The sequence below is a fragment of the Schistocerca piceifrons genome, chromosome X (assembly GCF_021461385.2).
Source record: "Schistocerca piceifrons isolate TAMUIC-IGC-003096 chromosome X, iqSchPice1.1, whole genome shotgun sequence".
Classification (NCBI taxonomy): domain Eukaryota; kingdom Metazoa; phylum Arthropoda; class Insecta; order Orthoptera; family Acrididae; genus Schistocerca; species Schistocerca piceifrons.
The window spans coordinates 830,873,813-831,162,170 of record NC_060149.1 but is presented as its reverse complement, the minus strand read 5'-3'; the positions used below and the strand labels follow the sequence as shown (position 1 = coordinate 831,162,170).

Below are 288,358 nucleotides of genomic sequence, written 5' to 3'. Positions count from 1 at the left end.
TCTTCCACAGCACACCCATCCTGAAAGTAACTTCATCCCAGATGTCATCCTCACTTCCCCCAACCTCCTTGGCCATATCGCTGCAGATGTCCTCAGTCCCATTGGTAGTGACCACCTCCCTGTCCTTCTCACCATCTCCTTCGCCCAAGGCACCCCTCCTGCCCCCTAACCTGCTTCTCCTCCTAAGTCTGTCCATGAGTACTGCTGCACCGAGTGGAATGCCTACCGGGAATCCATTGCCTCACAAGTCGAAAGCCACTCCCTTACCTTTCACCATCCCGTGGACGACAACTATGACTCTTCCTTCCTCCAGACCATCACTGATGTTTTGGAGTCCCACATTTCTACCAAACTTATCTACCCTCACCGCCCTACACTTCCTCCACAGGCTGTCCTTGTCCTCCGTGAATCATGCAGGTTTTACGACTCCTTCCTCAGCGCCCATGACCAGGATAGATTCCTCCATCACCAGCAATTACGCCACATTTGAAACTTCCTCACAGCAAAGAAATGCCGGGACTGGTGGCAGACATGTACCTGCCTCAACTCGACCCTTCCTGTCAACTCCTCCAAGTACTGGACTGCTTTCCACCACCCCACATTACCCTCGTCTCCAGGAGGACTAACCCTTCCCCAACAACCTTAGTAAGGCTAACCCTTTTGCTTCTCACGTCTTGAAGCTCTTATCCATTCCTGATGATCTGCATTTTGACTACACCCTCTTCTCCATCGTCCCTGAACGCACTGATACCTCTGTCCTGCCACTCTTCCCCAGTTTTTCGTACTTGGATCAGTTACCCCCTTCAGATATAAACACTCCCATTTCTGCACATGACATAAACTCATCCTCTGCTCCAAACACAACACTACCCTGGTCATGATGGTGTCACATACTGCCACCTCAAGGAATCCCTCCTATCCTTCCTGGCTACCCTGTACAATGTCCTCCTCTCTACCGGCTTTTACCCTGACTTGCGGAAGACTTCCTGTGCCCTGCTGTTCCCTAAACCCAGCAAACCTCCCTCTGATACCCTTCCTATCATTCCATCTGCCTCACCTCCATGTTCAGTAAGGTCTTTGAGTCCACCCTCTCTTGCCATATTCATCACTACCTTAACCACCACTACCTCCTTCCCCTTAGAGTGGCTTCCAGCCTTCCTTCTCAGCTGACGACCAGCTCTTTAACCTTATCAACCTTCTTTCTCTCCAGTTTAACTCCCGTCGCTCTGCTATCTTTGTTTCCCTTGACCTCCAGAATGCCTAAGACCATGTCTGGCATCCCGGGCTCCTCTTTAAACTCCAGACCTACGCTCTTCCCATCAATTTCGTCCATCTTGTTGCTTTCTTACTCTCCCATCGACCCACCTATGTCACTATCCGCAAAACCAATTCCTGTACTTTCTATACCACTGCTGGCGTGCCCCAAGGCTCCGTCCTTTCCCCTCTCCTCTATCTTCTGTATACTGCTGATATGCCCAAACCTCCCCCATCTGTTCACCTCCTCCAATTTGCTGATGACACTGCCTTCCTGGCCCTTTATCCTACCCTTCAACAGTCCCAACATACCCTTCAAACCCATCTCAACCAGTTCACCTCCTTGTGTGACCAGAGGCTCCTTCACATCAACCTGTCAAGACCCAGGCAATCATAGAAGGTTGCACCACCGCAACAGGCTCTGCCTCTTGAAACTCCTGTTCAGCCAGACATGGGGACTGCATCCTTCCACCATCCTTTACACCTACAAATCCTTGATCTGCCCTGTCCTTTGTTATGCCAGCATCACTTGGATTTCTGCCACTTCCAGCTTCTAGAAAGTCCTCTATGACCTCATCCCCTTCACTCAACTTCTGCTTTTCCTTGAACACATCTGCACCCTTACATCAGTCACCGACTTGATCCCCCCACCCCCTTGTGTCTCCTATCCTCTCCACCCCCAGCCCATTGCCGCACCCTTACCATTGTGCTCTGCCCTCTCTCCATCTCCACACCCTCCACCTCCTTTCCCAACATAAGTTACTGCACGTACCCCTCCCAGATGAGCAGCTTCACACTGATCTCTACCCCTCATACCAACTCTAGCCGCACCTCCCCCTCCTACTCGTCAGGGCTCCCTTTCCCCTTCCCATCGCTTCCCCTGAGCGGTTTTCCTACCTCCTACACCCCCTCCCTTTGCCGTACCCCCATTCTGTGTCTCTGTGCTCTCTTCTCCCTTGCATTCCCTCTTCATCTCCCATCCCACCCATCTCCTGCCTCCTGGTGCGCCCTCTGCCCCCTTTTTTCTTTCCTCCCACCCTCTCATGCTCCCCCCTCACTGCACCTTCCTCCCCTCTTTCTCCCTCCTGTAAGGCCCCCATTCCTTCAGCAGGTCCCTACCACTGGTTTTTATTTTTCATGTGTGCTCCTTCACATCTAATGGTTTTTTAAGTGTCTCTCACTCTGTGTGTTTTCATACTGTGGCCTACTTTTAACTTGTGTGTGTCTCCAGTGTATTTTAAGTCCCCCACAAATCGCCAATTGTTATTTTAACTTTCTGTCAACTTTTTTTAATTGTCCCCCAATGAACGTCACCATGTTAGTGTATATTTTAACTTCCATTGTCTCCATTTACTGTGTTTTTATATCCATATTTTTCCATACTTTTTATGTATAAGTCCTAATTTTTATTTTTTGGAGTGCCACTCGGCTGAAGAGCGGCGGATTGTGCCGCTGCCTGCCTTCCTCTGCCCATGTTAGGCAGGGGCATGAAATTAGTATAAAGGAAAAAAAAATTCAGTGCTGCAGCGCAATAAAGATCTATCCAAGAAACACCCTTTCACCCTTTTTTCTTGCTTTGTTGTGCTATAGTGCTTGAAAGTGCAAGATACCGATGTATAAAAATTCTACCATTCTTAGGACTTACAGTTTACGGCAGTGGAGGAATTGACAAAAAATTCGTGGAAATGTATCCCTTAGCTAAAAACATAGGTAAGATCTTCTCAAACTATGAGTGTTTTTTCTTAAGAAAAGTATTCTAGTTCTTGTTACCTTAACTAACTGATAATACACACTTCTGACTGAAGAGGACTGCGCGGATAGGTTGGTCTGAATGCAGTGTTTATCGTCAATGGCTGCAAATATGTCATGGACAATGATTCCCTTGGTTAACCTGAAGCTAAATTTGATGTTTAAGTAGTGCAACTTTATGTAGTTCTCACAAACAGTTTGGATTAACTACAGCAGTTTACGAGTAGCCTTGCACTTTTATGTAACATTATATTCAGCGGATTGATTGAGCCAATAACATAGACTTCTAAGTATTTATTAATACATTGCACTAGAGTAGAGAATTGGAAACAGCTAACACGCTTTGTGATGTAAGCTAGCTAAATTAATGAATCTATTATTAGAGCGAGATCGAAATAATAGCAGTGTTTATGTACAGTTCTTTTGGTCAGTGTATAAAATATCGTAATTTGAAAATTCAGTGAACTGCCTTATAAGTTACTGCACGTAGTTCTCAGTAGTAGTGATCTAGGAAATTGTCTTGCTAAAGATGTTTCATATGAAGAAGTTGCCAGTAAGGTGCAAAGTGTCGTGCAGTAATTCAGGAGTATTTATTATTAAGATTACTTTGGTATCGTAAAACGGCGTGAGTTTAGAGTAAAATTTCCTTGTGCCGTCTGATTGTCATTAGTGTTTTTTCTCATAAATAAAAATCAAGTTAAAATTGTAACTGCTGACGAAAATGAGTTGAAAAAAGCAAATAGTCAAAGCACATTTTTTATGCTGAGAATTATGACAAAGCAGGTGACAGTATGTTTATCTGATACGAGCTTTATACTTATAGACGCCTCAGAACTGAGCTATTTAAATTGCAAATACAGTGTGTGATACATTATATGTCAGATTGTCCAAATAAACAATTTTTTGGTTTCATCAGTTCCAATTCTGATGAAATCTGATATGAATTACACATATAAGAAGACTAATATTTAGTATGAGATTAAGAGAATGTCACAACAAGATTTCGCCACAATTTTCTGGAATAATAGGCTTGGTGACAGTCAAGATTGAAAGTCAAGGAGAAAGCTCTTGAGATGTAAGCTATTGTAAATATCTGCATGTTAAATAGGAAACTGTATTTCTTCGCTTCTCAGCTAATTTTCCCTCTCGTAAAACAAAGAAAAAGGTTATGGCTATAAGTATTTTAATTTTTCGAAAATTTTGATTCGCATGGCTCTGTCTTGGACAATTTGGTGACATAAGCTTTTGTCACTGCCATACCTTGCAGTACACAAATTGCTACTATATATTCTCCATTTTTCGAATGATAGTTGTATTACCGGTAACATAAAGAAACATGCACAATACACACATGTACACAGAAGATTACTGTAAGTTTACGCTTAGTGGTGGCAAAAGATAACTGATAAAAATAACTAGTTACTGAGAAGAAACAGTTACTGTAATAACCGCTCACCTGATAACAGCGTTATTTTAATAACTACCAATAGTGCAACGTGCCATCTGTTTACCAAAGATCGTATTACGCTTCCGTGTCATCTGAGCTCTGACCACAAAGGAGACAAAAGGACCGTCTGGAAAGTGTTCTATAGCTCATGGAAATAACCCTGAGACTGTGCGTCATCTGTTTACAGAACTGTGTACTACCCTTTCGTGTGCTCTCACTACCGTCCACACAAATTAAGTTGGTATCAGTGCAGTGGATGATGGGAGCGACCATCAAGGTATTTCGCATGTACAGTTGTTACCATGAACCATCGCACCAAGTGTCAACTTAATTTGGGAGAGTAGTACAAATAGAGTGACCACAAGGAATTCGTGCACCTATGGAAATAACCGTCAGACATCGGTATTTTTCTCTGGCAGTTATCGTATTTGCTCACAGTTCCTGTTCTCTAGGAGATCCCACTACAGGTAACCCAGAAGTTGCTAACTGTGTTTCAGTCTCCAGTTGAAGGTCGCAGAAGCTGGTGGTGTTTCCAGAGAGGATAGTTATTGGATTGAGCAATTATTTTCATACTGCCATGGAAATAACCACTGTCCAGAAATCACACAGCTAAGCAGTAATTTTGTAACAATATGTTGTGACAGTTTACACTTACAGATGTATTTGAGTATTGTGGGTGATCTAAAATGGAAAATAGTTGACTGTCTCTGCAAAGTATACCATATCCCTAATGCTTTGTGGCATCTTTATCATGAAGTGCCAGTGCTGAATCACAGATCAGTCTCATTAAAGTGTACCTTATCAGCTTATGAGTACACAAAACTTATGTAATTTGGTGAGCTTTAGCCTTGTGGCATTACTAAGAGAAAAAATTTTTCTGAATTTGTACGCATCCATCATACAGGGTTTTTTGTGTAATTAATCTTTGGCCATTTACTTGAAAAAAATTTCTAGAGTACTGAGGCACATCAGTTTTACAATGGAAAATTGTACAAGAAATGTTTACACTTCAGAAGTGTTTGGCAAATTAAGCATTTCATGGAGGCATATTTGGGAGGAATACAGTAATAGTCAGGGCAGGTACTTCAGCTTGTTAGCAGTATTTAAATAAAAGTATAGATTTACTCAGTTTCGGGCCTGCTAGTACTTGTGCATAATACATGAACGTATTTGAATGGTATATGCTTTTTTGCAAAGAGCTCAAGTGAGTTCATTTTGTACTCTGTTGGGTATCACTGGAAAACTTGCCGCCAGATGCACTCATTACCATGTTGAAGTTTTGTTATATACAAGGCTTAACGATTCATTTTGAGTGGTCCTCTGTCTCGGCTATGAAGAAGTCTGTTATATAAATAGACAGTTAACTGCCATAATATTAAATTGTAGAAAGAAAGGAAAAAGGGTCAAGGCACACAGGTGCCATTGGCAGATGAAGTATATTGGAAAGGGTGCACATTATTGACTCATATATCTGACATATATTTCATCATATATACGTTAGAAAAGACAAAGTATGGAATCGTCAGGAGAAGAGGGCAGGAAATGTTGTTATTGAGAAATTTCTGAAAACTTAACTGCAAACTCGTATTCCGCACATCAACACTATTAATTCAGAATCTCAGTCTCGAGATCCAAATAAGAATTTATTTGATTAAGATTAAAGAGGTATAGTAATGACGTTTGAGGCGTTTAAATCTGTTACTCTTACGAGGTTAACACAATCAGTCATGTACTGGAATTCTGTGTACAATAATGCGAAGTGTAAGAGAAACACAACAAACTGAATGGTTGGAGAAATGTGCTTAGTCATTTTGTCACCAAAAAATTAAGACTCTCTCAGTTTCTGAAGAAATCAAACAGTTTTCCAGATCTCCCTTCATTAACATACATTTCCCCAAATGAACTATCTTGTACAGGAGGAAACGAATCTATCACGTAACATATATTCTTGTGTTTTATTACAAGGCACTACACTTATTCCATTAAGTGAACAGCATCAGAAATTAAGATTCGAATTTCGTCCACAGTATTCAGCTTACATATTAGTTCATACCTGAAAAACACGTTTTTAACATCTCACATTAATAGTGCTGTGGCAATGTTCTGTTTACTTTTTGTTGCAGCTAAGAGGATAATATTTCTAGTAGTGACCGATAACCTGTACACATGTAATATGAAACACCAACAACCATTCCAACATCGACTGAAATTTGCTGGACAGGTAATTAGCTAAAGTAATGGCACAATTCACACAGCATTCGTGCCACTTCACACTACTTGCAGTTACAATTACACTCATAAACTAAACTAATGGATTCCACTGACTTGGTTATTTAATTGTAAGCTGTCTGGAGAATTAGGTAGTGAAAAATAACTGACAGTTATCATTTTAATAACCGTTAAAAATAACTGATATACAAAATAACCATATATGTGATAACTGAAACTCCAAAACAACTGTTTGGCCCAGTTTCGCTGTCTGCCACCAGAAGGCACACCAATCTGCAGAGCAGAGGCCAGCCAAGCGCACCTGATTGGCACCAAGGTTTGCTGCCCATAGAAACAAGTACCGGTACTGTCCAGAGTACTCTCTGCAAATGTATTGTTACCCGTTACTTTCGTTACTGACGATACCGTGAAACTCACATGAAATCCATTTACATTCATATAATTACATCTTGGTACTTTGATGTGTTTTTTAATACTTGAATCCGTTTGAAGCGCGTTTAATAATGAAATAAAAAGGAAAACCAGTAAGTCTGTAATTATTAAATGTGGAAGTTACAGAGAAATTTTTACAAATGTGAGATACTTCATATGTATTGGATGCTGGAATATTTAATCATAATATATGCCCAAGTGATGCTAAATGTTATTAGCATCACATAAAGAAAAGTATTATTTTCTTCATAACCTTCAAATTGTGAGCTAGACCCTTAATATTTATATATGAAATGGATAGATTTTCACATGACAGTCTTGTTGCCTATGTCTGTGGTCACTTTCAGAACTCAAATTAATAATAAAATTAACTAATTTAATAAGATTGAACCCTGAATTGCCGGCATACCCATGTATCACTACAAATAAAATAAAAATAGTGGATAGCTGAGTGAGTATGAATGAGACCAGTAACGTACTTAAGTTTACAAAAATAATGGTAAGTTTTTAATAATCGTTTTATAACTACAACGAGCAGATAAATCTTACAAAAAATGGCAAACACAAAACAGAAAAGGGATGGTGCTTGATTGCCAAAGCATTCATTGAGGGTGAAAGCTACACAAATTCTCCCCTGAATTAATCCCTTTCGAGACACAGTCTTACTTTGTTAAGATGAATCCACTGTGAGGCCCAATTCTATTCAAATGGAATTAACTATGACCAAGTGCACCACAAGCTATGGTTCCTAGAGAAAAGGGAGCTGCGAATATCACTTAAGAAGCCTATGGTGGTGCAGCAGTACCGTTTCACCTTGACTCAGGCGACAGCAGAAAATGGTGCACTGTGGGCGAGAACAGGCACAATGTGGCAGCTGTAATGTTCTGACGCGTTCATGAAAATTTGCAAACTACATGGAGTGGCATTCTGTTTATGAGAACGTGGGAAACTTCCCTATGAGAGCTCTGAAATCCTGTCAAATTTCAGTGTGAGATGCAACCGTTTGTTAGTCTGGCCAAACCAATTTGACTCACAGGCACGACAGTGCATGCTAGAACTGCCAAATGTTGGATGGCTAAGTCTCGACGAATAAGTTCACTCTCATGGCGCATGATGTATCTGCGACGATATACAGTTCCACTGTCGGTGCAGTTGGACATTACCGCTGGCTCTTAGTCCACCACAAGTTACAGATCACAAGTCTCACCCACTAGGGAAAGATCAGAAGTTCTCCTCCAGGGAAGGACCAGAAGACGAAGAAGTCAAAGAACCACAACCACTTTCCACCAAATCTCTGTATGGGAGCCGAATTAGCAAAAACAAAACAGCTTCTAAATAGTACAAACTAACTGAAGTATCCTCTACACATTGAATCACGCCTCTTGACTGTTCTGTTGGCCTGGTAGCCTATCCAGACGCAGCACTGGGGTTCCATGCAGGGCGAGCAAGCCTCTGCTTTATATATAGTGAGAGGAGCCAATCAGCGACTCACAACTTCCCTTGTCCAAAAAAAAGATTTTAGACCAGCAGGGCGTCGTTCTCACGGTAAACGTGACCATGTTTCGGCAAAAAATGTCTGCCTAAATGGGATCACAGTCCCTCATTTATAGAGAGATGGTTCAAATGGTTCAAATGGCTCTGAGCACTATGCGACTTAACTTCTGAGGTCATTAGTCGCCTAGAACTTAGAAGTAATTAAACCTAACTAACCTAAGGACATCACACACATCCATGCCCGAGGCAGGATTCGAACCTGCGACCGTAGCGGTCGCTCGACTCCAGACTATAGCGCCTATAACCGCACGGCCACTCCGGCCGGCTTATAGAGAGATCTAATGTTTCCAAACCAACCATTTTCAATTTCTGAAAGAAGTTTATTAAGTATCCCAGATAGTTGTGCCCATGAAATACGTATATGTTTATGCCGCTCACTAAATGAACATGTCTTTCTGGCATCAGTGGAGTGCCTAATCTGGTGCCTAATCTGCACCAAGCCACGTCCAGCCATGGTATGCTACTGACTCGTCATTTGAAACGCTGTGGTTCTCTTCACAATCCCTAGCGCTTATTTTAGTGCTGTGTTTTTACAATGAATGTTTACAAAAACATATACATAGAAAAAAATTACAAAAATATGAACTGATGGTCATTAAACTTATATTATTAATGAAAAAAAGTGCCTTATTCCTGTCTTTCATTTAAATAATTACCAGTCGACGATAATTAATCGCTAATCTAAAATACATAAAATAATCATTTCCTAGTTGTGAAGCCATGTTTCTGTTGTACATGTCATTGTTATGTTAGTTTCCCAGCACCATTCATGCACCCCTAATGGGCTAAGTTCGCATAACCTGCACATTCATACTTCAAGCACTCTCACACCATGCAACACTTAGTTCTAATTATTCTACCCTTTACCAAGTTTAGCTACCTCTAACCCTTTCTGCTTTACACTAATTAGGACTTTGACACTTCTCCTGATGCCAACTTGTAGGATGGTGACGCTGATGCAGACATCTGACGCAGAATCTGGGTAGAATGCTGTTAACTGCGAGCTGTACACTGCTCTCTGTGCTGTCAGTATAGATCAGACATTGACATGAAGTCACCCTTCCCTCTAAAGCTGACCAATAACTCTCAAAAATCGATGTACAGATATCAATTAACAGCTGCTGCAATGACATAAAAATACCAGGTCTTATATTTACAATTTTAAGTGCAGAATGATTTGTATCTTCTGTTTTCATCTGGTCCCTTTCGCCGCTTCTTTCCTGTCGATCTAAAAACGAACTACTGTAACTCACACTCCACGTACTCACGCCATGTAACACAAAACTTGGCCGATGACGCACCTCTGGCGCTGGCGATCCGCAATCGAAATACCACTAGGAGACATCACACTACCGGCGATAATCCATAAGCGATAACCACAGATGAAAGAGTACCTCTAGCGAAAACTATCGTACCATAGGCGATTATCTGTAAGTGTAACGATACTCGAAAACTACCAATGGGAACACGTCACTCCACTCGCGATAACCCTAATCGAACCTCGGCCAGAAAAATAACCATTTCGAACGTCAACACGCCTCTGGCGTCGACAGTCCATGTTTATCTCACAAGGTACCCCCATTGGTATCAGTGGCATGACCGAAATTACGCCAAGATACACTATTGGATCACAAATCAACTTCGGTGGCACCATTATAGTAGTGGGACAACCTTTATGTCATCCCACATTGCATTGTTGCCAAATTTATTGAAGATGGGAGATCCAATATGGTGGCGATAGAAGTGGCAACGTCGCAATAACGAACAGGCGCGAAGTTCAAATTTTGATGGCAAAATCGGTCAATTGGGCTACCTCCACTAACCTAACCCTCTCCCTTCCCCTCCCCCCTCCCCTCTCCACCTCACCACAAGAAAATGGTGGCAAGTTCAAATTTTGGTGGGAAAAAGGTCACTTGGGCTACCTCCACTAACCTAAGAAAATGGCGGGAAAGAAGGTCACTAACTTAACTCATCCGACCACCACCTCTTCCTAGGAACTGGCGGGAACAAGACTCAGCCTGTGCTGGGCTGCTGGAAAGGAAGGAGTGTTGGTTGGTTGGTTTGGGGAAGGAGACCAGACAGCGTGGTCATCGGTCTCATCGGATTAGGGAAGGATGGGGAAGGAAGTCGGCCGTGCCCTTTCAGAGGAACCATCCCGGCATTTGCCTGGAGTGATTTAGGGAAATCACGGAAAACCTAAATCAGGATGGCCGGACGCGGGATTGAACCGTCGTCCTCCCGAATGCGAGTCCAGTGTCTAACCACTGCGCCACCTCGCTCGATATAGGAAGGAGTGTACTTTTCCTTATTTTTTCAGGGGGAAGTTTGAGCAATTTATTTAGGGATGGATTTAATGTAATCTATTTATTACACTGACACAAAACACTCGCTTTGACGTGCTTGGGGTCACAATACACAGCCTACAGACGTGCAAACTACTCGTAAATTGAAATAATGCAGTACACTGATGTACAGACATGCAAACAACTCGTAAATTGTCAAAATAATGCCCGTGAAACGCTCTTCAGACACGCTCACTAATTATAAATTGTCGAAATAACACACGCACAGCCTGCAGACACATTCACAAAATAATGCAACGGACATGTTCACAACACGTAAAATTGGCAAAATAATGCGTGTGTAACGCTCTGCAAACACGCTAACAATGCTTAAAAAACCGAAAATAATGCACTGCACGAACACAGATTGCATGTAAAAATGCTTTCGAACTATCGTTAAGAAATTCAGTCACCAGCGTATCAGTGAACTGTTCCCTACAGAGCCCACAAGGCGGCGCGCTCAAGCCGGTCCCACATGCGAGATGCATATAGTTGCGCTCGTATTCACTGTTGCTGACGTATCATAAACGCAGCTAAAAGGTTGTTGGTGCTATACTGACATCACATATCTATGTAAATAGCAGCCAAGTCTCCCTCTGGACGAGCTATAGAAATTTGTTGCAATGCTTCCCAGAATAACACAGGATGGAATCTTCCTAGCGATCCTAATGGGCCATCCTGTCCCACATGTGACATGCATCGGTTGAGTGCATGTGTTCACCTGCCCAGTGTGGCTGATACATAGACACGAGATGATTGCATAGCATGGCTGGAATATTTTGGTGTCCTACAGCTAGTGGTCTGGAGATGTCCTAATGCTACAATGGCGGATGAGGGGCAGCTTCATGACAGAGACGGATGGTCTGCTTCAACTTGTCTTTGAACACACCTTACTCTCAGAACTTTCCATAGACACCTTGCCCCAATCTTGTTTGAACCAGTCTGTAGAGGCTCCTATGTCGCAGCACAAAGGATGTCTTGTGAATGAATGGAGCATTCTGATTGGCTCTTACTGAATTTACCCTTCAAACTGCTGCTGCTGCCTGTGTGGGAACACTGTGCGCCATTTTTTTCTGCAGGTGAGACTTCCAGCAGCAAAACTATTTTTTGCAGATCGCTGTATTGCACTGAAAGTTCAATCCTGCAAAAGTGGTCTACAGATCGTGAAATACGGAAAGACACTTCCTCAATTACACTGTTCTGCCACTGGCGACGGAAGCTTCAATATTTCAGCGTGAAACCGATCTCCATGTACTATATCGGTGTAGTAAACACCCAATTCGTATCCTGTGCCATACAAAATCACCACTTCTGCATCCAGCTTACAGCTACCGATCACCAGACACTTGTACATATACCGCGAAGACAGACAGTATAAGCACCTGCATCGTAAATACTCCTCGGAGCGCTAGATATTTCCCGCAATGTCGGGCCATCATCCACTGCAGCCGATGGCCAAAGTCATCCACTCCCGCACACACACTGGCCTGACACTTGACCAGAGCGCCCTTAGCCGACCAAGGTCGCCGTCCAAACTGTTGCACACGGCTAGGGTCGATTCCCCTGGGCATAAAGGCGTTGCTGTTTCTGGTCCCTACCTGCTTGCTTGCTTGCTTTCTACACCCATCTCCAGACTCTGGATTCACAAGACCATATCTATTTTCACATGGTTTGTCAGAATATCATACCATTTTCGCGATACTTCTCGATATCAAGCACTTAGCAGTATGCTACCGATCGCTTGTACACTATATTCCGAAGATACAGGCTGGAAATTATTTCTCTAGAAAACCGAAACTTCAGAGAGGTGGAGCAGGCTGTAAACCACTGAGTAACTATAAACTTATCTCGTCTGTGAAGACCTTTACGTGAAAACTCAAAAAAATGGAGGAAACTGATATTCCCGCTCGTGAATACCGATGTCGGTGGTCTAACAGATTCCAAATCATCCTTATAATTTACTAAGTCAACTAAGGTGTTTCTCATGTCTAGAGAAACAGCACATGTGTCTTCCACCCGTCTTTCACCTGCTGCATGCACACAACACACACCACATTCAATATTCTCTAAACCAAATAAAGATGGAAAACGTGCAGAAGCAGTCAACCGGACAACTTACATGGGAGGGAATAATAGTCCAGCGCAAACACACGTCCTTATTGAATCTTCTCAAATTCCCACGGAGAACACACATAATCACAAAGGCTGCCCAGCATACACTGAGTATTAGTTCGCTATTCAGCCGTCTAGAGGATGACACAGTCAGGTCAGGTACATTCCTGTATGACAACAGGTCTTTCCATTTGGCCATTTGGGCAGCTCCTGCCGTTAGCCGGAAACGTGAATCATTCCCGCCAAAGGCCACCGCCGCTGCATGCCACACGCCCCCAGACGGAATCGTCCTAACAAACCGGCCACATACATATTTCATCGCAATACTTACAAATAAATATCACGATTGCGGTCTCAATTGGAAGCAATTCGACAATGAGCGAAGTATCGGAAATACCCCCTGCTGACGGCTGTGGCTCTGGAAATAGAAATATCTTTACCATTCTTATAACTTGACATACTTTTCCAAGTAAAAAAAAAAATCCTTCGTTCCCTTTGCGGCTATCGCTGTATTCCACGTCAAATCCATATCTTCCCTTACCACAGGACATAATCATTTTCGGATGTGAGGTCCGCCAGTTATGCAAAACACCGTTTTTCTCAGTACCCAAACATGTTTCGGCACAACTGTGCCATCATCAGTGGGTTTTCTGAAATTCGAACATTTTTGTTAAATGATTATAAAATTATGTGCATTTTTAGTTCAAACAACAGACCGTTTCTTTTTGTAAATACCTTTACATTTGGTGTGCATGAATTTTCTGTATCACTTGTGTGTTAATTAATTACTACAGGTAGCTTGTCATCTGCAGCCAAACGATGTTGATGAGGGTTTTTTTTTTTTTTTTTTTTTTTTTTTGCTGGGAGTTAACCTATCTTCTAGATTGTAATTCAGTTTTTCGCGATGTTTTCGCGCCTATAACCATTATGGGAGAATGGAAGTACTTGCCACACGAAAACGTAAGTAAAAACGAATGTAGGCGTGAAAACATCGTGAAAAACTGTATTACATTCTAGAAGATAGGTTAACTCCCAGCAAAAAAAAATTATATTCATTTAACAAAAATGTTCACATTGTAGAATAAATAAAAACGAAAATCCAGTGATGATGGCACAGTGGTGCCGAAACATGTTTGGGTACTGAGAAAACGGTGTTTTGCATAAACTGGCAGACCGCACATCCAACAATTTTAACTGCAAACACGGCCAATACAAGGAGCTGCAAATCAAAATGATGGATAATCATTTTCTTTGCATATGTTGGAACCCATCACGCATCCCCTACTACTAAGTATAATACTTCGCCAATAACTGATTGCTGGTGATACGAAAAGATACGGAGCGAAAATCAGTGATGGGTGGACGTGTCTCTCAAGTTTTTCTTGCAAGAGGTACCACAGTATCTTAGAAAGAGGGATGTAATCGTCTTATAAGCCGCCAGATGTTAAAAACACAGTCAAAACGGCTATGTTACTACCACAAGCGGTCTTGGTTTTACAGGTGCTCACAAGTATCGCTAACGGTATCCGTGTTAAAAACTATACAAGCGTTATAAATCTTGGTATGGCATTACCTCCGAATTAAGTGGTTTTTCCACACAAATACTCCTACTCTGAATATAGACGGTGATATCCGAAGTGTATATTAACAGAACGAAAGTGAAAGTGCGGTTACACGTCACCGATGGTGTAAGCTCGTAATAAAATCACCGAATTTAGAAAGTGATTCAGCTAAGGAACACGGTATGAAACAGGTACTTGCGGCTGCATCAATGCCGCCGCTAGATATTCCTCCAGTATTTGCAATGCATTGTGTCTCGATGCCACGTCAGAGGTTCTGTGATATAGCCATTGGGCTATAGGCAATGGTTGATTGAGAATGATCACAAATGCAGATGGTATGCTGATTGAGGTCGTAAGAAATGTACAAAGGCTTTTCAGATCGCCAGTGCCACTCTTTCCGGTAGAAATGATGTCTGCGATTTGGAATCAAGTCTTTCCATTCAACCACATACCTGCGTTAGATCCTATGGAGAAGTCTTCTAATGATTACAGCCACTAGTGAATCATATTTCTGGCACTCTCATATCTCGGACCGAATCATTTTTTTCTAACCTGCTACAGTAAAATTCCAATGTGGTTTTAGGTAGTCCCTAAGCATCTTCCAACTGCCCCTCAGACTCTGCGCTACCACCCCTTCAGCTCTGCGCATGTGGTTGTTCCAATTGAAGTCGGAACCGAGTAGAAGTCGGAGAAAGCTATGCCTACCACCTTTTGCAGTCCGTGTAGAAACAGGTCTAAGCTAGGTAAGTGCAACAGGACTTTCTTTTGACCATTTGATAGAAATGGGAACTTGTTGTCGTAGCTCCGCCAACCGTGTAAGATGTGTAAGGACGGCGCCAAATGAAGCCCGTTCCTGCAAGGTGATTCCTTTGTCAGAGGGTCTTCCTTTAAGGAGGTATACCTTTCAGCTAAAACAGGTGCAGCTCTAACACCAACTACTAAAAGAATTTTTCCATGAGTGGTCCCACCACCACCCACTACACTGTCACCTACAAGCTTCACCAGCCTCTCCTTCTCAGTCCTACCGATGTGCAGGCCATGCCCAGTGAAACCCGATCTATTGTTAGACTCAGCTGGCACCACTGCACTGTGTGTCATGCACTCTGGCACCAGTGCCTTATCCAGCCCCATGTTAACATGCCTAAGAGTAGCATTAATATGAGGCTGATCATGACGCTGAAACAGTTGCACGAAGTGCACCTTAATGACACCAGTTTGAGTAGCTATCTTTACCAGGTCACCACCTACATCATATTCCCCGTCCCTATCAAGACTATTCCCTGCTCCACCCACAGTCACTACCTGATCCTCTTTCGTATAATTCCTACATAACTCCCCTACGGTGTCAGCCACCTGAGCCACCGTGCACTAGGTGCACGGTGACCTGGTACTCTACCCGCAACTGCTGTCCCACACATCTGCCATGCCAACTACCCAGCAGCAGAACCTTCTTTCTGTTTGAATTTGCAACTGACTTAAGCTTCCTAATCGCTGAGGACTGGTGCATGTTTCCTACTCTTACAGCTACAAGAGACTCCACTCAGCTCTGAGAGTTGGTAAAATCTATGGCTTATAAACAAAGAGTAACTGATGTATATCTCCTCCTCCTAGCTGCCTTTTTACCAACTGCCAGTTCGCATTCCCCAGCTCCATTCACCCTCCTCAATCTATCTAGTTCCTCCTTTGCGTCTTGTAACTGCACCTGATGGACACAGATCTTACGCTCCTGCTCCTCTATCAACTTATTTTTGCTACAAATTCTGCATTTTCAGGAGAGGATCTTGCTAGAATGCCCACTGGCTTCCCCACTGCATTTGCCCAATGAAAATACTTTGAACAAATCCCATACCGTAACCCACTACTCACAAACCTACGACAAAGCCCACACTTCTCGCTCATGGTAAAATTTTAACAGTTCCTACAAAAAAACTAAACGTCTACTTTATCTAAGTTCAATTACAACAGTAGAACTGTTTAAAGAACTAACAATAGTGGTCTCGAAATTCTCTCTTTTCTAAGATAGCAACAACTTTTATTAACAATACTAAACCACAACTAATACCAATACCACCAAAGCTTCACACAATTTCTCAGCTAGAACCAAAAATTCAAGTGGCCACTGGAACACTCAACGAAATTAAAACAGTGGATGAAAATTTTATTGAAATATTTCACTAGAAACAGTAAGACACGTCAGTTGAAAACTACCGCACATAATTTACCAAACGACTTCAACGCACAAACAAGCTTATTAAACCGTTACTTCGCCTGAAATAGCACGAGACACCGTTGAAAACTACTAAATTTAATAACTGTACAACAGTGCACAAACAACTTTGTCAGTACTTAGCTTTAGAACAGCTACAGCTACAACCGCACGCCGCGAAATGTAAACACACTGCTGAGGCCTGAGACTAGGATGAACTACGTAATCACAATCACGAACAACATACCACTCGAATCAATAACGCCGAAAGAAAGACTGAAATGAATGAAAATCTAGTTATAAGTTACTATTACAGCAAATATTAACACAAATAAAGTTTAAAATAAGTATCTGATGTCTAAAACTTTATAAAATATTGGCGAGCAATTTGAACAGCAGCCTAGCACACGTAACATCACACAAGAGATATAACAGAGGTATGGAGCGACAACAAACTCCATCCTTGCACCGAGTCGCCACTGGCCCAAACCCTGTGAACTGGACGGATGATGTAGAGCATGACAACCGGGATGCAGGAACGAAGGTAACACAGGACGTGGACGAAATCGAAGGTGCCAGGGAAAATGATACAAGAGGTTGCAAGTGAAACAGCCGCTGTTTCGGAGAGACAACTGCGATAGAATATTTAGCGGAGTTGTGCAAAACGAGACCCCAACAAGCATATCGTACAACGACGATGAACATCAATAAAATCAGCAGTGGGCATAAATTACAGCTTCTAAGCGACATAGTACATTCTGTGGATATAGACATCGTCATGTTATAGGAGGTGAGGGAGACGGATCTCTACTCCTTGCGCACTCATAACTTTCGTATCCACCCAAGTACAGCATAAGAGATGGGGACTTCAACCCTAACCAAAGAAGGCATCTATGAGGTGTGGCTAGAAAAAAACCGGACTAGTACTGGTGAAACAATAAAACGAATGCAATAAGGCTGAAAGTCGCGTGGCCTGTCACGTGACTCTCGCTCCGCCTACTGCTCGAGTTTCATCTGCCTCCTGCACTCAGTCTGCCCGTGGCGTCTGTTTTAAGTAGTTGACGTTTTGTCTGTGCGTCGGAAAATGTTGAGTGTACAGAAAGAACAGCGTGTTAACATCAAATTTTGTTTCGAACTAGGAAAATCTGCAAGTGAAACGTTTGTAATGTTACAACAAGTGTACGGCGATGATTGTTTATCGCGAACACAAGTGTTTGAGTGGTTTAAACGATTTAAAGATGGCCGCGAAGACACCAGTGATGACACTCGCACTGGGAGACCATTGTCAGCAAAAACTGATGCAAACATTGAAAAAATCGGTAAACTTGTTCGACAAGATCGCAGTTTAACAATCACATATCATGCAAATCTTCAACTGAAGTTGTCTGAAGACTCTCTGTTGATCCGTCGACGAAGGGGGTGAGAGATAATGTGTGTGTTTAAAATAATAATAAAAAAACCACCCGAATTCCCGGTACTAGACAGCCCTGAGAAGACAGCCGCTTGTCTTCACAGACCGGAAGACGCACACCTTTTGTCTCCACCTTGTGAAAGGTGTTCCGGAAGGGAGCCACGTATCTTACAGGCCTGGAGACACCTTTCCTTTTGTTGCCTTTTTTGTAAATACCCTTTTATGGAAAAGTGAAACACTGTAACGATTGTGTACATGCCAACAGTTAGAAATTTCAGTGTAATCATTGAAATAAATTGTTCTCTTTTGGAAAAAGCACCTGCTTAATCTCCTCCCTGATCTCAGAGTCCGTTGCGTGGGCATGGGAAAGGGCTGGCCAGACCTTGGGTGTCGACCTTTGCCCTCCCTGCCGTTCTGCTCCGGGATCGGTTCCTCAGAAATAGTTTCGTAAACACAGGATCTCTGGATCGAATCTGTCAATACTTTTCCTTCTAATGACAGATGTGAGTTATACACCACGAAATTGTGTGGTGATCGAGAACAGTTTACAGAAAAAGAGTTGTCTGGATGATTGACCCTAGCGTCTGAATTGCGATTCCCACTTCCCGTGTGTATTTTAAACATACATGAAGAGATCTCCCTCAACTGGAGTAAAAGCAAGTGAAAAACGTCAGGTTGCACGGTAGTTCATATTCGGCGTTATAAACATTATATACATTCGCTACCATCTGGAGCATAGTCGACTTAGTTTGGGCCATAGCAGAGCCGCAAGTCACGGAAACAGAAACTCTGTCACCAGTGAGCTTCGTTACTCCAGAAACTTTATTTTATTCAGTGAGACAATGTTCATTTAAGATCTAAGGGCTCTAATTTTATTTCAACTTGAGCCTGAAAAATTTGGTGCTAGACTGCGATTCGAATTCCGATCTCCTCTTTCGTGGTATCTGAACCACACGGAACAATATAGTTCGACCATTTCGTTGTTTTCTCCATGATTTCAAATTCTCTAGGTCTCCACGAATGGCACATTTGTGGGTTAGAATTCTCGTCCAACACAAAAATATTCATGGTTTCATTACAAGCCTTAGTATATGTACACCGAGCTACTAGTGATTTTATTACCTCTGCACGTGTCGTCAAGGAGGCGTTATTTCTAGTCAAACTTGCGCACATTTCACTACTGGTGAGCAAACAATTCGTAGATGGAAAACAACGGCGGTAGGTGCCGTTTTCTATCCGAGTCACGCAAAAAAAACTGTGTCTCATTTCAAAATCAAATATCTCTTGTTGGTGAAAAAACGCGATATCTAACACCTGATTTTAATAAGTTAACAATCTGATTACATGCTGGGTACGAACCCCAATCACAAAAATTTATGTAATGACAATTCATTTTAAACACGTGTGAACTTTGTTATTTAAAATTCTATTAAACGTTTTTCTAGTTAATTAACAGGGAGATAAGAGTATTGACAGGATTCCAGGTAGAGCACAAAATTTGTGAAGTTCAGATTTACTAGCTTCGAGATTTCACGACTCTTTATGGCTAGTCACCGAAGACGAAAGTTGCTGTGATCGAGAGTCATGGTCAGGGACGAAAGCTCTGCTTGGTTACGTCCGCAGCTCGTGGTCGTGCGGTAGCGTTCTCGCTTACCACGCCCGGTTTCCCGGGTGCGATTCCCGGCGGGGTTAGGGATTTTCTCTGCCTCCTGATGACTGGGTGTTGTGTGATGTCCTTAAGTTAGTTAGGTTTAAGCAGTTCTAAGTTCTAGGGGACTGATGACCATAGATGTTAAGTCCCATAGTGCTCAGAGCCATTTTTTTTTTTTTTGCTTGGTTACGATGGCTATAGGTGCTTGGTTTCAATCCAGATTCATAACAAAAATTTGGTGATGTCGTTTAAAGTTCAAACATGTGCACAAATAATTGCTCAGTCACGAATACAGAGAAATTACTGCTGACACGTTAATATTAAGGTCTCCATAGAGCGCTCGGTGTTGTTAATAGCACTACTTGTAACTGGTTAGCACAACATCCAGCTTATGACTAACCGCTCATATCAGGAACAACGATTCACAGATGTGAGAAAACCTTTTAAAGAGAAAATATACTTCGAATCGTCATAGAACTTCACTACATGTAGATAAACAACGGGCGTAACCGTGAAATGCTTCTGAAGTATAAATTTACATTTATTACCGCAAATACTCAAGAAAGTTGTGTGTATTTAATCTTTAGTGAATTTATAGTTAGTGGATGCTTGCAATCTAAACAAAAAAGTGAGCTTGACATTAAGTTATAAAACTTACTCCTCACTGCAGTAAACTCGTTTAGTTCCTAATGAAACCATGGAAAATAAAACACTATCTGGTGTCAAGCATTTATGAACGTCCTACGAAGCTTCTTACTTAAACGCAGTGAGTTAAAACCTGTGTTCTAGAGATGAAAATTTTGTGTCACCAGTGATAGTAAATGTGAATCTGATTATAGTGGGCAAAAAAATCATAGAGTAATTTAAAAGATCAGCGGCCAAATGATACACTAGGTAGTAAATTTTGAAATCAACAATGACCAATATCAATAGCCTACTGAAAGAATTAGGAGAATTTCGAAATCTGTAACGTAGATTGATGAATTAACTGAAAATACATATTGGAGCATTTGTGGCATATGTCAGGCGTTGTTGTGCCGAAACTATGCACGAAGAATTATTATTTTTGCGGTCATAAGCAATGTACGTTGCGAAAGAGGAAGTTTTGCAAAAACTGAAAAATTGCAAATATTTTTGTGTGCTATGGCCTTGGAATGTAATAAATTTGTTGGAGAGTGTACCAGTTATGCAGCGTCAATGACAAGGAGTATGTATCGGTTTCATGTTTAAGTTACATCAGCGTGCAATAGTCCCACTGCATTCACTTATTGACTGATTAAGCGAGATGCCAATATCTGGCCAGACAGGAGTTTCAGGAGGCAGAGGCAGGTACGGGCTTTCTGCTGGATGGTCAGGAGATGGGTGGTCCAGGTGAGGTAACGATCGAGCGTGAGGCCAAGGTATCTCAGGGTAGGGGTGAGCTGGATGGGATGACCATAAATGGTGAGGTGGAAATCATGCAGACGGAAGGAGCAGGTGGTGCAGCCTATGATGATTGCCTGGGTCTTGGAGGAGTTGATGCAAAGGAACCAGTGGTTGCACCAAGTGATGAACTGGGCAAAGTGGATTTGGAGGGTTTGTTGGGACCGTTGAAGGGTAGGATAGAGAGGTAGGAAGGCAGTGTCATCGGCGTATTGGGCGAGGTGTACAGGTGGGGGTGGCTTGGGCATATCGGCTGTGCACATGAGACAGAGGAGAGGGTGGAGGACAGAGCCCTGGGGGACGCCGCCAGTGGGATAAAAGATAAGGGAGTTGGTATTGTGGAGGGTGAAATAAGAAGGTCGGTGTGAGAGGAAGGAAGCGACCAGATGGACAAAAATGACAGGCAGGACATAAGTTTGGAGTTTAAAGAGGACACCAGGATGTCATATACGGTCGTAAGCATTTTGGAGGTCGATTGAAACAAAAATGGCTGAGCGACGGCTGTTAAGTTGGAGGGAGAGAAGTTGGACAAAGTTAAGGAGTTGGCCTTTGACAGAGAAGGAGGGTCAGAAGCCACACTGGGTAAGGGGAAGGAGGCGGTGTTGGTTAAGGTGGTGATGGATACTACAGGAGATGATGGATTCGATGACCTTACTTAAGATGGAGGTGAGGCAGATGGGACGCTAGGAAGAGGTGGCGGAAGGGGGTTTGTTGGGTTTGAGGAACAGAAGGACACAGGAAGTCTTCCACAGGTCAGGGTAAAAGTCAGTGGAGAGGATTACGTTGTATAAAGTAACAAGGACAGTCAGGAAGGAGAAGGGGCATTCTTTGAGGTGGCAGTAGGTGACACAGTCATGACCAGGGGCTGTGTTGTGTTTCAACCGGATGATAAGTATAATGTGTTGGGCTGTGATGGGAGTGTTAATGTTGGAGGGAGTAACTGCCCTAAGTGCTGGAGACTGGGAGCGAGTGGAGTGACCTTGGTATTGACATATTCCATGATGGTGGGGAAATGGGAATAATGAAATTGGGGATCATCAGGGTTGGAGAAGACCTCAGAAAGATGGGAAGTGAAGTGGTTGGCCTTACTGAGGTTGTCGGGAAGGGGGCAATCGTTATCGAGAAGGGGGTAATGGGGTGTGGAATGGGAACCAATAAGACGGTGGAAGGCAGACCAGCACTTGGAGGAATTTATAGGGAGGGTGGCATTGAGTCGTGTACAGGTCTGGCGCCAGTCCCGGCGTTTCTTTGCTGTAATGAGGTTCCAGTTGCCAGTGGTGGTGGAGTGTATCCCTGTCACGAGTGCACAGGAAGGAGCGATAGAGGCAGCGGGATTCACAGAGGACAGCCCAAGGAGGGAAAGTGGGATGGTGAGGGTGGATGGCTTTAGTAGGGACATGGGCCTCCATGGCATCTGTAATGGTCTTCTGGAGAAAGGACAGGGCGTGGGTGATGTCGTCGGAATGGTGATAGGTAAGAGCGTGGCTTTCGATCTGGGTGGCGATGGATGCCCAGTGGGCATCCCATTTGGTGCGATGGTAGACATGGACTACCTTGGGAGGGGGTTCAGGGCAGGGACTGGAAGCGAGCGGCGAGCAGACGTAATGATGAGAAGGATGGGAAGGTGGTCGCTATCTGTAAGGTCAAGGATGTCTACAGTGATACGCCCAAGAAGGTTGGCAGAGGCAATGACAACATTGGGAGTGGTGTTACTTTCAGGACAGGTGGGCTGAGGAAGAGGAACAAGGTCACCTTGGAGTATAGGGAGGAAGTGATGCAACCCCTGAAGGGTGGTAGGGAAGCGGCTGGGGATGTTGATGTTGGCAGCAATCACGTAGGTGGGGAAGGTGTGGTCAACATGGGAAATGAAGTTATAGGGAATAGGAGCAGTGGAGCGGACATAGATGGTGGCACAGGTCATGGTGAGGGAGGGGAATAAGATGCTGAGGATGAGGCGTTTGGTGGGGCCATTGAGAAGGGGTTTTGGCCAGATGGGGATGTGCTTAAGGTGGCCAATGGCGACTCCATCTTGAGCTCAGGGACCAGGATCATCTGTTCAGTAGAGGATATAGGGAAAGGTGCAGACAGTATGGTACAGCTGGAGAAAGGTTTCATTCGGGAGGAAGGTGTCGACTTGGTGTTGGGCGAGGCTATTCATGAGGAGGTATTTGTTGATGCAGAAAGAGCGGACTTTCTGGAAGAAATGCTCACTATATACAGGAGTCAAGCAGTAACAGCATTTGGGAATGAAACACACTTATACCTGTTTATGAGTAGGAAATCACGTCCTAGCCAACAGAAACGTCGGAAATATATTGTATGATACTTCTTACGAGTGTAGTGTTTATTATCTTACTTGAACATGGCAACTCAAGACGAAAAAACTGGCCAATCATCTCCAGTCTTGTCCAGCACCGTCTGTCGAGTGTACTGTATACCTGAAGAGCCGACATGTCGGCACCTTTCTTTGCACAGTACTGGTCGCAACAGGCTAAGCCACGGCTTCTGGTCAACCGATCCCTCGCGACCATGCCTCCTGTGGGCAACAGACCGGCGTCGTTAACTCCTAGCACACTACGAGACAAGCAGGCACAACATTGACGTAGGGTTCTAATTGCCATTCCACACTGCACGTAGACTCTCCGGTTTAAAAAACACACTTCACCCAATCCGAGATGGGGATGTAGATGTCAGTACACCGCGAATTTCTCAGGCGAAATGTAGATTCTTCTCTTTCATACGCTTTATTTTCCAAGACAGACAAACTTGGAGCATACACGCTTTTTCACATCGCTAAAGCATCGTTAATTATTGAGTCTTAGCGTGAAAATCTGTTACAGCAGTATGGCGTAGGCTATATATCCTCTAAGTATTCTCTCATCTGGTAAAAATATCTGTTCTTAAAGGCTTAGTGTCTCTTACATCCGGAATCATAGGACTAGAATATTAAACTCATTTTTGGCTCATGATATCGTTCTAAGAGCATGCTCTACCTATGTTACAGGATGCCGCCTCACTTTTGGACTCGCTTAAGGTTACAGGTTGCTTTTACAGCTCAATATTACGTAAAAATCAACACCTACTTCTTTCAGGCGCTGTTTATAATGTATATGTTTTACAGATTTTTGGTTGATATCAGGTAATGCAGTACACTTTCTGAACAAATTAGAAGTACTTTGAGTATTTTTGAACGTTCATAGGGTTATTAAAAAAAATTACAAAGAAATTGATGCATTTTTTTCCAAAATGCTTCCTCAAGTTGACGTACCATTTAACCCAATAAAGGAGACTAAATTTTTATTGGATATGCATGTCATGATGGCTGAGGTACTAGACCTATTTAATTCCACCGATTATGTACATCACAAGGATAAAAAATATCACATCTTGCATTTTAATTTTTATAATTCTTTTCCTAACAAAAATGTTATTTTTTCTATAATTTAGTTGATTCTGCATTGAAGCTTAGGTCTACTACTTAAGTGTGGACTATTGCAAGATACAGAAAAATATAGGGCAATGACTTGTAAACTTCAGGAAATATTTGTACCTGAATTCTGAAAAATGCAACTTGCGGGAAATTGAAGACATGAGTCCAATTAAACTGTGTCTCAGAACATTCCTGAAGCATAGTCTTTATCCTGCAGCATTTCTTCATCTTCAAGCTTCCTTTTGGCATTCCTTTTAGCACTTCTTGCTTCTTTGGTAACTTGAAGAGCGAATCTTTCAGCTTCATACACCCATTGCCTGTCACACGCAAGCAGTTGATCTTCCATAGTTGAGCCACAATTTATGCCTAAATTTCTCGGGACCTCCAACCTTCCTATCACTCCATCATCGAAACATACCACTTTATCTAGTACACCAACTTTTAATGTATTTAGTCCTACAAAAACTTCCTTGGGTAATCTTTCCCATATGCAATGGTTGAAACTTTTGTTTGTATTCTGAGTGCCCCATGAAGACATTTACTAAGCAAAACAGGGTCACTCAGGTCTCTAAAAATTGATTTTATTTCCTTCATAACAGGCTCAGGAAGAGAATGCTTATGATACTATATTTGACCACTTTCTTTTGCTTTTTGGTAACCACACCAAGAATCTGCTCCTTTAGGGCAAAGTCATCTGTGGGCAACTTATGTAAGTAGGTGACCCATACAGCTTTTCTCATTTGTGTAACATCATTCAGAGATGCAGTTTGTCTAATGGCCAGTTCATAATTACTTTGAAGAAGGTATATCTCAGGTTCTGTCAATCTGTGTCGGCCAGACAGAGATTTTCCATCAGATAGCAACATTCCTTTCATTTCTCTTCGTTGCTTCCTCAATGTAGCACTCATCCTCTTTGGCACATGTCCATAACACTCCAGTTTTCTTACCAAGGTATCACCATAAACATTGAACTCATTAATTTTATTGAAAGCTTTAGAGTCCCCATCGCCTAGGTACTTCGTATATCTAACGTTGTAAAAGGGCACCGACCTCTGAAATATTTTTAGAGCTCCATCACACTCCATACCTCCTCTGTAACCATAATAATTCTTGGAACACTGATGTTCAATATGTCCCTCGGTGTTACCATGGTAGGTGTGGCAGTACTTAGATAAGCACTCAACATCAACAGCTTTTCCATTCTCCAGGGAAGTAGCACTTACAACACCATTCGTGGAACGATGTCCTCGACGTTGCCATGTCCCATCAAGTGCAACAGCAATGTCCCTGGTTCCACTAAAATTTACAGTTTCTTCTACTGCACGTTTTATAGATGCTTTAGTCACAATAGTCAAGGCACCTAAATGTATTTTTATGTACTTGCTGAACCTACTGGGAGGAGGAGGAAGGTCCATCAACCCACAAAAGTCTGAGTAGCCTTTTTTTCTTTTCCTATTGCAGGCATTGTATACACTAACTTCAAATTCACATCATATGAATTATGAAATCATTTTCGAGGTACATTTATTGCAGTATCCACACATAAAACTAATTTTGACGCTAAACCCTTCCTGGTACTTTGTTGTTCCGTATTTCCAGACAGCCTACACCATCACATTGTTTACATTTCGCCACTTCCTTTATCAAAGAAGATAAGATGCCCACATCAACAACAACAAATCCATTACAAACAGCGGCACTGTTAACATAAAAATTTGAATCACCAGGAGGCGTGCCATGTAGGAGTTTCTTCACTGAAGAACTGATACGTAGGTTACTTTCAACAGTGTGGCTTGCTTTGTTTGTGAACTGGTTACCATAGAGCTTCCTCTTATTGAATTTCTTGATGCGTGGCATAGTTCGTATTTATTGCACACTAAAGGATATATACTTCCACAAATATATGCAGCACTTAGGCAACAAACATTCAGTAACACGTGAACAAACTAATTCAGCGAAACAGAAGTAAATACTAGCAAAGGTAATCATTTACAGTATAAGTAGGCTGTTTAGGTTCTTATATTGGTAACGCCGCCGCCACATAGCGCTCTCTGTATGAAAATCACTGGCTGTGCTGTGTGCAGTCTGTTGCTAGTTTGCATTGTTGTCTGCCATTGTAGTGTTGGGCAGCGGCAGCTGGATGTTAACAGCGCGTAGCGTTGCGCAGTTGGAGGTGAGCTGCCAGCAGTGGTGGATGTGGGGAGAGAGATGGCGGAGTTTTGAAATTTGTAAAAATGGATGTCATGAACTGCTGTATATATTATGACTTTTGATGACTATTAAGGTAAATACATTGTTTGTTCTCTATTAAAATCTTTCATTTGCTAACTATGCCTACTAGTAGTTAGTGCCTTCTGTAGTTTGAATCTTTTATTTAGCTGGCAGTAGTGGCGCTCGCTTTATTGCAGTAGCTCGAGTAACCAAGATTTTTGTGAGGTAAGTGATTTGTGAAACGTATAGGTTAATGTTAGTCAGGGCCATTCTTTTGTAGGGATTTTTGAAAGTCAGATTGCGTTGCGCTAAAAATATTGTGTGTCAGGTTAAGCACAGTCGTGTATAATTGTTCAAAGGGGACGTTTCATATGTCGACCCTTAGCCGAGGATACCTCACTGGAATCTTCTGATTTTTTCTTGTAGTTTGTGTAATTAGTGTAGCTTTTGTTTATTGCTAGCGCGTAATTGTAGAGAGAATCTCCTTTGTAGTTGCAGTCTTTCATTGTTGTTGTGGCATGCATGTTAATTTGCACCAAGTATTTCGCAGCTGCACTTGCAATTAACTAGATATTATTTTCAGTGCTATGTTAATGTGTTCTCTTATTTTTGCTCTTCGAATTGTGTTTTTCTGTGTTATCGTGTGAAATATTGTGACAATAATGGCGTGTGAAAAACGTAACACTAGGCTCCAAAGTAAACTGAGAAATAATAGTGACGACGAGCGTAGCTTGCCAGCACCACTGTGTAATGAATTAACAGACGTTCAAAGTAGTAATTTGGTAACTGTGCATAGGGAAATGGAGCGGGCTGCAAACAATGGCGTAGACAGTGAAATAGGTAGTGAACATGGAAGCATTATCGATCGATCGCTCGGCAACAGCTCGCCTCAGGAATCCGAAATGACAGGACACAATTTTGCAAATACTGTAGATTCAGTTTTTGCGTCCTCACCGTTTTCTCAAATGAGTCAAGACACATTTTCCGCTTGTCAAAATGTGAATGTTGCCGGTGCAAATTCACTGCCGAAAAGCACTGAGGAACTTGTTTCAGACACCAGTGCATTGTTATTACAATTAATGCAACAAATGGGACAAAAGCTTGAAAAGTTAGACACAATGGAACAAAATCAGAGACAAACACAGCAACAGTTAGACACAATGGAACAAAATCAGAGACAAACACAGCAAAAGCTTCAAAAGTTAGACACAGTGGAACAAAATCTTAAAAAGTTAGACTCATTGGAACAAACTCTTGAACAAACACGTGAAGATTTAACTACTGAGTTACATAACATTGAATCGAAATGTCAAAAAGTCTGTAATGACGTAAAAACTCAAATTTGTGATCATTTTCAACCTATTTTTTCGCGGCATGAAAATGCATTACAGAATCACGAAGCAGCCATAAAAGAACTGCAAACTATTGTTCATGAAAATCATGAGACCTTTCAAGCTAAATTTGACTCAGTTGCATCTACCGATTCGGTTACGCAACTTGCAAAAACTCAGGAAAACTTAAAGGACACATTAGGTACTCTGAAACTTGGTTCAGAAAAACACACTGAGGAAATAAGTACACTATCGGAGAAAGTAGCCGAACTTTCGGATCAGTTCACTAATTTATCTACGAAGGTAGATGATAATCTGAATGACACAAAACCGGTAGTCTTTAATGACACAGAAGAATGCGAAGAAATTAGGAAATTCAATCAAAATCAAATCAATATACAGTACAAAAGAGAAATCCGGGAAGTAGAAGATCAGTTGGCACAAGTAATACAAAAATTACAAATTTCAGAGGACACTCGCGCTCCAACACGGGAAGAGGGACTTAGAAATACGGAAAAGACGCAAAATAATAACACAGGGCATTTCGGAAGTTGTGAAAGAAACTGGCAATGTGCACCGAATTTTGAGATGGAACCGCCGACACGACCTAACAATGACCGATATGCGACTCGCCGACACGATGATTTTGACTATAAGCTGTTCATTACTACACGTAAATTCAAAACATTTAAGAATTCTGGCAACGACATTCATCCACAAGCGTGGCTTCATCAATTCTCTCATTGTTTTCCTCCCAACTGGTCATTGGAGCACAGGTTAGAATTTATGTGTGGCTACTTGGAGAATGAACCAGCTGTAAGAATGCGATCGGTCATTCACGATTGTCACAATGAAGGAGATTTTTATCATGCCTTCCTCTCAGCATATTGGTCTCAAGCTACACAAGACCAAGTAAAACATAGCATCATAATGATGAAACACTTTGAACAATCTGAATTTTCCAGTCTTGTCAAATATTTTGAAGACATGTTGCATAAGAATCAGTACCTGTCAAACCCATACAGCCCTTCAGAACTCATCCGCATTTGCTTAATCAAATTACCTGAGCATTTACGACATATTATTTTGGCAGGACGTTGCAAAGACGACATTGAAGCATTTCAGGGACTCTTACAAGAATTAGAAATTGACACAGACAGTCACGGGATGCGAAAACAGGAAAACAATCACTACAGGTCACATCCGTCACAATTCCGTGACGACAGAAACAATAACTGGACACGACAGGTCTATTCTTACAACGCAAATTGTGACCAAAACAGACACCACCCGTATGACGATCGTTGGCAGAATAATAGTTACAGAGAAAGATCGCATTTCCGTAGTAATGAATGTGGCAGAGACAACCATAGAAACAGACAATATGGGAACCAAAATAATTATTATCAAGGGAGACAGAATTACTTCAGACGCAATGGACCACCGTGCAGTGATAATTCAGGGAGAAATTCTCCACCACGTGACCGACAAGAAAGAAACTACGGAATCTACCGACATGACGACAGACGATATGATCGTAACGACAGACCTGAATTGCATCAGACCTGGCGGGATTCAAACAGAGCAGGGCCCTCTCGAGGAGGTGAATTTGTAGAAGTTAGGTCTCCAAATCCCAATAACGACGCGCGCCAACAAAGAGACAATAAGCAAATGACTCATACCGCTGGCAGCCACAAAACGTACTTATGAAACTGATGACGCAGCTGCCGTAGCTAGTAATTACGTAAAAATGGAAGACATTAGGGACATCTTACTCCAGGAACACGACGTAAAACATAACAACATTGCATATCCTGTGATTCACATTACAGTAAATGACGTAAAATTTACGGCAGTACTTGACTCTGGCAGTCCCATTTCAGTAATTAGTGAAACAGCCTTTAGCAAATGCAACAAATCGAACGATTGTCCCACACTTCCGTTACGTAAGATTAAATTACAAGGTGCAATCTTTGGAAAAAGTGTAGATGTACGCCAACAAACCAACTTAGAATTCTTTTGTCAAAGCCACAGCTTCTCTATGAACTTTCTCATTGTTCCATTATTGTAGACGGAAATTATATTGGGAGTAGACTTTTTGAATGAATACAAAGCCATCTTAAACTTTCACGATGCGGAAATAAGTTTAGAGAAGGAAGGTAAGTCAATAGCTTTGAAATTTGAAGATTGGCTCTCAAACCACGACGAGGAAATTAATCGGCTTTACCTTCTGTTAGACAACAGTTCGGAATTTTCTACGGAACTAGACACTAACAATCACTCTGCAAGTACTGACAGGGATGATATCGACGGCATATTTGAAATTAAAAAGTTAATTCAGAATAAAATTCAAACAACTGAGAATTGTAATGACACTGATAGGCAGGACCTTTTTGAGATTTTACAAGCACGTTCCACAGTTTTACTCATAAAACAGGAACAATCAAGGGATTTCAATACCAATTTCGTGTTCGTGAGCATACTAAATTTTGTGTTAGACCATATGTAATTCCAGCACATTATAGGGACCGTGTTAGAACAGAAATACAATCTATGCTTGACGAGGGCATTATTGAGCCTGCAGTAAGCTCATACAACAATCCATTACATGTTGTTGAGAAGAAAAATGGATCGATCAGGCTTGTCTTAGATTCGAGACAAATCAATACTATCATTATTCCTGAAACAGACAGGCCGCAAACGTTGGAAGAACTTCTTCAAAATTTTAATGGTGTAAAAGTGTTGTCTTCCATTGATCTCAGATCCAGCTTTTATCAGATCTAACTTCATCCAGAATGTAGAAAATACACAGCTTTCCTTTGTTTCGGCGTTTGTTATCAGTTTCGGAAACTTCCCCTTGGTTTGAACATTTCTTCAGCAGCATTCATTCGCGGGCTAAATTCCATATTACCTGAGTTCTTAAAACGTCACATCACCTTATATGTGGACGATATTCTAAAAGCAGAAGCTTCATGGGGACTACATAATCGCATCCTCAACAGTTTGTTACGTATTTTTGCAGAATCTGGAATTACAGTTAACTTGGAAAAGTCTGAATTCGGTAGGTCAAAGGTGAGGTTTTTGGGACATATTATTTCTTCTGAAGGCATTCAGCCGGATCCTGAAAAGTTAGAAGCAATCAGAGCCATTCCAGTTCCATCCACAAAAAAACAAGTCCGCAGTTTTCTAGGTCTCGTAAATTTTTACCGTCGTTTTCTGAATATGCAAATTCTTGTTACACCAAAACTTTGTTCTCTCACTGGAAAAATACTATTTGGAACTGGGAGGAACAAGCACAGTTGGAATTCAATTCTTTGAAAGAATCGCTACTTAACGCGCCAATACTAGCTCATCCAGATCTGTCACAAGATTTCTGCCTTAGCACGGATTCTTCTAAAGTCGGTCTTGGTGCCCATTTATTTCAAGAAGCCACAGAAAATGACACCACTGTTCGGAAAACCATTGCTTTTGCTAGCCGAGTGCTAACAAAATCTGAAAAAAATTATTCCGTTACTGAATTAGAAGCTTTAGCTATCGTTTGGGCATTTAACAAGTTCCGTTTCTTTCTTTCTGGTAAGCACTTAAAAGTATACAGTGATCATCATGCATTACAATTTCTTATGTCTTCAAAATTAAATCATGACAGGCTAAAACGTTGGGCATTGTTTCTGCAAGAATTCCGCTTCACAATAGTCTACATTCCCGGCAAGGAGAACATTGTTGCGGACGCACTGTCACGCGCACCGGCTGGGCTTGAGAAAAGTAACACAGAAGGCAACCTCGAGAAAAATTTCAGTATTCTTTACATTCAGAAAGTCGCCTTTGAAAGCTTCATCACCACATCTTCAAAGGACATTGCTCATGAACAAGATAAAGATCCGATTTGGAAAGACATCAAGAGCAAATGGCATGAAAAGACACACACTCAGATTCGGCATTATTATCTGGTTAGAAACAACATACTGTTCAAACGCTGCACTGTTGATGACAAGCTATGGGTACTTCGCATTCCTGACGATTTTGTTAATAAGCTCATTTGGTACATTCATTTCAGCTATGCACATTTTGGCCCACGAAAATGTTATCATATTCTTCGAACGACTTGTTATTTTAACAATATGGAAAAGAGAATTCGAAGAGTCTTGTCTATTTGTAAACTTTGTCAAAAGGCGAAACCATCTACTATCTCCCATCGTGCTCCGCTGTTTCCTATCATTCCTTCTAAATAAAAAGAATTTGCTGCTGTTGATCTCTTGGGACTGCTTGTCAGAACATCTAATGGATTTTCGTACGTTCTAGTCGCTGTTGAACTCACTTCAAAATTTGTTTCTTTCACTCCGTTACGTAAAGCCACTGGACGGTCTGTATCCAACGCCTTTGTTAAAAATTTCTTACGTGAAGTTGGACACGTTAGTAAAGTCATTTCAGATAACGACTGCAATTCAGATCTGCTGTTTGTTCACGCATGCTTCGCAATCATAAAATCAAACCTGTTTTTATTTCATTGTACTCACCACATTGTAACCCCTCCGAACGGATTATGAAAGAAATCAATAAGCTTTGCAGACTTTATTGTCACAGAAAGCATCAGCATTGGGACAGATATTTACACTTATTTCAAAACGTGCTGAATGAAATGCCTCATGATTCCACTGCTTTACCACCTACTCTTGTACTGAAGAATGAAGAACCACCGAACAGAATTAGAGAGCTTGTACCTTTCCCGAATATACGTAAACTTCGACACAAAGACATAATTGATTTGGCTCTTAAAAATGTAAAATCTGCAGCAGAGAAAAGGAGAGAACTATACGGTAAAGCAAATGCAAAGAAATTGTATATTGGTCAGAAAGTTCTCATTAAAGCTCATTCATTGTCACATAAGAAGAAACACTTGAGTCACAAATTCTTTCTAGTTTACAATGGACCTTACAGATTCCGACGTATACCACATGATAATTGCGTTGAAGTTGAAACTCTGCGTACTAGGAAGAGTAAAGGTTCACACCACATTTCACATGTAAAACCGTTTATTGAAAGATAATCTGCTTTTTAACTTTGTCTTTGCCACAAAATTTTTCACTTCACATTTCTAGTATGCTTTGTCAGACTTAGAATCTGTTAACATGCAACAATGTTTGAAGTTAAATATTCAGTCAAGAACCAAGAGAACTTATTTAAACAGAAATTACGAATGCATTGTTATAGTGAACAGACGACACAGTGTTGTTATTTGTACATTCTTGCTTGTTAGTTGCACGATTACGTAACGACTATCAGGCTTACATACATAGAACATGTACTGGTACTGCTAATGAGATTTTAGTGCAACATTTTGGGTTACTTGAAAATACATTATGGATTCAAGGTGCTTTCTGAGAGATACGAGATGACACAGTGGTTAGTTTATTTGACAGCTACACGACTATATCACAACGCTACTAATGTGTGACAGAATTTACCTTGTTGCTTTTGCGGTGTATCTGTTTTATATCTACACAGTTTTTCTGAATTCTTCTGGAAAGTAAAACATATTTTAGTAGTAACTTTTGTGGTATAGCTACAAGGAGACAGCCTTTTCTGTAGCACAACAATACGTTACAGCACAGTACTCTCTTCATCACGGCAATAAGCGTAATAACTAAGATATCTATACTCAAAGCATTTCACTTTTGTTTATCATGAGGTAAGTACATTGACTTCTGCAGAACTTAGCTTTCGGAGGACGATAATTACGACACTTCCACAGAATTATCTTACAGCAAGACGCACATTTAGCGCTACAGGACACGCATTTGAGTGATTAATTTTGTACTTAAAACATTTATTTTTAAAAATATTTGAAGTAGAATGATACGAAGTTTTTCTGTGATACATTTCATTCCATTGCAATAATCTGTAACACCTGAGGGTATAATTACATTAATCCTCAGGGGGGTACACGCTTACTTTGTGTACCATGTGTTTGGCAAGCACAAGGAGCCCTAGCTAATATGGTATTTGCTTATACAAATTTACACATCGGTACCATATTTCTCTAACACACAAATTACACAGCTATCTGATCATTTAACTGAGAGATAAACATTTTTTTTACTACATCAGTGACACATGTTTACGCAATTACACAGTTGGATACCTTCACACTTATGAAATTGTATTTTGTCTGTACTTTGTGAAATGTTCATATTTTTTCGGAACCATTGTGATACTATGAGAGCTTTTAATGATGTATTTGGTATGGGATTATGATTTTTAAAGTGCGTTTGAGGCAGATGATACTTTTGACATGAGCAGAGAATTTTTTCAGGTTTTGAAATTATTGGAGGAAGCTACGACGATTTTGAGAGTTTACTGAGGTGTTATGATGTTATTATTACGATGACTATGTGTATTATGCTGTTGTGGTATGTTTATCATCAGTAAGCTGATGCTATATGAGTTATTTGATTATGCTACGTATCTGTTATGATGAAATATTGAAGAAGTGTCGACGAATAAGGTAAGGAATAATGAGTAGTGGTTAGGGACTCTGATTTATGTTATGAAAAGGATGTTGGAAACCAAGAATCGTACTTTAAGAGTTATGAAATGTATGTAAATGCGTGAATGTATTACAATGCCGACGAAAATTTTTTGGACTCTGTTATATCAATAGGATTTTGTTTCTACACACTTGTAACGCAAATTCTTGACCTGTGAAATATTTTTATATGAGACTGTCACTGTAGCAGAAACTGCTGTCGTAAATATTTCCGTAAGAAAGTTAAGTGACCACCTGCACGTAATGCGTCGGGGGCACCCAGATGGGCGACAGTCGCCTGGAAAGAAGTCATTAGCGAGTGCCTTTCAGAGGCACAGGTGAAAAAAAAAGGGAGGCCATTATCCTCGCTATTGACATTCCTTTGTAGAAAGCATCGCAAAAAACGACACGGTCGAACTTGAAAACATATAATTATACTGTGGAGCTCTTAATTTATGATATTTACTAAAATGCCTAATGAAATGATGAGAAACATTTCACGGCTATTGTCTTGCTAATTGAGAGAAATGCCATATGGCTTGCTTTATGTATTTATGTACTCATTTTGTTTAATATCTAGTTTCTAGCTGCACTGCAGCATTGGTTAAAATAAAATTTTATAGATGTACTAATATAAATATTTTCTGTCTACAGATCGAGTAAATAATAATTTTTTCAAAAAAATGAGGGAGCACAAAAAGACATTTACTTTCACAGGAACTGTATTCATAATTTTCTTTTCAAGTACTCGGTAATTTTTTGTAAAATTAGTTATTGTGGTGCACCACTTTAATTACATAGACATTAAGATGTGAATAGACATTTCCCTTATCTGCATTATTGTCTTTAGTGTAATGTCTTTTTCTGCTTGAGCTATGTCATGTTTAGGTACAAGTTATTTCATTTTCTGCTGCTGCTTGCCAGGCATAGTGTTACTGAATTTGACTTTGTGTTACTCTGCTAAGCCAGATTTATTTTTCTTGTTTGCTGCGCATTGCCTCATTTTAGTTGTAATGTTGAATTGCTTGGTAATTTAGATTTACTGTAGCTTGCTTTGCAAATTTCCATTTTTTTTATTGCTGTTTGTATTAATTGTTTTATGCTGCTGCATTGCCTCGTCCCTTAGTTTAGCATCTGAGCTCAGTAGTTTTAAGTTAGCTTAAGAGGGGGTCGACTATATAAGAAACTAACTATGATGAATTGGAAGAAATGCATTGAGAAGATATAAGAAAATGGTTTGGCAAAAAAAAAAAAAAAGTTGTGTACAGTGGAGAAAAACTATTTTGAAAGAGGATGTGAACAGAACACAGAAAGCAGGCTTAGATAGTACTTTTGGGAATAATGATGAACAAAGAGAGATCTTCATGCAAAATACTGCAGTAAAACAAACCCTGTCCTTTCCTTTTGTGTCATCCCTCTATATGTTTGTGTACCCTTGTGTATTTGTGTTTTTCCTGTCTTTATGTGTTTAGCTGATGAGAGCTATGTTGTAGAATTTTTCTAATACTATGTTATTTACTTTGTAAAGATGTTTAGACATTATTTATTCTGTTTTGTTTTAATGCTCATGTGTGAAGTTGATGTTTCGAAAGTTACTCTGATCTTTTATGTATGTACTCATGTCATAATTCCTGTAACACTGATGTATATGTTATTTCTATTCTTTTGTAAAGCCTGTATTACTACAAATGTTATCTGTATTGTTATGTTCTTTAATGATGTATTTTGTAAATTTGTAATTGTATTCTCATGTTATAATATTGTAATTGACACCAGTTCATCAAATTAAGTAACTTGTAAGCATTCATTTCACTGCACACATTTCTGTTGGTCATAGTAATGCACAATATGTAAGAAGTTGGGATTGTTAGTGTTTGCACGTGTGTTACTAATTCAACAAGGGACTGGATAACAGCATTGCTGGTTCTAAGGACAATTCCAAAAACTTCGTGAGTGTACAAGTGGTGGTTTATGGACTTGCTATCTTCTCTGCAAGACTCTTCAATGGTGATTGTGCACCTGCACAGTCACAATAGATGGCTGCTGGCCATCTATACAAGGACTATAATGGGTCTGCATCTTTGATGGCCCACCAATACCACAATCTCTACCAGGACTACAGTGGGTCTACTCTGTGATGACCTACCTACCAGTATTCTTCAAAACTTCGACTGACTCTCCTGTGGGTCTGCTCTGTTGTGGCCCATTACCTGTCTGCATGTCAAGTGTCAGCACTGTCTTTCTGTTGGAAGGACAACACTACTTCTTCAAGACTGCATGGAAATCCACTACTTCCGTGTGCATTTTCTTTTACTGCTCAGACTTTGAGAAAAACACTGCAATGTTACTGTGATGAATGATCAGGATTGTCTTTATGGACTGTGAGAAAATTTTAGCTTTTGACCAACATTGTATCAATAAGTGTGTGCCTGTGATTTCTTTGTTATTGTAATTATGGAAAATTTTATCAAATCATTATTGGCCACTCCCCAAAACAATTTGTAAAATTTTTTGTGGGGAGCATGGGGGCTATGTAAGTAGGCCGTTTAGGTTTTTATATTGGTAACGCCGCCGCCACATAGCGCTCTCTGTATGAAAATCACTGGCTGTGCTGTGTGCAGTCTGTGGCTAGTTTGCATTGTTGTCTGCCATTGCAGTGTTGGGCAGCGGCAGCTGGATGTTAACAGCGCGTAGCGTTGCGCAGTTGGAGGTGAGCCGCCAGCAGTGGTGGATGTGGGGAGAGAGATGGCGGAGTTTTGAAATTTGTAAAAATGGATGTCATGAACTGCTGTATATATTATGACTTTTGATGACTATTAAGGTAAATACATTGTTTGTTCTCTATTAAAATCTTTCATTTGCTAACTATGCCTACTAGTAGTTAGTGCCTTCTGTAGTTTGAATCTTTTATTTAGCTGGCAGTAGTGGCGCTCGCTTTATTGCAGTAGCTCGAGTAACCAAGATTTTTGTGAGGTAAGTGATTTGTGAAACGTATAGGTTAATGTTAGTCAGGGCCATTCTTTTGTAGGGATTTTTGAAAGTCAGATTGCGTTGCACTAAAAATATTGTGTGTCAGGTTAAGCACAGTCGTGTATAATTGTTCAAAGGGGACGTTTCAACAGACACTAGAAACCTGCACTGCTCCTACATGTACAATGTATCATACATATAAACACTGCAAACAGAAAGTTCACAGTTATTTTCGATATATACTGGTTTCTGTAACAGAAATAAAGGGGGCATAGCGGCATACAAGACTGTAACTTTAAAATTTGGTATATATAGGACATTTTTCATTTGAAACTCTGTAATGTATATATCAATGTAATCAGGAAAGGCTATAGAATTTAATAAAGTCATAAAAATTTCGACTTTTCCGCCAATTCTAAGTGCCCTGTATCCTTAAGGTAGTGAAATGACTCACCTACAACGAAATCTCTTAACGCAGCCAAATGGTAGCACAGAGGAGTATCACTTTATAAATTTGGTAACATGGGTGATTTCGTTACGATGGTCATCTCTCCCTGTGTATTCGGCGAGTGAAATTTCGTTGAAAGATATCGCCGTAACAAAGAAACATCTGATTGTGGCTCCAACCCGCAAATCATATCCGTGGAACACTCGCTCTCTCTTCCACCCGTCCAGCGACACGCCATTGTTAACAAATTGATTCACTAACTAATTACATTTATCATGAGAGTCCCTTTGCGTGGTGAGTAATTTCTTCTATGCATTCGGATTACACCCGCCATGACGCCGTTAGGGATGACTGTAACGTCTCCGGGGGCTTCCCACAGGCTACGTAGTCACTTCTTCCGATACCGGGTGGTAACCATAGTCAGATAGCTGAAGATATCCAGCACTCATTAAGTTATGTCTGTCGGTTACCTTGTCGTGCTGCTGGAAGTAACTCGCTTAGAATTCTAATATACTGCTCCCAAACTAGTCCTGCTGACGCTCTATGGTGACAGAAGGACGTTTCACTATCGTTCTCAGGACTGGGCACTGAAATGTCGGTGCGCTAAACATCAGTATGTTGAACAATATGTTCCCCCTGCTCCCAACTGCAAACCGAAATGTTCTGAGAAGTATTTTGGTGATATGCCGGGCCGACCTAGGTGGCCGTGCGGTTGTAGGCGCTACAGTCTGGAACCGCGCCACAGCTACGGTCGCAGGTTCGAATCCTGCCTCGGGCATGGATGTGTGTGATCTCCTTAGTTTGGTTAGGCTTAAGTAGTTCTAAGTTCTAGGGGACTGATGACCTCAGGAGTTAAGTCGCATAGTGCTCAGAGCCATTTGAACCATTTGATATGCCGGACAGGCTGACCCAGTGAACAATAGCGAAACACCTGTCGGCTGACCACCACTTCCCAATCGTGTATGAGTCTGCAGACTTGGGTTTCCTGCAGTGTATAGTCCCGCAGAAGCGTTCCTATTGGTTCTAGTCAACAGGAAAACTTCGACGAAATATAAACGTCCTGTGGGTACACCATATAATGTGGAATTAGCCGACGTTGAAATTGAATGTTCTAATGGAAGAGCTGGCTCGAATATTGCAGTAGCTACATGTAGACGACTGTTACCTTTTGGATTTGTACATAATGCAAAACTCTGGCAGAATTTTTAATGAAATGGAGATGAACGACTACATAATATCAAACCACTGCTGCTGCGCCAGGGAAGCAGTAATGTGACTGTGGACGACGATAATACAGTCGGAATATACTGGTTAACGTGCATGACTTGTAATTGGTAAGATGTATAATACATTTATATGTGAAATCTCAAGGCTAGGAGAAAACAAAGTTATCGGTAACCACAATATAATTTTATAAAGTGACCAGACATGCCTTCCTTGGCTAAGGAGCATGACATTACCAAGCTGGTGGCTACAACTAAGAATGGATCGTGTGTTAGACTGTGTGCAAGACAAGACTGCTTAAGTGTATTAGACTCTAACAAACAGTATTTAACTGTGCTCCACTCTACTCTGTGCCAATCATGTCCATGTGCTGTCAGACAACTAATAACCTACAGAACAGCTGCTGCGTGGTGTTTAACGACGTTTTACAGTTTGTCTGCTGTTGTAATAAGAATATCCATAAGTTGGCTGCAGTACAAGTAAGTCTGCTAGACTCTCAAGAGCGGGAAAAGCTTATAAGTTACGTTTTATCTGCATACAGGTTTCATTGTCTGTCTGTAAACTATGTGGAGGTTCTTAAAATGACTGCAACAAAGATGATATAAGGGTTATACAGAAGTGTTATATTAAAGCAGATGAAACAAATTTTTCACAATTTAGGACATTTTCTAAATAATAGTATTAAATACAGATAATGCCAAAATGTATCTGGTTCCCACAACGAATGGTATTCCACAAGTGTTAAGGAAAAGAACGAATGTGTTAAACAGACTTAAGCCATTGCCTACTAAGAAATCACTCCCCTAAGTACAGATGATGCGCTATGTACACGAAAAAGAAAACTGTAAATGGCGGACATCGAAGTCACGAAATGAAAACTGGTGTATATGGTGAAGACAACCGCCATAAAGAAAGAATATAAAGCGCAATTGGAAAAAGAAGTAGCTATAGTAGATGTGAAAGCAAGGTTTACATATGGCTTTATACACAGTGTCTGAAGAAATCTGGCTCCGACTGGGGAATATAAAATATCTGAATTTACAACAAACAGCACTGGAAATTGGTTACGTGTTGCAGTTTTATCCGAAATCAGTAGAATCGAGGATTTTGCACTAAAATTTTTTTCATCCCCATTTGGACCGGCTTAAGAAATGAAAATATGGTATATAAATGTTTTCGAACATCGAAATTGATATTAGGAAAAGGTGAATGAAATTCTTTGGTCATCTGAACCGACTACCAGAAAATCGATTGATGAAGAGAATAATGAATTATGTAACGTCACTTAAGAATTCCACACATTGGCTAGATGAAATTAGAAAGGGCCTAAATAATGCAGACATAGGACCAGCCGACATTCTAGAAAGAGACACCTTCAGACACAAAGTAGGCAAATGGAAAGTTATACCAGAGCAACCAAAAGTAAAACAGTACAGATGTACGTGGTCGGATGAGCGTATACAAGCCTTTTCGGAAAGAATGAAAGCCTATTCGAAGAATAAGACGAACTCAAAGAAAAATTGATCGAGTTATTTGCTTAACGTCTTCAATTTCTGGGGAGAATTTGCCAATAACAATAATAAAAATATATAAATGTGGCGAACTGGCTGTTGTGCACCCAGCAACTGAACAGAAAGGGTTGTTTTCTGTGTGTAAATGTATATGCAGAAATTAATAAAGAATTTCTAGGAGAATATTTGATTGTCTTATTCGCTAACCTGCAAAAAATCCTAGAATATTTCCTGTCTGCAATGACTTACATGCGGTATTTCGTATGGCGGGAGTGTGTAGTTGCATGACCTCCAAAAGTAGCCAAAACTAGATAGCTGAAAGGGTAGCCGCCTCCTTTTCACACCTATATGAGGACACTGTCAGGTGCTATCCGGATTTTAACATGGATGGACCTGTTTGCGGCCGGCCGGAGTGGCCGTGCAGTTCTAGGCGCTACAGTCTGGAACCGAGCGACCGCTACGTCGCAGGTTCGAATCCTGCCTCGGGCATGGATGTGTGTGATGTCCTTAGATTAGTTAGGTTTAATTAGTTCTAAGTTCTAGGCGACTGAGGACCTCAGAAGTTAAGTCGCATAGTGCTCAGAGCCATTTTGAACCTGTTTGCGCTTAAAAGATATGTACCGGTGAACAGTAACGTCGATTCGACAGCTCACCACTATGTATTCTATGTCCATCAATCATTTGAGCCCACATCTGTTCTTGTTACATGACTAATCCGTGAAGCAAAAGCTTCGTGTGGATGCTGCTAGGATTATATATGTTGGCAAATTCAATTCGAATGCCTAACGGGAAAAAAATCACTGGGTAAGACGACTTATTTCGCTCTAAAACGTAAGGCTGGATTAGTGTATGTATCGAAGTATATAAACCATCATTTTGTCACTCGATCACAGCGTGAAATTGGGATGGAAGGGTAATCGATAATACTGGTACGATGTAACCTTCACCAAGCCCTGTACAGCGGCTTGTCGCGTATTTGTTTTACATGTGAATGTCCGCACGTGATAAAGTTGTCTGTAAGCTTTGTAGTTGACCTGAACGTAACTAAATCTATTGCATTCTAGTAGAAATAGAAATCAAATACACTGTTATCAATAGCGTTAACTGCAGTTTATCTAGAGGTAAGCATCTGGAGAGAGCTGAAGAAGTCTGCGTATGTCAGGTGCGGATTTATTTGCTGGTATCTTAAGGGAAGAAGCCCAAGCACTAAGAACTGACAATTTGTTGAGCTAAAGCAGAAGGATAAGTAAGGCTCAAAATTAGTTTACGTGGATTTGTAAGGGTGTGTGTGTGTGTGTGTGTGTGTGTGTGTGTGTGTGTGTGTGTGTGTGTGTGTGTTTGTGTGTAATCCACCCGCAAAGAAGGACAGTGTACGAGGAGAGTGAACGCAGATACTAAGCTGATTGTGGTTTCTAGAAGATATATTGAAACTGATTTGATGTGGTTTGTACTTTTTGATTAATTGACTTTCATTGTACGATAATTGGGTAAGCGTGCAAGTATTCTGTTTCCTTCTAAATAAGTAACTACTACTACGCATATGCCTAATACCCATGTGGATGTACTCTGCTCTAGATGGAATACAGTACCACGGTCGGCCGACTATCGAACAGCGCATCGACGTAAGAAAGAGTAATGCTGTGATTAAGTAAATCATTCACTGGATAGTGTATTGGAAGTTGTGTGATAATGTTACATTCCTGTTATTTAGGTATGTTCTATTTGAAATAAAAGATGTTATATCTCTCACGGAACACTATGATGTCAACGAAGATTCACACACCTTAGCTAGGCACAAATTGAGACGCGTATAGCGCGTGTGACGCGACGCAGCGCAGCGCGCATTTTTGTAACTTCACTGGTTCAAATGGGAACGCGTAAATTGCGCCGCGACGCTATTGGGACGCGACACGCGCCTGCGCCAGGTCGCGCGGCGTTGTGGTTGAGGCACAGTTTCTCGCGCCGCGCGTCGCGCTTGCCTCGCTAGCATCGTGGGAAATTTGACGAGGGGAGCGGAAAAGTAGCCCAACCATATGCTCACATCGGAACGGCGCATATCAGCAGTGGTAGTATTGCCCATACGATAAATTTTGCCTTACTGTGAACTGAATTTTATTGCCTTTGGGTAGTGTTTCGTTTTTCGCCATTTAAACGCTCCAGCTTTCTTCGTTAGCACGTTATATTTTTCTGTTATTTATATGTGCATAGTTTTGTTTTTCTTCTGTCAAGAAAAATGTATACTTCAGTAACTGATGAGCCATTGGCCGCTGGAATTGCACCATATGCCTCCGCGATGTTTTCAGATCGCAAGAAGGAACAGAGGGTAGTGAATAAGGAAGCAAGGAATATTATAAAATCATGTGATTAAGAATCAAGGCAGGAAAGTAAAGGAAGGTTATATTCTCGCTGCCTAGTAAGCTAGCGTATCTGTACGATCTGCTACAAAAATTTAGAAAGGGATAATCTCCACAGGTGTGATCCCTTTGTTCTTGTGGTAAAAAGCGTCCAAGATCTGAAGTATAGAAGTTTCACTGTGATTACTCTGATATGTAATAATGTAATACGACACACTGTACTACATGCATGTGAACAACATATTTCCACTGCAAGCTAGAAACAGTCGAAAAGCAGTCACAAATAACTATGTTTTAATTGGTTCGCCGTGATGAGAAAAAGCATTTCAATTGTTGCATGGACGTTATCGTACCCGGGTTCGATTCCCGGCGGGGTCAGGGATTTTCTCTGCCTCGTGATGACTGGGTGTTGTGTGATGTCCTAAGGTTAGTTAGGTTTAAATAGTTCTAAGCTCTAGGGGACTGATGACCATAGATGTTAAGTCCCATAGTGCTCAGAGCCATTTGGACATTATCAGCATTAATAAACTAATTATACAACAACAGGCTACACAAATGAAGAAAATGGTCTGTATTATTACGAAAGTAGGAATATCCTAAAAGAGTGTTATGATTAGATATATTCAATTTGTTGAAATGTGCTGCTGACAAAGGCAGATCTGCTTTCATGACAATGTTTTTCGAACTCCAACTCACAAGGCATACATGGCCAGCTTGTGCATTCCTGTCGCGCGCATTATCCTCAGTTGCTGACAGTACACAGACCATTGTGTCGTGCGACAGAGCAATTGTTTATTTTTCTCAATAACAAGTATTTTTTCGCGATCACGCATTGTCAGTTCGGCAAGCCGTAGGTGAGTAACCAGTATCTGGCATGTGCCTATCATTCCGCCTGAAGGAACGCTCGTCATTATTTTAATACTGCTCAGATCAAGAGAAGGAATAAAATGCTTTGATAAGTTTCCATTCCCGTCGCTCAGTGTTAAAAATACCATGGGTTACGGGGATTCCACCAAAATTCCAACAGCCGGCCAGTGTGGCCGAGCGGTTCTCGGCGCTACAGTCTGGATCCGCGCAACCGCTACGGTCTCAGGTTCGAATCCTGCCTGGGGCGTGGATGTGTGTGATGTCCTTAGGTTAGTTAGGTTTAAGTAGTTCTAAGTTCTAGGGGACTGATGACCTTGGAAGTTAAGTCCCATAGTGCTCAGAGCCATTTGAACCCATTTTGAAAATTCCAACAGAATTGCTAATCTGTTTTTGTGTGAGTTGTTAACCTTTTCTCATTCGAAGAAGCATCACCATTTATGAGTAAAGGCCACATTTCTCTTGGTGGCTGGTTTGATTGTACTTCTTTTGTCACAATGTAATTTGCCAAACTCATCTCACGGCAGCTATTGACACAGAATTCCGAAACGTAGGGCCTCATTAAACAAGTAATTGGCAATTACAGAGCTCAATAGCTTACGAAAAACCTCATAGTATCGGTTTCCAGTAACATAAAAAAAGAAATTTCATGTTTATTTTCATACTAGGAAGCTCTTGTTTCGCTAGCTGTCGATAACTCTTAAAAAATTACAGTCACTGGGGTGAAATAAATAAAAAAAAGAAGTATAAGTAGTGATATATCGCCATAGATAAGAAAGTTCCGTGTGTTTAATAATTGGCAAAACACTCTCCTCCTTATGTGCTATCATTCGCCAAACTTTCGTTTCGATGTCTCGAGCGGTTTAGGAGATACGAGAGATGTTGCGAGTATTTCATTCTCGCGGGCGTGAGATTGGAAGTGAGTGCATTACATAGGATCCATTTCCTCGAGATCGGAGGCAGATAGAGATCTCCTCCCAAGTCTAAACAAAAATCCAGCATGTTAGCTAAATTTCATACTCAGCAACATATGGTGTAATACGCACCAAACGCAAAATCATAGCGACCCCTAATTTTCGTTGCAAACTTTTTGAGTTTTGCGTAGTGCGTTACTAAAATGTGTACATCACAATAAGAATGGTCATTAGCGAGGTGATGGGCACGAAGCTGACATATAACGCTACAAGTAAGTAAAAAATTAAATATTTTCAGTGAATAGTTTCTGTAAAATCGTTTGAGAAAGATAAGAGGTTGCGCGCGCTTCGGTTCAGTCAGCGCAGAGCGTCGCCAGTCGGCTCGTGCGAAGTATGTGTACGCGTCGCAGTATGCGCTGCACCCGCGCAACCCGTGCGGCACGTGCGTGTCGCGCTGTAGTGTCGTTTCACGTCACATGTGCTATACGCTTCTCAATTTGCGCCTAGCCTCACGTTGTGGTTGTGGCACAGTTTCTCGCGCCGCGCGTCGCGCGTGCCTCGTTAGCATTGTGGGAAATTTGAGGCGGGGAGCGGAAAAGTAGCCCGGCCATATGCTCACATCGGCACGTCGCATATGAGCAGTGATAGTATTGCCAAGTGATAAATATTACGTAACTGTATACTAAATTTTATTGCCTTTGAGTACGTGTTTCGTTTTTCGTCAATTAAACGCTCCAGCTTTTTTCGTTAGTTCATTATACTTTTCTGTTAATGTATCTGTATAGTTTTGTTTTGTTTTTCTTCTGTCAAGAGAACCGGCCGCGGTGGTCTAGCTGTTCTGGCGCTGCAGTCCGGAACCGCGGGACTGCTACGGTCGCAGGTTCGAATCCTGCCTCGGGCATGGGTGTGTGTGATGTCCTTAGGTTAGTTAGGTTTAAGTAGTTCTAAGTTCTAGGGGACTTATGACCTAAGATGTTGAGTCCCATAGTGCTCAGAGCCATTTGAACCATTTAAATCTGTCAAGAGAAATGCATACTTCAGTAACTGATGAGCCATTGGCCGCTGGATTTGTATCATATGCCTCTGCGATGTTTTCAGATCGCAAGAAGGGACAGAAGGTAGAGAATAAGGAAGCAAGGAATATTGTAGAATCATGTAATTAAGAAGCTAGGCAGGAAAGTAAAACAAGGTTATCTTCTCGCTGCCTAGTATGCTGGCGAATATGTATGATCTGTTACAAAAATTTGGAAAGGGATAATCTCCACAGGTGTGACCTCTTTGTGCTCCTGGTAAAAAGCGTCCAAGATCTGAAGTATAGAAGTCTCACTGTGATTACTTGGATATGGATGTAATAGTGTAATACGACACACTGTACTACATGAATGTGAACATCACATTTCCACTGCAAGCTCGAAACAGTCGAAAAGCAGTCACAAATAACAATGTTTTAATTGGTTCGTCGTGATGAGAAAAAGCATTTCAATTGTTGCATGCACATTATCAGCATTAATAAACTAATTATACCACAGGATACAGAAATGAAAAAAATGGTCGGTATTATTACGAAAGTAGGAATATCCTAAAAGAGTGTCGTGACTAGATATATTTAATTTTTTGAAATGTACTGTTGACAAAGGCAGATCTACTTTCATGACAATGTTTTTCGAACTCCAGCTCACAGGGCACACATGGCTAGCTTCTGCATTCCTGTCACTCGCATTATCTTCTACTGCTGACAATACACTGACCATTGTGTTGTGCGACAGATCAATTGTTTATTTTTCTCAATAACAACTATTTTATTCGCGATCACACACTGTCAGTTTGGCAAGCCGTAGGTGAGTAACCAGTATCTGGCATGTGCCTATCATTCCCTCTGAAGGAACACTCGTCATTATTTTAGTACCGCTCAGATCAAGAGAAGGACTAAAATCCTTTGGTAAGTTTCCATTCCAGTCTCTCAATGTTAAAAATAGGATGGGTAGCGGGGATTCCACCAAAATTCGAACAGAATTAGCAATCTATTTATGTGTGAGTTGTTAACCTTTTGTCATTCGAAGAACAAAAAAAAAAAAAAAAAAAAAAAAAAATGGAAAAATGGTTCAAATGGCTCTGAGCACTGTGGGACATAAGATCTCAGGTCATCAGTCCCCTAGAACTTAGAACTACGTAAACCTAACTAACCTAAGGACATCACATACATCCATGCCCGAGGCAGGACTCGAACCTGCGACCGTAGCAGTCCCGCGGTTCCGGACTGAAGCGCCTAGAACCGCCCGGCCACCGCGGGCGGCTCGAAGAAACATCACCGTTTTTGAGTAACGGCCACGTTTCTCCTGGTGACTGGTTAGTTGTACTTCCTTTGTCACAGTGTAATTTGCCAAACTCATCTCACAGCACCTATTGAGACAGAATTCCGAAACGGAGTGCCTCATTAAACAAGTAATTGGCAATCACAGAGCTCAATAGCTTACGAAAAACCTTATAGTGTCGGTTTGCAGTAACATGAAAGAAGAAATTTCATGTTTATTTTCATACTAGGAAGCTCTTGTTTCGCTAGCTGTCGATAACTCTTAAAAAATTACAGTCACTGGCGTGAAATAAATAAATAGGGAAGTGTAAGTACCGATATATCGCCATAGATAAGAAAGCTCTGTGTGTTTAAGAATTGGCAAAACACTCTCCTCCTTGTATGCTATCATTCGCCAAACTTTCGTTTCTCGAGAGAGGCAGATAGAGACCTCCTCCCAAGTCTAAACAAAAATTCAACATGTTAGCTAAATTTTATAGACAGCAACATATGGTGTAATACGCACCAAACGCAAAATCATAGCGACCCCTAATATTCGTTGCAAACTTTTTAAGTTTTGCGTAGTGTCTTACTAAAATGTGTACATCACAATAAGAATGGTCATTAGCGAGATGATGGGCACTTCACCACGAAGCTGACATATAACGCTACAAATAAGTCAAAAATTAAATACTTTCAGTGAATAGTTTCTGTAAAATCGTTTGAGAAAGATAACAGGTTGCGCGCGTTTCGGTTCTGTCAGCGCAGAGCGTCGCAAGTCGGCGCGTGTGAAGTATGGTGTACGAATCGCAATATGCGCTGGACCCGCGCGACTCGTGCGGCACGTGCGTGTCGTGCTGTAGTGTCGTGTCACGTCACACGTACTATATGCGTCTCAATACTTTGCCACGTGGGGTAGCCGAGCGGTCTATGGGGGCCTTGCCACAGTTCGCGCCCCCCCCCCCCCCCCTCTCGCCCCTCGCCCCCATCGGAGGTTTTAGTTTAAGTATGTAAGCCTAGGGACAGATGACCTTGCGAGGTGCCGGGGCTAGCAGTGTATTTAACACTCAATTCTTCTAGAATCTACATATGTACATGATGCTCTAAGCCCCCCCCTATTCTAACTCCAACTTTTGCTGTTGCACAAGGATAAAAAAAATACGCAAACTGACTCTAATCAACCCTGCCAGTGGAGTAGAAGAGAGTTTGGCACCTGCAATAATTTGATTTGATAAATAAGTTAATTAAGCGAAGGTTTCATTAACATAGTGAGGAATGATGTGGTTGCTCTACCTATTAACAGAATGAAAGTTCTGTCCAAAATAACAATATGATTTATTAAGACTAAACACAAAATAATAAAAAACACCACATGAAACATTAACAATACATCAGATTGGCTCTAATTGGATACTTAAACAAACGCTGTGAATGTGAAGTTGGCCCTAAACTAGATTGTGAGGATTATGACGAAGTGATATGTGCAGCCAATTCCTAGCAACTCAATTCTTAGAGAAAACACATAGCCAACCCAACAGTAATTGCTGCTACCCAAGACAGAACAAAGTTAGAAAAGACGAACAGGCGCGCTCTGCTGAGCTCTGATTATCACCTAGGAAAATCCCTATCTGCCGGTGCTGCGGACATACATTACCAAACCGACTTCTTGACTCCCAGGACACGATCTGCCGTACCGGAGCCGTTGGCTGGTTGCTTCGACGTGCTCGACCGAAAGGCGAGAGCCAACTACTACCAGAGCACCCGTACAAAACCGAACACAGAACATTCCCGCCCCCACGACAGTGGCCGTGGTTAAACGTTCCAATCAGCAACTCGAAAACAGGCGGAAAATTCCACTCCATTGCCGGAACGCTACCATTCCACCAATGGAGATTCTTGGCGCCAATTTCTGCGCCGATCTTGCTACGTCACAGAGCTATGCCCTGAGCAAGCCAATCACAGTTACTATTTTGCAGAAAGCGCGGGAATTTTCCCGCCACAGCTGCCTGGGTACACAAGTCATTCCCACGCCTCGCTGGTAGCCCGCCAGAAAGTGTTTTCGCTAAGTTTCTGCGAAGTAACGGAACCTCTAGCCCAGCCGCTACTTCTGGCCCTGTGGGTGTGCCTCTTGACAATGTCGGCGTCTGGAAAGCATTCACTCGACCCCCTCACACCTGTCGGCTTATCCTTTCAAAGTCAGACCGAGCCCGCCTGTCACTGGACCACCCGGGTGACGAGAGACGCTGCGTGGGAAGTCCGCGTGTGAAGGAATAGCAACTTTCCACCGCATGCAATTAGAGAGGAGAATCGTAAGATAGAAATATGAGAGGGGGCTCATGCCACCTCTCGTAGCCCCTACGCCATTTTAGATTGTAATTGGTGAGCGGTTGGCTCACTTAGGAGCAAGGTAGTGAGTCAATCGCCCAAGAACAATCTCGCAAACTGGCTGCACATACCGCACTCTATAAAGAAAATCACTGCAACTGAAAAATGCAGCTCATAGAGGGAGGATTGTTTATGATGGAGCCAACATCACCTTCTTAATATGGAACACTAACACTCACATCACACATCCATACCCAGGGAGCCCCTTCCAAACACCGATTCACACAGACATTCACTCTCTAAATATGGCCCGGACATGTGAGCCAAATATGGAGCAATTTATTCTTTACAATCAGAGTTGGAGTGCTCCGCAATTAAATGCCCAAGATGTTACAACAATTTTAATCATTAAACTAACCTGAACTCACTCACACATGATATTATTTAAGTTAACAATCTCTTTGTGAGCTTTCAGAATCTAATTACAACCTCCGACTCATTCTGTCTCCCTGCAGCAAGAATAACCTTTACAAAATGTTCCCTGAACTGATGGTCCATTCACAATGACAGTGGTGGTATCTGCTTCAGTTTATGGGGACTTCAGGCACACTGTTTGCATACACACAACCATAAATACAAGATACAAAAAAAACATGGTGTGGAGAACAATACAGTAATTTGTAATAAGAATCACAGTGTGAAACAAACACATACAAGGTATCACATACATTACAAAAAACAACACTTGAGAAAGAAATTTAAAAAAAACAAGGTTCATGGGACATTAAGTTGTGCGTGCACATTGCACACTGTTCACGACTGTGCTGAGAATGAGGCACTAAATCACATTGTTAGAAATGTTCGAAGCACTTCACAAATTCATTAGTTTCTCTGAGGTATGTTGAGTCATATGCATTGATGCACGTGGTTCCATGTCTTAAGCATTGGAGGGGGACTTTTGGGATGGGGCCACAGTACTGACATCACATAGGGCTAAACGTCGGGTGGTGTTGCTACGTTGTTGCAACAGCAATAGGGAGTGCTGGAGCGTCTGCAGTACGCTGTTGAGATTGAAGTCAGACCCACGCATATGATCACCGCAGTACGGTAGGAAGACACAGTGATAGGCCCTCCTCAGGTCGATTAATTGTCTCTGATGTCTACTTGTTGGGATACATCACTAGTCTAGGTCTCTTCTCTCGCTGGACAGTACTTTACGTTTCCCAATATTGCAGTTCGACGAGGGATGATGGCACGTGGAGTGACTCCACAAGTGTGTGACGTCATCCATACAGGATCGAACTAGAAGCGACGATTGCCAAAACTGCTCTCTAATAGAGAGGAGAAGTTAGAAATGAGACCATACATTTGTTAGTGTGGCACGATACTGCTTTGTGTATGCAGATCGGCCAATGCTAGTGAGTTATAAAAACCCAAACAGGTGAGTATATAGCGTCCTTTTCTGTCCTGAGGCACATGAGACGCCGGTTATGACACCATATGTGATCTTCTTCGTGTACTCACGACAACGTGGTCTGCCGCAGGGAATCCCTCCAAACGGCTGCCGCGTCCGGAGAGCTAGTTGGCTGTCGCGTGTGGGTCGCGTGTCAGTGTCAACGACCAGCCTCACTTTCACTTGTGGCCCGGCGAGGGCTGTCTGCCGCCAAATCCCTCAGGTATAGAGCCCGGTGACTGTCAGCTTGTAGGACCGGATGCTCTCGCGCCTTTCACGTCAGGTGGCGCGCTGACGCTCTCTTCTGCAGGTAGCCGATGACCTCTTGTTTTTGCTCCGGCTGGCCTCTGCATTGCCACGATCCCCGTCATCTGCACAATTCTTACAAAAATCTTATGCCTCACTTTTCCCCATGACCTTCTATGTTATAATAAATTTACATAACGATACATTGATGGTCTGTCATTTCAGACACTCTAATTTTAATTTTATAGTTATTTATCTGTAGCTATCTTGGTGTATCCAATCTAGACATGGAAATAATTTATCTTGATATTTGTGTAGAGACCGATCTCAGTATTGTACATGGTGTGTGATAACTGATGCTATGTAATGGATGAACAACTAAATGTGCGGGCCCGCACTAATATTACTATTAATTATATAGACCGACAGTAGACATGCTCAAGAATTAACTACCATTTGCAAACGATCTACATTCTATGTCTTTTAATTAAATTATGTTGTTATGCAGGTCTAAGTTTTACTGTGCTATAAAGAACATGCAACTATGCTACTTTCGCTCGCCCGTCGTCCCTCCATCTCGGGTCTGTGGTTTGGTGACCTGAAAAATAGCATCTTAACAAGCGCGCCAAACACTTGTGGTAGAAAACCGCCACAATATTAAGGATCTAGTTATTGTAAAATCCTAAAGTTTAATTTATCCTAGTATATGGTACTCTCTTATTATTATTATTATTTTTTTTTTTTACCTTATACAACACTCTTACATAATTACTGTTACGCTGAGATATCTCGCTGCTCGCCGCTATTGACGACAGTGATGTGCGCGCCGTACGACATGGCCTCCGAGTTCTCACTACGCCTCACTGAAACTCCAGAGACTGGGTTAGCCATGGCTATACAAGACAATAAATTTATAGTTGAACTTAATTTTGTATGTGATGCAGTCTTAGCAATGAAAGCGCACCTTTCCAGAGGCAATGTAATTTGACCCAGCCAAGTCTGGTTCCTGTTGAGGATTCAGTCGCCCACCACACGCCAGCTACACAGTATGTCACGAATATCCTAGTATGAGTCACTGGTTATTCATCTGTGACAGTCGCAAGCAGCATGCTAAATCCCCAACCAGCACATTGGCATGGCAGGCTTTATGCCCGCATTTCTACCGTCTAGGGCACCATTGGAGTCAAACGCTCACAGGTTCACCCCGACTTGCAAGACAACGATGCTGGCGCAGCTCTGCAAAAACTATACTGCCAATATTCATCCTCGAAATCACGCAATATACCACAATCTTGCAGTGCACTGACGCGTGCCTGCAAGCATTGGTATGAACGTCTCACGAACTGGCTGTGGCCGCTATGGAGCGTATCACGACTTCTCAGAACGCTTCTAAGAGCACGTTCTTGTATGCGCCCGTTTGTGCGACGTCTCGTCACTCATCTTTATCCCTTAACATGGACACCAGATAGGAAAGGACAAAAACATTGCTCATGGAAAGGTAGTGTCTCTTATTGCAACGACAGAGGAGATCCCGAACATAGACAAAAATTAACAGCAGTACATTCTTATGCGAGAAAACGCAGCGTGTTATTACTTTAATTAACAATCTTAATCTATTAATGCGACGAGTATTGTTCCCCGAAGAAAAGTTCATATCTTTGCCTATTCTACTATGTACACCACTTACACTACTACTATATCAAGGTTCATGTATTTGTCCATTCTACTATGTACACCACTTACACTACTACTATTCCACGAACTCCTTTATGTGAGAGATGTGGTGGAGTCCTATGGACTTCTTTCCTTTCAGCGTCTCCAATTCATAAGCATTGTGATGAGCTGCTCTCCTTATACGGTACGGGCCGTTGTAAACAGAATAGAATTTTTGGCATTTCATTTTTTGTTTGTTCGAAAGTCGGAAAGACTTAACGAGCACCTTTTGTCCAATTTGGAAGTGTCGTAGACGAGCTCCCCTGTCTGCACGTCTCTTCCTGACCTCTGCTGCAGCCCGTATCCTCTTGAGAGCCAAATCCACTATGGCTTGGTGCTGCGTTCGCGATCTTGGTGGGAAGTTTACGACCTTGGTTATCAAGTCCTTAGGAATCCGGTTTTTCAGTACTGTAATGGGTGCCAATTTTGTTATCCCATGGGGTGCCTCATTGATCACCTCCTGGAAGTCTTTAAGGAAAACGTCCCATGTCGTGTGCTGTTTGTTACAGTACAACCGGCACAAGTTTCCGAGTTCTTTAATAACCCGTTCTGCAGCATTCGAGCTCGGATGGTGCGAAGATATAAAAATGGGATCAATTTTACATCGACGCAACGTCTCCTTCCAAGTTTTTGACTTAAACTGTGGCCCGTTATCAGAAATAATTTTACTCACATGACCAACCTGTTGTAGGAAATCCCGGATTAGGGCTCGTGATACAGTTCGTCCTGTCGCCCTCTTCAGTGGCGTAAAGGTAACGTATTTGGACGTTAGTTCAACGAACACTAATACGTAAGTATATCCTCTTCTTGTTCTTGGCAAAGGTCCCATCAAATCTGTTGCTGCTAATTGTCTTAATTTTGTCGGTACGATTGGGTATAATGGTGCCTGCATGCTCACAGTAGTGTGCTTAGCCTTTTGGCAGTCTTTACACACCGACAGTACCCTCCGTATTCGACGCTCCATGTTTCGAAAGTAACACATGGTCCTTAGCTTGAGATTGCACTTGCGTGGTCCGAAGTGTCCATAGCTGAGGTGAGTATGACATATAACCTTGTTTATTAGGTGTTCAGGGATGCATACCCCCCATTCAGTGTCATTGGCATAATTTCGGTGGAAAATTATGCCTTTCCGCAAGAGGTAGAACTGCCTGATGGTGGCGTGTCTTCTGTCTATCCATTTCTGTTTCAATAACACTAGGGCAGGGTCCTTGTCTTGCTCCTTCTTGATGTCCTGCATACTACAGGTAATAAAATTTTCAAAGGCTACTTTCTGCATATAAAAAAGGCAGTAGTGATTTTCCTCCAGATCTTCTTCCATGTTGTGCTCAAATCCGATCGGTGACCGTGACAAGGCGTCTGCAATAATGTTCTGACTGCCGGGAATATATTCTATCGAAAAGTTGTACTGCTGCAGATATGATGCCCACCTAATGAGCCGCCTGTGATTAAGCTTTGCAGTCATCAAGAACTCGAGTGCCTTGTGGTCTGTGTAGACCCTCGTCTTGCGACCAAACAGAAGGTATCTGAATTTTTCAAACGCCCATACAATAGCCAGCGCCTCTAACTCGGTTACTGAGTAATTCCTCTCACTCTTGGCTAGTACTCTGCTACCAAACGCAATTGTCTTCCACACCCTGTTTCCTTCATGTACATAGTCTTGGAACACCATGACACCCAGACCTGAGTATGAACTGTCCGTTACTATGCAAAGCTCTTCTGCTAAGTTAGGGTGTGATAGGATGGGTGCTTGTAATAATGCGAATTTTAATGCTTTCCATTCGGATTCGGCCGCCTCATCCCATTCCCAAGGAATCTTCTTTCCTGTAAGTTGATGCAACCTAGGACTGCTCTGAGTTTTGACATGTATAAAGCGGTTGTAAAAATTTATGATCCCCAAGAAGCCCCTTAACTGCTTCTTTGTCGTAGGAATGGGAAACTTTTCAATCGCTTCGATCTTTTCGGGATTTGGCGCAATGCCCTCACCCGTGATGATATGTCCTAGAAATTTGACAGAGGACGTCCCAAAATTCGATTTTTCGATATTGATAGTCACTCCGTATTCCTTGAATGTCGCAAGGAGTTCACCGAGGACCGCATTGTGCTCTCCCCAAGATTTCTCCGCGATCAGCAAATCGTCCACATAGCTGGTGACATGACGTTTCAAATTATCGCTTAGTATGCCGTCCAGTCCCCGAATGAATGCGGCAGACGAAATGTTCAAACCAAATGGGAGACGACGAAACCGGTAACATCTTCCAAATGCTAAAAAGGCTGTGTACTGTCTGCAATTTGGATGGAGCTCGATCTGCCAGAAACTCGATTTTAGATCAACTGATGAGAAGATTGATATTCCATGGAAATTTTGTAAGAGTTCCTCCAATCGTTCCGGTCTGTCTGTTTCGGGTTCTATTATGGTATTAATTTGTCGCGAGTCCAAGACTGAACGAATACTACCATCTGCCTTCTCGACTACTCTTAACGGGTTATTATAGGCTGAAGCCGTAGGTTCTATTATTCCTTCACTCAGCATTCGCGCAATTTCAGCTGCTACTTTCTGTCGATATGCCAAGGGGATTGGATAGGGTGGCACACGAAACTGGTTGTGCGGACGCACACGAAATTCATATTGGAAGTTCTTTATTGATCCTGTCTTGGGAAGGAAGACCTCCGCATGTTCTACTAGTAATTTATGAAGTTCTTTGCGGTGGTCGCACCTTATATTCTTTATTGCTTCCACTTTTTCTCCTATTTTCTCCTTTATTTCTCCCATTATTCCGACTGCATTCTCATCCGTGTCCTCTCCCCTACCCGCAACGTCGACCTGTTCTTCCTTTCTGTCTTTCAGACACGCATAGTTTATCTGTACACAGTTAGACGGTAGTTGAGCTGGGATCAGCTGGTCGTCGAACTTAATGTGGACGGGATTCCCTTTCCTCAAAACCACTTTATCTCGTCCTAGATCAACTATCGCTTCATGTTCATTTAGGAAGTCCGTTCCTATTATCATGTCGATCGCCAGATTTGGCACGATCCAGAAGTTAGACTCTATTTTGTGTCCTTGGCAGGAGAATTCCAGTCTTGTTTGTTGGGTGACCTCCGTACATTTACCCGCTAATGCCCCTTTTATTTTGGTTTTCTTAACCGATAGGACAGGCCAGTCCATCTCCTGAGAGCACCTCTTGTATGCTGCCTCAGATATTGCTGTTATGTAGCTTCCACTATCTATTATCGCATTCATACTCTTTTCAGCTATTGCTACTGTGATAAGAGGCTGCCGATCTTGTCGAGGAGTTGCTTTATGTTCCTCGAGCAGGATTTCTGATAAATCTTCGTAATGTATCATCCGTAGTTGGCCAGGTCCGAGATTACGTGCGAAATTCCGGCGGCCTGTGTTCGCACTAGTCTGGCGTCAATCCCTTGTTAAGCTCCCCCTCCTCTGACGTGCATTAGGATTTGCGGGTCTAGTTTCAATCTCCTGGTTCCACTGTTGTCCTTGGTTTCGCTCTCTCCAATTACGGTCGCTTTGCCGTTCGTTATTCCTCCTATCCCAGATTCCTTGTCTAGATTGACCCCGCTCCCTGACGTTCTGGTTTCCGTGTCTTTGGTTTCCATAACCTTGAATAGCGTAACCTTGACTTCCGTAACCCTGGTTTCCTATCTGACCAGTGCGATTATGCGATCTGTTGTCGTCTTCCCTTCCTGGCCCGTGGTATTTGTTACTTTGCCCCTTCTTCCTGTCCTTTGCGTCTTGTTTATCAAAGACTACTTCGAGTTCGCGCAATAGACTCTTGAATGCTTCTATGTCAGATCCACACTTGCGGACAAGTGTCTGTTGGTACCTAACTGGCAATTTGGAAAAGCAAAATTTAATGATTTCTCCGTTGCTATATGGACTATCTAAAAATTGATTCTTCTTGAGTAACTCATCAAGAAATTTGGTTGCGCTCCTATACCCGGACACTTCCAGTTCAGGACAAAATATTATTTCCTCTTTAATCCTGTCCTGCGTTTCCTTTGACCAGTAGGTCCGCAGGAATGCACCAACAAATTCCTGATAAGTCCGACACGTCACTGCTACACCCCGCATCTTTTCCGCGGCTTGGCCTTCGATGTGTCCACACATGAATTCTAATTTTGCCTGGGTTGGCCATGATGCCGGTAATGAATTTGTAAACTGCATCACCCAGCTCTTCGGATGCATCGACCCTCCATTTTCTTTGAACTTCTGGAATTTAAGTATCGACAGGAAATGATTCTGATCAAAATCCTGTCTGATCCTCGCACTGGTGTTGTCACTCGTTTCCGATACTTGCACGTCTGCTGAGTGTCCTGTTCTATCTTGGTGATAACTGTGATGTGCTACCTCTGTATCACAGTGGAAGTGGCACTCAGAATTCACAAGTGGGCTACAATTATTGGAGCTATTACTCGCTGTTTCTGCGTGTGCATTGTTAGTTCCGCACTCGGTCATTGGGCTAGAGCACGGCGGGCTTTTCCTCGGAGACACAATTCTGTGTACTCCATCATTGGTATCCGAACGCGCAGTGCTCGTGTGCCCGTTTTGCTCTAGTTTTGCTATCCGACTCTCTACTTCTTCCATTCGTTTCGTGTTGTTCGCAACCGCGATATTACCCTGAGTTTTTAAGAACGCTAGGGATTTTGAGTGGGATTGTGTTGTACGTCGCAAGCGCCCTGCGAGTTTAGAAGTTGCTTCCGCGACTTTCATTGCCCCTATTGCTGCCGTTTTGGCCAGGCCTGCTACTTTTTGTGCAGCCATTGACATTTGTTTTACTTCTCCACATTCTTTCTTTATTGTTAGTAATTCCCCACGAATTTCCCCTATATGCGAAATTATTGCCTCAGTGTCCTTCTTACGCTGTTCGTCAGCTTCTTCCTTCTCCTTCTTACGTTGTTTCTCCTCTTCTTCCTTCTCCCTCTTACGCTGTTCGTCAGCTTCTTCCTTCTCCTTCTTACGTTGTTTCTCCTCTTCTTCCTTCTCCCTCTTACGCTGTTCGTCAGCTTCTTCCTTCTCCCTCTTACGTTGTTTCTCATCTTCTTCCTTCTCCTTCTTACGTTGTTTCTCATCTTCTTCCTTCTCCTTCTTACGTTGTTCGTCAGCTTCTTCTTTCATTGATCGTAGGAAGCTCAGAATAGGGTTAATGTCATCATTTTGATCCTCGTCACACATGGGTGATGTAACTCTGGACACCTGGGCGCTAGAGCTCTGACGTGGCCGAGCTGGCCCCTGTCTGCTCTCGTTCGTTTGATTATAAACTTCTGCTACCGTCTCGACCTGTGTGACTGTCTCTGTTTCATCCTCTACCTCACTATCATAATCACGGCCGGAACGCTGCTCTAAGATCGCGTCCAAATCACCTTCCTCATCAATGACCCTGGCGTCCTGTCCTGCTAAAAATGTGCCCATCTCATCTCCGAACCTATTCCCGTCGGTAAACTGCCCCTTATCCATTATGCTATCCTCTTTTGTTTTAGCGTCGCTCGATAATAGTCGTGCCTTACTTCTCGTTATCATTCATAAAAAACAAATTTATCTAAAATGCACAATAAAATTAATCTACTCCATATATTTTTACACATAGCCATAAAGTTTCAACAACGTCGCTCCAACGCTGTAATTATACGCACGATTTGTTGTGGTACAGAAACCGCACACAAACCCAACAAAGTGTGATGTGATACGGACACACCATCAAAGGAACACAAAAACAATGACCAAAAAAAATATATACACTGAAAACAAAAACAGTAATCATGCGCCGCTACTTAAAACTAAACGCGGAACTACCAGAAAAAACTTGGGTATTAATCAATAAAAAAAATTAGAGAAAAAAAATTTGAATGTTCGTACTAAGAATACTGTTTGTTAATCAGTGATTCTCAGGAAAGATCCGAGGCTAAGGGTCGCCATATTATGCGAGGTGCCGGGGCTAGCAGTGTATTTAACACTCAATTCTTCTAGAATCTACATATGTACATGATGCTCTAAGCCCCCCCTATTCTAACTCCAACTTTTGCTGTTGCACAAGGATAAAAAAAATACGCAAACTGACTCTAATCAACCCTGCCAGTGGAGTAGAAGAGAGTTTGGCACCTGCAATAATTTGATTTGATAAATAAGTTAGTTAAGCGAAGGTTTCATTAACATAGTGAGGAATGATGTGGTTGCTCTACCTATTAACAGAATGAAAGTTCTGTCCAAAATAACAATATGATTTATTAAGACTAAACACAAAATAATAAACAACACCACATGAAACATTAACAATACATCAAATTGGCTCTAATTGGATACTTAAACAAACGCTGTGAATGTGAAGTTGGCCCTAAACTAGATTGTGAGGATTATGACGAAGTGATATGTGCAGCCAATTCCTAGCAACTCAATTCTTAGAGAAAACACATAGCCAACCCAACAGTAATTGCTGCTACCCAAGACAGAACAAAGTTAGAAAAGACGAACAGGCGCGTTCTGCTGAGCTCTGATTATCACCTAGGAAAATCCCTATCTGCCGGTGCTGCGGACATACATTACCAAACCGACTTCTTGACTCCCAGGACACGATCTGCCGTACCGGAGCCGTTGGCTGGTTGCTTCGACGTGCTCGACCGAAAGGCGAGAGCCAACTACTACCAGAGCACCCGTACAAAACCGAACACAGAACATTCCCGCCCCCACGACAGTGGCCGTGGTTAAACGTTCCAATCAGCAACTCGAAAACAGGCGGAAAATTCCACTCCATTGCCGGAACGCTACCATTCCACCAATGGAGATTCTTGGCGCCAATTTCTGCGCCGATCTTGCTACGTCACAGAGCTATGCCCTGAGCAAGCCAATCACAGTTACTATTTTGCAGAAAGCGCGGGAATTTTCCCGCCACAGCTGCCTGGGTACACAAGTCATTCCCACGCCTCGCTGGTAGCCCGCCAGAAAGTGTTTTCGCTAAGTTTCTGCGAAGTAACGGAACCTCTAGCCCAGCCGCTACTTCTGGCCCTGTGGGTGTGCCTCTTGACAATGTCGGCGTCTGGAAAGCATTCACTCGACCCCCTCACACCTGTCGGCTTATCCTTTCAAAGTCAGACCGAGCCCGCCTGTCACTGGACCACCCGGGTGACGAGAGACGCTGCGTGGGAAGTCCGCGTGTGAAGGAATAGCAACTTTCCACCGCATGCAATTAGAGAGGAGAATCGTAAGATAGAAATATGAGAGGGGGCTCATGCCACCTCTCAACCTCAGCAGTTTGGTCCCATAGCAACTTACTACAAATTTCAATTTCAAGCATTACATTGTGGTATTGCTAGTGTAGTAATCATACGAATATGATAAAGGTGATTAGGACACATACATTGCGACATTTGTAGACAGTCATTCGATAGGGATGAATTGTAGGCGTTATACTTCTGAATTTCTTTGTGCTGTCCTGCAGGGTTGAGAATTTCTTTGTGTACATTGGTGTGTTATTTTTCTCGTTGATAGCTCTCTACCTAGTTAGTAACAGGTGGGGGACTAGACAGCCTTGTAATTAATGGAACAGTGCTGTTGGAATGTGATGGGATCTCGAGACATGTAGCAGGCGTCTGTGATTTTGCGGGGGCCATCTCTTACTTGTCAAAATCAGGTGAATTCAAGTGCTACATGTCAAAGACTGGAGGATTCGTGAAAATATGGCGGGTAAACGATACTCTGACAAAAGGAGAGTTGAGAGCTGAGTTCTCTACCGCTTCTTCTAATTATTGTGGCCAAACTTATTACAACCTCTCACATAGGTCTTCCGAAGCGATTGCAGTGAGAAAATTAGAGGCTAATACGAAGGTTCTTACTGCGAGACCATTAGGAACACAGGTTCCGTCTTTTCTTTTCTCGATAAATAAGAGGCAAAATACTTATGTGAGTTTCGTGTTCCTATAAGTTGATGCAGTGACATCTTAATAGGTAGATTAAATTAACGTCTACATCTATATTCAGACCTCGGAAGCCATCGTACGCTGCATGGCGAAATGTCCGCTGTACCACTGCTAACCATTTCCTTTCCTATTCTACTCATAAATAGTGCAAGATAAAAAATTTGTATATGCCTCCGAATTGGAGCTAATTTCTCGTATCTTACTTTCATGGTTATTACATGCAATGTATGTTGGCGGCAGTAGAATCGTTCTGCAGAGAGCTTCAGATGTCAATTCCCTAAATTTTCTCCATATTGTTCCTCTAAAGAAAGCATCGCGTTCCATTCAGGCAACCTCGCCATGCACCATGCATGGTCACTTTATTTAATTAGCGAGTCAATCTGATATCAAAGATGTGACTCCAGGTGGGTGGAAGCGGGAGCGGGAGTGCCACGAATATGATTCGCGAGTTGGAGCGGTAATTAGATGTTTTCTCGTTGCTGAGAGATCTTTTAACGAAACTTCAATCGCCCACCTACACAGGGAGAGATGGTAATAGTAATGAAATACCTGCACTACTGCCCATTAAAATTGCCACACCAAGAAGAAACGCAGATGATGAACGGGTATTCATTAGACAAATACACTCCTGGAAATGGAAAAAAGAACACATTGACACCGGTGTGTCAGACCCACCATACTTGCTCCGGACACTGCGAGAGGGCTGTACAAGCAATGATCACACGCACGGCACAGCGGACACACCAGGAACCGCGGTGTTGGCCGTCGAATGGCGCTAGCTGCGCAGCATTTGTGCACCGCCGCCGTCAGTGTCAGCGTTTGCCGTGGTATACGGAGCTCCATCGCAGTCTTTAACACTGGTAGCATGCCGCGACAGCGTGGACTTGAACCGTATGTGCAGTTGACGGACTTTGAGCGAGGGCGTATAGCGGGCATGCGGGAGGCCGGGTGGACGTACCGCCGAATTGCTCAACACGTGGGGCGTGAGGTCTCCACAGTACATCGATGTTGTCGCCAGTGGTCGGCGGAAGGTGCACGTGCCCGTCGACCTGGGACCGGACCGCAGCGACGCACGGATGCACGCCAAGACCGTAGGATCCTACGCAGTACCGTAGGGGACCGCACCGCCACTTCCCAGCAAATTAGGGACACTGTTGCTCCTGGGGTATCGGCGAGGACCATTCGCAACCGTCTCCATGAAGCTGGGTTGCGGTCCCGCACACCGTTAGGCCGTCTTCCGCTCACGCCCCAACATCGTGCAGCCCGCCTCCAGTGGTGTCGCGACAGGCGTGAATGGAGGGACGAATGGAGACGTGTCGTCTTCAGCGATGAGAGTCGCTTCTGCCTTGGTGCCAATGATGGTCGTATGCGTGTTTGGCGCCGTGCAGGTGAGCGCCACAATCAGGACTGCATACGACCGAGGCACACAGGGCCAACACCCGGCATCATGGTGTGGGGAGCGATCTCCTACACTGGCCGTACACCACTGGTGATCGTCGAGGGGACACTGAATAGTGCACGGTACATCCAAACCGTCATCGAACCCATCGTTCTACCATTCCTAGACCGGCAAGGGAACTTGCTGTTCCAACAGGACAATGCACGTCCGCATGTATCCCGTGCCACCCAACGTGCTCTAGAAGGTGTAAGTCAACTACCCTGGCCAGCAAGATCTCCGGATCTGTCCCCCATTGAGCATGTTTGGGACTGGATGAAGCGTCGTCTCACGCGGTCTGCACGTCCAGCACGAACGCTGGTCCAACTGAGGCGCCAGGTGGAAATGGCATGGCAAGCCGTTCCACAGGACTACATCCAGCATCTCTACGATCGTCTCCATGGGAGAATAGCAGCCTGCATTGCTGCGAAAGGTGGATATACACTGTACTAGTGCCGACATTGTGCATGCTCTGTTGCCTGTGTCTATGTGCCTGTGGTTCTGTCAGTGTGATCATGTGATGTATCTGACCCCACGAATGTGTCAATAAAGTTTCCCCTTCCTGGGACAATGAATTCACGGTGTTCTTATTTCAATTTCCAGGAGTGTATATTATACTAGAACTGACATGTGATTACATTTTCACGCAATTTGGGTGCATAGATCCTGAGAAATCAGTACCCAGAACAACCACCTCTGGCCGTAATAACGGCCTTGATACGCCTGGGCATTGATTGAAACAGAGCTTGGATGGAGTGTACACGTACAGCTGCCCATGCAGCTTCGACATGATACCACAGTTCATCAAGAGTAGTGAGTGGCGTATTGTGACGAGCCAGTTGCTCGGCCACCATTGACCAGACGTTTTCAATTGGTGAGAGATCTGGAGAATGTGCTGGCCAGAGCAACAGTCGAACATTTTCTGTACCAGAAAGGCCCGTACAGGACCTGCAACATGCGATCGTGCATTATCCTGCTGAAATGTAGGGTTTCGCAGGGATCGAATGAAGGGTAGAGCCACGGGTCGTAACACATCTGAAATGTAACGTCCACTGTTCAAAGTGCCGTCAGTGCGAACAAGAGGTGACCGAGACGTGTTACCAATGGCACCTCATACCATCACTCCAGGTGATATGCCAGTATGGCGATGATGAATACACGCTTTCAGTGTGTGTTCACCGCGATGTCGCCAAACGCGGATGCGACCATGATGATGCTGTAAACAGAACCTGGATTCATCCGAAAAAATGACGTTTTCCCATTCGTGCACCCAGGTTCGTCGTTGAGTACGCCATCGCAGGCGCTCCTGTCTGTGGTGCAGCGTCAAGGCTACTCGCTGCCATGGTCTCCGAGCTGATAGTCCATGCTGCTGCAAACTTCGTCGAACTGTTCGTGCAGATGATTATCTTGCAAACGTCCCCATCTGTTGACTCAGGGATCGAGACGTGGCTGCACGATCCGTTACAGCCATGCGGATAAGATGCCTGTCATCTCGATTGCTAGTGATACGAGGCCGTTGGGATGCAGCACGGCGTTCCGTATTTCCCTCCTGAAGACACCGATTCCATATTCTGCTAACAGTCACTGGATCTCGACCAACGCGAGCAGCAATGTCGCGATACGATAAACCGCAATCGCGATACGCTACAATCCGACCGTTATCAAAGTCGGAAACGTGATGGTACGCATTTCCCCTCCTTACACGAGGCATCACAACAACGTTTCACCAGGCAACGCCGGTCAACTGCAGTTTGTGTATGTGAAATCGGTTGGAAACGTTCCTCATGTCAGCACGTTCTAAGTGTCGCCACCGGTGCCAACCTTGTGTGAATGCTCTGAAAAGCTGATCATTTGCATATCACAGCTTCTTCTTCCTGTCGGTCAAATTCCGCGTCTGTATCACGTCATCTTCGTGGTGTAGCAGTTTTAATGGCCAGTAGTGTCTATTACTGAATTTACAAAGTGATAATCATAACTCCTCTGTACTGCGATTTGGCTGCCTCAAGAATTTTTGTAGATGATGAGACATTTGACAACCTTAAGAGGATTGGACTGCGTGAGAGGTAGATCATGTTCTTAGCATTCCGTCATGAGCCAAAAATGGGTGTAATAGTCTAGTCCTGTGACATAAGATGTAACAGACATGAAGCCGATAAGAACAGAATTTTTTACTGAATGACAGAATACTTAGAGAAAATATTGCCTATACCATACCACTGTACAGGATTTTCACACTAAGAATCAACAAGTAACGGTACTTTAGCTACGTAAAAATGCGTGTATGCTCCAGTTTCTTCTGACTTCGAAAATTACGAGCATAAAAGGAAGGAATCTACATCTGGTGTGAGAAATACGAGGTGTATGGACAACAATATTTCCGTTCAAATGGCTCTGGGCACTATGGGACTTAACATCTGAGGTCATCAGTCCCCTAGAAGTTAGAAATACTTAAACCTAACTAATCTAAGGACATCACACACATCCATGCCCGAGGCTGGATTCAAACCGGCGACCGTAGCGGACGCGCGGTTCGAGACTGAAGCGCCTAGAACCTCTCGGCCACACCGGCCGGCCAATATTCCCATCTCAAACGGGGTAAAGTGATTTTTTTTAAACTAGGGAGTCTATGCGGGGGTGGAATTGCAGTTGGAGCTCTACGACCAAGCTGGAACTGGTTGTGCTGGGAGTTAGCGACGCTGTTCTGCGGCCAGCAGCAGGCATGATTGTGAGAGCTCGGCTGACGAAACCGTAGCTTAGCTTGTTGCGACCAGTTAAGTACAAAGAACTGTTCCGGCCAGTCGGCTGTTCAGGCACACAGCACACGCGGTAGATGGCGCTGGACCAGATTAGAGATGACTAGCCAATTATTCCGTCGTGAGTTGCTAAGTTGAAGTAAGATAATGAACACTACACTCATAAAAAATATCGCACAACTTATTTCCGACGTCACTCTTAGTTAGAAAGGGACTTGCGATTAATAAACAGGTGCAATTGTGAAACTTCCTGGCAGATTAAAATTGTGTGCCGTACCGAGACTCGAATTCGGGACCTTTGCCTTTCGCAGGCAAGTGCTCTACCATCTGAGCTACCCAAGCACGACTCACAATTGTGTTTCATTCTCCAACGCTGTTGCTACTTGAGTCCTGCTGCCGCACCTTTATCGATGTGTCCTCCCCCTCACTTCATATCCACACCCACGATCTCCTCTTCCAAGGGAACACACAATGTCGCCCCATCCTCTTCCCTTCCCCTCCTCCCTTGGTCTCCCTCCCTCGTCCTCCTCTTCCTCCTCTTTAGTTTCCTCCCTCCTCCCCCCTGTCCTTCTCACTTCTTCTTTCCCAGTCCTTGAGCTTCCTCCCCATCTCCTGCCTCTTGGTGTGCCACAGACTCCACCCCTTCCCTCCCTTTCTGTCCCACTCCTCCATCAACCCTCCGTCTCTCTTTCTTCTCTCCCTCCTCTCCGACCTCCCCTCCCTGGCAGGCCCTTCAAATTTTACTGCAGTTACGTTGTCGTATCAGTGCAGTGTATGTTCAGTGTCGTCGTCCAATACTGTGGACGCCATTTTTAATTGTGCTATTCGTGCTGCCAGTGTTTACGTGCTCAGCATATTTTAACTCCCATTTGTTCCCCCTTCTCATGTTTACATTTCATCTTTTATCCCTGTGTTTTATATATGGGATGATCTCCTTTGGTATTTCATGTAATCTCTTGCCTGAAGAGCGGCACATTGTGCGCTGCCAGCCCACCACTGCCCCCATGGCAAATGGAAGTGAAATGACAATAAAGGTGAGCAAAGTAGCATATCTGGCACCTGAATCACTGCAGAGTTAAAGTTGCAACAGATGACTTCGCGAGTATCACCACAATGAGCCTCACTGCAACGACGAATGCCAGATTTTCAACCTCAACCAAGAGTTACTTAAACCCAAATCCCTCACCCTCAAAATCAAAAACTACATACCACACCTAAACATCCAACAGATCATCCCAAGCAAAAACTCTGTCCTACTAAATTCCCTTCCACATTGTCCTCATCTCCAAATTCCTCGCATTACTTTTGGACACAAGGCCTCCTTGATACCTTTCACCACCACACTCAGGGGTAACCAACCTCTGTCTCCCTGCGATCCTCCCACCCTCACAACAGTGGTCACAATTGTTGACCTTGAGGTCACAGATGAGGAAAAGGCGGCTGAAATGACCAACCACCCATATTTATAAGTCTGAAAGCTCTTCAGATCATACAGTCTGGAACCGCGCGACCGCTACAGTCGCAGGTTCGAATCTTGCCTCGGGCATGGATGTGTGTGATGTCCTTAGGTTAGTTAGGTTTAAGTAGTTCTAAGTTCTAGGGGACTGATGACCTTAGAAGTTAAGTCCCATAGTGCTCAGAGCCATTTTTCTTCAGATCAACAAAGACCTTGGGCCCACTCGCCTCATCCGCGTCTTTTCTGAATCTGCCACCAACATAGACCTTCTCCTTAAAGAGGGAGCCCTGATCTACCACCACTGCCACAATGTCGAACCTTCAATATTCCATCCTCAGTCCTACCACTGCCAAAAATGTCTCCATTACTATGACCACCTTAATGTAAATTGTAAAACCCACCTACCTGTGCAGGGAGGAGACCCCCAAGAGGGATCATTGCCGACAAAATTTTATTTAAATAAATTTTCAATGCATAATGTTCGGCCGTAGCCGGCTTGGGCATACTGTGGTGGAAGGTGCTGGCCGGAAGACCATGGTCGGCACATTCCTGCCACGTGCTCCTCGGTCAGACTCAAGTCCCACGGGTTGGTTGCGCTGACGGGGGCACGCTACTAGCAAGGCGCGTTGGCGGAATCAATCCTCCAATCAGAGACTAATCGGGTGATCACGTGGGGACGCGGCCGGGAGCGGCGAGGGCGGCTTGGAAACAGCTCCGCGCTCTCTTAGCTTCTGACCTCGGCCCCGAGTAGTCGCTCCTGTAGTCTCTGCCTCTCTGATGGGCAGACGGCAACCCCTCTTGGGGCTGCTCGGCCCTACGTAGGCACCACTGTACCATCATTACAAGAATAAACTGGGTCCATTCCACTCAATTAATTTTCATTTTACAACGCCCTCCGCTCCTGACTTCTATCCTGACGAACAAATGGTGTCAGAAGTGGGATGCGACCCACCTTACGGTTGTAAAATCAACTCATCAGTTGAGTATGAGTACTATGAAGGGGCCGAGTTTGAGCAATTAAGGGAAACTAGACCGAACGTGGCGAGGCTGCAGCGCGCCATGCACGTGCCAGCCGGTCGCCTGCGTTGCAGAATGTGCGTGGCCGCGCACTAGCGCGCCACAAGCGTGACGCAGTTCGCCGCCGGACGCGAGCCGAGGAGGGTCCGCGATGCAGTCACGCTCGCCGCCGCCGCCGCCGCCGCCGCCGCTGTCCGTAGCTGCCACGGGTCACCGCCTGCGCCAGGGTCCGGGGTGCGGCCCTCGCGCCGCCCCGCCGTCGCAGCTGTCCATGCTGTCGCCCGCCGCCTGCTGCGCCCACGCGTGATCAACGCGCCTGCCGCCGCTCGTCGACACCGCCGCCGTCCGTCGTCTGCACGCCACCGAATAATGTAAGTCGCTAGCGACGCTGCGGTGGTGTAGATGCCCACACTATTGTAACATGCCGATCACCAGGCAGCAATCGGAGGCAGGAGCAGCCGGAGCGGATGAGGATCCCCTCTTGGCGCTGCAGTCCCAGTTAAATCAATTAATTCTGACTAACGCGGAGCTTAAGCAACAGATAGATGATCTTAAAATGGCTTCTCCGCAATCTAATGTTGCTAAGCCAGTGCTAGTGGAAGAACAGCCGAAGCAGGTGATTCCACCACTCACTAGTGCTGAATCACCTGTGGTAGTAGCCACCTCTACTTTGGTGCAGAGCTTCCCAGCAGTAGCGTTTATTCCGGCGTTCGCTGGAAAGCCGCACGAGGATATTCAAACGCTTGTCCAGAATATCCAGGACATCGGAAAGCTTTGCGGTTGGCCAGATGAATTTCTCTTAAACGTGATGAAAATGAAACTCACCGGCGAAGCGCGGAACTACGTGCAGTCGGTCGAGAGCTTGAAAAATGCCCCTACTTTCCAGTCCCTTGCAACAGGGTTGATTGAAAGGTATACAGACAAACGTGGTACTAGTTACTATCGCGACTTGCTTTCCACCCTTAAGCAAAAAACGGGTGAAGATTTAGAAGCATTCGCGGACAGGTTTCGAAGCGTCGCATGCCACACGTACGCACTAAGTGCCAGTTCTGCTCGTAACGAAGTTCTGTTGGAAGAACCAGAATGTCGTGCGATAGACGTGTTTATTCGTGGCATAAACCTTCAAATAGGGGGCGAAATCAAGGTAGCTTCCCCCCGCACCTTACACGAAGCCGTGCGATTAGCACTCTTGAGAGAGGAGGCGAGCCGATTTGTGGCCGTCTCCGCGCGGCAAAGTGAGCCCCGACGTGTCTTTTCGAACGATACTAAGTGTGGGCGCTGTAATAGACAAGGACATGTGGCAGAGCAATGTCGCGTGCCATATTGTCATCAGTGCAGGAACATGGGCCACCAAAGCGTGCATTGTCCAAATAGTAGGCCACAACCGCGTGCAAATTCCAGGCGAAATGCAAACCAACCACAGAACTCGGGAAACGGCCGCGGGGCAGGAAGTGCCACCCCTCCCGGCCCCCGTTAAAAATAGTGACCCCCTAGTTGATAAGGGAATCACGCAGGTGGCAAGCGTGGTTGTCGATGGTGTTAGAGGCCGCAAACCAATACGCGTGCTAATTGACACAGGCGCACAGATCAGCTTGGCATTTTTATCGAAGAGAGATAAAAGAACATTGCAACCCTTGAAGAGTCATGCACCACCCGCAAGGGCACGTACCTTACGTGACGCGGTTGGCTCCCGCGCGGTCCCTCAGCTGTCTGTGTCGTTTCTTCTCTTTTCCGTTTCGCGACATAGTCCAAAGTACCCACTTTCATCTTTCCACTATCAACAGAACAACACATGAAGACTCATGCACCACCCGCAGGGGCACGTACCTTACGTGACGCGGTTGGCTCCCGCGCGGCCCCTTAGCTGTCTGTGTCGTTTCTTCACTTTTCAGTTTCGCGGCACAGTCCATCCTACCCACTTTGATCTGTCAACTTTCAACAGACACAAAACTATTCAGCGCAGACTTTGATCTTCCATGTTGAAGAAGAGTTCATGAGAACAGTGTTCCGTGCACTCTGACGACAGCTAATCAGGCAACATCAGACGCGAATCGCGTCTAGCCCGCAGCTAAACCGCCAGTAAGCGGAAATCTCTGTTCAAAACCTTGAGCCTTCTTTGACACTGCTTTGCCGTTGTATTTTCCGAAAGAATACCGACTATTGAAGTAGTAGCATTTAACTGTATGACGTGTCCCAGGACACTGCGAGATAACCAATGATAGACGGAGTTTTAAGCAACCAGCTGGGCCCGAGGAGGCCAGCACTACGGAGTTACGAAGACGACGAATTTGGTCGCACAGTAAAGTTTTTTTTTATGTGATGGAAGTAGAGTTTGAAGAAGTATGAAGTAGCTATCTTGGAGTCGCAGCATTGTCATGTACACAGTTAAGTAGGCGATAACGTCGTGTCAACGATGCGCCGTGCACTATACCTTCATAAAGGGAAAGTCCTTCAGAAATTACGCTCAACTTAGTCTTTTCTAATTCAATTCCTAACACTTTCCGTTTCCACTGTGGAAATCTCTAAATTCTCGTCGAGTTTTGTTCTTCTCTCATTAGCAACAGCCTTGACATCCAACGACACAATCTACACCCCCACCTGCACAAAACTGGTGTCACTTTTCTTTGTCAATTTTCCTTGATATGTTCAGCAAAAATGTTGATGCATGAGAAACTTCTCATAATGTGAACGTTATTACACGTAGAGGGTCAGCCCAAAGAGGCACTTACTTTGTTTAGCGATATGGAATATGCAGCAAAGTAATATGATATTTGAGTTCTTCATTTTTATATTTCCATGTATATGTAATAATTATGTTTGGGCTAAAATGGATTTCATAGGACCTATGTTACGGGGTTGTGAGTTATCTGTCACTTATAAACCAATTTACTATGGCATAAAGTAATTTTAAAAAGTAGCCGCTGTAACAACGCATCTAACATGATGTCACGAGTAATCCCACTTCTATTTTGTTGGTCATCGATGAATAAACCCTGTCGATTACGCATATCTATTCCCCTTTATTCAGTAATGCTATACCCCTTTTTGTGACATTAATATTCGTCACTTTGAAGCACATAAATACGCTCATCTGGCGCAGGAGCCCAAGAACATGTGGAGAGAGCGTAAAATACAGACAGCGCAGTGAACAGCGTCGGTAAGCTTCATCGTTCTCTCTCGCTCTTACACCTGACGCTTGCTTCCTGCACGTAGCCGCCTCGGCTTCGCTTCTCAGCTGCCGCGTGCAGCCCCGACGCCGCGCTGGCCTTGGAAGCTATCTGCCGCGCGCCTTTCTGACGTAGCCTCCGCGCAGGTCTTTAGCAAACGGTTCCCGTTGGAACACCACTTATAACCTTTCATGCCACCACGCCTTACTTAGTATTCGCACCCCTTTAATTATGCTTTTATACCTGAAAGCTCATTCATGATTCCCTTGTCAGCTAACGTTCAAGTTTTACCTAAAAAATCAAATAATCACATCCTAACGTCAATTGATGATTTGCTAAGACATGAAAAAGGACAAATTTCTTACGTTCGCCTGTTGGCACTTAAATGAATGGTAAACAGCCACAAACTAAACTCAACAATAAAGAGAAAACAAGAACCTATCAGGTATGTGCCCTCCCTTAGTTTTAAGAGTGAAACTGAGATATCAGTTAATGTGGAAAAACTAGCGTAGTGTAGTGAAGTGTTTCCTTAGTAATAACTCCCTTTTCAACTGTGTTTTGAAACGTGTGAATCTCCCCTCATACTCCCTCTGCGCTGAGTTCCAGTGCACGGACCTGGCCACGGCCACGCCCCCTTCCCGCCGACAGCCTGCGCGCTGCCCGCGGAGGACAACACACCACGCCGCCTCGCGTCTGTCGCCCTCGCCGTGACTCATCAGTGGTGATGTGTTTAAATTTTCAATTTATTTTAACAAAAGCAAAAAAAAAGACATTTTTACTTCAACTTAGCAACAAGAACACTTGGCATGTTTACCTAATTCACACTGTTATGTTTTGTTCTAATTTTGTTTTGATATTTTATGATGTTTTGATGTTTTATGATGATTCTTGTATACACACAATATTGTTGACATGTGTAAGCTCCCTTGCGACCCTTAGGAGGTCTCTAGAGTCTCTATACCCTCCCATAGATTAAGACCCCTGCCGTCTTCCGTGAGAGCCAATGTTCACTTTCTCTCGCAAGATAAATTTGTTTACATTCAAATAATAATTGCATTGAGCGAATTCACATACGTTCTCCGCTCTCACGGAAGGGGGAGGAATGTAAAGGATGAGCCAGACAATAAGGGATTTTACTTTATTATATGAGCCTCCAACTAGTAACTTCATTACTCCATTACGGCCAAGCCACGGCCGGCAGTGTTAGCTGCCTGTAAATTCTTTCGTCCCACGGTTTAGTAACAGGAAGTCAGCACCGAGAAAGGGCACCTTGTTCACGCGCCTCTCTCGTGTGCTGACGAGGTAACGCCGTCCCAGGCGTCGCTTAGCAGGCAACGCTCTGGAAAGTTCCATGCCGCCCGCACGGTTTGCTCGGTCCTGACCAATCAGGGTGGAGGAAGCCGCGTGGTGCGTCGAACATACCCGGCCGCCCGTCGCCGGGCCCGCTCTCTTGCATTCTTGCTCACCCGCGAGTCGGATGCGCGTCCTGTAGCACTGAACATCTCCCGCTTCTCCCGGTGCTACGGCACTGTGGACTTAGTTTTGGCAGACGACCACTTTCGGTAGCTTCGCGAACAATGTTCGCCAAATTGTAAGCTCTGGCTCACCCTCACCTCCCTAGGCATATGTAGCCCCTTTTCAACATGCTTTAGCCAATAAATGGCCTTTCTCTAAAAAAAAAAAAAAAAAAAAAAAAAAGGGCTGTTAGTTATATAAACTGATGGTAAGTGCATTATAGTCTGTCATACACGGAGGATAGGGCAGTAATTTGCGGTTTGTTTTTGTAACTACTCGGACGCGCTGCGTGTTGAGACGCTGGAGGCGGCAGCGCACGTGGTGATAAGATACGTCATCGCGCGGAGCGCTGTTACTAAGCAGAAAAGTGCGTGTCATTGAATCAGATGAGGTATCAATTGAAGAGTTAAAAGAAGCACAGCAGGTGGACGTTCAATGTCAAAGATACGCCACCTTCCCAGAATTTGAAGTAATAGACGACCTTTTGTATCGAAGAACTCCACATGGGAATCGTTTGGTAATACCGGAATGCTTGCAGCAACGTATAATACGGCAATGCCATGATACCATCCAAGCATGTCACAGCGGAAAACGCGCTACAAACGCTCGAATTGCGACACGTTATTGGTGGCAATACCGACAACGTGATGTGGACAGGTATGTAAGATCTTGCCTGCCGTGTGCACAACGAGCACAAAATAGGCATCCGCGAGTGCCGCTGCAAACACTTCCTCAGGCATCTTCACCCTTCGAAATTCTTGCTTTAGATTTCCAAGGTCCTTTTCCACAGTCGCAACAAGGTAACAAATACATTTTGTCTGTTATTGATCACTTTTCACGTTATCTAATTTTGGTTCCCCTCCCCGACATGACAGCTGAAACTGTGGCGAGAGAGTTTGTAAATCGTGTGATACTGCCTTTTGGAAGTCCTGATGCCATTTTAACGGATCAAGGAACCAATTTCATGTCTGCTTTATTTGTACAAGTTTGTAAATTATTAAGAATCAAAAAATGGCGTACAACTCCCTTCCATCCTAAAGCTCACGGTCGCGTTGAACGCGTACACCGTACAATTTGTAAAATGTTATCCTATTATGTTGCAAAAACGCACGCTGATTGGGACAGATATGTACCGTATATTTCTTCTGCATACAACACCCGAATACATGAATCCACAGGGTATACCCCTTACGAAGCTGTGTTTGGACGGCCGATGAATTCGCCGTTCGAAATAGACAAACTACCTCAAGGTGTAGAAATAAAGGAAGTAAAAGGTTTAGCCCGCCGGCTAAAAGCGATCTGGTATAAGGTAAAGAGGAATAATATCAAAGCTACTAATAAACTGTTGCACAGGCAGAACAAAAATGCTGTTTTACCGACTTATCAGACAGGTGATTTAGTGTTACTACGAAACCCGGCAATCAAAAAGGGACGAACTAAAAAGTTCTCTCCCCGCTTTGAAGGCCCGTATCGGATTGTACGGTTGACCTCACCAGTCAATGCAGAACTGCAATTAACCGATCGTACGGTGATAGTGCACTTTGACCGCCTGCAACCTTACCACGGTAGGGCTGTGTCACCACAACAGGTCGCAGCCCCCGATCCGCCTGTGTCACCTCCACCTCAAGTAGAACAAAAACGAAATAAAAAACGGAGGAGATTACCTCCACAGGGTTGTAGATACCCTCTGCGGAATCGACACCCTTATGGGTTGAGGTCGCGTGATTAATCACGCCTAGTTAGAGTTTTATGTTATGTTTTATTGCAGATTAGTTTAAGTCATTTTCTCCAGGGACTTGGAAGCAAGACGTGCCTGACCACCACGGAGTTCCCAGCCATTCTCAATTGTCAGCTTCCAGTCCTGTCATGTATTTTTGCTCATTTTTATATGTATGATTATGTTTTATGTTTTGCAAGCAATGCCACGCATTAGACGTCACGCAACTGACTTGCTTCAAATGCAATCATTACACTTGGTGTTGGCAGAACCGCGGCTGCTAACTCCGAATAATATTCTTCAATGTCCTCTATTGCCATCTATTTGGCAAACCAGTACATGTGGAGTATTTTTACTCCGAGCTTTTCTTAATACTTGTTACGTTGACGTCTAGTGTATTGTACTATATGTCCTAGTTCTGTATTTGCTGCAGCTAATCGTAAGTAATCGGAACAGATAAAGCCAGGACTTGAAATGCATACGCCTCGTACGCTTTGTTTACGGGACCAGCTGTTGGCGGGGCAAAACATCAGCTGTCGCCTCCCCTCCTCTTCAGCGCTGTCCCTTCTCCTCGCCAAGAACTGGCCAGCGGCCATCATTCCTTCTCAGCCAGTAACAGCGCTCCGCGCGATGACGTATCTTATCACCACGTGCGCTGCCACCTCCAGCGTCTCAACACGCAGCGCGTCCGAGTAGTTACAAAAACAAACCGCAAATTACTGCCCTATCCTCCGTGTATGACAGACTACAATGCACTTTCCATCAGTTTATATAACTAACAGCCTTTTTTTTTTTTTTAAAAAAAAGAAACTCTTATGCTAGATAATTAGCAATTTCTAATTCATCGTTATTTCTGGTACACGCTAAGCGCGTGATATTTGTCGCTGCAGTAGCGGCCGGTCTCTCGCGGCTACACGCCTTCTCACATAACCGCTGACGTGCCGTTGCCTACTCCGCACCTACGCCTGCGCTGCACGCTCGCTAACAGCTCCAGGCTGGTTTCTTTCATGCAGCCGGAAGCCACGGCAAACAAAATTCGTTCAAACATCCCAATAAATCTTAACATAAATATTAAATAGATGTGATTCATTGTTTAAATTCTTTTCCTCGTTTTGTTTCACATTAGCTGGATAAATCACACGAAGTTCTTAACGATTTACATTATTCTGCATACCTTAGTCTGCCAATCCTGTAAGTGAAATTTCACTACTGCTTTGATTCATTGTGTAAGCTACAAACTACAGCCCTAACCCTCTTACACATCGAACTGCCTTGGACAAGGCCAGATATGGGCAAACCAATGCAATGCCACGGGTTTTTCACGCTACTGACGAGGCACAAACGACCAATCGTCCGGGCTGCCGTATATCGGTGGACGATTGTTCCTTGGTTGCTACGCAGTTATTTTTGCCCTCCCCATTTATTTTACTCTACCACCGTGGTCATTGTTCTATCCTGTTTTCCTTCTTCTGTCGATGAGGAGGCCCCTACAACATGTTAGGTACCCTCTTCCGACAGTACCGGTCTTTTAATCTTACCACCATTTACACCGAGATATTGCTCTCCCTTGTTGCAGTCTTGCCCCACAATATCGGCCGATGATCCATTGTGAGATACGTACTTTGCCTCTAATTAGCCGGTGATGTAAGCACTACGGGAACTGCGCCTAGTTGTCCTTTCAGTTCAATTTGTTATCGTCAGTTTTAAAACTAACACACACGCAGCCTAGCAGCCAGCCCCAGGTGGCCAGTGTTACATGTTAACGTTGAGCGTTCCGACTACTTACAGCATTATTATTATGCATCATTGTGTTTTTATTTTCCTGTCAATATATGTCATTGTGTTTAATTATGTCATTGTGTTTAATTATGTCATTATGCTAGCGCTAGTGATTTATAGTTCATGATTTTCATTTTATGTAGTGTTATGTACTGCGCGCACAAAAAGTGACTCTATTTATGCATGTATGCTATTCTAGCTTCAGAGCTATTTTTATTGCTTGAACAGTCGACATTTCCCTAGTACAGCAGGTCGCTAATAACGCCGCTGATACTTTTATTACATGTATCGCAGGAAACCCATGTGCCTACACTAATTCTTATTAAGTCAGACGGACGCCCTTAGGCCCGCTGAACCACGGTATCGCAGATAGCTCCAATGCACTGCCTACCCCTCAATTATTAGACAGGTTGCCTTAGCACTGTCCGCAGGTTGCCCCATTGCCCTGCAAATTATATAATCATCAATCCAAGTCTGCAGATTGCACTAATGCACTGCTGAACTTAATAGTCGAGTCACTCGCAGGTAGCTCATACGCACCGCGAACTCGTACTTACACGTCACCGAATCCTAGGCTCCTCGGTTGACCACAAAACAATTCATACATCAATTACTGTGAGACAGTTTGCACTCACACTACGCCTTTGGCACTCAACCACAAATGAACTGAGCCCCAGACGCTCTTTTATTACATTTTATACAACGCCACCTTCTTCTAGATGGCAATTCCATTGCAAAATCATCGGATTCTGCCAAAGATTCAGATACCGTTCCCCAGATGGCAGCCTTTTCCGTTGCTGAACGGATTAGTTGCTTTTCACCATCTTCTGACAGTGCAAACTGCACTTTTAATAACAATGTTGTTATATACACACACTGTCGGATTTTACTGACGTAGTCCCTTATGCACTTCGTCAACCGACTAAAAAAAAAAAAAAAAAAACAACTTCCCCTGGCCGATTTCGTATCCGATTCGGAAGTTTATGTTCGGGAAATATTCCCTTTATTTTATTTCTTGTCAATTATTATTACTTCAGTGTCATGTTTTATTGTCATCAATTTATAGTTATGATTAATGTTAGTACACTTTATGGTTATACGCTATTTTTGTGTCATATTCGGTATTCCCTTTTAAGTTTCATTGTTTCTCGACTGGAAGTATCTCTGATAGCACCTATTGGCCTTCAATTCGTATCCGCCATCAGCTACCGTTAGTCACACATTTACACAACACTTCATACGCCCAATAACAGCTAACAACACACTCACACTGTTCATATCCACACTACCTTGGTGTAACTTGTTGATGTTACCAGACCTCTATTGTCATATACTAAGTACATGAACAAGGCTTTTATGGTTTATGCCCTCCGCTCTTCGGAAGGGGAAAGGGAAGTACGTACATATGTACGTCATGTTCAGTAGCAGTTTCTTTTAATCAACAACGTAGTCAATTTACCTGTTGAACACTTAAGTTGTTCTGTTAAAATGGAATCAAACGTCTTTGTGACATCAGCTATTTGTGTATTATTGCTTTGCAATAACCTGTTACTTTTAAGTTGCACTTACAATGTCTTAGTCTCGGACGCAGAGCCACTAACGCTCTCTGACGCTGTTATCTGAGCTCAGCACTCTGCCGGCTCAGCGCTGATAAAGCTGCGCTGCGCCGCCTCCACTGCTTCACACCCAGCCTCTGTATTCACGAGCAACAGACTCGCTCTCGCTAACATTCATTTCCGACTTCAGTACAGTTAATCTCTCTATTGACCACTTCTGTAAGTAAAGATCCTTTGATTATTGAGTTAACTTAAGTTGTCCTACCCTCATTCGGGTTTTCTACAGCTGAAAAACCACTCAATATTATTTCTGAAATTTATGAAGTACTTCACCTGTCTCGCCGTGTCGAGCCTTAGCGGGGTGGGTGCCCCTGCGTAGTGGCCAATGCGTGGGAGGTGCCTAGGCTGTGCAGGTTTACAACGCGATCACAGGAATCCTTCTCATTTTATTTATTAAAAAAAAAAAAAAACTTTCTTCGTACAAAGCTCAAATTAATTGATGACACTTGGCCTACGTCCCATAGCAGGTAGAAAAATTTTTCCAGCGAGTTACACTTAGTCTGCGCTGCGTAGTACTGCCTCCGCGTTCAGCGTCTTATTTGCTGACGCGTGATTGATCAGCGGATACTCGGTGTCGAATTACACCATTGTCTTGCCGCCTTGCTACCCCCACGGCTGCCAAACTGTTGGTTGCCTGCCGTGATTCTACTTCGTGGCCTTCTTCATCAGTAAGCGTGACTGAACGGGTCCATCGTCGCTACTTGCCAGGTAATTACTGCTACAGCGTTGTACCCCCCCCGTCATCTCTGAATTACTCATCAAGTAAGCCAGGAAATTTTTACTTCTAGGGGCACTAATACTTTCTCTCGCAGTCGACCGTTATCAACATTGGAAACTGAAAGCAACCTCCGTTCAAATGGCTGTCAATTTATCATCCGCAATGGGCAGCATGTTAATCTCAATGGTTGTCGTCGTCGCCGTTAAGGCGCCTCCATTTCACGTCTACCCTTCCACACCTGGCGTGCTCTTTGGACGTCGTCACAATCTGGTGCATACTCCACATTATGCTATTGTGTTAGCTGATGTCAACCTAACATTATTAGAAGAGGAAGACCGTGCTTTATATGATACAGCTCAGCAATTGTCAAAATATGAAACCTTCTTGACGCAGACGAAGGAACATGAGTTTCTCCGATCTTTGTGGGAAGTGACTAGAATTATTTCAACCCTTCGAAGTCAATTGAACAGTATTAGGGATGCAGTACCACTGCCTCGTTTCAAACGAGCCTGGTTGCCGTTGGAGGCACATTATTAAAATCTGTCTTTGGGACTCCTGACGAAACAGACGCAAAACGCTGGGATTTGGACACACAGCAAGCGCTTTCGGACACACAAGTTAATCACGAAGTGTTGGTACATCAACAGGTGCGCCTGACACATCTTGAGAATAACCTGTTAGCCACAACTAGACAAATACACGTTGTAGCCGACAGATTAACACGACACTATGGTGCACTTGAACAATCCTTTAACCAAGAGTGGACTCATCTTCGCTCGGGATTACGTAATCTAACTATCACATTGGACATTATGAAGACCACGCAGATTCTTTTATTTAATATACACACAGCACAGTTACACGTGCACATGTTACACTCGGCCATTCAACTCGGACTGCAATTAAAGCTCAGTCCACATCTGTTACCCTCAGAGCCCTTCTTGCACATGCTACACAATGTGTCGTCGCAAATTTTGGCCCCTAAAGAAATGCTTTATGACGTGCGGGAAAGCAACCTCCCCTTTTACTATGCTGCGTTGGAGGTCCGACTTACCCGTAATTCTGACGGTATTCGGATGCGAATGAGGTTGCCAATCACGTGCGCAAATTGCGAATACGAGTGCTATCAAATATACACTTTTCCAGTCTCTTGGGCTACCCTTCATCACCATGTTGTTTGGCAGACTCAAGAATTTTTAATAGTTAGTCGGGATCGACAAACTCACACCACTCTCACTCGCGCTGAACTATCCAGTTGCTTCCATACAACACATCACTTATGCTCCACGCTAATTTTACACACTAACACTACTGAGTGCGAGATGTCACTGTTTTTAGCTGAAACTACTACCCCTCCATGTCCTCGTGTTCTAGTCTCACTTCGTCAACCAATAATTCAGCCTGTTGGCAACAGTTTTCTGTTCGCTGTTCCACAGACTGTCACCGCCACCCTGGTGTGCCACCGTTCAATGTCAGAGACTGAATCGTACCGGATAACACTGAATAATAGTGGCCTAGTGTATAATAGTTCAAGATGTGACGTATACGCTGCTTCTATGAGGATATCAGCTCAATTGCACTCCACCTTTCATGTCACCATTCCCACGTTTACCTTATACCGTCCTGAACTCTTTTAAAATCCATCACCATGAGAAGCTGAAGAATTTACCGAATACCAATGATTCAGATCTACTCCAATCGATCAATCATCTCCTTACCCAGGAACACAACCAAGTTGCTCTTGACCGAGTGGCCTCACATATTGCTGATTGGCACCAAACCAAGCGATTAACCACCGTTGTATTACCCAGCGCTGGTTCGGTAATCATCATTGTAATGATTCTGATTATAGTATCCTGGATACTCTGTAAAAGAGGGTTTTGCAAATGTTTTACTTCCTTCCGAGAAGTAGTACCACCCCCACAACCTGAAGGTGAATATCACGCCTGAAACAACCTGCCAACCTTGGTGCATGCGATCAGGCATGACCCCCCCCCCCCCCCCCCCCTTAGAATTAAGTTGTAGTCTAGGTGTCAGGTCAATGAACTAATTTTGTAATGGATTTGTATTTCTATGTAAAGTCTATGGAATCACAATTTAACTGTCGAGTTTTAACCCTCATGTAAGTCATTTTGTTTTCTCTTTAAATTTTTGTCATTTTGTAATGTTCTCATTCACCCACTTGGGCAATTACCATTGTAATCCTAGATTTAAGAACTCAAAGTAATATTACGGGGAAAAACCCCCTTGTGACTGTTACGCCTGGGAGCATTTTCTCACCCCCACGAGGGTGGAGTGTTTCAGTGTGCTGTGCTCCGGTGCCCCTCATCATCGCCTGGGTACCCACCACCACTGATACCGCCAACACACATTCACAGCATGGCGCCGCCAAACTGCCGGCGCACCAACTTCACAAGTTTGTTATTCAAGAGCCTTCCTTCAGGCCCTTCAGGCCACCTTGTAACATTTGCACATATTGATATCACTATGTTATGGGACCCTTCATAATGATCATATATTTTTTAATTGGAATAATCGATTAGAATAAGATCATTCATTTTCATCCAGAGAGCCTTCTTCGGAAGGGGAAAGGATGTGCAGGGAGGAGACCCCCAAGAGGGATCATTGCCGACAAAATTTTATTTAAATAAATTTTCAATGCATAATGTTCGGCCGTAGCCGGCTTGGGCATACTGTGGTGGAAGATGCTGGCCGGAAGACCATGGTCGGCACATTCCTGCCACGTGCTCCTCGGTCAGACTCAAGTCCCACGGGTTGGTTGCGCTGACGGGGGCACGCTACTAGCAAGGCGCGTTGGCGGAATCAATCCTCCAATCAGAGACTAATCGGGTGATCACGTGGGGACGCGGCCGGGAGCGGCGAGGGCGGCTTGGAAACAGCTCCGCGCTCTCTTAGCTTCTGACCTCGGCCCCGAGTAGTCGCTCCTGTAGTCTCTGCCTCTCTGATGGGCAGACGGCAACCCCTCTTGGGGCTGCTCGGCCCTACGTAGGCACCACTGTACCATCATTACAAGAATAAACTGGGTCCATTCCACTCAATTAATTTTCATTTTACAACGCCCTCCGCTCCTGACTTCTATCCTGACGAACATACCTGTCCATGCTGCAAAGCATCCCATTTTCTTAAACAGTTTCCAAACGTAGCATCCCCTCCTGCCCCAACATCTGCAATGACTCGCACCTCACTTACTCTGTGAAATGGAAAGCTAAGCCACAACCTACCAAACCTGAGCTCACTGTCCCAATTCGTCCCATTGACAACTCTACTCACCCCAACAATTCCCCCCCCCCCCCCCCCTGCCCAATTCTCTCTGCTTGAGATACTATAAAATTCATTACAATTGTCCTCCAAAACATCCATTCATTCCAACATTCACACACTGTCCAATAATTCTCCCTTGCTGCCAGTTCCATCTTCCATCTCAACACCCAAGCTACGTATTCCAACAGCCCAACAGCCAGGTCCATTTCATCTTCACCCATCTTCACAACCTCATCTAAATCTCCTCAGACCTCCTCTGAGTTCATCCACTCAAACCAATCTTATCCCCTATAAATGCACGACAGCACCACAAAATCCTGTACAACACCATCAGCTCTCTCCCTACCAATAAACATCTTTTAATGCACACCCTATTCCAACACAAAGTACATATATTTATCCTTAATGAAACATTCCTCCATCCATATCACGCCATCTGAACATCTCCTTATATCCTTCACCACACAGATAGCCCCTTCCCCTGGCAGAGGTGAAGCTGCAATTGGCCACAACAAGAACATCCCTGCTCAACCACAACCATTGTACAATACTCCCACGAAACACCTTATTTTTACCCCCTTTTTCCAATCCCTAACCATTACTTGTGTCATCATCTACATCCAACCTAATCACACCACCACATATGACTTCCTTACCCACATAGATCATACCTTTTCCATCTACGAGGGTCGTTCCGTAAGTAATGCCCCATATTTCTTAGAACACATTTATTGTTAAGAGTCAGAATTTAGTGACAACATACATCAACAAGCCTTGTCCACGACTGAACAGCAGGGTGGATGAGGCAATGATGTGCAACCCAATTTAACCATGTGTTCGCGTGTTCTCAGACTTGTGTGTGGGCGTGCATTATCGTGTTGGAGCAATATTTCTGCTGGATTCTAGTTCGATCGAACCACATCGGAAACGGTTCCTGAGTTTATTCAAAGTCTTCACGTATGCCTCAGAATTGATGGTTGAGCCTCTTGGCAGCACATCCACGAGAATGACGCCATCACAATCCCAGAAAACTGTCACCACGACTTTTTCGACAGACTGGGTTGTTTTGAATTTCTTCTTTTGTGGTGAATGAGGATGATGCCACTCCATGGACTACCTCTTTGTTTCCGGCGTAAAGTGGTGCGCCCAGCTTTCGTCCCCCTTAACGATGCGTGACAGAGAGGCCTCCCCATCGGTCTCAAAAAGCTCCAACATTTCAGATGAAATGGCCCTTCTTTGAATCTTGTGGTTCGCTGTAAGCATTCGTGGAACCCATCGTGAGCACCTCTTTGAATATCCGAGAGTCTCGATCATTGCAGACGCACTTCCAACGCTGACCGATGACTGTAGAGGCAATTGTCGAGTTGTGATACGCCGCTCGGCACGAATAATCGCATCCGCACGATTCAGCGTTTCTGGTGCAGTGGCTCTGACAGGACGTCCCCAGCGTGGCTGATCATCGAGCTTGTTTCTGCATTTCCTGAGGCTGTAACTTTCTTCACCCACCGCCCACCTGTACTGCTATCAATTGCAGCATCGGCATTCACTGCACACAACCGTTTATGGATGTTCACCACAGTTTCCTTTTCTGCACACAGGAATTCAATAACAGGACGCTGCTTGTAATGTGCGTCGTATGTAGACGCCATTTTGACGCTGTACTACGGCTCTGTCATCTGCCAGAACGGTTCGAAACTTCACCAGAGTACAGATTTGGGGCATTACTTATTGAACGACCCTCGTATATTTCTACTGCAGACCTCTACATCCATAGTACCCGTAGATTTCCTGCAGAACTACAGCGGTGGCGTCAGTTTACCGACTCCCCGCAAGATGAAGTTGTTCCTATCCCACACTACACCCAACCTGAAAGCTGCATCACGCCCAATGCCATCTGGAGTCTCCAAAGCACCTTGGACTCCTCACTGCCGAAGTCCTAGATCTGACTGTAAGTGACCACTTACGTGCACTCTTCACCATCTTCTAAAGCAAACCTCATCCCTGTGCACTCCATTCCAGTCTCTATCCAAGGGCTACGCAAGACTACTTCAACCCCAACTGGAATGCCTACCAGGGATCCATAGACACCCAAACTGGAAGTCAATCCCTGTCCTTCCAGCAACCTGACGATATCCGTCATGCCATACCCTTCCTGCAGAAAACTTTGTCATATGTTATAGTCACCCACATTTCTACCAAGACCATATATCCTCACGCCCCTCCCCCCCACCCACCCCAAAAAAAGCCCTACACCAACTCTGAGAATAATAATAATAATAATAATAATAATAATAATAATAATGGCGTTTGACGAGGACCTCCCGTCGGGTAGACAGCTCGCCTGGTGCAAGTCTTTCGATTTGACGCCACTTTGGCGACTTGCGCGTCGATGGGGATGAAATGATGATGATTAGGACAACACAACACCCAGTCCCTGAGCGGAGAAATATCTCCGACCCAGCCGGGAATCGAACCCGGGCCATTAGGAGTGACAGTCTCTCGCGCTGACCACTCAGCTACCGGGGGCGGACTAACTCTGAGAATGTACTGCACCTTCTAGCAGGATCATGACTGGGACGTAGTCACACGCCACCAACATTTATAGAGACGTGTCAGGAATTTATTAAATGCTAAGAAACGCTGGGATTGGCGGCAGGCATGCACCATACTTACCGTTACACTCCTCTTTAACTCTGCAAAGTGCTGGTAAGCATTCAATAGACCCAATGGCGGTAACCTTATTACCCGCTTCTCCATGATCACCATCCCTTACCTGACAACCTGAGAAAAGCTAACTACACTATGTGGTCAAACGTATCCGGACATCTGGGCCGAAAATGACTGAGAAGTTCGTGTAACCCACCATCGGTAATGCTGGGATTCAATATGATGTCGATCCACCCTTAGTCTTGATGACAGCTTCCACTGTCCCAGGAATATATTCAAGCAACTGCTGGAAGGTTTCTTGGGGAATGGCACGGAGTGCTGCACTGAGGAGAGGTATCGATGTCGGTCGGTGAGGCCTGGTACGAAGTCGGCGTTCCAAAACATCCCAGATGTGTTCTGTAGGATTCAGGTCAGGACTCTGTGCAGGTCAGTGCACTACAGGGATGTTATTGTTGTGTAACCACTCCATCACAGGCCGTGCATTATCAGCAGGTGCTCGATCGTGTTGAAAGATGCAATCGCGTCCCCGAACTGCTCTTCAACTGTAGGAAGAAAGAAGGTGCTTAAAACATCAATGTAGGTAGGCCTATGCTGTGACAGCGCCACGCAAAATAACAAGGAGTGCAAGCCCCGTCCATGAAAAACATCACCACACCACCACCGCCTCCGAATTTTTAATATTGGCTCTACACACGCTGGCAGATGACGTTCATCGGGCGTTCGCCATACCGACACCCTGCCATCGGATCGCCAGATTGTGTACTGTGATTCGTCAATCCACACAACCTTTTTCCACTGTTCAATCGTCCAATGTTCACTCTCCTTACACCAAGTGAGGAGTCGTTTGGCATTTATTGGCGTGATGTGTGGCTTATGAGCAGCCGCTCGACCGTGAAATCCAAGTTTTCTCACCTCTCGTCTAACTGTCATAGTACTTGCAGTGGATCCTGATGCAGTTTGGAATTCTTGTGTGATGGTCTGGATAGATGTCTGCCCATTACACATTACGACCCTCTTCAACTGTAGGCAGTCTCTGTCAATCAACAGACGATGTCGGCCTGTACGCTTTTGTGCTGTAAGTGTCCCTTCACGTTTCCACTTCACTATCACATCGGAAACAGTGGACCTAGGGATGTTTAGGAGTGTGGAAATTTCGCATACAGCCGAATGACACAAGTGTCACCCAGTCACCTGACCACGTTCGAAGTCCGTGAGCTCCGCTGAGCGCCTCATTCTGCTCTCTCACGATGTCTAATGACTACTGAGGTCGCTCATATGGAGTACGTGGCAGCAGATGGCAGCACAATGCACCTCATATGAAAAAAGTATGTTTTTGTGGGTGTCCGGATACTTTTGATCACATAGTGTATTTTACATCCTATCTCTCTGACATCTCTGTTCCTGATGATTATTTACTTTTCTTTAGCATCCGTGAACGTACAAATACCGCTGTCCCAGTCCTGACTCCCAGCTTCCATTACTGGGACAACATACCACAAACATACAAACCAAGCGACATCAAACAGGTGTCCACAAAAAATGCAACACTTCCCCTTGTTACGACTTCGTTACTTATCGACACCTCAAAGAATGTCATCCCCCCCCCCCCCCTTCTTTCTCACCACGCCAAACCCTTTGCACCACTATCATATCTACAGTTTACTATCCTCAAAAACAGAAAACATCCAAAGTCCTACATTTCCTCAAACCCCATAAATCCCTGTTACCTCCTCCTACCAAGCCATCTGCCTCACCTCAGTGTTTTTCACAGTCTTTGAATCCATCCTCTCCCAACACATCCACCATTACTTGAACCAACACCACCATGTACCCGTTAACCAGTGTAGCTTGTGTCCTAATTTCTTCTATGATGACCAGCTTCTGCACCTCACCCATCTCCTATCCCATCTATTCAACTCCTGTAAATCCGCTATTTTTGTCTCCCTCAACCTAGAAAAAGCCTACAACCATGTACAGCATTCCAGTCTCTTGACATATGCACTTCCAGTTAACTATGTCCTCCTTATCGCATCCTTCCTATTTAATAGCCCATTCCTTGCCACCATTAACAATAGCAATTTCCATACGTTACATCCCACTGTAGGAGTGTCCCTCTGCCTTCTTTCTTCTCCTTTATCTTCTCTACACTGCTGATATGCCCAAAACACCCACACCACTCTACCTCCTTCAGTATGCTGACGGCACCCCTTTCCTCGCCCTCTACCCTACAGTCCAGAAATCCCAACGATCCATCAGAAAGAACCTTAATCAGTTTAACTCCTGTCATAACCAATGACACCTCAAAACCTACGCCTCCAAAGTCCAGGCAATAGTTACAGGGCAAACCATCCGCATCTTCCGCCCCCATGACTTGTACCTTTCCATCTACAACCATCTTATTGGAATAACCAACATTGAAAATAACTTGGACTAACCCGCCATCAGCAATTAATGTGGAAACTTCACCTAATAACGATCCAACAGAAAGTCTACAATAAACTAAAGCTACCAAGAGGGTCGAACTCGGGGATTACAACCATCCACTATTCACCACATCTACAAAATCCTGATCGAACCCATCCTCTGCTGTGCAAATGTTGCATGGATCTTCGCCCCACAAAATTACTATAAGTCCCTCCAAATCCTCGAATTCCCCAGAAGTTCGTCTCGCTTTGTTTATCCGTTTACCTTCCCCCACCTGAATCATTTGCCATCTCATCAAATCCCATATCCTCCCCACTCACATTGAACACTTCCACATCTCCTATACTGTTCCCAAACTAAATTCCAGTCACCCCATTGTCTCCCCTCTGATCGCCAACACTGTTACGCTGTCGCACCTTCACAAACACATCCCTCCATCCCTACACCTAACACTCTCCATATCCTATCCCAGTGCAACTTCAACCAACTCCCTCTCCCTGACAGTGAGATCCACCATGATATTTATCCCTCTTACCAGCTTTAGGTCTTCCCCACCCATCTTCCTCCACATCACGGCTCCTTTCCCTCTCCATCCATGCCCATCCCTTTCCTCTTACAACCACTACCCTACCCCCATGGCATACTACTCCTTACCCTCTGTCTTTCCCACTGACCATTTTTCCCACTACCCACCTCAACTCCTACCTCTCATCTCCACAGTTTGTCCTATCTAACAGACCCTCATTTTTGTACCTACACCCTCAACCCTAGGGAACATACTGTCTCTTCCAGCAATACATCTCATTCTAGTACAGATACTTCAGTTTTTACGTGAAAGTGCAATACTTCTGTGTTTTTTTGAGAAGAATTTCACCTTCCAGAGATGTGTTCTTAAAATGTATATATTTCCCTTTTTTAAAATTGTCTTTGATATTTAATTTTAAATAGGAAACAACCATAAATTTTGTTTATGTTTCTCATTGTGAATTTTTTTATTAATTTCCTTGGCTAAAGAGCGGAGACCTGTACTGCTGACAGCCCACCTCCCTCCCATGTGGGGTGAGGGGGTGACATAACAAAAAATGAAAGAAGTAGCAGGGTTGGGACAATGGGTCGCTGTACTAATGTTGTTACGCATCCTTACGCCTCTCCCAGCGGCTATTCACCTGTAGATTGGCAGGAGGCTATTCCCCCTCTCATCAGTGATAGTATGCTGTCCTGTTATTATTACCCATCCTTCCCACGCAGGGCTATTGTCTAGACTGGCTGGAGAAACTGTCTAATGCTAGATTAATAGCGAAAATGTTCTCTCTGGTTCTAGCAGATATTGAGGAGACAGGCTAGACCTACCCTCTAGCTCTAGATCAATGGAAGTCCCCCCTCCATTTTCCCAATCAGAACTTTAACTCAAATTTTTTAATTTCTCACCAGTTGTTGAATTTACCACCAATAGGAAGAGGCGAGTTAGACTGCGCCAGTATTCGGGGTCAGTGACCTTGAATTACGATGTCAGAGTTACACTGTGTCAATATTCCCAAGATGATGAAATAAAGAGAGTACCCTACGCCCTTTCAGACCAGAAATATGCAAATTGCTTTTTTTTATAAATAATGAATATATTATTATTATTACTACTATTATTATTACACTGGTGTCCAAAATTAATGCAAGAAACGGAAATTTTGCAAGATTGCTTTTATTTTGCTATAAAATTTCATTATTTTCATCATGGCAGCGACAACAGCAACCGTTACGAAATTGTCTAGAATGAGAAACAGTCCACAGTTGCACTAAATGTTGTTTATTTTAAACCTTGACCATAGTTTCTGCTATAATAATACACTCCTGGAAATGGAAAAAAGAACACATTGACACCGGTGTGTCAGACCCACCATACTTGCTCCGGACACTGCGAGAGGGCTGTACAAGCAATGATCACACGCACGGCACAGCGGACACACCAGGAACCGCGGTGTTGGCCGTCGAATGGCGCTAGCTGCGCAGCATTTGTGCACCGCCGCCGTCAGTGTCAGCCAGTTTGCCGTGGCATACGGAGCTCCATCGCAGTCTTTAACACTGGTAGCATGCCGCGACAGCGTGGACGTGAACCGTATGTGCAGTTGACGGACTTTGAGCGAGGGCGTATAGTGGGCATGCAGGAGGCCGGGTGGACGTACCGCCGAATTGCTCAACACGTGGGGCGTGAGGTCTCCACAGTACATCGATGTTGTCGCCAGTGGTCGGCGGAAGGTGCACGTGCCCGTCGACCAGGGACCGGACCACAGCGACGCACGGATGCACGCCAAGACCGTAGGATCCTACGCAGTGCCGTAGGGGACCGCACCGCCACTTCCCAGCAAATTAGGGACACTGTTGCTCCTGGGGTATCGGCGAGGACCAGTCGCAACCGTCTCCATGAAGCTGGGCTACGGTCCCGCACACCGTTAGGCCGTCTTCCGCTCACGCCCCAACATCGTGCAGCCCGCCTCCAGTGGTGTCGCGACAGGCGTGAATGGAGGGACGAATGGAGACGTGTCGTCTTCAGCGATGAGAGTCGCTTCTGCCTTGGTGCCAATGATGGTCGTATGCGTGTTTGGCGCCGTGCAGGTGAGCGCCACAATCAGGACTGCATACGACCGAGGCACACAGGGCCAACACCCGGCATCATGGTGTGGGGAGCGATCTCCTACACTGGCCGTACACCACTGGTGATCGTCGAGGGGACACTGAATAGTGCACGGTACATCCAAACCGTCATCGAACCCATCATTCTACCTTTCCTAGACCGGCAAAGGAACTTGCTGTTCCAACAGGACAATGCACGTCCGCATGTATCCTGTGCCACCCAACGTGCTCTAGAAGGTGTAAGTCAACTACCCTGGCCAGCAAGATCTCCGGATCTGCCCCCCATTGAGCATGTTTGAGACTGGATGAAGCGTCGTCTCACGCGGTCTGCACGTCCAGCACGAACGCTGGTCCAACTGAGGCGCCAGGTGGAAATGGCATGGCAAGCCGTTCCACAGGACTACATCCAGCATCTCTACGATCGTCTCCATGGGAGAATAGCAGCCTGCATTGCTGCGAAAGGTGGATATACACTGTACTAGTGCCGACATTGTGCATGCTCTGTTGCCTGTGTCTATGTGCCTGTGGTTCTGTCAGTGTAATCATGTGATGTATCTGACCCCAGGAATGTGTCAATAAAGTTTCCCCTTCCTGGGACAATGAATTCACGGTGTTCTTATTTCAATTTCCAGGAGTGTACAACCTTCTTCAGAAGTCATACACATTAATACATGAAAAATGTCTTAGCCCAGCGTCAAGACCAATAAAATAACTTCAACAGACATAAGCCTGTTTCGAACATAAGTAAAATTACATATGGCAACGTATGTCCTCCGCCACTACCTCTGTTATACTGAGCACACGGTAGTCAGACGTCATGTATTGGTCTTGACGCAACTGCTAGGCTAAGACATTTTTCATTTATTAGTGTGTATGACATCTGAAGAAGGCTATATTATTATAGCAGAAACCATGGTCAAGGTTTAAAAATAAACAAAATTTAGTGCAACTGTGGCCTGTTTTTCATTCGAGACAGTTTGCCATAAAACATTATAAACATATATTAGTATAGTAGAAACCATGTAAATAATAAATGTCGCAATCAACTAAAACATGCATAACGTCACACCAAAATGTTCTTCGTTTTTATCAACTAAACGGATTTCCACACACATTCTGACAATTGGTTAATGTATTCAGTACGGAGTGTGACCACTCTGCCTGCCGAAGTGGCCGTGCGGTTAAAGGCACTCCAGTCTGGAACCGCAAGACCGCTACAGTCGCAGGTTCGAATCCTGCCTCGGGCATAGATGTTTGTGATATCCTTAGGTTAGTTAGGTTTAGCTAGTTCTAAGTTCTAGGGGACTAATGACCTCAGCAGTTGAGTCCCATAGTGCTCAGAGCCATTTGAACCATTTGTGACCACTCTGGCAGAAATACAGGCCTGACAATGATGGGGCATGGTGTGGATGGTGTCATCAATCTTTTGTTGAGGCAATAACTCCCATTCTTCCTGGAGAGCTGCTCACAAGTCTTGGAGAGTTGTTCGTGGATGCTGACGAGATGCAGCCCGTCTCCATAGTGCATCCCAGACATGGTCTGTGGGATTAAAATTGGGAGAGGGAGCAGGCCAAGCTATGCATGCAGCAACTTCGATTCCCAAGAAAACATCAGCGACCTGTGCTCTATGAGGTCGGGCATTATAGTCCATCACTATGAAGTCTGTGCCCACAGCACCTCGCAACAACCCCACGTGAGGTCCCAAGATTTTGTCACGATACCTGACAGTAATTAAACCTTACCGTTTCACCTGTACAATTTCATGAAGATGTGTTCGAGTGGTCAACATGATCCCTACCAACATCATTAGGGATCCTCCTCGATGTCAGTGTCTTTCCACAATGTTTGGTTCCGGAAATCGCGTTCCACGTTCCCTCCAGATGCGAATCTGCTTTGAATCGCTCTCCACACCAAATCGGGACTCATATGTGAAAAGAACATTCGCCCACTGTTTGACAATCCTGGTGGCATGTTGACGCCTCCACTCTAGACGTTCCCTCCCGTGAAGACGTGTCAGGGGTACACATACTGCAGATCTCCGACAATAAAGGCCACTCTGCCGAAGCCTTCTGCACATCGTTTGCCTCGATACAACACGTTCAGTGGATGCTGCGAGGTCAGATGCCAGTTGCTGTGCAGTGCTAAGAAGGCATCGTCCTGCCCTGCCCTGGTGTTTGGGATACAATTTCAGTCTCTATAAACTGCCGCCACATCAAAGAAGCAACAGAACGAGTCACATTAGGCCATCGGGCCACATCTATTTGCGACTCTCCTGCTTCCATTCTTCCTATGGCCCTCCATCGCAAGGAGCCTGGTAGGCGTCTTCTCTGTACCATACTGCACTGTCTGTGACTGTGTACACAGCGATTGTGCATGTGAGACTACCCAGCAAACAAACACTAACCCGTTTGATAGGTGCCCTGACGTCATCGTTGGCGTGGTTGTCTGTTGACCAGAATGCCATCTTGCGTGCAGAACACGATGGTATGGACGTCCTTTGACGGTTTGTATGGCCATATCGTGAGTTAGTTATAGGGGGGACAAAAAGCGGTTCGTTGCTTTAATTTTGGACACCAGTGTATTAATATTATTATTATTATCATCATATCCTCCGTAATACAATGTATTTAGCATTTGAATTTACCGCTAAAATTCAAAATAACCACGAAAAATTGAATTTCCCGCCGATTTTTAATTTTCTACCGATTTTTAATTTCTCGCCTTTCTTCCAGGTGGAGGAGGGAGGGGACAGGGACAACTTAATTTAACAGTTTCATTAATTAGTCAGTTAATTTGATACCAAAATTGTGTCAGAACCTTTTCTTTTACCTTCTAAACTTGAGAGGCAAAGGTCCCAGGTTCGAGTCTTGTGCAGCACACAGGTGTGATCTCCAAGAGTGAAAGGGTGAGAAGATGTGGCGATTTCCCAGAAGGGGATTTCCTCCGATGGGCTGGGGACTTCCCATATGTGGAAGGAATTATTAATTGATTAATTTAATTACTCATTCAATTAATTTGATATCAAAAGCATCCCTGTAACCTCCTTGCCCCACTACTCTAATTATGCTAGCAATCAGACGAATTTCAGAACCTCAACGAATTAACTATATCTCTCCTAGGAAGAACAGGAGAAAGTTTACATTAAAACATGTACGCCAACATCAGACTTTCGTGAATAAATGAACATTTACCGGTGCGCCACGGTTGACAATACAGAGGTTGGCAGTACTTCTACCTTGTGACTCGTGATATCGCTGGTGAGGCAGGTTGTTTATCAGACATTGGCAAGGGGGAGGGAGGGGACTGTTACGGAGCGGTAACCGGAAAGTGCCGGATGTTGATGCTCTAGCGTTAGAACCGCGGTCCGTAGCTGGTCGGACTGGCGGTACTGGAGTTGTGGTTTACCTTTGCGTGTTGTGGCGCCGCTAGTCCAACTGGTAATAAGAAGGAAGGGCGTAAATGTAGACATTGTGGAACTAGCCTTGCTCTTCGCAAGCTCCGAGTAACAATTGTGACATTCTGTGACATTCCGCGAGGAATAGTAGAGAGCTGTAGCGAGTTCACTGGAAAGCCTTCCGGCTGTTTTAAGTTCCGTCAGCGTTGCTTGTGGGAGGTGTTATTTACTAACTAGTTTTGGAAGACTAGGTAATTCATGTTGTTCGACTGTTCTGTAATGTTTGTTATTATCATAACTAGAAAAAGAACTGAACTCTTTTGATAATAACATTTGTCATTTCCGCGTATTAATAATAGCCTGTTCCATGTTACTGTTAATAATGCATCTGAGTTTAAAGTTGCCGTGTTCTAATGATCTACCCCATGTCGGAAGAAGTGCAGCATTACATAGTTCGCAGGCAACGAGGTAAGCTCTATCCGGCATATGTTTCAATACGTGAAAGTATGGTATAGGCCCGTGTATTACGAAGGTTTTGTGCATCTAAAGGCGCTTATGTTCTTGGTTTTTTTTCCGAATCTGGAATTTCATCTCTTGATCGTTGAAGGTTTTAAGCTTTGCCTTTGCCTGGTTTTTAACTCCTGCGTTTTAAGTTATAGTTGTAATGATGTATAATTTTAAGCAGCTAGTTTTCTTAGCAAGCTGTCATTAAAGATTAATGCCCACTTTTCTGCTTGGAATAAAAGTGTAATTGTGTTAAGTGTTAGCATCAGGTTTGTTGTCCTAATTAAATGAACATTTTGTGGAACCCATGTTAGTGGGAAGTTAATCACCATTTACAGCTTGATTCCACTCCGACTAGTGATTGTAATCTTGAACTCAGATTCTCCCATAACTTTATCTGTTTCAGAAAGTTAGTTACACCAGTGTGATGCCGCATTACGTACGGAATCGTAGAGAATTGTGTTTGTCCCCACTGGCTGTACTCCGATATCGAGTCTGTAAAACTAACTATCGCACTAAAGAATTCCGTGTTAAGATATCTGCGTCGGTAATTGTATTTAAGCACATTTATCTATTTCTGGTTTAGCCAGAAACTGTTGCGTGGAAATAATTTATTGTGCATCTTTTTACTCAAGATAAATTTATTTTCTCTTAATATAAATCAGAGCTAAAATTTTTTTGTCTTGAAAGTCACGTTTTTGCTTAGCTTTATGCTTGCTTTTTGTTTTGAACGGCCAGTGTCGGTTGGTCACAGCCAGTGTGCTCCCTGCCGCCGTTGGATAAGCAGCTGCCAGCAGCAAGTCGTATACTCCTAGCTCACTTATTTGTTAAATATTTTAATTCTTAATTTCTTTGCGTGATTTTGGTACTTGCATTGTTTAATTCATAAATTTCGGGCGTATTATAGAACTCGAGAGTTGTAGCATCGTTTTTTAGTACCTAAATAGTGTAAAATCGCGTAGTCTCCTTCCGCCGCCGAGCAGTGCGCAAGTAGCAGCATTACTGCATTTACTAGCCAATCTTGTATTTTAATAACCGTTTAAATTTTGTGTCGAATTGTTTGTGCTCTCTGTAGATTAGTTCAGACGTTCTTTGCACAAGTTTTTAGCATGGGTAGGGACTGCAACTGCTGTGTTCGGATGCAGGCTGAGTTGGCATCCCTTCGCTCCCAGCTTCAGGCAGTGTTGGCTTCAGTCAAACAGCTTGAGGCTGTTGCCAATGGGCATCACTGTGGGGGTCCGGATGGGGGTTTGAAGGGGACGGCCAGCTCGTCCCACGCATCCCCCCGATCGGACTACGACTGTGGCTGCCAGGGATACTGCCCACATTGAGGCTGATCCCTCACCTGTGGTAGAGTGGGAGGTCGTCTCGAGGTGTGGCAGGGGGCGAAAGACATTCTGGAGGGCTGAACGGAAGGCCTCTCTGGTTTGTCTGACGAACCGGTTTAAGGCTCTGTCTCCAGTTGATACTGATCTTCGGCTGGACATGGCTGCTTGTCCTGTTCTAGAGGTTGCCCCCTCAGTCTGCAAGATCCGGGCGGTCGCAGAGGGTGGGCTTACTGGTAGTTAGGAGCTTCAACGTCAGGCGCGTAATGGGGCCCCTTAGGGATATGGCAGCAAGAGAGGGGAAGAAAACCAATGTGCACTCCGTGTGCATACTGGGGGGAGTCATTCCAGATGTGGAAAGGGTCCTTCCGGATGCCATGAAGGGTACAGGGTGCACCCATCTGCAGGTGGTCGCTCATGTCGGCACCAATGATGTGTGTCGCTATGGATCGGAGGAAATCCTCTCTGGCTTCCGGCGACTATCTGATTTGGTGAAGATTGCCAGTCCCGCTAGTGGGATGAAAGCAGAGGCAGAGCTCACCATCTGCAGCATCGTCGACAGGACTGACTGCGGACCTTTGGTACAGAGCAGAGTGGAGGGTCTGAATCAGAGGTTGAGACGGTTCTGCGACCGTGTGGGCTGCAGATTCCTCGACATGCGCCATAGGGTGGTGGGGTTTCGGGTTCCGCTGGATAGGTCAGGAGTCCACTACACGCAGCAAGCGGCTACACGGGTAGCAGGGGTTGTGTGGCGTGAACTGGGCGGTTTTTTAGGTTAGATGGCCTTGGGCAAGTACAGAAAGGGCAACAGCCTCAGCGGGTGCGGGGCAAAGTCAAGACATGCGGGGACCAAGCAGCAATCGGTATTGTAATTGTAAACTGTCGAAGCTGCATTGGTAAAGTACCAGAACTTCAAGCGCTGATAGAAAGCACCGAAGCTGAAATCGTTATAGGTACAGAATGCTGGCTGAAGCCAGAGATAAATTCTGCCGAAATTTTTACAAAGGCACAGACGGTGTTTAGAAAGGATAGATTGCATGCAACCGGTGGTGGCGTGTTTGTCGCTGTTAGTAGTAGTTTATCCTGTAGTGAAGTAGAAGTGGATAGTTCCTGTGAATTATGGGTGGAGGTTACACTCAACAACCGAGCTAGGTTAATAAATGGCTCCTTTTACCGACCTCCCAACTCAGCAGCATTAGTGGCAGAACAACTGAGAGAAAATTTGGAATACAGTTCACATAAATTTTCTCAGCAGGTTATAGTCTTAGGTGGAGATTTCAATTTACCAAATATAGACTGGGACACTCAGATGTTTAGGATGGGTGGTAGGGACAGAGCATCGAGTGACATTATACTGAGTGCACATCCGAAAATTACCTCGAGCAATTAAACAGAGAACCGACTCGTTGAGATAACATCTTGGACCTACTGATAACAAACACACGAACTTTTCGACTCTGTAATTGCAGAACAGGGAATCAGTGATCATAAGGGCGTTGCAGCATCCCTGAATATGGAAGTTAATAGGAATATAAAAAAAGGGAGGAAGGTTTATCTGGGGCTGGGCTGTTTTGAGGGAAGAGACCAAACTGCTAGGTCATCGGTCTCATCGGTTTAGGGAAGGACGGGGAAGGAAGTCGGCCGTGCCCTTTCAAAGGAACCATCCCGGCATTTGCCTGGAGCGATTTAGGGAAATCACGGAAAACCTAAATCAGGATGGCCAGACGCGGGATTAAACCGTCGTCCTCCCGAATGCGAGTCCAGTGTGCTAACCACTGCGCCACCTCGCTCGGTGAAAGGTTTATCTGTTTAGCAAGAGTAATAGAAGGCAGATTTCAGACTACCTAACAGATCAAAACGAAAATTTCTGTTCTGACACTGACAATGTTGAGTGTTTATGGAAAAAGTTGAAGGCAATCGTAAAATGCGTTTTAGACAGGTACGTGCCGAGTAAAACTGTGAGGGACGGGAAAAACCCACCGTGGTTCAACAACAAAGTTAGGAAACTACTGCGAAAGCAAAGAGAGCTTCACTGCAAGTTTAAATGCAACCGAAACCTCTCACACAAACAGAAGCTAAACGATGTCAGTTTCCGTGAGAAGGACTACGCGTGAAGCGTTCAGTGAATTCGAAAGTAAAATTCTATGTACCGACTTGACAGAAAATCCTAGGATGTTCTGGTCTTACGTTAAATCAGTAAGTGGCTCGAAACAGCATATCCAGACACTCCGGGATGATGATGGCATTGAAACAGAGGATGACACGCGTAAAGCTGAAATACTAACACCTTTTTCCAAAGCTGTTTCACAGAGGAAGACCGCATTGCAGTTCCTCTCTAAATCCTCGCACGAACTCAACAGAGGAAAGTCCACTGGACCTGACGGGATACCAATTCGATTCTACAGAGTACGCGAAAGAACTTGCCCTCCTTCTAACAGCCGTGTACCGCAAGTCTCTAGAGGAACGGAAGGTTGCAAAGGATTGGAAAAGAGCACAGGTAGTGCCAGTCTTCAAGAAGGGTCGTCGAGCAGATGCGCAAAACTATAGACCTATATCTCCGACGTCGATCTGTTGTAGAATTTTAGAACATGTTTTTTGCTCGCGTATCATGTCGTTTTTGAAAACCCAGAATCTACTCCGTAGGAATCAACATGGATTCCGGAAACAGCGGTCGGGTGAGACCCAACTCGCTTTATTTGTTCATGAGACCCAGAAAATATTAGATACAGGCCCCCAGGTAGATGCTATTTTCCTTGACTTCCGGAAGGCGTTCGATACAGTTCCGCACTGTTGCCTGATAAACAAAGTAAGAGCATACGGAATATGAGACCAGCTGCGTGGCTGGATTGAAGAGTTTTTAGCAAACAGAACACAGCATGTCGTTCTCAATGGAGAGACGTCTACAGACGTTAAAGTAACCTATGGCGTACCACAGGGGAGTGTTATGGGACCATTGCTTTTCACAATATATATAAATGACGTAGTAGATAGTGTCGGAAGTTCCATGCGGCTTTTCGCGGTTGATGCTGTAGTATACAGAGAAGTTGCAGCATTAGAATATTGTAGCGAAATGCAGGAAGTTCTGCAGCGGATAGGCACTTGGTGCAGGGAGTGGCAATTGACCCTTAACATAGACAAATGTAATGTATTGCGAATACATAGAAAGAAGGATCCTTTATTGTATGATTATATGATAGCGGAACAAACACTGGTAGCAGTTACTTCTGTAAAATATCTGGGAGTATGCGCTCGGAACGATTTGAAGTGGAATGATAATATAAAATTAATTCTTGGTAAGGCGGGTACCAGATTGAGATACATTGGGAGAGTCCTTAGAAAATGTAGTCCATCAACAAAGGAGGGCCGGCCAGGGTGGCCGAGCGGTTCTAGGCGCTACAGTCTGGAACCACGCGACCGCTACGGTCGCAGGTTCGAATCCTGCCTCAGGCATGGATGTGTGTGATGTCCTTAGGTTAGTTAGGTTCAAGTAGTTCTAAGTTATAGGGGACTGATGACCTCAGAAGTTAAGTCGCATAGTGTTCAGAGCCATTTGAACCATTTGAACAAAGGAGGTGGCTTACAAAACACTCGTTCGACCTATACTTGAGTATTGCTCATCAGTGTGGGATCGGTATCAGATAGGGTTGACGGAGGAGATAGAGAAGATCCAAAGAAGAGCAGCGCGTTTCGTCACAGGGTTATTTGGTAACCGTGATAGCGTTACGGAGATGGTTAGCAAACTCAAGTGGCAGACTGCAAGAGAGGCGCACTGCATCGCGGTGTAGCTTGCTGTCCAGGTTTCGAGAGGGTGCGTTTCTGGATGAGGTATCGAATATATTGCTACCCCCTACTTATACCTCCCGAGGAGATCACGAATGTAAAATGAGAGATTCGTGCGCGCACGGAGGCTTTAAGACAGTCGTTCTTCTCGCGAACCATACGCGAGGGGAACAGAAAAGGGAGGTAATGAGTGGCACGTAAAGTGCCCTCCGCCACACACCGTTGGGTGGCTTGCGGAGTATAAATGTAGATGTAGATGTAGACCGAGTCCTGGAAGCTGATAGCCGGAAATTTATGTCAATGTTAAATTTGATAATTATTTTAATAAATGCTTGAAAGGTGGCTACACTGAGTCACAGCGCCAGAGATTGCGCCAAAGATTATTATTCCGCCGCCTCCAGTGGGAGCAGTAGTAGTTCAGAGGATGTCGAGAGTAGTCGTTGTTCTGTTGGGCGAGAGAGTAGACGATCTGAGTGTTGGCTGAAATGTTGTACTGTTCGGTTGGTGTGATGTATAGATAGAAGATGCAACTGTCAGGATATATTTGAGAAAGGAAATGGGCTTTTGATTTATGATGCTGGTGTAATGGAATGTTTTCGTCAGTATATAATGAGGTAAAAAGGTATCACAGTTTTCTTTAATAACAATCCCTCTTGCTCACTGGTGCAGTCAATAAAGCATCTGACTCGTGTTGATTTGTTAGACTTGTAATTCTGGTTTCTATGTGCAATTATAGTATTTGTGGTTTTTCAATTAGTTCATTGTAAATGGTGTTTAAAATATGTTGTCCTATTGAGAAAGAACCGAGCCAGATACATGTACGTTGAGTCACACTACCGCATACAGAACAGCTACACTTGTTTTGTTGTTTCGTAGCTTTTATAGTTGCAGGGGACTTAATCAATTGTGTTAATGGAAATTTCTTGTCATTCTTTATTTTTATTATTTGCAGTCAGATTGCGTGTTCATAATAGTCAGGGGCCACCGGTTACGAGACTTCGTAACCGGTCACACAGCTAGTAAAATTAATGCATTTATTCATTAATATTAGTCTTTTCTTTTTAATTAAGCCCCCTTGCATGCTTTGGTAAAGGTGTAACCCTAAACACACAGGCATAACGTGGAAAAAAACTATTTGAAATATTTTCGTGTTTAGACGACTTTGTTTATGGTAATAAGTCTGATTTTGGTTTGGTTAAGCATATCATAATCGATAATTTTGTTTGTTCAAAGATAATAATTATCAGACCTATTCTCTGCCACAACTAACAGTGATTAGTTATTCTGGATTCAGCATAAAATGGCTCTGAGCACTATGGGACTTAACTACTGAGGTCATCAGTCCCCTAGAACTTAGAACTACTTAAATCTAATTAACCTAAGGACATCACACACATCCATGCCCGGGGCAGGATTCGAACCTGCGACCGTAGCGGTCGCGTGGTTCCAGACTGTAGCGCCTAGAACCGCTCGGCCACCGCGGCCGGCGGATTCAGAATCCTCCTGCCTTAAGGATGGAATATGTGAAACAAATCTCACAAAAATCTCAAGAAGAATTTGCAGATATCGTTTGTGACTCAAATGACAAACTTCTATTTTCAATCAAATAAAGTTTTTAACTCCTGTTAAGGCTGATTTCCGATACTGTCGAGTTAGCAAGGACAGTTTTTCTGCTGATGCCTGGAAGTTAACACTGATTGCTACCAGCAGTGACAAACATTACGCTGCGTTTCGAGTAGTTGTCAGACAAAATCGTAACATCCAACGGATTAAAAGAAAATTTGTCTTTTTTTCCACCTTCAGTAAAATATCCTTCTTTAAATTCAAATTCTATATGCGTAATTAATAGCGTATTGCTTGTTCATACACACTTCTGGTGTTCCAGTGCACCACTTTAATCAGAGATACTGAACCATATGTCTATCTTGTTCTATTATTTTCCTCGATTGTTGCTCTTGCGAAAGAATATACCTGATGAAGGTGAAGCAAAGAGCGGCTGTTGTATTACTGTTTATGCAGAAAAATACACGCAGAACCAAGTATATTATTTTTTGTGTACGCCATTAATACGAATTTCGTTGGTAACAGTGAGCGGGGGATGCGAAGAATTGCTCCTGCACGCAAGCAATTGCAAACGAAAACGTTTGAGAAGTCCAGTCTGAGAAAACGTCTCAAGCACAATGAGTAGGATTCACTTAGATGTAGTGTAAATTAGTGTAGTGTGACTGAAAGAAAGTATTTCCGGTCAGGTAAAAAAGGACACGTAAATAGGAATGCAAGTGAACTACTGCGAACAGCATAGCGAACACATCATCTTAGCTAAGACACACACAGAATCGCGACGCTAGAAGACTAGTATAGTTCTGGTGCACACCCTTCCGCAAACCTTGTGTCCATAATTTGGGTTCTTGAGTCTGAAATCAAGTGAAGGTCATTTTGATAATATGGATTTATACATCGGTTGATTAATTGTTGGTTAATAATCTTTTATCAAGTGATAGATTAATAGTATGTCTGGTAATTCGCTCCTCCACTCCCCCTTCCCATAATATTACTACGTCTACGCGGACATGAGTGTTAACAGCCCCCAATGCAGTGTTTTGCAGGAGCGGGGTCTGCATGAGTCGTGAGTCATGAATATGATTATCTTCCCTATATCCTTGGTGTAAGGTGTATTCATGGAGCACAATGCATGACGTTGTTCACTTTTGTATTTATAGTAAAAATATCCATTAAAATGTCTTAAGAGTAAGTGGAAGGCGCGATGTTCATTGTTGCACTTGCGCAGATGCACATGACAGCATGATGTGTGCTATCAGCTATAATGCTTGCATAGAAGTTTTTTTTTTCTTCCCCCTCTCTCTCTTTGCCTCATATAATTTGGGTGTGGTTGTGGGTGTAGGTGTGGGTGGGTATGTGTGTGCGTTTGTGTGTGTAGGGTGAATAACCTAAAACGTGCACCGCAGGTACTGCGGAAATGGAAAGTGCTACTGATGTGCGACTATCACAGAATGAATTGGTAATCAGGGGCTCGTACCCTAAGTCAGCCGAGCGGTTCTAGGCGCGTGAGTCTGGAACCGCGCGACCGCTACGGTCGCAGGTTCGGATCCTGCCTCGGGCATGGATGTGTGTGATGTCGTTAGGTTAGTTAGGTTTAAGTAGTTATAGGTCTAGGGGACTGATGATCTCAGATGTTAAGTCCCATGGTGCTTAGAGCCATTTGAACCATTTGAATTTTTGTCAGTCAAGCAACGGTTTGTAATAATACTTAGAAACTGTATTTCTTGTGCAAACATTTCAAATGACATTAAAAAACTAAAAGTGGGGTAAATTAGAATGCTAGTGATGTTTGTTACAGGATTGTACTGACAGTTGTTTACGAGAGATCGTATTTTGTAAAGTTCAAATATGCAAATGGCTCTGAGCACTACGGAACTCAACTGCTGTGGTCATCAGTCCCCTAGAACTTAGAACTACTTCAACCTAACTAACCTAAGGATATCACATACACCCATGCCCGAGGCAGGATTCGAACCTGCGACTTTAGCAACAGCGCGGCTCCGGACTGGAGCGCCTAGAACCGCGCGGCTACCGCGGCCGGCTTGTAAAGTTCCCACGCCGACATTTGTACAACACTTGTGGAAGCACACAATGAAGAAAAACAAAAGTGCAGATGCTGCTTATGTGGATTATGACCTGTAACGAGACAACTGACCATCACAGGTTTTGTTAAAAATGATCATTGGTAGCAACAATACACTCTCCCAATCTGGAATGGAACGACTGCTGCACACCTCCTAGCATTTCAGCGGAGATGTCCGAGCAGGCAGCAGGCGTCATCGGATGTAGCTGGTATGTTCCTGTAGACAGCGTCTTCCAGCTTTCCTCATAGAAAAATGTCTACATTCGTCAAATCGGGGGAATGGGCCAGCCAAGGTATAGGTTTTCTGTTTCCGATCCAACGATACGGAAACAATTCCTGAAGTCATGCCGTAGTACTTCATGCAGTGTGGGCTGTACATCCATCATGTTGGCACCACAGGTTCCTCCTAGTCTCCAGAAGAATGTCTTCTAGTATCCGTGGAAGATGGTCTGTTTGGAGGCTGCGATACCTGTGCACATTCAGTGTAATGTCTACGAAAAATTGGGCCTATGAGCTGACGGTTCACTATTCAACACCACAAGTTTATTCTCCATGTAATCTGATATTCCACCTGACGAAGCCAATGGGGATTGTCAAGAGACCAATACTGCATGTTTCGCAGTTTATCTGGTCATGACTGGTAAATGTGGCTTCATCACTAAACAAGATAAAAGTATATGACGTATCTGGAGTATCCTGTCTTAATGCCCATGTACAGAAGGTAACATGATTCTCGTAATCATTTCCATACAGCTCTTGATGGAGAGAGTTATGATAGGGATAGAACCTGTCCCGATGGAGAATGTGTAGGATACTTGCCTGAATCCTGCTACTTCCTCGTGCGATTGCACGGGAACGAACAAACGGAGAAACTGCAACGCCAGCAACCACCTATTCTGTAGTCACTTATTTCCTTCTGTTACTCTGTCTATATGTTACGCTGCCACTTAAAGGCAATTGGTTGAAGAGATTGATAAATAACTGCCGAGATGATTGACGTCTATTGTAAATAATGCCGTATAGACCTTAAGAGGACGAACTGCATTTTTCCTACACTCTCCATACACCATGAGCATGTCGGCTTTTTCTGCGTTGGTAAATCCCATCGTCCAGTCACGACCTACTGCTTCGACTGTTACATACTAACTGACCAGCGAGGAGTCGCAATGCACTCAAGGAACGCAAGCATGCTGTAAGGTTTTCCGTGATTTCCCTAAATCACTCCAGGCGAATGCCGGGATGGTCCCTTTGAAAGGGCACGGCCGACTTCCTTCTCCGTCCTTCCCTAATCCGATGAGACCGATGACCTCGCTGTTTGGTCTCCTCCCCCAAAACAACCCAACCAACCCATGCTGTAAGCAAACAGAACATCGTACCTAGCTACTAAGCAGGTTGAATGACACAGACAGATGACGGTGTGGAAACTTAAGAAAATACGATAACTCGCAAACGAGTCGCACTAGAATCCTGCAACAAACAACACTGATACACGAACTTCAGTTTGTTAATGTTAACAGGAATTGTTCCATTTAAAAAACGTATGTCTGCACAAAAATACTTTCTAAGTGTTATTACAATCAGTTTATTGGCTAACAACATGAGTCTCTGACTACCAACTACCAATCCATTCTGTGAAAACAACACATCAGCATTTTCCATTTCCGCAATATTTGCTGTTCAAGTTGTAGACGATTCATCATTAATATAATGTGTGTGTGTGTGTGTGTGTGTGTGTGTGTGTGTGTGTGTTAGTGAATAATTGAATTCAAAATGTTCCAAATTATATATATTTATGCAGATAAAGTTGGGTTTCATTAATTTTGTGAAGCTTAATTGTGAGAATCTTTCTTGCTATGGTTAAAGCGAGATCTTCATATGGTTGTACAACAAGATAAACGTTGACATATGAAATATATGATAATCTCCCTCGGCTACAATACTCTCGTATTCTGATTTATACTAGTAGGACAGTTATCTCCTTGATTTACCCTGACTGGTTGTCTCGTATTATCACTGTACAGTACTTTAACATCTACACATATCTTCTTATTCACAATGCTTTGTCTCATATGTAGTTAAATACTGTTTTTTTAACTTTTTGCTAATGGTGGGAAAACTTAGAACATAATCGAAATGTTATGCGGATCGGTAAAAAAGAACAATTATGTTTTGCTTCGAATTCTTTCTACAAAATGTTTATTTGGCCTTTTGTAATTTTATTGTGTAGAGGGAACTGATGGGTGCAGCTAATGATCTTGAGGAATATAGTTCTTGGTAAGTAATTAATCAAGATTTGTGTCACAGTCGCAGTTTCATTCATTCACAAGTCATTATCTACATTAAAATGTACAAAAACGTTATTAATAAAACATGAAATAAAACGTTTTTCAAACATTTTGTTGCTCACATATTACAGCAGCGTACTACATCTGGAGTGCATAGACTGTGGAATATGAGATCGTTTTTTTACGCCAAATTTTATAACTAGATGCAAGGAACATATCAGCTCAAATAACAAGACTGCTTCAGGCCAATGTACAGCATGTGGTTCTGAGAGTACTATGGAAAAAACGTCTCCTAAAGGAATTAAGCTAAACATACTTCAAGAATGGGAAATATATAAACGGAAGATAAGGAGCTGGACAAATTGATGAGCGGATAGTCCAAATATAATACAATAACTTTTTGATTTTTCTAAAATGAGTCATGATTCAATGAGGCAGATAGCTTACGATAAATCAGCAATTTATAAAATACTGCGTTAATGTGTGGGGCCTTTATCAGTACAATTTCTAAGTATTTAGATGTAACCTTTTGATGTGTGAGAGGGAGTGCATATGAACACATAATAGACAATTGATGTCACCTTTCAGATTGTTATATGTAAACAACCAAAGAATGCCTATCGAATTTTGAATTCATCAAGAATGTGCAGTGAAACGTAGAGTAAAAGACTAAAAATGCATGTATGTCACAAAGGATTTATTGCACTGATTTAATCTGTGTACACGAAATATCTGAAAATTTTGTACTTCATCTTTCGTGAATAACATTGTACCTTGTAATGTAGTGAACGGTTTAGGGACGAACGAAAATGATAAATGAGTCACTAATAAAAGTATTATTTGCAATCCTAAGAGAAATCCTAGTCAAGAAATTACAGATATGTTGAGTTGCTGATCCTTATTCCAAACCAATATTGAAATTAAACACGTCCTTGGATTTGTGTGGTGTACCTAGCTAATTTAAAACAAAAAAAATCTTCACTTGTCCAGTTTCTGTGTATATCTTTTTGAAAACTGATTTCTCTTTACAAATTTTAACATAATCTACAACTTCAGATTTAGATGGATGGGAGTCGGTCATTAGAATTATTGATGAATAGTGATAAACCTTACTTATGTTTCACTTTCACTGGAAGAACTTTAGTTAACACAATTCCTCTGGCTCATTAAAACTCTGCCATAGAAACCTACTTCTAGGAACTCAGTGATAATAATTTTTAGAACACTTCTACTGAATCGATAGATTACTGAAACTTCTACAGTGAACTGCAGTGAATAATTTCATGTTTTGCGTCAGTTACTCTAAATTAAAACAGTGAACTTCCTTTTCCATATTAGATTTCAAATGTATTATGTTTCCATTAATTACATATTTTCAGTCACTTTTGCACGTAATGACTAGCCGTAATTTTTAAAATAGCAACTGATTCATATTTATATCAATGAGTGTAAAAAGATTTGTGTTGAATTCCATATTGAATGTACGATCATATCAACTAACTCTGCGTCATCGATTGATTTTTTAATAAGTACCTGCCTTTTATATGCATTATATATTGGATGATACAGTTGTTAAGCCTTAGCTGCGTGAGTGATAAATGCCTGAAGAGATCTCATTGGAATGGGACATTATCAAGAAATGTTTACTTATATCATTAACAACATTGTGATAGGTAGGTCTCGTGACTCTCATGGCAACTTTCGTTAAATACGATTACATAACAACATTAAAACCATATTACTTTCCAACATATCTACAGAGGTACTTTACAGAAGTAATTCTTCAGATGAGTTATGACAAAGATCTAATCGGAGAGACCTGAAATTTAAATAATGGTTTGTCATTGAAATTGATGTCACGCATAGTGCCATGTGTTTTGTATAATAAGAGAGAAAGAATATATGAAATGTTAGGATATTGTTGTCCACATTTTGGGTGTGATTTACGAGCAGAGACATGTGATTGTTCAGAAATTCCTGCTAGCATTTCAATGTGCTGGATGATACACTGCACAGAACATTTCCTTTACGTTTGAGAATAATCTTATGAAGCGTCTGTGTATTACATATATTTGTGAGTTACAAATACCAGTGTTCAAACTCTGGATATTTTTTCCTTTAAGGCTGGTGTGACTCTTCAGAAAAGGGGCCTTGCATGTTAAGCTGAGGAAATAACACAAATTGAAGTGCAGCAACGGTACAGTGTTTGCAGGTATCACAGTTTATGAATGAGTATCCATTCCAGAAAGCTTTATTAAAAAAATATGTACAATTAACAAATCAAATATTAAAAATCTGAAAAAACAACACATAAGTTACTATCTCTTTGAAAAGCTGAACTAAATTTATATTAAAAATACACATTTATTGTTTCGTCTGAGGCATTATGATTATTAATTCTGTGAAATGCATATGTACAATAATTTGAAAAATTATGTGTTGCAATAGCTTTCTTAATTTTACAAGAATGTTTTACAAAGTGGCATAGATTCTCTTTGTTGTGCTCCTTGCATAGCGCTGTAACACCACAAAAGAAGCTGCTTATTTGGATGTGCGTAAATAACTTATTGTGTTTTCTTCAAGTCAATGTTTCGTCATCCATTCAACAATGCAACACCGTTACCTCAATTGACTGTGTCGCTCAATGTTCCTCCACAGGGAAACTCCACCATCGCACATTTACACTATCAAAATCTGTTAGAATATCTACCACATCTGTGATTATACCTAGTATTCACTACAAGCTGCCATTTATCGACCAGCACACAAGAAAGTAACTGATTTCCGATCGATCTGTTTTCCATCGGCCAGATCAAGTGCCTGGATGGAATCGGTAATTGATACTTCTAGCAGTAAAATGTAAATATTAAAGGTATCAATCGTTATTATTCTGCAGAATGTGAAAAGGAAGACGTGACATATATAAAATATGGACGAAACAGGTAGCTTTTTCAGATTATATTTCGTATCTAACCAAGCATCCAGTATTGGATTTATTGCATAATTTTGGTCACAGCCATAGAGTAGTACTCGAGTAACACGATTGATATTTTCATTGTAGCTGATATGCAGCAAGTGTTGGTGTTACCTGGAATCCTTCCCGGATAATGACTACTGCGTGCAATTACTTATCCTTTAATTTTATTGCTAGTATACAACATTTTGCTGTTGTCTATTTCGAAAAATAAGCTCTTACACGTTCTGAATTGTCATCTACGAGGCCATACATCACGATGACAGGTTCTCTTAGCTCTTAATTGTTCGTGCCGTTCGTTCCGATTTATTGACTCCATGTCAGAAATGAAACTGAATGAAGCTTCATAGTCTGACGTATTGAAATGCTACTAACATTTCTTATACAAATATCCGTGTTTTCGAATGAAATGTTATTGACATGACACTTTCCTGCTTGGAAAAATTTATATTTTCACTCTCCCATATGTCATTACGGTACAAACATTCAGGTAGACTTTACATGTCATGTGAATATTTCGTATCTGTGCAGTAAGGCAGTTAAAGGTAATACCGGCTCCATAAATTAATTTCATACTACATGGTCGACGTGTCTATGAAATGATTAAAGTGTGAATTGCGAGATGTAGTTTGTGATAGCTTTCTTATAATTTCTAGGGCTGTAATATTCGAAAAGAGAATTTAGCACGATCGTCGAAGTCATTAATTTGCCGAAAGACTAGAGCTTACGACTAGTAGCGCAAAATAAGGAACTATTTCCCTCTAACCTACTTGAGGAACTGCAGCACACTGGATAGTATAAATGGCGGATAACGTAAAAATTGTATTTCCAAAGACAGGAGAGTTTTTAAGCCTTTACTCAGGGTTTCATTTTACTGTATCAAACTTGGTGTAGCACCATGGAGCATCAACGTACATCTACAAATTTAATTCGAGTGTTTTCTTAAAAATAACGTTCTGGAATAAAACGTAGCACCTTGTCAGTGAGCGCTGTAGTAATCACGAACTCTGAACACTTCTTCAGTCCAACGTCACAACCTACAAAATCGTGACCAGACTACTTTTAGCGTGGCTCAGTGAACGTCTGATACATTGTGGTGAAGATTACCAGTGTAAAACTTATACAAATGTGTTGGTATTCTGCCCCAACCTCTCTTCTGGATCGTCCGGTCAAGATCGTGGATCACCTGGTCCAGAATCTTGTGTAGCTTCTTAGAGAAGGGATCCCTATAACAAAAGAAAACGAAGATAATGACATGACAAGGAAACAGATAATTTCGCAATGGAATCAACTTACAGGCCAGAGAACTGGAAAAAGACAGCCAAAACAATAGGTGAGGTTGATCTTTTTACACTCATCACTGTGTGTAAGGGACGGATAGCCATATCAAATCATTGTTATTTGTGGAAAAGGCGTGCCTCACCCGGAGACTAAAATGCATTATCTACGATTTTTCTAACCTACATAGCACTTACTGGTCGTGATAGACTAAAGCAACCACTCAATTTCATTAACATAATGTGACAAGCATAAATACTCAGACAACTCCCTATTAAGGAAATCTTCTTGTGCAATTCCTACCATTTATAATTCAATAATTCATTAAACAGCCTTCGTATTTTCCATACCTTTGTTAAGAGTGGAGTTGAACTAATTTACGTTCGTTCGCCATATAGTTGTTACGTACTGTTTGAATACATTACATTCCTTTTCATAATTTGCTTAAAGTGTCTATTTAAGATTGTTCTCGAAAGACATCTAGCTTTTGTAGTTTTCACTCATTTCGTGTCTTCTGCGACGTTAAAATTACGTTCAGCCAATATCTGTGTGGTGTGTACAATTTCTTTTTTACGTTTGCCTGCCATCTGGAAGTTACCTGCACACCTCATTGGAAGATAATTAGTCACTAATTCCTACTTTATTGTTCAAGTGCTGTAATGAAAAATTAATTTCTGTTAGTTGCTTAAACTTTATCATTCTTTCATACTGTATTTTGGCGTTATTGCCATTTTATAGTACCACTCCGTCTTCAGGCCACAAGTGGCCCATCGGGACCATCCGACCGCCGTATCATCCTCAGTTGAGGATGCGGTAGGAGGGGCGTGTGGTCAGCACACCGCTCTCCTGGTCGTTATGATGGTTTTCTTTGACGGGAGCCGCTACTATTCGGTCGAGTAACTCCTCAATTGGCATCGCGAGGCTGAGTGCACCCCGAAAAATGGCATCAGCGCATGGCGGATGGATGGTTCACACATCCAAGTGCCGACCACGCCCGACAGCGCTTAACTTCGGTGATCTCACGGGAACCGGTGTATCCACTGCGGCAAGGCCGTTGCCATTTTATAGTACAACCTGCAAATATTATATATAGTCTAGATGTCGACAATTAGATAGAAGTTTACATAGAATGTGTACAAAGGAATCCTGACGGTAAGTTATTCGTAATGCATGTACGTACTGGTATTCATTTTTATATACTCTGTGACAAATACCATCTAATCGACATCTACACTACGTATAATGACTGAAGGTTGTACTAGAAAATGGCTGTAACGCCGAAATAAGCATAGAGTACGAAATAATAATAATAATAATAATAATAATAATAATAATAATAATAATAATATTTAAGCAGCTAACAGGAATTGGCTATTCACTGAAATTTTGGGCTGTAGACTCCACAACGGGGAAATTACTAAAAATAGTTTAAATGCGTCAGTTTTTTGTGTTTACTGCTGAAGTATCGTCATGTATGATAAATATGGATGTTGTCGTACGTTAGGAAGTATGGGGCAAAATGCCAGCACTGGGGATTCGTATTCAATTAGGGGGATTGTAACGGGGATTCCGGTAAAGTATCAGATGAGGCTATACATTATGCAGTCGAGACAATGAGAATCATGGAACAAAGAAGAAATATTTGTGCCCTGAAGGCAGAACGGGAAATGGTGTGTTTTGAATTAGACAACTGAATGGGGAACGAGGAAGTGGGAACTAGGATAAGGTAACAAGTATATAGTGGAGTGAGAATACTTCAGAAATCGAATTTCCGATTTCGGTTAACAATCATTTTTAAGTTCGCATCTGAAACGAGAGAAAAGCGTCAACCAGTTTTTTGAGGAAAGTAGAGTGCAGCTAACTCGTAGGAACAACATTAGGAGTAGATCAATATAAAAATCTTGTAAATAGGAAGTAGTCTTGCTTCTAGGTTGCACTAACGTAAGGGAAGTAGGCCAAATGCTCCATGAAGAGCTTGGTATAGACTACTGTATCACAAGCATCGTGAGACCTAGTTTCATTGCTAGAGAAGTGACAGAGAACACAGATATTTTGGTGATTCAGTTCACATACTTGTAGTAGGAAGAGCAGGAAGCAACCTGGTTAGCAACTTAGAGTATAGTATTAATGGTGTCCTGGAGGAAGTAGGAGAAGCATCACCACACCCACAAGTTGGATTTATCGAGATTTGCAGAGCCATGATCAGGCCTGGGTTAACACAGCTGTAAGCCATGTAAACAAATAAACAGTCTCATATCTTTGCTGTACCTAGTTTTCAGTTCGGAGCTGGGAATACAGAAATCATGGCCTGCACATGAATAGGAGGGGGAGGGGTAAGTTAGATTAGCATCTAGAAGAAAATGTAAAGTGGTGAGAGCACAAGCACACAAGGCAAAATACCTGTGATTAGGGGGCCAGACTCAGGCTATAGACTGATATTCTTGAAAGAAATTAGAACGGAACAGGACCATATTAACAGTCCACAGAAACATAAAATTAGTTTGTTTCACCAGAACATTCTCGAGCTGAAGAACAACATAGATCAGCTTCTTGTATCGCAAGTAGATGTGGAAAATTTTGAAGTGATAGACGTTCTGTGCCTCTCTGAACAACATGTAACCACAGGGATAGCGAAGTTAAATGTGATTGATTGTAGACTGTCACCACTTTCGTATAGAGTAAACATGGGAAAAAGGACTCAAGTTCAACATGCAGAAAAAATTGTGATAAAGTAAAAGAATTTTTAAACAAGTTTTATTTGGCAGATCAGTATGTGCTTCTAAGTTGTTACTATTGGAAACATGAAACTATACAAGTCTACAGATCACCTCTAGGCGACTTTCAGCTACTTATGAGAAATCTAGATGCTTTATTGAATAACCCTTCAGACAGTATGAAACAGGCAGTAATTTGCGGAGAGTTCCAAGTAGATTTCTTAATAAATTCTGATAGGAAAGATGAATTGGAAATATTATTTGGTTGTTTCAGTCTGATTTCATTAGTGAACTTTCTGTTTCACTTACAGAAAGGTAGCAGGACACTGACTGATAATATTATTACAGACCTTGCTCAATCTGAAAAAAATTAATGTGTACCACATTGTTAACAGTCTATCTGACCATGATGCACATTTCGTGGAAATAAACAATGTAGCACCTTACAGGTCTGAAGCATTTTCATACAAAGCAATGTGGCTTAATAACGAGTAAAGTAGTCAATATTTTAAAAGTAATTTAAAAGAGGTGGTATAGGATGAGGTACATGTAGAAAAATATGGGTAATATTCTATACAATCAAAAGTCGTTTATGTCTGTATTTCAAAGCAGCTTTTGTAAGTTAACAAGTAGAACATAAATAACTAAAGAGATTGAAATTTTTACTCTGCAGCGGAGTCTGGACTGATGATGAAACTTCCTGCCGGTTAAAACTGTGTTCCGGACGGAGACTCGAGCTCGGGAACGAGGTACTGACAGAAACAAAGCGATGAGGGCGGGTCGTGAGTCGTGCTTGGGTAGTTCACGAAAACCAAAGGACCCGAGTTCGAGCCTCGGTGTGGCCTGCCGTTTTCATCTACCAGGAAGTTTCAAATGAAGAGATTAAAATCTCATGTATGGGGGAAAGGGAAATTTATGTAAAAGAAAGAATAAGTCAGTACCAGAAAATACAGATAATACTGTAATATTTTTCTAGAAAGTTATTAAAATGTCCAGAGATATACGTGCCCTGGTAGAAATTAATAATGTAGATAATAAGATTAAAACTGTTGGGGGTATTGTGAAAAGGGGACAGTGTGAGAGAGTACAAGATATCACAAAAATTAATCTGAATGACGATGTTTGTGACTGATAATTCACAAATATTTGAAACAGTCAGATTCTACCTGTAGCAGCAAAATGATATTTGATAGGTCAGCTGAAGAAGCATGAGAATACATTAAAAATTTTGTTCCACAAAGCTTCAAGTAACTAGAAGCAGCACCAACATCCTTCACTGATATTAAAAGAATTATAAAAATTCTAAGGAACTAAAACTCACATGCTGTTGATGAAACTTCGAATAGAATTCTGGAAAGTTGGTCTAACTTAATAATTAAAATCCTTAGTGATATATGGCATGCATCACTGGCATGGGGGATTTTTTAGTCAGATTACAATATGTGATTATAAGACATCTTTATAAGAAAGGTGATGAGAAGACTTTAATAATTATCTCCCAAATTTCTTACTGACTCTTTCTCCAAAGGATTCAGAAAAGTAGTAAACTCAACTGTAGTCTCACATTTTAGTAGAAACAGTTTACTTAGTACACCACCGTTTGGATTCCAGAAGGGTTGGTCGACTGAGAAAGCTGCTCACGTATTCACCCATCAAATTTTACAACCGTCAAATAATAAAATATCGCTGTGTGGCACATTTTGCGATCTCTTCAAGGCGTTTAATGGCATCAATGGCTTTGCACATAACTGGTTTGAATCATATTTAACGAACAGAACGGAATAGATTATGCTGAAGAATTCAAACACTATTGGAAGAATAGGAAATTTTAGTGACTGAGGAGAAATCACAAAGAGCGACCCACCAGGTTCAGCTTTTTGTTCACTGCTGTTCCTTATACCGTGTGTCTCTACTGAGCGTCGTCAGGCTCATTTCGTCTGGTGTTTCGGCAGATATTTGCTATTTAGTTTCTGCATTGTGTAACTGATTTCAGCTCGAGCACTTACTGCTCGTCACCTCTTTCATGCGTTGCCCAGTGTCAACAGAAAGCGTTCGTGTGTTTCCCATTACAAATAAAATTACTTTTAAATCGAAATTTTACGTACCTATTTGATAGACCGCTAACAGATTTGTCTAGTCCCATATTTGTTTTATCGATATGTCTTAACGGGGACAATAAAACACGAAGAATATACAGAAATCCAGTAGCGACTCAGTAGCGCTGCATGCAAGGCAGTAGCTGTAAGCGCGAGCCATGGCGGTGCTGTCGCTGTCAGAGCACTTTTATTCTTAGAGTTTTGTTGTTTTTGTTAATATGTATCGATAAAATAAATATCGCACTAGACTGATCTGGAATCGCTCTATTGAATGGGCACCTAAAATTCCGATTTAAAAACCATTTTCTTTGTGTTGGGAAACAGATGCTTTACGTAGGCACTGGGAGTCACATCGAAGACGTGCTGAGCACTATTTGTTTGGGCTGACTCCACCTACACACTGCAAAAACGAAATTGCAAATATCTGCTGAAACATCAGAGAAAATCTGCCTGACGACTTTTATGAGAGATGCCCTGAATATATGTGAATGACCTCCCATTTAACACTCATCAAGCAGAATTGCGTACTTTTAGCGAACATTTGTGGTGTTATAATAAATCCCGTTACAGTAAAAGCAAATTAAAATGTCGTTAATGATGTTTTCCGATGAATTATGTTCTTTGAAACTGGACTCTTTCTAAATTTTGAGAAAGCTCATTATATCTATTTCTGCACAACAGACAGAATCATAAGAATAACTGTTCTACGACATACACATGAGTCATACTTGGAAAGAAACGAATGAACCGCTTCAGATACTGCGCATATTTCCAACTCAGTAATGTCTTTTCTAGAGTAACTCACCGCTTATATAAAAAAGTATTTATTGCACAGAAGCGAGCGGTAAGAGCAGTATGTGGTGTTCAGCTGCGCTCACATTTTAGGTACCTCAATTTTAAATGCAGCACTACAATACAAATTTTGATGACTGAAATTCGCCATTAATAATCCATCACAATTTGAGAAGAACGATGATGTCCATACCAACAAAAACATGACTTTAAAGAGACATTATTGAAGCTGTCAGTGACATAGAAAGGAGTTCAATATGGAAGAACAAAAATTTCTGACCATTTGCTGAATAGCGCAAAATGTCTTACAGGCAGGAAAATAAATTTTAAATCTAACTTAAAATCATTTCTGCTAGACAGCTCCTTATATTTCATGCATGAATTTCAATTGAAAACTGGTATACTGCAAGAAAAAATTAAGAAACCAAAATTTTAAATGTAGCTGTATGAGTAGGAAAAGTAACAGTTTCATTAACGATGTAACATATCTTTTAAACTGACGCGATCGACATCAGTCTGATAAACAGAATCGTTCGATAATATATGGTACGTGTAACTAACTAACTGCACTGATAGCCTCGCTCCTGAGCACCCAAGAACGAGTCACACAACCAAATAACTGTATCTCTCTGGTAATTTGATTTAGTTGTGTCTGAAAATGCATCGTTGGATCTGCTAACTGTGGTGTCACCGCCAGACACCACACTTGCTAGGTGGTAGCCTTTAAATCGGCCGCGGTCCGTTAGTATACGTCGGACCCGCGTGTCGCCACTATCAGTGATTGCAGACCGAGCGCCGCCACACGGCAGGGCTAGAGAGACTTACTAGCACTCGCCCCAGTTGTACAGCCGACTTTGCTAGCGATGATTCACTGACAAATTACGCTCTCATTTGCCGAGACGATAGTTAGCATAGCCTTCAGCTACGTCATTTGCTACGACCTAGCAAGGCGCCATTAGCAGTTACTATTGATGCTGTAAAACATGTACCGTCAAGAGCGATGTTCACCAATTGTGGATTAAAGTTAAGTATTCCGGCAGCTACGTACGTTCTTTGCTACTATAACTTCCTTGTCCCGTTCCAGACCTCACGCCAGCCTGCGTGAGCTTAAACGCGTGCCTTACGGCTTCCTGTCATAGTGGATTGGCTGTCTTGCCAATCCACAACACTAACTATATCTTCATTCAGACCTATCGATTCTCTATTTTTATCTCAATGCATTCCATATAATTCTCCGTTCTCTTCTCTAGATGTTTGCTTCGATGATCAGAAATAGATTTACCAATGCGTAGATAAATGCGGTGTAGTCATAAAATTCGTTCGGTTTTTTGTGTTTGGAGGAGCAATTTTTGTTGAAGATTTGAAGGAATTGATATTCTATTCCAGTGTTTTGCATGTAACTTAATTATGTTTCCTTCGGTTCTGTTTTCAATTGCTCATCATGAGACTTATATCGTTAGTCTATACAGAGCAACGTGCTTAAACAGTTCTATGTGTATATGAACAAGATTTGTCTGTAAGTCGTAAGTGAGCCATTATTAACCCTCAGCAACATCATCCATTTTTAATTCAACGAGGTTATATGAATGTGCCTCATGAGGTGCCGTCGAGTATCGAGAGCGGCGCAAGAAGTATCCACCACCGTAGAGAGACTACACAGCGAAGCGGTATCACGAGCCGCCAGTGAGATGCTAGGAAGAAGGAAGAGGTAGTTCAGAGGCGCCACTGCCTCGCTTCTGCCCTGACATAGCGTAGCCAGGGGCCAGGAGGGCAGCTCTGTTCGAGGCTGGATCCTGCCCACTTCCAGGAAGTTCCTATCAGAGCAATGTTGTTGCGATACCTACTCGCCGTGACACAGCCCATGTCAACCGTCGAGGAATAAAGAGACTTCCCTCTCCTGTGAATTGTGCCTACAATCCAGCGCTATCAGAACTGTGTCGACAAGCTGTGTTTTCTTGTGACTGTAGTGAAGCCACAATATGGCTATTCTGAACTTGTATCACTTCACCATTCAGCAGTCGTGGCTCATATAGTATGTTCTTATTCAGAGTGTTATAATTAACTGCATTATTAGTGGCAGTGTCCATGAAGTCGGACACAACAAGTGAAGTGTCGCCGAGGATGCCGCTCGCGATTAGCTCACTGTGGCATTTTGTGTAGCGAACACACTCTTGCTGCAATGCTATTTTTCTGTGTGTGTGTGTGTGTGTGTGTGTGTGTGTGTGTGTGCGTGCGTCGATGGGAGGGTAGGTGGGAGAGAGAGAGAGAGAGAGAGACTCTTCCGGATGTGTCTTTAATGCAAGCTATACAACTGCAGGGACAAAGGACTGAACGGATTTCTTTATTTCTTTTGGAACTCATGTGGATCACCTCACACGTTTCGTTATTTAGCGTCAACTGCCACCTGCCACACCATACAGCAATATTTTCTAAATTGCTTTGCAACTGATACTGGTCTTCGGATGACCTTACTAGACGGCAAATTACAGCATCATCTGCGAACAACCTAAGAGAACTGCTCAGATTGTCACCCAGGTCATTTATATAGATCAGGAACAGCAGAGGTCCCAGGACGCTTCCCTGGGGAACACCTGATATCACTTCAGTTTTACTCGATGATTTGCCGTCTGTTACGACGAACTGAGACCTTCCTGACAGGAAATCACGAATCCAGTCACACAACTGAGACGATACCCCATAGGCCCGCAGCTTGATTAGAAGTCGCTTGTGAGGAACGGTGTCAATAGCTTTCCGGAAATCTAGAAATACAGAATCAACTTGAGGTCTCCTGTCGATAGCGGCCATTACTTCGTGCGAATAAAGAGCTGGCTGCGTTGCACAAGAACGATGTTTTCAGAAACAATGCTGATTACGTATCAATAGATCGTTCCCTTCGAGGTGATTCATAATGTTTGAATACAGTATATGCTCCAAAACCCTACTGCAAACCTACGTCAATGATATAGGTCTGTAGTTCGATGGATTACTCCTAATACCCCTCTTAAACACTGGTGCGACCTGCGCTATTTTCCAATCTGTAGGTACAGATCTATCGGTGAGCGAGCGGTTGTATATGATTGCTAAATAGGGAGCTATTGTGTCAGTGTAATCTGAAAGGAACCTAATCGGTATACAATCAGGACCTGAAGACTTGCCCGTATCAAGCGATTTGAGTTGCTTCGCAACCCCTAAGGTATCTACTTCTAAGAAACTCATGTTAGCAGCTGTTCGTGTTTCAAATTCTGGAATATTCCATTCGTCTTCCCTGGTGAAGGAATTTCGGAAAACTGCGTTCAATAACTCCGCTTTAGCGGCACAGTCGTCGGTAACAGTACCATCGGCACTGCGCAGCGAAGGTATTGACTGCGACTTGCCGCTTGTGTACTTTACATACGACCAGAATTTCTTCGGATTTTCTACCAAATTTCGAGACAATGTTTCGTTGTGGAACCTATTAAAGGCATCTCGCATTGAAGTCCGTGCCAAATTTCGCGCGTCTGTAAATTTTAGCCAATCTTCGGGATTTCGCGTTCTTTTGGACTTCGCATGCTTTTTCCGTTGCCTCTGCAACAGCGTTCGGACCTGTTTTGTGTACCATGGGGGATCAGTTCCATCTTTTACCAATTTATGAGGTATGAATCTCTCAATTGCTGTTGCTACTATACCTTTGAATTTGAGTCACATCTCGTCTACATTTGCATAGTCATATCGGAAGGAATGGAGATTGTCTCTTAGGAAGGCTTCTAGTGACACTTTATACGCTTTTTTAAATAAAATTATTTTGCGTTTGTTTCTGGTGGATTTGGAAGAAACGGTATTGAGCCTAGCTACAACGACCTTGTGATCACTAATCCCTGTATCAATCATGATGCTCTCTATCAGCTCTGGATTGTTTGTGGCTAAGAGGTCAAGTGTGTTTTCGCAACCATTTACAATTCGCGTGGGTTCGTGGACTAACTGCTCGAAATAATTTTCGGAGAAAGCATTTAGGACAATCTCGGAAGATGTTTTCTGCCTACCACCGGTTTTGAACAAATATTTTTGCCAACATATCGAGGGAAGGTTGAAGTCCCCACCAACTATAACCGTATGAGTGGGGTATTTATTTGTTACGAAACTCAAATTTTCTCTGAACTGTTCAGCAACTATATCATCGGAGTCTGGGGGTCGGTAGAAGGAGCCAATTATTAACTTAGTTCGGCTGTTAAGTATAACCTCCACCCATACCAATTCGCACGGAGTATCTACTTCGGCTTCACTACAAGATAAACCACTATTGACAGATACAAACACTCCACCACCAATTCTGCCTAATCTATCTTTCCTGAACACCGTCTGAGACTTCCATCGAGGCTTCAATTTGGCTCTGATGCTGCATTTGATTCCTCCAAGGACTCATGTTATCACACTGATTCAGACGAAATCCGGCTTTTGGAAGATTTTCCGGTCACACTCCGCTGTGTGGCGCAGGAGATAACATCAGACTCGGCGTTACAGATGATGTTCGAGTTTGTCCACCAAGGGTGTCCACAGAGTTTCAAGGAGATCCATCACCTGGTGGTTCGTAACTGCTTTGCTCATGGGCGTGTCATATCTGTACAGATGAGTGTCCTTCTGATGTACACTGAAAGTGGCGATGCAAGAGTCATGGTACCTCTGTCCCTCCAGCAGGAAGTGCTTTGGTTGTTGCACCATTGGGGTATTGTCTGTACTAAGCAATTGGTAAGGCGCCATTGTACATTGCCAGCAATGGATGCACAAATAGAGACAATCACTTCACAGTGTGCAATGTGTGCAGAGTATCAGTCTGCTCCCCGACAGAGGGACTTTGAATGGCCACATCGTGATGGACCTTGCCAACGCCTGTACATGGATTTTGCCAGTCCATATTGAAACATACAATCGCTAGTGTCTGTCAGTTCACACAGAAAATTTCCCTTCGTTGTTCCAATGAAGGCTACCACGTCACTCAGAACAGTATCGGCTCTTACGTCGATCTTCTGCGTTACCTGAGGTGATGTTGTTGTTGTGGTCTTCAGTCCTGAGACTGGTTTGATGCAGCTCTCCATGCTACTCTATCCTGTGCAAGCTTCTTCATCTCCCAATACCTACTGCAACCTACATCCTTCTGAATCTGCTTAGTGTATTCATCTCTTGGTCTCCCTCTACGATTTTTACCCTCCACGCTGCCCTCCAACGCTAAATTTGTAATCCCTTGATGCCTCAAAACATGTCCTACCAACCGATCCCTTCTTCTAGTAAAGTTGTGCCACAAACTTCTCTTCTCCCCAATCCTATTCAGTACCTCCTCATTAGTTACGTGATCTACCCACCGTATCTTCAGCATTCTTCTGTAGCACCACATTTCGAAAGCTTCTATTCTCTTCTTGTCCACACTAGTTATCGTCCATGTTTCACTTCCATACATGGCTACACTCCATACAAATACTTTCAGAAACGACTTCCTGACACTTAAATCTATACTCGATGTTAACAAATTTCTCTTCTTCAGAAACGATTTCCTTGCCATTGCCAGTCTACATTTTATATCCTCTCTACTTCGACCATCATCAGTTATTTTACTCCCTAAATAGCAAAACTCCTTTACTACTTTAAGTGTCTCATTTCCTAATCTAATTCCCTCAGCATCATCCGATTTAATTTGACTACATTCCATTATCCTCGTTTTGCTTTTGTTGATGTTCATCTTATATCCTCCTTTCAAGACTCTGTCCATTCCGTTCAACTGCTCTTCCAAGTCTTTTGCTGTCTCTGACAGAATTACAATGTCATCGGCGAACCTCAAAGTTTTTACTTCTTCTCCATGAATTTTAATGCCTACTCCGAATTTTTCTTTTGTTTCCTTTACTGCTTGCTCAATATACAGATTGAATAACATCGGGGAGAGGCTACAACCCTGTCTCACTCCTTTCCCAACCAATGCTTCCATTTCATGCCCCTCGACTCTTACAACTGCCATCTGGTTTCTGTGCAAATTGTAAATAGCCTTTCGCTCCCTGTATTTTACCCCTGCCACCTTCAGAATTTGAAAGAGAGTATTCCAGTTAACATTGTCAAAAGCTTTCTCTAAGTCTACAAATGCTAGAAACGTAGGTTTGCCTTTTCTTAATCTTTCTTCTATGATAAGTCGTAAGGTTAGCATTGCCTCACGTGTTCCAACATTTCTACGGAATCCAAACTGATCTTCCCCGAGGTCCGCTTCTACCAGTTTTTCCATTCGTCTGTAAAGAATTCGCGTTAGTATTTTGCAGCTGTGGCTTATTAAACTGATAGTTCGGTAATTTTCACATCTGTCAACACCTGCTTTCTTTGGGATTGGAATTATTATATTCTTCTTGAAGTCTGAGGGTATTTCGCCTGTCTCGTACATCTTGCTCACCAGATGGTAGAGTTTTGTCATGACTGGCTCTCCCAAGGCCATCAGTAGTTCTAATGGAATGTTATCTACTCCCGGGGCCTTGCTTCGACGCAGGTCTTTCAGTGCTCTGTCAAACTCTTCACGCAGTATCGTATCTCCCATTTCGTCTTCATCTACATCCTCTTCCATTTCCATAATATTGTCCTCAAGTACTTCGCCCTTGTATAAACCCTCTATATACTCCTTCCACCTTTCTGCCTTCCCTTCTTTGCTTAGAACTGGGTTGCCATCTGAGCTCTTGATATTCGTACAAGTGGTTCTCTTCTCTCAAAAGGTCTCTTTAATTTTCCTGTAGGCAGTATCTATCTTACCCCTAGTGAGACAACCGAGCGAGGTGGCGCAGTGGTTAGCACACTGGACTCGCATTCGTGAGGACGACGGTTCAATCCCGTCTCCAGCCATCCTGATTTAGGTTTTCCGTGATTTCCCTAAATCGTTTCAGGCAAATGCCGGGATGGTTCCTTTGAAAGGGCACGGCCGATTTCCTTCCCAATCCTTCCCTAACCCGAGCTTGCGCTCCGTCTCTAATGACCTCGTTGTCGACGGGACGTTAAACACTAACCACCACCACCACCTAGTGAGACAAGCCTCTACATCCTTACATTTGTCCTCTAGCCATCCCTGCTTAGCCATTTTGCACTTCCTATCGATTTCATTTTTGAGACGTTTGTATTCCTTTTTGCCTGCTTCATTTACTGCATTTTTATATTTTTTCCTTTCATCAATTAAATTCAATATTTCTTCTGTTACCCAAGGATTTCTATTAGCCCTCGTCTTTTTACCTACTTGATCCTCTGCTGCCTTCACTACTTCATCCCTCAGAGCTACCCATTCTTCTTCTAGTGTATTTCTTTCCCCCATTCCTGTCAATTGTTCCCTTATGCTCTCCCTGAAACTCTCTACAACCTCTCGTTCTTTCAGTTTATCCAGGTCCCATATCCTTAAATTCCCACCTTTTTGCAGTTTCTTCAGTTTCAATCTGCAGATCATAACCAATAGATTGTGGTCAGAATCCACATCTGCCCCTGGAAATGTCTTACAATTTAAAACCTGGATCCTAAATCTCTGTCTTACCATTATATAATCTATCTGATACCTTTTATTATCTCCAGGGTTCTTCCATGTATACAACCTTCTTTCATGATTCTTAAACCAAGTATTAGCTATGATTAGGTTATGCTCTGTGCAAAATTCTACAAGGCGGCTTCCTCTTTCATTTCTTCCCCCCAATCCATATTCACCTACTATGTTTCCTTCTCTCCCTTTTCCTACTGACGAATTCCAGTCACCCATGACTATTAAATTTTCCTCTCCCTTCACCATCTGAATAATTTCTTTTATCTCGTCATACATTTCATCAATTTCTTCATCATCTGCAGAGCTAGTTGGCATATAAACTTGTACTACTGTAGTAGGCATGGGCTTTGTGTCTATCTTGGCCACAATAATGCGTTCACTATGCTGTTTGTAGTAGCTAACCCGCACTCCTATTTTTTTATTCATTATTAAACCTACTCCTGCATTACCCCTATTTGATTTTGTATTTATAACCCTGTAATCACCTGACCAAAAGTCTTGTTCCTCCTGCCACCGAACTTCACTAATTCCCACTATATCTAACTTTAACCTATCCATTTCCCTTTTTAAATTTTCTAACCCACCTGCCCGATTAAGGGATCTGACATTCCACGCTCCGATCCGTAGAATGCCAGTTTTCTTTCTCCTGATAACGACGTCCTCTTGAGTAGTCCCCGCCCGGAGATCCGAATGGGGGACTATTTTACCTCTGGAATATTTTACCCAAGAGGACGCCATCATCATTTAATCATACAGTAAAGCTGCATGTCCTCGGGAAAAATTACGGCTGTAGTTTCGCCTTGCTTTCAGCCATTCGCAGTACCAGCACAGCAAGGCCGTTTTGGTTAATGTTACAAGGCCAGATCAGTCAATCATCCAGACTGTTGCCCCTGCAACTACTGAAAAGGCTGCTGCCCCTCTTCAGGAACCACATGTTTGTCTGGCCTCTCAACAGATACCCCTCCGTTGTGGTTGCACCTACGGTACGGCCATCTGTATCGCTGAGGCACGCAAGCCTCCCCACCAACGGCAAGGTCCATGGTTCATGGGGGAAGACCTGAGGTGATAGTGTCAGATAATGGGCCACAGCTCACGTCTCGGGAGTTTGAACTGTTCTGTGCAGGCATAGTTGAATGGTGAAGCCATACGCTTTGTAATGACCTTCAAATCATAGATGGGTAAGCAGCAAGCCATCCACAAATGGGACCAAGCTTTGAAAGTTTTTCTGTCGTCGTATCACTCCCTGCCCAAAGATGGGAAGTCGCCAGCGGAGCACCTGGATGGTCGACGCCATAGGACTCTGCTCCATTTGCTACAGCTGCTTCAGAGACCTTATGTCCCTCTATCTGAGTGACGGTGTTGGCTTCAGCAGCCAGTGTTCTTTTGCGAGTTTGACAGGAGTCCCAGATGGGAACAGGATGTGATGTAGGTGGAATGGGACAACACCTCAGACATCATCCATGATCCGACGGGTTTTCACAGGCGGCATTGGAACTGGCTTCGACCAATCCACTACAGAGATTCTGCTGCCCCCATTTTGTTCACAGATGCAGCTTGCAGCTAGGGAATGTGGCAGCCACCATCACAATCGCAGACATGGCCTCCGGCAGCATGGTCGTCTCCGCAGTGGGAGACACTCATGGACGTCGACCTGGTGCCATCAGCGTTGCAATCATGCTGGCAGACCGTGACGCAGCCAGCAACAGGTTCGCACCCAGTCGCCTGGCTGGACGCCAAAGAGGACCCAGACGTCGACTTCAGCGGCCTGCCTGTCATATTTTCTACCTCTGTTACTACCTCCACTGATGCACACCCAGTTGTTTGTTTTCTGGTCGGCGTTTTCAGACACTCACCTCCTTAACTGTGTTGGCACTTCATCCCCGTCCCTGCTGTTATGCCACATCTCCATACTCAGCACCGCGCCAGATGTGTGGGGGCGGGGAAATGGGGAGAGGGAGGTATAAGGTGTCTTCGAGCATCGAGAGTGGTGCAAGAAGTAACGACCACCGCTGAGATACTACACACCATAGTGGTGTTATGAGGCGCCAGTGAGATGCTAGGAAGAAACCGTGCCTCCTGTAGTTTCGAGGCGCCACCGCCGAGATTCTGCCCTGAAATAGCGTAACCAGAGGCCAGCAGGGCAGTTCTGTTCGAGGCTAGGTCCTGGACACTTCCAAGAAGCTCCTCTCGAAGTAATCTCGCGCTACCTACTCGCTGTAACACAGCCTGTGTTAACCATTAAGGAGTAAAGAGACTTACATCTCCTGTGAACCGTGCCTCCGCGCCAATGCTTTCAGAACTGTCATCAAACTATGTTTTCTAGTGACTGTAGTGAAGCCACAGTACGACCATCCTGAACTTGCATCGATTCGCCACTCAGTAGTCGTGGCTCATTTAGTGTGTTCTGGTCCGAAAGTCCAAGTGTGCAGTTTCATAGCTACAGCCGAGCCTGGCGAGCAAAGATTAGTCTGTTGTAATTAACAGAGTATTACCTATTCGGAGTGTTCTAATCATCCGTGTTATTGCTAGCTATCTCAGTGTCCAAACACTCGGACACAACATCTCAAAATGTAATACGTCTGTTGGCTCGAATGGGGTAGTAAGTGCATCTCTCTTCATTTACTGCGTCTAAGGTGATGATAAAGCTAGTGTTCTTTTTTATTTTTATTTTTCGTTGTTATTACTACAGTCTGTGATGTCTGTGTGTTAAAGTTGTGTATTAACTGATGCTGTAGTGTTTGTAATTTGTTTGTGAAGCAATTGGTGTAAAGTTTGGAGGGAAACCATATCCTGTTTAACTGTGTAAAAGTAGATATTGCCACCCCTGACAATTAGGTATTTAAGCTTTACCAGATACTGTCCAGTTAAATTATTAGAAAACTTAGTTTGGCGATCCACATTGAGGCACGTCTTAGCACACCCTATATTGAGAAGTAGATACTAGAATCGAAATCTGAAATACAGATAGCATCTTGCAAATATATTGTAATTTGAGATAAGGGGATCCATTCGGAGTCATTTGCAAGTGCAGTACAATTTTTTCAATCAAAAGTTTTGGAAAACGTTTGTAATTGAGTTCACTTTTGTTAGTACCTGTTTGGGAGCCGTCACATCTATCTCATCAAATGATCAGCTGGTGAAGCCACTAGCAATGCCTCTATATATAAGATGACAAATGCTGGCAGATAGGGGTTTGCTTTAAAAAAATTCCCTGCTAGGACACCATGGTTACTAAAAGCTACATTAAATTCTATATTATTCATTGCAGAATTTACTGCAGAATCTGCTGCAGATATAAATACACTTCCTTATAAAACAGTGGTATGGCATTAAATCATGTGCCTTAAATTAGTTTTCCTGCAAGTTAACTACTAATACATGTGTACATATATAACGTTTCTCTGAAACCAGTTCCTGTTCATTTTATGACGAGCAAGATAACTTGCATGTAAATACCAGCCAGATTGTGGTTTAATGAATTGTAATAAAGGGAACTGGCCCAGTTCCTTATATATCTACAATAATGATTGTGAAATTCTAGAATCATAGAAGAACCAGAATGGGAAGTTCTATCAATGTCAAAAACAGATCATAAAATAAAATATAAATAACCACAATATGCCTCCACAGAAGGGTCATACAGATGTTTCATTCATCTTAAATATTTCCGGTTTCGTTTATAGTATCATAGTAGGAAGGAAACACCAATTTTGGGACAGATTTGACGTTTTGGTTTTGGTTGCCTACATACAAGGTCATGTCGTCACACCCCACCTCCATTCTAAGCTAAACCCACTAAAATGAAATAACCAGTGATTATGTAGCTCCAGCGCTACAGTCTTAGCAATGCATCCAAATGTACCCTAATCAGATCTACTACTTATCAAAAGTGCATAAAGATATTGACAATAATGGTGTAACTTACAGTATATCCACATCCAAAATCTCTCTAATATTTATGAAAAATACGGAAAAAGTGTTTATGTCAAATATTGTACCTAAAATTATGCCTCATCAGTAAATTTCATGTCACATGTCGTCACACATCAAGAATATGTAAAATATATAACTTACAGTTTTCCCAAATATGTGCTGCTTATCAAAAATACATACGAACTTAAAATTCGGCCTTGTCTGTAAATTTCATCAACCCTGCCCCAAACACGTGTATACACATTCAGATTTTATAATCATAGCTAACTAATTTAGTGAGGCAATCACATTTACAACACCTTAAGCCATGCCACCTCTCCCATTTTCTGTTTTATATGTGGGAAATACGCTAATCAGAGAGCTTCCTATGTCAAGGATGGGAAAGAAACATTATACCATTCGCATATAGTGGTGATGGTAACTGTGTAATGCAGTGCATGTTCTTTGCTTGGCTGGATGCAGGCAAGTACTAACTCTGACAGCTAGGAAATGGAAGAAGGAAATTTCCATTTTCAACGTTACTTGGAACAGCTGGCTGCAAAAGTGCCATTTTGTTCAAACTAACTTACTAACTTGACGATATTGTTGTCTCACGTCGTACACCACAGGAACATATTGCCAATTCGAGTATCTTTTTTGAGAGTTGTCAGAAGCAGGGCTCCAGTGTCGCCTAGAAAAGTGTGACTTTTTTCAAACTGAACTACAATGCTTAGGTCATGTTATAATCAGTCAGGGTGTGCACCCCCTCCGTTCTGATATGCTTATAATCCGTGACCTCCTGTACCCCGCGACGTATCTGAACTGCAGTCAGTACTAGGCAAGATGACATAATACATTCGGTTCATACCTAATGTCGCTCAGATCGCGGCTCTATTTCATCGCTTGCGTTGTAAAAATGTTCTTTTTGTGTGGACTACAGATTGTCAAGACGCATTTCAGAAACTCAGAAATGCTTTTTTTAGTGACAGATGATAAGTACATTTTGACCCTGCCAAACCAATAGTTTCGCAAGTCCACGCATCTTCCTACGGAATCGGTGCTGTGCTTTCACACAGAATTAGTGCTGAAGACACACCTATTGCTTTTGCCTCGAAGTTGATCGATCAAACTCAGTGCAGTTCTTCTCAAACAGAAAAAGACGCTCTCGCTATTGTGTTTGGTTCAAATGGCTCTGAGCACTATGAGACATAACATCTAAGAACATCAGTCCCCTAGAACTTAGAACTACTTAAACCTAAGTAACCTAAGCGCATCACACACATCTATGCACGAGGCAGGATTCTAACCTGCGACCGTAGCAGATTGTGTTTGGTGTGACAAAATTTCATCATTATTTGTATGGTCGCAAGTTCTATTTAGTGACAGATCACAAGCCTTTGCAGTCCTTGTTTCATCCGTCAAAGCTGGTGCCTACATGCACTGCTCAAAAATTGCAACGCTGGGCGTTGTTGGATTCGCAGTGTCAGTATGAAATTGTGTACGAACCTAGGCAAAGCATGGCAGTGCAGATGCCCTATCTCGCCTTCCGATTGGCCCAGACTCTGATTTTGGTGCATCTGCCGTATCTTGTTGCCAAATCGATGCACAGGACTCTGACTTGCTGGAAACTTTTCCCTTGCACTACAGAAAAATTCTACAGGCCACGGGAGCAGACCCTGATGCATTACATTCGCCAGTCTTGGCCTCGTTCGTTGAACAGTATCCAGAATTCAGTTGTGCACCGACATTTAGCACATCGGCATAAACTTTCAGTTCAACAGGGTGTGATTCAAGTTCAAAATGACAATGGACAATCTCGTGTGCTTACACCCAAAGTGTTGCAAAACGATGTGTTGCGATTGTTCCATCAAGGATATTGGGCAATTGTTCGCACTAAGCAGTAAGCGCGACGGCGCTGTACTTGGCAGGGCATGAACGCACATTGAACAGAAGACGTCACAGTGTCGCGCATGCGCGGAAAACCAATCCACTCCTCCACAGACATTCGCTGCTTAAAGACTCAATCGCCATGCAACGAGTGCACATTGACTTTGCAGGACCATCTTGGAACACTCGTTGGCTCATAGTGGTAGACTCTTCTAGCAAGTTCCCATTTGCGGTGCATATGGCTTCTGTCACATCACGTTGCAGCATTCAAGCGTTATCCTCCATGTTTTGCATAGAAGATTCGCCAGAAGTACTTGTGTGGGACACACAGTTCATTTCACGTGATTTTGAACAGTTTTGTGAACGAAATGACATTATTCATCTAACAAGTGCTCTGTTTCATCCCAGTCAAATGGAGAAGCAGAACGCTTCGTACGCACTTTTAAACAACAGATGGCCAAGTTTCGCACCAGCCACTCTCGGGAATTGGCACTGCAACTCTTTCTCGCATCGTATCGCTCCGACCTACGGACCATCACCGCCATCGGAAGCTGCTACACTTCTAACCCACCGCAGCGTCCAGCGCCGCCAATGGTCCGCAAATACCGCTTTGCGCCGTGCGAACTTTTTTGTTTCACGGTTTATGGAAACCATGGGCGCTGGGAAAGAGACGTGATCCAGGAACGCATTGGCTCTTCTACGTATTTTATAGCAGGTTCCGATGGTTTTCAGCGCCGCCACCAGAACCAAATTCGTACGTGTCATTTCCCCCTGATTCTGCTACTTTTCTTCCCCCAGATTCACGGCCTCACGGGACCCCGCGGCCTTCGCAGATTCCCGCTGGTGCCACCAGGGCGCCCGAGGAGGATGATGGTTCAGATGGCTCTGAGCACTATGGGACTTAACATCTATGGTCATCAGTCCCCTAGAACTTAGAACTACTTAAACCTAACTAACCTAAGGACATCACACAACACCCAGCCATCACGAGGCAGAGAAAATCCCTGACCCCGCCGGGAATCGAACCCGGGAACCCGGGCGTGGGAAGCGAGAACGCTACAGCACGACCACGAGATGCGCCCTAGGAGGAGCGGATGGAATATGTGCCCCCGCAGTCACCGTTCGCCGACCCAATGGACCTGGACCCCGCCATCGCCACCGCCGGGCATGGATGTGTGTGATGTCCTCAGGTTGGTTATGTTTAAGTAGTTCTAAGTTCTAGGGGACTGATGACCTCAGAAGTTAAGTCCCATAGTGCTCAGAGCCATTTGATCAGTTACATCAGTATCTACCATTTCGGTGTTCGCACGATGAGAGCACGTTTTGCATCCTTGTTGTCGTTGTAGTGTCCTTGTCGATACTATTGAGTCTTGTCCCATAGGAATCAAGGGCCAGGATGTTGTTTAGTGGGCGGTATCCTCTTTCTACAACACAACTAAACACATGTACAGGGTTATTACAAATGATTGAAGCGATTTCACAGCTCTACAATAACTTTATTATTTGAGATATTTTCACAATGCTTTGCACACACATACAAAAACTCAAAAAGTTTTTTTAGGAATTCACAAATGTTCGATATGTGCCCCTTTAGTGATTCGGCAGACATCAAGCTGATAATCAAGTTCCTCCTACACTCGGCGCAGCATGTCCCCATCAATGAATTCGAAAGCATCGTTGATGCGAGCTCGCAGTTCTGGCACATTGTGTCTGTTCACTTCACCATTAAGAAAAAATGTTGTTTCATCACTGAAAACAAGTTTCGCACTGAACGCATCCTCTTCCATGAGCTGTTGCAACCGCGCCGAAAATTCAAAGCGTTTGACTTTGTCATCGGGTGTCAGGGCTTGTAGCAATTGTAAACGGTAAGGCTTCTGCTTTAGCCTTTTCTGTAAGATTTTCCAAACCGTCGGCTGTGGTACGTTTAGCTCCCTGCTTGCTTTATTCGTCGACTTCCGCGGGCTACGCGTGAAACTTGCCCACACGCATTCAACCGTTTCCTCGCTCACTGCAGGCCGACCCGTTGACTTCCCCTTACAGAGGCATCCAGAAGCTTTAAACTGCGCATACCATCACCAAATGGAGTTAGCAGTTGGTGGATCTTTGTTGGACTTCGACCTGAAGTGTCGTTGCACTGTTATGACTGACTGATGTGAGTGCATTTCAAGCACGACATACGCTTTCTCGGCTCCTGTCGCCATTTTGTCTCACTGCGCTCTGGCGGCAGAAACCTGAAGTGCGGCTTAAGCCGAACAAAACTTTATGAGTTTTTCTACGTATCTGTAGTGTGTCGTGACCATATGTCAATGAATGGAGCTACAGTGAATTTATGAAATCGCTTCAATCATTTGTAATATCCCTGTATTAACAGGATTCTTTCTTTACTTGAACAGAAAGCTACTTATCTTAAGAGGGTCCATGTGTTGTGGTACAAGCTCTTCCTAGTAGTCCACGTTAGCCCCATTGCTAGTGAATTACAAGTCCCGCTAAGCGATCAATGACAGACGCCAAACTAGGATGCGAGTTAGTGCCCAGTGACCGAGCTAGTAACTGGGCTAGAAATTGAGACTGGGACTAAATGACTCGACTCCTGAGGCTAACGACTGGGTCCTCCGGTCAGCGGCGGCGATCTAAATACTGGCAGTCGAGAGGGCGTTGGCGGCTTGCTACTTGCGAGTACCTGGACCCCGCCATCACCACCGCCGTCGCTGTCATCGTGCCACGACACATTCTAGGGCCTGGATGTGTGTGCTGGCAGCAGTCTTCCGGGGTATGTTCCTGTTGCCTTACATGCCAGATGGTAGGGTATGGTTGGGAGTAAGCCGTCCTCCACAGTCACGGCTCTCGGCTCATCTCTACGACCAGCGTCCTGCCTCCCGCCCCGCTCTCGTTCGGCTCTTCCCTACGCGACAATGGTGCAGCATTTCAGGGGGAAGGAATGTGCTGACTTAAACTGTCGCCAGCACACCGGTCAGAAAAGATGTAGCAAGAAGAACGATAGAAAGCACAGGAGCAGGCGCGCCTGTCAGAAGAGAGGCCAAAGACAGACTCGCTCGCAAGTAACAAGCCGTCAAAGCCCTCTCGACCGCAAGTATTTAGATCGCCGCCGCTGACCGGTGGGCCCAGTCGTCAGTCTCAGGAGTCGAATCATTTAGTCTCAGTCTCAGTCTCTAGCCCAGTTACTAGCTCAGTCACCGGGCACTAACTCGCATCCTAGTTTGGCGTCTGTCAATCATCGGTTAGCCGGATTTGTACTTCACAAGCAATGAGGCTAACGTGGACTATTAGGAAGAGCTTGTACCACAACACGTGGACCCTCTTAAGGTAAGTAGCTTTCTGTTCAAGTAAATGAAGAATCCTGTTAAAACATGCGTCCAGTTGTGTTGTAGAAAGAGGATACCGCCCACCAAACAACATCCTCTCTCTTGATTCCTATGGTACAAGACTCAACAGATTCGACAAGGCCACTACAGCGGCAACAAGGATACAAAACTTGCTCTCATCGTGCGAACACCGAAATGGTAGATACTGATGTAACTGATCGAGGAATAAAGAAGAAGCTACTGTCGCTTAGTAGTGGAAGGGCGTCAGGACCAGACGACATAATTGTGAGATTCTACAACGATTGTGTGAATGGACTTCCTCCCCTTCCAGCAGCACCTTATCGTAGATCGCTTGCTCAACGACAGGTATAAAAATAAAAAAAAAGGGTTCAAATGGATCTGAGCACTATGGGACTTAGCATCTGAGGTCATCAGTCCCCTATACTTAGAACTACTTAAATCTAACCAGCCTAAGGACATCACACACATCCATGACCGGGGCTGGATTCGAACCTGCGATCATAGCAGCAGCGCGGTTCCAGACTGAAGCGCCTAGAACCGCTCGGCCACAACGGCCGGCGAAAGGTATTCAGTGACTGGAAAAAAGCGCAGGTCATTCCCGTTTTCAAGGAGCGTCGTGGGACAGAGTCACATAATTATAGGCCTATAACGCTGACCTCAATCTGTTGTAGAACTATGGAACACAAAAAATGGCTCTGAGCACTATGGGACTTAACATCTGAGGTCATCAGTCCCCTAGAACGTAGAACTACTTAAACCTAACTAACCTAAGGCCATCACACACATCCATGCCCGAGGCAGGATTCGAACCTGCGACCGCAGCAGCAGCGTGGTTCCGGACTGAAGCGCCTCGAACCGCTCGGCCACCGCGGCCGGCTATGGAACACATTTTTTGTTAAAAAATTATGACCCTTTTGGAGAAGGAAAATCTCCTCTGTCAAAAGCCAACACTAATTCCTCAGACACAGATTTTACGAAACTCCGAAACTCAGCACTAAACAGAGACCTTGAGGAACTCAGCTCATTCTGTTCCTCCATGAGGTCTATATCGCTGTTGACTGCGACACTCACGTTGAAGCTGTGTACCTACTCATCTATAAGGCATTTGACAGCTTCATGACTGGCGTTACTGTAAAAAATACGAGCTTACCGAGTATTGGACCGGATCTTTGACTGGATTCAAGTCTTCCTGTCAGGTGGACCGCAATACTTTGCTCTTAATAGAACAAAATAGACGGATGTAAATATCATTTCCAGAGAACTGAGGGAAGTGTAATAGGACTGTTACTATCTACAATATATATATATATATATATATATATATATATATATATATATATATATATATATATATATGATCTTGATCTACTAGAAAGCATTGGGAGCTCTTTAAGACTGTTCGTTGTCTATAAGAAAACAGGAACTTCAGAAGACAGTATCAGTTTGCAGAATGATTTGCACAGGTTTCAGGAATGGTGCACGCTCTGTCAGTTGACCCTGAACGTTAATAAACATAACGTATTGTGCATACATAGGAAAAGAAATCCACTGCTGCGCAAGTACACTATTGATGAAAAATTTCTGGAAACAGGTCCCACCCTAAAATATCTAGGAGCAACTATCCATAGCAGTCTTAAGAGGATTGAGGACATGAAGCAAATAGTAGGAAAAGCATATGTCAGATTGAGATTCATAGGAATATGCTTAAGGAAATGTAACTCATCCATGAAAGAACTGGCATACAAGGTACTTGTGCGACCGATTCTTGAGTTTTGTTCACCTGTCTGTAATCCTTAAAAGGTAGTACTGATAGAGGAGACACAGTAGATCCAGTTGAGGAGCAGTGTGTTTCGTCATGGATGGTTTAGTCGATGCGAGGGCTTTAGGGAAATGCTCAAGAAACTCCAGCGACAGACGCTACAAGAGAGCCATTGCGCATCGCAGAGAGGCTTACTATTGAAATATTGAGAGAACACTTTCCGGGAAGAATCAGACAACGTATTACTTCCTGACACATACATCTCATAAAATGGCCACGATGAGAAAACATGAAAAATTATAGTTAATATAGAAGCTCACCGACATTCATTCTACCCACTTTCCATTCGCAGGTGGAGCAGGGAAGGGGTGATGAGTTAGTAGTACCAGAAGTACTTCCCGTCACACACCGTTAGGTGTATGGTTAGTGTGGTGAAGAGCTAGATGAAGACCTGTATGCTTTAACTAGATGACATAATAGTTTCTTCAACGAAAAAACAAATGTGTGTGAAATCTTATTGGACTTAACTGCTAAGGTCATCAGTCCCTAAGCTTATACACTACTTAACCTATATTATCCTAAGGACAAACACACACACACACACACACACACACACACACACACACACACACACACATGCCCGAGGAAGGACTCGAACCTCCGCCGGGACCAGCCGCACAGTCCATGACTGCAGCGCCTTAAACAGCTCGGTTAATCCCGCGCGGCTTTCTTCAACGGATGTACCACAACATGTGAGATGATTGGAGGATGTTTTTAGTAGATTATGGTCAGCATGTTTGATGGTGAGGACGGACAAACTCCATTTTTCCCAAATTCGAGTTAACTACTCCTATTTGGAACACGTAAGTAATGAAAATGGTGTACAGACCGATCTTCATCTTACTGAAGCAATTCAAAATTTTCCAACTCCCTGAACAATCAAACAGATACAGTCGTTCATCTGTTTGTGTAACTACTACAATATATTCGTAAAGGATTTCGCAAAAACAGCTGGACCTTTAAACAGATTACCAGAAGGGATGTAAAGTTTCGGTAGACACAGGAGAGCCAGCGTTCGAGAAGCATTGATTTCGAATCCGGTATTTTCCTGATTCTGAAAAAGTGTTCATCCCCTCGTGCGTTACTTCTAACGAAGCAGTCGGCGGGTAGTTTTGGTCAGATGGTTAATGACCAGGAGCATCCAGTAGCGTATGCTTTGAGGGCATTAAATAAAGTGGAATGTAACAACTCGACAACTTGAAAGAAAATGATAGCGGTCAAACAGAGTATTACACATTTCTGGTGTTACTTCTTTAGTAGAAGATTTAAAGTTAAGACGGATCATTCATCACTGAAAGGGATGCATGTTCTGAAAGTCCTATCTAGGACGCTGGGTTCTCTCTCAACCTTAGTGAATTTGATTATGACGTCATCTGTAAGCCAGGTAGAAAACCTATGAATGTGGAAACATTGAGTTGGTAAGCAGCAATATTGAGTACATTGGGCAAGAGTATGTTAGAATGGCAACAAGCATAGGTAGGATATAAGGACTGCCAGTCTTTCAGTCACGGCAGCATTTTACCGTACATGAGAATTTGTTGTGCAGAGGCATGAAATACCAAGCACAGGTCAAATGTCCCAGCAGATTTTCTAAGGGAAAGCATTTGTTGCCAGGTCATGGTGGGCCATAAGCAGTTGCTAAACATATGGCAGAACGGTTTTGATGGAGAAATAGCAAATGCGAAACGGACCAGTATGTCAGAAACTGACTACCATGTGCAGAAAGAGTGGATATTTCGTGTCAGAAAACCCCTTTGCAGAGATTACCAGAGGTGTCAAAGCCATTTCAAATGATTAGGCTCGACATTTCCAGACAGTACAATAAAACGCCAGCAGAGTACAGGTATATATTTACGATCACCGACCATTTCTAACAGTTTCTGGTGAAGATAGCATGATTAGCGCATGCACCTCGTTTCAGAACTTATGAAACAGCTGTGCCATGTGTTACTCATTTGGATGTTGCAAATGAGCTCGTTCCGCCCTCAAACCAATGGTAGGATGAAACGCATCCATCAGACCATTTCAAAAATTCTTAGTGTCTGCATAAATGCTACACACGATGATTGGAATGCCTGTCTTCCATATGTGGTTTGTGTGTATAACTCAAAGAGTCATACGGGAACAGGCATGTCACCATTTGATGTGGTGTACATCAGTAAGATGCTGTCGCCCTTTGGCGCTTTGGTAAACTACCACAATATTGTGGAGGGCAGTAGGTATTGGTCACTAACCCCTATACAGCAAAGGGAATGACGAAGGAAATCTTTACCAAATATCACAAACCGTATCAGGTCGTGAAAACGACCTCAGTGGTTAATCTAAAAGTACAATCACGTTCAGAAAAAAACGGAACACCTGGAACGACTAGAGATAGGAAGTTCATGTTCATAGGACATGTACATTAGTATGATGTGTAGAAATGATTAGCATTTGAATCATGTCGGCCAGCGTGTTCAAGGTCAACATCGATATCGCGGCGCAATACAACGTACCGGTAAAATGCGGCTGCGGCTCTCGCTGTCGCTACACACCGAAGGTAATGGATCAATGTGACTTGAGCAGGCGTGCAGGATGCCTCGCTGACCTATGGGCGAAACGTACCGTGAATTCAGTGAGTCTGAAAGAGGGCACATTATTGGCAGGAGAGAATTTGATGCATCCATCCAGGAAACTGCTGCTCGTGTGGGACGAAGTGTTTCGGCAGTGCAACGGGTGTGTGCAGAATGGTTCACGGACGGCCGTAGAACACGACGAGATGGGTCAGGTTTCACCATCCAGATCACCTCCAGAGAAGATCGACACCTCATCCGAATGACATTGTAGGACAGATCTGCGTCCTTCTCGGCTCTGGCGCAACCGTGGAATAGTTTAACACATCGCACACTATCAGGGGTGTCAGTCCATCGCCGTTTATTGCGGCATGGGTTACGTGCGCGTCGTCCACTTCTCCGCCTACGTTTGACGAATGTGCAGAAACATGATAGGTGGCAACGGTGTATTTAACGCCACCCCTGGGCACAGATAGTGTTTTTGGACGAATACGGCTTCAGTTTGTTTGAAAATGATAGCCGCATTTTGGTTCGCCGCAGACAGGGGGAGCGACATCACAGTGACTGCACTCGCACATAGCACCAACTGAAGACCTTAGGCCGGTATTACACTATCAAATTTCTTTGTCAAAGATTTGATCAAAGATGTGATCCAATATTCCGTCCAATATATTTGACAAAGATCTTTGACGTAGCGCTAGAAGGGGTATTACACTGTCATCAAATTTTTCGTCAAAGTTCAAGATGGCTGACAACAACTTGTTATTAACCGCAGCAGTTCTACGTACTCCAATTGCATTGTGTGCACATGCGGAAAAGAAGTGGGGGAAAAAATGGAACCATACATACGAGGTTGACAGTCTTAAAAGTCCTGGGATTACAACTTGATAATAAATTCAGTTGGGAGGAGCACACCACAGAACTGCAGAAAGGCCTTAACAAATCTGTATTTGCAATTCGAGTGTTAGCAGACATAGGCAACATAAAAATGAAAAAGCTTGCATACTTTCATTCCATAATGTCATATGGGATAATATTTTGGGGTAAATCTTGAAGTCAAACAAAAGTTTTCAAGGTCCAAAGGCGTGTAATACGTATTATTTGTGGAGTAAATTCACGGACCTCCTGCAGAAACCTCTTCAAAGAACTGGGTATACTAACTACTGCTTCTCACTATATTTACTTCTTAATGAAATTTGTCGTAAATAATATATCTCTTTTTCCAACAAACAACTCAGTTCATACATACAATACCAGGAACAAAAATGATCTGCACAAGAACTTAAAAGCACTTACTTTAGTTCAAAAAGGGGTCCACTACTCAGGAACACTCATCTTCAATAATTTGCCAGGAAACATACAAAATTTAGTTAGAAATAAAGATCAGTTTATAAGGAGCCTGAAAGACTTACTACTGGCCAACTCCTTCTACTCCATTGGCGAAATTTTTAATAGACACAAATGATGTATTGTATTTATTCATACTATTAGTATCGTTATTTCAGCTTAAAAAAATCGACATTTTCCACATCCACGAGGATCTCCTCAGCATGGATCTATGGAACGAAAAACTAATCTAACTGGGTGAAGCCGTGGGTTTTACGACGACACGATAAAAGCATTCAACAAAACTTGTTATGTGAGCTTACAGTGGAAGACGTCAAGTCGTACATCAATTACTTAAGAATGGATGAGCATACATTTCTGTATGTGCTCAATGAAGTGTATCCTCATATCACAAAGCACAATATTCACTTAAGAACTGCTACATCTTCAGAAGACAGGCTCATTATAACACTCCGATTCCTTGCTACAGGAGAGGGTTAAGTTAGGTTAGGTTAGGTCAGGTCAGGTTAGGTCTCCAATCTTCTTAATCTATTTTTGTATTCAGGGTGCCTCACATTGTAAAGCGCCTCATCAGCTTCAGACATCTCTATTAATTTTGTAGTTGTCGGCACACACCAATTGTATTTACCGGCAATGGTTATAAAAACACTACAGACGACAGAACGCTGCAGCGATGCTAGCGCTCCATGTGGTAACATGTCACATTGCAGTGAACAGAAGACAAGCGGTTTCTTTGATCAAATATACAGCGAGGCCCTAGATTTGATCAAATATTGGACGACATTTGACAAAGTCCCTATTACACTATCAAATATCTTTGACAAAGATATTGGACAAAGATATTGGACAAAGAAATTTGATAGTGTAATACCGGCCTTAATGGTGTGGGGTGCTACTTGGTACAGCCACAGATCACAGTTGGTGCTTGTCCAGGGTACTGTGACCAACTTTACGTGTGTGACCCGTAGTCAAACACCATCTGTCCAGCACCCCAGACGCCATTTTTCAGCAAGACAATGCACGACCACATGCTGCTGCACGAACACGTGCCTTCTTGGTGTCACAGGATGTAAGCCTTTTGCCCTGGTCCGCCAGATCACCAGACTTGTCGCCAATCGAAAATGCGTGGGATATGGTGAAACGACGGGTGCAGCGCGGTGATCGAATGCCAACCACCAGAGACGAACTTTGGAACCAGATGAATGCAGTATGGGTGGCTATACGACAGGACACCATTCGCACCTTACACACGGCGATGCCATCAAGCATGGGACAAGTTATCATGGCCCATGGCGGACCATGTGCGTATAAGGCAACAGGAGACATGCTGAATCGAGGTGACTAAAATGCTAATTATTTCTGCAGAACATACTAATGTACATGTCCTGTGAATATGAGAATCCTACCTCTAGTCCTTCAAGATGTCCTTTTTTCCTGAACAGGAGTGACAGGAGTGTACAGTTTACTACCAAATCGTCTATCTTTCACGTTAATTGGGTAGAACCCTCTAAAGTTGAGATAGATGGGTATCATAACTTTCTGCGACCGACTTGGTGCGCAAGGATGCAGCAGGCAGAAACAAGGAACATCTAGCGGTTAGAGAGTGCAAGACTCATGACTTGCTGTATGCTTTAACATCACGTAATTAGTTATGTTGTTAAATTCTTTGTAATATTTTGGTTATGTTAAATTTATTCTTGATATCTGCATTTTGGAAGTATTTTATACTGCACTGTGTTCAGACGGATTTGGTGCTTTCTAGTACGATTTCCACGTGTATTTTACTTCTAATATTGTAAGTTTACTGTCATAATTTGTTTTCCGCTCTTTCTCGTTTTCTGCTTGCCGTTAGTTACTCGTTACGAAAATGAGGAGGGGCTGATGGACGGTCCTTCTCCTATTGTGGTGAGTTTGTGAGGACATCCTAAATGAGGTGAATGTTCCTGGTTTGGCCATACTTAATTGGAAGTGGAGCAGATCGCTTAACTGTCGTTCAGGCGTTGGAATCTGGTATGTTGTTCCCTAAACAATCGGATGTGTTGCTCATGATCCATTAGTGGACGTTAAAATCAACAACAGAGGTTTGGTAAATTAGGGGTGAATTTCCGAGACTGCAAGATGTGAGACCACAGTTCATTTTAGAGGTCATTCTGTATTTATTTGGCGGATTTTTTGAATCATGTCTTGGGACAGCACATTCAAGGTATCTTGAACATTAAACAGAACGTTTGTTTGAATATTCTGTGTGGCGTAGTGCAATGTTTTCTTCCACATTTCCGTTTTGAGTCATCGGTGGACACTCATTTTCCAAGATGATAACAGGCTACCTGTGTACACGTTCTGATTTGATGAACATTCAAGTATCCCATCGTACGTCGACTGGCCCATTATATCACTTAATTGTACTCCCATGTAAGTGCCTGGGGCTTAAGGGAATTGACAGTGAAACGCATCAGTCAACATCCTAGTACTATGGTAACTTATGGGATCTAATCACCAATGAGTGGTCTCAGCTGGATATGAGCCCGAAGAAACATGTAGAGCCTTATCTCGTCGAACTGAGGCCATTACCAAGAAAAACAGCGATTTCACTCAGGTTTGCGTAAGAGCTGAAATAGATATTTTTTATTAAACGTACGAATCAGTCATATGTACAGTCATTTTTTTGTTGTGTCTACAACATACCACAGATCATAAAGCAGTTAGTGCCTAGGACGAAATTATGTTGCGAATCTAATGCAAACTGTCATCTCTTTGTCACTGTAGAATTTAAAACGCTAAACATGTAATAATTTTCCGGGTCCAGTTGTAGAAAAAACCTCTTACTATGCAGCGAGTATGTTGGAGTCTTTCACCTTACTGAAGAATTATTCAAAATTTTGAACTAATTTGGAGTATATGCTATGAAAGCATAATATAATAGTAAGTCAGCCACATACTGTAATGTCAGTTCGCCTCTTTAGCGGAGTGCTCAGTGTGACAGACACTCGTCTGGAAGACCTAGGTGTGATTCCCAGTACTTCGAGGGATTTATCCTTGTTGGGAGGAGTGGACTTGAGTACACTCAGCCTCATGACGCCAATTTCAGACCTATTTGATCGAGAGGTAGCAGCTCCAAGGTAGAAAACGACCAGGAGTGACGTGTGTTGACATCATACCCACCCATACCATATCTGATGATGAGTGACAGAGGATTACACAGCGGTCAGTCGACAATCGTGTGGTCTTCAGGGCCCGATCGCAGGTATCCCACTAATGAACCACTCTAATGTTAAAATGTCTTACGTCAGTAGTTACTGCCATTTTGCATATTAAATCATGACGTCATTAATTTATATACACTTTGTTGTCAAAGTATTTTGCACTAATATTTATAGCCTTTTGCAGAATATGCTGTGATATCTGTAAATTTTTCACACGGTGACTGTGGCTGACTGCATGCAGTACGCTACAACAACAACACTAACGTACTTGTCATTTACAGGTTTACAGTTACACCATTTGTACCTCCTTTCCAAATTTACCGTCCTTACGGCCATCCTACCAACTTCATGCCAATCTTTTACTTATTACTCTGCCAAATATCCAATTATATGTCATAGTCTACGAATTTCCCAACCAGTTTTACTGCCTATCCTATTACTCTCTTGCCATTTTTCGGCCTATCCTGTAAATTTGCCAATTTTACAGCCTATCCTAACAATTTTCATGCAATTTTACGGCCTATGTTGCCCATTTGCCAATTCTACACCCTATCCCACCAGTTCCCTGCCTATTTTATGGGCTATCCTGCCAATTTCCGAACTTCATTGTCTCTCCTACCATTTTGAATTGCTTGCTGCTTATCCTAGAAATTTCGAGGTATGCCATGACGGCATAAAAAATGGCAGTTGAGCCACATGCTGTGACGTCAAAGTATCTCTCGTTAATTTTACCGGAATATTCCAGAATATGGCATGATGTTATTCATCTACACACACTGTAACTTAAAAGTGTCATATCACACAGAGTACACTAATATTTGCCATCTTTTCTAAGTAGGGTAACTCTGCTACACACGGTCTTTCTCCTACCATATACAGACGTTGAATGGCGAAACTTGTAAAATTGAAATAACAATAAAATTAATTTAATGTTGTTCTTTATAACAGATATCTACACCCTGATTCCAGACAAACCTAATCCTCTCACTACAGGGCACAGAACTTGAATTGTTCCTACTGCCTGAAAGCAAATTGCACGAGAGCAGTGGAGCCCAGCAGCTATTTCCCATGGGCATGTTTGTCTTGACATGCAATTGGCTGAAAGTAAAGTAGGGGATGGGAGGAAACGAGATATGAAGGGGAGAGGGTTGACCTCGAAAACTGAGGCACAATTGCCTCTGCTGTAACTTAGCACTGGAAGTGTAACCCGCTACTGAAGGTCAAGGCCATATGGAGCATACACTGCTACCTAACTGAGATAAAAGAAATTAATGGAGATGAAAATTTAATTGTGATATGGTAACGCGATGTGATAGTTGGAAAAGGAAGCTAAGGAAAAATTATAGATGTATATGGACCAGGGCAAGGTAATGAGAGAGAAAGCCACCTGGCAGGATTAGTCACAGAGCATAAATTAAACATCACTGACGCTTGACTCAAGTATCGTGAAAGAAGATCGCATATGTGGAAGAAACTTGGAGACACCAGAACATTTCAGAATGATTTATGTGATGGTAAGAAAGAAATTTCGGAACCATATTTTAAACTGTCAGGCATTTCCAAATGCAGATGTAGACTCAAATCACAATTAATTGGTTATGAACTGTAGATTAAAACTGAATAAATTGTATGAAGCTCGTAAATTTAAAAGATAGGATCTCGACAGTCTGAAAGAACCAGACATTCTTGAGAATTTCAGAGTGAGCGTAAGGAGCCAACTAACTACAACAGGGGAGTTTGAGAGATGAAATAGTAAAGGCAGCAGAGAATGAACTAGGTAAAATGACAAGGCGTAGCAAAAATCCTTGGATATCTCAGTAGATATTGAATTTAATTGCTGAGAAGAGAAAATATAAAAACGCAGCAAAAGATGCAGGTGAAAGAGAATACAAACGTCTAAAATAGAGACAGACAAGAAGCGCAAAAGGCTAAGCAGGCATGGCTAGCAGACGAATGTAAGGACTCTAGGAGCGTTTATCACAAGAGGAAAGATACATATGAGCTGTAGTATAGTTAAAGCGGTCTTTCGAGAAAGGAGAAAGAGCTGTATGAATATCAAGAGCTCAGATGGAAAACCAGTACTAAGTAAAGAAGGAAATGCGAACTGTGGAAGGGGTAAATAGAGTGAGAAATGATCTTGTAGGCAATATTAGCGAACAAGAAGACGCTGTAGATGAAGATAAACGATATTTCGTCAGAGCTACTGACTCCTAGGGACAGCCAGCCATAATAAAGCCATTCCACCTGGTGTGCAAGTTGTATGAGGCAGGAAAAATACTTCAGACTTGAATAATAATGTGATAATTCCAATTACAAAGAATGCAGGTGCCAACTGGTGTGAATATTACCGAAATATCAGCTTAGTTAGTCAAGATCGCAAAATACTGACACGACGTATTCACAGAAGAATTGAAAAATAGGCTGAAGCCGACCTCTGGGAAGATCAGTTAGGATTCTGGAGAACTGTAGGCTCACCTGACGCAATACTGATCTTACGAATTATTTTGGAAGAGAGGCTAAGAAAAGGCAAACCTACGTCTGTTGCATTTGTATACTTAGAGAAAGCATTTGCCAATTTTAACACAGATCCGCTAGTCGAGAATGGGAATCAGCGGTTGAGAAGGGAGTGAGACAGGGTTAGAATTTATTCTCAATGTTATTCAGTCTGTACAATGATCACGCAGTAAACGAAACTGAAGAAAAATGTGGAAAAAGTAATTCAAGTCGGGGAGAAGAAAGGAAAACATTGAAGTCTGGTGACGACATTTTAATTTAGTCACAGGCAGCAAAGAACTTGGAAGAGCAGTTGAACGGAATCGACAGTGTCTTGAAACGAGGATACGAAATGCACAGAAACAAAAGCAGAACAATGGCGTAAATCAGGAAATGCTAAGGACATTAGATTAGGAAACGAGACAGTAAAAGTAGCAGTTGAGTTCTGCTATTTAGGCAGTAAAATAGCTGACAATGGCCAAAGTAGATAGGGTAAAAATGTAGACTGGGACTGGCATGAAGAATTTTTTGGAAGAAAAGATATTTGTTAGCTTTGAAAATAAATTTAAGTGGTAGGAAGGTTTCTCTGGAGGTATTGGTCTCGAGTGCAGCTTTCTATGGAAGTAGACTGTGGACGATAAACAGTTCAGACAAGAAGAGAAAGGAAATTTTTTAAGATGATGCTACAGAAGAATGCTGGAGGTTATGTGGGTTGATCAAGTAACCAAACGGAAGGTACTGAATACAGTTGAGAAGAAAGGGAATTAGTGACACAACCTGGTCAAAAGAAGGGATGGGTTGATAGGACACGTTCCAATTTAGTACTAGAGGGAAGTGTGGGCAGTAAAAATCGTAGAGGGAGGTCAAGAGATGAATACAGTCAGCAGATTGAAAAGGATGTAGGTTGCACCAGTTAATAGGAGACGAACAGACTTGAATAGGACAGAATAGCATGGAGAGTTGCATCAGATCAGGCTTTGGACTGAAGAAGACCACAACAACAGAGACCTATTTAATCACGTGCAGACGGTTTCGTAGTGCCTGGGCTGGCACAGACAATCCAGTTGTTGCCAAAATGGTACATCTATTTCCGTTGCGTCTTACTGGGTGCTTGTGATCCATAGATTGTAGAGAGCTAGAGATCTTGTCATTAGGTGACAATTATGGTGAAAACTCTATATGAATATTTTACGATAGCAAGTGAATTAGTCCTGCACACACTTAGTGATTCATTACAGTCACGTCCACAGAGTGCCCTACTCAACTGTGCTAAAAACGCATTTCATTATACGGGGTGTATCATAATTAATGGCGTAGACGCATATTGTTGAAAGTACACGATACTAGAAGCAAAAAAGTCTCAGTAAAAGTAGGGTCGAAAATGCATATCTTAAGAACTACGAGCAATTTTTCATCTTCGATACTCGGAAACAAATCTCTTCTACTACTTGCTTTCCATATTTTGGGAAGTGGTAGTATGGACCAAAATAAGAAAAAATGTCCAGCAAACATGTGCTCTAAAACGCATACCTTAAAAGTTACGAGCATCTCATCATTAGAAGAGTTATGTTTCAAAACAGCAAAGATGAACAAGTGTTCATAGCTCTTAAGGAATGCATTTGAGAGCCAGTTCCCAAAATATGGAAAGCAAAGAACTTGCAGGAGAAGACATTTGTTTCACAGTATCGAAGATGAAAAATTGCTCGCAGCTCTTAAGGTATGCATTTTCCACCCTATGTTCACTGAGACTTTTTGCTTCTAGTATCGTGTACTTTCAACTGTATGCGTTTACGCCATTAATTATGATACACCCTGTATAAGTGACATGTAATATAAAGAATGTAAAACACATTAGTCAATAAACCTTTTAACCATTGTACCATTCACAACGTATAAATTACGTTCACATAACACTTGATCAGGAGATGAAACGCCAAATACATGTTCACATATATGCGACTCATCACTATTACACTATTTCATCAAAAGTATCCGGACATCTCGCTGAAAATGACTTACAAGTTCGTGGCGCCCTCCATCGCTAATGCTGGAACTCAATACGGTGTTGGCCTACCATTAGCCTTGATGAAAGCTTCCACTCTCGCAGGCATACGTTCAGTCAGGTGCTGGAAGGTTCCTTGGGGAATGGCAGCCCATTCTTCACGAAGTGAAAACATCCCACAGATGTTCTCTAGGATTCAGGTCATGACTCTGTGCAGGCTAGTCCATTACAGGGACGTTATTGTCTTGTAACCACTCTGCCACAGGCCGTGCATTATGAACGGTGCTCGATCGTGTTGAAAGAAGCGACCGCTATCCCCGAATTGCTCTTCAACACTAGGAAGCAAAAAGGTGCTTAAAACATTAATGTAGGCCTGTGCTGTGATAGTGCCACGCAAAACAACAACAGGTGCAAGCCAACTCCATGAAAAAAACGACCACACCATAACACCACCGACTCCGAATTTTACTGTTGGCACTACACACGCTGGCATATGACGTTCGCCAGGCATTCCCCATACCCACACCCTGCCATCGGATCTCCGCATTGTGTACCGTGATTCGTTACTCCACACAACAGTTTTCCACTGTTCAATCGTCCAATGTTTATGCTCCTTACACCAAGAAAGGTGTCGTTTGGAATTTACTGGTGTGATGTGTGGCTTATGAGCAGCCGCTCGACCATGAAATCCAAGTTTTCTCACGTCTCGCCGAACTGTCATAGTACTTGCAGTGGATCCTGATGGAGTTTGGAATTCCTGTGTGATGGTCTGGATAGATGTCTGCCTAATACACATTACGACCCTCTTCAACTGTCGGCGGTCTCTGTCAGTCAACAGACGAGGTCAGCCTGTACGCTTTTGTGCTGTACGTGTCCTTTCACGTTTCCAGTTCACTATCACATCGGAAGCAGTGGACCTAGGGATGTTTAGGAGTGTGGAAATCTCGCGTACAGACGTATGACACAAGCAACACCCAATTACCTGACCACGTTCGAAGACCGTTGAGTTCCGCGGAGCGCCCCGTTCTGCTCTCTCACGATCTCTAGTGACTACTGAGGTCGCTGATATTGAGTACCTGGCAGTAGGTGGCAGTACAATGCATCTAAAACGAAAAATGTATGTTTTTGGTTGTGTCCGGATACTTTTTATCACATAGTGTATGTCTCACACTACTGTAGATGAATTTCCTTGGGTGTCACACCACGAAAGCCGAGAATTCAAATGATTGCTCACTGTTCTCGTAATGAAAACATAGTACTGAAGTCATTACTCACACTCATCGCAATTACTAGAGTTCTGTGTGCTGTACGATTTTAGAGTGCTCCCGCATACCGTTCAACGCCCACCTTCTTTTGAGCCAGTTTGCAAATCGTAGAAATAACTGTGTCCTGAGAAGGGAAACTGGAGACCTTACAACTTTAATGGATCTCGTATTAAAGTAATCTAGTAACATTTGTGCTTTTTCTAGTGCTATGTTTGGGGTAAAGCACTTCTTATTGGCCTTCATCCCCGCGACATAACGTCTTTAACCCATGCGGTGACTGACACGCGATTCGTGACTATAAGTACCGGTTGTTGTTGTTGTGGTCATCAGTCCTGAGACTGGTTTGATGCAGCTCTCCATGCTAATATATCCTGTGCAAGCTCCTTCATCTCCCAGTACCTACTGAAACCTAAATCCTTCTGAATCTGCTTAGTGTATTCATCTCTTGGTCTCCCTCTACGATTTTTTCCCTCCACACTGCCCTCCAATGCTAAATTTGTGATCCGTTGATGCCTCAGGACATGTCCTACCAACCGATCTCTTCTTCTAGTCAAGTTGTGCCACAAACTTCTCCCCAGTCCTATTCAATACCTCCTCATTAGTTACGTGATCTACCCATCTAATCTTCAACATTCTTCTGTAGCACCACATTTCGAAAGCTTCTATTCTCTTCTTGTTCAAACTATTTATTGTCCATCTTTCACTTCCATACATGGCTACACTCCACACAAATACTTTCAGAAACGACTTCCTGACACTTAAATCTATACTCAATGTTAACAAATTTCTCTTCTTCAGAAACGCTTTCCTTGCCATTGCCAGTCTACATTTTATATCCCCTCTACTTCGACCATCATCAGTTATTTTGCTCCCCAAATAGCAAAACTCCTTTACTACTTTAAGTGTCTCATTTCCTAATCTAATTCCCTCAGCATCACCCGACTTAATTCGACTACATTCCATTATCCTCGTTTTGCTTTTGTTGATGTTCATCTTATATCGTCCTTTTAAGACACAGTCCATTCCATTCAACTGCTCTTCCAAGTCCTTTGCTGTCTCTGACAGAATTACAATGTCATCGGCGAACCTCAAAGTTTTTATTTCTTCTCCCTGGATTTTAATGCCTACTCCAAATTTTTCTGTTGTTTCCTTTACTACTTGCTCAATATACAGATTGAATAACACCGGGGAGAGGCTACAACCCTGTCTCACTCCCTGCCCAACCACTGCTTCCCTTTCATGTCCCTCGGCTCCTATAACTGCCATCTGGTTTCTGTACAAATTGTAAATAGCCTTTCGCTCCCTGTATTTTACCCCTGCCACCTTTAGAATTTGAAAGAGAGTATTCCAGTCAACATTGTCAAAAGCTTTCTCTATGTCTACAAATACTAGAAACGTAGGTTTGCCTTTCCTTAATCTTTCTTCTAAGATAAGTCGTAAGGTCAGTATTGCCTCACGTGTTCCAACATTTCTACGGAATCCAAACTGATCTTCCCCGAGGTCGGCTTCTACTAGTTATTCCACTCGTCTGTAAATAATTCGTGTTAGTATTTTGCAGCTGTGACTTATTAAACTGATAGTTCGGTAATTTTCACATCTGTCAACACCTGCTTTCTTTGGGATTGGAATTATTATATTCTTCTTGAAGTCTGAGGGTATTTCGCCTGTCTCGTACATCTTGCTCACCAGATGGTAGAGTTTTGTCAGGACTGGCTCTCCCAAGGCCGTCAGTAGTTCTAATGGAATGTTGTCTACTCCAGGGGCCTTGTTTCGACTCAGGTCTTTCAGTGCCCTGTCAAACTCTTCACGCAGTATCGTATCTCCCATTTCATCTTCATCTACACCCTCTTCCATTTCAATATTGTCCTCAAGTACATTGCCCTTGTATAGACCCTCTATATACTCCTTCCACCTTTCTGCTTTCTCCTCTTTGCTTAGAACTGGGTTTCCATCTGAGCTCTTGATATTCATACAAGTGGTTCTCTTTTCTCCAAAGGTCTCTTTAATTTTCCTGTAGGCTGTATCTATCTTACCCCTAGTGAGATAAGCCTCCACGTCCTTACATTTGTCCTCTAGCCATGCCTCCTTAGCCATTTTGCATAAGTACCGGTAGTATGGATTATGGTGCTAGAGTCAGCATAATGTGCTCCTTTAGCTTCAACTGGTGAACACAGTTACCACTACAAGAAGTGTGTGTGCAATGCCTAGTCTGTATACATTTCCTGTTGTCTGACGGCAGATTTGTTGGTGGCATATCCCAGACATTTTACACCGGGCCGCAGCGACACAGTCGTATCAGACGTGGATTCAAGAGCGCCCAACAGGTTTGGTAGGCTATCCGCCAAATAGTCCAACTGCACTGCTACCCCTCTTAGTTTTGTGCTTGAGTGACCCATTTGCCCACACTCTTCACGGTCGTTCGGCCGTGGCGATCACGTGCGTTACGTGTTTGTCCATCCCTGGCCGCCTTTGCCCGCGAGAGCTCGAGGGCCCATTGGGAGAGCACTTGGGCTGGAACACCGTAATTCAGACTAACGGGGTAGGGTACATCGTAGCGAGGGCATTCAGATAGGAGCAGTAGCAGTGAGTACCTGGCAGAAAACAGCGCCTGCTGAGAGGAAGCGGGTGGTCTGCGGAAGGGCCCGTCGGCGTGCCGCAGCACACAGGCCAGGCGGCGCTCGTCCACGGCCAGCCGGAGGAAGCGCAGCAGCCTGCGGAGCTCGGTGCTCGGCTCGAGGCGCAGCCGCTCGAAGTGCAGCAGCGTCGCTTCGTCGGCGTGCGTGTAGTTGGCCCACGTGGCCGCCAGCTCGCGCCACACCAGCGCCAGCTGCGACGCGAACCTCTCCCACTCTGCACACAAAAGACAGCACGCCGTGTCAATGCGATGACATCTATGGAAAATGGGCAAACCAGTTGCAATAAGTAACTCTAACGGTTCACGTTATAAACTTTCAAACAGACTTCCTTTTTTCTGTTTGGTTTGATAATTGGTCTAATGTATTAAACTTCCCACATACAGCCGGCCAGGGTGGCCGAGCGGTTCTAGGAGCTACAGTCTGGAACCGTGCGACCGCAACGGTCGCAGGTTCGGATCCTGCCTCGGGCATGGATGTGTGTGATGTCCTTAGGTTAGTGAGGTTTAAGTAGTTCTAGGTTCTAGGGGACTGATGACCTCAGAAGTTAAGTCCCACAGTGCTCAGAGCCATTTGAACCATTTCCCACATACAACGTGTGTATAACATGATTTGGCATCCGAAAAGTCCCTGAATTTGAGTTTTGCTTACAGAAGGGTATGAGTGCACTAAAATATCGCTTTGTGTCTCCCGGTACATCCTTGTCGGGTTACTGTGGTCATCGGGTGCTAGCTGAATGGTTTGGTTATGTCTCGGTAATTCTACTTTCAGTGAATTTTTGATTCGATTTTGTCATATGATGACATGGTTGGAAAAAATGTTCAAATGCGTGTGAAATCTTATGGGACTTAACTGCTAAGGTCATCAGTCTCTAAGCTTACACACTACTTAACCTAAATTATCCTAAGGACAAACACACACACCCATGCACGAGGGAGGACTCGAACCTCCGCCAGGACCAGCCGCACAGTCCGTGAATGCAGCGCCTGAGACCGCTCGGCTAATCCCACGCGGTACATGGTTGGAGACCGTGGCTGTTATTTGAAGACAAATGTTGATGGTGTTGGGACAGCAACCAGCCACAAATTTATTTTCAGTTCCTTTATGCAAAAGGTACCGTTACCGGTTTCGAATCATTACGATTCATTGTCAGACGGCTTTCATGCTTTTATTATAACATGTGCTGTGTTTTCTTTACTGATTAGTTATCCTAAAATATAAATAGTACATAATTATAAGCACGTCACGAAGATGGCTGTGTTACAGATTTGCATTGGGATGTGACTCACGTGAAATGTCGGTTTGTAGTACCTGTTTTCATAGTTTTCGTCCAGCAGACAACGAATGCGGCGAAAACTACAAACGTTGTCCCCTGGACGAAAATTATGAAAACTAGTACCACAAACCGACATTTCACGTGAATCACATCCAAATGCAAATCTGTAACTCAACCATCTTTGTGACGTGCTTAGCCGGCCGGAGTGGCCGAGCGGTTCTAGGCACTACAGTCTGGTAACGCGCGACCGCTACGGTCGTAGGTTCGAATCCTGCCTCGGGCATGGATGTGTGTGATGTCCTTAGGGTAGTTAGGTTTAAGTAGTTCTAAGTTCTAGGGGACTGATGACCACAGCAGTTAAGTCCCATAGTGCTGAGAGCCATTTTTTGACGTGCTTATAATTATGTATTATTTATATTTTAGGATAACTTATCATTAAAAAAACCTACCACATATTGTAATGAAAGCATGAAATCCGTGTGACAATGAATCGTAATGATTCGAAACCGGTAACGGTACCTTTTGAATAAAGGAACTCAAAATAAATTTGTGGCTGGTTACTGTCTCAACACCATCAGAATTTTGATTTTTCGATGATTGACCTGAAAGGGCAGCATGTCTGTATTGAGTTTTGTATTACACCTGGGAAAACCGCTGAAAAAACGTACGAAATGTTGAAGTGAGGTTTTGGAGACAACAGTGTAGCTCAGGCACATACTTATGACCGGTGTATGTGGACGGATAGATTAGTATTGTCTTTTCATTACAACAGCGCTGACAGGGTGCTTCACTCTCCTCATTTTTCGTAGATTTAATATTTTTATTTCACTTTAGATTGATCCAGTGCTAGGTACATTGTCCAGTACGAGAGTTCTCTTTGTGATGCTGCCTCTGGATCACGGGGGCCTGGGTTCGATTCCTGACCGGGTGGGGGATTTTCTCTGCCCGGGGACTCGGTGTTTGTGTTGTCCTCATCATTTCGTCATCATCATCATCATCATCATTCATGACAGTGGATAGACTGGAATGTGAAAAAATTGAGCTGAGTGAAAATTGGGACTTTGTACTTAACGCTGATAACAGCGCAGTTGAGTGCCCCACAAACCAAACATCGTCATCGTCCTTGTGATGCCAGTACACGAGTGTAAGATGGACTAATTCAGAGTTTCTTTGTAGCTTTAAACCGTTTCAATTCAACCTACTTTCTGTCAAATATATAGATGTACAGAATAGTATGTGGAGATCAGGTCACTCTTATGCCATCATTTTCAAAATGTCCGCGGCTCGTGGTCTTGCGGTAGCGTTCTCGCTTCCCGCGCACGTGGTCACTAAATGAGCAGGCAAATACAATCTATAAAGTTGTCACAGTTAACATAAATAAAATGAGCACACCTTTAAAAATTCGAGCCCTCGCGGATTTCCTACGCCATAGAAGAACGGACGTTGCACTATTGCAAGAAGTGGTTACGACGAAAATAAACCAGATACCAGGATATGCGGCAATCACAAATATAGACCCAGAATCCCAATGCGGTACGGTAATAATGGTATGGAACGGAATCGACTTTGGCGGGACTAAAATGTTGTCAAGCGGCCGAGGGATAGCGCAAAACATAGAAGAGACGCTCTTTATCAACATATACGCACCTTCTGGCACAGACAACAAGCGAGCAGTTGCCGAACTGCTGATGCAGAACAATAACAACATCATCATTGGAGGAGATTTTAACTGTGTCGCCGCAGCTGAAGACCAAATACCCGTAGCAAACATGTGCTCAGAACTGCAAGAACTGATCCGACGACTGAAAATAGAAGATTCGTGGCGCCTTCTCCATCCAACACACACTGAATTTACATACCACCAAAAAAATGGTAAAAGCAGTCTGGACCGTATATATGTCAGCAGAGCAGCAACTAAAAATGTAACGCACGTCGAAGTCTGTCCTGTCATCTTTTCGGGCCACTACAGCTACGAATGAAGCCTGCATCTCCAGAAAGAAAAGAACGTGGGCACAAGAAGCACGTGGAAGCTAAATACGGAACACCTGCAGGACGCGGAACTGCGCAAGCAAATAGTGGAAACGTGGCAAGAATGTTTGGCGCAGCGTGCACGCTACAGCAGCACGACCGAGTGGTGGCTGGCACGAGCGAAGCCGATAATGCGCAGCCTGTTGATAAGATACAGCGCGGAAAAGCCATTCCGGAGGCGAACCACGGCCGAGTTCTACCAGCAGTGCCTGAAAGACGCACTCGACGCACCGGCAGACGACCAGCAATACCTGCCGTGAGTGAGGAGAATCAAGGCAAAACTCCTTCAAATAAAGAAACAGCAAATAAGGGGCGTCCTCACCAGAAGCAAAACATATGGCGAGGTGGATGAAGAGCCACTCACCGTGCACCACCTAAATAGGGAAATGGAGAGAGCGGCACGAAAGTGCGTAAGTGTGCTTCAGGACAAGCAGGGAAAGACGCTCACGACGAAAACGGTGTTAACAAAACACACCGAGGACTATTTACGAGACATGTTCCGTCGAGAAGCGACAGACGACGCGGCAACTGCTGAAATCCTCCAGCAGACGAGGAGCGTGTTCACAGACGCAGACAGGGCGTTGCTGACAGAAAATGTCGACGTGGATGACATCAAAGAAACGATGAAGACCAGCGCCAGGGGACGTGCTAGGAGGGCAATTCACGGAGATGGTGAACGAGATACTCGATGGGGCGGAAATTCCACCTGGGCTGACCGAAGGGACCATAACCCTCATCCCTAAGAAGAGAGCCGCCCGCCCCATTGAAGAGTTTCGTCCGATTACGCTCCTGAACCCCGACTATAAAATAATGGCGAAATGCATCGTAAACAACCTGAAATCGGCGATGAGGAAAGTCATCAGTCCGTGGCAAACATGTGTGGTACCAGGGAAAAATATATTTGACGCCACATGCACCTACAGGGACATAATAGCACAGGCAGCCACCACCAGAAGCGCAGGTACCATAATTTCGGTGGACTTCAACAAAACCTTCGACAGGATCAACCACAAATATCTCGTAGAGACACTAAACAGAATCGGGTTTGGGCAAAAATTCATCACAATCATCCAGAAGATACTAAGTACTGCGAGATCGACAGTAATAATCAATAGTTGGAAAACAAAACTGATAAAACTGGACAGAGCCGTGAGGCAAGGCTGTCCATTGTCAATGGCTCTATTCGCTATAGCACTGGGCCCGCTGCTGCGTAAACTCACAAATGACATCAGAGGATTCACCGTAGGAGACAAAGCAATAGCATGTATAGCCTACGCTGACGACCTAGGCATCTTTATTGAAGACCAGGAAGGTACTGGGAGAGCAGAAACCATCATGAACACATTCCAAAAAGCGTCAGGCGCCCAAACCAACCCCAGGGAAACAGTGCTACTGCCGATAGGGAATCAACGACTCAATCCAGACAGCCAGTGGTATAAAATAGCAGAAAGCCATAAAGTTCTTGGAATATATATATACAGTCTTGTCCAATTACGAGTACAATGGCCGCATACAACTGGAGGGACGTGCTACACACCATAAGAGGTCTCTCCAGACAGCACGCGAACCGGAAGCTAACAATCCACCAGAAAACAGAACTGATAAACACGACGATCCTGTCGAAAGCATGGTACCTGGCGCAAATCTTAAGCATCCCGACAGAAATTGCGCGAGCACTAACGAGCGCAGTGTACTACCTGTTGTGGCGTCGAAATATATTCAAAGTGGCGCAAGCAACGTGTTCGCTGCCAACGAAAGAAGGGGGACTAGGTCTAGTTGATATAAAGACCAAATGTGCAGCCCATCTACTAAAACGAACGCTCGCCATCCAGGACAAAAACCCTGACAGCGTCACAGCCAAGATAATTGGAAGATACAAGCCCGCATCACAAGAAGCGCCGGTCGACACGAGGCACTTTCCCTTCAGAATGCGACACATCAGGCTGCACAATGCCAACAAAAGTTACGTTCTGGACACCGTGGCGAACCCCAGCCACAGAACAGCCAAGAGAATATACTGGTCCGTCAGGGGGAAGCCGGCATAAAACAAAAATGAATACAAACTCCCGCAATACAATTGGAAACAGATATGGGAAAACGTCTCGGAAAACGTGTTGCCTAAACATGCGAAGGAGACATGGTACAAAATAGTTAACAGAACGGTACCAACTAACCAAAGACTGGCGGAGATAAAACTCGTCGCAAGTGACAAGTGCGACGTATGTGGCATGACCGACACCCACGAGCACCGATTCACCTGCGGGAATGCCATCAACATCTGGGAAGCGTGCCAGCAGATAGTGGCTCACATCAACAGAACGGCGCCGGGAAGCATCACAGTGGAAGCAATCACCGCCTCGGACTGCAACCGATTGCCACGACCCAAGCGACTGGCGACTCTCTGGATCCTCGCCATGACGGCACACGCCATCGTAGCGCGGAGGCAGACCGACCAGCTGGCCTTCCTGATGGACCTCTGGGAGGAGAACAAGACAGCCCAGCAGCACAGGCGATACCACGAGAACTTCAAAAACTTCCTGCAGATTCCACTGCAGATAGCAATCGCCAGAGTCCTCCCCAGCCTGTGACCCTCAGCACCGCCACCAGCCACCTCACCACACTCACCACAAGAATAATGAGTGCAGTGATAGTGGATAAGTGCAACAGAAAAGATAAAGTGCTTTCTCCTCTCGCATCAAATAGTGAAGTATAGTGGTATAAAGTGTTTCTTCTTAGTGAAATCAGTGATACGAAGTGCTTCCCACCAAACATCTGCCATGCTCCCAGTCAAAACAGTGTCAAAAGTATGCCCAGTAGTACTACAAATTTTTTAAATTAATTATTATTTTTTTCATTATTTGTACTATATTGTCTAGAAGACAAGCATTACTTAGTGGAAAGTGCCAACTACTCATAATAATAATTATTATTATTTTTTAAATGATTTCCTTTACTTTGTGCCTATAAAATTCTATTTTTTACTCACACTCTCCCTTCTGCTTCTCTTATATAATATGACAAAATTTTCTCTCTTCTTCAATTTAGGTATAATCTGTAGTATATGTAAAAAAGTTTCTTCCACTTCTGCTCCATCTATCATGGTGTTGTTTCACTCATACTGCCCCACCTAACAGTGTAAACTAGAGGAAGAGATCAAACCAGAATACACAATGTGCCTGTGGCATCACAAGTGCATCACATACAGAAACATGAACTCAAAATCAATGCATCGATGCTAAATATATACTGTTATGCCTCTCCTGCAATGTATACCCCAAAAAAAGATGACAAATGGCCATGTAAAAGGGTTTAAGGAACAACAATGTGGTGTCACCGCCAGACACCACACTTGCTAGGTGGTAGCCTTTAAATCGGCCGCGGTCCATTAGTATACGCCGGACCCGCGTGTCGCCACTGTCAGTGATAGCACACCGAGCGCCACCACACGGCAGGTCTAGAGAGACGTACTAGCACTCGTCCCAGTTGTGCAGCCAACTTTGCAAGGAACGGTTCACTGACAAATACGCTCTCATTTGCCGAGACGATAGTTAGCATAGCCTTCAGCTACAATTGCTACGACCTAGCAAGGCGCCGTATTCAATTGATATTGAGATTCTATTAATGTATCATCAAGAGCGATGTTCTACAAATGTGGATTAAAGTTAAGTATTCCAGAAGCTACGTACTTTTCTTTATAGCATTCATTAAGTATCCTGTTTCAGACCTCACGCCAGCCTGTGTGAGTTTAATCGCGTGCCTTTCGGCTTCCTCTCATTGTGTCTAGGCTGCCTTGTCTAGACACAACAAACAATAAGAGAAAAACGAAAAAGGAAAAATATAAAAACGAAAACCTATAAAATGACAGGAATATTAACCAACACTATGAATATAATATATTAATAGAATAAAATGTCTTTTTTTAATGTATCGTTGTTAATATATTTAAATAAATATACACTCCTGGAAATGGAAAAAAGAACACATTGACACCGGTGTGTCAGACCCACCATACTTGCTCCGGACACTGCGAGAGGGCTGTACAAGCAATGATCACACGCACGGCACAGCGGACACACCAGGAACCGCGGTGTTGGCCGTCGAATGGCGCTAGCTGCGCAGCATTTGTGCACCGCCGCCGTCAGTGTCAGCCAGTTTGCCGTGGCATACGGAGCTCCATCGCAGTCTTTAACACTGGTAGCATGCCGCGACAGCGTGGACGTGAACCGTATGTGCAGTTGACGGACTTTGAGCGAGGGCGTATAGTGGGCATGCGGGAGGCCGGGTGGACGTACCGCCGAATTGCTCAACACGTGGGGCGTGAGGTCTCCACAGTACATCGATGTTGTCGCCAGTGGTCGGCGGAAGGTGCACGTGCCCGTCGACCTGGGACCGGACCGCAGCGACGCACGGATGCACGCCAAGACCGTAGGATCCTACGCAGTGCCGTAGGGGACCGCACCGCCACTTCCCAGCAAATTAGGGACACTGTTGCTCCTGGGGTATCGGCGAGGACCATTCGCAACCGTCTCCATGAAGCTGGGCTACGGTCCCGCACACCGTTAGGCCGTCTTCCGCTCACGCCCCAACATCGTGCAGCCCGCCTCCAGTGGTGTCACGACAGGCGTGAATGGAGGGACGAATGGAGACGTGTCAATTTCAGCGATGAGAGTCGCTTCTGCCTTGGTGCCAATGATGGTCGTATGCGTGTTTGGCGCCGTGCAGGTGAGCGCCACAATCAGGACTGCATACGACCGAGGCACACAGGGCCAACACCCGGCATCATGGTGTGGGGAGCGATCTCCTACACTGGCCGTACACCACTGGTGATCGTCGAGGGGACACTGAATAGTGCACGGTACATCCAAACCGTCATCGAACCCATCGTTCTACCATTCCTAGACCGGCAAGGGAACTTGCTGTTCCAACAGGACAATGCACGTCCGCATGTATCCCGTGCCACCCAACGTGCTCTAGAAGGTGTAAGTCAACTACCCTGGCCAGCAAGATCTCCGGATCTGTCCCCCATCGAGCATGTTTGGGACTGGATGAAGCGTCGTCTCACGCGGTCTGCACGTCCAGCACGAACGCTGGTCCAACTGAGGCGCCTGGTGGAAATGGCATGGCAAGCCGTTCCACAGGACTACATCCAGCATCTCTACGATCGTCTCCATGGGAGAGTAGCAGCCTGCATTACTGCGAAAGGTGGATATACACTGTACTAGTGCCGACATTGTGCATGCTCTGTTGCCTGTGTCTATGTGCCTGTGGTTCTGTCAGTGTGATCATGTGATGTATCTGACCCCAGGAATGTGTCAATAAAATTTCCCCTTCCTGGGACAATGAATTCACGGTGTTCTTATTTCAATTTCCAGGAGTGTATATGGTAACAAAAAACAAAAAAGATTCCCGGCGGGGTCAGGAATTTTCTCTGTCTCGAGATGACTGGGTGTTGTGTGTCTTTCATCATCATTTCATTCTCATTCACTCGCAAGTCGCCGTAGAGGCGTTAAAGAACTTGTGGAGCGGCGGCCGAACCGCGCCGCGAGGGGTCTCCCGGCCACCAATGCCATACGCTCATTATTATTATTTTCAAAATTACTATCGTGTCAGTTTAGATTCCTCCTGCAAATTTGGAAACTGTTTATTTTGCAGGGTAATTGAGTCCTTTTGTTACGATGGGACTACCCCACATTGGTCGGATTAATTGATTGTTCATTACAATACCAATAACATACTATTAACCACTTTTTGGATACCGGTCGGTCGGTGCATTATTTCTGTGTTATAGATGAAGGTAGGTTCGAGAGTGAACGATTTAGGCTTATTATCTTCCACCATATTCATACTTATATTCATGCTTATTAGCTTCCACCATATTCATACGTCTTTTAATATTAGTTTCATAAACCTTAAATGATTTCCCGTGCACAGCAACGTTAATTGAATATAAATTAGATTTATGTATGATGTATATGTGTGTAAGCATTATGACAATAAATAGGAGAATTAATCAGACATTTTCTACTAACGAATTTGTAGTCACACAATCCCTCCCTTGATATTTATTGACTTTGCAAAGCCAGGACCCATTATTCAAGTACAAGGGGCTCATCCCCTTTTAATCTGTTACACAAACTTAAGTTCTGTTACGTATTTCATTGAGTGAGGAGCAATATGAATGCTGAGAGGTCCAGCCAGCAGCAGACATTTATGACGACAAGTTTTGTCAGCTCACGCCCAACCTCTTGCTTGATATGGTAACTCTGCTTCAGGATTTGTGTGGCTGGCATCCTATAGTATCAGATGGTGAGGTTCCCCAGAGTCAAGCTCATGCTATAGGACCTTGTAGCGGGAAACCGAATCAAATCATGCGAGATATGTTAGTTTCTTGTACCATGTCTTTGCTATTTTGTTATGTGTATTTTCTGTGTCTTGGTGTTCCTTTCTTGTCTCGATAATGGACGTTGTAACATCAGTATTGCATATTGTGGAAGGGTTATTTTGAATATGTATTCGGGTGTTGTTTGTGACAGGATTTACATGTGACTAAGAAGTACGAGCATATTTTCTACTGTCCAGGTGAGTTAAAGATCTAATGATGTCACGTAGCTAAACGAGAAATGAAGAAGCGAGAAAGTTCTGAAAATATGGAGGCCTTGCCCGCATCTCGTGGTCGTGCGGTAGCGTTCTCGCTTTCCACGCCCGGGTTCCCGGGTTCGATTCCCGGCGGGGTCAGGGATTTTCTCTGCCTCGTGATGGCTGGGTGTTGTGTGCTGTCCTTAGGTTAGTTAGGTTTAAGTAGTTCTAAGTTCTAGGGGACTGATGACCATATCTGTTAAGTCCCATAGTGCTCAGAGCCATTTGAGCCATTTATGGAGGCCTAAAATGGGATAGCACACTTGAAAGTAGATAAGGTGAAGCTAGAGTCACCAGCAACGCCATCAGGCAGCGATCGGATGAGGTAAGATAGATGCATTCGCATAGACAATGATGAAGAAAATATAAGGGTAGGAAAATCACAATGCGAAGTCGAGAACGCAGGCACTACTGATAATCGCGCAGCTTCTGATGCTGAGAGTTGTCACATTCAGTTTGCTCGTCCCCAAAAGTATGCTAAATTGAACCATGACTATATCAGGTGATTGAGAGAAGTTTGATCAGCATCTCCAGTACATAGGCGAGGTGAGAAAAGAGAAATCGGAAAGTATAGGTGGTAGGAGAGGAAGAAGCAGAGAAGAGAATAGGTCAATACGAAAAGAGGCGAGGGATAACAGAAGTTTTTAATGATATCGTGGAATTCGAGAATAAAATTGCAGTTTTTTTTACAGAGATTGAGAGTGTTATAGTGAAATGGGGAAGTCGTAGGACCGAGGTGAGCAGTGTGTGAACGCTGATCTTGAATTTTCTTTTCACAAAAAATTTCACGCTCTGAAAACGGATCACCAAAGATAGGAAATACAAACGCAACAAAAAAAAAACTTATTGCCCGTGAATTGTGCAGGGAATGTCATTGTTCCGTGCTAAAGACTGATACGACGACATTAGTTGTCCGAAAATCGTGTAAACATTAATTGATTGAAGGTGTACCTCCTGTCTACAAACATAATAGTTGAAGTAAAACGTGGTTAAACCTGCTACCTTCCTTAAAAAAATGCTGCACACATGTGCTCTTTCGGGTCATAATGACCCGGTATGATATATACAGGATGGCAGCTAGTCAAGGAATATTTTACTTAACTGGTTTAAAAAGTTTATTTGAATGTCCGCAGTCGATTCTTTACAAGTTTTCTCCCAGAGAAACTTCCGCTGTGCCTACGTGACACAAGTTGCCTGCCTTTCAGAACCGAGGCAGTTCGGTCCACTTAAGGCAGCTGACAAGATGCCTTGAGCCTTGTGTTGAAACTGCTAGCTAACTAACGCCATCGGTTTTAAACAGTAGCGTGCGTGGGATACAGGTCACGTATGTCAACGCCGTAGGATTCTGCAGTACTGAACACAATTGCTTCTCTCTCTTGTGGTTTAGACGTCGAGCAAAACGAACGTCTTTCTTTGGAGGCAGAGTCTCCGGCTCCGCGCCCAGTGCCCGACCGCCAACATAAATTAGCGTGAACCGTCTCCTCTTCTGCTGCCCACTTATTTAGTTGCTCGTCCTCCTAGACTGGTCTAAATCTGGTAACTTCTTATCCCACGCACTTAAACCGTGTGAGTCTGAGGCACACACCTACATGCACATGTGGGGCATAAGGTTCCCCAGAACACACTGTCTTTTTCTGCGGGCAATACGCGAACAATAGACATACACTACACTTAGATTACACAGATACAGACCATAGATGTTAAGTCCCACAGTGCTCAGAGCCAACACAGATACAGACATAGATATATACACAGCAATAACGGACGAAGAACAATGGGCACAATTAAACGCACTGACAAACAGCATTTAAAAAACAACACTTGAAGAGTATATGCGGTCACGACATCACAGGCATGCCTATGTGCAGCGTAACAGAAATCTCCAGAGGATGGACAGCGATACCCACAGTGACAACGAAAATAGTGACAATGAGGAGGAACAGGACGAGGAAGCTGAGATGTGACAGTAAATAAGCAAATTGCTGGTAATCTAGCCAAGAAAACACCAAATGCTGTACATGGATGGGCACCTAAAGTAGTTAATACATAGGATTAGTAACAAATAGAATAAGCAACATTATTTCTCTTCTAATAACCATTTGTGTGTGTGTGTGTGTGTGTGTGTGTGTGTGTGTGTGTGTGTGTGACTGGCGGTCAACGGCTCGAAGAAACCGTTCCGTGGTATTCACTGTCAGTCACACTCGGTGATGATCTCTCATCTATCCTATCTTCTTTTTATATTCTTCTTAAAAAACAACAAAATTTTATTTATATTTCAACCTTAAATTACTGTTATTTTGAAAAGTATCATTATTTGTAAATGTTGTAGATAAAACAAAAGGAAAGAAAACTGTAAAAAGATGAAAAACGAAAATTGTAAGATGTACGACCTGTTTTAAACATCAGGTAACAGGTCTAAAATTTGGCAATAAATAAATAAAATAAATAAATAAATAACTTCTTCCTTAGGCGCGCCCCTTGTATACAGTATATTGCAATATATTCTCTTCATTTTACCGGATTTTCTGTTCTGTCATTTAACGGCAGCGCTGGCCGCCTACTCACCAGTCTCAACGCTCGATCTCCTGTACAATGTAGTCGTAAGCCGGATGCAACAATCTTCTTCCCTTTCCCTGCACATGTACAGGTATTTAAAGGGAATGATGATTATAAATTGTTAAAAATAATTATGATTTGAAATATACATCTACATTTACAAGTGTACTCTATAGACCACAGTTAAGTGCCTGGCAGAGGGTTCATAAAGCTACTTTCACAATAAATCTTTATTATTCCACTCTCGAACAGCACGAGGAAAAAATGAACACCTATATGAAGGTTTATTTATTACATTATATAAAAATCTTGCAGCATTACTTGCAAACAATCTCATCAATGATATAAACTCTGGTCATGAGTGAGCAGTTGCGCAATAGACTTTTACTTATTGTATAAACTGTCAGTCACGGAAAAAATTAATTTTACTTAGAATTCCACACATTGGGCAATAGTATGCAACGCTCGCTTCACAAACATATTTGTTTCAGTTTGAACTCTTCATTGGCGTCCTGCTGTCACAGCTTGATAGAAATAATTTGCGTCTGGCACGTTTGCAGCTTTCGTTGCTACCACTGGAGCACTTTTTTAGCTTCAATGTAAGAAGTAGTCAGAAATTTACCAAAATCATTGTGAAATATTCTTCTTTTGCAAAGAACATTTTTTTCCACCCAGGATTTATATCTCGCCCCACCACAAAACCATTATAGGCAGAAGTGTCAATAACATTGTAGAAGATGGTCATTGGCCAGCAGTTGGTTTTCCTCTTGCATGTGGAGGTGCCAATAAGCTGGTCCAATGTGTTCACTGCTCCCTTACTTGCATTATAGTCCAGTACCATTTTTGGTTTCTTGTCTTATCTGTTTCTTATTTCCTCCCTGTTATGCATTGTGCTCTTCAGGACAACCTCTTAGTTCTTCCTCCTAACCAAAGATGTGACCGTGACATCTCTGTAAAAAGACTTAAGTGTGAACATTTTCTTTGCTTGATATATCTTTGGGGAGTTCAGGCTTATTTTTTCTCACTTTCCCCAGCATTGTAAGACGTCTTTTGAGAATTCTTTAACCTAATGCATATGATGTAAGGAAATCGTCGCAAGCTGTGAAAACCCTCATAGCTTGATTTTTCTCAGGTGCATGTCCAGATAATTTTCCTCTATAGAGTTGTGTCTTGAAAACACATGAAGTAGCACTATCACAAAATGTCCATATTTTTAGATCGTATTTTGAGGGTTTACTCGGTTCACATTAGTAGTGGGTCGAACTGTGTCCTACACCACTTTGTTAGTGCTGATTGCATACAATCTGGGGCAAACTTGATTGATTTATGACACCCTCTCCTTAATCTGTTGATCTGTAAATTGATTTATGACCTATTGGGGGTTGATTTATGACGCAATTGGGATAATCTGTCCTTCTGAGAATTCCCTCCCCCTCCACCTCTACCCCCCACCCCTCTGGTAAATCCCCTACCCCTGCCCCCTATCCCACACCAATACTCACAAACTTTTGATATAAAAGTAATTGACTAATTAATTAAATTGATCAATTAATTACCTCCTCCTCTATGGGAAATAACTCACTTATCCCATCCCCTTCCCCATCTCTAAATTAGCGGGAAAAGGATTCAGTCTGTGCTGGAGAGGAAGCATCTCATGACACGTAATTCAAATCAATGTAAATAATATATTCTTTATTTAATTAATTTACGGGAGACAGGGCTCCCCCGTTGGGTAGAACTCACGTCTGCACCATCACACCCCCGCTTCCCATGACGTAGTAAATGTAAGCGCTGAGGAATTCGAATGAAATGCGGTATAGTAGCCGCTGTTTGGGGTCTCTGGCGCATGTGTCTGTCGTGTGGGCGCCTCCACAGAGATCAAAATTCGCTCAAGGTTCTAATTACGAATAACAATATTAAATACCACTGACCACAGACCATCAAGTGATAGCATTTAGTTGATCAGAAAATTCCAGACTCGCTTCCTGTCTGTGTCCCTCTCAAGAGACTACTTCCTGTTTGCGTCTGTGAACCAACGTCTCCAAACACGCAGACACAGATTTTCATCCCTCCTCAGAATATTGTGTTCCTCTTGACTGGGGACAAAGGGTAATTTCCATATCAAAAATTGAGAGAAATATCCCATTTGCACTACCCTATACAATTAACTGCTTAACAATTTACAAGAGTCAACCAGATCACTTAAAACACTCACTGCAACCTTGCAATGATCCTTCTTTGTAATAAAAACATATTTTCGATGTTGGAGTGTCACACACAAACATTATGCAAGTCAAGTAATTAAATTTCCACCACAGATAGATCGTAGATGTAAGTATATCTCAGGTCTTGTATACACCGACGTTTGAGAACACAAGAACACGCCTCCATCGCAACGTTTCCACTAAACATATCATGTGAAACAATTTAACTGGCCACATACACTTATGATCGCAAAAGAGCACGCTGTCCGGCGACTGCAGGTATCTGCAGTTAACGCTATCCGCTGCCAGCAGGAACATTGCATCGTCTCATGGGCTACGCCAGAGCTGCACTCCTATACCCCGGCATCCACACGTTGGCCCTACAGAAAGCTCAGATGTCGGAGAGACTGTCACCAAGCAATCAACTGACCTATTTACATATGGAGAATAATCGTCCATCGCAAACGCCCATAATTTTGAATCTTCCCGTGCAACACACATTTCCGCTTCTGTCGCCACTCACCCAGTGCGCTGGTCACTTCGCTAGCTCCCACTGCTTTGTACCTTAGGCAGGTATTACACTACCAAATTTTTTTGACAAAGAAATATGATCAAATATTAGTCGAATTTCTTTGGCAAAGATCTTTGATGTGACGCTGAAAACGGGTATTACTGTGTCATCATATTTTTCGTCAAAGTTCAAGATGGCAGACAACAACAATTTATTATACACTTGTACCGCAATTGCACTCTGTGTGCATTTGGAACAGAAGCAGCGGAAGAACGGGAAATATGCTACGGTGAAGCCATAGGTTTTACGCCGAGACAGTAAAAACATTCAGCAAAACCTGTTACGGGACCTGTAAGTGGAGGACGTCAAGTCTTATATAAATCACGAATGGAAGAGAATGCATTTCAGTATTTGCTCAGTAAAGTGCCTCTCATTTGAGTAATGTGATATGTGTAGACGACAGGTTCACCATAACGCTGCGATTTCTTGCTGCAGTAGAGAGAGCTACTTTAGCTTACAATACAACACTCGAATACCACAGTGCACGTTAACCAAAATAATTCCAGAAACAAATAAAGCGATTTATAAAGCACTGAAGGAGGAATATCCGAAGATAAATAAATGTTTAGTGCACTACATGGCCATTAAGTACTATTTTTACTTTTAAATAATTTAATTAACTGAATTAGTGTTCCAAAAACTACAAAATTAATAACAGGTGAAAGTTCCTGGCAGATTAAAACCGTGTGCCGGACCAAGAGTCGATCTCGGGACTTTTGCCTTTCGCGGGCAAGTGCTCTATCACCTGAGCTACCCAAGCATGACTCACGCCCCGCCCTCACAGCTTTACTTCTGCCAGTACCTCGTCTCCTACCTTCCAAACTTTACAGAAGTTCTTTCAGGAGTGCTAGTTCTGCGGTTTACGTTAAGTGTGTAGCGGTGTGCCGCGGTATACATAGAACGAATCATGGCTTTGTCGTTCCGCAAAACCTGATTGAACGTATGCCTGCGAAAGTGGAAGTTTTCATCAAGGCTAAAGGTGGGCCAACATCGTATTGAATTCCAGCATTACCGCTGGAGGGCGCCACGAACTTGTAAGCCATTTTCAGCCAGGTGTCTGGATACTTTTGATCACATAGTGTATGGGTGTGTGTATGAACCTGCGTGTGTGTGTGTGTGTGTGTGTGTGTGTGTGTGTGTGTGTGTGTGTGTAGGAGGTTGGTCTGCACAGAATGGAAATATGTCCAAAATCATATCCGGAACTTCAACACACTTCAGATGAAATCTGAAATCATGGAGAGACCACTGTGGCCCAAATACACAACATGCAGGAGGTTAGATTAGCATAATTCAATAGTAGCCTCTTGCTATTAAGCAGCGATCAGATAAGGTAAGTGAAGCGAAATACTTTTACATTGGCAACAGTGCTGAAACAGTGTTTTTATATTCTGGTGGTTTGAAGTATTGGCATGAAAGGTATGATCAACACATAGGAGACCCTCGGTGGCTTTGCAAATGCACGTTTTTGATTCGTGTAAGGGGCACTGACTTTGTGGATACTATTAGTCAAACGAAAAATAAGATAATTACAACAAACAATGCATTAAATATTAAACTTGAAGAGGAAATTCTGAACAAAGCTGTGTCATCCACTCGTCATGTGAATGAGGATATTAATCTGTGTAAAATTTGCTTCCAGTGTGAGATGGATGTAATGTTTCATCCACGTGGACACACCTGTGTTAAATGTTCATTCTCCATTTCCTCATTTACTGCATGTTACGAGCCTATAGCATCTACAATTAGAGTACTCGTTCTATGTAATTAAGACAGTATCAGCAAATTGTGTGTTTTTGCCTTTGCAACATGTTAAACTCCCCAGTTCACAAATTAATATGATCATGTCGTAAATCACAGGAAATGTTCTTTTTGTAAAAATGGTTCAAATGGCTCTGAGCACTATGGGACTCAAATTCTGAGGTCATTAGTCCCCTAGAACTTAGAACTAGTTAAACGTAACTAACCTAAGGACATCACACACATCCATGCCCCAGGCAGGATTCGAACCTGCGACCGAAGCGGTCTCGCGGCTCCAGACTGCAGCGCCTAGAACCGCACGGCCACTTCGGCCGGCTCTTTTTGTAAGGAGGTTCACTTATGTAGCAGTATGCATTTCATAACCCTACCCACAAACTGTATGATATGTTATATATGTCTATTAAAAAACGCTTGTAGTGAATATTTAAATCACATACAGCAAATATTCAGACTATGAGGCACAGACATCATTTGGAAATTAGCATTAGCAACGTCTATTTACAACACCACCAGTATATTCTGTTGATGTTACATAAGCTTGTAGGATAGCTACAGTGCTATGTATATAAAGAGCCACCCACTTTTGAGTTATTATACGTAGGGTAACATGGTTTGAGAGCACTATGTCAGTAGTATCGACTTGTTGCTGATCACTAACATTGTGGGAGATCGGCCTCACTGTTGTAGTCAAAGCGTTTAGAGCACATGAGAACTGGACGACAAATTACAATATACTGTCACTCAGTTACAGTAGTTTCCACCCACTGTATTCAAGCATCCGATCTAGTAATGTGTCGCCTACACTAGTGCACTGTTACTCCATCATTTCAGCTAGCGTTGGATTGGAAGCCCTGTAGTTATGATGCTTTGGGCAACGCTATGTTGAGACTCAATAGCGGCGAGTACTGTGTAAGAGTACCACTACTCTGTGCTGATTCCCTCCATGTAGTGTCGGCTAACGAATAATTTAGAGGACAGTCGTTGTATCGTATTTAACAAAGTTTCTGCTGTTTGTCTACTGAAGTAGATACTCTATCTGCATATGGCTGTAATAAGCTACTCTGACTCTGACAGAAGTGGTATATTAAAACAGGGGAAGTGTTGTACTCCACATCAGTATCGGCAGTACAGTCTCTTGGCAGCGATTTGGTACTCCGTCACACACATATTGGAGCATTTCCCATTAGATTTTAGTGTTACTTGGTTATTTGCGGACAGTTTTTTGCAGAATACGCTGTGATGTCATTAATTTATACGCAACGTATGTGGGATACACGTACTGTTCTACCTCACGAAATTAAACTGTAAATCTTCATGACTGGAACCAACCTGCATCGAAAACTTTATGAATTTTTTCGTGTGTGGAGAGAAATGTTCGCCTGCAGGTAACATCTACCACATACAGGGACACCTATGGTAATACTATACGATAAGACAATAAGGGTTCACTGTATAATGTTAGTGACCTCTAATTGTAGAGTATATCTTCTATAATATTTTATATGTATGAAATCACAAGCCCAGGAATAGGAAACGTTATTGTTAACTACCGTTTAAATTTTATAAAGTGACCAGACGTGTGACTACATGAAACTTTCACGTCTCAATTTGATAAAGATTATGCTATTATCTGGCTGGAGACTCCTACAGAAAGGAGCGTGTGTTTCTTCCTGTGAAGGACTGTTCTAGTATGTACACATTAACTTGTATCTTTCTTTTAATATACTTTGTTATGGAATATTATTGCGTCACTTAACTATTATTGATAATGCCTCACAGCTATTGCTGCTGTAACAACATTATTTTGTCTCTGTTTTCCCTGTATTATGACGTCAATGACTTCGTCCGTGGAAAACAGCAATGTCATGCTATCGCGCTGCAGTGTTGAGGTACGATAAAAATGGTTCAAATGGCCCTGAGCACTATGGGACTCAACATCTTAGGTCATAAGTCCCCTAGAACTTAGAACTACTTAAACCTAACTAACCTAAGGACATCACATACACCCATGCCCGAGGCAGGATTCGAACCTGCGACCGTAGCAGTCCCGCGGTTCCGGACTGCAGCGCCAGAACCGCACGGCCACCGCGGCCGGCTGAGGTACGATACCTCGTAATAATTAGTGCCATTTTGTTTAAGCTTTGTTTCTTGGAGGTCCGAACATGAACGATGCCTCTGAGGATTTGATAGTAAGTGTATACTTCAGCTGCGGCAGGATCATGTGTTGGATGAAGTGCGATCGTCGTTTACGGTTCTTGTCCACTAATTTCTTAAAACATGGGGGCTTCCATATCTACGTCCACATTTCTGTACGTTACAGAGAATAACATCATTCTGAAACGTGTTGCGGAATTTGTTTAGCATTTGTTGGAATGGTGGGTGGTTTTACAATGGCTTAGATTAGGCGTTAAGCATATTATGACGACTCTTTTTGTAGTGGTTTGGCTTATATTACAATAAACGTGTATTTTAATTTCTTATACAAGCAACTGGGAACCGTTTTCGTAAAACTCGCTTTATGCGTTTAAAAAAATAGCTTTTTTCTTAACAGATACTGTTCATGTTCCTTTACTGACTCATGCAACTGCCTTTAGAAAACTTGCTTTAATCTGCACTAATAGGACAGAGAATGCAGCCCGTTATTTTTAAACTCTCCTGATATGTATGTGGTCTTTTCAAAACCGATTTGTGCTACATAGTTTGAGGAAAATATTAGAGGTATTACTGTTTTCTCACTGTTAATTTATAGGGCGATAGATATCAGAAAAACTACTTTTCTGACTTTGTTATGGCACCCCAGGAATAATTATTTTGCTTGGCGGTAGGTGGCAGGGTATATTACTCTGTGGTCCAACTAAGCTGACAATCGGCATGGTGGCTAATGGGAGCTCCTATTAGCCACCATGCTGGGGGTCTATTTAGTTTGCTTGGGTAGTATTATGCTACGTATGTTGACGATAGCTGTTATGAAAGTTGGTTGCCAGTTACCGACATTGCGAGGAAGTTAAGTGGAGAGTACTAGAGTTGTGTTAAATAGTGAAAATGGAAGGCGATGCTGAATATAACATTCCTGTGAGTGAAACACGCGGTGAGCGTGAAAGAAGTGAGATGAATCAGCCTTCCAAATCAAAATCGTCTCGAAATGCAAAGCAAAATGCTGCGCCTGGCCCTGACGGCCTTCATGCTAAAAGAAGTGAGGGAGGGAAAGGCTGTTGTTGTGGCCGACTACTTCAGACATCGTAGCACCTACTGCATCGGCATCCCACTTTATGTCCAACCAACACGGGACGCCTGCATCACAGGGCATATATTCACGAGGAAACCCTACGTCGTCTGTGTTGTCAACACAAATATTTCCGGCGGCCGCAAAACAACACAACACCAGGTCTCCCCCAACGGCCGCCAGGGACCGCTACCCGTTCACGGAGCCTGCAAAACAGCTTCACCAGAGGTCACAGCTAGCCCAGGCACGTGATCGCAAATAGTTCTGGCAGATACATCCGCCAAATGGGCTTTATAGGGCGGCACACTGCCGGCAAAGGGCAGTTCAACGCACTGCTTGCAAGTATACAGAACTGTCACCCCGGCATCCATGGCCAGACGCGTCTTCTATCTGGACGATCTCTTGCAGATGGAATTGGTATAGTCGACGAACATCTTGATATTGTAGAATTGTTTGATTGTGATAATTCCCTGTGAAGAGTCTGGCCTTTTCTATTATTATTCGTTGTTTTATATTTGTGACGATCCACAGTTGGGATCGAGTCTGATGTTCTTTTGGAGATTGTATTATTGTTTCGTTTTAGTGAGTCCAAAAAATTGTTTCGGACATGTGTTTCCTGCATTTCTATTCTGCTAGCGCAGATACTTCTGTCAGAGGTGGGGTCCTCCTTATCTTGGGTGATAATGATCGTTGTCGGGTTGTGCTGCCACCCTTCCTCCCTCAACGGGACTTGGAGCTCCTGGACTTTGGTCATTGGGGGATTGTCTTGACGAAACGGCCGTCCCGCCAACATGTCTACTGGAAGGGGAAAGGACGCCACCATCACCTGCATGGTGGCCTCATGTTTCTCTTGTCAATGGCACCAGTCGGCGCCCCCTCGACGCCTGTTCCCGTGGCCTCCTGCTCCTTCTCCTTGGTCCTGTCTGTACTTGGATTTCACGGCCCCGTTCCTTGGCTCCTCCTGGCTTATCCTTGTGGACGCAGTCAATGGGTTTCCTTAGATCTCACGCATGTCCTCCTCGACACCCAACCACACCATCCAAGCTCTTTCCCACATCTTTTTCATTGAGGGCCTTCTGGAGACGTTGGTGACCATCAACGGCCCTCAATTTACATCTCCTGAATTTACTCCCTTCTGCACCACCCTGGGCATCCAGTTGACTCTTATCTCTCTCTTACATTCTACATCTGCATCCACATCTACATCTACATCTACATCTACATTTATACTCCGCAAGCCACCCAACGGTGTGTGGCGGAGGGCACTTTACGTACCACTGTCATTACCTCCCTTTCCTGTTTCCTTCGCGTATGGTTCGCGGGAAGAACGACTGCCGGAAAGGCTTCGTGCGCGCTCGAATCTCTCTAATTTTACATTCGTGATCTCCTCGCGAGGTATAAGTAGGAGGAAGCAATATATTCGATACCTCATCCAGAAACGCACCCTCTCGAAACCTGGACAGCAAGCTACACCGCGATGCAAAGCACCTCTCTTGAAGAGTCTCCCACTAGAGTTTGCTAAACATCTCCGTAACGCTATCACACTTACCAAATAACCCTGCGACGAAACGCGCTGCTCTTCTTTGGATTTTCTCTATCTCCTCCGTCAACCCGACTTGGTACGGATCCCACACTGATGAGCAATACTCAAGTATAGGTCGAACGAGTGTTTTGTAAGCCACCTCCTTTGTTGATGGACTACATTTTCTAAGGACTCTCCCAATGAATCTCAACCTGGCACCCGCCTTACCAACAATTAATTTTATATGATCATTCCACTTTAAATCGTTCCGCACGCACACTCCCAGATATTTTACAGAAGTAACTGCTACCAGTGTTTGTTCCGCTATCATATAATCATACAATAAAGGATCCTTCTTTCTGTGTATTCGCAATACATTACATTTGTCTATGTTAAGGGTCAGTTGCCACTCCCTGCACCAAGTGCCTATCCGCTTCAGATCTTCTTGCATTTCGCTGCAATTTTCTAATGCTGCAACTTCTCTGTATACTATAGCATCATCCGCGAAAAGCCGCATGGAACTTCCGACACTATCTACTAGGTCATTTATATATATTGTGAAAAGCAAAGGTCCCATAACACTCCTCTGTGGTACGCCAGAGGTTACTTTAACGTCTGTAGACGTCTCTCCATTGAGAACGACATGCTGTGTTCTGTTTGCTAAAAACTCTTCAATCCAGCCACGCAGCTGGTCTCATATTCCGTAGGCTCTTTGTTTATCAGGCGACAGTGCAGAACTGTATCGAACGCCTTCCGGAAGTCAAGGAAAATGGCATCTACCTGGGAGCCGGTATCTAATATTTTCTGGGTCTCATGAACAAATAAAGCGAGTTGGGTCTCAAACGATCGCTGCTTCCGGAATCCATGTTGATTCCTACAGAGTAGATTCTGGGTTTCCAGAAATGACATGATACGCGAGCAAAATACATGTTCTAAAATTCTACAACAGATCGATGTCAGAGATATAGGCCTATAGTTTTGCACATCTGATCGACGACCCTTCTTGAAAACTGGGACTACCTGTGCTCTTTTCCAATCATTTGGAACCTTCCGTTCCTCTAGATACTTGCGGTACACAGCTGTTAGAAGGGGGGCAAGTTCTTTTGCGTACTCTGTGTAGAATCGAATTGGTATCCCGTCAGGTCCAGTGGAGTTTTCTCTGTTGAGTGATTTCAGTTGCTTTTCTATTCCTTGGACAGAACAGAAGTTTTCGTTTTGATCTGTTAGGTAGTCTGAAATCTGCCTTCTATTACTCTTGCTAAACGGATAAACCTTCCTCCCTTATTTTATATTCCTATTTACTTCCATATTCAGGGATGCTGCAATGGCCTTATGGTCACTAGTTCCCTGTTCTGCGCTTACAGAGTAGAAAAGTTCGGGTCTGTTTGTTATCAATAGGTCCTAGATGTTATCTCCACGAGTCGGTTCTCTGTTTAATTGCTCGAGGTAATTTTCGGATAGTGCACTCAGGATAATGTCACTCGATACTCTGTCCCTACGACCCCTCCTAAACATCTGAGTGTCCCAGTCTATATCTGGTAAATTGAAATCTCCACCCAAGACTATAACATGCTGAGGAAATTTATGTGAAATGTATTCCAGATTTTCTCTCAGTTGGTCTGCCACTAATGCTGCTGAGTCGGGAGGTCGGTAAAAGGAGCCAATTGTTAGCCTAGCTCGGTTGTTAAGAATAACCTCCACCCATAATAATTAACAAGAAGTATCCACGTCTATTTCGCTACAGGATAAACTACTACCAACAGCGACAAACACGCCATCACTGGTTGCATGCAATCTATCCTTTCTAACCACCGTCTGTGCCTTTGTAAAAATTTCGGCTGAATTTATCTCTGGCTTCAGCCAGCTTTCCGTACTTAACGGATTAGCCGAACGGTTTGTCCATACATTCAAAGTCCAGATATCAAAATAACGTCCACAACACTCCCTGGACGACACCCTTACCAGCTTTCTTTCCTCCTACCGGTCCACTGTTCAGGATGGGTCATCTTGAGCTGAAAAACTTCACGGCCGCCTTTATCGGTCCGCCTTGTCTCTGCCCCGTTTTTCTGTGCAGGATCCGGTCTGTGCGAAGGTGTTCACTTTGCAACTTTTTAAAATTTTTTTGCGAAATTGTGACATCACAATAATTGATTTGGATTCCACAGCGGTTTTCATGTATTAACCATAACTAAACTTCCTCGATTTCACAGTGCAGCCATATGCAGTGCAGCCATCTGATGGTGGTACTAAGCACATGTTTTCTACAGTGCAGCCATCTGATGGAGACAGGAGTAAACAGCATATGAAAATGTGCTTCCTTCTATTTGCGTTTTCAGTGCTTATGGGATACTATTTAAGGTAAAATGATATTCAACAAATAAGGATTCCTATTTCGTTATTTATATTTTATAATAAAATGTTGGATGAAATTCTTTATAGTGAAATATGCTGTGTATATTCCAGGTGTAACGAGATGTAGTTTCAAATCAAAGTTACCAATGTGAGAGGCGATTATCATAGGCCGCACCACCTGCTCCTTCCGCCTCCATGATTTCTACCTCACCATTTATGGCCGTCCTATCCACCTCACTCCTACCCTCAAATACCTTGGCCTCACACTTGACCGCCACCTCACCCTGACTCCCCACCTCCTTACCATCCAAAACATCCTCCTGAAACTCCTGTCCGGCTGGACGTGGGGTCTGCATCCTTCCACCATCCTTCACACCTACAAATCCTTGATCCGCCCCATTCTCTGTAATGCCAGCATCACTTGGATTTCCGCCCCTCCCCGGTTCTATAAATCCCTCCAAATCCTCGAACGCCATGCGCTCCGCCTCGGCTTCCACATCCGCCTTCCGTCCCCAACACACATCCTCTATGACCTCGTCCCCTTCCCCCACCTTCTCCTTTTCCTCGATCACATCCGCACATTATATATTGTCCGCCGCCTTGATCCCCCTCACCCCCTTGTGTCTCCCCTCCTCTCCACCCCCAACCAGTTGCCGTGCCTTTACCGTTGTGTCCCACCCTCTCTCCATCTCCACACCCTCCGTCTCCTTTCCCAACACAACTTCCACCGTCTACCCCTCCCGGATGATGAACTTCGCCCTGACATCTACCCTTCCTACCAAATCTAACCCCATCTTCCTTTCTCCTCCTCAGGGCTCCCTCTCCTCCCCCTCACTCCTCCTCAGCGGCTTCCCCCTCCTACTCCCCCTCCATCTCTTGTGCCTCCTTTCAGTGTCTCTGCGCTCCCTCCTGCCCTGTCTTCCCTCTTCCTCTCCCACCCCACGTCTCCTGCCTCTTTGTGAACCTACTGATGCCCCTACTCTTTTCATCCCGCCGCTTCCCCTGCTGCCTCATGCTCTCCCCTCCTTTTCCATCCTCTCTGCCCTTTCCCTCGGCAGGTCCCGCCTGGCAGTTTTATTCTTCGTCGTGTGTGCTTCAAGTGGGTTTTAAGTGTGTTGTTCCGGAGTGTTTTTACTACTGTGGCCGGCTTTTAACGTGTGCATGTCCATTCAGTGTCTTCTCTGAGTTTTGAAGACTCGCCAACTGTGTTTTTTAACTTTCTGGTGACTTTTAACTGTCCTCTATGAACGTCTCCATGTTAGTCTATTTTTACCTCCATTTTCTCCCATTATTCTGTTTTAAATTCCCCTTTCTCGCCTTATGTATGTCACATTTTATTCTTATTTTAAGTCGTTATGTCACTCGGCTGAAGAGCGGCGGATTGTGCCGCTGACAGCCCTCCCCTGCCCATATGGGGCAGGGGAATTAAATCACAATAAAGAAAAAAAATTGCCAATGTGACTGTTCAGCCAGTCCTTAGAGGAAAATTTGGTAGTAGCAGGACTCTCCCTTCCCGTCCCCATCTTGACCTTCGTATGTGGTGGAATGTCATGACTAGTGGAATGGTGTTGGGGATAAGGACATACTGATGCTGCTGTCATCGAAATATAACATTTACAATTGTCTCAACTGTAATGCGACCCCAAATGTCATTTGAAGGTTATTTCCTGCCTGCAGTGCCCAACTTCTCTCAGTGTGAGTGAAGGGATGAATGACGAGGACTTCTGAGCAGAAATTACTAAAAAAAAAAAAAGGTTCAAATGGGTCTGAGCACTATGTGACTTAACTACTGAGGTCATTAGTCCCCTAGAACTTAGAACTACTTAAACCTAACTAACCTAAGGACATCACACACATCCATGCCCAAGGCAGGATTCGAACCTGCAACCGTAGCGGTCGCATGGTTCCAGACTGTAGCGCCTAGAACCGCTCGGCCACCCCGGGCGGCCCAGACATTACATCAGATTCAAAATAGGTCCCAAAAACCAGCTCACGGTGAACCACGTATTCAAGGTGGGTCCTCGGTTTAGTTCCGCTTAACAGACAGAGTATCAACATCAGCTTTCATTCATGATGTTAAAATGATTTTCCACTCGTCCAACACTGTTTTAAGTGCAACGAGTATGGATATTCCTCTATTTTCTGTGATCTCTGCGCAATATGCTCACACTGTGGTGCTGAGGAGCACAAGAAAGCCGAATGCCCAAAGAGGGACTAGAAAGATGTCTGCATACCACACTTGTGGCCAAAGAGGCAACGTGGCAAATCTGGCGTGGAGTGAGCGACCTACCAGATGCTACCATAAAGTGTTATTTCCTGTACAGATACACCAAAATATGCAATACGAGAAAACCACACAAATCTATGGCAGGAAGTTTCACCATTCAGCTGGAAACGTGCATGAAGCCAAAAAGGATGACAAGATTAACAGCACTCAGGAATTGGAGGTGAGCAGTGAAGAGCCGCAGACAGATAAGCCTTTATAATCTCTCACTATCGCCGTTGTCTTCAGCAGACTGTCCAACCTCTGAACACCAGACCACTGACACAATAGATTTCTAGTATCACGGTTCTATAGACTGTGTAGGTAGTATGATGTTGCGAAAGAGATTAAAAGAAGGTTGTTACGCTGATCTATGCTACAAATTAAGCTGGTCTCTGGGACAGACGATGATGACAACGTAGGTTTGGCGTGTGAAGATAAGGAATTGGGCCCTAATAGTCACTGTATGGTCGCGTGAGGTAGCTGTGCGGTCTAGGGCGCGTTGCCACGGTTCGCGCGGCTTCTACCGTCGGTGGTTCGAGTCCTCCCTTGGGCATGTGTGTGTGTGTGTGTTGTCCTTAGCGTAAGTTAGTTCAAATGGCTCTGAGCACTATGGGACTGAACATCTTAGGTCATCAGTCCCCTAGAACTTAGAACTACTTAAACCTAACTAACCTAAGGACATCACACAACACCCAGCCATCACGAGGCAGAGAAAATCCCTGACCCCGCCGGGAATCGAACCCGGGAACCCGGGCTTGGGAAGCGAGAACGCTACCGCACGACCACGAGATGCGGGCTAAGTTAGTTCAACTTAGGTAGTGTGTAAGCCTAGGGACTGATGACCTCAGAAGTTTGGTCTCATAGAACTTACCACAAAATCCAAAAAAGTCACTCTATGAGGCACCGTGGTAATTAGTTTCTGCTAATGAATATAGTCTAGTACTGACCAATAGTCAGTCAAGACGCGAGCTGCAAAAAGGGGATCGGACTGTGACATAATCCAAAGAACAATACGACAATTACAAGATGCAGAGAAATTTCAAATCTGTGAACTGCATCGGATCAAATATGCCTATAAGGTCAACATCTCAGTATTCTTCAATCAAATATTACGGAAACCACAAGCTGTTGTCCATGCATCAGCACGGCTTTAGAAAGCATCGCTCTTGCGAAAGGCAACTTGCCCTTTTTGCACATGATATCTTGCGAACCATGGATGAAGTGTATCAGATGGATGCCATATTCCTTGACTTCCGCAAAGCGTTTGACTCGGTGCCCCATTGCAGACTTCTAACTAAGGTACGAGCATATGGGATTGGTTCCCAAGTATGTGAGTGGCTCGAAGACTTCTTAAGCAATAGAACCCAGTACGTTGTCCTCAATGGTGAGTGTTCATCGAAGGTGAGGGTATCATCTGGAGTGCCCCAGGGAAGTGTGGTAGGTCCGCTGTTGTTTTCTATCTACATAAATGATCTTTTGGATAGGTTGGATAGGAATGTGCCGCTGTTTGCTGATGATGCTGTGGTGTACGGGAAGGTGTCGTTGAGTGACTGTAGGAGGATACAAGATGACTTGGACAGGATTTGTGATTGGTGTACAGAATGGCGGCTAACTCTAAATATAGATAAATGTAATTTAATGCAGATGAATAGGAAAAAGAATCCTGTAATGTTTGAATACTCCATTAGTAGTGTAGCGCTTGACACAGTCACGTCGATTAAATATTTGGGCATAACATTGCAGAGCGATATGAGGTGGGACAAGCATGTAATGGCAGTTGTGGGGAAGGCGGATAGTCGTCTTCGGTTCATTGGTAGAATTTTGGGAAGGTGTGGTTCATCTGTAAAGGAGGCCGCTTATAAAACACTAATACGACCTATTCTAGAGTACTGCTCGAGCGTTTGGGATCCCTATCAGGTCGGATTGAGGGAGGACATAGAAGCAATTCAGAGGCGTGCTGCTAGATTTGTTACTGGTAGGTTTGATCATCACGCGAGTGTTACGGAAATGCTTCAGGAACTCGGGTGGGAGTCTCTGGAGGAAAGGAGGCCTTCTTTTCGTGAATCGCTACTGAGGAAATTTAGAGAACCAGCATTTGAGGCTGACTGCAGTACAATTTTACTGCCGCCAACTTACATTTCGCGGAAAGACCACAAAGATAATATAAGAGAGATTAGGGCTCGTACAGAGGCATGTAGGCAGTCATTTTTCTGTCGTTCTGTTTGGGAGTGGAACAGGGAGAGAAGGTGCTATCTGTGGTACGAGGTACCCTCCGCCACGCACAGTATGATGGATTGTGGAGTATGTATGTAGATGTAGATGTAGAAGCTACCTAGTAACATTAGGCCTGTGATCACCAAATCAAAGACGGTGGTAGGGTAGAAATTTTGATTTTTAGCATCCATATTGCCGAGCCAAATAAGATTTCTAATGCTGTTATTATTATTGAAGCAAGCAATACGACCAAATGTATAGAGAGCAACGCTCACACTATGTTTCCTTCGTAGCACATATCATCAGACACACAGACCTATGGGAAACACTCGGTAAAGAGATCTCTACAAAAATGAAAGGGACTGCGCGGAAACAGATTGGTACCGCGAATGATCTCTTAATCCAAACTTCGTGTACAGCAAAATCGAGGGAAATATAAACTTGAGTAAGGTCTAGGACATCAGTATCTTTCCCGTCGCTCTTCGATACATTACTATGGTCGCCGATTTTAAGGGCACTAGAGTAACATTTTCTGTGCGAAAGATGTCGATAGAATTACCTTGAGCTGCAATAACGCACCAGCAGATGTCAAGGAAATTGGAAATCCAATGCAACAGGTATACAATGTAAGATAAAAGGTTCTAGGTTTAGAACGATTGTACCACGACCAGGTTGAAGCACATCTGTGCATTTATTTGGATGCTACCTCGCAGGCTCCAACGAGTACCGTCCATACTAGACATACGTGAAGGTATTACAAGTTAATACCATTAGAAGTGTAGTATTTATGACAAAACAATGCAAATGATAGGAGGAGATGGGTACTAACATAGTATATGATCAGATGCCGTTTTCAAAAATTGGGAAAGGAACTGCCACAGAGGCTTTGGGAGACGCTAATCCTACTACGTCTCTAGTAATTATACAAAATTAGAAATTAGTGGTAACTGAAATCAACAAGCTATGCAGATTCCACTGCACGGTTATGAAGGTTTCCTTTAGGTCGCACAAACAGGTTAATGCCACATCTAAATTCAATTTTCGCACGATATTGAAGGATATTTATATAAATCGAGGACCACGGCATTACTCTGGACTGGTGTCAATTTATTATCAACAACTGATGCAAATACGAAGTCCACACTCGGCATAGTTGCGTGTCTGACTGTCGTGATCACAAATAACTTGAAATAATTGATGAACGAGCCTTAACAGTGATAAATACATGTGGACTGTCACCAAATTTTGAGATTAGAGCAGATGCTTCATCAAATATCTATGTTACTACAGCTGCTGAAGAGATGGTGGCAAAAAAAGAAATTTTCCCTCCATCGGTAATGAATTACCACAAAGCAATCCGTCTAGTAATGACACCGTGTAATGTAGCTGGTGTACCGTGCGCTCTGAGTACCACGAAATGAATGGATTTGAAACACGCATATTGCCGATGGATGACTGTAATACTACAGACATCGGAGTTGGATACTTTCAGTGTTAATGGAAATTTGAGGGCACACTGATAATGGGCGATGTTAGATAGGGCACAGAAGAAAGCAGCATCAGTCCTAGCTCTGAGGCCTAAAACAATAACACCCTGAACGTCTTATAACAGCAATGTGGTGAACGAGACGGCACTAAGACGCATCTGCTAGTGCAGCAGAATGAGAGCGCAGCCTTGCCCTTTATAGACATGTGAAAAGTTTCTTAAAGTATAGGTTAAGTGAATTAAGCAATGTAACTGTGAATAATACTTAAGAACCTATATTGAACTGAACGTTTTGGGGGTAATTGGAATAAACAAAGACAGTTAAGTCTCCTTTTGTACTGTCAGCACAACGAATGGAGGACGGATGTGTGACTAGAGGACTGAGACACTCAGCAGAGTAGTGGCTGAAGACCGCTTTGCCTGATAACAGCGGTGACAGGAACACTGAATCCCAAACAAAACTTAGTGTTGCTTTGTGCACAGAATATGTATCTGATACGGTGATTCTCACATTCGATCAAGAGGCCGTTGGATGTGCTATAAATAGACTAAAGAAGGATTAAGACACCTGGTTCTGAGGTGGTCCATCTTGAAGTCTTAAACATGATGGTACCCTGAGTAACACCTTTCTTAACACAGTGTTAAACAGTGCCCCTATTGAGGACAAAATCCTACAAAACTGGTAAATTTTCAGTCCTGTAATTGTCAAGAAATGGGGCGATAACCATCCTACAGAACCCAACAGATACAGACCTATTTGTTTGAGCAAACACTGACTAAGTTGCAGGAGCACCTCTTCTGTGGTAGACTTCTGTCTTACAGAGAGCTCAGTGTCCATAGCCATTGCCAGTTCGACTTCTGCAAGGGGAAGACAGAGGAAGATGCCGTAAATGTGCCCTTCAAACCCGTGGACCTAAGAAAATACAATTACTGCATGACCACATCATTGGCGCTTTTGACCATCTATGGTGGCATTAGTCAATGCCAGTTTGGCTTCCGTAAGGGAGAGTCGTTGAAAGATGCTATAAATGAGGCCTTCAAGACCATGGCCGTATTAATCAACTTTGCTGGCACTTTTGACCATCTATGGTGACCTCAGATGTTGCAGGTTTTAAGAAGTTTCTTACAGTGCGCTTGTCTGACAGATTCTTGAATACTGTTAATTAGCCTGGGATCCTAACCAGGTAGCAGTGATCCAACGAAGAGCGGCACATTTCGTCACGGCATCATTTAGTTTGGGGCAGGAGTGTTACAAGAAGTTCAACAAAGTTCAGTGGCAGATGTTACAGGAAAGATGTTTTTCACCACGTAGAGGTTTACTGTTTTAATTTGGAGAGAGCACTTTCCGTGAAGAGCCGGACAACATACATTCCCCACATACGAGAGAAATGAGATCTAAAGTAAAGGCTTACCATCATTCATTTTCCCATGCACGATAAGTGAGTTTGAAGGGGGAGGGGGGACCAGTTAGTGGTACTAGAAATATTCTCTGTCACATACTCCTATGTGACCTATATGATGTAGATGTAGAAGAGAACTACATACGCTTAGATGCACGTATTACAGTCTCTTATGTTACTACACAGATAATACAATGGAATGACAATCGGGTGGGAAGATAGTGCGAAGAAATTAATTAAAGGAATTACTTTGCAGTTCTGTCTTTGGGATTTCACGATCGAGTCAAAGTTACACGCATTTGAGGGAGAGGAGGTAGATGGGATTGTGGCTTGTGCTGACGATGAAATGGTTTCGGTTTCTGAGGACTTCAAGGCTAGTTTGGAACTGAGAGCATATTACGTTCTCCCTGGAAACTGCGGTGGTGCAACAGGAATAAATTAACTATACTTTCACATAAGTTCATACATATTTTATTAGAAGGACGCTCTTCACCCACAAGAAATCCTATGATAACGCTGGACAGATCTCCAACACTTTGCTGTAACACAACACGTTACTTGGGAGTATTGATGGGAGACACAGATACTTCCACAAACCATATATATCAAATTAGGCAAAACGCGAGCACATTCTACAGAAGATAGAACGTGCCTGTACAATGAATTATAAACTTCACCTGCATGCCATGAGGCTCTAGGACAATGCCATTTGATCCTAAATAGTAGGCTTTGCGACAAGCGTGTGGGTGCACCGATTGTGTTAATAGCGGTACAGGACCTTCCTTTAGCGGGCGCGGAGTGTTTACCTCCTGCAGTTGACAATAACCTTCAGTACGACTCCGACTGCGGCACTGTTTGTCTTACTAAACATCGTTCCTGTGGATATCAGGGCTAGATGCAGCATGTCACTGGCTAAAGGTGGGGAACTAAGCTAAAATTCAGCAAATAGTAGGATATAACGCTGATACTAAGGTACAATTGAGGAAGTGTAGATTAGAGATATGGCAACGCGACTGGGACACATCATATGCGGGTCCTAGAATGCGTGAAATTTTACTGATCATCAGAGAAAGGACGAGGATGTATTACATCAGCCCCAGTTGGGGAATGATTCATATTTTCACAGGAAATGGCCCATAACCAATAAATCCGCCTAGGATTAAGAGGCTCAACACAAGCTTATGCGATTGTTGTGTACGGGACACTCCGGAACATGTGGACTACAGTGTCCCACATATGATGGTGATAGGACAGGGATGAAAACAATATGAACTTTATGGTTTATGTTGCATAAATGTGACATAAAGCTCATGGATAATGAAACCAAGTATCAGTGAAAGAGTTAAGGACGTACCGTGAAAACCGAACAGCACGGCATGGGACATTTTCAAGTACAAAATGACGCTTTCAGGGCATCACCCCATGAGTCTGGCAGTGTGGAATGTGTGGGAGAAACGACAGATAGTTCCAGTTATCGGAATAGAACCACAGGAGGCTGGCACACAATTGCAGATTCGGTCCACATTTACAGCGGCAAGTATTCTGCAAGATGCAGATCCTGCAGCGCAGAAGAACGAAGACTACAGCTAAGACCGACCACTGACCTGGTGATCCTGAAATGTATGAAAGGTAAATTATTATGTGTATTTACTGTGGACTCTGTGACATGTAGGTATTCTATTAATGCAAAAACATAACCCTTAATTAAATTTTTCGTGTAAGCTTAGTGATAGAAAGTGGTACTTTGATAGGAGTCTGTTGTACACTGAATAGTACCAGACTATGCGGAGGAATTTATGAGCCAACAGCTCCATCATAGGATTACTAAAAAGAATACCAATCCATGATCAGCACCAGTAGTAACTGTACTACATAAGAACCAACATGGGAATATGGCTTACAGATATTGTTGCCATTACAGGTATTTGAATCAAAAGATATGTACAGATATACACCCAATGCTTAATATCATGGAAACATTACATAAGCTGGGATAATGCAGTTAATTTACGACCACAGATTTGCAGAAATCCAGAGGATAGACCCAAAATCCTGTTTATGGTTCCATCCACTCATTTCCATTAGTGCTGGATGCCATTCTGACTGCAAAATACGCCAGAGACATTCCAATGCCTTCTCGATAATGCATTTCATAGTTTGAAACCAAAATAGTGCCTTATATACCTGGACAATATTGTAGTCTTTTCTAAGGACATCCTGGATCTCACGGTATTATTACGTGACATCTTCAATCGGTTACCAACAGCAGACTTATATTTAGCTTAGGAACTATTCATTTTGTAGCAAAAGGAACTCGTTGTTTCAGCCATATTATCGGGGAGGATAGCTTATGAACAACCGTCAGTTTATGAAAGCCACGTGGGACTTCCCAATGTTGAGAACAGTGGAAGTGTTACACTCTTATCTCGGAATAACTAAATACTGTAGAGAACTTGTCCGAAATTTGTATAAATGAGAAAAACATCGAGACATTTGCTGAATAAAGGAGTGAAGTTTCGATTGATTCTGGAGTGTGCAGAAGCTATGATTAAAGGATTTGTTGAAGATTGGTTCCATATTCGCATTCCTGGATAATCTGAAAGAATTTATTTAACCACATGATCTGAGGAACAATTCTTTGGGACACATTCTGAGTTTTCTGAGTCAGGATGTTGATGGAGCAGAGAACTGGATAGCTTGTGCTTCCTGACAGCTAAATAAGGCAGAAGAAAACTACTGAGAAACTGAAAAAGTGGTGCTCAGTTTGATCTATGGAATGAACTATTTCTGTTGCTACGAGTATGATCGGGGTTCTAGAGTTATGGAGAGGACTGAAATGTGTTTCATTTGGCTGCCAGATGTGGAGGGCTTTACACTTAAGTCACTTCGATTTTGAGATCATACATCGTCCTGGGAAGCCTCACAATAATGCAAACAGGTCGAATCACAAGATAAGTGGCATAGTGGAGGGCTTTACACTTAAGTCACTTCGATTTTGAGATCATACATCGTCCTGGGAAGCCTCACAATAATGCAAACAGGTTGAATCACAAGATAAGTGGCATAGAACGTATTGGTGTAACTGTGGACAAAAAGTAAAAAGCTCATCCCGCTGACTGAGACTGTCAACAGTTTTACATGCAAGCTCAGTTCAAAGCTGACGACAGCGTACAATAAAAAGAAATAAGTTTAGTTGGTGCATTGTCATGCTAGCAAGTCCACGCAATGAAGTGTTGAGGCAGGCCCATAAATCTACCTCAGCAAGCTTGGAGGCAGACGAACTAAGGAACAATGCATTGCGGAGAATTTTTGGTGAAAAACGCGGAAACTGTGATACATTACGTCAAAAATTGTATACCTTTAGTGCAAAGAGCTGAGCACATTCCTCTAGAGATCTAGCCTCAGACTAGAAGTGCATTCCAAGTGATCGATAAGGACTTTCTTGATCCCTTTGTACAGACATCTGTAAGGGATCGTGCTAGGGTGTCCTGAAAAGTAAGACCTAAGAAAGACCTAAGACTTTTTCAAGTGAAAGCTTTTAAAATAAAGCAGACGCTATTAAGATTCTACATATTTTTTCTTCAGGTAGCCATATTTATTTCTCAACATAGTAATCCTGGTGATGAACAAATCTCTCCCAACAAGAGAGACGTTTGTTACTTTCGTCACTGTAGAGTGTCTGACTTTGTTGACAGAGCCATAACCTCACCTCCAATTGCAACACTTCATCACCATGAAAGTAAAGTCCTCAACAGGTTCTTTAAATTTTCGAAACAAATGAAACGTAGATGGAGCCAAGTCAGGAGTATAGAGGATTATCGACGACAATGAGATAAACGCGTCGGATTGTTGCAGATGTGACAGAGTACGTTAGTGGTTTGGCATCGTCATACTGAAGGAGACGGTGCTCCATGTGTAGACGAACTCTAAGAATTGGAAACTCTATTACAGTACACTGCTTCTTATACATAGACATAGTTACGTTTGTAAGTAGGCTGATTAGGTTTTTATGTTGGTAACGCCACGTTGCGCTCTATATGAAAATCACTGACTGTGCTGTGTGAAGTCTGTGGCTGGTTGGCATTGTTGGAATAGTCTCTATTGTAGTGTTGGGCAGTTGGATGTGAACAGCGCATAGCGTTGCGCAGTTGGAGGTGAGCCGCTAGCAGTGGTGGATGTGGGGAGTGAGGTGGCGGAGTTTTGAGAGCGGATGATCTGGACGTGTGTCCATTAGAGAGAGTAAATTTGTAAAACTGGATGTCATGAACTGATTATTTATGTATATATATATATATATATATATATATATATATATATATATATATATAATTACTTTTGAACACTATTAAGGTAAATAAATTGTTTCTTCTCTATCAAAATCTTTCATTTGCTAACTATGCCTATCAGTAGTTAGTGCCTTCAGTAGTTAGAATCCTTTATTTAGCTGGCAGTATTGGCGCTCGCTGTATTGCAGTAGTTCGAGTAACGAAGATTTTTGTGAGGTAAGTGGTTCATGAAAGGTATAGGTTATTGTCAGTCAGGGTCATTCTTTTGTAGGGATTATTGAAAGTCAGATTGCGTTGCGCTAAAAATATTGTGCGTCAGTTTAGTGTTGATCAGAATAAGTAAAGAGAGAAATGTCTGAGTACGTTCAGTTCTGCTCAGCTGTTTGAAAATCAAATAACGTAAGAGGTAATTCATTAATTTTTCTAAGGGGACGTTTCACGTTAAACACCACCACATTACATGCTACAATTCGGAGCCCTCTAATGGGAGAGGGCTACAAATATGTAGACCTTAAAAATAAAATTTTAGAATGGTAATAATGTTTGTTGCATTTACAAAACTTAGAGAATTTTCACATACAAAGTTCGGGGGCTTTAACTTTCAGCGTTTCCTCGTGTGTTGACTATAACTGATCATTTTTCCTGATTTCTGTCCATAATTGCAGTATAGAACCAGCAAGCGAGTCAATAGCTCACACAATGGATAACCACATGTTTTTAAAGTTTGGGACCGCAGAGACCATGATAACGATTCAAGGCACTAATATTATGGCCCATTTGATAGACCAGTCGGATCGGATTCTGCGAATTAGGTAGTCGCAATCTAGTACACTACATATGCAAGCCAGTGGGAGGATAAAGAGGGTGCATAGAATGATACGGAAAATGTTAAGTTATTATATGAACAGTTACCACAGTGCTTGGAACGCTCTGCTTCAATGTGTGGTAGCAGTCTATAATTCAAAGGTACATGAGAGTACGCATTATCATCACAAGAGGTTGTGTAAACCATATCCTAGTGATGTTTAATCCTCCATGAGGAATTTTATTAAGAGACGGTGGAGTATATGGCACCAGGTTGTAAGACATCATAGTCTCCTGACCTTCATTGCTTACATATTCCACCCTCACAATCATATTCCGCACATTAGACGCTTCATTCGAACCCAAACTCGATAACATAAAGTCAATGTTGTATGAATTCATGTAAACGATATGCAAATAACAAGTAAGCGCACCGTGGTTGAAATGCTCGAGGCTGGCGTACACACATACATTCCAGACACGACGGTCACAGTAGCTTTTAGTTCGGGAGACGCAAACCGCACAATGGGACGCCGGTCCCTTCAGAGGACGAGTCAACCTCGACCGCCCATGGAGCGGACAGCGCTTGCCCAAGTGAAAGGAAGAAGGACTCCGTGTTCGACCTAAAAGCAAATTCCGCTACATTGTGTGGGAGCGCCCAGCCTATGCATTCTTTACAAACAGAGCATGCAGTTTCAGAGATTTTCGCAGGGAGACAGCAAATGCCAAACGCCGATGCTACAGATTTCCGGATTGGTCGCCTTAAACGAAACGTCATTCTCCCGTTTTAGAAGAGCAATGCTGATTGGCAGACGATACTTCTGACGCCTTGAGCTGAAGGAGTAATGGAAGAGACCAAAAGATATACCCCTTCATGTCTGGCATGGAGAAGGGCCGTTCCATTGTCGTTCTTGGAACGAGAACACATAACGAGAGCGTGCGCGCTCGTACGTGTACTCAAAGAGTGAGGAACAAGTCTCTCCTCAGTACTTCACTGGGAGAGCACCTCTGTCGAGAGCGAATCTGAGTGCGACTCTATATTGAGTCCTTGCGATTAAGCGTTGTTCACTGTGTTGGCCGCCACACTTAATGTGCGATGTGAACGGACAGAGTTATAGTTAAACGCCTGTGAGCGAATTTTTGAGTGGCATCGTGGTGGACTGGTTATCTGACCGGTGTACCACGCCAGTAGTTAGACTAGGGGTGAATAGAAGTCCTTGACTTCATCAAGGCATAGGGAGAGTTTGATTGGCGAAGGTCAATCCGGATAGAATGAGAGCTATCTTATTTGTCAACAGCGAGCGGCGCAGACAGCAGTCATTGCAGCTTATGGTATTGTTCGCTACAGGTCTTGCGAGCCACATGTTTCGTCCACAACAGCACACTTCACTGCATTTCACATGCGACAGCTTCGACTGTACCTAGCAACATTGTAATGGGTAATTATTCAAGTTGAGTAGGTGCGGCTCTCAGCCATTCTGCCAAGTCAATAACAATCTTTAACTTTGTATAGAAATTTCTTTAGCGGATCCAATCCTTGAGAGGTAACTTCACATTCCAAAAAGAACCCGGAAATAACTTGTTCAGTTCATAACTAAAAGTGCCATTGTGATTTCTCAGAATTTTAGCAAAATAAATAATAATTTTCGTTAGTTTCATGTTTTTCTTACACCAACTAGCACTACTCCAGTGCCCAAGTATCCCACTAGTTACGTAAGAAATTTTCTGAATTTTTGTGTCATTTGCCGGCCGCTGTGGCCAAGCGGTTCTAGGCGCTGCAGTCCAGAACCGCGCGACTGCCACGGTCGCAGGTTCGAATCCTGCCTCAGGCATGGATGTGTGTGATGTCCTTAGGTTAGTTAGGTTTAAGTAGTTCTAAGTTCTAGGGGACTGATGACCTCAGATGTTAAGTCCCATAGTGCTCAGAGCCATTTTTTGTGTCATTTCCTTACAGCGGACGACTCCAGAAGATATTTGTTGCTGAAAGTTTTTCAGGCATTTCTCTTTAGAACGTTAGGAGCGTCTGTCTGACTTCTGTAGTAGTGTGGGGGTGGAAATTGCATCTTGCAGGAGCCACAGGGTAAAGGGTATATCTCAGATTAATCCGTTGCGCAGAATGACAGAATAGCACCACACGTCACCACAGAAGGTTCACAAGATAAATATGAACCTATTGCAGTGTAAGAAAGTGCAGAAAAAGCATAAACAAGTTACACAACTCACATTTCATACATTGGGTTATTCTGATTAACCCGAACATACTAGCAAAGAAAACTTAAAAGTTCGTTACACAGTATCATGGGCTTCATCAAGTAATTCAGATTACCTGTCAACTTAATGTAAGACTACAACCACCAGCTCAAACCACAGTTGTACATGCGGGGAGAATTCGTCCATTTAAGGCACCCGTGAAATGTGACCTTGTTTACGCGCAGCTCCATTGAAAGGAGGGAGGCATGTGATAAGAAAGAAAGCACTTAATGTGTCACATCCATGTGCTGTAGGTCAGGAAAACTAAGAGTGGCCTTTCTCCCCTTTCCATAGGGCACAACCTGGGTACAAACACGGACCAGTTTGTGGAGGGCGACTAGTGACTCTGCTGCTTCTTAACATCGAGTACCGGACGAAGCGGATTGTGAAATCGAAGGCCGTCACCATAGTAATGGTCTTCAGCGTGTTATGGGATTAAATGGTGTCAGAGACTCTCGAGTCACGATCCTTAACGCTTTGAGACCCAACACAGTAAAAATAATTAAATTTTAATATTTATACAAAATTGACGTTTATCACCTAGTAAGCAACGAACAGACGAAGATATTGCGAAAAGTAAACAATTATTTATTTTATGATGGCAGTTTAACTTTGGAATATAATTTTAAAGTTTGTCACACAACTAACCTACATTATCATCGCATACGAGAAGAGTTTTTAAAGTTTTGATTTCACTTTGGAACTTTTGAGACATATCACCCATCATTTCATGTGGTATATTTGAAAGCAATTTCGCATTTTTCGTTGATACTATCCCATATCTCGGAGCTTCCATTAACTCGTAACACCTGAAAGAAATTATAATCCTAAGTAACAATCAAAAATGCGCCTAAAATTTATTAAATATAAATAAAGAATACGTACTGCTTCAGTGGTTTGCACTCATAACAACAGTAATACAAACCTAACTTTACGAGACAATAACTTTAGATATACTTTCTTTGACTGTCAGCCATCTCCTCAGTGTAATTATTATTACTAAAAAAGTCACAATTCCCTACAATCATATAGCACTATCTCCATGCCGACTGTAGCTTTGAACGCTGTGATTACTACCAGTAGAGGTACCTCGGTATACTACTAGATGCCTCTGTCTTGCAATAGCATCGGTGGTTTCATTCTAAAGACACTGGTACTTAAAAAAATAATGTATTGTCGGTTTCAGGCAGAAAAAACTTGTAGCCAAAGGGTTAACTGGTAGGATAGTATTCTCTCAGTCGTCAGACGTAAGACTGTCGGACCATCAGGGGATATTGGGATTGGACTTCAATATTAGGTCAGGTGAAAACAAATTTCGATAACTGGAGGAAACCTTGGTTATCTGGTTGATTAGGGGGAGGGAACCAAACAGCGAGGTCATCGGTCCATCGGATTAGGGAAGGATGAGGAAGGAAATCGGCCGTGCCTTTTCAAAGGTACCCTCCTGGTATTTGCCTGAAGCGATTTAAGGAAATCAAGGAAAACCTAAATCAGGATGGCCGGACGCGGGTTGGAACCGCCGTCCTCCCGAATGCGAGTACAGGTGCTAACCACTGCCCCACCTCACTCGTTGGAGGAAACTTTCTGGTAGTTACAGCAGATAATGCAGGGAAAAACAGTGCTGAACTGATCTCAAGGGGAACAGAAGCTGTTATGGTCCGCCTAGTCAGAGCTACAGAGCAGCTATGCCACATTACGGAACTGATCTAGCAGGTCTGATGGAAGAGAAGCTGGACAGACACAGGAAGTCAGCCACTGAATACAGCCTTCGGTAGCGCTGATGCCGAAAACCTAGAGAAGATAAACTCGGTATTACGTCAGGTACTGGCAAAAGTGCAGAATAATCAAAATGTTGTCGAACTCCACCCTGCACAGAATCTCGAGAGATTCATGTTAAATAACACCCAATACCACCAGGACTCTGTGGCCACCACGCTTATCACCCACATCCAGAAGTCACACATCCAGAAGACAGACCGTGACCCAAACTACCGAATCACCAATACCCGAATTACCATCGCAAGGCATCACTGACGCACACACTGAGACCTTAGAGTTGCAAAAGGCGCTCATTCACACCACCCATAGTCACCTGACCCCAATCCTCTTCACTCTGAGCAACTTTTTGATGCTGAAGTTTAGGGACGTGTTACATGCACCCCCAGAGTTACTAACAATGATATCAGATAAATAATTACCATTCTATTACCATATGCTATCACTCTGAAGGTAGCCAGATGTCAGATTTGTGAGCGAACACCTTGAACCTGGAAGAATTCTTGGTTCCAATGTTTCGCAGTTCACTCCTACCTAGTATTTCGTGTGACTAAGGGTACTCGAGGTACTGCTTGTAGCACCAGGTAGAAAGTGAAATATAGAGCTATTCACTAAACAGTTGACGAAGTACTAGGCCGAGAAAATTACCTTCTGCCCCCAAAAAACTCCAACATACCATACGTCAATCATGTCTGCGCAGCTAGCCCCGCCTCGAGAGTCCGATGCTCGACTGTCCAAGAAAAGTTATTGTAGAGAGAATCGGACCACATTTACTCTTTTAAGTAGTAGATCCTCTAGTCATCATTTGAACCTGTTACTTCCAAGGAAGCCTTGGTAGCACACACCACTTAGAACTGCAATGGCGAGTGTTGCTGATCAGTTATTGCTACAGTTCTGGTTACCTCTCACCATCTGCAGTCACACAACTGAACACACTCTATTCAATATTGTACATACCAGACATTCCCTGCGAAATTTTGCGTAAGGAAGTACTTACATATCCAAATAACATTCTAAATCCTACCCTTCTAGCAACACTGGATCATATGCTTGGCACCCAGAATGGCCGGATATCACTAGAACATCTGCTGGGACACGCGAACAAGTGCCATACAGAGTATCATCACTGGCTCACTGCAGTTGGAAGAAACACATTAATCACATTTGTCACCTTAATGGTAAAAGGCATGGGTTATGGTTATCGCAAGCGTGCAAGCGTGCAGTAGCCCAAACCCAGCTATTACCATTTTTGTCCTGGGAGTTTATACAGAGAGTTGGCACAATTGAAGAACTGACTGAAGTATCGTTGAACTGAAGTGGGATAGCGTAGTGACAAGAAACAAATACTCATTGTCCGAGTCCAAGAAGGTAATACAGTGAAAATACTGCTGTAAATATAACTGGAGAACGAAGAGTACAGACATGTGGTTGTTAACGTATAACGTGTACTCCAGATAACTGTTTTGTAAGATATGAACTGCAGGAACAGCTGTTTTGTTGTCGCCAGATTTTAGACAGTGAGTATTCGATGGGCCGAAGTATTCCAGGTAGGGAGGAGTGTAATGAATCAGGCACTGGACAGGGCCTCACGCCGAAATCAGATTACTTAGATGATCAGCACTTTCACCATGACTTGGGTGCTTGGACAGTAGTCTGCGTTTCAAGACATTTCGACAAAAATTGGTGGGCCGCGTACGCCATTTGTACCGCCACAAGAACTGCTCTGTCTTGTAGAAAAGCAGGCCATTATGTCTGGCTCAACACATCGACACAGTTGGGCTTCGAATCGATGTCTGCTTTGTATTTATTGGCTTCTGCTGTGCGGCTACCAACTCCCATCTCCCACATCATCGGGACGTCTTGCTGGGTTCCAACTTAGTTGGGCCAGGGGTCAATTAACGTCCTCACAGCTCCAGCCACCGAGGACCGTCAGCGTCTGTCGCTGCTTGCGAGTGATTGGTCTCGTATCCGACTACGGGCCAGTACTGTCCAACGGTGGGGTCGCATTCCGGCCCATTGTGCCTGCAGCTACGAGACCAAAAGCGTGTCTCCTGACGCTGCACAGATCCGAACGATGCACTGATAGCAAAGTCATCACTGTGTCGCATTGACAGAAGAGTTGACACTGGCGCTTGCTATCCCATCCTGGGTCGTTGACCACTTCCGCCGCCCGCTCCCTGTTCTCACTGTGTGTTCACTTCTTCAACACAGAAGTCGATAGATGTCACCACTGACTGCCTACGTTTTGTGTACCTAAACACAGTCTCCAGTGGACAAACACTCCCCACACCAAGTACATACCAATGGGTTTTAATTCACCTGCTGCTGCCCAGAGTGAGTTAGTCGTTATTAAAAGTGTATTGGTTTACCAGTAGACTTCATTATCAGCTTTGCTACTTTTCATATTTCACAGTCTTATTTTTTATACATTGTGTGTAAAAAATGGTTCAAATGGCTCTGAGCACTATGGGACTTAACAATCTGTGGTCATCAGTCCCCTAGAACTTAGAACTACTTAAACCTAACTAACCTAAGGACATCACACACATCCATTCCCGAGGCAGGAGTCGAACCTGCGACCGTAGCAGTCCCGCGGTTCCGGACTGAGCGCCTAGAACCGCTAGACCACCGCGGCCGGCATTGTGTGTAAAGACACAGTACAGTCAAGCAATAACATACATTTAAGACACACACATTGAAAAAAATAAAGATACAGCATAATTTTCTTTCATATATTTGTAATTTCAGTTGATTCATATTCAGTTATTCTGAAGTACGTGCCAATGTTCCATGAAAGTAACAAGTAAAGCCATCTTTCTGTAGTGTAAGCAACTGTGTTTCATTTTCGTGTCCGTGCAAACTAGAAATTACAGATATTATTATTTATGGGTCCATTTTCTAAAACGTTAAACAATACAGACACAGTAGAATGTGTAACAAAAGGAAACTAAGGAATATGAAATATTTTCTTATGCTTGTAAAAGACTTGCACTGGTTAGGCCGCGACGTAACTGATTGTAGCAGCATGGGGTGATAGTATGTGGTTGGCATTCGTCGTTATGTATGCTCTGAGTAGAGCTTTGCACGTTTGTGATAGTCAAGGGAATGCACGTAACAAAATACGTATAATGTGTCTATATGTTGAGATGTCAGAAGACAAGGATGATTGCTATGAAAACATATATGTAACACTGCAGTAGAGGAAATGAAGTGGAACATGAAAATATGTTATCTGGCACTGAGTCACGGCGTCCTTGGCAAGAATACAGCCAAGTCCTACACTGTTTGTAAAGAGAAGTTCGTAAAGGCTTTTTTAAATTACCGCTACCTGTCACAAACTTTGTCAACTATTGTGTTACTTATTTATTTATCGACATGTTTCGAGGGTTATACCTCATCTTCATGTTAAATGGCATTACAAAAACAACTTTACAATAAGGTCATACTGATGTTATATAGTCTTTTCGTAAATGCTGTGGTCATCCTTTGGGAGAAGAGAAAACTTAGTAAGACACGATGTCACTTTGGAAGCTGGACTGATGTTTGCACGAAAATGTTTTGTAATGGTCACTCACTTTGTTCTTCTGGCGTGGCAGTCTCGTTGTGATGCGTTGCGGTGTTCCCATTTGCGTGGTTCTCTTGGTCACTGTTCACAAATTGTCACTAACTTAGCAGTAACTTGGAAACACGATCAAAAACAGTTCTGTAATGCAGTGGACAAGATGGCCGTCGAAATACAGCTTGTTTCGATTTGACTATCTATGTGGTGTCAGATGTTTACATGTCTTCTGTACGTCTTGTTATCGTATTATAGATGAAGGTTGTCGAAATACATTACAAGTTGAGCACCTTTGTATTCATCACTTGCTTTTTTGGGGTCACTATGTGCAGAATTTTAATACTGACATGGGTTTCCACTGATCTACAAAGAGTGAATTTATGCAAAATATTCTCCATAGTAAATAACATCATTCTGAACAAAAATACTGGGAACTGTTTCTCATGTACTCTGGATTTAGAAGAGACAATGATTCTGTCGCAATGTAGGTAATCAAATACAGGCACAACTAATTTGTATACAGGTAATCATTAACATTCCTTCTACCTTCTACATCCCATTCCTACGTGTACTGACTCCATTTGCAAATCGTATTCTAACGTGGTGAGTAAACATTTCCACAAATAATCAAAACATGAATTTGAATATGGATGTACAAGATAACAACGTCTCTCATCTTGAACTACACGTAAGAAAACGTATGAATGTTGCCATGAGTGAGAAATAGTACTATCTGAAATACTTATCATATTGAAAACTAAATGGATAGAAGGAATTCAATATTGTTAAATCCAAAGACTGTTCAAACTAGGACAAATAATAAAAATCCTGAGGACATACCATATATACATTACAGGGCACTGGAATTGCACATTTTGTGTCGGTGGAGCCTAAAAGAAATGTGTTTAAGGTAGGATGACACATTAAGAGTAAAGAAAAAAGTGGCAGATGAGAGTAGAAAGGAAGGGCTGAGACGGCAAAGAATGAGGTACACTCCACTGCAAAGTGGCATCTGGAAGATGTGTTGAGGTTGTACTGCATGTTGAGCTATTAATGAATGACATACAAGTGAAGTGAACATGCAGAAGGTAATTTACATTTACTATACAGGAGAATAAATAATTTGCCTTTGTGAGCTTTGACATAAAGGAGCAGACCAAGACTCAGAGGGTGAACGCTAGCAGGTGATACTAACCAACAAGCACTTTCTATTTCCGCAAAACCGTAATGTTGTGCATAATTTTCATGAATAGTGTTGGATATGAAACAGTTTAAAAATGTTATTTTTAGTTGTTTAATAGATACATTAATGTAAAATAACGAACAAATTTTCTTGTTTCAGATGTTTAGATTAACAGATGTTTATTCCAATTTTTTACAACACTAATATTGATGTGGTAATGTATGTATGATATATGTATAGGTTTTTATGTTCATTTATGGAGTTTCAGTTTTCAGTACTTTGTTGCTGTTAACACATACGAATGTTGAAGAGTTGTATAGTTATATGAGTTCCATTCAATCTCATAAGTAACTATTTTGCAATGTTGATGAGAAATGTGTAATTTATTTAATACTTTTGGTATTTATTTCTCTATATAGTAACGAGATTCTGGTTTACAATACAACTGAATCAATACACGTTTCTAGAGGCACCTGCAGAACATTTAAAGAGCAGTGCTAATTCAGTTCAACTATTATCCACTTTTCTTATCACGATTTCTGCAAAACCGTAATGTTGTGCATAATTTTCATGAATAACATTGCAATATTAATTAATTAATGGAAAATTTCAACTAAAGGCAATCTGTGAAATACATGTACTCAGTATTTACAACATGAATAGGTAAATTCTACACCTTTATTGTTAAAGGCAACACAGACAGTTACACATTTATATGCGCATCTTAGTATCTCTATAGCACTATGTACTGTCCGAGGCAGCTCAGCCGCTGCTTTCTGTTCAAATATGTTCTGATCTGGGGGGACACTTGTAATACCACAGTTAAGTCACGACAGTTATATACATTTTAAAACGCGCACATTCAAAACGTAATGGCTCAGCATAATTTTCGTTCGTATATTGGTTAAATTCTACTGGTGATTCGGTTTGAGGTATCTTGAACAGTGCACCAATGTTCCGTATTTTGATAGCATAAAGAGCTGTTTTCATGTCTATTGTCATTTTCGTGTCTGGATAAATCACTAATTTTTGATATTATTGTTTGTATATTCCATTTTCTAAAATGTTGAACAACACGGGAACAGAACAAATGCAATAATAGAAAAGTGAAGTCTATATTAAGTCTTAATAACCCCGTAATGGAACTGATCTGATTAGGATGAGATTTTATTTACTGTAGCATCAAACAATCTGTGTCTAATAGTCGTCTTTGTGCATACTTTGAGTACAGCTGCATACGTTTGTGATATTCGAGGAAATACATGACACTAAGTAAATATAAGCTGGCTACTTATTGAGAGGTCGGAACAAGAGATTGGCCACTATGAAATAATAAACGTAACGCTGCAAGAAAACAAATGACGGAGAATATGAAATTAGTTTATCTACAAATGAGACATGACGTCCTCGGAAACAGTAGAGCTATGTCCTACATCGTCTGTAAAGTGCAGTTCCTCGACTACCCTCTTCGATCGCGTTCTGTAATTTGAGAAATAAATTCGTGGTAAGAGGTTGCTTCATTTATTAACTAACTTACAACCCAATACCATAAAGTTGTATTGTGATCTAAAGAAAATAGTGACAGAAATTGCTAGTGGCCATTGAAATGCATCAAGGTGGATAGTTGAAAATTTGTGACGGACCGGGACTCGAACAGGGGTTTTTTAGTTTCGCCCGAACGGACGTCTCAACGGCCTCTGCCATTCAGATTCGGTCGCTGACCGACTCAAATACCAACTTATCCTCACACTACTGACGTAGTGCTATTCCCCACAATCCTCTTTACCCACAGCGATTCGCTGGTTAACGTAAGAGTTGGAGCGTGTTTGGGCTTCAGCACTGAAGGGAGCGTTGGGGGCGTCTCACCCTTGTTAAATACAGGGTGAGTCACCAAACGTTACCGCTGGATATATTTCGTAAACCACATCAAATACTGACGAACCGATTCCACAGGCCGAACGTGAGGAGAGGGGCTAGTGTAATTGTTTAATGCAAACCATACAAAAATGCACGGAAGTAGGTTTTTTTATCACAAACCCACATTTTTTAAATGGAACCACGTTACTTTTGTTAGCACATTTGAACATATAAGCAAATACGTAATCAGTGCCGTTTGTTGCATTATAAAATGTTAATTACATCCGGAGATATTGTAACCTAAAGTTGACGCTTGAAACCTCCGACGTTCAGTTGCGTGTTGTAACAAACACGGGCCACGGTCGGCGAGCAGCATCTGCAGGGACATGTTTACGATGACGACCGTGTTTACGAGTGTGGTTGTAGTGCACTGTTGTGGTTTGGTCTAGCTGTCGCAGTGTCCGCATGTAACGCTTGCTGCTATTGTTATTCTGCATTCGTCTCCGCACGCAGACCAACTGTAGTGCACCGTGTTACCAGACGTCTGTGATAGTGTAGTGTTGTAGGAACTGTGACCATGGTGTATTCGAACTCTGAAAAGGCGGAGATGATACTCATCTATGGCGAGTGTCGACGAAATGCAGCTGAAGCCTGCAGGGTGTATGCAGAACGGTACCCGGACAGAGAGCATCCAACGTGCCGCACATTGCCAAACATCTACCGCCAACTGTATGCAACAGGTATGGTCGTAGCACGCAAACGGGTCCGTAACAGGCCCGTAACGGGAGAAGCGGGTGCAGTTGGTGTGTTAGCTACTCTTGCCATGAACCCACACATGAGTACACGGGACATTGCGAGAGCCGATGGACTGAGTCAAAGTAGTGTCATGCGCATACTGCATCGTCACCGCTTTCACCCGTTTCATGTGTCGCTACATCAGCAATTACATGGTGATGACTTTAATCATCGAGTGCAATTCTGTCAATGGGCATTAACAGAAAATGGGTTGCAGTTCTACCTGTTTACCGATGAAGCGGGCTTCACAAACCACGGGGCAGTGAATCTACGGAACATGCATTACTGGTCCGTGGACAATCCTCGCTGAGTCAGACAGGTAGAGCGACAGCGACCGTGGACTGTAAATGTATGGTGCGGAATCACTGGCGACCACCTCATTGGTCCTCACTTCATTGCAGGGGCCCAAACAGCTGCAACATACATCACGTTTCTACAGAATGTTTTGCCAACGTTGCTCGAAAATGTCCCACTGGAAACGCGTCGACGTATTCGGTATCAGCATGATGGTGCACCTGCACATTCCGCAATTAACACTAGGCTGACCCTTGACAGGATGTTCGACGGGCGTTTCATAGGACGTGGAGGACGCATAAATTGGCCAGCTCGTTCTCCCGATCTTACACCTCTGGACTTCTTTCTGTGGGGTACGTCAAAGGAGAATGTGTACAGTGATGTGCCTACAACCCCAGAGGATATGAAACAACGTATTGTGGCAGCCTGCGGCGACATTACACCAGATGTACTGCGGCGTGTACGACATTCATTACGCCAGAGATTGCAATTGTGTGCAGCAAATGATGGCCACCACATTGAACATCTATTGGCCTGACATGTCGGGACACACTCTATTCCACTCCGTAATTGAAAACGGAAACTACGTGTGTACGTGTACCTCACCCCTCATGGTAATGTACATGTGCGTCAGTGAAAAAGACCAATAAAAGGTGTTAGCATGTGGACGTAATGTGCTGTTCCAGTCTCTTCTGTACCTAAGGTCCATCACCGTTCCCTTTGGATCCCTACGTAATTCGATGCTCTCCGATACACACGATCGAACAGCGGAGGAGTGGTACTCAAGCGTCAGTTTTAGGTTACAATATCTCCGGATGTAATTAACATTTTACAATGCAACAAACGGCACTGATTACGTATTTGTTTATATGTTCAGATGTGCTAACAAAACTAACGGGCTTCCATTTAAAAAAACGTAGGTTTTTGTTAAAATACATACTTCCGTGCATTTTTTTATGGTTTGTATTATCCAATTACACTAGCCCCTCTCCTCACGTTCGGTCCGTGGAATCGATTCGTCAGTATTTGATGTGGTTTACGAAATATATCCAGCGGTAATGTTAGGTGACTCACCCTGTATATGTGGTGTCTGTCCATTCTGACATGTCAAAGAGAATAGACAGTACATATGTAAAGCTGCAATGGTTTTTAATCTAAATAAGGAACTAAAGTATGACGTTTCTTTACAAATGAAGAATTCCGCACCTGCAGTAAGCTAATGGATTTATAACCTGTAGTGTACCATCCTTATTAATAGCAATGTCACTTAGTTCATCATTAGTAGTATAATTTTCGTGTATTACCATATTAATTATGGCGCTAGGTTATAACGTAATTCAGTGCTGCATTATAATACGTGAGTAACAAAACCCGCAACAACCGTCCATTCATCGTCAATATTTTTCCTCTCTCTAACGTCAGGTTATCATTAGGTGGGCGTAAAGGCTAATTATTATCACCGCGTATACTTAAAATTTTATTGTATTGGACTTTCGGTAGTCCGATGATCACGGTTATATTTTAACAAAGAAACGCAATTTAATAGCAAATCTTGGCGACGGCGTTATAAAGATCCATATAAGGTGCATACAGACATTGCACCCACAATGAAAACAAGAAATATTCGAGGAAGCCCTAGCATTGGCCACTTTTGATCTGAATAATACAAATCATGAAACAAGAAGGTTCAATACTTGTAGACTGAATACCACTATTAATAAATTAGTGATACAGCTGCTACAGCTCTGTATACACAATCGAGCATTTGACCAACGTTATTGTGGAAATTACCTTGTTATCATGAGGTGAAACAACTGAATACATTTGCGCAGGGATAGTTTCTGATTGCGAAGGTCTTGTAAATTAACTGCTGAGTTACGCATAGTGCCACCAGTTATCATGCATGAAGTATCGCGTAGCGGCTATCGTAGCTGTTTGATGTGCTACGCCTCGGCCATGGATGTGTGTGATGTCCTTAGGTTATGGTTCAAATGGCTCTGAGCACTATGGGACTTAATATCTATGGTCATCAGTCCCCTAGAACTTAGAACTACTTAAACCTAACTAACCTAAGGACATCACACAACACCCAGTAATCACGAGGCGAGAAAATCTCTGACCCCGCCGGGAATCGAACCCGGGAACCCGGGTGTCCTTAGGTTAGTTAGGTTTAATTAGTTCTAAGTTGTAGGCGACTGATGACCTCCGAAGATAAGTCGCCTAGTGCTCAGAGCCATTTGATGTGCAACGAGTCACCATTTCAAATCCGTCTATCAGGAATTACTAGTTATTTAGTCTTCATCGTTTCACAAAAGCTGCTGACATATCGGACGTTTCTATTCTTTGTATATTCTTGAATATTGCATGTCTGTATAAATACCTGCACTCTCCGTACAGGTGGTAAGTTCTGTCATGGCTTTACCTTGATGTTCGTAATAAACGTGCTTTTAATCCTAAGTGTTGTTTTCATTGAAACGTTGCTTTTGGATTTGGAATTGAATGTGGTTACGACTTTATATTGTTAAGTGGGGACGACGATAGTTGAAACATCTGAAACAACGTGGCTCAAATTAGATAAAGTAAAAGTCATCTCCTACAGGAACTGGAATACAAATAATACATGGGCCCAACTGTTCGTATATGCAGGAGACCAACGGATTCCATGTCAGCAAAAATTCAGATACAGATTAATTACTTGTGGCGTACTGAGATACCACACAAGAAGAGTTTGTGACAGTTGGTACCATAAATACCGTGGACGCCTGTCGGCAGCAGGAACATCGCTGTGCGCAAACCAACCACCTGCCCGCTAGAGTCGCGCCCCCTGGAGAAGCAGGCCACCAGAAAGAGATACGCGTGCTTAACTAACGGTGCACCGGCAGAAGTTATGAGTTCCAAGTTGTAGGTCAATCCTGCAGAATGTTCGTCCTGTCTCCAAGTCTTCAAGTCGTCGAGTGAGAAACAGTGTCCGATAAATAGTCAGCCTTCAGTGGAAACAGAACAGGGAATAGAATTATTGTTTACGGACAGAGACCGTCTGCTTAGGTGCTTAACTGAGTACTGTTCGTATGGAACTGTTCTTCGAATAGTACATCAAGAAATAAGAATAGTTTTTTTCTGAATTTAGTTCCGAGAACGTTTTTGTCTGGATCGTATTCCTGAAACTATAGTCAGAACAGACAGGCTAATCTCGAATTCTACACTTGCTGTAACTAGCGTTACCAAAGGTGAGTAACATATTTTACTACTTACTATTCTACTTTCATTGTATATGTGCTGCCCTAGAACCCAGCGTTAGCGAGATTTTCATCAAAGTGGGCGATCTCAGGCCACAACTGCGTCTATATGTGTAGGCCTATTCTGAAAATGCGGCTCAGGACCCGACCAAATTGCAGAAAGGATTTGACCAAAACCCCAAATAGAATAGATGGTATGACTTGATTTGTTTGGCTAATGAGTGCCTTTACTTAGGCGGCACAGCCCAATAATGGTTCTAGGTCAACGAAGAATAACATAGTGGCTGGGATAAATTCCAAGTCGAACTACAGGAAACATTTGGCTACAATAAACAGCAAGTCCGCTTAGCGGAGGAGCAATAGAACAACACGGGCAAGTGTCTTGTGGAAATGACACAGTCTGACATAAGGAATGTTTTGCCCTATGCCACAGGTGAATTTTAGTATGATAAAGGCTGAAAAATATCGTACTCGACGGAACAAGTTGTGGAAGACATGTACCAAGCTCTTCTGATAAAGGATGTCTTAACAGTCGAGTAATTCATCAAGTGGAAATTCAACAGAAATAAATTCAAACGAAAGAACTATGAGCGACTCCAGAATATGGGTACCATGACAGTTTTCGAAGAACACAACGGCTACGCCTCTCTCATACGCTATGTAGTGAGTGAAGGATACAGTATTTTGTGGCAACCCGAATTGTGGGACAGAGTAGGCTAAAGATAGTAGCCAAGAATGTCGATCCGATAGATCAGGAGGTAATACAGAATCTTGAAGAAGAGATGTATCGATTTTTAGCACCAATCTCCAACAGCAGTCAAACGCGCAAGGAAGAATGGATGTAACTTGTACTTAGGTCGCAGCCAACAAATGAGAATCTAGCACCCCACCGACGCAATGACAAGTAACTCTTACTCCAAGTGCAACGCCCACTTGAAGAACAGATATTTGAATGACAGAGGACAACACGCTGGTGTGTTTAAACTGTGGACACATTGTCCATTACTGTAGAGAAGGAAAGCGAGTTTTCGATGACTACTACTCTACTAGAGAACACCCATCACAACAATTATATTCACGCCAGTCATCTGCAGATTACCATAATCGACCTGTAGACGACATCCATTGCCAAACCCTGGACAAGGTTGCTCTCAACATGGTGTAGCCGTTTCTCCCACGGTCGTCCTGAGATCGCAGCTGCTTTTTGCAGGGCAATGTGGCCCACTGGTTAGCACAATGGATCTGGGTTACGATGGTTCAGATTTACGTTTACCGTGATTTCGCTCAATCGCTAGAGCCAAATTCCAGGAGGGTTCCTTTGAAAAGGGCACAGCGGATTTCCTTCCCCATCCTTTCGTAATTCGAGTTTTTACTGCATCTCTAATGAACTTGGTCGTGATAGGGCCTTAAGCATTAATCTTTCATTCTTCCTCTGCTCACTTTGACGCCGCCTTCAGGAAATATAAGCTATGTGACTATCAATGAAGGCAAGGTCGCACTGATGTCAGAAAATTTCAATGACATCATCATTGACTGCCAACCTTTCCTCATGGTAGTCGACTCAAGGGCCTCCTTTTCTGTAATGTCAGATGCTTATTGTCGCCAGTTAAAGAGTACTATTTATGTTACATGAATGCGGTTGTGCTGAAAGTAGCAAATAAAAAATACATCGAAACGAAAGAAATATACGTCAGATGAAGAACTGTTAATGACAGGACACAACCCTTCGGATTTGTCGTCTTAACAGAATGTGGTCAGAATCTTATTCTTGGATGCGACTTCTTGCAGACAGTCGGCCACAGTGGCCGAGAGGTTCTAGGCGCTTCAGTCTGGAACCGTGCGACGGCTACGGTCGTAGGTTCGAATCCTGTCTCGGGTATGGATGTGTGTGATGCCCTTAGGTTAGTTAGATTTAAATAGTTCTAAGTTCTAGGGGACTGATGACCTCAGATGTTAAGTCCCATAGTGCTCAGAGCCATTTGATCTTTTTTTTTTCGCAGACATCTCAAGCGATAATAGAATGTGAAAGATCAGAGATCCAGACTGATGCTGCTCTTCCTAAAAGCACAAGCAAGATTGCTGTGAATGGTTGTTTGCCGTTGAAGATGTTCATTCCGCCATCATCACCGAAAGCTTTGGGCAATTGCCAGAAGCTGTTCTGTGTTCCAAGGGAAAACTACATAACACTGCCAATCATAAAAATTATAGCTGATCCAGGGGAGCTTTGGATTACTAATTTCACTAGCAGCCGCAGCTCATACCTAAATGTATATGTTTAGGGACAACCGAACCAGTCCAGGAAGGGCAACTTTGTGTCATCGACAAAGAATCGTGCTCCACAGCAGAGTAGGAAACTACTATTGAATTGTCAATAGCATCTGGCCTGACCAAGGAACAATGTCGACAAATGAGAGCCATCCTGCGTCAGTTTTCGGATGCTTTGAAATCCGAAGTGGAGCAGCCTGCGGTAATACATTGTTCACCCACAGGTATCATCCACCAATTAGCCAGCAGTCATACAGAGCGTCGCTGGCTGACTGGTGGTTTATGTGGATGAAATGGAGGAAATGCTACAAGAAGACGTCATTGAACCTTCAGAGAGTCCTCGGTCCACTCCTGCTTTTCTTGTGAAACAGAACGGTGGTGCATGGTGTTTCTGCGTCGACAACCGATGACTAAACAAAATCACAAAGGAAGATATCCGTTTCCTAGACTGAGTGAAATGATCAAAGCATTTCTCAACTATGAACATGCAAATATGATGCTGGGAAATCAAGTTTAACGAGGTTGACCACGACGAGAATACCTTCATGTCTCCTGACGGCCGTTGTGAGTTTAAATTTGTGAAATCTGTACCACGTAAAGCTCCAGCCATATTCGAACGTATGACGGACAACCTGCTTCGACACCTCAGATGGACGACTTGTCTTTGCTACGTGGATAACATTATCGTTGTCATAAAGAAATCTGAAGAACATCTAAGCAATCTGACAACCGTTTAGAATTGTAGTCAGATTGCAGGTCCCTCCCTGAATCCCAAAAAGTGCCTCTTTGTCGCCCAAGAAATAAAAATCTAGTGAATGGCGATGGAAACCGTTTAGATCTAGAGAAAATAAGAGCATTCTTAGATTTTCCGACTACTTGGCACAATCGTGATGTGGGAAGATTTCTCAGTATTAGCTCGTACTACCGCCGTATCATAAAGGCCATCAGTACCAAGGCACGTCACTCGCAAAAATTGCTGTTGCGTAACGTCAAATTTGCCTGTAACGAGGTGAAAGACATGTGTTTCCTTGTCCTTAAGGAGGTGCTAACATCTTTTTCATTTCCAGCAATATATGACGAGAACGCCGAGACTCTAGCGGTTACGGGATAGTAGCCATTCTAGTGCAAATTCACGAAAATGCTGAAAATGTGCTAACTTCCGTTTCCAGAGTATTCTGCAAGTCGGAAATTATCTACACTGGCTGCCTAGGCTGAAGGATCTGTCGGGTCGGCTGAAGAGGTGGTCACTGAAGCTTCAGGAATGTGATGTCACATAGGCATACATAAGTGGACACCAACACAGGGACGCCGACGGCCCGTCAAGGAATCCTTTGGAAAAACACAGTAGTATACGTGAAGTCTCAGTCATCGTTGTGCCAGATGACAGTGCTGCTCAACAGCACTGCTGAAAAACCAGAAATATTTAAGGAGGAGGAAGTGAGCAAATGAAAAATTCCGATTAATAAATGGAGAAATGTATAAGGGGAAATAAAATCCACTGGGGCAGAAATGGTTCCTTGCCATCCCAGCTCATCAACAGGTAGCTGTCCTGAATCGTTTTTAATTCGCTTCAACATCTAGTAGCCTTGAACCGTAAGACTCGACGCAAAGTTAGATACAGGAATCATTGGCCAAGTCTCTACAGGCCCTTTAAACACTATATGCACAGTATTAGGAATTCCATATTTTGATATACGTTCCACAATTACCTAAGAGGCAACTGGTACCAGTCCCCACATTCATTCGAACTGGAATCGACCTTTTGGGGAGGTTCCAGAAATCAACAAATGGAAATTTATGGATAATTGTCTGCACTGATTACCTCCATCACGTTACGTTCACCAAAGCTCTACCAACTGCCGAAGCTCGGTGCAGAAGGCATTATTTTGAAGTATGGTGCAACCTGTGTGATGATATCTGATCGCGGAAAATTTTTTCAGTCGAGACTATTATCAGAGGTAACTCACGTTGTGACATCGTCAACAGGATGACAGCTGACTACAATCCACAGACGAATGGCCTCACAATACGACATTTGTTGATGTCGAACGGAGAGATTGGGATAAAATGCTGCTCATCGCAACATTCACATGTAAAACAGGAAAGCAAGACTCTGCAGGCTGCACACCTTTCTTTCTGCTCCAAGGACTCGATTCCAAAACAGTAACGGATACACTGTTTCTGTTTAAACCGGACCATCTCAGCGTAACTACGAGAGACACCTCACTACCAGGTCCAAAAACCATAATAACCTGCTCGTATACAACAACCTGAGGCGCAGGAGCAAGACCGAGAGTGCTATAACGCGAAGTACTTGACAGTGCGATACTGCCCTGCAGACTTGGTATGGAATTATACGCCTGTGCACGAAGTTGGTGTACCGAAAAGTTACTAAAGCGCTACTTCAGTCCGCCTTGTATCTTTCATTGCTCGTCCAAGGTCATATATGAAACTGGGGATTATGACCGTTTATGAAGAAGACAAAAGCGCCGAGTCATTGTCAGTGTCATCAGTATGAAGCCTTATAGTCCAGCGGCGCACACTGATGGTGGGATATTCTAGGAGACTGAAGACCTATTCGACGATAGTGAATATTCGACGGGAAGGGCACAGTTGGTACTAATGAAAGCGAAGAGGATTTAACCGCACCGGACCGGTATACTGAAGACCACTGACAAGATCCTGGGTGCTGTAGTCGGCTCCAGTCAGAACATCTCTGACAGCGGGCTCAGGGATCAATGTCGGTGAGTGTTGCATAGAGGTTAGCACAGGGCCGGCCAGAAATTCTGCACGCTCCTGCACATGTGCAACTTCCGGGTCACAGCGTGCACGCCGCAGCCGTCAGCGTTCATGTAGTGCATGTTTCTACGCACAGATGTCGCTTTATCCACTTGCTGGGATACTCTGTACCGGCGCATTCTAGTGCTCTTTCCACAGCTTGCAAGCCAACCATGGGAAGGTATTTCGCGTATTAAACATTTAAAATACTGTCACAGTCTACTCATTGAGACGTCTACTTTTATGTTAACAATTTAACCCAGTAAGACAAGTAATACAGTTTTTATTAAGGCAGCTTGACTGACGGCACGTAAATACGCTTAGTGTTTTTGATCTAGTATTTAAGAAACAGAGCACTTAGCGACTTCCAACGAACCTTAGTCATGATTTCAAATAACATTAATCTAATGCAAGGTTTCCTATAACTAATTCTCGGTGCCCTGAGTTATACCCACATAATTTCTGTCTCACTGACCTCTGAACAGAATGACAATCGCAGACCTCTCGATGATGACCTGTACCATTATTGCTATATCTTTCATCAGTTCCGTCTGAAATCTGCACAATAACCGACAATTAGATGAATGTTATGTTTTATCGACTCCAGCTGAGCGTAGCCCTTCACACATTTTTTTAAAAAAGAACCTAAATGTAAGTATACAACAATCGGTTTAATGACCAATTTTCCTTATAATAATGAAACACGGAGCAGAATGAGGCAATAGTGCACAGTTAGTAAACAATAATTTTTAATTATGAAAGGAATAAATCCAAACACCTTTATCACTGGTCATGAGAAATGATATAGCTAATATCGGGCACAAAAGCACGGCTCATTGACAAACGCAAGCAGTTGCGGGAGATTTTCATCACTGATGCTTGATCAAAACGACTGAGAACATAGATCTTCCGTTCTTTGCTTTTTCACAGTACCTGGCATTTCTCAGTACTTTTCTGTTAAAGTTACGGTCACCAGGGATAAACGAGACTGGGTATGTTGCGCTCTTGCTTGTACCACTTAAACAGGGAAGAGGAGCCGCCGCCGTTCATTTAGGACACATGCCTAATAACAGATGTCGCTGTCGCACACGTGCGCACATGTGCAGCACTTCCGCACGTCTGCACACTGTGCAGCGTTTGGCCGGCCCTGGGCTACCACCACTGGCTGGTGCACTGCGAGTAGACAGTTCAGATCCGACCACAAACAGTCGTTTGGCTTTAAGATTTAGCGTTTCTGGAGGGTCTTTGAAATGCCTTATATATTTGAAAATTCCGTAATAATCGGTATTCGCATAAGCTGTTGCTGTCGGCTTCCAGCTCAGTGAAAATTTTACTTGTTTTTTTTTGACATTTCGTTTTATTTTTGTGGTGTCACCGTCAGATACCACACTTGCTAGGTGGTAGCCTTTAAATCGGCCGCGGTCCGGTAGTATACGTCGGACCTGCGTGTCGCCACTGTCAGTGATTGCAGACCGAGCGCCGCCACACGGCAGGTCTAGAGAGACTTCCTAGCACTCGCCCCAGTCGTACAGCCGACTTTGCTAGCGATGGTTCACTGACAAATTACGCTCTCATTTGCCGAGACGATAGTTAGCATAGCCTTCACCTACGTCATTTGCTACGACCTAGCAAGGCGCCATTATCATTTGCTATTTATCTTGTGATGCATTTACCGTCAGACCGATGTTCACCAATTATGGATTAAAGTTAAGTATTCCAGCAGCTACGTACTTTTTTTACTAGTCTCACCTCCTTTAACTGTTCCAGACCTCACGCCAGCCTGCGTGAGCTTAAACGCGTGCCTTTCGGCTACCCGTCACAGTGGATTGGCTGTCTTGCCAGTCCACAACAATTTTCATGTTGTATTTAAAGGTCTAAGGAAATTTTGTTTCATTAATTTAAATAGTAACATATGCAACTCACGTTGGCCTTATAACAGCTTCCCACCCAACACAGTAAACCTCAGACAGTGCGCTAAAATTCTTCGTCACAGTAGGCTTGTTTTGTCTCCTCCGACACAGCAATCACGTATCAGCAAATTAACCAAGAAAGTAGTCGGAACGTTCCGTCGACATTTCAGGTTCTCTGCGACAGAAGTCGACTCCTTGATTACGGAGCAATTCGAAAACCTCTATGTGGACGTCCTCTACATTCGAAAATCTCTTTCTTCCGAGATGTTCTTTCAGCCTACATCGTGCAATATCTTCCTTCATTGCAGATCAGCATGTCTGTGACGCCTCAGGTTTCTGGCCCCCGTTTCAGTATGGCTAGACGCGACGTTGTATTTCATCCCTATAAACTAAACTAAACTCCGTCCGAACAGGCCTCGCAACCCCAAACGGTACTGTACGACTGCCTTGTGATCCTCTGCCGATAGGTGTCATTGGATGTGGGTATTGGGGATATGGAGAGGGACAGGGATCACGTGGTCAGCACACCGGTCTCCCGGCCGCTGTCAGTTTTCGTGAACAGAGCCGCTACCAGTCATGTAGCTCCTCAAGGGACGGTGGTCCATCCAAGTGTTAGCCCAGCCCAGCAGCACTTAACTACGGCGATCGGACGGGAACCGGTGTTATCCTGCGGCAAGGCCGTTGCCATCTCATCCATATACCACCAGGTTTTTGCAATAAATCTGTGTGCAATTTAAACAATATGCCCACAAGAGTAGTACTGTCCCGCACAGTTCAGCTTAGGAGTAAGTTTCCTGTAGGTGCGCCATTTCAGTCCAAGACTGTGTCAGCTGTGCCGCATCAGAACTATGTCTGCTAAAAACTAGAACCTGCCTTCCGCTCTGGGGATGAGCCGTTCTTGCCGCATCATGATTTAGCCTGGGACGGCATTTGTAACGTACTTTCCAAAGTCCCTACAAGACACTATGCAGAGGTTATCTTGTATCACTGCCAGTCATTCCCTATTTCGTTCGACTCGAGAAATAAACGACAGTCTTCTGCATGAGCCGTGATTCTTTTTCTGCGAGTTTCTTAGGGTAAGGGGTAAGTTTCTGGCTGTAGAATCTTTATGAAACCTGTCGGTTCTCCAAATTTTGTGAATGTCACTTCGTGAAAAGAACGCTTGCTTCCCACCACTGATACCCATTTGATTTCACGGAACATTTCCGTAATACAGGTTGTTGATGAAACTTAACCAGTCACAAACGAAGCAGCGAGCCACTCACGTGCTTCGACGCTTTCTTTATACAACATGGTGCGGTTCCCGAACACACGAGCGGTACTCAGGAATGCTTCTCGCAAATATCTGAACGTAGTCTCCTTTATAGAAGAAATTATTCAAATAGTGAAGGGAGACGAAAATTTAATAGTCATGGGTGACTGGAATTCAAGCGTAGGAAAAGGGAGAGAAGGAAACATAGTAGGTGAATGTGGATTGGGGCTAAGAAATTAAAGCGGAAGCCGTCTGGTAGAATTTTGCACAGAGCATAACTTAATCGTAGCTAACACTTGATTTAAGAATCATGTAAGAAGGTTGTATACATGGAAGAACCCTGGAGATACTAAAATGTATCAGATAGATTATATAATGGTGAGACAGAGATTTAGGAACCAGGTTTTAAATTGTAAGACATTTCCAGGGGCAGATGTGGACTCTGAACACAATCTATTGGTTATGAACTGTAGATTAAAACTGAAGAAACTGCAAAAAGGTGGGAATTTAAGGCGATGGAACCTGGATAAACTGAAAGAACCAGAGGTTGTACAGAGTTTCAGGGAGAGCATAAGGGAACAACTGACAGGAATAGGGGAAAGGAATACGGTAGAAGAAGAATGGGTAACTTTGAGGGATGAAGTAGTGAAGGCAGCAGAGGACCAAATAGGTAAAAAGACGAGGGCTAGTAGAAACCCTTGGGTAACAGAAGAAATATTGAATTTTATTGATGAAAGGAGAAAATATAAAAATGCAGTAAATGATGCAGGCAAAAAGGAATACAAACGTCCCAAAAATGAGATCGACAGGAAGTGCAAAATGGCTAAGCAGGCATGGCTAGAGTACAAATGTAAGGATGTAGAGGCTTATCTCACTAAGGGTAAGATAGATACTGCGTATAGGAAAATTAAAGAGACATTTGGAGAAAGGAGAACCACTTGCATGAATATCGAGAGCTCAGATGGAAACCCAGTTCTAAGCAGAAAGGTGGAAGCAGTATATAGAGGGTCTATACAAAGGCGATGTACTTGAGGACAATATTATGGAAATGGAAGAGGATGTAGATGAAGATGAAATGGGAGATATGATACTGCGTGAAGAGTTTGACAGAGCACTGAAAGACCTGAGTCGAAACAAGGTCCCCGGCGTAGACAACATTCCATTAGAACTATTGACAGCCTTGGGAGAGCCAGTCCTGACAAAACTCTACCATCTGGTGAGCAAGATGTATGAGATAGGCGAAATACCCTCAGACTTCAGGAAGAATATAATAATTCCAATCCCAAAGAAAGCAGGTGTTGACAGATGTGAAAATTACCGAACTATCAGTTTAATAAGTCACAGCTGCAAAATACTAACGCGAATTCTTTACAGACGAATGGAAAAACTGATAGAAGCCGACCTTGGGGAAGATCAGTTTGGATTCCGTAGAAATGTTGGAACACGTGAGGCAATACTGACCCTACGACTTATCTTAGAAGAAAGATTAAGGAAAGGCAAACCTACGTTTCTAGCATTTGTAGACTTAGAGAAAGCTTTTGACAATGTTGATTGGAATACTCTCTTTCAAATTCTGATGGTGGCAGGGGTAAAATACAGGGAGCGAAAGGCTATTTACAATTTGTGCAGAAAGCAGATGGCAGTTATAAGAGTCGAGGGATATGAAAGGGAAGCAGTGGTTGGGAAGGGAGCGAGACAGGGTTTTAGCCTATCCCCGATGTTATTCAATCTGTATATTGAGCAAGCAATAAAGGAAACAAAAGAAAAGTTCGGAGTAGGAATTAAAATCCATGGAGAAGGAATAAAACTTTGAGGTTCGCCGATGACATTGTAATTCTGTCAGAGACAGCAAAGGACTTGGAAGTGCAGTTGAATGGAATGGACAGTATCTTGAAAGGAGGACATAAGATGAAGATCAACAAAAGCAAAACGAGGGTAATGGAATGTAGTCGAATTAAGTCGGTTGATGCTGAGGGAATTAGATTAGGAAATGAGACACTTAAAGTAGTAAAGAAGTTTTGCTATTTGGGGAGCAAACTAACTGATGATGGTCGAAGTAGAGAGGATATAAAAAGTAGACTGGCAATGGCAAGGAAAGCGTTTCTGAAGAAGAGAAATTTGTTAACATCGAGTATAGATTTAAATGTCAGGAAGTCGTTTCTGAATGTATTTAATGGAGTGTAGCCATGTATGGAAGTGAAAGATGGACGATAAATAGTTTAGACAAGAAGAGAATAGAAGCTTTCGAAATGTGGTGCTACAGAAGAATGCTGAAGATTAGATGGGTAGACCACATAACTAATGAGGAGGTATTGAATAGAATTGGGGAGAAGAGGAGCTTGTGGCACAACTTGACTAGAAGAAGGGATCGGTTGGTAGGACATGTTCTGAGACATCGAGGGGTCACCAATTTAGTATTGGAGGGCAGCGTGGAGCGTAAAAATCGTAGAGGGAGACCAAGAGATGAATACACTAAGCAGATTCAGAAGGATGTAGGCTGCAGTAGGTACTGGGAGATGAAGAAGCTTGCACAGGATAGAGTAGCATGGAGAGCTGCATCAAACCAGTCTCAGGACTGAAGACCACAACAACAACAGTCTCCGTTATAGTTGAACATAACTTTCCTAAAATTCTTCCAAGACATCAACATCGACCGACCATTCGCCTTCCTTACAATCTATCATACGTGCTCTTTCTGTTTTCATGTTTCTTTGCAACCTTATGCCAGTGTCAAGTAAAAGTGATTACTGTATGAATAACACTACTACTACTACTGCTACTACTACTACTATTACTGCTGCTGCTTGTAAGGTGACTCTTACGTGAGGAAGACATTTTTACCAGTTTTAATAAATTATTGTCTCTTATTGATGTATTCACGACAGTTAGGAAGTACTGTAGTCCGTAGCCGGCCATGAGTCGGAGAGCATTTCCCACGCTGGCTGGCTAGGTGACGAAGCGACCATACGTCGCGCGTAGTGGGGTGGGCTCTGCGCTGGAACGTAGCAACAAGCGTCAGCCTGGGAAATATACATGACGGGAAGTACCGGTATCTTGGTGACAAAGTCACCGATTTTGTTTATTTATATTTAATAATTAAAGTCATTTATGACAACATGAATGCTAGGAGGAGCCTCTGGATGTTTAAAACCATTTATCATAATTCTGCCTCGTTAAAATTCACACCCGATCATTAACAAATGCATATCTTAGTAAGTACGAACTTGATCGTAAATCCACGAACTGTGACGAAACTAGTAAGAGATACGGATTGCGCGCCATAGTCGGCAGTCGGCGTTAAGAGCTCTTCCTGTCTTGTTCCGATGTCAGCCATGCTCTCAGTTACGAGTGGTTTGTGACATGAGTGTTTTATTATTGATCTAATAGAAATAAATATGATATTACGGCATTCTGAATGTTAATTTCGAGTAAATAGATACCCCAAAATTGATCGACAGCAATTTCAGATAATTAGCTTCCACCGACAGAGACATTCAATGCGCCAATGAAGAATCTGTACGGGACGACATTTACGAGAGCTGCACCGCGCACAGGTAGGAGGAAATCCGACGATACGAACCACCAAGGCGGATCAAGGAAGGTCCGACTTACACTCGCAAATTCCGGGTGGAAATGCTGACCAGTTATACTGTACGTCACATATACCACCCTCTACGGACTCGCTGAGTAGTAACAGAATCAGTTTAGAAGCGAGGGGATCTTGCATGCTGCTGCTCCTACCACACACGAATCGCGGGCTCATTCCTGACAGGTGCGAACAGTGGTTCGTACACAAGGCGAGCAACAGACTCACCAGGTCCCTGGAAGCGGGTGCGTGGCGCGAAACCGGTGTGTCCGCCGTAGAGGAAGTTGCGGTAGGAGATGAGCGCCTCGTAGGGGTTGCGCAGCAGCAGAATGCCGCGGCCGCGGAAGACGCGCACTTCAGCAGCGCGCTGCGCGGCCGCCAGAGGCACCACGCCCGCCACCGAGAAGCCGTGCGTCTTCTGCACGGCCGTGCAGCCACAGTCCGGGGACACTGCCTCGCCGTAAAACCCTGCAACCACATCGTTCATTTATTCTTTCTCAACCGTATTCTTGTACCTCAGCAGCTACACTACTGGCCATTAAAATTGCTACTCCAAGAAGAAATGCAGATGATAAACGGGTATTCATTGGACAAATATATTATACTAGAACTGACGTGTGATTACATTTTCATGTAGTTTGGGTGCACAGATCCTTAGAAATCAGTACCCAGAACAACCACCTCTGGCCGTAATAACGGCACTGATACGCATGGCCATTGAGTCAAATAGAGCTTGGATGGCGTCCATGCAGCTTCCACACGATACTACAGTTCATCAAGAGTAGTGACTGGCGTATTGTGACGAGCCAGTTGCTCGGCCACCATTGACCAGACGTTTTCAGTTGGTGAGAGATCTGGAGAATGTGCTGGCCAGGGCAGCAGTCGAACATTTTCTGTATCCAGAAAGGCCCGTACAGGACCTGCAACATGCAGTCGTGCATTATCCTACTGAACTGTAGGGTTTCGCAGGGATCGAATGAAGGGTACAGCCACGGGTCGAAACACATCTGAAATGTAACGTCCACTATTCAAAGTGCCGTCAATGCGAACAAGAGGTGACCGAGACGTGTAATCAATGGCACCCCATCCATCACGCCGGGTGATACGCCAGTATGGCGATGACGAATACACGCTTCCAATGTGCGTTCACCGCGATGTCGTCACACACGGATGCAACAATCATGATGCTGTAAACAGAACCTGGATTCATCCAAAAAAATGACGTTTTGCCATTCGTGCACCCAGGTTCATCGTTGAGTACACCATCGCAGGCGCTCCTATCTGTGATGCAGCGTGAAGGGTAACCGCAGCCACGGTCTCCGAGCTGATAGTCCATGCTGCTGCAAACGTCGTCGAACTGTTCGTGCAGATGGTTCTTGTCTTGCAAACGTCCCCTTCTATTGACTCAGGGGTCGAGACGTGGCTGCACAATCCGTTACAGCCATGCGCATAAGGTGCCTGTCATCTCGACTGCTAGTGATACGAGGCCGTTGAGATCCAGCACGGCGTTCCGTATTACCCTCCTGAACCAACCGATTCCATATTCTGCTAACAGTCATTGGATCTCGACCAACGCGAGCAGCAATGTCGCGGTACGATAAACCGCCATCGCGATAGGCTACAATCCGACGTTTAGCAAAGTCGGAAACGTGATGGTACGCATTTCTCCTCCTTACACGAGGCATCACAACAACGTTTCACCAGGCAGCGCCGGTCAACTGCTATTTGTGTATGAGAAATCGGTTGGAAACTTTCCTCATGTCAGCACGTTGTAGGTGTTGCCATCGGCGCCAACCTTGTATGAATGCTCTGAAAAGCTAATCATTTGCATATCACAGAATCTTCTTCCTGTCGGTTAAATTTCGCGTCTGTAGCACGTCATCTTCGTGATGTAGCAATTTTAATGGCCAATAGTGTATATTAGTAAAGGCGAATGGAAGACTTAGAATTATCGGAGAGGTTCCGTGCCATTCAAAATATTTCTAAAGGAAGTCACGTACAAGACACTAGTGCAACAAGTACTAGAATATTGTTTCAGTGTTTGTAGTCCCAGCCGAGCAGACGTGAGAATAGACATCCAACGAAAAGAAGAACACGCTGCTAGGGTCAAAATAGGTTGGTATAGCCCTCACGAATGTATAACAGAAACGTTTACTATTTATTCCGGTGCTTCTAGGTGGAACAGGTTTATAATTTACTTTCTTAACCATTTTTCGGCTTACAAGGCCATCCTTACACTGATGAAAGTTGATACGTACATATGAAACATTAGTATATGATAATCACATATTTTAACAATATTACAGCTATGTATATACGCAGACTGAAGCGATGAATGAAAATTTGTTCAGAGGGTGGTCCGTGCTGCTATGCAAAGCCCTCAAACAGAATGGCGTAGTGGTTAGCACATCTGTCTTGTGAGCACAGCACTCCCATATTCGAACCTCAGCCTTGGTACAAATTTTCATTCGTCACTTCAGTCTGCATTTATACATCATAGATGTTTGGGGCTAGAAAAAGTCCTCGGAACCATATAGTTTCATTTGACATTATAACTGATGTTGACACCATTCTACTCAATGATTAGAAATTAATTTTTCTTACAATTAAATTGAAATACGAATTTCTCTTCGTATGGATGAAAATAAGTAAAAGAACGAGAAAGCCGACTGGGAAAATTTTCTTCAGAGCCCAGTTTAATTGCTGTAATCACTCGGGTCAAGTATCATGGAAGGAGGAAGAGATCTGGAGACACTGTCCAATTATATAATGGTGAAACACACATTTAGAAACTAGATTTTACATTTCAAAGCACATGAAGGAGCAGACGTTGACTCTGGCCAAAATATAGGGTTCTTATAGATGTGTCGGACGAAATAAGACTCGTCGATACGGTGAAGGGATCTTAGATTAACTTCCGAAGGAGGCCAAATTCGTACTGTAGCACATGCAGAATCTTAGATACCTTCATTATAACTTGGAAAGGATGGAATATTTAACTCTGAAAGAATCCATGGCCACAGAAATGTCATGTACCGGGTGATCAAAAGGCAGCATGAATTTGAAAACTTAATAAACCACGGAATAATGTCGATAGAGAGGTAAAAACTGACACACATGCTTGGAATGACATGGGGTTTTACTAGAACAAAAAAAAAAATAAAGTTCACAAAATGTCCGACACATCTCTTGCGCGCGTCGTTTGGTGGTGACCGTGTGCTCAGCCACCACTTTCGTCATGCTTGGCCTCCCAGGTCCCCAGACCTCAGTCCGTGCGATCGACCGACATCTCTAGGGATGCTGAAAGACAACATCCGACGCCAATGCTTCACCATAACTCCGGACATGCTTTACAGTGCTGTTCACAACATTATTCCTCGACTGCAGCTATTGTTGAGGAATGATGGTGGACATATTGAGCATTTCCTGTATAGAACATCATCTTTGCTTTGTCTTACTTTGTTATGCTAATTATTGCTAGTCTGATCAGATGAAGCGCCATCTGTCGGACATTTTTTGAACTTTTGTATTTTTTTTTTGTTCTAAAAAAATGTTCAAATGTGTGTGAAATCTTATGGGACTTAACTGCTAAGGTCATCAGTCCCTAAGCTTACTCACTAGTTAACCTAAATTATCCTAAGGACAAACACACACACCCATACCCGAGGGAGGACTCGAACTTCCGCCGGGACCAGCCGCACAGTCCATGACTGCAGCGCCTTAGACCGCTCGGCTAATCCCGCACGGCCTTTTGGTTCTAATAAAACCCCATGTCATTCCAAGCATGCGTGTCAATTTGTACCTCTCTATATACATTATTCCGTGATTTATTCAGTTTTCAAATTTATACTGACTTTTTGATCACCCGGTATATTAGTTACTGCCACCGAACGTTAACATACTATATCATTGATACAGTACAACATAATACGAGTAACCTCTTCTCTCAAGGAACAGTTCACTATAAACTGTGCTGCATTGTTCTAATACAGTTCTCACTGTTGGCTGTAGAGAAGCGATACTGTCGTCTTCGATGACGTCGTCATCGTCGTCGTGTGAGTAGGGCCTCCCGTCGGGTAGACCGTTCGCTGGGAGCAAGTCTTTCGATTTGACGCCACTTCGGCGACTGACGTGTCGATGGGGATGAAATGATGATGATTAGGACAACACAACACCCAGTCTCTGAGCGGAGAAAATCTCCGACCCAGCCGGGAATCGAATTCGTGCCCTTAGGATCGACATTCTGTCGCGCTGACCACTCAGCTACCGGGGGCGGACTCGTCTTCGATGATGATTGCAGACTGGGCTTAGTGGCACTTAATCGCGCTCAAGTAAGCAATCTCCAGCAGTAGCGTATGGAAACTCTTGAGCGAGTGTCTATGCCACAGTTTCTCATTTGTTGTTGTGTCTAGCAGCAACTGTTATTATTTTTGGTTCTGTCTCGAGGTACCAACCTAGTCTTGGAATCTCGTTCTTAGGGCGGTACCACAGTAACCCCCCGCCCCCCACCCCCAATCCCGTACGTCCGTTGTGGAGTGTTGTGTCACGGGATGATGGTAGGTGGGAGACCTGAAAGCACGCGTAGACGAGGAGACAGGGAATGGAACGACAGCAGACAGCAGCTCCTTGCCTTTACCCCGGTGTTCACCTTGCGAGTGACCGGGAACACCAGTTGAAAAACAGGCAGCAAAGTGCACGCCCGCATCCATGGCCGCTGACACTGTGGTGAGACGGACAGCAAGAGAATTCTCTGGGGAATTGTCAGGGGGCAATGCCTCCATGGTTAAGGCCTGGTGCCGAGGCCAGCGATAGTGGCATGACGTCGATGTCTAAGGGCACCATTCTCGACGGTGGATGACGCGATTGGCAGAGAAGTGGATATGACTGCTGTTGCGGACCCCAGCGGTGTTGGTGCAAACGGCTCTGAGCACTATGGGACTTAACTTCTGAGGTCATCAGTCACCTAGAACTTAGAACTACTTAAACCTAACCAACCTAAGGACTTCACACACATCCATGCCCGAGGCAGGAATTGAACCTGCGACCGTAGCGGTAGCGCCTAGAACAGCTCGGCCATTCCGGCCAGCCCCAGCGGTGTGCTGGGCTCGTGGGACCCAATTCTGTGGCAGAATTACTAACATAAGAGCTCCGCAGCTGGTTCTGATGACGTAAATACAGCCTAGCAGAATCTTGAACAATGTAAAATGAAAATCGCAAAACTTTTGTGATGACACCATTCTACGAACGCTGTTTCTTGCGAAAAGTTTTAAAGAAGACTTCACTCTGTGGCTGATACTTCATCTGACATAGTGGAACGGATTGTTTCCATGGCTGCCAAAGAAAATGCAACAGGGTACGGTGGCTACGACCATGCAATGAACCTGACGGTGGCTTCATGTGGCAAGGAACTGGAGGAGAAAAGAAAAACCTTGAAGGCTTGATCCCATGTTAGGAAGAAATAGAGTTTCTCTCTGTGACTCTTGAACGTTCGAACGAGCTGTTCACTCTGAGCACTAGACTGAGGAAGAAAAGGGGCAGAAGTCAAATGGTTTATGCTGTTGGTGGCACAAAACTGTTGAAAATCGACCGACATGAATTGTGGTTCATGGTCTGAGACAAGGACCTCAGGAAGACCTTCAGGACAACATATAGAAGAGAAAGCACGTACACACTAGCAGTAGTGGTGGCTGTCAAACGACAACAAAAGGACATTTACTGCATGCGTCTATCACCAACAACAATCGCATTTTTGGACAATGTACCAACAAAACCAGTATGGACGTGCTGCCATGGTCTGGTTGGATTTGGCCATTCAGAACAGTGTACGGCGGAGCGGACTGACGTTCCACAAAAATGTTGCAATGAGATGTGATTTGCTCTATCTATAATCTGCCACGTATTACGACATCAGGCGAGTTGCTTCGTGTGAACTATACCCCAGTGACTTTGGTGCAGGCTTCCCGCTGAAGGGAGTGAGAAATCACAACACGCGTATCTTCATTCCCTGTGTGCAACAGCAGAACACCCAAATGCGCAGATAACACGTGACAAGGCGAAAAACGGCGACGCATCACTGAGTGGCCCATTACTTCCAAACTACGTGGTCATCCATGGCGCACATATTGCAGATGTTCCTACAGAATCGGGTGAGAAGCAGTTGCTATTAGAAGACGCTGAAAATTTAGAGGAAAATTTTGAGTATTGCTTTGATAACATGATTCCTCAGATGAATCAACTGAGAAAATAAGTCAGCTTTGAAACGCGGGGGAGTGATCCTGTACAACAGCTCATACCGATAATTATACAATATTAGAGCCCAATGTTTCAATTTTTGCGCTGGCTATGGTGGGACAGGATTGGAAGGGTTGATCAAGGCCGGTAAGGGCCGATGATCAGTTATCAAACTGAACGTCTGACTGTACAGGTATTGGTGGAACTTGGAACCTCCATAGATCAAGGGAGTGCCTATTTTTCATGTGGATATTATTTGTACTGCGCTTTGTTGAGAATTTTCTGACAAAAGCAATAGGCCAATCAGATAAGCTGATGCATCCGCAGCTAACGAAACATGCTTAGCTGGCTAAACATCTATTAAACAATAACGACTCGACAATGCGTCCTTTAACTGCTGAAATATGTCCTGACATTCCTGAGACCACACAAAGGGAACACTTTTCCACCACAGATGGTTACCTAGAACAGCAATCTGCACAGAGTTTGCAATATTTAAATGTAATATGGTAGCTTCCACATGATAGCTTGGAGCTCTTTAATGCCATTGTTCTTACTTACTTACTTATGTGGGCCCCACAAACTGCAGCCGGTCCTTGACCTCACTCAGTCCAGTCTTCCACACTTTCCTGTCATCTCCCTCTTCATCTCGCAGATCCAGAATCTGCGTGCTTCCCATGGTGTTATCCTTCCATCTCATTCTCGGTCGTCGCAGTGATTTCTTTTCTTCAGCTTTTCCATCCATTACAGCCTTTATCACAGTGTTCTCCCCGCTACTCCTCACATGTCCGTACCATCTTAATCTTAATTTTCACACTCGCTACGACGTCAGGCAGTGTGTATAATTGTCTGAGTTCTCTGTTTCTCCTTATTCTCCACTGTTCATTTTCTTTCACTGGTCCATATATTTATCTCAGTGCTTTATTTTCAAAAGTGATGAGTCTTTTCTCTGTTGTCTTTGTCAGGGTCCATGTCTCACTTGCATAGCACACTATTGGCTTGATGATGGTCTGATATATTCTTATTTTTGCCTGCCTAGATAGTAACTCCGATCTAATGATGTTGTGCATAGCTCCTAGACATCTTCCCCCCAGTTTGAATTCTTGTTACTATCTCTTGTTCTATAAGACTTTGTTGGTTGATATTGAAACCGAGGTACATGAATGTGTCTGTCTATTGTACTGTTAGTTTTCCAATTTTTAGATGGCTTGGTCCTAAATGAGCTCTCCTTCCTACTACCATAAACATTGTTTTACTTTCATTTATACTTATACCGACTTTCTTAGCGTCTTCCATTAGCACAGTCCCCATTTTCTCCAGGCCTTCAATGTGCTTTCTTATCAGCACAATATCATCTGCAAAAGCCAGGGCATTTATTTTTTTGCTGTGGTGACTCCAGCACTTTCACATGTTACTCTCCTCAGGCTGTTGTTGAGCGCCAAATTGAACAGGGTTGGCGATATAACATCTACCTGTCTCACTCCTGCTTTACTTCAAATGCTTCTGAGAACTCCCTCTATACTTTCACTCTACACTTTGATTCCATCACACACATTTTAGTTTGCTTTATCAGCTTGTCAGGTATCCCACACTCTGCCACTATCCTCCACATTTCCCCTCTGACTATGCTGTCACATGCTTTGTTGAAATCTATAAACAGGCGAAATGTATAATGATTGTACTCCAAGTTCTCATCTAATATTTGTCTTAGGGTGAATATTTGGTCGATTGTTGATTTACCTTTTCTGAACCCTGCTTGTGCTGTGTCTAATATTTCCTCAATGTATGGGTTGACCCTGTTGAGTATAATTCTTGAAATTACTTTACAGCTTGTGCATAGGAGAGATATTCCTCTGTAGTTCTGTGTCAGTATTTTGTCTCCTTTCTTGTATATGGGGCATAAAGCTGCAGTTTTCTATTCCCCCGACATTACTTCTTTTCTTCATACCTCTTCTATCTGATCGGCTAACCGCTGATGTATCTTCTCTCTCCCTTCTTTGATGAGCTCTGCTTATATCATGTCTATGCCAGGGGTCTTCCCATTTTTAGTCTTTTTATTGCCTCTTTCACCTCCATCACAGTTGGTTCTTCGACTAATGGTTGTACGTTCTGATTATTTTCTGCCTTGTTTTCATTGTTTTAGGTATCTACTGGGTTTTTCAGCAGTTCTTTGAAGTATTTCCTCCAGTTCTCTAAATTTCCTTCATTCGTAGTGAACAGTTTTCCATTCTCGTCCTTCATTATCACAGACTTAGCTCTGTACTCTTTTCTATAGCTATTCATTGTCCTGTACAACTGTTTACTATTGTTCCGGTTATAGTCGTCCTCAGCCTTCTCTATCTGTTTATGTATGAATGCTCTTTTCTCTCGCCTTATTATAGTGTTCATTTATCTCGTGGCTTTCCTGTATGTTGTTTGGTTTCCATGGTTGTTATTTTTCATCAGTGCCTATCTGGCTCTCTTCCTGTCCAGTACTGCTTTTCTACGTGTTTCGTTCAACCATGATTTGCGCTTTATATTGCTATAATTATTATCTCCTAGTAGTTCAGGCGCTGTCTCCCTCATAACGCTTGTCTTCTTCCATATTGTGTTGATATCGTCATTTTATTTACTATTGCACACGTTCAAAAAATTCATACCTTCATATACTACACCAGCAGCCGCAGCTCCTATCGTCCGTCTTGATTTATTTATATCTTTATGGGGGAATGAGGTACTTGCTATTTTCATGTTTCTAGCTGTGGTGAAGTTGATAAGCCTCCTGGCGTGAAGTATAACGTGGACACTTCTCTTTTACGACAAGCGCGTAGCAGAAGCCGCTTCCAAGTGAAAATGTCACATCAACACAAGAAGAGTGGGGCAGTGCCCTCCATATAAAATCTGGAACGGTCCCGTCGCAGGGCACATACGAGGGTAATCTCAAAAGTAAGGTCTCCTATTTTTGTTATAAGTACAGAACTCTGTGTGGCAGTTGGTCGCACTGTTATGAGGAGTGCTTCACGCGCTGTGTGTAAACATGAGTACGCCGCGCTGAGGCGCTCAGTTTTGGCTTGGCAGCCTTTGAGAATGGAGCTCCCGTTAGATGTTACCGTCAAGTGCGAATTGCGCGCAGTTATTCGGCTTTTGAACGTAAAGGGCACTGCGTCGATTGAAATCCATCGCCAAATTGATGGAAGTGTATGGTAAGACGTGCATGGATGTCAAAAATGTTTGTAGGTGGTGTAGAGACTTTGCAGCTGGTCGGATCGAAATTCACGATGAACAAAGGAGCGGGAGACCGTCAGTTTCTGAGGAGACAGTGTTGAAGGTTGAGCAAAGCATGTATGAAGATTGGCGGATCACCCTGGATGATCTTTGTACGTTGGTTCCTGAGGTTTCCCGAAGCACCGCTCACAGAATTTTAACGGAAACTTGGAACTACCGGAAGGTGTGCGCAAGATGGGTGCCACACATGGTGACTGATGACCACATGCGGCAACGAGTTGATGCTTCCCGTGCATTTCTTCACCGCCTTGCAGCCGAACAGGACAACTTTCTGGACTCAGTTGTTACGGGTGACGAAGCCTGTGCATACCACTTTACACCTGAGACAAAGAAACAATCACGCTAGTGGCGGCATCCACTTTCGCCAAAGCCGCGGAAATTCAAACAAACACAGTCTGCCATTAAAGTCATGACAACCGTTTTTTGGGATCGGAAAGGGGTATTTCTGGTCGACTTCATGCCCACTGGGACCACAATTAACGCTGACAGGTACTGTGAGACTCTGAAAAAACTCAAACGGGCAATTCAGAACCGGAGAGAGGGAATGTTGAACAAGGGCGTACACATTCTCCATGACAACGCTCGCCCACACATCGCTCGGCAAACCGTTGCTCTCCTGCAGCAGTTTCAGTGGAACATAATCACCTATCCACCCTATAGTCCTGACTTGGCGCCCAGTGACTATCACCTGTTCCCTAGGTTAAAAAAACTTTTGGCCGGAAAGTGATTCAGCTCCGACGACGAGGTGAAAGAAGAGGTTCATAACTTTCTGAACAGCATGGCGGTGAGCTGGTATGACATCGGCATACAAAAACTGTCATAGCGTCTACAAAAATGCATCGACAGAAATGATGATTATGTCGAAAAATAGCTAAATGTTCAAGCTGTAAACTGATGTAAACCATTGTAGAAATAAACAGGTCTATGTACTTATGAAAAAATAGGAGACCTTACTTTTTGGATTACTCTCGTATATTGATAAACGGAACTCCAAGCGCTGTGAGTTCCAGTCATCTTGCTGACGACCTATACATCAAATTCTCAGCCTCCATACCTTCTCGTGAGAGTATCGCCGTTCCGCGTACCCATACAGGACGGGAAAGCTCTCGACATAGACCTCGTGTAGGGGGACTATATCGACGTCTGGCCCGCAGTAATCATAAGTTGATACAAGTTCTAATAGTGCACTGAAGCGCCAAAGAAACTGGTATAACAATGCATATTAAAAATACAGAGATATGTAAACAGGCAGAAGACGGCGCTGCAATTGGAAACGCCTATGTCAGACAACAAGGGTCTGGCGCAGTTGTTAGATCGGTTGCTGCCGCTACAATGGCAGATTATCAAAATTTAAGTAGGTTTAAAAGTGGTGTTACAGTCGGCGCACGAGCGGTGAGACACAGCATCTACGAGGTAGCGATGAAGTGCGGATTTTCCCGTATGACCATTTCACGAGTGTACCGTGAATGTCAGGAATCAGGTAAAAATCAAATTTCCAACATCGCTGCGGCGGGAAAAAGATCCTGCGAGAACAGGACCAACGACAACCGAATAGAGTCGTTCAACGTGACAGAAGTGCAACCCTTCCGCAAAATGCTCCGGATTTCAACCCTGGGCCATCAACAAGTGTCAGCGTGCGAACCCTTCAACGAAACATCTTCGATATGCGCTTTCAGAGCCGAAGGCCCACTCGTGTACTTTTGATCACTGCACGACAAAAAGCTTTACCTCTGCCTGGATCTGTCAACACCAGCATTGGAAAGTTGATGACTGGAAACATGTTGCCTGGTCGAACGAGTCTCGTTTTAAATTGTATGGAGTGAATGGGTATGGAGACAATCTCATGAATCCATGGACCCTGCATGTCGGCGGTGGACAGTTCAAGGTGGTGGTGGCTTTGTAATGGTGTGGGACGTGTGCAGTTGGAGTGATATGGAACCGCTGATACGTCTAGATACGACTCTGACAGGTGACACGTACGTAAGCTTCCTGTCTGATCACCTGCATTCAGTCATGTCAATTGTGCATTCCGACGGACTTGGGCAATTGCAGCAGGACACTGCGACACCCAGCCGGCCGAAGTGGCCGTGCGGTTAAAGGCGCTGCAGTCTGTAACCGCAAGACCGCTACGGTCGCAGGTTCGAATCCTGCCTCGGGCATGGATGTTTGTGATGTCCTTAGGTTAGTTAGGTTTAACTAGTTCTAAGTTCTAGGAAACTAATGACCTCAGCAGTTGAGTCCCATAGTGCTCAGAGCCATTTTGAACTGCGACACCCCACACGTGCAGAATTGCTACAGGGTGGCTACAGGAACGCACTTCTGAGTTTAAACTCTTCCGCTGGCCACCAAACTCCCCAGTCATGAACATTATTGAGGATATCTGGGATGCCTTGAAACGTGCTGTTCTGAATAGATCGCCACCCTCTCGTACTCTTACGGATTTATGGACAGCCCTGGAGGATTCCTGGTGTCACTTACCTCCAGCACTACTTCAAAGTCGGCCGCTATGGCCGAGCGGTTCTAGGCGCTTCAGTCCGGAACCGCGCTGCTGCTACGGCCGCAGGTTCGAATCTTGCCTCGGGCATGGATGTGTGTGATGTCCTTAGGTTAGTTAGGTTTAAGTAGTTCCAAGTCTAAGGAACTGATGACCTCAGATGTTAAGTCCCATAGTGCCTAGAGCCATTTGAACTACATGAGACATTAGTCGAGTCCAAGCCACGTCATGTTGCGGCACCTCTGCGTGCTCGCAGGACCCCTACACGATATTAGGCAGGTGTACCTGTTTCTTTGGTTCTTCAGTGTATTAACGTTAATAGAAGCTGTTAGATGTGCCTGCTTCTACTCTGCAAGGTTAAAGGTGCTCATGGACTCTTAAGATAGCCGATGTGATGTTATCCATCTACCGGGTATCGTCGTGACCTTGTGACACTTCTGAGTGTCTGACATCCGGGAGAAGTAACAGTCGCTGTCGCGTCCGCAGCGTCGTTCTGTGAATCGGCGTCGCGATTATCGGCCCAGTTCTCTGGAGAAAGTTCTGTCTCTACACCGTCGCTCTAACTCTGGATAGATCGGACTTCATGTTTCTGCAACGGGGAAGGAATAACCGCCTGCCGGAGGCACTCCGTCGGAAGATTCCTGATTCTGCTCTTGCAAAGGTGGTCCGCATCAGACTGTTGTGGTGTGGAAAGAGCCTCCCCCTGCTCATCAACACACTAATTTTCTTTGCTTTGTAGGTCGCGTTTTCCCATCGAGCCCTTCAGGAATGTGTCCCACGGCAACAAGTGACATTTCTTGTGACATTTCGGCGATCTTTGTCTGTGTGTGTGAGCCTTCGTATCAGAATGCGGAAGAGACCCTCGGCATTCAGGGACGAAAGCAGCTGTATGCACGATCATGGTACTAATTTCCCTCCTCCTTCAGATTCCTCCCCTTCAGTCATCAACGTCGACGGCGCAGTTGTGGGTGGTACGTTCGGCGACATCGCACTACCAGCGTCCAATGATGCAGACGTTTCCTGCAAACTATCATGAGGAGGGGCTGGCCATTCATCGGAGCAGTGCCTGTCCGAAACTCGTCAACATACGTTAGTGGGCGTGACCTCGGCGCGGTCGTAGGCACAGTTTCTCCTGTTGGACGCTGCACAATTATTCGTTGTATGCATTCTGAACGACCGTAATCTTCCTTTCCACAACCCGAGCATGTCTGCGACTGAGAGTTATAGATAACTATTGCTCTGTATCCACCGATGAGCGCATAGGACTGGACGCGTTTTGTCAGTTCAACCCGGATCTGTCTCACTCCACTGAGAATAAGGTACGTCGTGAAGTTCGATAATTTTTCAGTGGCTTGGCTAAGTACTCTTTCATACTGTTGTAGTGCATCAATCACTAGATCAGACGGAGCTTCAGAGGAGACAGAAAATGAGGGTAGTTCGTTATCCAAGTAACGCATTATCAATAACTACATCACCAATATAGACATAGGACTTTCTAAATTTGAGTCCATGCTTAGTAGCTCGTGTGAATTTGTTACACACCGTATAATTTATCAATTTTACATATATCACGCTACTCTTGATTGAAAGGTGGATTCCTGTAAGACCTCGAAATTCTATTTTAACCTCTTATCGTATGAATCTTTCAATTTCATGGCTTTAGGACGAGTATATTCGTCCGAAAGCTGATCTTTATGGTAGACTTATCGTATAAATGTACCAGTCTGTATCGAGTAACACAAATCCCATGAGGAAGGCAGAAGAGACAAACAACCGCACGCACACGAAGCAAGGACGTGAGGAAGACTTCCGTACCAATACTCTGTCAAAAGAAGACTGTCTACTTCGGCTATCCGAGCCTGCACTAGCACAATTCCTGTGACTCCCATGGAGGGAGAGGCTTTGTTATTATTGTCGCAGCCTGTCTAGACATGTATTACTATTGGCAATGTCTCTGTTTTTCGATATATTATACAATGCCCTTTAGACATGCATGTATGGATGCATGCATGAAAATACAGACACTACGTGTCTCGACAGGCTGCGACAGTAGTAATAAAGACTCTCTCTGTGGCGGAATCACCCGAACTGTGCGAGCGCAGGACGTGTACAGTAGTGACATACAGAAATTTGGGTTGGTCTTAGGGATGTACACGGATAGCCGAAGTTATTCCCGCTTCGCGTGTTAAGGGAGTGGGTTGTCTTAGTTCCGCCTGTATCACAATACCGTGTGTCTTCCTTCTTTGCTGTTCAATGTCGCACGAGTTCTTGTGCGTGCCCAACTACTGTTTGTCATCTAGTGTCTGGTGTTCGTGCAGCCCTTCCCGACACGGAGCTGTGTTGCTCTGAGATGTGCAACATGCTTCCTACGACTATTCCAGGTAGAGACAGTGTCAGCTTCGGTTTTGATAAATTCACGTGACACATGCAGGCCAGCTCTTTGGATAAAAAACTGTTTTCTAGACAATATTACAGTTATTACAATTCAGATGCATACTGCGTACTTTGATCCTGATTTATATGTGATTTTTTTGTTAAGTTTATGGACCCCCCTTCAGGTTGACAGCATACTATTACGTCACGGTACTCACGTCCCCTTTACCCATCGTGATAGTTCCAATCTCAAAGTTCTTTGGCGAATTTAAAAGTGGTCCACACAAATATTGGGTTTTTTAATCTTCTACCCGAGGTCGATGACGGTTTTCTGAGATATGTAATGCTCCCTCACAGGGGTATACGACATATTCGAAGAGAACGCTGGTCTGTTTAGCAACGCTTACAGATCTATAATAGTGTTCTGTCAGTAGAAATCGTGATAAAAGAAATATTTCCTCTCACTTTCAGGTACGAGGTTATCGGGTTCGTATTTCTTATACCGGTCAGGAAGGAACCTGCTTTATTTGTAGTCAGAGAGGCCACCTCCATACCAATTGTCCGTGCTGTATGGTAGTATTAAAACCTCCTTACGAACAGCGTAAAAATTGACTTTAGCGGATCTTCTGCTACAGAAATCTGCAACTGAGCCAACTCCGGTTATAGAGGGTCAAAGTGAACTTTTGAGGGATAATGTTCGTGATTTTCCGCATTTTGGCCATGTTAGGAATGTTAACGTCGTCACTACCACGATGATGGCGACTGTTACTCAAAACAAGCGTCGCAGAAAGCATTTGAGATTAAATTATTAACTGAACTTATAAATAGAGACGGAGGTTATTGTCCAAAAGTTTTTGGGAATTCTGCTCTCTCCCAGGTCAAACAACAAAGGGACACGTTTACAGCTACCTCTCCTTTTGGTATTTAATATGCGCTATCGGTAACTTTTGAGGTTGATCATATTTGGTTGTGTGGTGGTGCTCGTGTTTACGGTATGTGTTGTATTTCGTCTTATACACCGCATACAGAGTTTTAAAGTTCCTTGCTCAGCGCTCTCTCATTGCATTTGTGCCTTGAGAACGACACCTGTAATTTTTGGTGGTTGTTGAAGACATCCGGCTACATTCTAGTAAGTTGTCTGAACCTTTTTAAAAAAGAGAAACTCATGTTTTACAGACCCAAACATTTTCGGTGGGATTCAGATTTGGCGAATCTTTCGAGGTGACGTACAGTGCGTGAGTGTACGCCAAACCAGGAGAATATGCATGCAGCCCTCTGAACACTGCTGCTGTCACGTAGGCAGACGAAAGTGTCCACAGAATACACATCTTGAAGATGTAGAAAAAATGACAACTCTTCGTCACCGAGAATAGTGAAATAAACTTTCTGGTTGATACTGACAGTAGCCTGAATGAAAGCACCCACGCTGTGATACGAACCGCAAAACATGACAGATTAACTTCAGGCATGAACTACAACCTTCACACCAAAAAACCTAAGACGGCTGCTCAGATTGTCTCCTACATCGTTTATATAGATATGGAACAGCAGAAGCCTATGACACTATCTTGGGAACCACAGAACTAATTTCTGTTTTAATCGATGACTTTCCGACAATTACTACGAATTTTGACCACTCTGGCAGGAAATTACGAATCCAGTCACATAACTGAGACGATATTCCATAAGTTCGCAGTTTGATATAAGCCGGTTGTGTGGTACAGTGTCAAAAGCATTCTGGAAATCTATAAATACGTAATTAATTTCAAATCGCTTGTCAATAGCACTCAGCACTTTGTGTGTGTAAAGAGGTAGTTGTGTTTCACAAGAACGATGTTTTTTATATCCGTGTTGACTGTGTGTCAATATACCTTTCTCTTCGAAGTAATTCACAACGTTCGACCGCAATATATATTCCAAAATCCTGCTGCAAATCGACGTTAATGATATGAGCCTGTAATGTATTGGATTACTCCTACTACCTTTCTTGAATATTGGTGTGACCTGTACAACTTTCCAGGCCTCGGGTACGGATCTTTCGTCGAGCGAACGGTTGTATATGATAGTGAAGTATGGAGCTATTGCATCTGAATACTCTGAAAGGGGTAGTTAAGTATGGAGTCAATGCATCAACATACTCAGAAAGGAACCTAATTAGTGTACAATCTGGACCGGATGTCTTGCTTTTATTCAGTGATTTACGTTCCTGCATCACTCTGAGGATATCTACTCCAAAGTTACTTATGTTGGCAGCTGTTTTTTCGAAGGATTTGTGCTTTGTCAGCACTATTGTCGATAGCATGTCCATTGCTATCTCACAGAGGAAGCATTGATTGTGTCCTGCAGCTAGCGTGGTTTACATACGGCAAGCATCGCTTTGGACTTTCTGCCAGGTTTCGAGACAAGGTTTCGTTGTGAAAACTGTTATAAGCATCTCGCTTAGAAGACCACGCTAAATTTCGAGCTTCTTTAAAATCTCGCCAATCTTGGAGACTTTACGTTCGTTTAAATTTGGCATGCTTTTTTCGCTGTTTATGCAACAGTGTTGTGACCCGTTTTGTGAACCAAGGGGGATCAGTTCCGTCGTTTATTAATTTATTTGGTATAAATGTGTCAATTGCTGTCGATACCATTTCTTTGAATTCGAGCCACATCTGGTCTACACTTATGTTATTAATTTGGAAGGAGTGGAGGTTGTCTCTCAGGAAGGCGTCAAGTAAATCTTTAGCTGCCTTTTTGGATCGGTATATTTTTTCGTTTATTTTTGGAGGATTTGGGAGTTACAGTATTCAGCCTGACTACGATAACACTGTGTTCACTCTTACCTATATCTCGTTAGATGCTCGCTGTTAGCTCAGGGTTATTTGTTGCTAAGAGGGCAAGTGTGTTTTCACAACCATTTACTATGCGCGTGGGCTTATGAACTAACTGCTCGAAATGATTTCCGTAGAATGCGTTTAGCATAATTTTGAATGATGATGATATGCGTAACTCCGTATTTAGACATGTATTTTCGCCAACATATGGGGAATCCATTAAAGTCACCACCAACTTTAATTTTATGAGTCGAGTACGTGTTTGAAATTAAACTCAAGTTATCTCTGGACCTTTCAGCATTTCTATAATTTTATCATCTGAGCTAGCAGGTCCGTAAAAGGATCCAATTATTACTTTATTACGATTTCGAAGGATGACTTCTGAACGTACTAAGTCACAGGAAATATCTACTTCAATTTCGCGACAGGGTAAACTACTTGTAGCAGCAACAAACACGTTACCGCGAGCTGTGTTTAGTTTATCCTTTCGGCATTCCTTTAGCTTCCTCGCAAAAATTTAGGCTGAACTTATCTCCAGGTTTAGGTAACTTTCAGTGCCTATAACGAATTGAGCGTCAGTGCGTTTTATTGGCGCTTAGAGTTCCGGTATTTTAAATACACAGCTACGACAGTTTACAACTGTTATACCGACGGTTCCTGTGTCTGTTTTCGTCCTGTGTTCGGCCTGCACCCTTCGAGACTGAAGCCCTTTTTGAGTCTTCCAGATATCCTCTAATCTAAAAAAAACCACCCAGTCCATGTGACACAGGCCCTGCTACCCATGTAGCCGCCTCCTGCGTGTAGTCGACCCCTGACCTATTCAATGGCACCCGCAACCCATCCACTCTATGACGCAAGTCGAGGAATCTGCAGCATACACGGTTGCAGAATCGTCTCAGCCTCTGATTGAGACCCTCCATTCGGCTCTGTAGCAGAGCTCCATAATCGGTCCTATTTACTATGCTCCAAATGGTGAGCTTCGCTTTCATCTCGCATGCAAGACTGGCATCCTTTACCGCTTCTTTTAGCCGCTCGAAACCAGAGAGAATCTCTTCCAATTCAAAGCGACTCACATCATTGGTACCGACGTGAGCGACAACTTGTATTTGGCTGCAGACTGTGCTTTTAATGGTATCTGGAGGGATCCGTTCTAGGTCTGGAATGACTCCATCCGGTATGCACACGTAGTGCACATTGGCTTTCTTCCTCTCCTTGGCAGCCATGTTCCTAATGGGCCCCATAATATGCCTAACATTGGAGCTTCCAACTGCCAATAATTCCACCCTCTGTGATTACCCTCACCTTTCAGGCTGAGAGGTTTCCTCTCAGACAAGACGGGCGACTGGATCTGTCTGAGTGACAGTCTCAGCAACAGCCAGCACATGGATCCTGTTTCTCAGACTAGCCGGGGAGGCTTTGCGTGCATCATGCTGGGAAGTATTTCGTCGCCTGCCATGCCCCGAGGCGAATTCCCACTCATGCACAGGGGAGGGGTCACCCTCTGTGCCACCAGTAACTGGGCTGGTCGCCGGTGTGGACCAATCGGAGGATTCAGGCGTACTGGATGTCCTTTGGATACCCATGGCCGGCCCACTAGTGATGCCCATTCACTGCTGCTTCAAAGTATGTAACCGATGCCATCACAGCCTGGAGCTGAGAGCGAATTGTCACCAACTCGGCTCACATCTGCACATAGCAATCAAAGTCCCTATCCATACTAAAGTCTGTGGAAAACTACACTACATAGACAAATGGACTATCCACATGTGCTGAGGAACTCTACTGTAGACACTGAGAAAACGCAATGATGGTGTCCAATAAATTAAGTTAAGACACAGAGACCGAAAATCTGAAGTACTGAAGCACTCAGGTGAGACTAAATAATTCAATCCTGGTTAGGAACTTGTAGTGTATCACAAAATCAGTTTACTTTACGACGCAAACGGGAACGTGAGAACTGTGTCTATTAAGTATTAAATTAACACACAGAAACTAAAGAAACTGAACTACCAAAGTACACAGATGAAACTGCACAATTCACTCCTGGTTAGGAACTCGCAGAAGGTCACAAAATCGGGTACTTCCCTGTGGCTGTTCGTGTCTCTGTCGGTTGCTGCTGCCTGTCTCAGTGTGTTGATGGGTATGTACAAAGATGGTAGCTCCTCTCTGCCACTCTATCACGTCTCGACGTCGACCCGTGTTACTGCACTGATTCCATACAACGGACTGGCACTTACAAGCCCCTCCATTGTCATGACCCTCGTCAGTGGTGGAGAGTCATATGAGACTTGGTACCAGTTCTATATCACCTACAATTTTCGAAAGCGGGCAGTGCTCCCTTTCATGGGCGATGCCAAATATTTTGTTTAGAGAGTTAATATAAATTTGCCTTCAGGACCGCGCGGGATTAGCCGAGCGGTCTGGGCGCTGCAGTCATGGACTGTGCGGCTGATCCCGGCGGAGGTTCGAGTCCTCCATCGGGCATGGGTGTGTATGTTTGCCCTTAGGATAATTTAGGTTAAATAGTATGCGAGCTTAGGGACTGATGACCTTAGCAATTAAGTCCCATAAGATTTCACACACATTTGAACCTTTTTTTTTTTTTTTTTTGCCTTCAGGGGAAGACTACCTTGATAGTGAGGAGAAGGCAGGATGAGAAATGAATTTTGAAAGGAAATGCTGAACCAAAGCAGAGGCACGATCTAGGTAAGTACAGTTGTTGGCGTTAGCAACACGACCTTCCAAACGTTTACAAATGTATTAGATACCAGTTTTGATATGATAAATACAGGTAACTGGAGATTTAATAATGTTCAGTAAAATTTCATTAATTAAACATGTAGAAAATATGAATATAAATAAACCTGTTACTGTTCAGAGTACGATGAGATTTACAATTTACTTTGTGTAGAAGACACACGTTTACATAGAAGAAACAAAAGTTCATCGCTACTGTGTTTAAAATGGGCAACGTTTCATTGTAGAGATTTTAAGAAGGAAAAAATCTTTCGGCAGATCACAATGTTTTATGGAGTATGGATGTAGATATAGATGTACACCAGGATGCAGATCTCTAGGAACTGTTTTCTCCACAAATGAGTCCAGAAATTCGAAAACAAACGTACTTCATTGTGACCAGAAACTACTGCTATAGCTAAATAATAAAAAAAGTAAATTAATAGGTATTATTCTTATAGTATATACGAAAAAGCCCTAGATTTCTCTGTAGACTGATATATCCTGGGCAGCAATAAAAGTAATGTGGAGACAGTTACGGATTTTACACATACCATAGGTGTAACAGCTGTAAACTGTCGTAGCTGTGTTGGTAAAGTACCAGAGCTCTAAGCGCTAATAGAAAGCACTGTTGCTCAAACAGTTACAGGCACTGAGTGCTGGCTAAAGCCGGAGATAATTCAGCAGATATGTTTGCGAGGAACCGGAGGGAATTCAGATAGGATAGGCTAAAAACAGTTGGCGGGGGAGTGTTTGTTGCTGTTAGAAGAAGTTTATTTTGTACCGAAATTGAAATACTGCAAATAGTTCCAGTGCGTTGGTATGGACACAGGTCATTGTTGGCAACAGGAATAAAATATTAATTGGGCTCCTTTACTGACCTCCGAAATAAGATGATACAATAGCTGAAAGGACCAAAGAAAACTTGAATTTAATTTCGAACACGTACCCGACTCATACAATTATAGTTAGTGGTGACTTTAATTTACTCCCTATATGTTGGCGAAAATACATGTCTATATCCAGAGGTACGCATAAAACGTCATTCAAAACTGTGCTAAACGCATTCTCTGGAAATTATTTCGAGCAGTTAGTTCATGAGCCCACGCGAATAGTAAACGGTTGTGAAAACACACTTGACCGCTTAGCAACAAATAACCATAAGCTAACAACGAGCATCGAACCAGATACAGGTATAATGATGATGATGATGATGTTCGTTTGTGGGGCGCTCAACATCGAGGTCATCAGCACCCGTACCAGTTCCCAATCCCTCTAGATCCAATCTCGCCACTTCCCGAATGGTGATGAGGGTAACATAAACACCCAGTCCCCGAGCGGAAAAAAACCCCGACCCGGCCCCTTTTTTTAAAATCTCATTTTGTTCGTTATTGGTCGCTGTATTTATTCGGGGCGGACTTCCCATGACGCTTGTTCATGTTCATCTTTGACCCACTCACTTAGTTTTTTTTATTACTGAGGGCAGCTATCCGTCTGACCGAACACGCACCACTAGACCACGAGCTGCGGACTATAGGTATCAGTGAACACACTGTTGTCGTAGCGAGACTGAATATTGTAGTCCCCAAATCCTCCAAAATTAAACGAAAAATATACCTATACAAAAAGCAGATAAAGATTTACTTGACGCCTTCCTGAGAGACAATCTCCAATCATTCCAAATTAACAATGTAGATGTATACCAGATGTGGCTTGAATTCAAAGAAATAGCATCGACAGCAGTTGACAGATTTATACCAAAAAATTAATAAACGACGGAACTGATCCCTCTTGGTACACAAAACGGGTCACAACACTGTTGCAGAAACAAAATGCCAAATTTAAACGAAGGCAAAATCTCCAAGATTGGTGAACCTCTACAGAAGCTCGAAATTTAGCACGGCCTTCTATGCCTGATGCTTATAGCAGTTTCTACAACGAAACCTTGTTTCGAAACCAGGCAGAAAATCCATAATGATTATGGTCGTATTAAAGTATATAAGACAATCAATGCATCCTATGCGCGGTAGCAATGGAAATACTTTCGACGACAGTGCTGCCAGAGCAGAGTTACTAAACATAGCCTTCCGAAATTCTTTCACCAAAGAAGAAGAAGTAAGTATTTAGAATTCGAATCAAGAGCAGCTACCAACATGAGTAACTTGGAAGTAGATATACGTGGAGTAGTGTACCAATATAAATGACTTAATAAGATCAAGTAAGACTGAATACCAATTAGAGTGCGTTAGAGCGAACGGCTAGCCGGGAGGGCTTAATAGCCCCATACTCAACTATCATAAGCAACCGCTCGCTCGACGAAAGACCCATGTCCAAAGTCTGGAAATTTGCACAGGTCACACCAATATTCAAGAAAGGTAGTAGGAGCAATCCAATAAATTACAGGTCCTTACCATTGACATCGATATGCAGCAGGATTTTCGAACGGATATTGTGTTCGAACATTGTCAATTACGTCGAAGAGAAAGGTATATTGACTCACAGTCAACACGGATTTACAAAACATCGTTCTTGTGAAACAAAATTAGCTCTTTATTCGCACAAAGTGTTGAGTACCGCTGACAAGCGATTTCAAATGGCTTCCGTATTTCTAGATTTCCAAAAGGTGTTTGACACTGTAGCACACAAGCGGCTTGTAGTGAAATTGCGTGCTTATGTAAAATTGTCACAGTTATGTGACCGGTTCCACGATTTCCCGTCAGAGATGTCACAGTTCGTAGTAATTGACAGGCAGTCATCGAGTAAAACAGAAATGATTCATGGCGTTCCTGAAGGTAGTGGTATAGGCCCTCCGCTATTCCTTATCTGTACAAACTATTTATGAGACAATCTGAGCAGCAGTGTTAAAATATTTGCAGATTATGCTGCCGTTTATCGTCTAGTAAACTCGTCAGTAGATCAAAACAAATTCCAAAACGATTTAGAAAAGATATCTGCATAGTGCAAAAATTGGCAGTTGACCCTAAATAACGAAACGTGTGAGGTCGTCGACATGAGTGCTAAAAGGAATCCGTTAAACTTCGGTTACACGATAAATCAGTCGCTTAAATAGGTCGTAAATTCAACAAATACCTAGGAATTAGAAGTACGAACAACTTAAATTGGAAAGAATGCATAGAAAATGTTATGGAGAAGGCAAACCAGAGATTGCGTTTTATTGGCAGAACACTTAGAAAATGTAACAGATCTACTAAAGAGACTGCCTACACTACGCTTGTCGGCCCTCTTTTAGAGTACTGCAGCGCTGCGGCGGATCTTTAACAAATGGGATTAACGGAGTACGTGGAGAAAATTCAAAGAAGCACAGCACGTTTTGTATTATCTTGAAATAGACCAGAGAGTGTCACTGACACGATACAAGATTTGGGGTGGACATCGTTAAAACAATGGCGTTTTTCGTTGCGGCGGAATCTTCTCACGAAATTTCAATCACTAACTTCCCCCTCCGAATGAGAAAATATTTTTTTGATGCCGACCTACATAAGGAGAAACGACCATCATTATAAAATAAGGGAAATCAGAGGTCATACTGAAAATATAGGAGTTCATTTTTCCTGTGCACTTTTCGAGATTGGAATAATAGAGAATTGTTGCGAAGGTGGTTCGATGAACCCTCTGCCAGACAATTAAGAATGATTTACAGAGTATCCATGTAGACCAGATAGCTAATAGGAATTATAACAGAAGTTTTGCAAGCCTATAAACGCCATTTTATATTTTATGGGAACTGAGTGAATTTTCACAGAATCGATAGTCCTCAGAAATATAGGTAGTGCAAGCCGCCGACGTAAACGAAAGCAACGGACACCTATCTTTTTACAATTCGAAATAACTATTTGTAGAATGCAGTAGCAGCTTTTTGCCGTCGAAACGGGGGATATGATATGTAATTCACATTGGTGATTGTGTCTGAGTCTGCATTATGTGATTTCTACATCTGCATGGATACTCTGCAAATCACATTCAAGTGCCTGGCAGAGGGTTCATCGAACTACCTTCACATTTTTCTATTATTCCAATCTCGTATAGCGGGTAGAAAGAATGAACATCTATATATTTCCGTACGAGCTCTGATTTCTCTTATTTTATCATGGTGATCGTTCCTCCCAGTGTAGGTCAGTGCCGACAAAATGTTTTCGCATTCGGATGAGAAAGTTGGTGATTGGAATTTCGTGAGAAGATTCCGTCGCAACGAAAAACGCCTTTCTTTTAATGATGTCCAGCCCAAATCCTGTATCATTTCAGTGATACTCTCTACAATATTTCGCGATAATACAAAACGTGCTGCCTTTCTTTGAACTTTTTCGATGTACTTCGTCAGTCCTATCTGGTAAGGAACCCACACCGCGCAGCAGTTTTCTAAAAGAGGACGGACAAGCGTAGTGTAAGCAGTCTCCTTAGTAGGTCTGTTGTATTTTCTAAGTGTGGTGCCAATAAAACGCAGTCTTTGGTTAGCCTTCCCCACAACATTTTCTATGTGTTCCTTCCAATTTAAGTTCTGACAAACATGAGAAAATATGACGTCTGCTTGTTGTGAAGGTTTCTTGTGTCACTTTACAGGTGTCAAACACATGGTGATACGGTATAGTAGTTGTGGCTGATACCCGGTTCCGGTTGTCAAGGTGATTTTCCACTCCATCTCCTCCTCATACTCCCTTACTCTTCTCCATCGCTCCAACGTCCCACTACTCTCCAACCCCGTCCCCCCGCCCCCCCTGCCCCCCCCCCAAATTGCTCTCGGCATTTTTTGTGATTTAAAAGTGACAGGAAACCCATAAACGTGACGCTAAATAGCAAAGAGTGGAAGGAAATGGAAAAAATTGCGGGAAATTTAACAACAGGCTCCCTGTCAGTTGAGCACGCTAACACAACCTGCATGGTTGCCAGATGAGCTGTGACATGTGTCAAAATGGTGAGAAAAACAAAATAAGTGTTTGGGACATTGTCTTCGTAATTGGGGGGGGGGGGAGGGGGTAATTAGAGCGACATTTACTTATCCCCTCCCCTCCCCCTTCACATTCTAGACCACCTGAGTCTCATCACTAGTGGAAAGTTCAGGATAATGAAATGTCATCAGGTATCAGCTACTGCCTACCAACATAATAAGAATAATAAGAGGTCTGAAAGTATTAATGGATTCCGTGAGGTAAGTGTGTGTAATATTTACAAATAATTACGGTTTTCCTTTTTTCCAACAGCACAACAACTCTCTTATGCAGATAAATTGGAGCAGGAAAACACCTTTTCACTACAACTTCGCTCACCAAGCCACAACAGTAGCTTGAAAATAAGTTACTTGATTTATCAGAACGGTCATTTGAGTTTCCGCCATCTGCATTGTATCCCACCGTGGGCCTATCTGAAATATGAGAATAGTTTCCTCAATCTGCCCAGAGTACTGCTACTCTCCACTTCATATAAAATGACTGCCAGTGAAACAACATGTATAAATATAGGCATACAATTAGATAGAGACTGTCGTGTAGTCACAGAGGTCGCTAGTGTTAAACACTGTAATGAAGTGTAGTACACATGGTTTGAAGGGATTATCTATGTGGTATGATGAAGTACATCGATGTTCAGATTACGAATGAATAATACCCTTCATATTCTCCTACCAACATATCACGTTCTGTGGCAGGAACATATCCGTCATAGATATACACTGAAGAGCCAAAAAAACTGGTACACCTGCCTAACACCCTGTAGGGGCTCCGCGAGAACGTAGAAGGGCCACAACACGATGTGGCATGAACTCGACTAATGTCTGAAGTAGTGCTGGAGGGAATTGACACCATGAATCCTCCAGGACCGCCCATAAATCCGTAAGAGTACGAGGGAGTGGAGATCTCTTCTGAACAACACGTTGCAAGGCATCCCAGATATGCTTAATAGTGGTCATGTCTGGGGAGTTTGGTAGCCATAAGAAGTGTTTAAACTAAGAAGAGTGTTCCTGGAGCCACTCTGTAACAATTCTGGACGTATGGAGTATCACATTGTCCTGTTGGAATTGCCCAAGTCCGTCGGTATGCACAATGGACATGAATGGATGCAGGTGATCAGACAAGATGCTTACGAGCACTATGTGATCAAAAGTATCTGGACACCTGGCTGACAATGACTTACAAGTTCGTGGCGCCCTCCATCGGTAAAGCTGGAATTCATTATGGTATTGGTCCACCCTTAGCCTTGATGACAGCTTCCACTCTCACAGGCAAACGTTTAATCAGGTACTGGAAGGTTTCTTGGGAAATGGCAGCCCATTCTTCACGGAGTGCTGCACTGAGGAGAGGTATCGATGTCGCTCGGTGAGGCCTGGTACGAAGCATGTGTTCCAAAATATCCCAAAGGTATTCAATTGGATTCAGCTCAGAACTCTGTGCAGGCTAGTATATTACAGGGATGTTACTGTGGTGTAACCACTTCACCACAGGCCTTGCTTTATGAAAAGGTGCTCGATCGTGTTAAAAGATGCAATCACCATCCCCGAATTGCTCTTCAACAGTGGGAAGCAAGAAGGTGCTTAAAACATCAATTTAGTCCTGTACTCTGGTAGTTCCACATAAAACAACAAGAGGTGCAAGCTTCCTCCATGAAAAACACGAACGCACCATATCACCAACACCTCTGAATTTTACTGTTGGCATTACACACGCTAGCAGATGACGTTCACCAGGCATTCGCGATACCCACACACTGCCATCGGATCGCCACATTGTGTACCGTGATTCGTCACTCCACAAAGGTTTTTCCACTGTTCAGTCGTCCAATGTTTACGCTCCTTACACCAAGCGAGGTGTCGTTTGGAATTTACCGGCGTGATGTGTGGCTTATGAGCAGCCGCTCGACCGTGAAATCCATGTTTTCTCACCTCTCGCCTAACTGTCATAGTACTTGGAGTGAATCCTGATGCAGTTTGGAATTCTTGATATTACACATTACGACCTTCTTCAACTGTAGCCGGTCTATGTCAGTCAATAGACGATGTCGGCCTGTATGCTTTTGTGCTGTACGTGTCCCTTCACGTTTACACTTAACTATCACATCGGAAACAGTGGACCTACGGACGTTTAGGAGTGTGGAAATCTCGCATACAGACGTATGACACAAGTGTCACCTAGTCACCTGACCACGTTCGAAGTCCGTGAGCTCCGCGGAGCGCCTCATTCTGCTCTCACGATTTGTAACGACTACAGAGGTAGCTGATACGTGATACTTGGCAATAGGTGGCAGCACAATGCACTTAATACGAAAAACGTATGTTTTTTTGGGGCGGGGGGGGGGGGGGGAGGGTGTGTGTGTCCGGATACTTTTCATCACATAGTGTTCGTACATCTGTCAGAGTCGTGTCTAGACATTTCAGGGTTACCATATTACTCCAACTGCACACGCCCCACACCGTTACACAGCCTCCACCAGATTGAATATTCCACTGCTGACATGCAGGGTTCATGGAATCACGAGGTTGTCTCCATACAGGTCGATACAATTTGAAACGAGATTTGTTCGACCAGGCAACATGTTTCCAATGATCAACAGTCCTATGTCAGTGTTGATAGTCCCAGACGAGGCGTAAAGCTTTTTGTCATGCAGTGATGAAGGGTACACGAATGCGCCTTCGGCTCCGACAGCCCATATGCATGATGTTTCGTTGAATGGTTCGAACGCTGACACTTGTTGATGGCCCAGGATTGAAATCCGCAGCAATTTGCGGAAGGGTTGCACTTCTGTCACGTTGAACGATTCTCTTCAGCTGTCGTTAGTTCTTGCAGAATCTTTTTCCGGCCGCAGCGATGTCTGAGATTTGATGTTTTACTGGATTCCTGATATTCACGCTACACTCGTGAAATGGTCGTACCGGAAAATCCACACTTCATCGCTACCTCGGAGATGCTGTGTCCCATCACTCGTGCGGCGACTATTGCACCACGTTTAAACTCACTTAAATCTTGATAATCTGCCATTATAGCAGCAGTTACCGATGTAACAGCAGCGCTAGACCCTTGTTGTCTTATACAGGCGTTGCCGATCGCAGCGCCGTATTCTGCATGTTTACATATCTCTGTATTTGAATACGCATGCCTATACCAGCTTTCTTGGTGCTTCAGTGTATAACGTGATGTAGCTCTCAGCACTACATCTGGAGAGTCATCTATTTGTCAATTTCATTCCAAAATTATGAACTAATCTTGAAGTGCATTATGTATTTTGGCAGACAACTGTAATCGGTAGTAGCCGTATGCCTTTGCCCTCTTCAATGACTTTTAAGCTATCAGCATGAGCACAATGAGCTTTTGAATGATTTGGAACAATGTATAAATTAATGCTTTCAAGGATTTCTCAAGGCCCCTAAAGTCCACCATATGCTGTCTGTGAGTTTGTGCATTGAATACCTATGCATGGTACCGTCCCCACAGCTTTGAACATGATACGTACCGAAATTAATGGATAAGAAAAACACTTATTTGTGAAATGCTTCAAAAAAGAATAACTGTATTGTGATTCTTGAGTTTCTCCCGGCGTATTTGATAATCAAAATATCCACGGGTGTGCTGCCGGTCTATAGTGTCCAACGGGCACAATATTTCGGCGATCATACATGTCGCCATTATCAGGTGAACTGACGGACTGAGCTCCTGTGAACGTGCCGGCACGGAGATCCGTACGCTATGGCCATCACACCGACGTCATCTCAGACGCCGTCGCAATCTGTTCCACCGCGCGACCGTGGCGCGGGGCGCGGACGGCGGAGGGAGCGCGCCGCGGGCGGAGGGTATTTAAATCGGCCGCCGCCGCGACCAAACCCAGTTCCCTCTGAGCAGCCATAGCGTACGGATCTCCGTGCCGGCACGTTCACAGGAGCTCAGTCCGTCAGTTCACCTGATGATGGCGACATGTATGATCGCCGAAATATTGTGCCCGTTGGACACTATAGACCGGCAGCACACCCGTGGATATTTTGATTAATAACTGTATTTTTTGGCTATTATTATTGACATTGTATTTAAATTTAAAATTCTACTTCCTACAAATCTGTTTTACTTCTCGCATGCCATCCTGTCACTCAAATGTGATTCAGTCAGTCGATGAATATTATGAACCGCTGTCAGAGAGCAGCCACTGCCTCCCACGCAAGATAACAAAATAAATGTCGAATCTAAGTATTAGCAACCCTCTTCCTCTCATTATTATAATTTATTGCTATTTACAGTTGCACGCGTATTTTTTCCAATTTGGTATACACATTTGCTGATTTTTCCTAAGTATTGCATGTAGCCACTTTTCAAGAATAATACTAGGTAAATTACACGGAAATGTGCAATGTTTTAAGATTCTTACGGGACAATATTTAAATAAATACTCGCGTGCTGTCTTCCCCACCCCACCATGAGCCCAATTATGCAGTTAAGTTACATTTATATAAGTTTTATTTATGACTCACAATATTAAGACAGCCATCAGCAGCTTTTAGAAATTACACACAGATAACCCCTATCAAACAAATACCACAGCGCAATAGTTAAAGAAATATAATCTTGCTACATACCAGGTACACTCTAGAGGCATTGTTAGTCCGTTTAGCATAGGCTTCTTACATATCAGTTACACAGTAAAAATAAACTACAAAGATATTCCACGAGGCTGTCATACAATAACAATTCAAGTATGTAACTACACGGTCCGGTCACATTAATATGACCACCACATCTGTTTGATGTGAATGTGTAATAACCACTGACGGACGGGAGGTAGCAGCACTAGCAGTGTTAGGAATATAAAGTGTAAAGAGTGTCAGAGTGATACAGAAAATGGTTTAGTCGTTGTAATGCGGAAGCAGAGCGATTTACCTAACGTCCTAAAGGGTATGCTCATCGGCTTATGTGATAAGGTCGGAAACATTTCCGAAACTGCTACGTTCGTGTGCTGCCGTGCTTAAAGTATACCGCGCATGACCAATGGCTATATCCGAAAAAGATGACGAGGCAACCGTGGTGAACCACGCAGCATGTCATTCTCAATGGAGAGAAGTCTTCCGAAGTAAGAGTGATTTCAGGTGTGCCGCAGGGGAGTGTCATAGGACCGTTGCTATTCACAATATACATAAATGACCTTGTGGATGACATCGGAAGTTCACTGAGGCTTTTTGCAGATGATGCTGTGGTGTATCGAGAGGTTGTAACAATGGAAAATTGTCCTGAAATGCAGGAGGATCTGCAGCGAATTGACGCATGGTGCAGGGAATGGCAACTGAATGTCAATGTAGACAAGTGTAATGTGCTGCGAATACATAGAAAGATAGCTCCCTTATCATTTAGCTACAAAATAGCAGGTCAGCAACTGGAAGCAGTTAATTCCATAAATTATCTGGGAGTACGCATTAGGAGTGATTTAAAATGGAATGATCATATAAAGTTGATCGTTGGTAAAGCAGATGCCAGACTGAGATTCGTTGGAAGAATCCTAAGGAAATGCAATCCGAAAACAAAGGAAGTAGGTTACAGTACGCTTGTTCGTCCACTGCTTGAATACTGCTCAGGAGTGTGGGATCCGTACCAGATAGGGTTGATAGAAGAGAGAGAGAGGATCCAACGGAGAGCAGCGCGCCTCGTTACAGGATCATTTAGTAATCGCGAAAGCGTTATGGAGATGATAGATAAACTCCAGTGGAGGACTCTGCAGGAGAGACGCTCAGTAGCTCGGTACGGGCTTTTGTTAAATTTTCGAGAACATACCTTCACCGAAGAGTCAAGCAGTATATTGCTCCCTCCTACGTATATCTCGCGAAGAGACCATGAGGATAAAATCAGAGAGATTAGAGCCCACACAGAAGCATACCGACAATCCTGAGTATGGATGTACATGTAAATGTAGAACCATGAGCAATAGATGACAGGGGTGAATGATAGTTGTGGAGATGCTTACGGGCAAATAAACGTGCAACTGATGAGCAATTGACCGCCCAGAAGATCCAAGGGCCCACCAACAATGTCACCTCAGCGACCATTCGGAGAATATAGATGCGTATTGGCCTCAACTGCAGGCGCTTGTTCATGCACCCGCGCTGACTGTTGTTCAGTGTCGATAAATGCAGGAACATGCACGCCAGCACTGCAACGGGACGTACACTGTGTTGCGACGGGCGCCTTTTCAGATGAATCACCCTTTTATGCTCCATCGGAGAGATGATCGTTGTGATATATAGCTTGTGATATGTGTAAACAAACACCCTGTAGCAATCATCCGAATAATCCAAGGTGGAGGAGGATGTATTATGATCTTGAAGTGATATCGTCATTCTTGAAGGCGCAGCGAATCAAAACGAATATACATTTACCCAAGGGGGCCAAGTTCACCACTACATGCAATTTGTTTTCTTTCTGCACGATGGTGTCTACCAGAAGGACAATGTAACATGCCACAGAGCTCGCAGTGTATGTGCTTGGTTCGAAGAGCACCAGCATCGCAGACGCCAGCTGGGTGTGTCGGTCCTGGACAAGGGCCTCCGTCGCTTTCGTAGTCATCGCGCGGGTAAGGGGAGTGTAATTGGCATCACAGGTGGTGCAACGTCGCCGACATGTTCGAAGTCTGCGTTACACGCCAATCGGAAGCGACTATCTTGGCCGTAAGCAGCACAAGTATGCGGCTGCCCACTGTACATGACGATGGCCCTGTTGCCCACGATAATTAAGCAGGAGGGCACGTGCTTTCGCAATTCAGTCTCCATTCATCGCGCACCGTTTAAAACGTGGTATGCCTCAAAAGCTTGCCGCTTTTCAGGCAGGTGGCCTATCACGTTACCATACGGTTTGAACGATGTCATCACAACATATGGCGGGACTTTGAAAGGGAGCTCCAAGTGCGGTGGCCAAATCTAGCATGGTCTATCGTCACAGGACCTATATGGCCGTCAGACTACCTAAATTTGAGATCACGATCGTATCTGCGCACGATATATGTGCACATCTCCTCATTTATCTGTTTGATACAGACAATGATTCTAATAACTGAGAACTGTAAAGCTATGATGTCTTGAGGTGCACGGGAGGACGACGGTTCAATCCCGCGTCTGGCCATCCTGATTTAGGTTTCCCGTGATTTCCCTAAGTCGCTTCAGGCAAATGCTGGGATGGTTCCTTTCACAGGGCACGGCCGACTTCCTTCCCCATCCTTCCCTAATCCGATGAGACCGATGACCTCGCTGTTTGGTCTCTTCACCCAAATCAATCCAATCCAATCCAAATCTTGAGGTGCAGTATGATCAACCCAAATAAAACGTTCGGTTTCATGTGCCCGAGGTCTTGCGAGGTACGTTTGAAAAGAGACCTTAACTGTGACTTGGCGGTACGAGTGTGCCATGGGACTCACGAACGACGGATACGGAACGCTTGCTTTAGCGAGAAGATAAACAGGACACACTGGCTTGCGCTGCATGACAGGCGGGACGCAAATAAGACGTCGCGCCTCACCGCTGCCTACAGGCAGTCTGACGCCTCGGTTGAACTTTTTTCCTTACTCGCTGAAAGGCACACAAAGTAACTCGTAAAGTTTTGCCTGTTATTTTCTTACAAACGGTCGGGTATCTACGGATAGGCCGAGACACTTGTTCGCATACTTTGCCTTCTCTTCCAGTGAGTCAAGTTTCTGGGTAATGCAGCTACAGAACTTGCTGTGTTCTCCTCGTGAGCTGAAAACTACTAACCTAGCTGTGGGATGGCTGGTGGAGCTTCGTGGCAGCACTGGATATACGCCGAAGCGAAGCAGAACGTGCAGGACGCTTGACTGTTGTTGCTTAAAGAAACGAGGGCGACACAGAGTGTTTGGTGCTGTAAGGTATAAGGTTTTCTCTAGTGTCTACGGTCTTAATTTTGGGAGGACTGTGATCTCGTCTATACTGTGGATTCTGATGCTGCTTCCCGTTGTATTTATGTTACGGCACTGAAATGATGGGACGGTTTATCGTACGTCCTGTGCCTGAAAGTATCACATCGCCGCTTTACAACTGACTGCAGAATGCAGGAGAAGTTAGAGCACCTCAGTAATTCCATGGTAAACTTTTCTAAGCTTGTGTACCCTGCTGGTGGAATTTGTTAAATACATGCCTCCAATTGATCATGTGTAATGAATTTGTTAGATCGGGTTTGACTGTTTGTAACCGAACTGATTCGTCACACGAATGCAAGCAATCGGATCAAAGGGAAAGAAGTAACTTGGTGGTGTGTCAATTTGTAAATTACGTTTTTTTGGAATCTAGCAAAGCGCTGGTGTGTGAGAATTGTCTACCGCAGGCGCCACAGGCGTTTCCTTGTAAAAGTCCTGTTATTTTACGATATATACATACACTCCTGGAAATGGAAAAAAGAACACACTGACACCAGTGTGTCAGACCCACCATACTTGCTCCGGACACTGCGAGAGGGCTGTACAAGCAATGATCACACGCACGGCACAGCGGACACACCAGGAACCGCGGTGTTGGCCGTCGAATGGCGCTAGCTGCGCAGCATTTGTGCACCGCCGCCGTCAGTGTCAGCCAGTTTGCCGTGGCATACGGAGCTCCATCGCAGTCTTTAACACTGGTAGCATGCCGCGACAGCGTGGACGTGAACCGTATGTGCAGTTGACGGACTTTGAGCGAGGGCGTATAGTGGGCATGCGGGAGGCCGGGTGGACGTACCGCCGAATTGCTCAACACGTGGGGCGTGAGGTCTCCACAGTACATCGATGTTGTCGCCAGTGGTCGGCGGAAGGTGCACGTGCCCGTCGACCTGGGACCGGACCGCAGCGACGCACGGATGCACGCCAAGACCGTAGGATCCTACGCAGTGCCGTAGGGGACCGCACCGCCACTTCCCAGCAAATTAGGGACACTGTTGCTCCTGGGGTATCGGCGAGGACCATTCGCAACCGTCTCCATGAAGCTGGGCTACGGTCCCACACACCGTTAGGCCGTCTTCCGCTCACGCCCCAACATCGTGCAGCCCGCCTCCAGTGGTGTCGCGACAGGCGTGAATGGAGGGACGAATGGAGACGTGTCGTCTTCAGCGATGAGAGTCGCTTCTGCCTTGGTGCCAATGATGGTCGTATGCGTGTTTGGCGCCGTGCAGGTGAGCGCCACAATCAGGACTGCATACGACCGAGGCACACAGGGCCAACACCCGGCATCATGGTGTGGGGAGCGATCTCCTACACTGGCCGTACACCACTGGTGATCGTCGAGGAGACACTGAATAGTGCACGGTACATCCAAACCGTCATCGAACCCATCGTTCGACCATTCCTAGACCGGCAAGGGAACTTGCTGTTCCAACAGGACAATGCACGTCCGCATGTATCCCGTGCCACCCAACGTGCTCTAGAAGGTGTAAGTCAACTACCCTGGCCAGCAAGATCTCCGGATCTGTCCCCCATTGAGCATGTTTGGGACTGGATGAAGCGTCGTCTCACGCGGTCTGCACGTCCAGCACGAACGCTGGTCCAACTGAGGCGCCAGGTGGAAATGGCATGGCAAGCCGTTCCACAGGACTACATCCAGCATCTCTACGAACGTCTCCATGGGAGAATAGCAGCCTGCATTGCTGCGAAAGGTGGATATACACTGTACTAGTGCCGACATTGTGCATGCTCTGTTGCCTGTGTCTATGTGCCTGTGGTTCTGTCAGTGTGATCATGTGATGTATCTGACCCCAGGAATGTGTCAATAAAGTTTCCCTTTCCTGGGACAATGAATTCACGGCGTTCTTATTTCAATTTCCAGGAGTGTATTACGATATTTATCATTTGATAAAGCCTTAATTAATAGTGTTCTTTTGACTTAAGGTGAGATTAAGATTAAATTAATTGGTACCTCTCATAAAGAAATATTAATATCCACTATAATGTTTTACCTTTTGGATAAGAGAGCGATATTAAGATCTAAAAAAAAACTCCCCATTCTAAGAAGAAAGAGGTCTAGAGCAGATAAGATTTTTGTGTTATTGCTTGGTTAGCAGTACTATCCTATTAATGGAACATGTTTTAGCTTCATCTTGTTGCTTTCAAAAGAACTGAGAAATTTTAAGGTAAAACTGCATCTCCATACCTTAAGAAAAATCTAGCTGGTGCTCTTATTGGGGTTTTGCGATTATATCGTGTGTTAAGAAGGATTTTCACTTGTAAATTTTGTTAAGAGGAACACTGCACTGCGATGGCATTCCTTGTGCATAAATGCACAGTAAAAGATCCAGTCTGTGTGTTGGAAGTGGGGGGTAGAGGCGCGGGAGCTCACGCATGCACGAACGCACGCACGCACGCAAGTCAGCCCAGATTACTACGCCACACTTCCGTAGAAACATTATTTTTTTTAAAATGCTAAATAACTTAAGAGCACCTAGTTGTTTCCAGCTGATAGCAGTTAGCAGGGTACTCTGGCCCGTTTTCATGCAGATTAGCAATTTTCCAGTTCGGTACTGTATATATTTTTCTGTTTTTGTATGGCCACTCGAAGTGGGCTTGATCAAGCTTGTCTGAGAAAGGGAAACAACTCCATGAATAACAAATTAGAGGTTTGGAAGGATAGGATGCAAATGGACTATTACTCAAATAATTCAACAGCTAACCTCTGTTATGGCTTAATCGTTTGTGAACATGCTGTCGGATCATCGGAAGGCAAGTTCGACTGTCATTGCCATGTGTTGTGATATTGTGGGGTTTTAGGCTCAGTGGGACTAGTTTACCAAAACAGCTCCCTGGTATATTCAGCTTGGGCGTATGTGAGCGCAGGTGGGACATTACCAGAATAGATTGGGTGATTAACATGGAGTGGCACTTACTAGTGAAACTCGATCTAAAATCGCAGAGCTGGAGAATCAAATTAACGAAGTTAACCAGTGGTTGGCTGGAACTGATGCCGGAGTTGGGTTGGGTGGTGGGCGGAGGGTGAGGAGAGGGTGAGAGATTATCCTATCCGGCCATACTATTTGCTGAGCTCCCCAACGCCTTGCAGGATCTGTTACCGAAACACGGAATCTGGATAGTGGGTCTCCCACGGCCTAATTCGAATATAGGATCGATGTGTTCAGGAGAATCGCACTGAGTGATATGAAGGTTCATGTGATTAGCGACTAAGAAGACTGACATATTGTTCGCTCGGCTCCGCTGCAAAACAAGATCCAAACGGACAGTGCGATGACATTTGAATCACATCAGGCTTTCAGGAAGGAGGCCGTCCTTACAGCTTCCCTTGAAGCGGCAACAACACCGGCAGTCTGGCAATATTACATCAGGTAACAACAAGGGATATAGAAATGGCACTATGGTATACTTTCGAACGAATTCTGGTTCTGGATATAGCACCACGATAGAGTCTGGAGTCTGAGAGGAGAGCGAACACTGCAAGTTATCAGTCATCATCAGCATACATCTCATTCACATACCCGGTGATTTCTACAGCAACTGTTACATTTACGACGCGTTACAGCTAATGAATGTGCCCTATCTTCACGATACGATCTCCGTGTCTCATGACCTTGAGTTGGGAAGAGGCGGGGGGGGGGGGGGGAGGGGGCAGAAGGGGGAGCGGCACAGAGAGTTTTCAACTATTGCCTTGGTAAACACGTTCTCCACCACTCGCCAAACATTACGACTGATGAACTCTGGCACTAAGCTGCGCGAGTAAACGTAGCCAAATGTTTCATCCAAACGACCAACTGGACTACCACCATTTTTGCTGCCAGAGATGGCAGTTCTGGGTACAAAATTTCTTTTGCACCCTTTATACTCCGAAATAAGCTCTTCATATTTAATCATCCATTACTTAGACTATAATGTACATGCAAGTTAAGTATTTTGTAACTTTCTACGCTTTCTAGCGCTGGTCAGTAGTATACATAACGGAACGCCGGAGGCTGTTTCCGCCTCCACACTTACTGAGTTGTGGTTGCAGGCAGGTCCACATTTCTGGCATCCATATCTTCGTAAGCTCCGTGTGAGTATATCTAATTTACTAATCGATAGCGCAGAAGTGCTGGATTATATCATAAACTTCCTATAAGTCACGAAATAAGGGAGAAATGTGAGCTACACATTCTGCTACCTCCTGAATGTGAAGAACGAACAGAGCAAGTTATGTATCAAATGATGCATTTGTACGGAAACGATCTTGATTCTACAGACAGAATAAACATTCGCGATTACAAAATAGATTCTATAATTCTGCAGTAGACTACCGTTCAGAAAACATCGTTAAAACAATTACAGACCTCGGTCACAAAATTTTAACTCTTTTGACGAGGTTTCAACATTTCTATGAGTATCTTTATCAGAAATTAAATATTCAAATTGGCCTGTAATGTAAGTACAAAATAATGGGAAAATTTTTTTGTATAAAAGTGTAAGTACTGACTAACAGCACAAGAAAGAAACAGTACGTACATGTCACGTATAAGACAAATATCAAGCGATAACGCTTTAGTCACAAAAATTTAAATAGGAATACATGGAAGGCGAGGCACTACGGGATACTCATACATATAAAGCCACAGGTAGCAACAGACTGAGGCGTCCCATAGCTGCGGGCAGGTGAACATTACACCAAGAGTGCCATCTAGTAGCCATAAATATAAATAGAGTACTTATATAAAATATAGACAGATGAATGTTAAGATGAACATTCTTTAGTACATGAACTAACAGGCAAAGTTTTATTTGACAGCAGCATACATGGTAACTTGTTGATTATGTAAAAGCTTACAAGTACAGTCTGGAGACTGAAAACTGATTAACAGTACAAAAAGAAACAGTACTTACAAGTCACGTATAAAATAAATATCAAGAGATCAAGCTTTAGTCACAATTTTTAAAGTAGAATGCGTGGCAAGCAAGCCACTACGGTCTGCTCGCATATGTCGAGCTATAGGTAGCGTCAGACTGAAAGTGAAAACAGTAATTTTGCTGAAGTAAACTGAGATGACTGGTATGTTATGTGAGCCTCCATCCATAGATCAGTCTACATCACACTCTCACAAGGTTATTCTAAAATCACCGCGGACAGTGTTGCCTTATCTTTACCTTCCGAATACCACGACTTCCTGGACCCAGAAATATTCGTTTTTCTACAGTCTGCTACTAGGGGTAGCACACATGAGGGCAGTTGTCTTCCACAACGCAACCATAAAATCTTCTTCGACCACATACTTTTCCTTGGTACTTGTCCATCCCCATAACTTTTTCGAACCAGATGTCACCTTCTACAACCCTTGTCCCCCTACAACCGCTCTCAGTGTGTGCACATATCAAGACACAAGACGCTGTCAGGTGGAATTGCAGCCTCTAGACATAGCCTGTGGTTTTTGCGCGACAAAACATAATACCACAGTAGTGGAAGTAAGAAGTTTTAAGAAACAGCATAAGCATCCACCATTGGTGAAATAACATGGGTGTACCACACACGATGGAGCACAGTGTTCTGTCTGATGTCACTCACGGTTGATCTGTCGAAACTTTTGTACCATAGACGTCGGAGAAGTCTGCATCGATCTTTCCCAACTGGTAGTAATTCGCGGAAGGAAACACACGACACGAAGACGCTGAGCAGGCAGAGATTCACTGTCTTAGGCTGCGTTCACTGTGCCACCGACAATTGTCACCAGACGCCAAAGATCGTCCGATAGCATGAGCCGACATACTGTACAGAGATCCTTCGTCAGTATTGGCGAGATGGAGGAGGTTAAATGGTTCAAATGGCTCTGAGCACTATGGGACTTAACATCTATTGTCATCAGTCCCCTAGAACTTAGAACTACTTAAACCTAACTAACCTAAGGACATCACACAACACCCAGTCATCACGAGGCAGAGAAAATCCCTGACCCCGCCGGGAATCGAACCCGGGAACCCGAGCGCGGGAAGCGAGAACGCCACCGCACGACCACGAGCTGCGGACGGAGGAGGTTAGGTTAGATCAGGTTCGGTTAGGTTATAATCTATTCTGTCAAGGAGGTTAGGATCTATTTCAGCCTACGTCTGTGGGTATAGACACCAGTGCTAGGAGACGAGTGCTGCATTGCGGCTTTTGCTACTAAAACGGCGCTGAAAGAATGTGAATGGCCTATATCTGTCTCGGAAAGTGCGTGGTGAGTATTGTATACTCTTTCTTCGGTTATTGGAACTACCCCAAACGTTTTACGATTATCTAAGTGAAAGAGAGAAACTTTTTATTACAGAGTCGAAATGAATCGGGCTGACGTTTAAAAGAAATATTACAGATACACTTACAACTATAACTTATTTCAGCGAAACATACATATGTCACTTAACTTCCTACGATTAATTCACTAAACGTGTGATAGAAAAATATAAATTTTAAAAAAATGGTTCAAATGGCTCTGAGCACTATGGGACTTAACATCTGAGGTCATCAGTCCCCTAGAACTTAGAACTACTTAAACCTAACCAACCTAAGGACATCACACACATCCATGCCCGAGGCGGGATTCGAACCTGCGACCGTAGCAGTCGCGCGGTTCCGGACTGTAGCGCCTAGAACCGCTGGGCCACCGCGGCCGGCCTATGAATTTTAGAATCAGCTACTCTGAACACATATAGCTCTGAAAAATGAAAACACATACACCACATTTGCAAACCACCTCAAATAACAGACTCACCCAAACTGCTTGCATATAAACACCAGTAGACAATGCTAATATTTCACACGCAAGTAATGACCACCTATTGCAACACAAAGGAGATCAGCTACAGTAACTTTAAGGATAACATACGACACCTTACTCACATGTACCAATTGTTTTTTGAGGTTATGATATACGTCTTAATAATCTGCTAAAGTTTCTGCTTAAATGTGGTTTTTAATAAAATTGCGATTTCTGTCCATAGATTGCAGGATACATTCATATTATGGTATTATTTCTCCTCGCCATACCACAAACTCCCTCTTTCTTGGACTAAACTTCTCAGTTTCTCACAGCCCATATTTCCTTTGTGAGAACGTTTACCCAATTGACCGAAGAAAACAAAGTGATCTGAATTTCACCGACTGTCGTGCGAAATCTGTACATCCTGGCGATGAGCTTTGCTGCATTGTGGGTCAAAATAGTTCAAATGGCTCTGAGCACTATCGGACTAAACATCTATGGTCATCAGTCTCCTAGAACTTAGAACTACTTAAACCTAACTAACTTAAGGACAGCAGACAACACCCAGCCATCACGAGGCAGAGAAAATCCCTGACCCCGCCGGGAATCGAACCCGGGAACCCGAGCGTGGGAAGCGGGAACGCTACCGCACGACCACGAGATGCGGGCTGCTGCATTGTGACCGTGCATGTAATGGTGTACTGATCTGAAAAGATTGGCCGTCTTCGAACGATGTCTTTCGCTGGCAGAATTTACCAATGGCAATGCCACTGTGTCCGAAGTCCTACAGATATACGATGGATACTCCTGAAAAACCGAGCAATGAAAGAAATAAAAAGAGGTGGAAGGTGATACACCAGACCCAGGAAAATTGAAATGTATTATACAACTGTTAATTTGCAAACAAGGCCTAGTGATCCTGAGACTTAGGCGCAAATTGGCTTGATGCCTGTTTTTCCGGAATATAAAGAAATAGTGCATTTGTTTATTTCTGTGCATGTGTTTCTGCTTTTCTTGCTCAAAAATGGTTCAAATGGCTCTGTGTACTATGGGACTTCACAACTGAGGTCAACAGTCCCCTAGAACTTAGAACTACTCAAACCTAAATAACCTAAGGACATCACACACATCCATGCCCGAGGCAGGAGTCGAACCTGCGACCATAGCAGTCGTGCGGTTCCGGACTGAAGCGCCTAGAACCGCTCGGCCACAACGGCCACCGCTTTCCTTGCAGATAATCTGTTAACAGTTCTGTAAATCTGAATGTTGTTTGTGTACCTAATGCACTTTGGCACATAGCAGACGTTTAAACGGCAGATAGGGCCCGATAGTATGGTGAGAGCATTCCGTACTACGCACATCACCAAGATCAGACCGTATTTATCACGTGACTTCAGTGCAACACTGTTTCTTTGCAGTTTGCTATACTACCAGATCTTCGATATTGTACGTAACTGACCTGTTTCTAGACGTTTATTTATTAGTAACAGCAATTATGAATAACTGTTGCTGCAGTGATTGCCAATCGAAGTCCGACAAATGAGGAAAAATTAGTTTACACAGATATGGATCACCATGAGCTACTAGAAGGTGTTATTTATAGACACAGTATGACGAAAATTCAGAAAATATTATTTGTGCTACTGCATGTGCATATACAGTGTGGTTACAACTAAACTTTGGTTGCTTATGAGGTCTCCATTAAAAACTAGTGATCTTATAACAATGAAACTTTGTGGAAACATCCAAAAGCACACGATGAAGAGAAATAACGCATGACCTATTGAAAGAATCAAATTTTAATTTCCACATGAATGAATAACATTTGTTAGTTTAGTACCATTTTATATTCCAGGCCACAAACGTTGCTAAGTGTGAGGACAATCTGCATCCACGACAACATTTAACCCAACTTAAGTTACCATTTCACGGATGTTCGCACCAGTTTTCGAAAAGTGGACCACGGAACGTTCAGCTGTTGTGACGCAACTCTTGAACTGCTTGAATATTTCGTCCAGCATTTTCAGCCACGGCAACAGTAACTTCATCAACAGTTTGTTCCGCAACTGGCCGTCGGCCTCTTCCAGGAGCAAGTCCCAAAAATTCACTTAATTCAAACTTTTGAATCATGTTCTTCAACCCCAGTGCTGAAAGAGGATCTCTCCATAAATATTTACTGCATTGATACTCTCGAAGAGCAACAGTATTGCTGCTGTTTTGATAAAACAGCTTTACGAATAAAGCCCTGTTCACATTCTTCATGCCATGTAAACTGTCTGTAACTTTAAAGCACAGTTATACTTGTGTTTCAACCCTAGGTCACCGGACCAGTACCGGCTCCTAACGAAAAGCGATGACACTAACCTTGCAAACAACGTAAATCCTGCAGCGCACTATCTGATAATCATTCCTGTAGAGTTGGTACCTACACGGTTAATACAAAGGCGTGCTGAAAAGTAATTCATGCGAATTTTTTATGTGTAAACTCTTAAAGTTTTTCAAAATCAAACAAATATTTTTAATATTCTACCTCTTATTCTTCATGTCTATTTATTTGCTGCCCTCTGCCGCTGGAAAGGCCGTATTATAGCGTGTAACATGGAGGTGTGAAACGTAACTATGTAGGTGCGTGAGAAATAGCGGGGCAGTAATGGAGTTTCGAATTCGAAGTATTCGTCCATACATGGAGCATCGTTTCCTTCAGCATGAAAATGCTGGACCCTGCACGAGCGCTATGACATCTGCAATAATCAATCCGACGCCTTTGGCTCATTTTCATCGATCATCCTTCATTTAGCCCCGACTTGGCCTCATCCGATTTTCAGCTATTCCCAAACTTCAGGAACACGTTCCAGGACTTCACTTTGATGGTGATGAAGCAGTGCAACTGGAGGTGAGATTGAGACTCCGTCAACTACGCTAAACACTCTGCAATAACGTTATCAACAGACTAGTCTCTCGCTGGGACAAATGTGTTCGTCGCCAGGATGACTATGTTGAGAAATAAATATATAGAAATGAAGAATGAAGATGTAGAATGTTAATAACTTTTGTTAGATTTTAAAAAGTTTAAAAAAATCGGAGGCAATAGTTTTCACCACGCCCTCGTACTTTTGAGTGTATGCTGATTCAAGTAGCGAAAGTCGAATTATAACCGCCTGTATTGACGAGACAAGAGTTAGATCAGTTCGAAGTAGGTAGAATGCCTGCTGTCTATCAGTTGAATTTCGAGTATAGTTCATCTCTATATATATCAGTGAAATGGGTGGGTGTGGGGCCACGCACGCTCAAATATCTCTTGTCATGGGGAGGAGAAGTAGGCCATTATTACCATGAACCATGATAATAGGCTCTCCACTCGTAAAAATGTCTCAATCAGTTTAGAGACTTCAGAACCGTATACGCGGGAAATAGAAAGTATCACACTTGAGTTTGAAATCACCATGGAAATTTGCTCGGAATTATCTGTTATTCATGAAAATGAGCAGTCCATTAAACAAAAGCACATCACACTGAACTTGAACTATAGTCTCTAAGCAGCGCTGTAGTATGCATCACAGATCACTGGTGCAGAGGTGATGAATTGCAGCATAAAGTGCTGTCACCTTATGAATGGTGAAGTTGCTGCAGTAGGGCTACCTTAGAGGATAGGGGATCATGTATCTATATCAGAGATGCCAAACATTTTGGTGGAAGAGATGAGCTGACCACTATTTGAGTTTATAAACAATTTCAGTTGTCAGCCATTCTAGTAACAAAGCTAGTTGTCTGCAAGCAGTCAGTTATTCTGAGTGTTTACCGCTCACCTAGTGGTAATGTGGATACTTTCTTCAACAAATTAAGTGAAAACATGGAAAGAGTCTCAGTCCCAAAAAGTAACGGAATAATAGGCGAAGACATGAATGTTAACGCAGGTGATGAGAGCGACATTTGTAATAACTTCGAAAACATTTGGAGCACCTCTGGAGTGGCACGAATGGTAAACACTGGTACGAGGGTTTCAAAAAGATGAGTGTCAATAGACCATGTGCTTACGGATACAGACAGAAAATATTGTAAAGTAATTATATGTGATCTTGTAATTTCGGATCATTACTGTCAGATAAAAAGACAGGCTTAGTGAAAGCTGCAAAACATTCATGAGATACGCGCTTTTTCGAGGTCATTGGCAAATCAGACTTGGGAAGAACTGTGTACCGAAAGAAGTGTAGATGCTAATTTCTCTAAATTTCGTACTGCGTTTCAATTAATTTTTCATTTGACAATTCTAAATGTAGCCATTTATACTGCAGCAGCCAAGCAAAATAGGTGGATGACTGCGAGTATTAGAAATTCCTCACAGGTTCTTAAGTTTCTCAGTTTTTTGGAAAAGCGCTGCACTGATCCACAGTTGCTTGGGTACTACCACAGGCATAAGAAGTATACAGGGGGTACGGCTTGTAGCAAAGAACTGTTCGACGTAAAAATAATACGAGGCCTGTTCAGAAAGTAAGCTCCGATTGATTGCCAAATTGAAACCACAGTGAACATCAGAAATGTTTTACTTGTAACAATTAGCTACACCTTTCAGCTACTTCTCTACGTAGTCGCCGTTCTGACTTAGACTTTTGTCATAGCGTTGTACCAACTTTTCAATAGCCTCATCATAGAAGGCAGCCGCCAGTGCTTTCCGCCAATTCTCCACGCTGGCCTACACCTCGTTGTCTGTGTCAAAATGTTGTCTTCAAAGACAGCAGTTCATGTGACCAGAGATGAAACTCAGGGGGAGACAATTGCGGACTGTATTGTGGGTAATCTCACATTTCCATTTGAAAACGATGCAGGAGCATCTTCATTGCCCCTGCAGAATGCGGCTGAGAATTGTCTTGAAGAAGAAACAGCACGACAGTTATGTAATGTTAGCTGCATAGCTTCAGGCGAAATTTCTCACCAGGCCCTTGTACTTGGCGGCAGACACTATTTTCTAGACATCTTTACGCACTCACTGCGAGCTCAGAAATGAGAAGAGCGACGTGATGCTAACTGGGGTTATACTAGAGACACTACCCAACACATCTGTGCAAAGCTTTATCGGATTTTCATAGTCGTTTCCATTTCGCGACCGATCGGAGCTTACTTTCTGAACGCCCCTCGTATATAACACAGGAAAAAAAGCAAAGTTGGGTGGGATGTTATAAAACAAGAAACCTGAAGAGACAGAAGTATAATAATATACAAATCATAGAACGGGTGGAATAATAGAGTGGCCTCGGCAATTAGCAAATTTTTTAAATGATTATTTCTCTGGTGTAATGTGGAAGCTGCAAAAAATTCTTCATAAGACACATGTAGTATCCACAATGAGTCACACTGCAAGCACAATGATACTGTTTCCCACAGCAAAACTTCAGGTTACCAAGACACTACAACAATTAAAAAAGTAGATGCCAGCAGGCATAGATGAGATTCCTGTCTCTGTTCTGAAGGCGTGCATATATAGCATACAAGCCCCATTAACAAACACAATAATTTACTCCTTTAGATGAGTTGTTTTCTCAGAGTATCTACAACATGCATGAGTGGTCATCTTACTAAAGAAAGGTAACGCGAAAAACACTGAAAATTACAGGCCAGCTTCGCTTCTGACTTCATTCTCAAAAATAGTAGAAGATTTCATGAAAGAGATGGTTCAAATGGTTCAAATGGCTCTGAGCACTATGGGACTCAACTGCTGAGGTCGTTCGTCCCCTAGAACTTAGAACTAGTTAAACCTAACTAACCTAAGGACATCACAAATATCCATGCCCGAGGCAGGATTCGAACCTGCGACCGTAGCGGTCTTGCGGTTCCAGACTGCAGCGCCTTTAACCGCACGGCCACTACGGCCGGCATGAAAGAGATGGCGATAAGTTACTTGAGTAAATAAAACCTCTTTAACGAAGCACAGTTGGTGCTGTGTAGATCTGGTACAACCAACAACGGTCTTTAGGAGTCGAACTGCAGTCTGCAGCGGAAAGACTTACAGGTAAATGCAAACAAACTCAATAGTTGCTCAGTGTGCAAGTGTAGGCGTCGTATGTTTTGAACCTTTTCCTCAAAAATTAAAGCATTTTTAGAAAAGGAGATTTCTCTCTGATAAAAGTCTACAATGCAGTTGAAACTGGCTTGTTTTAGAAGTCCATCCCCGACAACTCAGAGGCTAGCGGGACACAGAGTTCAACATTTTGCGTGATCCAGTGTTCCACACCTTCAACGTGTTTAGGAAAACCTCACTCAGCCCGCTAAAAGCTGAAGGCTGCTGATTGCCTAATGCTTCTGACGATACCAGTTTCAGTAATACGAGCATCTTAAGGTGACCTACACATACACTGAAAACATCAATCTAAATATAAACGAAAGATTTTACCAAACGTATTGTCTTTGTCATAAATTCATACTGAATTTTATTTTTGCTGCGAAACTTACGAGACGAGATCTTTGAAGCCGAAAATACAAATATCTCACAGTAATATTGTAAAACTTTGTCATTTCACTCGCAGAAACTGTGTTAACGTATCAGACTATGGCAGTATATTGTTTGGTACATACGAATTATTTCCTATAAACGTCTCATTTGCTACTGCAACATCAAAGAAGAATTGGAAATTGTGTTCACCACTGTAACACTAACGTGAAAGAGTGACAAACTGCCTGTTCACTTCTGTTTCGGTTTCTTCGGCCGACATTTGTCTCACGATATTTCTGACGTTTCGCCTGCACGAATGGCTGGCATTGTCAGAGCTTCATCCTCCACTGCTAGTGGTGGACTGGTACCGAGCTCACGGCCGCAGGCTATATGTAATTGCCGCGCCAACGTCCAAGGGCTTCCCCGCCGTCATTTCCGGTGCTGTTCTCCATTTGCTACCTGCAAAGGTCGTTCGCTGCAGCACGGGAATCCCGGATCGGTTGACCTTGAGGCTTTCTTCTTTCTTTAAGCTATTCTATATAGCTGCTCTGAACAAGCGGGTGTCATAGCTCTTCTCTACACTCAGAACGTCCGTGTCGGCGAATTTTACTATGTGGTCGCCCTCACACAGCGTGTGCTCTGCCACGGCCCATTTCTCCACCTGCCCCAACCTCCAATGTTGCTTATGTTCTGTTATCCTGGTGTTGGTTGAGCGTCCAATCATTCCAACATAAACGTTTCCGCATTTGCATGGCATGCGTATACTACTGGGCTTGCAAGTGGATATCTTTTCTCCTTTCCCGATCTGTCACACTTTCTTTTTCGGTTTGTAAATAGTCTTCATGCCGAGTCTGTACGTTACTCTGGAATTGTACAGCAGAAAGGCCGTACCCGACGCTTCTTTTTCCGATGTCTCACTTCGCGAAGTGTTTGACTATTGTACATCTAACATAACTTGTGGAGAACCCATTGCTTCTCAGAACACTTTTTAGATGTTGCATTTCGCGTTTCAGGTGCTGCGGTTCACATATTAGTCTTGCTCGCGTTGCGAGCGTATTAGTCATACCTATTTTCCGGCTCGGGTGGTGATTTGACAGTTTATGTAGGTATTGGTCTGTGTGCGTCGGTTTTCGATAAACGCTGTGTCCCAGGTTTTCATCATCCCTTTGTGACCAGGGCATGTAGAAATGGTAGTTGTTTGTCCTTTTCTACTTCCATGGAAAATTTTGTGTTAGCAAGGAGGCCGTTCAAGTGCCTTAGGAAGTCACCGACGTGTTCCTTACCATGACTCCACACAACGAAGGTATCATCGGTGTATCTGTAGCACACTTTAGGTTTGCAAGGTGCCAAGTCTAGTGCCTGTGCTGCCCTACGGTTACGGTATCGTAGAGTCACTATCGCCGTTTCCGTAGGACAGTTCCAAGTGGTTAATGTCAATTACCATTTGACGGTAGTATTACTGAGTCCATATACAGGGTGGTTATAACTAAAATGCGGCTAATAACGCAGGGGTGTAATCATTGTATGGCAGCGAAACGTGGTCGATATGCTAATGTGTTAATGGAGCACCGATTTACGATGGAAAAAATAGTCACAATTTCAGCTACCAGGTGCACGTCCGGTGCTGTGAATGCAAGAAAGATGATTAGAAATTTTTTCGTGTGTAGTGGATTAGGAACGGGTTGGGAGCAATAAAGGTGAATCAAGTTATCACTGGAGATGTCTACGAGATGCAGTATCCGTAAAACGACGTGATCAACAGTCGTTTACAGCAGTTCCGATGGAATCTCAACAACGTGTTCCTGTATACTGGCTTTCAGATCAGGTAGAGACCGAATGTGTTGCCGGTAAACAAGTTTTTCTTTTAGATATCCCCAAAGTCAAAAGTCACATGTATTCATATAAGGTGGTCATGCAGCCCACGCATATGGAAAACCCGTAGAGATAAGACGTTCGTGGAATGTTACGTTAAGAAAATCTTTCACTGGACGAGCGACATGTGGTGTTGCCCCATCTTGCATTAAAACATTGGTTTCCAAACAGTTTCGCTCTTCCAAATCAGGAATGACATACTGCGCGAGGAGGTACCGATAACGCGCAGACGTTACGGTACGCTTGGTGGTGGTGGTTAGTGTTTAACGTCCCGTCGATAACGAGGTCATTAGAGACGGAGCGCAAGCTCGGGTTAGGGAAGGATTGGGAAGGAAATCGGCCGTGCCCTTTCAAAGGAACCATCCCGGCATTTGCCTGAAACGATTTAGGGAAATCACGGAAAACCTAAATCAGGATGGCCGGAGACGGGATTGAACCGTCGTCCTCCCGAATGCGAGTCCAGTGTGCTAACCACTGCGCCACGTACGGTACGCTTGACTGGTTCTCTGGGTGTATTGTTTTCAAACAAGAACAGATCTAGAATAAAGGTGTTTGTGCACCCACACCACACCGTGACATACGGCGAGTGCAGTGGCTGTTTGTGCACAACACACTACCCCAAATTCGACAGTTGTGTATTCAATGCATTCTGTGGTGTAAAATGTAATTCGACACTCCATAGAATACTGCCCCGCCACATGTTATCAACGTCGACCAGTGCCAGGAACTGAAGAATAAATTCATAACGTTGCTGCGGATGAAGGGTTTTCAGTTACTGCACCGTCTGGATCTTGTACGGATACAAAAAAAAAAAAAAAAAAAAAGAAGGCTCTGTACAGTATGGGACTTAACTTCTGAAGTCATCAGTCCCCTAGAACTTAGAACTACTTAAACCTTAGCAACCTAAGGACATCACACACATCCATGCCCGAGGCAGGATTCAAACCTGCGACCGTAGCGGTCCCGTGGTTCCAGACTGTAGCGCCTAGAACCGCTCGGCCACACCGGCCGGCGTACGGATACCAGTATTTTCGACAGCGATTATGTTCACTGACGTTATGGCTTGTCAAATGACAGCGTGGATGTCATACTGTCGTACAGACAGTATACAGTGCCAGATTTGCAACTGGTGGCCAAGATTCTTTAAAGTTTTTCCGTCGTAAATCTACATTAACGTGTCTACCAAATTTCACCGCTATACGATAGTTACAACCCACACTGGACCTCCGTGAGAGACTGCACGTTAACTGTAACCACCTGGTAGTGTTGTTGCGATACGGACAGTTTCTAAAAGTGACATGACAACGTTTTACCTGTTTAACATTAATATTTTTATCTTTCCTGACTGCAAGAATTTTCACTGTTAAGCTTCGCTCAAAAAGGAAACGTTGGTGATTATTTATGATAAGAACAACCTGTTAAATAAAACTTTATGTTCACTTATATACATTCATGGTAAGTATAGATCGCCAGACGACGGTCATGTCCTTGGAACCTGGTTCAACAAATAAAGTAGGGACTAAAGCAGCATTTGGCTGAATAAAACGAAGTATATTAAAGAGCTCCTCTAATTTGTATTTAGCTACAGGGTAGCTCAAAAAGAATGAATAGATTTCAGTTGTTTACTACAGAGAAACTATGACAGATAGAAACGCATGGTTCACGTTATTGAACAGAGGAACTTTCAAAGTTTTATGTTCGCACAGATACTACACCATATACTCAGCATGAGCACCATGCGTTGCTCGATAAACGTCGAAACTGCGGTCCATTTCGACATGTGGGCCAGTCTATAAGAACTGTTGCCGATCGCTGTGTGGAACATCAGCGTCACCTGAAATACAGGTATCTAGAAAAATCAGCGGTGGCTTTTTTCTTCTTTTTTCTTTATTGTCATTTTGATACCTTACAAAAAAGGTAGGCCGGCAGCGGCCTATTTACGCCGGTCTTGTTCAATAGGAAAGACACACAGTACAACAGGAATACAGAAAAACAAACATACATAGAGGACAAAAACGGGAGAAAACATAGTAAAAATAAGCGAAGTCGTTCACCGATGTAGTGCTCGAATAAAAAAGACGTTCAACACTGCACACAACGGAAAATTACAGAATGTCACACATGAACAGAGGAGCTCGGACTGAGAGACACTGCTTCACTGACGGGACGACAAACACCAGCACTGCGGCGACGATCTCCGGCGCACGAAGACGCACAGTCCACACAAAAAAGCCAGGGGCCTGCCAGAGAGAAGAGGTGAGGGTAGGAAGGTGAGGGGGACGGGGTTGATGCCAGTGGGAGAGAAGAAGGGAGGGGGAGGGGAGAGGGTAGGGAGGTGCGTGGAAGCCCAGTGAGGTGGGGAGGGGGGGAAGGGGAGGGAGGGAGGAAGAGAGGGGGAGAGAAGAGAAAGAGAGTGCCCTGGAGGTAAAACACAGGGGGAGGAAGGGGAGGATCGAAGTTGGTAGAAGGGGTAGATGGAGGGGATGAGGACATCATCAGAGAGGGGGAGTTGGCAGAAGTCACTGTGAGCAAGGGTGTGGAGTGTGGAGAGATGGAGAGTGGGTGGGATGTGGGAGTACAGGCGCGGCAGCAGATGGGAGTGGGAAAGGATGGGAGAGACAAGCAGGTGAGGAGGATCAAGTTTGCAGGAGGTGTAAAGGTTCTGTATTCGTTCGAGGAAAAGGAGTAGGTATGGCAATGGAATTAAGTCATACAGGATCCACGTGGGGGCAGATGCAATAGGTGAGGCAGAGCGCATGGCGTTCCAGGATTTGAAGGGATTTGTAGAAGGTAGGAGGGGCGGCGATCCAGGGCATTACAAAGGATAGGATGGTTGAGGGATTTATAGGTGTGGAGGACAGTGGAGGTGTCCAGACCCCATGTGCAGCCAGAAAGGAGCTTGAGGAGGTGGAGTCGGGAGTGTGCCTTGGCTTGGATTGTCCGGAGATGGGGGGTCCAGGAGAGACAACGGTGAAGGGTGATGCCAAGGTAATTGAGGGTGGGGGTAAGGGTAATAGGACGGCCGTAGATCGTAACATAAAAATCAAGGAGGCGGAAGGAAGGGGTCCGCCGTGTAAAGAAAGCAGAGAAGAGGGGAGAGGACGGAACCTTGGGGCACACCAGCGAGGGGGTAGAAGGTGTAGGAATCCGTGTTATGGATGGTGACATAGGAAGGACGGTGGGAAAGAAAGGAGACGATCAGGCGGACGTAGTTAATAGGAAGGGCAAAGGTTTGGAGCTTGAAGAGGAGACTGGAATGCCATACACGGTCGTAGGCACGTTCAAGGTCGAGGGAGAGGAAGATGGTGGAGTGGTGGGAGTTGAGTTGTTTGGAGAGGGGGTGAGCGAGGTGAAGGAGAAGGTCATCGGCAGAGAAGGATGGCCAAAAGCCACATTGGGTAGCGGCAAGGAGGCGATGTTGGTGGAGATGCTGGTGGACGTGTCGGGTGAGGATGGATTCCAGGACATTGCTGAAGACCGAGGTAAGGCTGATGGGACGGTAGGAGGAGACAGCAGAGAGCGGTTTTTCGGGTTTGAGGAGCATCAGGATCCGGGAGGTTTTCCACAGGTCGGGGTAGAAGCCGGTGGACAAGACCACATTATAGAGTCTGGCCAGGGTGAAGAGGAAAGAGGCGGGAGCTTCATGGAAGTGACGATAGGTAACACGGTCGTGACTGGGAGCGGCGTTGCGTTTCGTGAGGAGTGTAGATGTGATATCTTGAGTAGTGATCGGGGTATTAAGTTCGGTGTCTTTAATGTTGTCTAAGTACTGGAAGCCAGGAGCGAGTGGAGGGACAGAGGTGTCAGTTAGATCGTGGATATCAGAGAAGAGAGAGTAATCGAACTGCGGATCGTCAGGGAGGGTAAAGATATCGGAGAGATAAGAAGCAAAATGGTTGGCCTTACTAAGGTTATCAGGAAAGGGGTGGTCATCGTGATGGAGAGGGTAGTAGGGGGGGGGGGGTTTAGATCCGGTAAGGCGGCGGAAGGTTGACCAGTACTCAGACGAGTTGATAGGTAGGTAAAAATGGCTCTAAGCACTATGCGACTTAACATCTGAGGTCATCTGTCGCCTAGACTTAGAACTACTTAAACCTAACTAACCTAAGGACATCACACACGCCCATGCCCGAGGCAGGATTCGAACCTGCGACCGTAGAAGCAGCGCGGTTCCGGACTTAAGCGCCTAGAACCGCTCGGCCATAGTGGCCGGCTGATAGGTAGGGTAGCATTAAGACGGGTGGATGTCTGTCGCCAGTCCCGGCGTTTCTTGGCCGCGAGCAAGTTTCGGGCGTGTCGTTGGACAGCGGTGGCTGAGCACAGTTTGTTAAATAAACATAAGATTCTATTCGATGAATGAAGAATACTTGCTCACTCTTCAAACTATTGGGACTCTGTCATCAAGGAAGCAGTTCAAATGTGAAAATAATTTCAACAGAGACTCCGGATATGCACTCAGAAATGCATGGAAGCGTGCAGTTGATAAAGAAAGGCGCAGAGGGAGACTTCTTACATTCCTCGCAGTTCTCCACCTGTTGCGATGGATGGCGCTGTAAGCAACGCTGGATAAAGCATGCAAACAAAATCTATGGACATAGAGGCCGCCACCTCTGTACGTGCCGTTTTCACCGTGACGTCATCCAGCCACTGAGAAGCCGTCCACTGCTTATAAAAGTGGAAGAGTTACCGGTCCACGACAGTCAGTTTTACCCCTGACGAAGATGACGGAGGTAGTCATCGAAAGCTCGGGATTTTATCCAAATCTGACGCGGCAAGTAAACCGAGAACTTTTTACGCCAGCAGTCCACATCATTTCACCCATGAATCAACAGTTCCGTGTTTGTCGAATCGAAAGCTTCAACAATCCGATTTCGCAGCTCTTGAATATTAGCTACCATCGCCGGGACGAAATCTCCGTATTTTATGGTCCCCCATAGAAACAATAATCTGAAGATATGAGGTCTGGTGACCATGGAGGCCAAAAACAACGAGGAAGGTCTTGTTGTCGAACCTACAAAATCATTTTTCTCATGAAAGTAATTACAACAGTCCAGGCGGAAAGGCACATTTATTCAGAAGTTTCACATCATTACATGATCATCTTCAGAGTTAGACATTTTGATGGACAATGACTGTGTATGGAGCAGGAACCACTGAATGACGGCAGTGAATTGATTTTTTGTCTTGTGGTGTAGTCGCCGTGTTGCTACAAACAAACAATGTCGCTGCTGTGTCAAAAGTCTGAACATTCCTCTATCAAGTGACATTAGCAATGTTTTTCTATCATTTATAGTTCATCAATAATAAACAACCGAAGTTTGTTCTTTCTTTTTGAATCACCTGATACTACATATTTTTAGCTCCAGATAACTGTTTTATAAGTCATTCCTATACTTGAAATTCTAGTACTTAGGAGCAGAACTCACCCCATTTAGTACGAAATCATGAGATTTCACCGTATTATTTACTCTTTTCAGCTAACTGATATGCTTACCTTTGCTAATGATCTGGCGGTCAGTGTAGACGGAGCCAGTGAAGACGCCGGACGCGGTCTCGATGAGGTAGCGGAGCCAGGTGTTGCCGCTGCCGGGAAAGGAGACGAGCGCAGTCATGGGCAGCGAGCGCGGCCTCGCGAAGTGCACCTGGAAGCGCGCGCACTCGGCCGAGAACGGCCACGGCGAGAAGGCGCGCCTGCCGTGGTCCAGCGCTGGCCCTGCCACAAACATCCGTCTCTTCTCTCAGCAGTCCTGCTGTGTTTCCTGGGGCGCTCTTATTAATCGTATTTGTTCACAACTGCGCTTTCGGACCATTATGCCATTCTTAACAGCCAGCTGTACGATCATACATTGTTTGAGGCAAAGGAAAGGGAGACAACGGCTGCTAGAAGTTAGGTTAGATTAGGTTGTATGGAGACAAGGTGGGCAGGGGTCGAATCCCGAGCACTGCCCATGATGCCCCCCTGCCCCCCCCCCCCCCCACTCACCCTGCCTGCTACCGCCTGTCACTGGCCCCTCACAAGGTACTGACCTTTTGTTCATTTTTTATTTTTATTACGAGGACTGTTCGGAAAGTAAGGTCCGATCGGTCGCGAAATGGAAATCTCAGCGAAAATCAAAAATGCTTTATTTGCAAGAGTTAGCTACACTTTCCAAATACAGGGTGGCGCACGAAATGTGTTACCATTATCTTTTTGAATATAAACTTTATTATCAATACAATCTGAAGGGAACATATACTACAATGAAGAGCCGTCCATGGAGATTTGTTATAACTCAGCACATGCTCAATATGTCCACCATTTCGTTTCCTAACTTCCTTCAAACGAACAATGAAGTTAGTGATTACCCTACGGCACACGTCTTTCGTAATTTCACTGCAAGCTTGAAGAATAAGTCTTCTGAGCTCCATTAAATCACGTGGACGTTTCGGGAAATTTTTTCCTTTAGGTACCCCCCCCCCCCCCCCCCAAAAAAGACATGGATTGAGGTCAGGACTATTGGGGGGCCAATTTTGTCTGTCATTGAAGCGACCTGGAAACCTGAGTGAAATGATCCGCATGTCGAAATGCTCGTGTAAAACCTCCAGCACAGTGTTTGCAGTATGTGGCCTTTCTCCATCTTGCATGAAGCACTGCGTGCTGAAGGGCAAGGCAGTAGCAAGAAGCTGTGGAATGAAGCTATTGCGAAGCATGCTCAAATAACGCTCGCTGTTCATAGTTTCTTCAAAGAAAAAGTCCGTGACTGGAAATTGCTGCACACGCTGTAATCCTCGAAGCATAATGTTGTCGTTCATGAAGCACTTGTGGGTTTTCAGTAACCCAAAAGCTTACATTTTGTTTGTTAACCACACCGTCTAAATGAAAATGCGCCTCGTCTGAAAACCAAACGTTGTTGAGAGTATCTTCCCTATCCTCCGCCCACTGACCAAACAGTAGTCTGTGCTGCTTGTGTTCTTCAGTGAGCTTCTGTGCACAGGTCATATTGTATGGGTACATATGGAGGTTACTTTTAAGAATGCATTGAACGGAGCGTCTGGATATTCCCAGTTGCACTGTTGCCTTTCTAAACGATTTCCCGGGACTTCTCTTTACAGCAGGCAACGGCCTTGCCGCAGTGGGTACACTGGTTCCCGTGAGATCACCGAAGTTAAGCGCTGGCGGGTGTGGCTGGCACTTTGATGGTTGACCATCCGGGCCGCCATGAGCTGTTGCCATTTTTCGGGGTGCACTCAGCCTCGTGATGCCAATTGAGGAGCTACTCGACCGAATAGTAGCGGCTCCGGTCAAAGAAAACCATCATAACGACCGGGAGAGCGGTGTGCTGACCACACGCCCCTCCTATCCGCATCCTCATCTGAGGATGATACGGCGGTCGGATGGTCCCGATGGGCCACTTGCGGCCTGAAGACGGAGTGCTCTCTGTACAGCAACTCGTACCGCTTCAATATTTTCCGGCGAACAAACAGGCTTAGGCCGAGGTCGCTTCGCTTCCAATACTGTTCCTTCCTGTACAAATTTATCGTACAAACTGTGGATGGTCTTCTTGCAAGGGACCCATCGTGTGTTAAACTGTTGTCGGAAACGCCTCTGAGTCACAACAAGGCTTTTTGTTTCATGAAAAAGTAACACAATTGCCGATCGTTGCTGTGTCACCAGTCTTCCATTGTCAGCCATTGCTGCTTACTAGTCTGCTAGCGGCAGTATCGTGAATTACACGTCATTTCGTAACTCATTTGTTTTTCCAAGCTCTGCTGGTACTGCTGTAGAGATCCCAGCGGGATATCTAATGTGCGTCGTAAATTGTGAAAGAAACAATTGGTAACACATTTCGTGCGGCAGACTGTACTTTTCTACACAGCTGCCGCTCTGATTAAGACATTTGTCGTACCATTGCACCAACTTTCCAATAACCTCGTCACAGAAGTCAGCCGAATGTGGTTGCTGCCAATTCTTAACCTTGATCTGCAGCTTGTCTATGCCAAAATGTGGTCTTCATATCCTTTAGTTCATGTGAACAGAGAGGGACCTCTGAGGGAGCCAAGTCCAGGCTGTATGGTGGGCGACGAAACACCTCCCATCGAAAACGCTGCAGAAGCCATCTCATTGCTCCTGCAGTGGGCGGTCGAAGTTTGGCATGAAGACGGAAATACATGAGAGGTACGTTGTGTGGACTGCATGAAATCAGGCGAAATCTCTCACAGGCATTCAGACTATAGGGACACACTGTTTTCCAGGCGTCTTTACGCGCTCACTGTGCGGTCAGAATTGAAAAGAGCGACGTGATGCGGTCGATGGCCATACTAGAGACAGTGTCCAACACATCTATGTTAAGCTACATCGGATTTTCACTGTGGTTTCCATTTCGCTATCGATCGGACCTTACTTTCTGCATAGCCCTCGTAGTTATGGAAGTTTTCCTTCCCAGTCGATGCCTGCAGCAATTCTTTTCATTACTTTCTTTTTATTAATTAAAAAAAAGCAAGACGAAAATGACTGTAAAAGTAAAATAAACTGTGTATCATTATTCCTGAAAAGGCACCATGACGAGAATACTACAGGGACCTCGAAGACGAAATGCAAGGTTCAGCATATTGGCAAATAAGTCGCAATAGCGTGATAAGCGCAATCACGTCCGATATATAGTGGCCATATATTGGTGGAAGGAAAGTGGGTCCCTATCTCCCCATCCATCTACAATGTAATTAACACAGTGTCATAACAACCCTGCAAAGGAATTTCACTTTGCTCTCGGAAAGCAGGAGGAGCCTGGACGCAACAGGATATCAGCCGAAAAGGCAGTCTCAATTAACTGAGCTAGAAACGCTAATTGATGTTTAAGCCAGTGCATCTTCGCAGTTTAGGTACATTTATATTGTAGCGTGGCTATGGCGAGGCAGCGACTACAACGATCCGTAACACTAAGTCCCTCACGAAATAGGCGCTCATTGATGGGTTACAGATTGTGTACCACGAGGACGCAACCACCAATGGTAAAACGGGAAGCCTAAGATAAAACCAGACAGTGTGCCAAGAAGTTTGTGGTGATGCCCGTGCAACGGGCGCCGCACTGTCAATCCCTCGCGCATTAACAAGAATGTGGTAGTGATACGCTCCCTTTCTTGAATATCAGGCCCCAAACAACTGACTGCAATATAAAATTCACGGACATATTTTAACTGGAAATTCACTTGGCCAACATCAACAGACGGATCAAGACCGACCGGTCGCAGGCAGTAAAATAATCGAAACGTGAATGGGTGGATTGCATTAGTGACAGTCAGTACGGTGCGCCGAGCAAATATCGGAAAGTCCCAAATCCGCAAGAGAACGTGTACCCGCAACCACCCCATACCGTAATCAAAAAATGAGATACTTCCATAAAAACGATTAGACAGTTGTTTTAGTTTCCTAGCCATCATCACAGGAAGGGGAAAGATCTTGCTGCAATATGCTTTGCAAAATACGTAGCTATCCAGAAACCGAACTTCCTGAAGATTGTTAAGGGTACGCCCTTCATGTTCCAGGATTGCTCCTTGCGCCTTCTCCGTAACCAATTTCTAAATAAGCCTAGCCATTTTGGGTGAAGAACGGTCAAATATGACTTCCAAAGATTTATATATATCGACCAACGTCTCCCACGAAGTCACAGCATTATGAAAACCCCGTAATCTGATTAATATACATTTGCCTACGTTGATTCTATACAAGGTAAAAGACATCCAAAGTAGCCTTGAGCAATGGAATCTCAGCGGCAGTACGGAGTAACACCACTAAACACCATCACATCATCCGCGTATGAGAGCACCGGGATCGTCTGGCCCAAGAGTGTCCATTCTTGTAACTGAGTGACGATTCTTCGAAGAAGGCGCTCAAGTGATTGAACAAACAATGACAATGAAAGCAGACTTCTCAGAGGAAAACCCTACAGATGGTAATAGGGGTATGTACGTCGTCAATTGACAGCAACTGAAGCTTGGATAGCTCTCAACAAATTATACAAAATCCTGCACGCATCAGTTGTCAACTCAACGCCTTTCAGTACCTTGCAGCAGAAATCCCCGGCTGACCTAGTGGAACACCTTGCCAAAATAAAAAATAAAAAAGAAGAATCTGTAAAACCAGGAGCAGATGTAACAGCGGCCGCGGATATGACATCATGACATTCGCTATCAGAGTCAGAGTAGTACGACCAGGAATACAGCTCTGATAGTCAGCAACAACTTTCCCCCAGCAACGCACCACCCTTACCACTGTCTTATAATCAGAGGTTAATAATGTAATAGAACGAAATTTATCTCTTGCTGCCTGACAAAACTTTTAGGAATTAGCTTAATTTTGAAAACTTTAAGGGGGGTAGGACATGAAACGGGACGAATTGGAGCAGGAGAGACACCACAGGAATTTTTAATTTCCACAGTCTATACTTTTAAACATAAATTCATAAAACTTTGTCAGAATGACCAGAAAGGATTCAGGATTTACACTTATAGTGGTGGAAGTTCAAAAATATAAGAAAATAATTTATTTTTTTACATTTTCATTTCACCTTTTTTTCACTTACTCTTGGCTGCATTTGTTGTTATAGGTACACTTTTCTTCATAAGTAAGGGAGATTCTTCTATGAATTTTGCACAGCATACAAACCATACTTACAGGTGTACGAAACTCTAGAATTTTCCAAATCTATTCAAAACTGTGGTAAAAATTGAGATAATTAACTATAAAATTTGAGTTTTTTCTAAACATGAAGTTTAAAAAGTAACAGCACATTCATTTTTTCATAAATTAAATAATTTCTAGAATTTCACACACCTGTAAGTATGGTTTGTATGCTGTGCAGAATTCATCGAAGAATCTCTCTTACTTATGAAGAAACGTGTACCTACAGCAACAAACGCAGCCAATAGAAGTCAAAAAATGATGAACTTTCACACGTAAAAAAAATTTATTTAGTTATTTTTTGAACTTCCACTGCTATGATTGTGAATCCTGAATCCTTCCTGGTCATGCTGACAAAGTTTTATGAATTTATTCATAAAAGTATAGACAGTGGAAATTAAAATGTCCTGTGGTGCCTCTCCTGCTCCAAGACGACCCGTTTGACGTCCTATCCCCCTTAAACGAGTCAGGCACAAATCCTGTTCTCAACACTCTGTTAAAAAAAAAAATGTAAAATTAGTGCCAAGGAAGCGCTAAAAAAACACATAAAACTCCTTAGAGCATCCAACCCCAGTGACTTGCGAAAAGGTGATCTGACAATAAAGTCATAAACATCATCATGTTGAAAAGTTCCTAAAAACGCAGCATCATCTGCAGGGGTAAGTCTAAGATCCAAATCTTGAACAAATAAATCTGATGACGTATCGATAGGAATGAATACCTGATACAACCCAACATGGGAATGATGTAGAGCATGCAATATATCCTTTTGTGAGGCCACAACATCGTCGTAGTCTTTTTTGAGAGACGCGATACACGCAAGACGACGACGAGTACGATGTCGAATTAGCTGATATATGAAAGTAAATTTTAAGGACACCTCAATTTGCTGTTATTGAATAATTGGAACATCAGAAGTTTCAATGACGGAAAGTGGTTTGGATGGCATCCTTAACCCTTTCATTTAACGCTACTTTAACCGTAACAACTACATACTTACACACCTCACATCTGCAGTCCGCAGCGAAGCCTGACGAACATTTTCCTTAAGGTCATGTTAGAGAGAGTAGTAAATTTTTGCGTCCTCCGAAATTCCCGCACTCTGTCTTTCTGAACCTCGGCTTTGCCAGCGGAACCCACCACTTCAAAATAGAGGCGTATCGCACATTTGAACAGAGACTACGTTCTCACATTTCCCGTGTCATTGCATCGTACCAGTTCGCCACATTCAGCATCGAGGGCGATCGGATGACTTTCACCGACTATCGGGAGGAGAATAAAGGCGAATCAAGGTCAAGTGAAGAAAAGTACAACCTATTCCTGCACCATTATCAATAACTTCATTCCTTTGAATGAGAATACCCTTCTTAAAAAACAAGATAGTCCCCGTGGAATGGGAGTCATGTTAGACACAGTGCAGAAACCGAAGAAAGAAACGCGAGTAAATTCTATTAACATTCAAAGAAAGAACCCTATAAGCCTGCATGCTTTAACGACAAGAAACTAAATTCGAGGTGCTGACCAACTGAATTACGTCATCAACAAGTGTTTTGATCCACTGCCGACTCCAGTGACGAGTCGGAGTGTTGGGGAGGGGGGAAGGGGGACTCTGAATCCCATCTCTGGAATCTTTATGTTTCTTTTTTTACGAGCCACCGCCCGCTCAGGTTGGACGCGCTGTTTACAAATGACTACGAGGCAGTCTAGCATCGACAGTCGGGAATATAGGCGGTTCTTGAAAGTAGGTGACAAACGAGGAGCCGTAGACACCCATTCCTTGCAATTCAGATCGATACACAAGACAGGGATCAGGCATCACAGCTCCTGTGTCGACAGGCAGGATTTAATGGCTGTCAATCACCTCCACTGGGGCACAAGACAGGGATCAGGCATCACAGCTCCTGTGTCGACAGGCAGGATTTAATGGCTGTCAATCACCTCCACTGGGTATAACAACAGTCTGTCGTTCCGACGTCACATGAACGGGTGACATCACGGTAATAGGTAATTTTAAGGACACCTCAATTTGCTGTTATTGAATAATTGGAACATCAGAAGTTTCAATGACTTTTCCACCCATGGATGGTTCCAGAGGAGTTACCTGGACCGTGGGAGGAACAGTAGGAGAAACACTAGAGATCTCAGTAGCTGTTTTCGCACTAGAGACGCCATCAGGGATGCGAGACTCAGAACTACAAGATACATCAACTGTCAAAGTTTGTTCAGGGACCGGTGGGTGAGGATAGGCGTATCTGGCTCTTCACCATCCTGCGTACGACGTCTTTTATAAAGTACTGCTGACATTGCGCTGCCGGCTTGGCAATTCAACACCATGCTGCGAGGGTAAAGGCGAAAGTTCGGGAGCATTAAGTTGCGCATCCATCTGTTGCTCCATTGCACCCGGAGAAGACGTTTCACCAACCAAGTGAGCAGTAGAAACGACATCAGGTAATATAAATTTTCAGAAAAGGACTTCAAAACCCACCAAGGGCAATTCGATCTAAGGTAGCCAATTTAATTGCAGAGAAAGCACATCACCACTTTTCAAATAAACGTTATACGAAAGCGGTAACCACAGAATTGTAGACGGGAATGAAAGTTACGTTTGACTACCATCTCCACTGAACGGATTCCGCTTTAACACTGCAACCGTTGTTGAGTGGACCACCGTTGGCGTCGTATAATCCTCGCATAACCATAAGGAAGCAACACGTCCTTAAATAAACTGTCGTCAACTTCCAGCGGGAGACTGAACACTTAGATGTTGATATAATCCAGTTCCGCGTTAGCAAGAAGTACCATACTTGTGGAACCATCACGATGCTTAAAGGGAACATGAGAACCATGACGCAAAATTAACCTACATACTTGTAGCGGATCTAGAAAATTTACGAAAATACATAGTTAACAGAATCGAAATAAGCAACATGAACCTGATCAGATGTTACATGGATTGTATCATGAATTTCCATAGATCCGGCATGCACGGATTTATCGAAAGTAAGGGTGATTGTACATTTTCTTCGACCACATTTGCAACCCAGGGCAAAGATTTTCTACGGGCTACGTTGCTGCTAACGGACACACACAGCAACCAGCGCTAAGGACCAAACAACGTTGTGACACACACAAGACACAAGCAAGACTGAGGAAAAGCTATCGAGGCGGGCGCGACGGAGTGATGAGGCGACAAACTAAGAGCCTTCCCGCTCGGTGCTTGAGGGGGAACTAACTCTCGACCATCTAGACACGGTCGCTGACCGACGCAAATTTCTAACTTATTACCACACTACTGATGTAGTATCCCAATCATTAAGTCTCTATACTCGCAGGATTCGCTGTTTGCTGATTACCATATGAGTTCGAGCACATATGTGTGTATCTGCACAGAAAATGGGTTATTTGGGCCTTGTAGTTCATTCCTTCTCTCTCTCTTTCTCTCTCTCTTTTTCTCTCTCTCTCTCAATTCGTCATAACTTCCGAACGGTTTGCGTTAGGAGTTTCAAACTGCACGGTTGGCCGCGGGGCATGATGGGAAACAGTATGCGCATGCACGGTTTGGTTAGCAACGAAGCCCACTTTCATTTGGAAGGGTTCGTCAGTAAGCAAAATTGGCGCAGTTGGGGGACTGAGAATCCTCATTTCGCAATCAAGAAGTCTCTTCACCCTCAACGAGCGACTGTGTCGTGTGCAATGACCAGTCACGGAATAATGGGTGTGATACTCCTTGATGGCACAGTGATTACCGAATGGTACGTGAAGGTCTTGGAAGATGATTTCATCACTATTATCTAAAGTGACCCTGATTTCCACAAGATGTGGTTAATCCAAGATGGAGCTCGACCCCATCGAAGCAGGAGAGTGATGTCGTGGAGGAGCATTCTAGGGACGTCATTCTTGCTCTGGGGTACCCAGAGGCCACTGGCATGGGCCTCGATTGGCCACCATATTCTCTGGATCTGAACACATGTGACTCCTTTTTGTGTGGTTATGCCAAAGGCAAGGTGTGCAGCAATAGCCCGAAAACCACTGCTGAACTGAGAACAGTCATTCAGGATGTCATCGACAGCATCGATGTTCCGGAGCTTCAGCGGTTCATGCAGAATTTCTCTATTCTTCGCCGCCACATCATCGGCAATTATGGCAAGCATATCGAACATGTCGGAACCTAAATCCGAATATCTGTCGTGACTTTTACATGTTGAATAAATTGTGTGCACGTCGTATTCTGTAATTAATTTACGTTTTTCTCAATATAGTTCAATAATTGTCACCACATACACTATATGATGAAATGTTTCCGGACATCTGGCTGAAAATGACTCACAAAGACAAGTTCGTGCCACCCTCTATCGGTAATTCTGGAATTAAATACGGTGTTGGCCCACTCATAGCCTGGATTACAGCTTCCACTCTTGCGGGCATACGTTCAATCAGGTGCTGGGAGGTTTCTTGGGGAATGGCAGCCGATTCATCACGGCGTTTGGGATTTGCCTACACACGCACATGTCAAATACATTTCATATATATTTTACTGATTTCAGTCCTATTTGTACAATAATTTCACCTAACCTCTATCTCAAACGAATTTCGCCCTGCGGTTTCATTTTCACACAATTCAGTTCTATGACATCACATCTCCTGAACTACGCGCTGTACAACGATATTACTAAACAGGTATATGCAGTGGGATATGTAGCTAATGAGTTCTGAATAGACTTGGTACTAAAGAAGTACTAAATTAAAACGTCTTGCATGATGCAGTACTTTTCACACATCTCAGAATTTATGACCTCATATCTGCTTAATTATATATCGGACAATGCCATAACGTTTTTGGTTCATTCAGTAGTAAATGTGAATATTGTCTGCCAAATGTGTCGCTAATCAAGTTAGTAGTGAAGCCGTAATGAACTAAAACCTCATGGTTTATGCGGCATTTTTACTGCATGAAAAGCAAAACTGTAGTAAACAATAAACTTTTCTCATTAATGTGTGGGGGTTGTCAGAGAGAAAAAGTTTCATTATGGTTTAAATTTATATGTAGTCTGTTGCAAATCTCTAAGTACTCTCATTTTCCAGTACTGGATGTGTAAAGTATGAGTAGTCTCCATCGTGGGCTACTTGATCTTTTACTCACACACCCATCAGTTCCATAGGTAGGAGGTTCTGACACACACAGTTATTCTTTCCACAAACTAAGTGAAATGTGACAACATTTGTTTGAAATCGGTCCAGTCCAATAGGAGAACAACCAGTCTTTTCACCACAGCTTCACGTTTGTAATTGTTTGACAGATATATTGCACACATATCTCCTTCCCCCTCCTCTGAGTCCACAACTTCCTCACTCCTCTGTACCCACCTCTTCCTCCTGCCTCCATCTGTCCATCCCCTCCACCCATCAATCGCGTCACAACAAGCCTCCTCCTCTCTCTCCTTGTCCAGCTCCTCATCCCCACCGTCTCTGTCCCTCACATCCTCCCTCACATCTCTGTCCTTTCCACCCTCCCCTTCTCACTCTGTTGATCCCCTCCTCCCCCTTTCTCTCTCGTTCATCTCCTCCCCTTCCCAGTCTGTACTCCTCCTCCACCCTGTTTCCCTATCCATCTCCTCATCTCACTGTATCTGTCCATATCAACTTGTGAATATGTCTCTATCCCTCTTATTCTGCCCCACGCTATGAACCAATCTCCTCCTGCCATTCTATCTCCATCACTCTCCTCCTACCTGTCTTCCTACTCACCACATACAGCCCATCTGCACCTATCCATCTCAGCCTGCACCTCTACCTATTCATTTCCTCCTGTCCCCATCTCACAACCCATCACCTCCTTCCCACTTCCCTCTGTTCTTCCCCTTCTCCCCCCCCCCCCCCCCCGAATATGTGTCCGTAAGTTCCTGTATCCTATCTATCTCCTTATCCCTCTGGCATTCACTTCCTCTGTCCATCCTCTCCTGCTCGTCAGTATATGTTTATCCCCTGCATCTCAGCGTTCCCCCAGCTATGGCCATCCAAACTTGTAACTCCTCCAAACACGACGATGAAGCAGGAAGATACTACATCAACAATGCGCCTGTTGTGCAGGGCTGCCAACACATCAGGGGACTGAAAACCGTTTTCATTCACTTATGACCATAAGGCAGGCTGAAACTACTCTCACATAACGACAATGCAGGGAACTCTACTGGGTAGCAGCGGAAATAACGTATTTTTGCCTGCATCTTCACTTTTGCGATAGGTAGGAGGATCTTAACTCATAGTCGTGATGCTCGTGAAATGTGCTGCTTGTGGATCAAATCTGCCTGTACCTTCCTCTCTGTTCACCACTTCTGCCCTCCTCTCTCTCTCTCTCTCTCCACTTCTTCCTACCCTATCACCCTCAGCACATCTGTCCATCTACTTTTCCTCCCTCCCTCTCACTGCCCTACTACACCACTTCCCTTTCTGTATTGATAATCTAATCCCTGATATCTCTCTGTACAACTGCACTCCTTCTTTGACTCCATGTCCCTCTTCTCCCATACTGTCCATGTCCATTTCCTCGATACCTGTTAATGTATACAATTCTTCCTGCACCACTCTACCTGTTAATTTACTCTTGCTCACACTCCCATATCCATATTCTCCGCCTCATCACGTTTTCGTTCCCAATGTTATTCCTTTACTCTGTCTATCCCAAACTACCCCGTTCTCTATCAATCCACTCCATCCCATTAACGTCTCTGTCCTTCTCATCCTCCTTCGTCGCTCCCTTTCCCCCATCTGTGTCCATCCAGAACCGTAGTCCTTGTGAAACAGGTAGATAAAGATGACCAATACTACTCACACAACATGCCTGTCATCCAGGGCCTCATACCTGACAAGGCTGAACACTGAGTTTTGTACCTGATGGATGTGCTGCCACGCAAAGCAGGCCAATATTACTCCTACCAAATACGCTTATTGTGCAAGATAGCCTACGACACAGAAGCTAAAAACTAGTTTTGCCTGTAGCTCCGCTCCTATAGGAGCTAGGAAGCTGTAACTTCAACAGTGCTGATACACATGAAATGTGCTGTTTGTACGGAAAATATGGTTCAGAGCGATTCAGGGCTTTGGAAAGAGATATCACTCTCTCTCTCTCTCTCAACACACACACACACACACACACACACACACACACACACACACACACACACACACACACCACATATATACGGTAACTTCTCTCTCTCTCTCTCTCTCTCTCTCTCCCTCTCTCTGTGTGTGTGTTTTACCCTCTTTTCCCCTCCTTTTGTTCATCTCCTCCTCAATCCTATTTCTGTCTCTTCACCTCTAATTCAATATCCTCCTCCTCCCTCTGTTTTTTTCATCTCCTGCTTCCCAATCTCTCCGTCCATTTCCTCTCCCCCCCTCTCCCTTTCCATCTTCTCCTCCCCAACTCGCATCTCATGTCGTCCTCTCTCCTCTGTCTATATATCTCGTCCAATTTCTTTCCTTGTCCAGCTCCTCCTCTCCCATCTCTCTGTATATTTCCCTCTCCTCTCACTCTGACCATCTTCTCCTCTCCTCCCCCTATCTGTGTCCACCTCCTATTTCTTCTTTTCTGTCTATCCATCTTCTCCTCCCTATTTCTATCGCTGTGTTATAACTTCCACCACAATATGAGGCTCGTGGTTATTATACACAGAGCATATCTTTCCTGATCTTAACTATTATGTGTGCCAAGTTTGATTCATATCGTTCCAGTGTTTAGGATGAGCATATTACTCATGGCTTTGCCCACATATGGACATGTCAAACGTATTTCACATTTGTCTAAAATATCTCACACGGTGTTTGTACTAATATTACACCTGTATCTGTAGCGAATCTCGACTAGCAGTTCCATTATCAAGCAGTTCAATGTTTATGACGTCGTATCTCCAGAACTATGTGTCGCACAGTGATGATACATTTCTGCAGCCACATTCAGTGGTATATGTGTCTACTCTATCCCAAATGTGTTGTAAATGGCGTTAGTAGTAGAGTGGTAATACATTAAAACGTAGTAAATAGAATTAGTAGTAGAGTGGTAATACATTAAGACGTAATACGTAATTCAGCAGTTCTCACACATTTCACAAGGGAGTGATCCAGTCCGACATGTCGAAACTTACCCTGAAATATTTTATACAGAACTAATACACCGAAAGAAATGCACTATCAGACTGTAGTTGCTAAGGTGCACTGCCAGTATTTTTTAAGATAATATTGAATTTCCTCATTTCTGCCTCTTGTACAGCCCTTGGTGAATAATGGGACACAGCCACGACAAGGGAACGTAGGGCCGCGTTGCTCGAAGTCTAAAGTGAGCACACGCAAATTTTAAGCTCTTAAGCTATACGAAAAGCCAGTCAATTCCTTAATTTTTTGAATAACTTGCAGTTCTTATCGTCATGTAAACTGTTGCAGATGTGATTGTTAAACAAGTGACTAGTAGACGAAAGATAATCAAGGCAGCGTATGATGTTACATTACAGACAAATTCCATCAATCGGGTCCTGTGGCATAGCTCGTAAGATAATTTTTGAATAATATATTAGAATCATTACATAAGTCATTGCAATTATGGTATATCGTGCGAATGTGGGGCATCACCGTAATCGTAGTAAACACATTCGGAAGCCGGCGGCAGACATTTCCGAAATCAGCCGACAGATAGGGACCGCATGCGAGGATGGCTCGGTACCAGCATTCTGCTGATAAATCTGTAATGACAAAGACCTATCAGAAATTATATTCTTTGAAATTTTAATGAAAAATGCTTGAAAGTGTCAAAAAACTTCTTTATTGAGGCACTGAATCTGTTCGTCATCTTCCTAAAGACAAATATAATGTTGTGTTCAGGCCAAGAGTCCATCAAAAGCATTGAATTATTATGCAACTGATAGGAGGACGTTTCAGATGAAATACGGAAAATTATTTACTTACATTTTTCCAAATTTTGTTACGTCGATTACAAGATTTTGCAATGAAACAGTCGTTTTTCTAAAAAAAAAATTGTACTAATCTGATTTGGGGCTTGTGAAGACAGGTATAAAACTGCGGAAAAAGTTATTTACTGATTCTTATCACGGGTATTGTTGTATACGAATGTGCCAGAACCTTCATCGACTACGCAAGCGACTTTGTCGTTCTTGCACTCGAAATGATAATAAAATCTCACTTGCGATGCAGAGGGTCAGTCATGTCGGTTTCTTTCCAAAATTTTCTCATTCTGGCGTGTATTTCGATCTCGGCATAAATCTTTGTTCCATTTATACAATTCACGTTCAGATTTTACGGATCGGAATCAGCTTAGCTCACTGCTTAACTTAAAGCCTTCTCGCCCTCCTTCGTTTAACTAAAAAAATTACAGCCTTTTCTTAGTCACTGAAAGTTGTTACCATACATGGTATGTTGCGGCAAGGTACGTAGTGTGTATTTGTTCTGGACTTTAATTAGCACAACAAATCTTATTTGACAGAGCAAAGAACGGTTCTAGTTTTGGCCGAAGGCAAAAGTACTTTTCTAATATCGTATTTTGTGAGAATCGTTGAATTTTCGAGGAAATATCCCCCGCAAAGGGTAAAAAAGCAACTGATTTATGAGTGTTCATTGTTGGTTAACATGCTGGTCTAAATTGGAGTGCAGGAACAATTTGATGATCAGTGTATCCATTTTTCATGAAACCAGTCTTAAAATTATTAATTTCTGCGTCAAATTATTAGAATGTGAAATAGCATGAGTTCTCTTCACCGGTGTTCGTAAAACTCCCGTGCATTGATGTGGCTGACGATAACTAGTAGCATGAAGCTAGCGTAAGTTTACGTGTACACTCTTTCCCACAGTTTCATTTCCTTTTTCGTGCACTAAAATATTCAAAAACAGTAATTTGACGTCTTTTTCAATTTACGCCTAAAATCTAATGCGTGGATGAAGATTATTTTAACAATGATCTAAGACCCGATGAAGATCTTCCATTCCATGTGGCCAAACGATAAAAATATCATCCACGTACCTCAAAAAGCGCGTAGGTTTAAGAGAAGAAGTCCTGAGTGCGATATCTTGAAAACCTTCCGTGAAAAAATTGGCGGCATTAGGGGAAGTTGACTTCTCACAGCCACACCATCCGTTTCTTCAAAAATTTCTCAGAAAACAAAAAATATGTCGATGTCACTATATGCCGACATAGCTCAATACTTTTGTCATCTAAAACTTGACCAGTTAGCAACAGGGAGTCGACCGTCTGCGTCTTAATTGACATTGATCGCTTTTCCTACTTTCTACCTCCGCTGGCGCTACACTTCTCTCTCAGAGGGCTGCTCTTCCGCTTCTGGCACACGCGCACTGAGTGGTCTGTTCCCGGGGCATAAAGGAGCCGCCATATCTGACGTTACCTCAGTTCCAGCACGATCGTGCATTTTCACTCTCACCTTAATAAGGCGGCAAGATGGACCTTCGAAATATCGTGTAGTCAGGACGTGGAAGTCCGGATACTTGCCCGTGAAGAGTATCAAGATTTATTGCGCCGGCAATATCTACAGAATCGTATGTGGAGGCCTTCAGGAGAAGTAGATGACTTCTACTGGATACCAAGATATTCATATTTCATCTTTGCAAGGCTGAAAACTTGATTTGGATTCAACATTAGTGTGGAACTCTGGAACGTGCACAAAAACGAATGCCTTTAGCTAGCATATACGAAGAAAACACAAACAAAATTAATTCATTTTTATCTCCACTGTTAACTTTAGTAAAACCACAAAGGCAACCGCAGTTATGGCTATTAAATGAGTTGTATTTTCCACTGAATAGTATCCAGTGAATAGCTGTGTCAGATAAACTATTTATGGAAACTAAAATTCACTTTACAAATTCAGATCGCGATGTACCATATACTGTTTACAGCTGTGCCCTCAACAAAGGCTGTGCTCCAGCGGTGTTGCGCACGCGGTCTCTGCCGCAGTTACGGCAAGGGTGTATATTCTTCCAGCCACCTGCAAAGTATGAATTCAGCAGTTTTCAACACTTGTTTAAAAACCTACAGTGAGTCTTAGGACCTAAGACTTTGGCATAGTGTGTTCTTCCGTATATTCTTCCTGTATAAAATATTACATTTATCACTTGACAATTCCCTTTTCATTGTTTATGTCGTCATATCTCCTGAGCTATGTTGTTACGGCGATATACAGGGTGGTTCATTGATAGTGACCGGACCAAATATCTCACGAAATAAGCGTCAAACGAAAAAAACTACAAAGAACGAAACTCGTCTAGCTTGAAGGAAGAAACCAGATGACGCTATGGTTGGCCCGCTAGATGGCACTACCGTAGATCAAACGGATATCAACTGCGTTTTTTTAAAATAGGAACCCCCATTTTTTATTACATATCCGTGTAGTACGTAAAGAAAGTTGGACCACTTTTTTTGCTTTGTTATAGATGGCGCTGTAATAGCCACAAACGTATAAGTACGTGGTATCACGTAACATTCCGCCAGTGCGGACGGTATTTGCTTCGTGATACATTACCCGTGGTAAAATCGACCCTTTACCAATTGCTGAAAAAGTCGATATCGAGTTGATGTATGGTTATTGTGATCAAAATGCCCAACGGACGTGTGCTATGTATGCTGCTCCGTATCCTGGACGACATCATCCAAGTGTCCGGACCGTTCGCCGGATAGTTACGTTATTTAACGAAACAGGAAGTTTTCAGCCACATGTGAAACGTCAACCACGACCTGCAACAAATTATGATGCCCAAGTAGGTGTTTTAGCTGCTGTCGCGGCTAGTCCGCACATCAGTAGCAGACAAATTGGGCGAGAATCGGGAATCTCAAAAACGTCGGTGTTGATAATGCTACAGCAACATCTATTGCACCCGTACCATATTTCTATGCACCGGGAATTGCATGGCGACGACTTTGAACGTCGTATATAGTTCTGCCACTGGGCACAAGAGAAATTACGGGACGATGACAGATTTTTTTCACGCGTTCTATTTTGCGACGAAGCGTCATTCACCAACAGCGGTAACGTAAACCGGCATAATATGCGCCATTGGGCAACGGAAAATTCACGATGGCTGCGACAAGTGGAACATCAGCGATCTTGGCGGTTAATGTATGCTGCGGCATTATTGGAGGAAGGATAATTGGCCCCCATTTTGTCTATGGCAATCCAAATGGTGCAATGTATGCTGATTTCCTACGTAATGTTCTACCGATGTTGCTACAAGATGTTTCACTGCATGACAGAATGGCGATGTACTTCCAACATGATGGATGTCCGGCACATAACTCGAGTGCGGTTGAAGCGGTATTGAATTGCATATTTCATGACAGGTGAATTGGTCGTCGAAGCACCATACCATGGCCCGCACATTCACCGGATCTGACGTCCCCGGATTTTTTCTGTGGGGAATGTTGAAGGATATTCGCTATCGAAATCCACCGACAACGCCTGACAACATGCGTCAGCGCATGTCAATGCATGTGCGAACATTACCGAAGGCGAACTAGTCGCTGTTGAGAGGAATGTCGTTACACGTATCGCCAAATGCACTGAGGTTGACGGACAGCATTTTGAGCATTTATTGCATTTATGTGGTATTTACAGGTAATCTCAGAAACTGTAATTTCACAAAGGTACATGTATCACACTGGAACAACCGAAATAAAATGTTCAAACGTACCTACGTTCTGTATTTTAATTTAAAAACCTACCTGTTACCAAATGTTCATCTATAATTGTGAGCCATATGTTTCTGACTAATACAGCGCCATCTATCACAAAGCGAAAAAAGTGGTCCAACTAAAACATTCATATTTCTTTATGTACTACACGAATATGTAATAAAAAATGGGGGTTCCTATTTTAAAAAAAACGCAGTGATATCCGTTTGACCTATGGCAGCGCCATCTAGCGTGCCAACCATAGCGCCATCTGGTTTCCCCCTTGAAGCTAGATGAGTTTCGTTCTTTGTTGTTTTTTCGTTTGACGCTTATTTCGTGAGATATTTGGCCCGGTCACGATCAATGGACCACCCTGTATAATGAGGCGACAAACGTCATAAGATAACAATTGCTCAGATGACGGTAGTATGCAGTCCACCTCATATGGTAGCCCTCTCTCTCCATCCCCTCCACTAACTTTCTCGTGCAACTGCTCCACCTTCTCCACTCACTGTCCATCTTCTCCTTCACCTTTCTCAGTCCATCTCCTACTCCTCCCTCTATCTGTTGACCTGCTCCCTCCCTCCCTCTCTATCTCCTCCTCTCACCTCACGATGGGTGTCCCTTTCTCTTTCTATCTCTGTCTATCTCCTCTGCTCTTCTCTTTCTATCAGTCTCATCTTCCTCGATTCCTGTGTCCACTTCCTCCACCCCTCTCTCTGTTTACGTCCTCCTCTCCTATCTCTCATCCTATCTCTTCTTCCTCCTGTCTCGGTCCAACTCTTCCTCTTTCCTTTCTTTGCTGAGATATTTTTCTGCCCTCTCTTTGTCCATTTTCCCCTCCCAATTTTCTACTCTGTGTGTCTATCTCATTTCATCCCCTTCCCACTGCACACTATCACTCTCACCCTAATACGAGGCTGGTGGTTCTAATCCCCATAGGATTTCTTTCAAGATCGTAGTTAATATGTACCAAATTCGGTAGAAATCTTTTCAGGGCTTTGGGATGAGCTTTTTACCTGTGGCGTTGCCCACATACACACATGTCACATGTACTGCATATATATTCTACACATTTCACACGTATCTGTACACTTATTTAACGTGTATCTCTAGCGAATTTCGCCCTGCAGTTTTATTTTCACGCAGTTTTCTAACTGTGCGCTGTACAAAGATGTCATTTCCTAGGTACATCCAGATATATATCCTCCTAGTGTTTGCGAAATGTGTTACGAATAGAGTTATTAGTGCAAAAGTAATAAATTAAATATTCATCCATGACGCATCAGTTCTTCACGCATCTAAGGTTTTATGATGTCATATCTCGTGAACTATGGGTCGTAAAATGACATACATTATTACATATACCTGTAGGTACATTCAGCAGCATATATGGATACTGTCTGAAAATTGTGTCACGAATGTAGTTAGTAAAGAAATAATAAATTGAAACATCAAGCTTCATGCAGAAATTTTATTACATGAACAGCGAAAATGTGGCTAGCTATGTACTTCTTTCCTTACGTCATCATATTGGGGCTATTAGCGAGAACATTTTGGTGATGTTTCGAAATTGTGTGTAAGTATGTTAGAAGACACTATGTCGTCTCATTCTCAAATAGTGTGTGACTCTCCTTATCCCTCCTCATGTTCTCCCCACTCCGTCCCACCTTACTTCCTCTTCATGCCGATTCTGTCTGTTCCATTTCTCTGTTCATTCCCTCCTCTACCCATCTCAACCTTCGCCCTCTACAGGCTGCTATCAAAGCAAGACGATAAAGTGGGCGATACTACTACAATGCAAGACATCTATTGTGAGGGCAGTCTACATGTTGGGGGCTGTAAAACAGTTTTTACCGCTCTTTGTGTAGGCTGCACTGCAATCAGTTCGATAAAGGGGATTGATACTATGCCCACAAAACACTTGCATTGCAGGGCAGCCTAGGTGACAATTGTTTCCCGTATCTCTGTCCTGTGGGAGCTAGGAGGTGCTAATAGTCCCAGGGCTGAGAGACCTGAAACGTGCTTTTGTGACCCGAATGTGGTTGAATTAGATCTAGGGGTGTACTAACTTCTTCCCCGCAGCTTCTCTTGCATATGACTTAGACACATATATTGCACACATCACCTGCTCTTCCTCTCTGTGTCCACCTCATCCTTCCCCCAATCTCTCTGGCCATCTCATCATCCTCTTCTCTCTATCCATCTCCTCCACGCCCCCTGTTCTCCTCTCTATCTCCTCTTCCCCCATCTCTCTGTCGATCTGGTCCTCCCCCTCTCTGAGTATATTTTCCTGTAATTTCGCTCTGTCGATATACTCTTCCCTCCCCACTCTGTTGATGCACTTCTCCACCCCATCTTTCTGGCCACCTCCTTCTATCTCAAACCTTGCCATCTACTTTTCTTTTCTCTCTGCACCTCCTAATGCCTCATCTCTCTTTACACCTCTCCTGCTACCTATCCCTATCCATATCCTCCAGACACCTCTCCTTATCCCCTTCCTATACCGAACCGCTTCTTATTCATCTCCTCATACCTTCCTCCTCCTATCCACCTCCACCTGCTCCCTCTACCTAAACGTCTGCTCCTCTCCCTCTCACTACCCCTCTCCTGCTGTCTCTTTCTGTCCTGCCCATTTCTCTCCTCTGTCCATCCTCCTCTACAGACCTGTCTTTGTCCAACCTCTCCTGCAGTCCTCTCTCCCAATCAGTCCCCCTCTGCCCTTGTCTTTGTCCATCTCGTCCTCTATCCATCTCCACCTTCCTCCAGCTGTGCCCATCCACATGTGTAGTCGCTGCAATATAGGCCGAGAAAGCAGGACGCTTGTATTCACACAACATTCCTGGACGCTTGTATTCACACAACATTCCTGGACGCTTGTATTCACACAACATTCCTGTCATTCAAGGTTGCCTACATTTTAGGGTATTGAACACTTTTTGTGTTGCCATGCAAAGCACATTGAGCAACCATTACATCTCCAACCCAACACATCTATATCAGGTGCTGACAATCATTTATAGCCTTTGATATGTAGAATGTTTTTCAAAGCAGTGCGATAAGGCAAGCTGATACTATTTTCACAGGACATGCCTACATGGCAGGACAGTCTATACGGCAGGGCTGCAAACATTCTTTTGCCCAAATCTTTGCTTCTACGTTAGCTAGAGGTTATCTCACAGCTTCTCTTGTGAACCCATCTGTCACAGGTACTGAAAACGTTTTTCTCGCCCCACCTACTGTCTACTTCATCACCCACATCTATTCATTTCCCCCTCCAAAGTCTGCTTTTCTCTTCATCTTATCTTTGAATTTTGTCTGCTTACCTCCTCCTGCCTCATTTCCTTTTCCAGCCCTCTCTGTCTCCTGCATCTCCCCCTTCCTATCACCAAGTCCATCTATTCCTAGCTATCTGCACCTCTCGCCCTCACCCTTCCTCCGACAGCCTTCGTCTTCACCTCACCCTATCCATCTCCTCCTTCCCCTTTCCCCCTGGCCAACTCCTCCTCCCCCTCACACTATCCATCTCCTCCTCCCTTTCGCTCTGCCACCACTGATGGCTTCAACTCCTATCCCATCTCCCTGTCAGTCTCCTCCTACACCTGCCTCTCTTCTCATCCCTTCCTCTACCCATCTCAGCCTTCCCCCAACCATGACCACGCACATGTATAGCGCCCACACTACATGTCGATGATTCAGGCTTATACTAGTCGCACTAGTGCCTGAAGAGGGCCAGCATGTTAGGACCTTCTTTACCCTGTCATTTATGCTCCATACAAGGCAGGTCTGTAAGACAAGCTGTTACCATTCCCATACAACATGTATGTCGTGCAGGGCAGCCTAGATGCTAGGATCAGTAAAAACATGTTTTTCGCCAGTATCTCTGATCCCAATGCATTTAAGATGTCATACTCCCAACAGTGCTAATACTCATGATGTTTGTCGTTTGCTGTTTGTGTCCTGGATTTACAGGGTGTCCTATTTATCTTGACCACCCTAAATAACTGTTTGTCAAGATGCAAATTATAAAATGTTTCAAGCAAATGTTCTTTAGCTGTCAGGGGGAAATCAATCAGCATGATTGTCTTCGTTGTAGCTTTGTTTTTTACAACGGTATGAACAGCAGTATGACTTTTTTAAATGGCACCCCCTATTTTTTATTCGGTAATTCATTTCCTCTCCTAAAGACCTATTCAAAAATGTATCACTCACAACATAACATTGATGTTGACGCTCCCAACGTTTAGTGCAGGTACTCGGGGTAATGGAACACATCCACATGCTACATTGACAGAGAACAAATGTAAATATAAGTAGAATGCACACCCGTCATTCCATCCACCATCGTCAGTTGACGAGTTGTGTGAGTAAGCTGTACACCAACGAAGAGAAGGTAGAAATGCTACTCATCTATAGGGAAAGTAAGTTAGCAGAACAGTAATTGCAATACTGTTTTCTTATGTAAGGGTACGTTTAGTACAGTAGTTTAGTCCTTTTAAATTCTGTTGTGTAGAGTAGGCATACAGTAAAGGCTGTCCTTCCTACAAACTGCAACGACATTTTGTTGTTGTTGTTGTTGTTGAAGGTAGGCGAAACGCTACGCAGGCAGCGGAACTGTACAGACAGCAATATCCTGACAAGAACCCACCTTCCCTACGGATGTTTTCTCGTCTTGTTGCGACGTTTCAAGAAACGGGAAGTTTCAACCCACGACAACGCAATCGTCGTAGCACTCGCACAGACGAAGCTGCCGAAGTTACTGTTCTCGCTTCCGTTATTATGAATCCACATGTGAACACACGACAGCTTGAACACGAGATTGGCAGTCCTAAAACCAGTGTACATTGTATTCGTACACGTCACCGGTTCCATCCTTACCATGACAACTTCCTCAGACGAATGCTTCCTCCTCTTCTGGATGAAGTGCTGCTAAGACCAGAGTGCTTATGTGGCGTCAACACGATGGATGTCCAGCACATAATGCCTTGCTTACACGTCGTGTTCTGAACCAAAGGTATCCTGAATGAGATTTTCACTCTGCAGCGGAGTGTGCGCTGATATGAAACTTCCTGGCAGATTCAGGAAACATCCCCCACGCTGTGGCTAAGCCGTGTCTCCGCAGTATCCTTTCTTTCAGGAGTGCTAGTTCTGCAAGGTTCGCAGGAGAGCTTCTGTAAAGTTTGGAAGGTAGGAGACGAGATACTGGCAGAAGTAAAGCTGTGAGGACCGGGCGTGAGTCGTTCTTCGGTAGCTCATATGGTAGAGCACTTGCCCGCGAAAGGCAAAGGTCCCGAATTCGAGTCTCGGTCGGGCACACAATTTCAATCTGCCAGGAAGTTTCAAAGGTATCCTGCCAGATGGATTGGTCGAGAAAGAACAGTCATTTGGCCTGCTAGGTCTCCCGATTTAAATCCCCTGGACTTTTTTCTTGGGGATGCATTAAAAACGTTGAGTATCGAGATATTCCTACAACTCCAGAGGACATGCAGGAACGTATCGCGCTTGCTTGTAATTCTCTTCAGCAGGCAACACTGGAAGCAGTAAATAATTCTTTCATTCAACAAGTGTACCATTGTATCGGCGTCCAGGGTCACCACTTCGAGCACCTTTGAATGTTGTACTCGCGGGCAATGGTATAGGAGAGTGAAGTCAATTTTGTGTTATGGTTTTACTTGGTTTTCATTTGTTTTCTGACAGCTGCAGTAAGTGGACCAGTTTGTGATCCCGAGCTTAAAGTCAATGTTGTGTTATGTAATTAATAACGTTGTGTTTCAGTGAGTGGTACACTGTGATACATTTTTGAATAGGTG

At 43.5% G+C, this 288,358-nt stretch overlaps 1 protein-coding gene across 1 annotated transcript; it reads right to left on the bottom strand.

Annotated features, from left to right (window-relative positions):
* Nucleotides 1–106,585: 106,585 nt before the first annotated feature.
* LOC124722728 (WSC domain-containing protein 1-like) lies at nt 106,586–264,935 on the bottom strand. The gene is made up of 4 exons (XM_047247869.1): nt 264,704–264,935; nt 211,582–211,821; nt 147,989–148,247; nt 106,586–108,403 (listed from the first exon to the last, which is right to left on the bottom strand). Exons 1-4 carry the CDS (start codon nt 264,933–264,935, stop codon nt 108,250–108,252), a joined length of 885 nt encoding a protein of 294 aa, XP_047103825.1. The 3' UTR covers nt 106,586–108,249.
* Nucleotides 264,936–288,358: the final 23,423 nt, after the last annotated feature.

What these genes read in the sequence shown, in the direction of transcription:
- LOC124722728 (XM_047247869.1), bottom strand. Translation starts at nt 264,935, where the DNA reads ATGTTTGTGGCAGGGCCAGCGCTGGACCACGGCAGGCGCGCCTTCTCG. An exon ending in CCGCCAGATCATTAGCAAAG is followed by an intron (nt 211,822 to 264,703) that starts GTAAGCATATCA and finishes ATGTGGTTGCAG; the next exon opens with GGTTTTACGGCGAGGCAGTG. An exon ending in CACCCGCTTCCAGGGACCTG is followed by an intron (nt 148,248 to 211,581) that starts GTGAGTCTGTTG and finishes TTTTGTGTGCAG; the next exon opens with AGTGGGAGAGGTTCGCGTCG.